This window comes from Malus domestica, chromosome 05 (genome assembly GCF_042453785.1).
Source record: "Malus domestica chromosome 05, GDT2T_hap1".
Taxonomy (NCBI): domain Eukaryota; kingdom Viridiplantae; phylum Streptophyta; class Magnoliopsida; order Rosales; family Rosaceae; genus Malus; species Malus domestica.
Window position 1 is genome coordinate 32486033 of NC_091665.1, and position 281352 is coordinate 32767384.

Below are 281352 nucleotides of genomic sequence, written 5' to 3' on the forward strand. Positions count from 1 at the left end.
ATCCCTTGAGGAAAATCTTGGTCAGATTCTGTTATGTGTTGTTATCAACCATTGATTTGGTTTTGGAGTTTTCGTTTGATCAAAGAGATAGTGTTTTTTTTGGGTGAAACTTTTAATCGGTGAGATTTTTGGTTAGGCTATGTTTTGGGTGTTGGTAAATTTCTAGCGTGTTTATGCATGTGGTTTTTATTATAGACTTGGAAGAAAATGGGATTGAGGGTGAAGAGAGATTTGAGATTAGGGATAGGAAAACAGATTAAAAGAATATGATAGAGGAATGAGTTCAATTCATTTTCACTATTTTTTTTAACTGATTTGGGATTTTGGTTTGGTCAAAAGTATTGAAAAGAATGGGTTCAGATGAAAAGAATATGAAAAAAAATAGTGGCTTTAATTTTTCAGGCAAAAGTATTTATGCAACCTCATTACTTGCAGAATTTGGTTTGGTCAACCTTTAATGCCTTATTGTCGGAATAAGTTAAAGGTAAGGGTCACCAAATCATACTATTTTAGTTGCTATTTATTTCCTTGCTGAACACGATGAAGCGAATTCTCTTCATTTGCATTCTTGCATTTAAATTTGCATGTCAGTTTATGGTAAATAATATTCAATTTTCATTGTCTTTGATTCTACTGAGTTGCAGTTTTATCATCTATTTTTAAAACCCATTTAGACTCACAATTTTTTTGTGGGGTAAAACTTAAACTGAAGCATTATGATTGAAGAAGAAATTTAAGTTAAATTAGATGGACACCCAATACTAGGGGTGATGTTGGCAGGGTTGTAACCATATCAGTAGTCGATTTTATAAATAAAGTGAAATACAAGACTAACCCAACATGTATCATAAAATAATGTTGAACTACTTTTTTCTCTCTCTCGGTACTCAAGATATCATTCCTCACTTGGCCAAAAATGAAAGATTATCCCTCATGATGTGTAGGGGTGGGTTCGGTTTAAATCGGTTCGGTTTTTTGCCAAAACCGAAACCAAACCGAAATTTCGGTTCGGTTCAATTTTTTTTCGGTTCGGTTTTTTCCGGTTCGGTTTCGGTTTTTTGTTTTTATTTTTTTTCAAAAAATGAAAAACATTGAAATTTTAAATTTTAACATATCCAACACAATCATAACATAAACATTCTAACTATAATCAAAGACAATGAAAATAAACATTTAAAGTTGAACTAAAATCATCAATAAAGTCTTTCAAAGTCCAAACTAACAACCTCACAACACAAAAATCAAACAAAAATCGTACAAATGACTTAGAAAAGTTAAATTGTATGATGTTGTTCAAAGATCAGTGTTGTTTGCTTGTAACTGCATGTTGACAACTTGATTAGTAAAGGTAATGCGTGGGTGGATTTATTTAGTGTGTGTTTGATTCTTTTCCATCACAAATTACCCAAGTAATCTACCCGAAATAAATGTTTATGGATTATGTTACATGTTATATGAGAGTAGATTTGGAAAAGAAAGCTGGCGCAGAAGTAGACAGTGTTATGGAGATGGATGTAGGTACTTCGGGAAGAGGTTTGGTTCCGGAACCTTATATGGGGGAGAAATAATAGGTTAGGGTTTAGAGTTTTTATAGGCCTTTTTTTAATATTTTGAGCTTAAAGTTTGGCAACACATTGGGTTAGCACATTTTAACTTACAAATTGGGTTTAGAAAATAATACCCAAAACAAATAATTAAATAAAAAAATTAATTTAATTAATTCGGTTCGGTTCGGTTTCTAGATCACTAAAACCGAACCGAACCGAACCAAAAGAATTCGGTTCGGTTCGGTTTTTTCAATTCGGTTCGGTTTTTTCGTTCGGTTCGGTTTTTTCGGTTTCGGTTCGGTTTGGTTTTCGGTTTTTTTCGGTTTTCAGTTTTTTGAACCCACCCCTAATGATGTGCTTTCCATGTTTGAATATTTTGTTCATTCAGTTTCAAGTGTTTTCTTTTTGTGTATAAGAATATCTCAATAACTCATAGTTTTTTCTTTCCTCTAGGTGGTACAATAGTTCTATCCGATGATGGTCGCTATTTTTCAAAGGATGTTGTGGAAATTCAAGATTGAAAACCCTGGCCTTCAATATTTTTAAACAAGTTACCTTTGTAAGGTATCAAAACTACAATTTTTCTGTAGCAAATAAATTTTTTTCCTTCACTATGGTAATTTTGTTTAGATTAATTAATGTTACATTAATACTAAATCAAAATTATACACTGCTAGAAAGTCAATTTGTAATCCTGCAGCAACGCACAGGCATTACTATCTAGTATGTACCTAAATTTGGGTTAGCGTACATATATGTGCCTAAAACTTGGGTAGTTTCATACTAAAACCCTTGAAGGCCTCAATTGGAAGGAGAGAAATGAGAGAACCAAAAAGGCTTTATCTATCAATATGTCATGCTTTAATTAACAAGATGTGAAGTTCCTTTGTGTCGCACTCCTATTATAATGTCAGTCGAGTTGAGTATTTCTCTGAACTATGGCGTTTGAAGTATTTTTCTTTAAAGCGTAAAGCTATGAAAGAATTACATGTGAAAAAACAGTTATAATTGCCATGCTAAAACCAGTCGGTTATGCATGCTCAGTATTCAATTGTTTCGACAAAAACGCCCATGAACATCAAGACAGGGTGCATAACGATAAATTGACTCATTCATGTCTAGACTCAATGATTCACTCTAATAGGGAGGGACTAACATGCCCTCCCGGGGTGCTGGTTTGGAATCTCAGTTAAATTACTTAAAATTACTTTAATTATTAGATCAGTCACAGTTTCATAACTTATTTTTAAATATTTTAATGTCATGGGGACCTGCATCACCATCCGAGTTCTCCCACCCCAGACCTCCATCTCCATCTTCTTCTTTCTCCACCCGAGACCTGCATCACCATCTCCTTCTTCTTCTTTCTCCACCCCAGACCCAAATCCCATGGCGCCCCTCCCCCCCCCCCTTTTAAATCTCCCCCTCCCAATCCTTAATAGTTCCAGATCATCAACAAAACAATTTACACAGCCAAATCATCAAATTTCTATTTCCCAAATCTTGACACACGGCATGGCGTCGATTGACGCCTTCGACATCGGCGGCTGTCCGTCCTTGCCACCCAGCCCCTGCAGCAGCGAGTCCAGGTCCGAATATCATTCGTTCACCGCCACGCGTTGGTGAGGACGATTCCTTCCCGCTAGGTTTGTCTTTCCGGGTTTTCTCCATCTAGGTTTCAAGTCGGGTGTCGCGGCGAAGCGACTGCACCTAATATTAAAGGCATGAGCACAGAGAGCTCTCGATCTCGACCCTTCCTCATGACTCAGTCGAAAAGGGAAGCTAATTCAGACACAAACTCATCTTCCGATCTAGGAAATTTTCTAGGCTTTTTTTTTTTTTTTTTTCCGGATTGAGAGTGAAAACTAAGAGAAAATATACGAAGAATCAGAACAAATTTGAAAAATTTGGGAATGGGGTTTAGGGATTGGGAGGGTGAGGATTTACATGGTGATTGTATGTGATGGGTGGTGGTGGTGGAGAAAGAAGAAGGAGATGGTGATGCAGGTCTCAGGTGGAGAAAGAAGAAGATGGGATAAAGGTGGGTCTCCCATGAAAAAAAATAATTTTTTTTATTTTTTTAGTTTTTAATATTTAATTAATTTTTTAATAGAGAATGGGACTCATCTCAAGGCACGTCACTATTTAACGGAAGAATTGAAAGACAAACTAACGAAACGTATGAAATTGTAACAAATTCGTATATGAGGTATGACATTGAAATGTTTTAAAGATGTAATAAGAAAATATGACTGAGCTAATAGTTAAAGTAGTTTTATGTAATTTACCACAGAATCTCTTACCAATGATACAATGTAATGCAGAAGTCTCTACATGTCATCACGATATTAGTTTGGACCGCAATAATGTTGGACCTGGTGTAGGTAAGTATTTGTCCCTAATGGGTCTTTTTAGATAGCAACGGGTGTCAAAGAGTTAGAGGATCGATAACCTATGAATCACTCAACTAGGGGTAATAGATTTGCGTTGCTAATTGTGGATTCACTTACACGATCAAACCTAACGCTTGATTTGAGAATGAAAAATCACTCTCTTCAAATGCACAAGGCAAATAAACTATTTTTTGTTAATCAAATCTCTCTTAAACATACATATGAAGTCGTTTAAATAAAGAGATTACAATACATTGGTAGAATAGATACTTAATACTAAGATTATAGTTTCTAGACATCTAATTAAATCATGGCTTTGAAAGACGAAAAGCCACCAATAACATTTTTTAATACAGGGACCATTTTAATTGTCATGCACCGCATCAAACACGTTAGACATTGAGCCCAAGAGGAGCATGAGCCGTGTACAATATGTTTCTTGACATATTGGTAATAAATGTCGAAATAGAAATGCTTGGGAATGGAATACATATTTACGTTTGTTAGACAAGTGCTCGGTTAATGCCATGAGATTGTTAGGGAGACTAAATTTGGAGACAAAGTTTTGAAAACTAAATAATGTGTCACTAATAAAAATAAGTACGTTTATCAACATTTAAGTGATCAACCAATCATCAACTTCCATATCCTTTAATTTTCAAAATTTTGTCTTCAAATTTTATCTATCTAGCATTACCCTTACCTTAATGCCATTTGTGCGTACACATGTAAAATTTTCATTTCATTTTATCTGCTGTTTGCAGGCCCGAACAATCCGTCATGGGTGAAGTCAGGCCGACATGCTATATGCTGGATACAAGAATGGGGGCCCTTAATGACCAAGATCATAACATGCATACAAATTAATGAATAAATATAGTACTTCTGCAGGATATCAAGAAAGCCCTCGCGTCAATAATTTGAAGGTTCTCATTTTCTTCCCTTACAACAAGCTTTTCGATGAACCGTCTGAAGAAATCCACCTTATTCCGATGAAGGAGATAGTTATCGGATTTTGAGAAAAATTGGAAAACAGAAGCAACATAAATTTACTAAGCAATAACAAAAGGAATTCCAAATGCATAAACCACCACTAGTGGTGCAAGTATGTGTCCGCGGACACACTTTTTAAGAAGAAGAGGCGTCCGAACTTAAGCTTACCTGACCTTAATCTCTTGGACAAACTTATCCGATATGGAATACTACAGTGTATAGTTTTTCAGATCACACACCTTGTATATTCAAATGGAACACAGATAATTAGGCGTTGTAGACACACACTGCCACCACAAGGGAAAAAAATTCTTTCCACTCATATTTCAAATGGAACAGAGACAACTTAACTGCACAAATTCAAATCTCCAATCTTGAAACTCAAAACTTTCTTACTGAACACAGAAGCATAAGTATGTTTATTTTGATTGAATGCCAATGAAAGCTCCCAACTTTAAGCAATTAATCAACAAATTAATGAGATTAAAAAAAAATCCCATGAAAGATTCATATCAGCATCAAAATCCAGGAATTTACACACAAACATATATATACACGAGAATTGTTATTAGCACTCTAAAAATCTCATTTGACACTCCAAACTTTCCATAATTAGAAAGAAAAATACACTTGTGAGGAATGTAGAATGAGATTTTTAGAGTGCTAATAACAATTCCCATATATATAACAAATTAATAAGATTAAAAAAAAATCCCTTGAAAGATTCATATCAGCATCAAAATCCAGGAATTTACACACAAACACACATATATATGAAGCCGGACTTTCACCCCGAATCACCAAATTTCTGTAAATCGGCTAAATACCACCGAATACATTACCTTAAAAAAATGACGAGATGGAAATTTCCGAAATTTGAAGAAAATTCATTGAAATTACTTTAGTTTAAAGGAAAACTAATGAAAATAACTTGAAAACTTTAAGTTTTAACGATAAGGATAAAATAAAGGGTAAAATGAATAGTGCAAGGATTGACTTTTTAGTGTAAAAATGTGATTTTCGTTAAAGTGAACAGTGCTGGAAGCTTTTCGTTAAAGTTCCCTTAGTTTAAAGAAGGGATTCCAATTGCACTGTTCAAATGAACAGTGTTTTGGACCGAATTTCACTTTATTTACGAAGTGCCACTGACTCTCTCTGTCGCTGATCTTGATGCCCGCATGTTGATAATCGTGGAAAGGCAGGGGTGCGATCGTCACTTTACCATTTTCTTCCTCCCTCTCTTTCTCTCTCCCTCAGATTTAATTTGCTCACCTAAAATCCCTTCAGAACCCATAGAATCAGCACTCATGGAATAATCATGGATTTTTGTTGAGGTAATAATAGAATTTTACGGGATAATTTTCATTGTATTACTTCCTTGAAATATATACAAATACAATTCTTGTTTTATATGGAAACAATAATCAATAAAGGACACAACAATTAAACCTTCCTAATAAAGGACTCATAATATTTACAATATATTTACATACTTATTTTTAATGACTCACGTTTACACTCACCCTCAAGTTGGTACATAGATATCACACATGCCCAACTTGACAAGTGAGTCACCGAACTTTCGACCACATACTGCATGAGTAAGAACATCCGCAAGTTGCTCCTCTGAATTCACAAACGGTATTGATACAATCTTCTTTTCAAGCTTCTCTTTAATAAAATGTCGATCCACCTCCACATGCTTCGTTCTATCATGCTGCACTGGATTATCGGCTATATCTCTTGCTGAATACAACTTCATGGTCTCCTTCGGTTTAAACCCAAGTCCCGGAAGAAGTTTTCATAGCCAAAGGATTTCATAAATTCCTTGAGCCATTCCTCTATATTCGGCCTCAGCTGAAAACCGTGACACCACCTTCTGTTTCTTACTTCGCCATGTCACCAAATTCCCTCCAACAAAGGTAAAGTACCTAGAAGTAGACTATCTATCAGTTACATCACCTGTCCAATTTGCATCAGTAAACCCTTCAATTCTCAAATGTTCGTGTTTCCCATACAATACTCATTTCTAGGTGCCGACTTCAAGTATGCCAAGATACGCATAATAGTAGCCATATGATCCACATTCGATAAATGCATGAACTGACTCACAACACTCACAACATAGGCAATATCAGGACGAGTATGAGCCAAATAAATCAGTCTCCCTACAAGCCTCTGATATCTACCTTTCTCAACCCGTTTCTGACTTGGATTCAAACACAAATGATGCTTCTCAACAATAGGAGTATCTACGGGTTTACATCCCAACATACCAGTCTCTTTTAATAAATCTAGTACATACTTACGTTGAGATAAGAAGATACCTTTAGATGAGCAAGCAACTTCAACTCCCAAAAAATATTTCAAATCTCCTAAATCCTTCATTTCGAATTCAGCCGCAAGGTTTCCTTGCAACTTGGACATCTCATCAACGTCATCTTCTGTTATAATCATGTCATCTACATAAATAATCAAGGCTGTTACTTTATTTGTTTACGCTTTACATATAAAGTATGATCATAATGACTCTGACGATATCCATTCCTTTTCATCACTTGAGTAAATTTATCAAACTATGCACAAGGCGATTGCTTAAGCCGATAAAGTGACTTACGCAACCGACATACTCCAGTATTCCCACCATTGCTATATCCAGGAGGAAAATCCATATATATTTCTTCCTCCAAATTCCCATGGAGAAATGCATTCTTCACATCGAATTGTTTTAATGGCCAATCCATATTTGCTGCTAAAGAGATAAGAACACGTACCATATTCATCTTGGCAACCGGGGAGAAAGTCTCTTGATAATTCACCCCATATGTTTGAGTATACCCTTTAGCCACCAACCTTACTTTGTATCTGTCTACAATTCCATCAACCTTATATTTAACTGTAAATACCCATCGACATCCCACTGTCTTCTTTCCTGCGAGTAGCATCATCACCTCCCAAGTATTATTTTTCTGTAATGCCAACATCTCCTCATCCATTGGTTTTGCCCACTTTGGATCTTTTAGAGCTTCCTCCACTCGAGTTGGTACTGGAATAGACTCCATATTACTCACCAACGTCTAACATTCTGGTGCAAGCTTGTTACATGATACATAATTGGCTATCGAATATTTCACCTTCCCTTCAGGAGAAAACCTATCAGGAGGCACACCTTGATTTTGTCTTGGTGGCAATTTATAAGTACTCACATTATTACTTGGATTAGTTACACAATCATTTACGATACTTACCTCAGGCATATTCAGAAAAATAATACTTGGGAAGTGATGATGCTACCCGCAAGAAAGAAGACAATGGGATGCCAATGGGTATTTACAGTTAAATATAAGGTTGATGGAACTGTAGACAGATACAAAGCAAGGTTGGTGGCTAAAGGGTATACTCAAACATATGGGATAGATTATCAAGAGACTTTCTCCCCTTGGATCCAACCAACACAGATTACTAACAGTGTTCTCCCCATGGTGATCTGAAGTGGAAGATACAGAAGTGTAGAAATATTTCATTTCAGAGAAGGTCACATCCATGGTTACATAGATATGCCGGGTTTCAGGATGGTAACACTTATACCCATTTTGGTGAGAAGAGAAACCTAGAAAGACACATTGTAGTGCACATGGATCCAATTTACTACGATGTATTTTCTGAATATGAACATAAGCCACACAACCAAAGACTCAAGGGGTGAGAGTATTACTGGACACCACTAGAGCATGGTGTGTGAGGACTTGAAGAGGTGTTTGAAAACTAACCACCCAATAGGGCATTCAATTAATAACATACATGGCATAGGTAACCGCTTCAGGCCAAAAACGCTGAGGAACCGAGGCTCCAAAGAGCAAGGCACATACTGTTTCCAAAATATGGCGATTTTTACACTCTGCAACCCCATTTTGTTGTGAAGTATACGGACATGTGGTTTCATGGAGAATCCCTTGATCAGGTAGAAACTCCGACAACTCAAAATTGATGTACTCTCATCCATTATCAGAACGGAGAACCTTGATAATAGAAGAATATTATGTCTGAATCATCTAAGCAAAGGACTGAAATATGGCACTAACATCACTTTTATTTTTCAACATATAAAGCCATGTCATACGAGTGTAATCATCAACAAATGTAACAACCACCGAATTCCTGAAGAAGTAGTAATTGGAGAAGGCCCCTCAACATCGGAATGCACAAGATCAAATGAAAAAGGTCTTTTATTCATACTAGGAGGAAACGAAGCACAATGGCTTTTAGCAAGAATACATACTTCACAATGTAAGTCTGATTCATTTATTCCATTAAATAAACTAGGCAACATATGCCTTAAATATCTAAAGGATGCATGCCTTAATCGATGATGCAATAATCATACTTCTTGTAGATAACTATCATGGAACACTCGTACTGCATGAGCTCTGCTAGGAACGACATCATCCATATAGTACAACCCCTATCTCTTAGTGCCACACCCAATTATCTCTTTGGCCTGAATATCCTGAAGTAGACAAAAGGATGGATACATTAGAAGAACACAATCCAATTGTTTAGTAACATGTGGTATGGAAAGTAAATGAGGTGATAAAGATGGAACAAGTAAACATTGGTGTAAAGGGAGAGAGGTCGTGACATACACGGTGGCAGTACCAATAACAAGGGCCCGGGTACCATTAGTGGTGGCAATATATTCCCTGTGAAATGTTGTCATACATTGAAACATATTCTTATCATACTTCATATGATCCATTGCACTAATGTCCAGAATCCAACCTATATGATGCTCAGTATCAGAGGCCAAAAGACCATGCCATACAGTACCTGCGGTGGAGGATGAGTCACCATGGGTAGAATGAGTCAACAAGTTTTAACTTGGTTCATGAGAAGTAGGCTCGGCCTCTTTAGCCTTCGATAGAGCAGTAGCTAGGAAAGCACGACCTCCATTATTGCCTGCACTTCCACGCTCATTTGCACGTAATTTTTTCTTCAATTCTGGAAACCAATCAAGCACCACATGCTTAGCAAAGCACGTATCCTCAGTATGACGAGTTTGTCCACAGAAAGTACACTTCAAATCATCTTTATTTTCTCGATTGAATGGACAAGAATTTAAAGATTGATTAGAAAGATTATTAAGATAAGGAGCACCAGCTAGCCGAGATATCATGGCCATGGACGACAGCCCTCCTTGATTGTTACTTCCACCCATCATGGTGGCATGTCATTGTGCTTCACGCCGAACAACAGAAAATACCTCATCAACAGATGGTAAGGGTTGAGTACGTAGAATATCACTACCTACTTTATCAAAGACATCATCCAAACCCGCCAAAAAGCATACACACGATCAATTTGAATTTCTTCTCAAATGGTCTTGAGATCCACATCACACTTCATCTTGATTGGACTCCTTTGATCTAACTTCTGCCAAACAGACTTAAGATCAGCATAATACACACCAATTAGCCGGCCCTCTTGACGGAGTCTGAAAGATTTAACCTTCAATTCATAAATTTGAGAAATATCTGAACCATCATAATAGGTCTGAGCCACCTCTTCCCAAACTTTTTTAGCAGTATGCTGGTGAATAAAAAAATCCCAAGATAACAGGTTCTATGGAATTAATTAACCACCCTTTTACTATTGCATTCCCTGTCTCCCACGTCTCATACTCAGCACTATCCTCCGTCGGCTCCTTGGTACTCCCAGTCACAAAGTCTTTCCTACCGCGTCCAGCGATGTGCATCTCTAAAACCTTGGACCAAAGAGGATAATTTGATCCATTTAGTTTCACGGTGTTTGATACGACAGATGCATCACTCTGAATAATGACAAGATTCAATACCAGATTATTGGTTGGGTTACGAACACTACCCTCTAACTTCAACACACCACTGTCTTCCTCCAATGCCATTTTGCTTTACCCAAAAAACGCAAAGCCGACACTGATGACCCACCACACTGCTGCACACACAGCAATATCACATACACATTGATATTGCCCATGCAGCAATATCACACACACAACGACACTAATCTCTGTGAGAAGAATTGCAAAAAAAATCAGTCGACTAAGCACATCGGAAAAACTAGGGTTATGACAGCCTTGGCTCTGATGCCAAATAGAATTTTACGGGATAATTTTCATTGTATTACTTCCTTGAAATATATACAAATACAATCCTTATTCTATATGGAAACAATAATAAATAAAGGACACAACAATTAAACCTTCCTAATAAAGGACTTCTAATATTTACAATATATTTACATACTTATTTTTAATGACTCACGTTTACAGTAATTTGATTGTTTCTTCTTATGTAATATCTTTTTGTTAGTTTATTGTTCTTGAATTTTAATTTTTCTGTTTTCTAACTTGGATGAGTCGACCTTCGGGTGATAAAATCGTGATGTGAGTCATGTGACCATCGTATTCTCTCTCACAGCTCACAACGACGAAATCACGCAGGGCTTCGTTGATTTCTGTCAACTCCAACCACGACCAACGTCTGCTAAGCTATCGACCACCCCCTCTTTATCTTCTTTTTCTTCTTCTGCTTCTTCTTGTGCATTCCAATTTGTTGTCTGTAATAAAAAATGTCAGTTCATCTAAATTCAGCATTTGACTCTTAAACTCTGAATCTGATTTCATCTCTTTCTGTGACGACCCATCCCAAATTTTCCTATGTAATTTCTCCCCGAGTATGTGTATTGACGATTATGCCCTTATTGGCAAGTTACGTGGACTTATTCTTATCGCTTCCTTTTTATTTCTCGCTATCGCATTTAAATTGTACACGCTAGTACGGGTAGGCATAGATTTTAAAGTGTAAAAAATATCTACCTCGGATAGATTTCGATTTCCTTTTACTGTAGGAAATCTAAAAACCTACCCATTGGATTCCTTTTTCATCCCATCCCGTGCATCCCCCCTTCATTATTTCACTCTCACCTATCCCATCTCTTCTTTATTTTATGTCCACTCTATCAGAAAAGCAAGCATCCCATCTCTCTCTCTCTTCTCCCTCTCCCACGCCGAGTTCTTCTTCTTCTTCCTCTCTGCAACAACCACAAACACTCAAACTTGAAAAACAAATTACACCATTGTGATCATCTCAGTCCCACGATCACAACCATGTCCTTGAAATCTGGTGTGGACGAGTTTTAACTCACCAACTCAGAAGGTCGACTCGGCGAGTTCGACATATCGATTTTCAAGCCATTTATGGCTTAGGTAAGCTTTGAGAAACCTTTAGAACCTTCATTTCACTTCTATGGGTTGTTATTGATCCTTTGTTTGTGTTTTGGACGTGTGGTTTTACCCAGAAACTCGAGAAGAAGGAGGACCTGCATTTTTCATTATAGAACCGTGGCCATTTGGTCACTTTCAAACCATTTTTCTAGTCAACCTCAACCACAACTGGACTTTTTCTAGGTACATACTTGTTCTCTACATTCCTAACTTCAAAATGGCTTTTGAATCACTGAGTTGGTTAAGTATTGAGTTAGAAATCAACTCTGGAAGTTAGGAAGAAAATTTCAGTTTCTGGAAAATTTGTAACCGTGGTTGTTTGGCCACTTTCAGGCCAAATTTCGGATTAACTCGGACTATATTCGAACTTTCTTTGAATTGGGATCGGTAGACCACATTCCTAGCTTTAATTTGGCTTTCGTAGAAGTGAATTTGGTTGAGAATCGAGCTCGTTAGGAGCTCTGGAAGTTGGGCCAAAAATCTGCAAAAACTGCAGATTTTCGCAAAGAATGCGAGTACAGTGTACTCGCAAGGCGCGTGGGCACGCGTGGGCAGCTTGTGCAGCCACTTTGGGCTGCGCGTGAGGGCGTGTCCAGCCTCCGGCAGGCGCGTGGTTGACACGTGCGTGTTAGTGTCGTCGAGTAGATCGATTTCATATACTTAAACCCTAGGTTTGAGCAAACTATGGGGGTTTTATTTAGCTTTCCGTTATGTGCTTTAATTAATGCTATTGTAGTTATTTCACATATAAGGGAAACTTATCCTGAGGATTTTCGAGGCCAAGCTAGGCTCGGGGGCTACGACCCAGCGACGTACTTGTGAGTTGGTAGTTGTTTTATACTTGATAGGGATTTTACTACTCATGTGAACGGGCTAAAAACTCCTATTATACTTGCAAGAATCACAAGGTTATTGTAGTATAAAGGGATCTCGCAAGGTCGTTCTCCATAGGGATTATTAAATAATTCGAAACAAACCAAATTCAAATTAATTATTGTAAAGTAGAAATTGAGATGATTGATTTTATAACATACTTAAATTTAAAACGAATTTAATTAATAAAAATAAGACAATCTGCAATATTAAAACTAGAGGGAAAAGAAAACAGTTTTGGGAGAAATCAAATTAAGAAAACACTAGGGTTCCACCATCACCTAGCAATCCTATGAACTTTTACCAATTACTTATGATCTACACATGCCACTTTGAAGGTTAGGTTTTCCTAATTTATATTCTACTTGGAACCTCCAACATAGAACGTATATCTAACTTGCAACCCGTCCAGACGTTCGGATCAAATCTGAACATGAAAGACTCATTATGCTTTATGAAAACCCTTTGAAAAACCATGCAACCCTTAAGACGTGGTGTTCATCCTAAGTGAAATTGCAATTATTAATCACAAGAAGCCCGCGTCAATTTCAGGGAACCTTCCGACCAAAATTGCATCAAATTACTTTTCTAAAGATTCCAATGGTGATCAAGCATTAAGACAATTAGATAGTTTTTATCCCGGTGATTAACAATTCAAAGTATGCATGCAATCAATCATAAGCAATTAAATAAAAATCACATATTCATGCTAAGGCTCAAGGCTTCGCCCTAGCAAAAGGAATTAGTTACGCATATTCATAATTGAAATCATAGAAAATATTATTAAGAAAATGATTGAAAACACCTTCAAGTAGAAAATCTCCAAAACCCTAGCAATTCTCTCTGTCTCCAAAATTCCATAAAATAAAGCGTCAAGAAATATTGTAGATGGCCAAGCTATATATCTGCTAAGCCCCCCCCCCCCCACACAAACCCTAAAAAAAGGTCCTTTATTCCCACTAGGAAACTAAAATTAATAATCAAATAAAATAAGAAACATAACCCTAAATTAAATGGTAAAATTCGCCTAAAATCTGAACAGCCACGTTTTGGACCCATAAGCTGCTCCAAAACTGGCCCAATATAGCTGGATCTAATGTTTGGAATATCCTGAACACTTCTCTAGAAGGCCACGAAACCATCCGAGGTCATCTTGGGCTCCAAAAACGTCATTTTCCAGCACTGCACATTGCTTCTTTATTTTATCGCCAGAAAATAACCGCTTGGTGAAAAAATCCCAAATTTTGATACGATCAAGCTAACTGACTCACGAACATCCTCCAACTGAAATTACTCCAAAATTCGTCCATTTAGTCCTGTTTTTCTCCAGAGGAAGTCAAAAGTTCTATATTGAAAATACAATTCAAAGTATCAAAATTCTTCCAAAATATTAACCAAAATATACTAAGATTAGGGTAAAATATATAATATAAAATCTACTCATCAATACCTATATATATATATTTATAGTTTCCATAAATGCGTATTTACTTCACTTTTATGCCTATATTGCCTAGTATCATTATTGTGATATAAATTGTGATAAATGCTGCTATATGGTTGTGATATTACTCTCATGGCATTCATACATATTTGTACATGCTCATCTTGCTGCACCCGGTGTTAGTACTCGCCATAGGGCCAAGGCCAATCCTTTACGTGTATGTTCACATTCGCACTGTTTGCTCACCTTGGATCCAAGTTTAGGTGCCAGTCCTGTCGGGTAGATTACACTTAGGCAATCCGACTTGTATGTGATGTGCTTTTGCACCAGTCTTCACGTGATCGTAGTACTAAAGCATATTGATTACACCCAGTCTTGTTCGTGTCAGAATCTATCTGTTCGAACTTCTTAGATGGATGAGCACTTAGTTATATTTGATTATCACATGATTATTACTGTGGCATTCGATACATCATTACTTGGCATATTACTGATTATTATACTGCTTTAATATTATCGAATTATCGTTTATATACTTGAGTAATATGTTTAAGGAAACTATACTTGTTTTACGGCGAGGGGTTAGTATATTCAAAGATAAAGGTTTTCCTTATAAGCATTGTTTTGCTGACCCACTTAACTTTGTTTTTCGCCCCTCCAGGACCTAGATAGCTGTACTCTTTGTGGCACTCGAGGAATCCCGGCAGTTCCGACATTTCCTTCTGTTTTAGACATACGAACTTATCAATATTATGTATAAGTGTACTTTGGTTGCTTTGACTACGCTTCTGTAGTCTCACTGTCTATTATGCTCTGAATAATTGTAGTGGGTTCAACCCATGAATTGCGCACTCTTTTACTGTTTAGTTCTAATTAGTTTTAATTTTATTCACTTTTTGCATCACTTACCCTTATGGTTACGTCACCTCACGGTGATGGCCAGCATGCTCAACCTTTCTAGGTCGGGGTGTGTCACTTTCCGCTGTTCTCCTCCATTCCCCTCTTCTCTCTTTCTTCCGTAAATTTAATCAACTAATTCGATTATTCATTTTTTCTGATACAACATATGCGGCTCCACGAAAGATTCAGTTTTTGCTTGATCATTGTCAAATACTGTAGCAACTGTAAGTTTGTCAAAATTTATAATTATGGTTATTGACTGCTGGAATTTTGATCGTGGTGGTCCAGATTTACTTGCTCATGATCTTTTTATTGCTTTACCGTGAAAAGATGGATAATTTACTGCAAAATATGCTTAATTTAATGGATATTTGTTAGCTTTTTAATACAATTAGGCCTCGTTTGGCAGCTCGGACTGTACTGACTATTTCTGTCGGATAGGATAAATAGCCATCGGATAGTACTGACTAAATTAGTCGGGCGTTTGGTGCAGTATCGGACTAATGACCGTATTATTTATACTGTGTTTGGTTTTATACCGGATAGGCTAAATCAAACTTAAAATTAAATTAAACTTATAAAAATAAAAAATAAAATCTGAAACCATCCCTTCTTCTTCCCCGTTCTCTCCGCCGCACCCCTCAAACGTCCTCCCTCTCACTCCCTTCTTCTTCCCCGCCTGCCTGCACATCTGGTGAGCAACCATGAGTCATCAGATCCACATCAACCCAAATCAAGAGTGCATGCTTCTTCGCAAGACCCAGTTGCAGGGGAGGACGACGACGGCGACGGGGAGGACGCCGATGGACGACGACGTCGACGGGGAGGACGAAGACGGCGACGGGGAGGACGCCGATGGTGAGAGAAGGTGACCGGGGGGGGGAGGACGACGACGCCTATAGAGAGAGAGAGGGCCGACTAATAATCCCGGCCTTTTGGTTGGTTTTATTAGTCCGGTGTATACCGTACTAAATAAACACACCGGTTAATTTAATCCGGCGCTTATTTAGTACGAGTGAACGCCAAACACCCGCGTCCGTATAATTAGTCCTATCCGATCCTCTATCCGATCTGCCAAACAGGGCCTTAGGTTAATTGGATAATGGATATTGGAGATTTTCTCTAAAGGAATGTAATTTATATAGAATTTATAAGTTTTTTTTTTTTCGGGTTACTTTATGTTTCGAATTAGTTGGATTTAGCATTTTTCACAAGTTTTGATAATTGTTTAATTTCTAAGTTTTGTTCCATGCATGGTTGATTTTCTTTGATAATTGTTGAATCACTTCTATATTTGCTTGGTACTTAGAATCTAACATTATATTTGGATGAAGAAATTTAAGATTACTAAGGAATTTTAAAATGACAGAAATTGAAATAAAGGGATTTTATTTTCTAGAATTTGTGAATTTTGTTGTTTGGTTAACTTAAAAGAACAATGGAATTGAAAACGGAATTTGTTAATTTTAAATTCTCAATCATAGAAATTGGGAAATGACACCTATTTACATAGAATTTAAACTTGGAAATTGGAGACCCCAAATTCCAAGTTTTTTTTTCCATGCGGAAATTCTAAATTTCTATGTTATTAATCCAAACAAGGGAATTGGTGCATGTCAATTTATAAATTCTGACTTTTATCCAAATTCTAAGTTTATTTCCCTCATCCAAACATAATGTAAAGCATTTTGCCTTTTGAAGAGCAGCTGCAGGGAAAGTATGAGGTACCCTTTTCTTCTTTGTGTTTTTTTTTTTTTAATTTCTAACTTTTATGCAAGACATGAAATATCGGAGGAATCAAATGTATGATTGTCACCAAATATATATATATATATATATATATATATATATATTATTGGTGATCATGGTAAGTCTGTGCATTAAATTCGAACAGAGTAAGGAAAACTATCAATGCACAGACTTATCATGATCACCAATAATATTCCACAAAAGATATATATACTCCTAGGCTAACATTTATTGGTTTTATTTTTAAACCTGATAGAAATTCAAACATCATCCTGCAGTCAAAACACTGCTGGAAGGCGGGACTGTTCCCTATAAGTATGCTGTCAGCACTGAATGAAATGTTTATTGAAGAGTTAAGGTAGGAGGCTTTAAGAACAGGGTTTCTCATAGCTCGAGTTCTCATTGTTGTCAATCATAGTGATTTCATGTAAGATGTAGTTAAAGCACACTACATGCAGAAGTAGACAATCTGTTGCTTATTGAACTCCCCCAGTTATCAGTTTTGACTCAAAAAAATATTTGATGATGACATGCTGAATTGAATATTAGCTAAAATTGTATTGAAATTTGCAGGCCAAAGCAGATATCGTTAAAAGAGCTCTAAGTCACCATTTGAAATTAATTGCCAAAAGTGTTGTTGTAAATGGAAGTGTTGTCAGTGAGAAGGCATTTTTTTCGTTTCACTTTATATACTATGCTCACTATCTGTTTAATATGTTTCATCGTATAAACTAAAGTCTCATTTCTCAGGTGTTTTCAAGTGACAACCCCAACTATGTGATTGCAAAATTAAAAGTTTAGAACTTTTTTTGGTTTGGAAGCTAATTTTAAATTCAGTTAGCTGATTAATTAATAGAGAAATATATAACAAATGCGTGATATGTTTTTCGATGCATATGAGCAGACATGGGTATTGCTTCAGTGGCAGCAGCTGCTATATAATGCTAGATAAGGAATTCTGAGATGCTAAGTGCTCTTAGTGTCAAAGATGAAGACTGGATAATCATCGTATCTGATTCCGCCTCAAGGTATACTTGATAATGTTGCCATTTATGTGCAATTCACTATATGATGTTCATGCCTTTAATGGGCCTGTCAATATATTTCAGTGCACCCACCAATTGGTTTTATCATCATACGTCATTCGTGAGAAATGGGATGGTGAGTTTCTCAATGCAGTTTTAATTTTTGTGCGAATAATGTTTGTAAAAAGTTTGTTTGTATTTAGTTCACCATTCATGCTTTTAAAGATAAGAAGTGCAAAGCTCACTCAGATGTTAGTTTTGGGTGGCAATTGAAAGATACAAGGATAAACAAAAATACCAACCAATTGAAAGGATAAATTCAATTGAAAATATTTGGTTCATCAATTATTATAGTTTGAGCTTTCTGCATTAAATGTCTTGTTTTCGGAAAGAGTGATTCATGTAATTGGGTTTTATTAAAATTTTCATGATTTTATACAGTTTTTCGTTTAAATTTGTGGATTCTGAGTTAATTTCTGATTGTATGTCTAAAATTTTTTGGAATTTGGCTGTTTCTTCAATTTCATCACCACCCATTCTCACAACTTCATCTAAAATGTTTTGCATGTATAAGATTCATGTTCATGGAGGTCATTTCAAACGGATTTCAAGCTGAGCTGCAGAAATTTGATTCAAATTGGTGGATTTGGGTAAGAAACTAAGAAACCATAATCTTTTCTTTCTGTTTTAAGAGCTGAATTTAATGGTTAAGTTTATGTTTCAAGATTATCTTCCTTTCTCCTAAATACTGAGTTTTATGTGATTACATTTGGCAAGTCTGAAAACGGATTAGGAATACTGAGTTTTATGAGATCTATTTGGCAAGTCTGAAAGCTGATTGCGTATGTTTATATCTTCCTTTCTCCTAAATACTGAGTTTTATGAGATCACACTATCTTATATTTATTGTATAATCTTATGCAGTCAGAAGAATTATCATCTTTTCCCTTTCATATTTCAACATATTTGGAAATACTTCAAATTTTTTGTAGTGCAGTTTGTAGTTAACATGATTAAATAAGTTCTGTTTCTTTAGTAAATTTTTATGCAGGAAAGAAAGTCATTTCTCATTTTGTATATGGCAGAGTGGACAGTGACTTAAAATTCATGCTTTTTTCCTCCCTATTTATTACCTTTTTCGACTACATAATAGTTCTATGACTCGATCCCAGTTTGTAATACTCATTTATATACAAACAAAACTTAGTCGTATTGTGATCAGACGAAGCAGTGGAGGTAGTGTGTATGATGGCATGTTACATGAGAGCTGATTTGAATTTTTTGGGATCAATTGACGTTGACTACTTGCTAATTTGAAATACTTAAACTATAACTTTTCTTTAATTCCTTTTTCTTTTGTATTTTCATTGGATTCGTTTCATTTTTCTGCTTGATTTATCTTAAGAATGTTTGCATCTTAATACTTACTTAAATTATGTTAATTTGTCCCCTTTTTTATAAAATTTTGTGCAATGTGAATGTGGGTTATTCTCAATCTTCAGATGGTGATTATTTGACAACTTCTACAAACATGTCTTCTCAGCCTCTGAAATACAGAGCTGATGATGAGAGGAACCAGATGTGCTGGAATCGGGTTAGAATCATTCTAAATTATTCGTTAAGTTATTGATAGAAAATATGGTTGCCTAGTCCACTTTTGTATTTTCATCATCTTAAACATTATCCTTTGATAGCACTTTGTTTTTATTTATGAACGAGCTATAAACCTTATCTTTATCATGGGTCACAGTGCAACGTTTAACGATTGAATTTGTAAGATGGTTTAGCAATTTTTTCAGAAACTTATTATAATCAGATAGTCAAATATTATGTCTTCTTCTTTTCTGCTTTTCTTTTTCCGTGTTTTCCCCATGTGGTAGCCTGATAACTTGAAAGTATGAGTATAATACTGATGGTACATGATCTATAAATGAACGCTTTTTTATTGCATGGATATTCATATATAGCAAACAAAGTTTCACTTCGTTGGTTCTTAGGTGCTACACCGTCTTTTAAGTTACTTTGTGTAAAAATTATTCATGTCTGTTGCGGCTAATACATTCAATCCCCGCAGCAAAGCGCGAGCATATTTTCTTGTTGAATATGATAAAAGGGAAACGGAAGACATCCCAAAAACACAACCCCAATTAGAGTTGTAAATTCTAAATGAAGCAAAATCATAATTACACAATTAAGATGGCAATCCAATCCACTAACCCATCAAACAACATTAAGTGTTAAGAATGATCCATATTAATGAGAGGATGGACCTTGCATGGGCTTATAAAAGGTTGGGCTTCCCATATTGCCAATTGGTTTTATGGTAGAACCCTAACTTTTTTTATGGTATTAAAGTAGGTTGTCCCACGTGGAAAGTAAAACGGCCACACACACTCCACAATGGTTACACACACTCCATGTCACCTTGTTGTGTTGTCCACGTGTTAAGCTCATAAATTCGTCACATGTGAGGGGGTGTGTTGAGAATGAGTCCCACATTGATGGGATGAGGGACCTTGCATGAGCTTCTAAGAAGTTGGGCTACTTCATATATTGCTAATTGGTTTTATGGTGGAACCCGAACTTTCTTCATTGAGAAATCAGACACTACAATATTCTGTAGAAAAAGGGAGGTAGAGTTGAGTCACCGTTAACGCGTTATTCAGCTACTCTCAGTATGTCAAGCATCTCTACCCAACTTTCATTCAACACAGATCGGCACGAAAGACTAAAAACCTAGCGAATTCATAATTCAAAAAGTTAGGGCACCCAAATCCAATAACTTGTTCGTCTTTGGATCACACTTTGACTCCATCTGTGTATTTCTTTTCCTTCCGCTACTGGGACTCCAATTTCATGATGCAGCAGAAAGCACCAAACGAAGATCATCAGCAACGATGCAGGTCTGTCGTCGATCGTCTACATGTTGGACGTCTACCAGGCGGTGCGACGAGGAAGAAGAAGGGAGCAAAGGTACGAAGGAGAAGGGAGAGGGTGAGATTAAAGGGCGGCTTAGCAGTCCTCTACTTTTTCAGGGGGTCTCGCTGAGACTTCTATTGAGGGACTTAGTCGAGGAGAGTTTCTCATAATTTTATTAAAATTAGTCCAATAACAAACACAGGATTATACTAACTTTTACTCTAGATACTAACTTTTAATCCAGTGTGAAAACTAGTGAAGGCAAACAAGTGCACCAATAATAGAGCAAAACAACATTAACGTATAGTTTGGACAAGAATGCATGACATACATGTTTGTCGCATCTTATATATAATACAAAAAAATTGGAATGCGACTGATACATTACTTTTGCAATGGTCTTAACTGTGTTCGGTGGCTTGGGATTAGCTCTTAGTTTAATTTTTATTAATTACGTTTAAAATGGTTTAACTGGGTTAGGTGGCTTGCGATTAGCTCATAGTTTAATTTTTATTAATTTATTACTAATTATGGATTAGTTGGTTTATTATAGTAAACACGAATTTTCCTGCGATGAATGAGACAAGAACACGTGTACAAAATAATATTTTGTATTAATTTTGGAGTTACAATCTCTTTTACAATTTGATCCTTTGATTCTATCTTCGTAAGGTGTAGATTTGTGGATGGGCAGTTGATCCAAAGAGCCATCAGGGCTTGGTCTAGGGATGAACAGTGGTGTAAATTTGTTGATGTTGTTGATCCAAATGGCCGTCAGGGCTTGATCTTAGGATGAACGAATCTTCAAGGGCCTTCGGGGCTTGATCTTGATGAATAGTTGCGTGGATTTCTTCAAGGGTCGTTGGGCTTGACCTTGATGAACAAGGATGAACGGACCTTCAAGGGCCTTTGGGCTTGATCTTGATGAACGAGGATGAACGGTTCTTCAAAGGCCCTCGGGGCTTGATCTTGATGAACGAGGATGAACGGATCTTCAAGGGCCTTCGGGACTTGGTCTTGATGAGCAGTTGACACACCCTGATCCCGATGTCCTCGGGACATCAAGATGGTCACGTGCTAGCCGACACCCGAAGGGTGACGAAAGCCATTTAATTTAAGCAAATGGTGAGAAATATGCTAAAACATGCAGTAGAGACTAATAACACAATATTAAAGTTCAACTGCTAACTATTAAAATTAGGATAACGCATAACATGTTCAGAGCATACGTCTAATACAGAATAAAAGCGAAATTTCAAGATAGAGAAATGCTATTACAATAGGTGTCCAAGCAGAGAAGATGTAGCACGAAATCACTGGTAGGGAAATTCCTCGTAGCTTAGATGTATTCCTCGTTATGAGGTCTTGAAGGGGGCGCAAAACAAACATGAGTGGACCAAATTGATATACATATATATATATATATAGTAAAACAGTTATCAATGTACTGACCCCGAAGTTTTATGAAAACACATATATAATGATAAACATAGGTTTTTCGAAACCTAGCATGATGTGCAATGTCTCAAATCATAACTTGTATATATAATAATCACTAGTGAATGTCCAATAACTTTCCAGGCCCCATGCTAGCTCCCTGTCTCTGAGCAAACAGTCAGAGGAAAATTACCCCCAGGCCCCATGCCGGCTCTCCATCTTTGAGCAAACAGTCAGAGGAAAAACACTTCAGGCCGTATGCCAACACCATAACTGTCGCCCGGGACGAACCAAAATCTATCCCTTCATCCCATAGAGGAATAGGGACCACTAGGAAAGTACAAAACTATTGAACATATATATATTGAAAAGCCACTTCATAATATAAAGTCATCCATCATATATACTATAAAGAGGTGTTCTAAACATGTTCTAAATATCATATCGTCATCCATCAGATATTCTATAAGAACATGGGTTATAGAAAAAATAGTAGTAATTCAATCGAGCCTCAGTAAGCATGTTATCTCAAAGCGTTTCATAGAATATAATCATTAAATCATGCTTTTCATGCATGCACTTCTACTATCAAAATATGCATTTTTGAAGGGGTCCACTCACCGTACACCGTTGGTGCAAAGTTGTACAAAAAATAAATAATGGAATCACCACTAATAATCACATATATTCACATAAAGGGTACATTTAGTCAAACTCTACTCAAACGATTGAATTTGGGAAAATGAACTTCAAAAACAGGTCCAGAACATCGAAATTAGCCTAAAAGAGGTCCTGGACGAAAACCTGAAAAGTCAACGGTTAAAGTCAAAGTTAACGCTGACCGTTGACCGAGTCAACAGTCAGACCGGGTCAAAGTCAACAAGTCACGGTCAAATTGGGTCAACCCGATTTAGGGTTTGGATTTGGGTCCGATTTGGGCCCTAGGGTTTGGGTTTAGATTTAGGGTTAATGGGTTTAGGGAAATAGGGGAAATGGGTTTAAAGGATTGAGTTAGGAGCTCTCTAGGCTTAGCCCAGACCCCCACGGATCGAGGGCTACACTGGAAAAGGTTTCCTTAAGGCCTTTGGGTCTTAAGGAATTTTAAATAAAAATAAAAACTGAAAGGGAAAGGGTCTTGGGCTGAAACAAAACGAGCTTAAGGCTCGTGGGTTTGAAAAACAGTCTGAAAGGCCTTGGTTGCATCGGAGAAGAACGTCGGAGCTTTTGCCAGCTCCGGCCAACTGCAAAAGTGGTCTTTAGGGTCCAATCTAGTTACCAACATGAAGAGGAAAGAGAGGAGTAAGTCTATAACTTTGGTTTGCAGTAGAATGGCCGGAGGTGATCGAAAATCTCCTTAACAACCACGGGCTTGCCGGAGATGGGTGAGCTTTCCCTGGGCCGATCTCGTTCTAAAACCTTGGAAATAACAAGGTAAAACTCAATAAACCACATCCAAGCATCAATCTAACACGGGTAGAGGAAACTCAAAGCTTACCTAACAGGAAAAATGAAGGAAAACTCGCCGAAGGTTCTTGGGGTGTGTGTGTGTGTGTTCACGGTGAAAGAAGAAGAGAGATGAGAGGGTTTTGAGAGAGAGAAGGGAGAGAGAGCAGAGAAAGAGAGTTGAAATATGAGAGAAAGAAAATAGGTCACGGGTGGGGGATAGAGAGAGAAACGTGGGGGTGTGTTAGGGTGCTACCACGTGGCAGTTTAAGGGTGGATAAGAATCCCACTTTAGATCTGGATTGGGTAAAAGAATAAGGGCTAAATTGATAATTCTATTAATTTTTTGGGAGAATTACAGAATTACATTTATAAGTGGGGGTGGGTGTAACATCAGTTGTGTGGATTTCTTCAAGGATTTGACGAAGAACGAAGAAAGCTTTCTTGATCCTTCAGGATTCTTGGGAATTTTGGGAGGTTGGATGCTTGAAAGCTTGAGAGTTTCATAGCTTCAAGGATTTGGAGAATTCTCTTCCAATTTGGGAGTAGAGAAATGTGTATGTGAATTTGTCATTTGAAATGGATGAAATGGCCTTGTATTTATAGAATTTTTCAAGCCCTAATTTTGAATATAATATTCAAATGAAATAAATCATTTCTGCCAGGTGTTGACACGTGTCATGTTTGATGACTTTTCCGGTGATTTTCAATTTTTCGTTGAGTCACATGCTACGTGTAAAATTTTATGTGACACGTGAACGTTGAAATTTTAATTATTGGTCAACATTTATTTCACCGAAATTTTGATGTTTACAAATGCCCCAACCTCAAGGCGCGTTGTATACATGTGCTTGTCACGTGTATGAGATGCGTTTTGAAGCCCTTTAATGTAGATGTCAATCCAAGAGCCGTCAATGCTTGATCTTGAAATGGACTTGAAATTTCTTCAAGGGCCATTGAGGCTTGATCTTGAATTAGGTTGAAAGTTTTCTTCAAGTGTCGTGGAGGCTTGTTCTTGAATTTTTGTTTGAAATTTCTTCAACGACCGTCGATGCTTGATCTTGAATAAAATTGGACCACAAGGAGCTTCACGTGGTAGATGGTCTTTGACTTTGGTAGTGGATGAATCGGCACGTATTTTGTTGCACTGTTGACTTTCCACAGCTTTGATCTTGAACTAGTTTCCTCCAATTGTTGACTTTCCACAGACTAATTCTTGACTTGGGCTGGAGATCTGAGTAAGGAAGAGAAGAGTTCCTCGGTGGTGATGGCGATTTGATGGTGTTGCATGGCGAGGCTTTGCATTTATGTGACGGTGCCATCAAAAGGTTGTTGAAGTTTATCAAGCTCTTTGATTAGAGCAATAATGCCGATCTTGGATTTGACTCAAACTCCTCCATCTGGGTTATGCGGTTCTACAGGGAAGGGTGTCATGCTATAATGATATGTTACGGCTCACCATGCTGCATTCTTCTTTGCTTGTTTCTTTTGCATGTCAGAAGTGGTGCGCAACCTTTTTCCTTTAAATGGTCATTTAGATGATCACTTCTCAGCATCTCATCCATGCTTGGCAGCTTTAGTGTAAAGAGCCAATATCTTATCAACTGTTCTGAGGTATTTGCTAAGGAAATTTGAGACGAACAATTGAAGATGAGCACTCGAGAGCAATGCTAGGTAAGCAACCAGGCAAAAGTTTCGAGCAATCAGTTCCAGATCAGAAGTTTGATTTCAAGTTTCGACTTATTACTTTCTTTCTCCTTGTCTTGCAGTTAAGAGCAAGGGTAAAGGAAAAGACAGGGAAAAAGCATGCCATGAGATATCTTTGCTTTCAACCCTGATGATACTTTTGCTTTTGAAGAAATAGCTTTCCACATGTTTAATCTTGAATCAGGCTGAGGGGGTTTCTTCTGCCAAACTTCCACCAAATGTCTGAATTTACTCCTTTTATCTGGAGCTAAACTTGATTCAAAGGTGGTGGACACTTGATCTTGAATCGGACTTGTGATTTCTTCAAGGGCCGTCGAGGCTTGTTCTTGAATGGAATAGAACCACAAGAAACTCGACGTGGCAAGTGATTTTCTGTCTCGTCGATGATGAATCAGCATTTGTAGTTCACCATGCTTTAGTGAGCCGACTTAAGAATATGAGGGCCAAAACGAGTCCATCAAATCTAGAGTACATTCGACCTTAATGATATGAGATCCTTTTGTGTTTAAAGAAGTAGCAGATGAACCAGCACGTGTTTTTGTCACGCTTGTCTCCACATGCTTTGATGCATCATTTTCACTTGCCTTATCTATTCTCCAGGAAGATGCGGTATCTTCTTTGGAAGTACATCAACAGTTAAAGATGAGTACTCGAGAGCAAGGCTAGGTAAGCAGTCAGGGAAGGGGTTCCAAGCAGTCAGTTCCAGATCGGAAAGTTGATTTCAAGTGCCGGCTGATTGCTCTCTTTCTCCTTGTCCTGCAGGGAAGAACAAGGACAAAGAAAATGACAGTGAGAAAGCATGATATGAGATACTTTTGCCCTGGTGTGACTTGTTTGCGGAGGTATTCTCGGGGAGGAAGAAAATTCAGTATTTCAAGAGGTTTTGCTGGGAGTGTACTGTGGGAGATAAGGAAGAGCTAGGCATTTTTTGCAAGTCTGCCTTACCATGAGGACGAACGTCGACATATATAGGGATTTCCCAATAGCAAGTAGTGGTACTATTCCTTTACTATTGTCGGCAACTGTTAGGTAATTGAAATAGTAAGATTCACGCGCTTTCTACTTTGTCAGAAATCTTTGACAAAGTCGTTCGTGATATCTAAAAAGTTGAGGTCGCGTCTGAAATGTGCCGACAAGTTTGGCTTTTGAAATTCGAAGAACTGTGCCTCTTCGATCTCTGAACAAGCGGCACGACTTTTGAAATTCGGAGAGCAGTGCCTTTTCGATCTCTGAACAAGCAGCACGGTTTTTGAAATTCGGAGAAATGTGCCTATTCGATTTTTGAACAAGCGACCTTGTTGCCTCTTCGATTTCCAAACAAGTAGCCATGTTGCCTCTTCTTTTTATAGAGGCATCAATTGCATTCCAAAAGCATGCTTAGAGAGTTGCTACCTGTAGGAATTTCCCTCTTTTTGTATTTCTGAGAATTCGATTTACCTGACCTCTTCTTCCTTCATCATTTTTTTTTTTTTGCAAATGGCTTGCCCTTATGACCGTCGTCTTGATTTGAATGTTGGGAAAAACGCTGACATGTCTTCTCAAGACAACATATGGCACCCATCCTTTTTATCATCTTCAGTCTTCTTACAATTGGGGACTCTGTGATGAAAAATGACATAACCGCTACAATGGTAGCTAGAAATCTTCTCACCCCCAAGGATAACAGAATCTTTTCCAAGCGGTCTAATGAGTTGGTTGTTCAAGACTTTTTGGCTTTCAATGTTCAGTATGCGAGCTCTGTATCAAATATGGGTCAACGCCTTCTTGCTCGAACTCACCAGGTTGAATCTTTGATGGCTAAGGTAGCGAGCCCTAAGCAAGAGATTAGAGGGCTCTGGCACGAGAATAGAAAGTTGCACATGCTTGCAAATAGTTACTCAACGAGCATGAAAAGAAAGTTTGACCAACTGCAGGAATCCGAAAGTCAGATTCAGAGCGACTATCGAATGTTTGTGGCTTTATTCCAGAGGCACCTATTGCCTTCGTCCTCTAGAGTTTTTCTGAGTGTTGAGGCTCCAAACAATCAACTTCTGGTGCCTCTTCTTCCTGGAGTTCCACTGAGTGATGAGGCGCCACCTGATCAACCTTTGTGAAGGCTTCCTCATGTTTGTTGCTTTCTTTTTTCTTTTTTTTTTTTTGACTCATGTAAAATGTACATTTATGTAAATTTTGTGAGAAATCAATAAATGAGCTTTATTTCATTCTATATATATACGGGTCCTTTAAGGGAAGGGATCCCCATTTTTCAAAAAAAAATAGGGACACCATCTTGACCATTAGATCTGGCTTTAATAAAATTATGTGGTTGAGATTAAATCACATGCCACATAATTTCATTAAAGCCAAATCTAACGGTTAAGAGGGTGTCCCCATTTTTTTTGGAAAATATGAATCCCTTCTCTTAAAGGCTTTCTATATATATATATATATATATATATATATATATGTGTGTGTGTATTTTTTTTTTTTCGGCTGCCTTGCACCATCAATATTTTTTTTTTATTCTTCTTTTTCCCAATTTACATGTCTGCCCCTTTTGCTTTCTGCACACCATCATCCCTTAACAAATGATGGCTATCATTTTCCCCTTTTTTTATTATTTCTTTTAGATGGTGCATGATGCACCGAAACCTTTATAACTTTGTTTTTTTTTTTTTTAAATTTGCATGGTGCTGTCCACCACGATTCCACCATTTTTTTTAATATTATTTTTTCTTCTTTTCAGAATGGTGCCCGTGCACCTTCAGAAACTTTTGACCCTTTTTTATTTTTATTTTTTTTCTCTTTATTTATTTATTTTTTTTTGCCGTCCACCATCATTTTTTTTAATATATACATAATATATGTATATATTGTTGTAAAATCAACAATATGTGCAGTGGAATAAAAGAAATAAGACACAAAATTTACAAGGTTTCTCTACAATCAGTGTGACTAGAGTACGTCCTCTGGACAACAGTGGTGCTTTTATTATAATTTGGAATAATATGAGTACAAAGATAACTCTATCTATTATCTCCTCTTCCTCTCTTCTCTCTTCCTCTTCCTCTTCCTCTTCCTCTTCCTCTTCTCTTCTTCGTCCCTGCACTTCTTTCTTCTATCTCTCATTCATTTTATAAGCAAAGAGAACACTATTCACTTTACAAATTTTCCACAGATGAATAGTGAAAATACTGTGCATAAATAGTAACAAACTATTCATGTGGGTCATCCACATATTATTCACAACACTCCTTCTTGAATGACCACAAGTCTTCGATTGACTCGTTAAAAACTTAATCTGTTTTTGGATGCTCCCCCTAATGAGTATCTTCCCCTAATTTCAAATCATTTAGGTTGATCGTTGATCATTCTGCTTCAGTCTCTTAGCAAAAAAAATAATAAATTGTCAAAATAGGTGCTTTACTTGTTGTTAACTTTCCACAAGCTTTTTCTTGAACTGAGCTGGAGGGCTTTCTGCTAGACTTACATCAAAGGTCTGAATTTTACTCCTTTTATCTGGAGCTGAATTTGATTCAAGGGTGGTGGACACTTAATCTTGAATCGGACTTGTGATTTCTTCAAGGACCGTCGAGGCGTAATCTTGAATGAAATTGGACTATGAGGAGCTTCACGTGCCAAGTGATCTTCAGCTTTATCGGGGATGAATCAGCACGTGTTTGTTGCGCTTGTCTCCACATGCTTCAATGTATCATTTTCACTTGCCTTATCTGTTCCCCTTGTAGAAGTGGTATTTTCCCTAGTTCCCCCCATGCATGTGTGACATCTTCTCTTTTAGGATTTGTCCACTAATGCAGGAGTGGAATGCAACCCTTGCATTTGAATGGTTCATCACTTCTTGGTGACTCATCCATGTGTGGCAGCTTCAGTTTAAATAGCCAACATCATATCAACAGTTGAAGATAAGTACTCAAGAGCAATGCAAGGTAAGCAACCAGGCAAAGGTTCTGGGCAATCGATTCCTTACCCGAAGTTTAAGTGAATGTTCCGACATATTGCTTTCGTTATCCTTGTCTTTGCAAGTAAGAACAAGTACAAAGGAAAGGACAAGGAGATTGCATGATATGAGATACTTTTGCTCTCATCCCTGATGATAGGAGATATTCTTGCTCTGGTGTAACTTATTTGAAGAGGTATTCTCGGATAGGAAGAAAGCTGAGTATTTCGAGATGCTTTGTTGAAGATGCATTCTCGGAGATGAGGAAGAGTTAGGTATTCTTGCAAGTCTGCCTTGTTATGGAGAACGGAGATCGACATATATAGAGATTTTTCAATAGTAGGTAGTGATGTTGTGCCTTTACTCTTGTCAGCAACTGTGGTGTAATTAGAACAGTAAGATTTACGTGTTTTCAACTTTGTCAGAGGTCTTAGACCAAGTTGCACGTGATATCCAAAAAAGCTGAGATTGCGTCTGAAAAATGCCAACGAATTTTATGCAGGAAAATATGGCTTTTGAAATTCGGAGAGCGGTGCCTCTTCGATCTCTGAACAAGTGGCTATGTTGCCTCTTCTTTTATACAAACATCAATTATGTTCAAGAGTATGCTCAGAAAGTTGATGCCTATAGAAATTTTCCCCTTCTTGTACTTCTGATATTTTATTTGACCTCATTTTTTTCCTTCATCATTTCTGAAAATGGATTGCCCATCTAACATTTGCTTAGATTTAAGTCTTAGGAGTGATACAGACGAGCATCGTCAGGATATTATATGGCGCCCATCCTTCTTATCTTCTAATGGTCCTCTTACAGTTGAGGACTTTGTGATGAAGAATAACATAACCGCTACTGTGGTAGCTAGGAATCTTCTCACTCCAAAGGATAACAGAATCCTTTCAAAACGATCTAATGAGTTGGCCGTTCAAGACTCATTGGCTCTCAGTGTTCAGTGTGCTGGCTCTGTTTCCAATATGGGCCAACGCCTACTTGCTCAAACTCTCCAAGTTGAATCATTGATGGCTAAGGTGGCAAGTCTTAAACAAAAGATCAGAGGCCTGAAGCACGAGAATAGAGTGTTACACGTGCTTGCAAATAATTACTCGACAAGCATGAAAAGAAAGCTCAACCAGTTACAGGAATCTGAAAGTTGGATTCAAAGTGATCACCAGAGGTTCGTTGCTAGATTCCGAAAGCAACTGATGCCTTCCCCTTCTGGTGTTTTGCTAAGTACTGGGGCACCACATGATCAATCTCCAGTGCCTTCTCCTTATGGGGTACTTCCAAGTACTGAGGCTTCACATGAGCAACCTTTGTGAAGGCTTCATCATGTTTGTTTGTTTTAACTCATGTGTATGCACATATCTGTAATTTCTCGGAGATATTAATGGATAAGCTTTATTTCATTTAATGTATTGTGTCAAATACAATAAAGCATATACTTCACTAAGATGTGGTACTTCTAGACCAAACATTAATTTATCTTTACCCTCACGAAGATAAATGATTATTCTTAGTGTCGACATCATTTGAGTATTTAACTCATAATCTTCAATCCATATGATTCTTTAATATCATAAACATCATGGATAAGATTCGTGTTGGCATATTGTTCGATCTGTAGTTTGAGACAATATTCCTCTCAACACTTTATAATCTTTCTTGACTCTTCAGGAGTTTCAATTTAATATCATCAACTCTTCAGGAGTTCTAATTTAATATCATCAACTTCTTGCAAGAGATTTTAATATGTTGCAACAATATCATAATTATAGTACTCACTAAGGCAATTTATACCATTCATTGGTATTAAGTACATAATTTATGCTTTATCCTTCGGGGGTTTACTTCAAGCAATTTGAATCCTTCAGGGATTTTCTACACTTCATGACACATTTTCCTTTGGAATTTATACAAAGCAATTTGCTACCATGTATACTTGAGGGATTTACTTATTGAGATATGATGTGGGCAACTCACAAACCTTTGTATATAATTCTCCATTCATATGAACTCGTTTACAAGAGTATAATTTCAGGTTTCAATTAGTAACATTGTGTCATATCATGTGAGTGTAATTCACTGTATTACAAATGCCCATATGTAACCTCATTGGTTCAACATATTTTGGCTATTTGTATTGTATTCAAGTATATAGGTCCATTTTTCCACGTTCTTACAAAATTGTAATGGAATTGTCTTTCTCCATTTTGGCCAATAATTTTGTTGATGGAAAAAGAACAGGACTCAATATCAACACAGCTCATTGATGAATTTAGTAGCTACTTGTAAAAACCAAAATTACCATTGGTTATCATCAATTTGAGATCCCACATTCTCATGTGCATGCGCATGCATAAAAACTTTTCATTTCTTTTTGGATATCCATTGCCTCTTTAACTATCTCTTCCTGGATAGTCATAATTTAGAGAATGCGGATCATAACCTCCTCTTGAGGGTTATAGAGCTTGGATTTTAATCTTCACTTTTAGGAGTTGAGTCATTGGAACCTATATGTCTATCATGCTCCATGCATGAGACATCAACATTCCCATGTCCGCGGATTGTCCTTTCTAGAACGTGTATCCATGCGGCGACTGTCATGCTTCTGGCATGCAACAATTATGCTTCGGGAATGCAATAGTTCAGTAGTGCCATATTCTTCTTCTTTCGAATGGCTGAACCTTTTGAGTCTGAAAGTCTGCCACGCTTCAGGCGTGTAACAGATAATCATTTACTGCCTCACTATATTGTCCAACAAGGACATCAATTCTTGTAGGCACATTTGCAGCAAGTATATGTGATTTCATCACTTTCGTTGCATCATTAAATGCATCTAGCATTTGATTGATACATCGTTGCATCATTCAATTATTCTTACTTCATTTTCATGTTGATTGCTTTGTGAATCAAAATAAGACAAATTCTCTTCATTCTTCTGGAACTGTCTTTTCTTATCATTCTTCTGGAATGATATTTTCTCATCATTCTTCTGGAACGATGTTATTTTCTCCCCCTAACGGCGGGAAAATTGTCTTATCAAAATGACAGTCCGCAAACCACGCGGTAAATATATCCCCAGTCAAGAGTTCTAAATATTGAATGATAGATGGTGTTCAACATCAATGCCCAATTCGCGATGATGCCTCATTTCAGTGCAATAGGCACAATGATAACACAACCAAAAACTCGTAAATGTATAATGTTTGGTTGGTTCCCAAACACGAGTTGTACTGAAAAGTATTGATAGTTGGTAACATTTCTCAACCGAATTAATAATGCATCATGTAAAGTTTACATGTCCCTATGTAGAAAATTGTCAATTTCGTTTTCATGAGCAGAGCGCGGGTAATTAATTTCATTCGCTTAATAAATACTTCTGCTAAACCATTTTGAGTATGGACATAAGGAACTTCTGGTCCTTATTTAATAGTCTGTAGACTTAGACTTTTATGTCCTTTATTACAATTAAGTTGAGGCACTGTGGCACTTCAAACTTACAGTACTCATCAAGGAACTTCATGTCTTGATCTTGAGGATCAAGAGACTTCATGCCCGATCTTTTTGCATGATGGAACTTCAGGTCCAATCACTTTTATATGATGAGGATCAAGAAACTGCAGGTTCTGATCTGATCAAGGAACTTCAGGTCCTGTATATACTTATCGTAACAAAAGATAAGTACAATAAATAAATTAAAGCAATAGGCGGTAATTCCAGCCATAATGTATAAATTGCATTTAAGTAAATAAAGCTTGTGACAAGGGCTTTAATTAAGCATCGTTCACATCAATCAAAACTTAAAGTAGTAGGTGGTAAAACCGTCCATGATAAATAAATTGCTTTAAAGTAAATAGAATTTGTGAAAGTGTTTTGAGCCAACACCATTCACATAAATAAATAGTATCAGAACCTTTTATTTTGCCACTTCCTTTTTGTCTCTTTTTATTTGTTAATTTTATTTTTCTTTCTGTCGGCACCAAGGTTCAAAACATTTTCTCACATGCTGCACAATTCCTTTGCTTTTTACCTTTTTCAAGCTCATCAGTTTTCCTTATCATCTGATGATGCACCATCCCTCCTTGTCTTTTTGCTATTATTATTTTTTCTCTTAGTTTCCACATGATGTCGTGCACCTTTGTCTTCATTTCCATTTTTCCATTTTTTTTCTTTGTTTATTATTTCTTCCACATGGTGCCGAAGTACCAAAAACCTTTTCTTTATTTTATTTATCTTTTCAGATGGTGGTGTAGGCTCTGGTGTGGTTGTCAAACCCGATAGACCAAACAAGCTTCCCATCTCCATTTTTGAGCCAGCATGCATCTACAACTTCTGCAAAAATAAAGAAACAAAAGCTAAAGCCAGGAAAGATCAAAGAAAAGTTTTATACCATCCTCCTTGATGTGAATCTCTATGCTATTGGTGCGGCTGCTTCCAGCCTGTTACATATAAGGTTTGTTGATAGTGACATGGAGTTTGTCGTCCTCCTTGATCTCTGCTTGCAGCTGCTGCCTACGCAAATCGCCACGTGTTTCGAAGGGACGTCGGACGGCGCGGGCGCAGCAGTCAGATGCTGATGACGAAGCCTGTCCTCCGAAGCAGGCGACGAGAAGGCAGATGAGTGCCATGGTGAAGATGCTCCATCTCGGGTCCTTGAATATGTTGATATTAGGTGCCTGCTTGCTCATGCAGGTCATCAGCAGTAACCAAAGATGACAACAAGCCAAATGGAGCTCAAGCTGATCGTGTGATTTCTCAATGGGTTTGAGATACGGCCAGCAATTCTCGTTTCTTTCCACCGACACAAGAGCAACGCATGCTGATAACGTGTTGTAAAATCGACACTGTGTGCAGTGGAATAAAAGAAATAAGACACAAAATTTACGAAGTTCCTCTACAGTCAGTGTGATTGGAGTACGTCATCGGGACAGCAGTGGTGCTTTCATTATAATTTGGAATAATAAGAGTACAAAGATAACTCTCTCTATTATCTCATATCCTCTTCTTCTCTTTTCTCTCTTCCTCTTCCACTTTTTTTTCTCTTCTTCTTCCGTGCACTTCTTTCTTCTATCTTTCATTCATTTTATAAGCAAAGAGAACACTATTCACTTTACAAATTTTCCACAGATGAATAGTGAAAATATTATGTATAAATAGTAACAAACTATTCATATGGGCCATCTACATATTATTCACAACATATATATATAGGGGATGGAGTGAGAGTTTTCAAAGAAGGACGAAGATAGTCGAAAAGCTAGAGTCGAGCTTGGAGGTAGTGCAAAGCGTCGAGCTTCACGATCGACTAGTCGTTTGACAGCGGTCATTGAAATTCTTCACCGACTTTGATCATGGTGGCCAAAGTGACGAGCTTAAGGTTGTGCAAAACGTCGAGCTTCAAGACCGACAAGTCATTTTACAGCAGTCACTGAAGTTCTTTGCTGATCTTGATCATGGTGGCCAGGGTGACGAGCTTGAGGTAATGCAAAATGTCGAGCTTCACCACTAGCTAGTTGTTTGACAGGGGTCACTGAAGTTCTTCGTTGATCTTCATCTTAGTGGCCAAGGTGACGAGCTTGAGGTAATGCAAAGCATCGAGCTTCACGACCGGCTAGTTGTTTGACAACGGTCACTAAAGTTCTTCGCCGATCTTGATCTTGGTGACCAGGGTGACGAGCTTAAGGTAGTGCAAAGCGTATAGCTTCATGACCGGTTAGTCGTTTGACAGTAGTTACCAAAGCTCTTCGCTGATTTTGATCATGATGGCCAGAGTGACGAGCTTGAAGTTGTTGGCAGTGGCAAGGAAAATGAAAGTATACATGAGTTGACAAACTTTGGTTTTGTTAATCACATTCAGAGTAGCAGTAGAACAGAGGCAAGTAAATGTGAGGTAACAAACTTTGATTTTGTTAATCACATTCAAAGGTAGCAACAAAGCAGAGGCAAGTAGATGTGAGTTGACAAACTTTGATTTTGTTAATCACATTCAAAGGTAGCAGCAAAGCAGTAGAAGCACACCAACCTTCGAACCCAAGACCCTCGAACTAAGCGGAGGCATGAAAGCTAGTGGCACCAGGATGTGCATTTGGGCGGCTTTGCCGGTGCTGGCTAGATGTCACAGAAATGAACGAGATCGAGCTAGCGGTCCAGTTTATCTGTCCGTCGTTGCTCCGAGAAGCTCTTGAAGCATCTTTGAACTCAGTAGTTGTTGCACTCCCGTTGTCTACTGAAACCCTAAGTGACGAAGTGGGAAGTGGAGCGCGTGGATAACGTTGTTGAAGACGAGCTAATTTTCTTCCCGAAGAGCTTAATCGTAGAGTCTTTAGTTTCCAGCATTTTCTCAGCAGCCAAACTGTGGGAAAAGAGGTGCCATAAAACGATGAACGAGATTCGTTGCCTAGGACGACGTTCTGTACCCGTATCTCATCGTGACTGAGACCTTTGTGTTCATGGCTATGCTGAGGGAAGATGATTATTTGCTTCTGTTAGTGGCTGGGATAAAGGAGGAGGTTGCGGTTGCTGGACTCATGGATGACGCTCTTATTGGGCAGAAATCTTCAGCGATTGTTGCAGTGTGTTACTTTTGGTAGGTTCCCCGTTGGTCATCACTGCGATATGAACTTTAGAGAAATCGGCTCGCCGTTGCCACCACTTGTGGCTGTTAATCAACGGCTAGGGCTGCATCAACACTTGTTGTGATTGGTTGAGCAGTGAAGAGGGAGATTTCCCAAGCTTTCTTTGTGGGTCTCGTCAAATAATCCAAGAGTGAGAGAGCATAGACGGAGATGCAGTGGGCGTGACCGTGAGGTGAGGATGACAGAGCCTATCCTCCAACGCCGGCGACGAGAAGGCAGATGAGTACCATGTTGAAGATGCTCCATCTCGGATCCATGAAGATGTTGATATTAGGTGCCCAAAATGTCATCCCTGTTACGGCTGTGTTCTGATACTCGGCCACTTCCTGGTCTCCAAATCCAAAGTAATGATATTGGTGGTGATGATGGTACTGGACCCGGCACCGCGTGAGGTGGAGGAAGAAGCATGATCCGCCTAAGATTGCTCGCCCAACTGCTGCTGATGATGTTGATAACGATGCTTCTGTTTCTTTGGTTTGGCACGGGTCTTAAGTGAAGACCCCACTTTAACATATATATATATATATATTTTTTTTTTTTCTTTTGAAGAAACTGTAATCTTTTTTTAATACAAACAAATATTTTGTTACCTTTGTAATAAAATTGACTTTCATTAGTCAAGCCTTTAATAAAACTCTTATTTTTTTATTTGATGTGATTGAACTCGAAGTTGAAGGTTCAAGCTACCTACGTACCCTTCCAAAGAAGAGATCAAGTCATAACGTAGTTTGAATACATATATTTTTTTGGTATTTTCTTTTTTGTGCCGTATGCAGTTTATGCTCTTGCGAGCCAGGAGCATTTGGTGCCGTTTGCAATTTCAGCTCGTGCAGGCAAAGAGTGTGGCTTTTTCTCAGATATAGTACCGCTTCAAGAATTTGTCGTTTATGGGGCCAATCCTTAAGCCATCTTCTTCCACGATCTTGTAAGCACCGTTTGTGTAGACTTATTGTACTACGTAAGGTTCATCCCACTTCAAAGTGAATTTGTTTCTCGTCTTATGTGTCATGATGATAGGCCTACACAATGCAAGGACGAGATCTCCCACTTGAAAGTAATGAGGGCGAACTTTCTTGTTGAAGGCCTTGGAGAGTCGTGCTTGATAACACTCCAAGTGCTGTTGAGCTTCAAGCCTTCTCTCATCAATCAGACCTTCTTATATAGCCATCCTTTGTGAAGGAATTTGGCTTTCCAGCGATAAAACAACCTACACACCATACACAAACGAATATGGTGTAGCTTGAGTAGGCATCCAGTGTGTCGTCATGTATGCCCAAAGTGCTTCGCTTACTCTTTCGTACCAATCTCTTTTGGTCATGCCGACAACCTTTTTCAAGAGGTTACATAAAGTTTTGTTAAATGCTTCTGCGAGGCCATTGGCTGGGGCATGATACATGGAAGACTTGTGTTGCTTGAACTTGTATTTCTCACAAAGCTCGTCCATGAGCTAGTTAGCGAATTGTTTTCCGTTGTCAGTGATGATGTAGCAAGGCACGCTATATCGGTGGATGATATGCTCCTTGATGAAACGAACGACAATTTCCTGGACTTCCCTTATAAGTATGGCTTCAGTCCACTTGGAGAAGTAATTTGTTACACCTAGGATGTAGGTTTCTCCTGCGGATGACTTCGATGTGATCGGTCCTACGACATCCAATCCTCATGCATCGAACGACCATAAAGCAATTGTAGGTTGTAATGGCTCAGGTGGTTGATGTATGAAGTTGGCATGGAATTGGCAGGCTTGGCACTTTTTAGCGTGTTCCAAGCAATCATTCACCATGCTTGGCCATTAGTAACCCATTCTTTTGAGCTGGAAATGGTCCAGACTGATGTGCCCTGCATACGCCTGAGTGTGTTTCTTCCATGGCTTGATTGGATTCTTCCTCACCTAGGCATCTCAGAAGTACTCCTTCAAAAGAGCGTCAGTAGAGTGTTCCTTTGTAGTAAAGGAAGCGAGGTGCTCGTCAACGCATTTCAGAGTGGTGTCTAGGATCATTTGGGAGCTGTCCATGCTCCAAGTAGTCGATCAGCAGCTGTCTCTACTCCTCAGTGTCGACTGAAAATACTAAGATGACATTTATATCATCTATTGGCATTTCAGTGATGAGCAGGATCACCTATCTTTAGTAAAATCGTACATCTGCAGCTTCATCTTCTCCTAGTGCCATACTCAAGGCTAGGTTGTCGAAGCGTCTGCCATTTGATTTTCGTTTCTCGGTACATGTTCTAGTGTCACAACCTCAAAATTTTGTAGCAGTCAAGTTGCTAGCCAGAAATACGGGATGAGATCATCTTTCCTCACTTCAGATTCAGTCAAGAATTGGTTGATTATGAGCTTGGAGTCACCATACACCTAAAGGGTTGTGATTTCCATGTCGATCGTCGTTTGAAACCCGATGATCAGCGCTTGGTACTCGGCAACGTTGTTGGAACATAGTTCGCTTAGTCGGAAGGAATAGGGTAGTACCTGCCTTTGTGGTGACATGAATACTACCCTTGCCCCAGCTCCGTCTGCTCGTGCAGATCTGTCAAAGAACATCGTCCATGTCGGGAAGATGTCGACATAGAACACCTTTTCGTCAAGCAGGTCGTCTGATATTTTCCAATCGCCTGGGATTAGATGATCGACAAGGAAGTCTACTAGCGTTTGCCCCTTGACGGCTTTAGCTGGGACATAGATTATCTCATACTGATTAAAGAGTAATGCCTATGTAGCAAGTCGCTCTATCAAGATTGGTTTGGATATGACGTATTTGACCGAGTCAGCTTTAACAAATAAGTGGATGGTATAAGCGTGCATGTAATGTCTGAGCTTCTGGATGACTAACATAAGGGCAAGGCACATCTTTTCTATCAATGAGTAGTTTAGCTCAGTGCCGGTGAGAGTTCGACTCAGGTAATACAACGCTCATTCTTTCTGAGATTCATTTTCTTGTGCCAAGAGTGCTCTTACTGAAATTTCCTGAGCGGTGATGTACAATATAAGAGGCTTCCCGAGCAGGGGTACCCCCATGATAGGTGGACTTGATAAATACATTTTTATGCTTTCAAAGGCATTGTGGCATACTTCGTCCCATACGAATAGAACATCTTTCTTCATGAGTCGACTGAACGGTTAACAACGTCATGCCAAGTTGGAGATAAAGCGTCTGATGAAGGCTAGCCGTCCTTGTAGACTTTTTAGCTCGTGTAGGTTTCTTGGCTCAAGCATGCTTTGAATGGCCTTGATCTTTGATTGGTCCACTTCAATGTCACAGTGCTTGACATTGAAGCCGAGGAACTTTCCAGAAGTGACGCCAAATGCACACTTTAACGGGTTCATCTTAAGTATCTATTTTCGCAGCCTTTTAAACACTATTTCCAATTCCTTCAAGTGATCTGATTTTTTTTGTCTTAACCACCACATCATCTACGTAACATTCTACGTTTTTATGTAGCATGTCATTAAATATTTTCTGCATTGCACGTTGATATGTAGCTCCAGCATTCTTCAGACCAAAGGGCATTACCTTGTAATAGTAGATACCTTTTAGAGAGCAGAAGGTTGTTAGTTCCTCGTCTTCGAAAGCCATGCGAATTTGATTATATCCAGAAGAGCCGTCCATGAATGACAATGCCTCGTGGCCAGTGGTTGCGTCCACTATGATTTCGATGATTGGCAAAGGAAAGTCGTCCTTCGGGCAAGCATCGTTGAGGTCTCGGAAGTCTACACAAACACGTATTTGTCCAGATTTCTTAAGGACAATGACGATGTTGGAGATCCATTTAGGGTATTGCACCTCTTGAATGAAGCCTGCTTCAATTAGCTTGTCAATCTCGGCCTCAATTTATGGGATGAGCTCGGATCGATAGCATCTTTGAGTTTGCTTTATCGGTTGCGTTCCAGGTTTAACTGCAAGACGATACACAGCAATGATAGGGTCAAGGCCGGGCATTTCCTTGTAGGTCCAAGAAAATATGTCTTTGTACTCTAACAGCAATTGGTAGTACTCATCTATCTCGTCCACACTTAGCAACGCACTTACAAAGATAGGCTTCGACTCCTCTTTTATGTCTAAGTTGAGCTCCTTGAGATCATCAATTGTGGCTTGCCCTACGTCCTCAAGTTGTGGTGGTGCAGCGATGACGTCTTCCTCAGGAATTTCGTCTTCTTTGCCTTCTTAGATCATGATGTGGAAAACCTCTTGAACTTCCTCTTCAATGCCGTCTTTTCGGACTTGTCGGCATAAAGATTGGCTAGTGTGGATGATGGTACGCATCCTCACCTTCAGTGGTCCATTTGTGTCAACCTTCAAGATTTCTTAACACTTCATCCTTGAAGGAATAGAGCTTTGAATGTTATCTTTTTCTGTTAGGTTATCAAGTTTTTCTTCATTTGGCTTAGTCTTTCTCTTTCCATAAGGCTTATTGGTTTCTTCAAATCTTTCCAAAGTCGATCGTAACAGAAGAGAGCTAGTCGTGCTGCTTTGTTTCATAAGTTTTGACAACCTTTCGAAAACAGAGCTTTGGGATGTTGGCGTGTTAAGCCTCTTGAAGACGGAGGCCCGGTCTTGACCACCAATGCGATTAAGTGCCAAAATTATGGATCTTGAACGATTCACCCTATTGAAGATTAACGTCCAATGGTGGGTTTAGGCTCCTCTTGATTTTATTTAATGGTCACACTGATGTGTTGAGCGCAAGCATTTTTTGCTTTGCTTGAAATCTTCAAGGGTGCGTTTGGTATGAAGTCAAGTCCAGCTTTGTTATTGTCAACTGAATAACCATACGTCTTCAACTTCTTTTGAGTCCTAGTGAAATCACGTCCTTTGTTGTTAACAGTGCTTAAAACCTTCTTTCCAAGATTTGAAGAGTAAGTGAAGTTGTACCCAGCCTTTGACATGAGTTTGTAGGTGTTTGGATCAAAACCTTCTTTAGTCATGTTGGTCAGTAAAAAGCTTGGTTCCGCCCCCTTTGGCAGAGTCTTTATGAAGCCTTGTGGTGGTCTTGCAACCTTAGCATCACTTAGCTGTGTCAGAGGTAAAACTGCATTTATCTTGAGCAATTCTACATCATCCTTGTGTGACCGTGTGTCGGCTTTGCTTGCTCCAATTTGGAACGAGGATTAACCATTCTTTCTTCTAGACATCGGGATGTATCGAAAGACAGGTGTGTTTGGTCCTTTTAAAGACGTCCTATTTCCTTTGGTTGTTACAGGTTTAGTAGGCTCATCATTATTTTTACTTACAGATGGAATGGCTTCAACTTCTTGTTTCTTGGACATGGCTTGCCACTTTTGTTTTTTAGATGCAGCTTTGCCTGTGGATTTGATATCTTTTAGAATAGCTTCGAGCACCATGTCTTCATCCATGTAGAACTTGGCGTCCGCGAAGTGCGATTCAGCTTCGGTGAATGGTTTGGTGTCGCCTTGTATCACATTTACTCATTCTCGGTAGAATTTCAAGCATTGATGAATGATGGATGGTACCACTCCATTTTTGTGGATCCAAGGCCTTCCTAAGAGCAAATTGTAAGAAGTTTTTGCATCAATCACATGGAACAGCGTGCTTGATTCGAGTTCACCAATGGTCATCTCCACTAGGATCATGCCCATTGCTCTTTGTCCTCCTTAGTTAAAACCTTAGATTAGGAGACGGCTTCGAGATAGCTCATTAACTTTGATGCCAATTGTGGTCATTGTTGACTTTGGCATGATGTTGATGGCCGATCCGCCATCCATAAGCATATGGTTGACTTTATGCTTCCTTACGTACCCAGAGACAAAAAGATGACGGTTGTTAGGCTTTGATCCCAACAGTAAGTCTTCATCAGTGAAGTTGATTATGTCACAGGCCACACAACATGTGGCATACTCATGTGGCCGAAGTTTCAAGCCTTCGTCCTTGCTTTCTTGCACTTCGTGGTCGTTGGGAGTTGCCAAGATCGCTACCAGTGCTCTTCGCATCTCTTTGGGCCATAGTAACGCTTCCTCGATGCTAAGGTATATTGGAAGGTTTCCTCGATGCTAAGGTATATTAGAAGAGACCTTAAAAGGCTTTCTTTGCCTTTTAAGGGCTTTTCTATCTCTACATCAACCATGTGACAGGTAACAGTAGTGCTTTCCTAGAAGAAGTCATTCGGGAAGTACTCGTGCGAGGAGACGGGAACACGTGGCTCTTACTTCATAAGTTCCCCAACGTATGTTGGCTTAGCAACTCTCACGTTTTCTTTGGGCTTTCTATTGTTACGGCGGCGGTGCTTCCTTCTTTGCTCCACATTTGGCTTTGTGGCTTGCGGTCTTGGCTTTCTTGTCTTTCTTGTCTTTTTGGTGGTCACCAAGGTCTATCATTCGTCATCGTCATTAGGTGCATCTTGGTTGCTTACCCCTAGTGATGGTTGTGCAGAAGATGCCGTGTGGTTTAAGCATCGACGGGAATGGTCCGGCGTTTCTTATAGAAGCATGGGATCCAATGACCTAAACACGATTGCAATAGTATGTGTTGCAGCTGTGTCTTCTAGGTCGGGTTCGATTCGCCCTTGTTGTGCCAACTTCATGATGAGTTCCTTGAGGGTGAAGCATTTTCTAACTGGATGACCTACGATACAATGGTACTTGTAGTATTTAGGATTGTTAACTTGATTCATCTCTTCAGAGCGCTTGCATTCAGGCAACTCAATTACCTTATTCTCCAACAGGTCGTCTAGTATTGCGGCCATGTCAAAGTCTAGAAAAAGGTATGTCTTTTGCTCCAATTCCCTCAAGGTATTTCTATACCTATCTTGGGTGCGAGAAGACTCACCTCTTTTTATCTCTTTTGCTTTGTTATTGGACGAGATTTTGACGGGTGCGAAAGAGGTTTTGATAGGGGTGGTGTTGATAATAAAAGCTTCATTGGCTAGCTTCTTCCCATGATTGTCCACCTTCAGAGCAAACACTTTGTCCTTCTTGAAGTAGGTGATTGGCTTTTTTTTTTCCATGGTGGGCGATGCTCAGTTCCATGTGGTGGGCGTGGGTGGTTAGCTCTTCAAAGGTATGTGGTTTGATGCCTTGAAGGATATAGTATAATCCCCATTGCATACCTTGGACGCACATCCCGATTGAGGAGGTCTCTGATAGCCGGTCCTTGCAGTCGAGGCTTAGAGTGCGCCATCAGTTGATGAATTTAAACAACATTATTATGGCTAGTGCTTAGCTCACTCTCATATTCCTTAGTGTTCATACAATCATTTGTTGAAAAAAAAAATCCTAAAAACAAAAATTATATTTTTCCACATATAACTTTATTCACAACCTTACAAATAAAAATAAAGAGTAATGTTAAGAAAATTAAATTTATAGATAAAATTTACAAACTAAATTATATGTCATAAGAATAAGCACGTTTATCGTTTAAGTCATAATATAATCATTAACTTCTATGTCATTTAATTTACAAAATTTTATCTATTATTTTATTATCCAAAAATAAAATAACATCCTGGAGCCCACCACCTATCTCTCTTAAATCTCACCCCCAACCTGAACGTCTGTTCACTTTCCACATGGACAGCAGCCTATAGAAGACAAGCGGTGGCCCTTGAAAATGAAAGAAAGACGTAGGCAAAACCGTCACAAAGACAATGAAGGATGCATGTACGGAAAGCCTAAAGGGTAAATCTACGGTCACGAAAATGGACAAGGATTGTCTGCCCTTCCACTTCCGGTATTCCAGTGTCCTCCTGTTTTGTGTGGTCACGGTTAAGCCACGTCAATATTTTATAATTTTTTTTTTATAGAGATAATAAGATAAAAATAAATAGTAATATAAAATGTTGACGTAGCTTAACCATGACCACACAAACAAAAGGGCATGGGAATGCACCGAAAGTGGAAGGGCAAACAATCCTTGTCCCACGAAAATATGGTATTGTTGAAGGCCAAGATCCAAGGGTCGCAGATCTCACTCTAGACGTCATGGTCTTGCCAAAAGTCAAACTTACTTCAATGTTTATGTGCATTCACTAATCACTTCCCATATAAACTTTGTTTATTTGGTTGGTCTGATTACATGTTATCTGTTATAAATAGGTAAAATTTATAGAGATAATCTTTACTAGGGATAAGAACGAAGAAATTGTAAAATATTATACCAACATAAGCTGTTGCAGAGGAAGTAATGTATATTATTGCTATTAGTTGTTTTTCTCTTCCAAGTTTAATTTGATCAAATGTAGTGCTCTATTTATAGAGCAACCTCATAGGAAACAAACAAATGACACTATTAAACTTGTGAAAGAGTTACTATATACATGTGGGTAAACATACCCACTATTTTACAACATTATCAATTATTAATTTGTCATTTTGGAAACTTTAACGAAAAGCTCATGGTACTGTTTACTTTAACGAAAAATCACATTTTTATACTAAAAAGTCAAACATGATACTATTTACTTTACCCTTTATTTTGTCCTTATCGTTAAAACTCAAAGTTTTTAAACTTTTTTCACATTTTTTCATAGTGGGCGATGCTCAGTTCCATGTGGTGGCCGTGGGTGGTTAGCTCTTCAAAGATCTGTGGTTTGATGCCTTGAAGGATATAGTATAATCTTCATTGCATACCTTGGACGCACATCCCGATTGAGGAAGTCTCTGATAGCCGGTCCTTGCAGTCGAGGCTTAGAATGCGTCATCAGTTGATGTAGTCCATAACTGGCTCGTCCCTCAATTGCTTCATGTTTGTCAGCTCTAGCATGCTCACAGTACGGCGAGTGCTATAGAAGTCGTTGAGGAATTCCCTTTTCAATTGCTCCCAGTTGTTGATGGACTCATGCTCTAAGTCCATGTACCACTCAAAGGCGTTTCCTTTCAATGAGCGCACAAACTACTTGGCGAGGTAGTCTCCCTCAGTCCCCGTGTTGTTGCAAGTTTCGACGAAATGTGCGACATGTTGCTTTGGGTTTCCCTTTCCATCAAATTGCATGAACTTTGGTGGTTAATAACCCCTCTACATCTTCAAGGCGTCAATCTTCTTAGAGTAGGGTTTTGAGTACAACACAGAGGCATGAGAGCTCCTTTAGTAATGTGCCTTGATGGTGTTGGTGATCATCTCTTGCAGCTGTTGGATAGAAAGAGATCCTATGAGTGCCGCTACTTTTGGTCTGGCTCATGCTTCTCTTCAACTTTCTCCACCGGAGGCTCCTCTTCTTCACTGGCTCCTCTCTTTAGTGGATCAACCTTTAGGTCAGGTTTCTCGTCGTCCTGTGCCTCCAATCAGTTGATGAGTGCAGCGATTTGCAAGTCTTTCTCTTTCGCGGTCCTTGTGAGCTTTGCAATTGCTTCACTCATTTGAGTGGCCATGACTTGCATGGCAAAGCTATTGCTTTAGTCGGCGTCGGAAAGCAATGACTCGGAGTACCTTTTTGGGCTTTCCTCCCTTAGAGCACTTAGCGAGGCCAGGGTGATCACGGGCTCATACCTTGGTTGCTTTGGTTCCTTTGGCAGAGTTAATGCAAGGGTGGAAGAGGCAGCAGAAAGAGCCATTGCCTTGCTTCGAGTTGTGATGCCCAAAGTGACACCACTTGCGGCGATGATGCTTTTGTTCTTCGCGTTAGTTGCGGGAACAGTTTAAACCTTCCTTGATGCCATTTATGCTTTTAGCGGATTTGAAGATAAAGATTACAGGTGGAGATGGTCCCACTGGGTGTGCCAAATTTGTAAACACGAATTTTTCAAAAAAGAACACGTGTACAAAATAATATTTTGTATTAAGTTTGGGGTTACAATCTCTTTTACAATTTGATCCTCTGATTCTATCTTCGTAAGGTGTAGATCTATGGATGGGCAGTTGATCTAAAAGGTCGTTGAGGCTTGGTCTAGGGATGAATAGTGGTGCAGATTTGTTGATGTTATTGATCTAAAGGGCCGTCGGGGCTTGATTTTAGGATGAACGAGGATGAACGGATCTTCAAGGGCCTTCGGGCTTGATCTTGATGAACAGTTGTGTGGATTTCTTTAATGGCCGATGGGCTTGACCTTGATGAATGAGGATGAATGGATCTTCAAGTGCCTTTGGGCTTGATCTTGATAAATGAGGATGAACGGATCTTCAAGGCCCTTCGGGGCTTGATCTTGATGAACGAGGTTGAATGGATCTTCAAGGACCTTCAAGGCTTGATCTTGATGAGCAGTTGTGTGGATTTCTTCAAAGATTTGACAAAGAACGAAGAAAGCTTTCTTGATCGTTCAGGATTCTTGGGAATTTTGGGAGATTGGATGCTTGAAAGCTTTAGAGTTTCATAGCTTCAAGGATTTGGGGAATTCTCTTCCAATTTGGGAGTAGAGAAATGTGTATGTGAATTCATCCTTTGAAATGGATGAAATGGCCTTGTATTTATAGAATTTTTCAAGGCCTAATTTTGAATATAATATTCAGATGAAATAAATCATTTCTGCCAAGTGTTGACACGTATCCTGTTTGATGACTTTTCCGGTAATTTTCAATTTTTCTTGCTACGTGTAAAATTTTATGTGACATGTGAGCGTTGAAATTTTAATTATTGGTCAACATTTATTTCACCGAAATTTTGATGTATACAATTATAATCAACTAGTAATGCTGTTGTATACTTGGAAGGAGAGACCAAGTGCCCAAAAACATCAAAACATCCATCCATATAACTATGGAGAGTACAAACTCTTTAGAGACACGTACATGATAAGACCAAATATTACAAAGTTAAAAGGTAAAATTCACAAAATAATAAGCATCTACATGCATGCATGCATGCATGTATGTGATTACCTACGTAATCATTACGATACACACACATTGACAATATATAGTTAATTAAGCCCTCTCCAAAACGGTGACCGGAAGGCCGCCTTTCATCTTCCCGGTGAGGTAGGCCAGCAGCTCCGGCTCATCCCCACCCTCCCTCTCCCGCGGGACCAGCTTAAACCTCTTCAGAACCCCGCTCACCACCCTCTTCATCTGCAAAAACGCCATCTCCTTCCCCAAACAGATCCTCGGCCCCGCCTGAAAAACCGGATAGCTATATGTGTCCCTACCAACGAACTTCCACTTCTTGTGAGTCCCTCTCTCCTCTCCTCTCTCCAGCCACCGCTCCGGCCTGTACTCCGCCCAGTCCTCCCCCCAGATCTCCTCCATGCGCCCCATCGCGTACACGTGGTACGTCACCTTCATCCCCTTCTTCACCTTCGTGCCGTCCGGCAAAATATCGTCGTTTGCTGCTTGTTTACTGTCGACGGGAACCGGCGGGTACAGCCTCATGCTCTCGCACAGCGCCGCGTGGGTGTACACCATCTCCTTCACCTCGTCGTAACCTCCTCCCGCCGCCGACTCAGACGACGCCGTGTCGTTGATCTCCTTCAAGATCTCTTGTTCCACACGTGGGTTCTGCGAAAGCAGCCAGAAGAACCAGGTGAGAGCAGCCGAAGTTGTGTCCCGGCCCGCGAGGGTGAAGCTGATGACGATGTCGGTGACGAACTTTTCGTCGGAGTGGCCGGAGCTCAAGAACCGGGAGAGCAGATCTGCAGACTCCAACGCGTTCGCCTCGCTCAGATCCCTCTTCTTTTCTCTGACAATGGTGTTCGCGAACTCGCGGACTTCCGATACCACGGCACGGAGGCGCTTTTCGGACCCGATTCCGAGAGCCCTTTTGAGTTTCCACACTGGGTGCGGCAATCCGAACCTTTCGCTGCTGATTTGCACGGCGTCGTCGAAAGCCACTGCGAATTTGGCTTCGGGCAGAGAGGGCAGGAGGTAATCCGGGTCGTACCCGAAAGCAATTCGACAGATGTTATCAAAAGCGAAGCGCTGGAGAATGTCTTGGAAGTCGAGGACTGAATTGTTGGCGGCGGAGGCGGAGAGGATCGGAATGAGGCGGTCAGAGAGCTCGGTATCGACCACCTGTTCGACGAACTTACGCAGGGACTTGGTGTTGAATTCGTGGCTGGAGACTTGGCGCTGGAACTTCCAGTTGTCGCCGTCGACGTTGAAAATCCCGTCGCCGAGGAGGTCGGCGAGGGTGGAGCGGGAAGCCTCACCTTTTTGGTAGTTGGGGAAGTTGGTCTTGAGGATGTGCTGAACAACGGTGGGATTGGCGGTGACGACCCAGTGGCGGCCGAAAGAGTGGTGGAGGGTGAAGGTGTTTGATGGGGAGCTGCGGAGGAGGTCGGTGAACCACTGGAGTCTGCGGTGGTGGTTTTTGTAGAGAGATGGGAATGTGCCGATTATAGGGTACGATTTGGGGAGGTTGCTGGTTTTGGGGTTGGGGTGGGATGAAAACTTGAAGAGGAAGAAAAGGATGGGAAGGAGGAGGAGGGAGGCGAAGGTTAACAGCTCAAGAAACATGGCTGCCTGATTTAATGCACAGAAATGGAAGGGTTTAAGGTGTTTGACGAAATGCTTAACGGAAGAAATTGTACCGTTTCTGGTGTAAGATTTGGATGCTATTTATAACGTCTGAGTTTGTTTTGTTTAAGCAAATTATCAGACTAATCACTTTGCATTGAAATTTAAAAATTAAAAAAAATTAAAAAAAGAAAAAGAAAAAAAAACTTTTGGGATAAGCAGTTTTTATTATCAAACTGGTCAATTGACAAATAAAATGTTCACATCATGGATATTGACCAATTGATAAATACATGAATGCGTAAGCGAAACCGTCATTGGTACGCTGGCCAATTGGTAAAGACGCTTTGATTAGTGGCCACTAAGTATTTTTATTAAACATTTGTGTCTTTTTAAGGGATGTTGAATAATTAATAGATATTAATTATTAAATCATCAATATTATCTCTTAATTTTTGAATTTTTAACATTTATTTTTTTATAATAAAACTTCATTGTTCACGAAAAAAACTTACATCAGCAGAAAAAATGGAGATAGCCAATCCAACATGATAAAAACACCATAGACGCTACATTTATCTTGTTGAGTTCTAGTTTGATTGCATGGTTGTGTAGTATGCAACAGAAAACAAGTGATTTTAAAATATTGTAGTACAATATAATTTGCATAAAAGTTGTTGACAAAAGGGATTAGTTGGAATGAGATTAATGTCATTCGGTATGAGATATATGAATGTGAATTTTAAATTGAAACCAAATTTAAATATATTAGTTTCTAATTTGAATTGTACTCATGCCATGTTGAAATGTACTAATATGACTTGAATTGTACCGATGCCAAATTCAAATGTAGCAATGCTGATAGGATACGCACCCATGCCAACTTGAAACGTACCAACATATTGTCTAGAAATGTACTCATGCCAAATTGAAACGTAGTGATGCTAATATGAAATGTGCCTATGCCAACTTAAAATGTACCAACATATCGGCTAGAAATGTACCAATACTAAATGGAAACATACCCCATATCATCTACCACTAGAATCTATTTTTCAAATGTATCATGGTACGAATACTCAAATCAAGAGGTTTGCATCAAATGAAAATAGAAAGGGAATGAACATGACTCACCAAGGAGGACGGAAAAGTATCGACTGACAGAAAAGAAATGGCACGAAAAAATTGTAGAATTTTTGTGAAAGAAGAACATAAATATATATCACGTTAGAAGCATAAATAAATCAAATTTGATATGTTTTTAGATTTTTAAAACATATGTCTACTAGATTCTAGGAAATTTGGATAATTATTAGCTAATTGGTAAATTATATATATGGCAAATTGTGTAATTTTGCATTAAAAAACACTACTTATAATATATTTGGCACCTGAAATGTAAAAATGTTTAATAAAAATTCTAAAAGGTATATATGTTGAGGCATTTAAATCTAAACGCCCCAAAGACATCTGGTACATGGATGGCGAGTTTTGGCCCTATGATTTTTTTTTTTTTTTTTTGACGAACGATAAATTTTGATATTATGAAATTTTAAGGTGCACAATAAAAATTTTAAAGTACTAATACCAATTATCTAACTCTTACACTAATTATAAGAAAATAAATTAAGAGGGATGTATTCAATTGGGATTTTGAGGGATTTTAATTCTTTTAATGAATCTAGTGGCATTCAATCAGGATTTTAAGTGATTCTTTGAAATTCAATGTGTATTCAATTAGAATTTTAAGATAGTTTATTAAAATCCCTAGAAATCCAGGTGTATTCCATTAGGATTTTAAATGAGTTTATAACATTTTAGATGTATTCAATTAGAAATTGATTTTAAAGAATTTGATAAAGTTGAGGAATTAGAGGGAATTTGAGAGATTTCGTAGTATATTTTAAACATCCACAAATCTCACCTCTCCCCATGAGATTTTGAGATAATTGAATCAAAATTTTTTATAGAATATCTACAAATCAATTAAACTTCATAAAAATCCATTAAAATCTTTCAAATTCTCAATTAAATGCACCCTCCTAAGAAAAAAACATTAACCTTTGTTCTCCACAATTTGTCCATAATATGGGTTCGTATTATCCAATTTAGAAATGTTAACTACCTTCTATTTGCCTTTTTCTTCTTACCTTTTCCACTATTATCTTGCCACATGAACTCCACTTGCAGTTCAATCTAAGAAATTAATTCTCTAAAAACGTGTCAATTAGTCATATAGTCTAACAGTATTTCTTTTCACTTAAAATTAAAAGAATTTAAGTTCAATTTACGCTAAAAATGAATTTAAACAACATTATGATGGCTAGCGCTTAGCTCACTCTCATATTCCTTAGTGTTCATACAATCATTTGTTGAAAAAAAAAATCCTAAAAACAAAAATTATATTTTTCCAGATATAACTTTATTCACAACCTTACAAATAAAAATAAAGAGTAAGGTTAAGAAAATTAAATTTATAGATAAAATTTAGAAACTAAATTATATGTCATAAGAATAAACACGTTTATCGTTTAAGTCATAATATAATCATTAACTTCCATATCATTTAATTTACAAAATTTTATTTATTATTTTATTATCCAAAAATAAAATAACATCCTGGAGCCCACCACCTATATCTCTTTTAACTCTCACCCCAACCTGAACGTCTGTTCACTTTCCACATGGACAGCAGCCTATAGAAGACAAGCGGTGGCCCTTGAAAATGAAAGAAAGACGTAGGCAAAACCATCACAAAGACGATGAAGGATGCATGTACGGAAAGCCTAAAGGGTAAATCTGCGGTCACGAAAATAGACAAGGATTGTTTGCCCTCCCATTTTCGATGCCCTACTATTTTGTGTGGTCACGGTTAAACTACATTAATATTTTATATTGTTTTTTTTTATAAAGATGATAAGACAAAAATAAATAGTAATATAAAATAATAACATTATTTAACCATGATCACACAAACAAAAGGACACGGAAAGACATCGAAAATGGAAGGGCAAACAATTATTGTCCCACGAAAATATGGTCTTGTTGAAGGCCATGATCCAAGGGTCGCAGATCTCACTCTAGACGTCATGGTCTTGCCAAAAGTCAAACTTACTTCAATGTTTATGTGCATTCACTAATCACTTCCCATACAAACTTTGTTTATTTGGTTGGTCTGATTACATGTTATCTGTTATAAATAGGTAAAATTTAGAAAGATAACCTTTACAAGGGACAAGAACGAAGCAGTTGCAAAATATTATACCAACACAAGCTATTGCAGATGAAGTAATGTATATTATTGCTATTAGTTGTTTTTCTCTTCCAAGTCTAATTTGATCAAATGTAATGCTCTATTTATAGAGCAACCTCATAGGAAACAAACAAATGACACTATTAAACTTGTGAAAGAGTTACTATATACATGTGGGCAAACATACCCATTATTTTACAACATTATCAATTAGTAATTTGTCATTTTGGAAACTTTAACGAAAAACTCATGGTACTGTTTACTTTAACGAAAAATCACATTTTTACACTAAAAAGTCAAACATGATACTATTCACTTTACCCTTTATTTTGTCCTTATCGTTAAAACTCAAAGTTTTTAAACTTTTTTCATTAATTTTCCTTTTATAATTATTGGTATTATTGGTTTTGTTATTGAAAATTTGTGACAAAAGTAACTGACAATGTGAGTGTGACGTCAATTTTATTGATTGAATTTGCTTTGGACTGAAGCTTTTCTCCCATGAAACAAAGTAAAATGTCAACCTCCCTCCCTCTCACATCAAGTGAAGCGTTACATGATGATAGAGATAGACGTGTGAGGGCTAATTCAATCTTTATCTCTCTCGTCATGTGAGGTGCACATGACAAGGGAGGCAAATGGACGTGATGCACACACGCAACATGTAAAGTTACTTCTTGTATCCAAGCTGGTGTTAAATGACGAGGTGGTTAGATAGACGTGCTGTGCACGCATTATCATCCATGGCAAGAAATTTATAATGAGGAATATGCAGTACATGAACACCTATTTTGGGAAAGCTCTGGAGAAAACTTCTCTAAACTTACTGTAAAAGCTCTGCTTGAATTTACAAAGGAAGTGGTTCGGCAAAAAATGGAGCCTTAACCTTGAGAACAAGAAATAGCAACTACACAAAAATACTAATTTTACAGCCTTATCAATAAATTTGAACTTGCTAAAAACCTGCCGGTTCTCCAAACAAACAAGAGGGAAATTTTCGACCTAGAGAAAAGAAAGAGACGATGGAAAATTGCGCACTTACGAGATGATAACGCTATGTCCTAGTATAGACCTTGATTTTGTTTTTCCTTCCAAGAGCTTTGGCTGGTACCTGTACATGAAATCATTTTGATTTTTCATGGTTGTATGTGACTGAAGGAATGCAATTGATTTCTTCATTTGACACCCAAATGCTCGAGAGATGTATCAATATTTCTGCCTTCTAAATTTCAAGTGTACCTGACAAAAGAATGCATGAATGGTAAAGCAAATGTTGGAAAACACATTAAGCAGAAGCAAAAGCACATTTAAGTCCTTGGACAACATACGTACTGTGTAATTTTTCATTTGAAGTTAGGGAACAGACTGATTTCTGAAAGCTGCACCAATTTTTCGCAGTTCTCGCAGCTGCTGAGCTATCTCTTGAATAAACTGCAGCCCTTCCTGTCCATTTTGAAGAGAGTAAAGCATGTGCTCAAGAAAATCATGATCAGTCTCGAGTGCCTCCAACCTGTCATTAAGGTCTGAGATTTCGTTTTCCAGAACAACCAAATCTGAATCTTTTTCCTCTTCACAGTCTGAGCTATCGGAATGAATTGGTCCCTCTTGAGGAGCAGCACTTCCGTTAGATATGTGTAAATCATTCGGTGTCAGCACAACTTCCTCTTCAATCTGACCATTTAATAGAAGCCTAAATTTTCTAGGCGTCTCTACTTGATCTGGTCCATCATATGTATGCTTTCTAGAATGCCCACCGTTAGGCATGCTGGTAGAAGCCCCATTACAGGAAATCTCGGAAAGCTTCCTCTCCAAGCTCTTCAAACAATTTGAAATGTACAACTTTTCATCTTCAAATTCTAAAAGTGTTGTCTCAGAAAAAAGGCGTTCATTGCTAGCTTTAGGTACCTCAGTAACTGTTGAGTTACCAGTAACTTTGACATCACTTTTTACACCGGGAACAACAGTACTCTCCACTGTGTCAATCTCACCTTTCAAATTACAACTTTTTCCCTGCAATACTGGGAATGCTGGCAATTCCGGCATTGGCATACTCTCCATTGTTGATTCATCTGGGATATCGAAGTTAGAAAATTCTAGCTCTGCTTCCAAGTCCTGTATATGTTTCTCCTTTTCAGCTAGGAGATCATTGGCCTTTTCAAGTGCATCTACATCAAACTCAGCCTGCTCTTCCATCATTCTTAAGTACTGAAGGGCCTCCATATGGATTGCAGCTTTCTCTTCTTGTAGCTTTGTGATCATGGCCATTGCCTGATTTGCAGCAATTTCAGCGGCATTCCTTTCTTCGTCTAGTTCCTTAAACAACTCCTTTAAGCTTTTTCTATAATAATCAACCTGTCGTTTTAACCGATCAACAATACTTTCACCTTCAATTTCACTGACATATCCTCCATCCAGAGATTCTACTGACCATGATGTTTTAAGCCCCAGATTTGGATTAGAATTGGAAGCATCAGTTACCTGCTTTTCATCACCACCACCACGTACCCCTGAAATTGTATTATTTGATGATAAACTACAGTTGTGAGCAGAAGAGTTGGAAGCATCTGGTACCGGCTTTTCATCACCAGCACCACATACCGCTGAAATTGTATTATTTGATGATAAATTACTCTCCTGAGCAGAAGATTTGGAAGCATCAGTTACCAGTGTTTTATCACCAACACCAAGTACCGCTGAACTTGTTTTATGTGATGATAAATTACTCTCCTGAGCAGAAGAATTGGAAGCATCAGCTACCGGTTTTTCATCACCAACACCTTGTACCCCTGTAATTGTATTATTTGATGATAAATTTGTCTCCTGAGCAGAAGAACTTTGTGAGTGCGCTGGTTTCACTTCCCCATCAACTCTATCAAGTACCTTCACTGGAGGTTGTTCTTTAATAGAATCTCCTTCCTTACCAATGCCTGCTGACTCAGACACAGCATTTCCATTAGTATGATTTGGCTTAGTAAGATCTGGATCGTTGATGATAAGATCAGTTTTAATAGGTGCTCCATCTGTTGCACTTATAGACCTCAAAAGCTCATCGTTTTTACTGATGGATGCATCTCCAAAGTCACTTGTCCCAGTAAAACCTGCTAAATAATTTCAAAAGAGGATCAATGTAATAAGTAATAAGCTCATATAACTCGGATGAACTGGAATCCGAAAAGTGGAAAGTTGAGCTTACCCTTTTCAACAACATTAAATGATGGAGGGATATCATCCAGTGAAATAAGCTCAGGGAATGCATAAGGGATGGAATTCTGACTCGCTTGCTGCCAGTTAAGTTCATCCAAGCCATTCTCTGAAGCAACATTCGAACCTAAGAATTTTATATCAGACCTCTTGCTACCATCTGGCTGCACACTTGGAACAGAAAGTGAAGGCTTATGGTTGGTGGTAATGTTGCTCTGCTTTGCTGGATTCAAACCATTTGGCTGTGCTTTGAATGGTTTTTCTGAAGCATATTGATCTACTAAAGCTTCCTTCTGATGCTCCTCATTTCCAATAATTATGCTTCTACCACCGTCTTCATCAGAAAATGGAATCTCAGAATCGGTATCAGAACTAATCTTCAACTCAGTGTATCCTACATGTGACAAGGGATCCCTGCCAAGTTTTCCAGCACGACGAGTGGAGTCAGTATCAGAACTAATCCTCAACTTAGTGTATCCTACATGTGGTAAGGGATCCCAGCTAAAATTTCCAGGACGAAGAGTGGAGTCAGTATCAGAACTAATCCTTAACTCTCTGTGTCCTCTATGTGGCAAGGGATCCCAGCCAGGTTTTCCAGGACGACAAGTAGTTACTGATCCAGAAGTTTTATCCCTGGTCTTCTTTGAACCATCCCTACGAGGTATACGACTACGGCTTGAAAAACGTGGCAAAGGGATATTAGGTTTGGAAGCAGATGATTTTCGTTGTAGTCCACGAGCATTTTCTCTAGGTCTACAAGGCCTACTGCAACAAGAGCATGTCCTTGCACCCACAGAACTATGGACAAACTTTCTGTTCTGCATGGACCTCCTTGAACTGGAACTTCCAATATCAGAATCCGATTTACCACCCGAAAGCATGTGTTTTTCGGGGTTGGACTTGCCCTTTTTGGTGTATGACTTGAGGCAATCTTCACACATTCCACTGCGATCGTGCTTACCATAAATTTGACAAGAGAACCATGATGAGAACTCAGATACGTGGTTGCTGCAAAGTAGATCCTGATAAAGTTGAGGTTTTTCACTACCTATAACATGCTCAAACCTGGAGCAAAAGATGCAAGGCTTTTGCAAATTGCAATAGTCTGCAAATTTAGTCAGCAGATAGGATAATAGTCCGTCAACAAGCAGAAGAAAGATCAATACCCATTCACATGCTGCAGATGTTAGAATGGTTACAAACCCCTCTAAGTTCTTCTGCACATGTACAGATGGATTTCCCTTTGCTGCCATCTGCCTACCAATTGCTCTACAATCTCATGACCTTCCAGTTACAAAAACTCGAGGAAATCACTGGTTGATCAAGGTAATAGCTGCTCCTATCCACCCAAATCAGAATTAAGCATCCCATCTTCAATCACCAGCCCAAGAAAAGAAACAAATGAAGCAATTAGGCACATCAAACCATAATTATCAAATCACAGTACTGCAGCTAAGCTAGAAACAGTACCAGATGAAATTAAAAACATAAAATAAATTCAATGCAGACAGATGTGAGTTAGGACAGTTTTAGAGCCCGAGTTCAAATCCCCGCCCCAAAGATCAGAGTAATTCAGAATACCGCATTGAACGAAAAATAAATAATAAATAGATAAATCACACATAAATTGTGCATCACCAACCATGACAGAAGCCACTAACAACAAGTACCAGAAGACAATCAGACATTAAACTCTAACCATCCCAACTGTTATAAACAATGACAAATCAACAAACAACGATAAACCATAAATAAAACAAAACGATACTCACCTAACCCAATTAATGTGAGAAACCCAGATGGATTCATGAACAAAGCAATAAACTTTTCTGCAAATTCTAATGTTTCAAGCGTATGAAAGATTGCCCACATATTAAATTCTTCGAAAAATCTATAAAATTAAGGAATTTCAAACAAAACAACCCACAAAAAAAAAGACCACGTAAAGGGCATCATCCAATCCAACACAATGTGCATTGCAATTTCAGAAAACAAATAAATCCCAGATTAGTGTTATTCTGAACAAAATTAAAGTTTACACCTTTGATGATTTCTCGGGTTTAATTAACTCATGAAAAATGCAATGGGAAAAAAGATGAACAAAAAAAGGAAAGGGAAAGAAAAACAGAGAAAGTGGGTGGTACCTGGAATGGAGCTTGACGGAGGATCAAAAGGTGAAAGGGGAAGAAACGCAACTTCGGAATAAAAACATGAAAGAACAAACAAGAGGAGGAAAATGAAAAGTTTGGAGGAATTACGAGCAGGTCCTTGCGTGGGAAGGGAAAGTGACTGACCGTTGAAACCAACCGCCGGAAGATTTGTTTGGATGCCAATTAAAGCGAAGCTCCAAGCTTTAGCTGGCTCATGAATTAACACGTAATAAAATCCCACAACGTGGCCAACTGTGTTATTCATTTATCTAGAAACAAGTTTTTTGATATTTTATTGATTTATGGAGTTTATAATTTAGCGTCAAACTTGTCAACCGAATTTAAAACCTTCCGCTAATAAATCAAAAAGTAGTATCGAATGGCTCTAGACTGTAGTGTTAAATGTTGTGTTACAACAAATTTAAGTAAGAGAATTTAGTCTTTAAATTGTTATTGACATGCTGAAAAATGTTATTTTTAGGATATAAATTTTAAAATAAACAAGAGAAAAAATGTGTACTATGTTTCGAATTACCAATAGCAACGTCATTTTGCTTTGGGTGCATTTTTTCTCACCCACTCTCAAGTGGTGGTAATGTTTACCATCCTATTTATTACTATTTGATGAGTTTAAATTTTGAGATTTGTGTCCGTTTTCGACACAAATCCCAAAATTTAAACTTATTTAACGATGATAAATAAAGTGGTGAGGCTCACCGTTACTTGAGAACGGTTAGCAAAAACATCTCATTTTTACTTTAAAAGAAAATAAAAGAGAAGAGGATTTGGTCTTTCACAAACAAATGATATTTTGTTATTATATTCTTGTGATATTGTTGGTGAGATGCATGGATGGGGGCACGAATGGGTTCACCTGTCAGATCGTGCATGTTGACAGCTGATCTCACACGTCCAATGCCGACTATTTCTTTTCCTTTTACTAAATTACTAATACCAATTCAATTGTAATTTGTGGGTTAATAATTATACACAATCACAAATACTTGTAACTTGTAAGAATGTAACATGTATGAGGTAGCTTTTAAGGAGTCATTCATATTTACTTGTAAATCAACTTTTTTAACTAAAGTTGTTATTGGAAGTTTAATTTATAAATTGAGCTATTTTATCGATGTCTCTTTGGATGAAGTTGTTACAAATACAATGGGTTGTCTGTTACTCCCTCTTATGTCAGAAGCGACTTATGCACTCTACTTCCATTCGTTGTCATTGGGGGAGACAATTTTAGACACGAATTGAGATTCACACGATATGAGACCGATGTGTATATTATTTTATAGCTAACAAAAACATTGTACAACTAATATTATATAAATAGAATGGTAAAATTTTCATTTTTTGATAAATAATACGAGTTAATGTGTTATTATTATTTCATATTGTTTTGCTTGTCGATTAACTTGTGAATTAGAACAAATGTGACACAAATATGAATGAGTCAACCAGAGCACGTCTCTATTGACACCTCTAATTATCATTGAGTTAACCGAAACACGATTTATCAACACCCCTATTATCAACAAATGACAAAGCTAACAGCAGCATCAGAGTTCAAGTGCTTTCATTCGTAAGATGAAGCAGCTACCCTTCATTACAAATGGAGAAAAATATCATCATGTACAAGAGAAAGCCATCATGTTCTTTTCTTTATCTCACCAAAAGAAGAATTATAAACACAAGCCCATATTAGTGTTATAGATAGCAAGTCCCAATGCATTTGTATTGTTTAATCCCCAAAATTAAAGAGTAAATTAAAAAAAAAACTAATAAAAAAAATTTAAACTTTAAGTTTTAATGATAAGAACAAAATAAAAAATAAAATAAATAGTATCAAGATTAACTTTTTAATGTAAAAAATATAATTTTTTGTTAAATTAAATAATATCTTAAACTTTCATTAAAATTCCTTATATTAAAAAAGTGAACTAGGAATTGGAAGGGGCCGCGCGTACGCAGGCCCCCACTGCCACAAATTATGACGTTGGCTCTCCCACTTTGGGGAGACCATAGGCGGGCACCCCTCCTAAGTGCAATGGAGGCCACCAACCCAGGCCATGGGCCTTCTTGATCACCCATAGACCCCGTCCAGGTAAGTATGGAGTAAGTTCCCTCCCCCTCCTATTTTCTACTCTCTCCCCTCTCCCCATTCTCCTTCCCTCCGTCGATGTGGGACTCAATCCAATCTTACAAGTCCCAACAACAACAACCGACTCAAACTCTAAATCCTAAACCCGCACAAAAAAAAGCACAAAGCACACAGTCTCACAGTCTACTATTTGCTGAAGAAGCTTGAAATTGATGAGGGGACTGCTCAAATCCTTCACTGTAAGTCTTCTGCTTTGTGGGTTTCCGAAAGTTGTTTGCTTTTTTGCTTGGAGTTTGCGGAAGGAGCTTATTGTGTTGTGTGATTGAATGAATGTGTGTGTTTGCACAGAGGGTTGGAGGAGGTGTTAGGGGTTATAGCTCGGCGAGGAAGGACCTTCGGATTGAGGGGGTTAAGCATGCCATTGCTGTCGCTTCTGGTAAAGGCGGTGTGGGAAAGTCCACCACTGCAGGTACCATTTTGTTTTTACACATTTTTGGATTTTTACCGATATGGTTTTCGTTTACATGTTAATATCTATAAAGGGTTGAAATTTTTGAGTTTGTGAGCATTTTAGCTATCTGGGTTATACTGAAATTGTGTAAATACGCACCCTTTTTGTGATTGCATTGGTCTCCAGAAGGATAAGTTTCCGGATAGTGGTGAGCTGAGGACTACTAAACTCCTGAACGTCTTTGATTATTTTCTGCTGTTTTGGTTAATTTTGTCATTGAAAAGATGAAAAAAAAAATGGTGTCTTTGCATTATTAGGTGCTGGAGTTGCGAGGTAGCTATAAGTGACTCCAATTTTAGATGGTAAAATAGGCATGAAAGTTTAGGATTTACCATCTCGGTGATTTCACATTTTGAAGATTTAAGTCTTGCAAAAGAACTCCACGGCAATGCTTACTGTATGATTCTGATGATTCAGAATAACTTATGCGTAATGGTTGGAATTGCAGTTAATCTGGCTGTTGCACTTGCTAACAAGTGCCAGATGAAGGTTGGCTTGCTTGATGCTGACATATATGGACCAAATGTTCCCATAATGATGAAGCTCGACAGAAAGCCAGAAGTGACTGACGGTATTTGTTTATTTTTCTTGAGTTCACTTAAGAGATTATAATTTATCTGGTCAATCTTGAAATAAGTGTAAATGGAGATAACATGGCAGCTAAGATTTCTGATCAGTTTGAGTATCTCCAAAAGCTTCCTGTACCAGAGGAGTCTTTGCACTTCACAGTATAATCAACCTCTTCTTTTTGTTAAGCCAGTCATTACATAGGCATTGCAAGAATTTAGTTTTTCACATTTTCTGCAGTGTAAGCATGTGTCATTTCATAATCAAGTCAAACTTTTGGGCTCAGCAGAAGACAAGTCCTATAAACAAGTATCCCTCTACATTCCCACACAAACATATTAGATAACAAGTTCATGGTTTGCGTCTTCTGTTAGATCCGGTATTATCTCTATTATGAAGCAAACATCTAATATCTAAGACATACAAAAGCACCAGACATATACACTTCCTACTATTTATTGCTTCCTTAATGCTACCCTTGAGAATATTAACATTATAGTCGTCTTCTACCAGATAAAAAAATGATTCCAATCGAGAGCTATGGAGTCAAGTGTATGTCAATGGGACTTCTTGTGGATAAGGATGCCCCACTTGTTTGGAGAGGTCCTATGGTATAACTTTGCAAACTCTTAAGTCTTTTATTGCTTAATTGCTTATATAATTTTATATCCCTTGTCATAACTTGATTGTTGGTGCTACCTTTTAATAATGAGTGCTAGTGTGTAGACTGCATCATTATTTAAGCACAGTTTAAGAGATTTTGTTTCCAACCCCTGATATAATTTTCCTCCTAATCTTGCAAGAATGCAAACTAATTAGTTGAAGTGAGGTTCCCTTTGAAATGTAACCAAGCTGACTCTTTTCTTGTGTTTGTATGCGTGTGCATGAGTCTTCATACACACACACACACACACACACACACACACACACACACATATCACTTATTTATTAATTGTTAAATATTTGGTTGCTATGAGTTTTGAAATTTTTGTGCAGGGGTTTAAGAAATTTGTTATTATTTAGAGAAAATGAACAAAACACCCAAAGGTAATGGAAAGTTTCAAGAAGGTAGAAAGGCCAGGGTAAATATAGCAGCAACTCACTAATTCAAGTCGGAATACCGAATATCTTGATAATGATGTGATAATCAGTAATGTGTTAGAGCTGCCAAGAAGATACAGGATTGTCATTTGGTGACAGTTAAGGTGGTAACTGGTCTAAATGATGATCTCTTCTCATGCAAATATGGTGTTAAATGATCACAAGTAATAAATATGTTTGACTGTGGGTGTTATGTAAATTCTTAATATGTTTTATTCTCACCATGTGGTCTGACTCTAAACAACATCAATTGGTCGTATGGTCTCTATATTATTGTACATTAGTCTTCTAATAGTTACATGTGGTAAGAATAATGTGCTTTTCCAATTCATTTTTTTCTCATAGTGTTTTGGTTTAATTCTTACAGGTATCAAGCGCTCTTGAAAAAATGACTAGGGGGGTTAACTGGGGAAATCTTGATATTCTTGTGGTAGATATGCCTCCTGGCACTGGTGATGCTCATATAACTGTATCCCAAAGGCTGCAATTATCAGGTAGTTGAAGATCATAACCTCAAAATGCTTTTGTACTTGTGTTCAAATTTCCCTCATTTGGTTTAGGTAGTATCTACTTTGATAGCTGAGGTTCGTATCTTGTTCCTCAGAATCTTGTGCAATCTTCAATCTATGTTAAATGCATTTAGCAAACTATCAAAATACCGCAATCGCTTCTCTCACCTTCAGCCTCTAAATGTCCTATAATTTTTCAGCATGGTTGGCCTAATCATATAAGAAGGAATTTATATGTAAATTATAATGCTATTATATTTATAAATATTAGATACCAAAGTTTTCTGGTTTCTGAAGACATACAGACTAGTGACCCTAGACCCCCCCCCCCCCTCCCCAAGAAGATCCAAGTAAAAGTCCAGTTTTACCATTCCAATATGAACTTGGTTTCACAACTATCATTTGGTTTTCCATAACAATTACTGGTTTGTTGGTAGGTGCATTGATTGTTTCAACGCCTCAAGATGTAGCATTAATGGATGCCCGTAGAGGAATTAACATGTTCTCTAAAGTCGAAGTTCCTGTATGATTTTATTATTCTTAGATCATCTCTTAATATGTTTGCATTGTCATTGTAAGTTTGTGGAGATCATCAATGATGTAATTGTTAAGATAATTAAATTTGAATTGCTTTTGTAGATTTTGGGAATTGTAGAGAACATGAGCTATTTTAAGTGTCCACACTGTGCCGAATGTTCGTTCATTTTTGGGGAAGGAGGATCTCGTAAGACGGCAACTGAGATGGATTTGGACTTTGTTGGCGAGGTATGCTTAGTTTCATCTATTTCATGGTTATTTTGATTAGAGTAGGAGGGTAGAACTTTTAGATCTCCATGGTATCAAGACTCTTTGCTTGTCACTTTCTAAAATCTCTGCTGAACGCATATTGTTTTGCTGCAAACCAGATTTCTTTTCTTGCAACGATACCATGAATGTCAATCTGCACAACATACATACCTCGTGGTAGTTTAATGGAACGCATATAAGATAATATGAGTGCCATGGTGTGTGTTGCACACGCCACTTGAAGGGCTTCTTCAGAAGTGCTTTGGTGATTAGTGAACTAAATCAAATAAGCTTTCATGACCCTTTGTGTTTTCCATTTTCTCCGCTTGATCCTATATTTATACAAAATGCACGTAACAGGATTTGTATCGGTGTATCTGAGATGAGTTGTACCTATGTGTTAATTAAGTTTTCTTAATCAAACTGCTTATCGTTTCAGATACCGTTGGAAGTAGGGATCAGAAAGGGCTCCGACAATGGCGTGCCAATAGTAATATCAGCTCCTGATTCTGATGTCTCGAAGGCATATGTGGATGTGGCTCGGAAAGTTGTAGACAGATTGGCAAAGGAAGAACAATCCCGTCCACAGATTTCCCTTTAATCACGTCCACAGATTCCCTTGTTCATGCCTTTATAATCTTTCCTGAGCATTGTCATAGAGTTCTATTAATCCCTCGAATGAGTACCGCGGCTGTATAAAACTGAATTTATTCGAAACAGAAGAACAAAATTATCAGAAAACTCGTACCATCGGATTCTAATTGATTAGAACATTTTCTGATAATCTGAAACCTGTATTGAGCAGAGCTACCGGAAATTGAAGTGTTGAACCATTTTTCATCTCTCAACATCTTTGAAAGGAGAAATTTTTCGGTGTAATCGGAACACAAGTTGTTATAGCATGTGTCAAAGGGACACTGAAAAATATATTCTCTTTTCATTTATATTTTGACACTTAATGTACCAGCTTACGTTGTGAGTCCGTGAAAAAAATTCTATCCTTCGAAAGGAGCAAGGAGGGGAATCCACTTTGTGACTTGTGCCCCCACCAATGACCAACCCATCATCGTCATCATGACAGAATAAGTTCCATATTCTCAGATGAATAAGAAAGTTCAATTCAAGGGAACATGTAGAAGAGTATGCATCTTCCATGTGGACCTCTAATAGGGCACCAATTTGTCTTTCTATCTAAACCACTATTATTAGTAAAGCTACAAGAACAAGTCAAGCTACTTTTATGCACCCTATGCATATCCTTGGAATTAAATTAATTTAGATTTAGTATTACGGCCCAATGTTATTCTCTTCATTTGTAAGTGAGATGTTTTAGATTCGATTCTCGTTAAAGGAGAATTTGAACCACACTATTATGGCTAGCCAATATGAGAAAAACTCAATTCATGGACTGGTGCTCCAACTTATGCCTCAAAACAACGAATCGAGCGACCTTTCAATGTACTCACAATACTATCAGATGATGTTACTATTTTACTCAAATTATAATACTTGAACAAAATTTATGGGAGTGATTAATAATTAAAAAAATGAAGGATGAGAAATAACAATAAAGTAAGGGAATAGTTATTAACACTTCGAAAATCTCATTTTACATTCCTAATAAGTATATTTTTCTTTCTAATTATAAAAAATTTAGAATTCAAATAAGATTTTTGAAGTGCTAATAACAATTCTTTAAATAATAAGATAACAACCGAACACCAGTTGGTGGGAACAAACAAGCAACGGACACCTGCAGAGCGTCAGCTGCACCACTTGACTCTGCAACCAAATCTTTTTCAATACTTACGCCATTTCTACCATCACTCAGTTCTTCGTTTCCCAATCCACTCAAAACCTCTCTCTCTCTCTCTCTCCCCTCCACAATCCCACCATTTCCCCCCCCCCCCTCTCTCTCTCTCTCTCTCTCTCTCTCTCTCTCTCTCTGAATGCATCACTGCATCGTAACCCTGAATCCCCCAATCCCACACCATGTATCCTCCCCTCACTCCCACCTGATATTTCCCCACAGCCCCAGGCTGACCCAATCCCAATCCCACCTCATTTTCGCGCCAGTTTGCGTTCGCGCCCATTCCGTCTCCAACCGCACCGCCAGAGCGCTCGATGTTTCCGTCTCCAAACACTCCCCTAACTCCAGCGGCCCCAATGGCTCCGTGCACGATTGGAAGCCAAAGACCGTCGGCGTTAAAAACGTAGATGTTGCTACTCTCGGCAATCTCTGCGTGGATATCGTCCTCAGTGTGCCCAAATTGCCCCCGCCCGATGTCCGCGACCGCAAAGCTTACATGGACCTGTTATCCGCCTCCCCGCCGGATAAGGTTTGCTTCTCTCGCAGCCTCTGAGTATGCCGGAAAAAGTTCCCTGTTTTTTTTCTTTTTTTTTTGTTGGGTAACCTTAATTTTTTGAATTCTTTGCATTTCCTGTACCATTGAAATTGAACCCATTTGATATTTTTCTTTAGAAATGAAGTAAAGGAGTCGAATTTGTTACAGTGACTGCTAATTTCATCTCACTCTGAAGCAATTTGGAGTATTTTATTTTGTTGGGATGCTTTGATTACAGCTTGCTTTGTGATCAAGGTTATAAATTTCGACCCAGTATAATGATTATGGTTTTTGTTTCTCACTCAATACTTTCGTTTCGTCTTAATTTGAGCTTTTTAGTTCTCTCTTTTGTAGATATTGCTTTGCATTATGCAGTAGTTTCTATGAAGAACAGTGTAAAATACTTCCAATCTTGTGTAGATGAAATGCATCTCCGCAGATAAATTTTCCGAATTTGATTATATGGTTTGAAATGTAGCAATACTGGGAAGCTGGTGGAAACTGCAATATGGCCATAGCAGCTGCAAGACTAGGACTTCATTGCATTGCGATTGGGCATGTGGGTAACGAAGTATATGGACAGTTCCTTTTAGATGTTCTTCAAGATGAAGGAATTAGCATGGTTGGAATGAGTGACAACAATACCAATGTTGACAGTTCAGCTGCATCATATGAAACACTTTTGTGCTGGGTTCTTGTCGATCCATTGCAAAGACATGGTTTTTGCAGGTAAATGTTTTCCACAATTTTCTTTTCTTTAAGTAATTTCATCTCCTTTGTAAATAATGGCAATCTGAGTAGACTTGGTTTCTTTATCAGCCGAGCTGATTTCAGTAAGGAGCCTGCATTCAGTTGGATGAGCAAATTATCTGCACAAGTAAAGACTGCTATAAAACAGTCAAAGATTCTGTTCTGCAATGGTTATGGCTTTGATGAACTCTCTCCAGGTGTAATAGCTGCAGCTGTAGAGTATGCCGTCGAAGCTGGTACATCAATTTTCTTCGACCCTGGACCACGTGGTAAAAGCCTTTCTGCTGGTACAACAGAAGAACGCGAAGCACTTAACCTGTTGTTGAGGATGAGTGATGTTCTTCTTCTAACTTCTGATGAGGTTTGATATACTGTTACCCACTATTAATCTTATGCTAGTTTACTCTATCTTATAGTGTGCAAAGTTCTTCTCTTGTCTTGCTGCTTTCTAAGACATCGGGATAATATTAATGATTTCCAGGCTGAGTCATTGACGGGCATTAAAAACCCAGTATTAGCAGGGCAGGAGCTGCTCAAGCAAGGGGTGCTCACAAAATGGGTGATTGTCAAAATGGGTCCAAGGGGTTCAATTCTAATAACTAGGTCAAGTATTTCTTGCGCACCAGCGTTTGAGGTATCAGTTTCTAACTTGACATTGCCTGTGAACTTTTAGCTTACCTGTTTTATGATATCAGACTCGTGCATGTTTATTAATTCTTGCTAGATTTTTTTGTTCTACATCTAACTTTGGATCAAATTTTGGACATTGCTTGTTGTTTGCCATCATGCACGCTCTTTCACGCTAAAATCATATTTGTTATATTTAAGTTTTTAACCACAACAATGAAAAGAAAAGGTTTCCAAAAGTGTGATACATGCTCGAGATACATCTGTTTGCTCTGTGTGCTCGTGCTTGTGTATGTATGTAGCTTGAACCTTCCTACAAATAAGAATATTAGGTAGATGATATCTTTTGGCCAAAAGTAATTGTGCATCATAAGAGTACCTTCATATTCTGTTGTATCCTGTTTGAATTCAATTCCAACTCTCTTTATTGGCTGATACACCGATTAATACTTGGTTCTTATACTGAAATGTGACAGGTAAATGTCGTAGACACTGTTGGGTGTGGAGATAGTTTCGTGGCTGCGATTGCATATGGTTTTATCCACAATATGCCGAAGGTTAACACATTAGCAGTTGCAAATGCTGTAGGTGCTGCAACCGCCACAGGTTGTGGTGCCGGTAGGAATGTGGCAAACTTGGAGAAAGTAATAGAACTGATAAGTGCATCTAATCTCAAGCAGGATGACAAATTTTGGAATGAGTTAATTGATGAAAATTTTGGTGTCGAGGAAATTACATCTCTCTCAAATTTGGTCGTAGATGGAAGTGACAACCGGTTAAATTGTGTATCCTTGCAGAAGGTGGTATCCGAATTGCTTCCTAAGCTTAAATCTGCACAGTTCAAAAGAAAAGTGCCTTTTTGATAGATCATAACAACAGTAGGTTTATAGCAATTGGAGCTACTTGATTCTCCAGGTTTAATTACACCCTTGGAATTCTACCACCATGAAATTGAGTACTTTCGGGGGAAAGCATGAGTTTCGAGCAGGAGTCAGTGAGTTTGCATAGCTTGAAGCCTTGAAGTTCATCCATTGATTCAGTCAATGTTGAAGGCGAGGGTATTGATTGGTGCTTCTAGTATGTGCTTTGGCAATTGGCATGAGATGGCTTTGCTGTCCAGGTTTCTGCAAGCAGATTTTCTACACACTTGTGCATAGATGTTTTATTCTTTTCACCTTTTCGACATTGTTAGGGAAGTAATTTTAACACCGATGTTTTTCTCCTTTTGCATGAATCAAAAAGAGAATCAAGGGACGAAAATAAACACGAGCAGGTAAAAATAGTGTGTGGAAATCATTTCCTTATCGTTGTTGTTCAGGTGCTTTATGGCCTGATATTTCATGTAAAAGAAGAAAAAATGAATCTTATTTGTTATGGGTTTTATTATATCATACGTCATTCTTTCATTGGCACTTCCATTTTCACTTTTGTATTCCCTTCCTTCCCCCTCTTTTGTTTAGACAATCTTGTAGAATCGAGAGACATAATTGATGAGATGAGTACATAATGTAAAAGAGGAGGATTGCGGAAATCACTCTCCATAAATAACTTTACCCCCTCCCCTTGGTTTTTTTAGTGGCAATGCTATATGCCTACAATTATAAGAAGGGTTTACATGAAACGGGCTGACCATCACGTGCCATCTTCTGTTCAATAATTTATTGTAGTGTGCATAAATGTATTATTTGAATCGGAACGTCATGTGACAGTAAACTCATTCTACATAAGTAACTATCGACCACAATCCACGTACTATGCGGTGGTTGATTCCACAACCTCTCCATTTTCAATAACATTTAACTGGAGTGAAAATTAAAAAATTAAAAAAAAAAAAAGGAAAAGGAAAGTTACCGTCAATGTGGGCCCAAATTGAAATGGCCTCCGTGAGTCCAAGAAGCTGACTGCTGGTCGAGTGTGGTAAAAACAAAAAAGAGGGCTTTGATTGGGGTTTACGTGGGGAAAAGCAAATTCCCAAAAAAGCCGAGAAGAAGAAGAGAGAACTACACAAGTGCCCCTACTCTCCCCTAATTAGTAGCTGCCCCTATTGGTCGTAGCCTTCATCTTCCACCAAACAACGCCCTTACCATTCCTCCATCGCTTCTTTTACTTTAATGCCCTCCCACCCCACCAACTCAATTATTTCTCAACCTCTCTATCTATGGATGTGGGTGAAGGTCCCGCACAACATAAAAATTAATAAAAATAAACTTGTTTATTTTTCTTGGTACTCTAATTTATAATTTTATATAGTTTTTAATTTTTAGAATGATGGTTTTTACACACTTTTAACTTCTCACGTTCCTTCTTTCTTCTATTGAATTGAACAAATCAACAAAAACAACAAACATAATTAAACATAAGTGTGTGAGAAGCTAAATACGGTCTGTGTTTATTATTTCTCTTTCCTTTAAACAAAGTGAAAATGTTTTAGTTTAAACATTTTATTTTAGCACTATGATTTACATAGATTTTGCAACATAAAGTTATCACATTTTTTATACTAGTATGATCAGCTGTATTATGTAATAAACTAACTAAAGACGTTCTTTTATAGTAATAGCATTTACATAAACTCTCTAATAAATTGAGTTCTCACATTCTATAATGGTAAGGTTTATGTGAATTTTGTAATGGACCAAATTATCACGCTTGTTTTTATGGTATTTCCTTGTAAGAAAGCGAAGATGTTATAGTAATGTCACATCCCAGACTCGACTTTGCCGTAACACGATATTGTCTGATCTAGGCTTACCATTCCCTCACGGTTTTGTTTTTAGGTTTCGGCACGATAACTTCCCAGTGGGTCACCCATCCTAGGAATGCTCCCCTCCCTATAACACGAGGCTTTTGCAAACTCACTGGCTCCGGATTCCTTCCGAAGTTTTGTGACACATTTATAAGATATACATATTGTTGGCATGCGCTTGATTCTTCATACTTATATTGTAGTATGTTTGGTTTTAAGGAAACTATACTTGTTTTACAGCGAGGGGTTAGTATATTTGAAAATAAAGGTTTTCTTATAAGCATTGTTTTGTTGACCCACTCAACTTTGTTTTTTGCCCCTTCAAGACCTAGATAGCTGATTTCTTTGTGGCACTTGAGGAACCTTTGGCAGTTCTAACATTATCTTTAGTTTAGACGTATGAACTTATTACTGTTATGTAATAAGTGTACTTTAGCTGCTTTGACTACTCTTTGGTAGTCGTATTGTCTTTTAATCTATGAATAATTGTAATGGGTTATTCCCACGATTGCGCATTCTTTTACTGTTTAGTATAATTAGTTCTAGTTCTAGTTTTAATTTATTCACTTATTTCTCATCACTTACCTTATGGTTACGTCACCTCACAGTGACGGCCAGCATGCTTCGACCTTCCTAGGTTGGGGTGTGTCAAGTAATGGTACCAAAATTTTCTAAATTTTTTTTTATAGTAATAAGATTTACGTGAACTTCGTAATAGATAGACTTATCACATTGTTTTACAGCAATAGAATTTACGTGCTTTGTAATCAAATGAATTATCACGTTCTTTTATAGTAGTTTTTACGTGAATTTTCTAACAAATCAAATCATCACATTTCTTTTAAAGTGGTAAAGTTTATGCAAATCCTGTAATGTCACGTTTATTTTTTTTTATAATAATAAAATTTATGTAAACGATTTAAAATAGACTGAACTATTCTATTCTTTTAGGAATAAGATTTACGTGAACTTTGAATAACTAAAATATCACTTGTCTCTTCATCTCAATTTATTCTTCTTCTTTTTAATTTTAAAATTCTAATTTTTTTTCTCCTTCATCACGAATAAAATTCAAGATCATAACAAAACAAAAAACCCAAATTTAAATGATCCTTCACCAATAGTTCCCAAAAGAAAATTGAAAAGAGAGAAACGGGGGCAATATGGGAATAGCAAAAAGTTGGAGGAGAAGGGAAAACAGGATGACATAAATACCCTCCAAATTGGTTAACCCTAGAGTCTGCCGAAGTCCATTCGCTGCCCCCGGATTGCCCCTGCAAAATTTCTGTGCCTTCCCCTTCTCTACCCTTCTCCCCCTTTCAGGTTTGTTTTCCCTCTCGCCCCACCCGCCAAACTCAAACCCCTCACTCTCTCTCTCTCTGCTCTTCTTTTTCTTGTTTTTCTTTGAAATGATTTTATTTTCTTTTATTTAACTGTGTTAGATGCAATCTCTACTGTTGTACATCTAATCCATCTCTAAAGTTTCTTGATTGATTGTTTTTAATTTTTAATTTTTTGTTGTGATTTTTGCAGGTTCTGTTTGCAAGTTCTGTTTGAGCTTCTGGGCAGACTTTGTTTCTGTAAGTTCTAAAGCACTTCAATTATTTATTTATTTATTTTTCATTGAAAATTATCTGTTTGGTTGCTGAGAAAATCTCAGTTGCTTTAGGATTTATGAGTTTTAAGCAGCCCAATTAGAGTATAATATAGCATGTTGAGTTTCATACTTCAATTTAAAACCTTTTTAGCTTATTCGTTAGGAGTTCCTGCACCGGCGGGTACTGTGTGCTGATCTCAATCTGTATTGACTGTAGTTTCACCGATTCCCAAATGAAGTTGCATCGAAAAACAAATTTTCGTGATAAAATGATGCTCTAGATTGGATTGTATATCCGTTTTTTCAGTGTCAGTGGTAAAAAAAAAACATTAATTTGATTCAAATATGCATTCTTTGTGGCACAGGTCTACTCAGAAACACAAAGTGGGCAGAAAATTTTCAGCTTTTAAGTTTGGCATTTGATTGTATTGGTGGGGGGTGATTCTGTTGGTCTTTGAAATTGTAATGGCGGACCATAATTTGGTTCTCGGGCAGAATGGTGATCTGCCATTGAGGCAGAATTCACATCCCAGTCTGGGGCAGGATCACAATCCAGCGCTAGGTCAAAGTCATGACTTTGCGTTGGGGCATGCCCATGAGCAGGATTTGGAATTAGGTCATCGTAGTCATGACGGTAAGCAGGGTTTTAGGAATCCCCATGATCATGGATTGGCTTTCAATCAGACAAATGAACATGAGATAGGTCTTCAACATACGCGTATACAAAATCTTGAAGAAGAAGGTTTGGAGTTGGAGCAAGATATTGGGGTTGAAACTGATCAGGAGAATGTTGATGACGACAATGACAATGACCTTGCTCTTACAGTGGCTACTCATGAGTTGGGTTTATCAGATAATCATGAATTGTCTGTTGTGGAGGACCATGATCTTCATGAAAATTTGGATTTAGCGATGGATCAAAATCAGGAGATGGGTATTGTACCTGACTCGGACATGTGTTTGCAGCACTCCCACCTTTTAGATACTCCTCCTGTCCTTCAGTATCGATCTCTTGCTTTGACAACTAATCACCAGCTGACTGTTGGGCAAGAGTTTCCTGATGTTCAGAGCTGTCGAAGGGCACTGAGAGATGCTGCTATTGCCCTTCGCTTTGAGATGCAGACAGTCAAGTCTGACAAGACTCGTTTCACTGCCAAGTGTGCAACTGAAGGATGCGCTTGGCGAATTCATGCTGCAAAGCTGCCAGGTGTTCCTACTTTCACGATAAGGACCATCCATGAAGAACACACCTGTGGTGGAATCACCCATCTTGGTCACCAACAAGCCTCAGTCCAGTGGGTTGCAGATTCTGTGGAACAACGCTTGAGGGAAAATCCTAATTACAAACCAAAAGAGATACTAGAAGAGATTCACCGAGTCCATGGCATTGCATTGTCGTATAAGCAGGCATGGAGGGGAAAGGAACGGCTCATGGCAGCTGTTCGTGGATCCTTCGAAGAAGATTATCGACTTCTTCCTCAATACTGTGACCAGATCAGAAGGACCAATCCTGGAAGCATTGCACAGGTTTATGGTAGTCCGGATGATAGCTCCTTCCAACGCCTATTTGTTTCATTACATGCATCTATATACGGGTTTCTGAATGCCTGCCGGCCTCTTCTTGGGCTCGATAGAACTCATCTGAAAAGTAAGTATCTTGGGACTTTGCTTTTTGCCACTGGGTTTGATGGAGATGGAGCTCTGTTTCCATTAGCGTTTGGGGTGGTTGACGAAGAGAATGATGAAAATTGGATGTGGTTTCTCTCTGAGCTCCGTGTCCTCCTTGAAAATTATGCAGAGTACATGCCAAGGCTTACCATTTTGTCTGATAGACAGAAGGGTATTGTTGATGGGGTGGAACTAAACTTCCCAACTGCCTTTCATGGGTTTTGTATGCGCCATTTAAGTGACAGTTTAAGAAAGGAATTTAATAATACTCTGCTCGTTAACCTTCTCTGGGAGGCTGCTTATGCTCTTACTGGCATTGGGTTTGAACAAAAACTTATCGAGATTGAAGCTATATCACAGGAAGCAGCCCATTGGATTAAACAAATTTCTCCCCGCTTGTGGGCAACAGCATATTTTGAGGGAACAAGGTTTGGGCAGTTGACGGCTAATATGGTTGAGTCTATAAATTCTTGGATAGTAGAAGCATCTGGGCTTCCAATAATTCAGATGATGGAGTGTATCAGACGGCATCTGATGACTTGGTTCAATGAGCGTCGTGAGATGAGCATGCAGTGGACGGGCATACTCGTTCCTTCTGCTGAAAAGTGTGTGTTAGATGCAGTTGCGCTTGCTCGTACTTACAATGTGATCCGTGCAAATGAAGCTGAATTTGAAGTTAGAACTCATGAAGGATCAGTCACGGTGGACATTCGTACCCGTTGTTGCTCATGTCGTGGATGGCAGCTATGTGGATTGCCATGTTCTCATGCCGCAGCAGCCCTCGAGTCCTGCAGGCAACATGTCTATCGGTTCACTGAGAGTTGCTTCACAGTGGCAAATTATCGGAAAGCCTACTCAGAGACGATTCATCCAATTCCAGATAGAACTCTGTGGAAGGAGATAGCTGGATTCCCAAATGAAGGTAACCCAGATATGTGGATGGTTATTAACCCGCCAAAGTCGCTTCGACCACCTGGACGACCAAGGAAAAGGCGAATTCGTACAGAAGATGGTAGTCGCACGAAACGAGTTGTGCATTGCAGCCGCTGTAATCAGACCGGACACTTCCGAACAACTTGTGCTGCCCCCATATAGTCGCCAGTACCCAAGCTGATATTGTGCAAAGAAGATATAGACTTTTCTATTTTAAGTGTCTTGATTTGTATTCTTCTGTATGTTCATAGGCTTTCCTTAGACACAGCATCTTTCCTAGGCTTTTTACTTTCGGATAATCCATGTCTAGTTGCTCGTTTGACGTCTTAAAAGATGATTAACAAACGATATTATCTACATTGAAGGGTCGGAGATGGGCTATCATTAGATTTTTAAGATACAATGTTAGTTATCTAACCTGTAGAAAAATTCATGGTTCCGCGAATGTATAGTTCAATCAGTATAACTAAAATATAGGAAGTGGAATGACATGACAAAAAAAAATACAAGTCACGTTTGCCTACCACTAATTAGTTTTCAGTCAATACTAAACTCTAAAATCCTATCAATCTTTATTGTTTATGTTGGAATAGGCTTAAACCGACCGAGCCGGACTAATGTATTAGTCAAAATTGAACCAAATCAAATTGTTGAATGCTAGTTGATTTAGTTATACTTTTAGTGCCAAAACAAACCAAACCAAACCGTGCCAATCCTTATTAGGGATCTAGTCTAGCACATGGCGATTCTAAGTCTAAAGTTTTTAACCCAAGACTGCTAAACTAAATACTAGGTACCAAATATATATATCTACAAGTTCACAACCCTAAGCCTTAAATACTAATTAAACCCTAGCTACTTCCTGTTTGGACCCCTAACAACCCGGTGAATTAGTGTTCTTTTGAAGTCAGTTGGAGACCCGAGTGCTAAACCCTAACTCATAAGCTCTGGCAAAGAATGACAACTCTAAACCATGAGTAATTAACTCTACTTAAACCCTTTTTAATGTAAAACGCCCTAGTAAGTTAGTTTATTTATTTTCAGTGGACTAATCCTTTGTTCAACGTCTGTATCTTTTCCAGTAATGTAATTTTCCTTTTCTTACAGTGTTATTGTAGGTCAGCGGACCAAGGTTCAAAAGATGAACGAGAGGTAAGGGATCTTTCACGCATGATCATTTGAAAAAAGGGAAGATGCATCGAGCTTTCTTGTACATTTCACAATGAAGATGACAAACTCTATCTCATACGAATTAGGTTTCGATACATCTTGCTTCTGGGAAAAATGCAAGGCGGTTGCCGAAGATAAGCTTAAGGAAGTAAAGAATGATGCTCTAATTACATATGATTCTATATTACTCGAAGTTGTATACATGCAAGGAACCCAAAAAAGAAAATGCTTTTATTTATTTATTTATGGATCACAGCATGTTCTTGGCAACAATATGAATGATGTTAAAAGAAACAGATATGAATGTACTGCATGCAGATTAAGTCAAAATTTTCAACCACTGGTTATCTGCTCATCACCCATACCAAACCGACCACGCAGACGCTATCTTCTAGATATGTTCACTAAGTCAGAGAAAACTTCAAAGTCAAATGCTAAGAGGTAGTCGAATATGCAAGTCAAAAATCTCAGCCATTTGTTTGCCTAATTTTTATTTGCTCATGCGAATTTCTAACAAAAGCATTGTAAACTAATATTTACATAGTATTTTTGAGAGTTTCTTAATATATAGAGTTTCTTAATACTTATGCAAGACATTGTGGTCGTGGCTCCGCTTTTAGATTAAAAACATTTTTATTTACTGCACTCATGTCTTCTCTCTTTAAAACTCTTAACATATCATGTAAGAAGAGAGATAAATACAAAAGGGTGTATACTCCCCACTGCATGTAAGTTTTAGCCCTCGTATTTATATACACGTTTGTTGGAGAAATGAATTCCCTCTTGTATAGTTTGATGTTAGGAAGAGAAACTCAAAAAGTGTTCACGATGCAACTGCTGGGTTTCTGACCACATGAAAGCTACTCATTCGTCAACATGTCCTTTCACATTCACAGAATTTATTGCCAATATGCAGCCAAATCATTAGCTTTTCATTCTCGTATTTCATTGCTTTTGTATTTGATATAAACCCGAAATTTCTATGATACTACGAAGCACGGCCGGCCTTGAGGACATACAAGTGGTTGGTGGCACTGCAAAATCATAGGGCCTCTGATTTACAATTTTATTTTACCTGTATATATAATATATATGTATTTTAATGTATGAAGATTTACCAAATTAAGCCCTCAGTGTAAGTAATCTTGTGCAGTTGAATCTCGCACAGGACCTCCAAAGTCTTACCGACAACCTTGCTTCGAAGCATAAAATATTCCAAAGTGTATTAGAAAATCTCAACATAAACAATTAAAGCTCATGACCAATTCATGTATTTTTATGTCTAATCCCAAGAAGTCGGCACAAAATGAAAGAAAGGATGCCTACTTTGTGAGCATGTGTTAGGTTTTCTAATACCAAGATGAAAATTGACACCCCTTTTTTGAGAGAACATGCTTGAAATGTGGGAACAGAAAACCTACTTGGGAAAAGGCACTTTGACATGTAGGCTTAGCATAGATATTTCATATATAGAGGTAATGATTCCATTAGCTTCTAGTATTCAACTTTATTGGTGGTACAAATCATACGATACTTACAAACATGTAGGGCCTAATGGGAAAGTTGATTTTGATTCCAAAATCTCTACTAAGAACTTTATTAATTTTGTAGTCAAGCAAAAGTTATCTTAATAATTTGTATACACCTTCTTCTCATTTCCACATTACATAAATTTGTGGGCTAAGTTCGACTCAAATTTGAAATTAAAATTTTTATTTTATATCAACGTAGCGATTCCAAATAAAACTCTCGAGGGATATCAAGATTTCGTACATTGAAAACTTCAAAACTACAGAGATGGGGAAATTTAAAAATTAGAAACCGGGTTGAGAATAATTATGTCCTAAATTGACTAAAACGTCATGTCGCAAGATCTTCTTGATATCATGTTGAAACTGAAAAACTTTTGAATATCTCTAACTTAGACAAAACATTATATGAAATTAAAACATGGATAGGAGATCTTAAACTTATGATCATCAAGTCAAAGACAAAAATAAAATAAAATTAGGGAGTGCATTACGCATAATGCATTTTATATTCCACTTTTCTCTTGTCCTTTTTTCCTTTCTTCTTTAAAATTTGTTGGTTGGTCTCTAATAGCTTTAACAGGCCAATCTGTGTTAAGCTTGGGATTTAAGCTTGGCATAAATCACATATGCATGCCATCATTGATAACTGAAGGTTCTCCACCTTCCAATCTTCCATCACCGTCCCTTTACCCAAGTGGCAAGCAAAGGACATATCCTTTACTTGTGAGCTGCAATCAACACCAATGTCAAGATCCTTGCATGAAAGCAACACACCCTCCTCAAAACTAATTAATCACTTCATCAATTATTAACAATCAATCTTAGTAGACTCGGTTACAAACTTTTATTCACAATTTATAAAACTGTTGGACCGTTTAACTGACAACAACAAGGTACTATACCATCGTGTTTGTATTGATTCTATTTGTGCATATTTCCGCTCTTTTAAGGTAGGGATGCAAGTTTTATTTAAGTTGATTGTCAAAAAAGAATTACAAAGTCTGGACTGTATCCCATTATACATTGGCCTTTACAAAGTTTAGGGTAGAGAGCTTTTGAAAGTAGAGGGTTGCTTGTTCCATAATCTATTTTTAAGTACCTAAAGAAGCTATTTCGGTTGACTCTTTCACAATTAAAATTTGATATCCATAAAAAAATCGAAGATACCCTTTGGCCAGCTGTGTGAAATTGAAAGCAAGTTTAGCAGTATTAGTGTAGCGAGTGGACTCCATGTGTCATGTGAGTTTCATCCTTACGTATATAAGGACCCCATGAAAATATAATGCATGGCCATATCAAATCTCCCTATGCCATCTCTCTTTCTCCTTTCCCTCTCTCTCCTCTCCTCTCTCTCAGACACAGTTGAGTCTCTCTCTCCTCTCTCTCAAAGAACAGTTGAGGGAAATGTTGTCTGGTTCGAGATCTTTCAGTGAAGCTTGGATATTGTCATCATCTGAATGATTTCGGACCAGGCTTCATTCCCCTCAACTAGGAGGAATAGACTTTAGAAACATATCATGCATTAAAATGCGCCGATGAAGCCGATGAAGAAGTGCCTCTTGTCATATCTTATGTTATGAAGAATATACAGGTATATCAATTTGTTGTTTTAGTACACTGCCTTATAATTAGCTGTTTATGCAGAGAAGCTGCAGATTTTCAATTGTGGTCGGAACCGGCAACCGGAGCAACCCAACATCAGGTCGGTAATGATATATAGTTTAATTTCTATATCTTTTTCATGTTTAGAATGTTGACAAAGATATATAGTGCCAATGTGAATTACTGCAAAATTAAAAAGGCTTTCCTTCTATCCTTTTCGTTTGTTTGTTTCCTTGGTGTTCTGGTAAAGGATATAAATTGATCTCTCTCTTCCATGCCAAACCATATCTTACAAGATAAGTCAACCCTAAATAGGAAGAACTTACATGAAATTGAGACATTATGTGAGAAAATTAAAATGCATGACAACGCTGATAGAATTGAGATATCGTCTTAATATATCCCCATTTCATATAGAGAACTTTAACGAAAAGCTTCTGGTAATATTCACTTTAACGAAAAATCACATTTTTACACTAAAAAGTCAATCATGGTACTATTCACCTCTATAAATGAGAGCCTTGTGCACTGGGTACGACTTTTTTTTTTTTATCGTTAAAACTTAAAGTTTTCAAACATTTTTCATTAGTTTTCCTTTTATACAAGTATGCAAACCTGATAATACCATGTGGCTCAGACACCTACATGTGAAGTTCATAATTTCAGGTGGGGCAGATCTGCTGGATGTAGATAACTTCACAATATCTAAGTTACAAGTGTGGGTTCTGATTTTCATGTTGAAAGTAAAGCTTGGTTGAAATATAGGAATCAAACAAAGTACTTGTTTGTTTTGTGGGGTTCTTTTATTGGACTTAAGAAGGTTAGAAAAACTATTTGGGGGGTTGAAATGGTAGATTGCAAGTGAGAAAAAGGAGGGGCTGCCGACTGCCAACTAATGTGATCTTTGTCTGCTTGTATCGTGTGTGTTATTTATTTACTCATGCATATGCTATCATGACTTGGGAGCAGCCTCTCTATAAATGGAGGTAAGGCTAACCGACATTCACCTCTTCCAGACCCTACGTAAAACGGGAGCCTTGTGCACTGGGTACGACCTTTATATGCTATCATGACTTTTTCTTCATGAATCATTGTAGGGCTATTCCCTAATTTCCAACAAATTAAGGTGGAGTGATTTCAAATTTACTTATTTGGACTGGAATGAAGGGAAGAAAACATATGGATTTTGAATGATTCCTTGTATATCTTTGTTTCAACTTCTTTTCAAATGTACCACATCTAGTTATTTCAGGTACATCCAATTTTTCGTGTTCTGATTACGTCAATGATTAAATCTAGTTATTTCGTCACTTAGTACTACGGTCCGATGGTATTCCTCTATACTTGTAAATAAGATGTCTTAGGTTCGAATCTTGTGGATGATAAGTTTGATACCAAATTAGATTACTCATTGTATGATTTAGCCGAACTCATCCCTCTTTAATGTAAAAAGTAACTAGTGAATTTGTTGACTTCTCAAAAATCAAAATTGCGCAGTCAATAATGACCATTAGGCAGATAAACAATCATAAAATGTTAAAAAACTATAACCTTTTTTTTTCCTTAATAAATTACAGAGAAATGCCAAGAGGACTCTCAAAAGTAAACTCTTTATGAAGTTTCTATCACCTCATATTTTTTTTCACAATGTTTAATAATGTTAGCACGAAATTAACGTTAAACTGTGAGATGTTAGATAATCAATTACAAAATATAAGATGACTCGTGAATCTGTGTATCAAATTACTGACTTACCCACCACTAATTATGCTTGAAAAGTAACCAACAACAAACATAATCCAATCAAAGGACAGATTTTACAGGGCATCACAATCACTTGCCAAGTCAAGCAAAAGCCAGCCTGGCTTGCATGACCTAAATATGCCATGTTTTTAAGCTGTCATCATCCCAATCAACAAGATTCATAATTAAGACCTTTACTAATCACCCCCAATCATCTGGGTCTCACCATCTGACAGGAAAAGGAGGAGATAAAGGTCGTACCCAGTGCACAAGGCTCCCGCTTTACGCAGGATCTGAGAGATGTGAATGTCGGCTAGCCTTACCCCCATTTATGGAGAGGCTGCTCCTAAGTCTCGAACCCGAGACCTACCGCTCATGGGCGAAGACACTTGCCATCGCACCAACTGCGACCTCTAGGAAAAGGAGGAGATGAAAACAGAAAATTCATGTCATTAGACAGACAGTATGCTACAAAGCTTCTTAGGATTTGGAATTTCTCTTCTCCATAAAGTTTCAGAATCCGAAATTTAAGGAGAAATCATTTAACTTTGTATCCGAAGTTTTGTGTTCGAATCCAGCTCCCTTATTGTCACTTGTATCAAAATAAAAATGAAAATATTAAACTCTGATCTGCTAACTAGATGCAGCCTTAGGGTTGGTGCACTGCCTTATAGATGAGCCAAACGGGGCCATTTAGGGTAACATCTGTTGATATATGCCATTCTTTCAGTCATCACTTGCTCCACTTTTATCGCTGAATGACAAGAAAAAGCAGAGAGAGAGAGAGAGATTATGTCTGGTCTCTTTTAGTTGACATCCATCAATCTAAATTAAGTTGGCAATGTTGTTTCCTTCAGAAACAGAAACTAATTGTATGTATGTGGGTGTTTTCATTCGTGATGGAGGATATCCAATTCTCCTCAAGAATGACCAGCAGATGGTACAAGTAATAACAAAACTATATTCTACAAATTTCTTTGGTTTTATTAGTATTACACTCTACAATGCTAAAGTCTTGTATAAGTATGCTGACCTGGGCGTAGCCAAGTTGGCTAGAGGCTAGAGCAGTCTCCACTTTGCACCCAAGCTCGAATCTCCCTGCCTGTAATTTAGATTATATTAGAATATGGCTCAAATAAAGGAAAGTATTCTACGGGTAAATTATATACACAAACATTCAGACATACTCTTCACAATTTGACACTCATAGAACAACTAGCGAGGCCAGACTCTAAAACCATTTCAATTCAGCTCTTCTGACATGGGGGTTAGATGGTTTTTTTTTTTTTTTTTTTTTTTTTTTGTTCTATGAAGAATGGAAAAAGATTTTGTGACCATCAAAAGGAAGGAGAACAAAAGGCTTGTAATGTATTGCAGCAGAAAATTAGTGAATAATAGTTTGCAATTCTTTTATTGAATTCTCAACATGAACATTTCACAAAATTTAAGGTTTTCATGAAATACAAAGTTTGGTACCTGTATTACAAAACTGTGAAGTCGAACAGGACTGGTTACTACACACTCTGCGGATCATGTTCTCTCTACAAAAGATTAACACTGGAGTGACATTCATAGAACAGTAACACCATGTCATAATCTGCAATACCAGGTGAAAAATGCAACTTTGACATGCACAAGCACGCTGCACTAGGTCTTCTTTCTTTGCAACCTTGATTCAGAGGAGTTGCACAAGCACTGCAATTGAATGCATCTTCAATCCATCATTACACCATCCATGTGATCTCCATCATTACACCATCCATGTGATCTGCCCTCGTACAGACCCCAGTCACCCCACCACTGAAGTTTTTGCTTTGAGTTTAAGACCATAGCAATGCACCTTCACATCTTGAAACTTCTGGTTGAATGTGTGAACAGAATCACAAGACTTTCTGATTAGGAGTAATGAGTGAAAAATCATGCGAGAGACTTTAAACTTATCATGTCATCTTGCACTGGCTAGTGGTAGGAAATGTTGGAAGCAAGTCCAGACATTTACGATATTTTTCATCCTTCGACAGTAGGTCTATGACAATGGAGACTGTAATGGCATCTGGTGACAGATTTCTTTCTGCCATCTTGTGAAGAATTTCGACCACTTTTGCCGAGTCATCATTTTGGCAGAAACCACGCATGAGGATATTATAAGTGATGATGTTTGGAGCACACCCCTTCCCTTCCATTTCTAAAAACAAACCATTTGCCTTTTCCAGTTGCCCATCTATACAGAGCCCATGGATCATCATGGAATATGTTACAACAGTCGGCACCAGGCCTCTATTTGACATTTTGTGGAATAGGTCCCAAGCAATTTCAAGCTTTCCTGCTTTGCATAACCCATCAATAAGGCAGCCAAACATTTCAACACTAAGCTTGAAGTTGCTATTTTCTAAAGTATGGAAAATTTCCATCGCCTCTGTTAGGCAATCGTTTTTGCAAAGCCCGTCCATGAATATTGTATATGTAGTTGAATTTGGTAACAGATTCTGAGTTGGCATCTCACTAAACAATTCTTGTGCATCCTGAACTTTACCCATCTGAAAAAGACCAGTTAATAAGGCATTATATGTTATTACTGTTGGCCTAACTCCTTTGTTAATCATTTCCTTGTAAAAATGGGTAGCTTCCTGTATCTTCTTATATTTGCAGTATCCATTGATCAACACATTGTAGCTAATGGCATCAGGTTCACAACCTCTACTTGGGATAGAATTAAAGAGCTCTCTTGCTTCATTGAGCCTACCCGCCAAACACAAGCCGTCAATCAAAATGTTGTACGTAATTATATCAGGATCTATGCCTCTACGAATCATCAACTTTAACAAGTCATTACTTTCTTTCACATTTCCCCTTCTGCAAATTACTCCTATCAACACATTGAATGTTACCAAATTAGGCTGGACACCCTGATCCACCATCTCATTTAACGTAGCTTTCGCTGCTTCCCATTTCTCATTGTAATACAGACCGTGTATCAAAGAACTATATACATTCACATCAGGAACAATCCTTCTACCTTTCATTTCTACGAAAAGTTCTTTCGCCTTATCTACCAACCCGGCTTTACAAAGCCCGTCAATGATGGTCCCATAAGTAAACACATTCGGCCGACAACCAACACTATAAGCACCACTCCCATTAGCCATTCCTTCATGCAACCTAAGCGCAACGTTCACGTTACCCGTTCGACACAACCCTTTAATCAATGTACTAAAAGTAAACTCATTAGGATGGCACCCCAACTTTACCATTTTCTCAAACAACCCTGTTGCCTCAAAAATTTTATCCTCCCTACACAACCCTTTAACCAAACAAGTATAACTCACAGTGCTTGGTAGAAATCCCCTTCTAAAAAGACTCCCCATAACCACAAAACCATCGCCAACCCGATTGGCAATACAGCAGCAATTAAGCAAAACATTAAGAGTAATGAAATTTGGCACCAACCCAGCTGATATTATCGCATTGTAAAGTGGAAAAACTTGAGAGAAATGCTTACTTTTTGCAAGTCCACTGAATAAAAGATTGAATGAAGAAATTGGAGGAGTGGGTTGCATTCGAATCATGTGACTAAAATATTGCAGAGCTTCATAGAGAGTGAAATTACCCGACCTGCAGTTGGATTCGAGGAATTTCTGAAGTGGGGGTTGGATTGGGAGATTGGGAATTGGGGTTTTTGGTGGAGATTTTGGATTTGGAGAAGTGGGTTGTGAGGATTGGTTCGTCGGGACGAAGAAAGGTGAAAGCTTGGTTGGAGTCTTGGGATTTGGGGATGTGGGTTTTTGTGGGTTTGTGAAGAAAGATGATAGCTTGGATTTTGAAGTAGCTACCGAGGAGCTCATCGGAGCGGTAGAAAGCAGAAGAGCTTCAGCAAATGCTGCTTCGTTTTTGGGGAGCGCGTTTTAGCAGGTAAACAACTTAGGTTTATATAAAGCTTGCACACAGATAAATATAATAAATTTAAAAAATTTAAAATAAAAAAAAAAAATATATATATATATATATATATATATATATATATGAAAAGCTGAAAAGCTGAAAAGTTAGAGAGTGAAATTATATTACAGTTTATGATTTTATTTTATAATAGAAGAAGTTATCTTTTTACTTTATTTTAATAGATCAGAGATTTTTATTAAAAGTGTTTACAATGTAATGCTCTTGATAAGAGCGGAACCGATGAGGTGTAATAATGTGAAGGTGTCGGTGAAAATTTCTCACTTGCAGACTTTACCAGTTAATGTAAAAGGTATGGACAAATTTAACGTAAAATGAATGCATTAAATTTAAGTGCACGGATTTTTTTAATTTTTTACAAGGTAATACTCTAAATCATTCTAAATTATGACAAAAAATTTTAACTTAAATACAACAAATTTCGAATTGATGTAAATCACGTAAGCAAAAAAGTGGATTTTTCTTTTAACAAAAAAAAGTGAATGTTTGAAATTCTTAAAAGTGGGGAATGTATACTTACTAAAAAAATACTTTAGTCATGGCTTTTTTATTAGCACCTCAAACAATGTTGAATAAATTCCGCATTTTAAATAACTTATAAACCCTAATATACAATGACAATTTTGACCTAATTAAATATACAAATAGAGCACCACCAGAAAATGGAAGACATGGCCGGCCACCACCGGTTAACAACACCATATTTGGATGGGAATGAACAAAGCTTCCCATTTGAGGATTAAGGTCACTTGTCCATTTCGTATTGCGTTGAACCCCGCAGGTGTTTGTCATAGCAATAAAAGCAAGGGCAAGTAAGACGGTGAAACAATCCATTATGTGGGTAAAGCCCATATGGATCACGATTGTTTTCAGTATAAACAATCAGTATAATGTCCAGAAAAGTATGAAAGCAACAGTTGCTCGTATTGCTTGGGAAAGGGATGAGGAGCTCCACTATGCATGCGGGACCCAAAAGGATTGTCATATATAGGATAATTGTTTGAATTATGCACAAAACAATGTGGATTGTCTATATAAAATGTGGAGTTTATGTTGAGAGTGTAGTGTGTGAAAATATTATTAGAAGTAATATGCGGTATATTAAGATAAATTTTATTGAAAAAGCAAATATGAGTACATTAAGTACGTGGGATGTATTCAATAATATATGAATTGTTAATAAAACAACCCTTAGTGATTAGTTGGGATTTGCCATGTTATATATTTTATTTGATTCCATAGAATAACATTATCATTGTTTGCCTAAAAAGTTAATTTAATATACACGTGTCACCACTCAATAACAACAAACTATCACGATTAACCCGCACTCACAAAAACCAGACGCAAATCCCAAATTCTCTTTCTTTCACAATCCAAATCAAACAAAAACAAAACAAAAAAGAATAAAAAATAAATAAATAAAAATATTCATAGATTCTTTCTTCAAATCTTAGCAATTTTCCTGGAATTTGTAAGAGACATGCAGAAAGATATGAAATATCATGGAACAAAACTAGTCACCCTCTTGATATTGGCCTCTTCCGTCGCTCTTTGCTTCCACCCTCCATCCAAAAACCTCTCTCCTTTTTCATTCCCCGTCACCTCTCCCTTTTCTTCGGATCACACCTTCTCTCACATCCTTGTAGCCTCCTCCATCGGCATCGTCGTCGCCGCCGCCCTTCATTACCGCCTCCGAAAGCACAAGGATCACAAGATCGTCCCCCGCCTCAAGGTTTCCGACTCAGTCCGCGTTCATCAGAAGCTCGAGAGGTTTCCCCACTACGTAGGTAATGATTACGTGATCGTCCGCTTGTTTTTCATGGCCTTTGTGATCCGCAAGGTGTGTTTTGTGGTTGAATGTTTTCGGGGTTGTGGGTGCAGCTAGGCAGCTGGGATTTAAAGACAGAAGAGAATGTCCGCAGCTCTGCAAGTTAGCCACTGAATACATTAGAAAATTTGAGGGGTTTGAGGAGGACATCTACAACTTCTTTGCTAGTGAACCGGATGCAGATTCGCTCTTCGTGAAACTTGTCGAGGAGTTTGAGAGATGCATTCTCAGTTATTTTGCATTTCACTGGAGCCAAGCTGACCTGATGATTACTCAGGTGATTAGGATCAACAACAAAATATATGAATGATAATGTGAATGTGTTCGTGATGCATTTTTTTCGTAATTTAGCCATACAACGTAGAATCCCTGTGATATATTTCTCCGTGAAGCCGAAACTAACAACAATTTATGAAATTTCAGATCTTGAGCAGTGATGGTGAGCCTAGAAAGAAGCTCAAGAACATTGTCATGGCAGCAACCAGGTGGGAATTTTTTTTTTTTTTTTGGTAGTGCGTGTGCGCGCGTTAATAAGAATGACAATTGATATGCTAAAATTGAAGTTTCTAGGAATACTAATTAACCACAATTATGATATAGAGAACAGAGATTCGAGAGAGTGACGAAAAGTTTGAAGGTGGCTAGAGTTTTCACTACCTTAGTGGAGGAGATGAAGGCAATGGGACTCGCAGCGCCAGATGACTCGACGTGTACAGAGGTGATGGCTCCGGTGGCTCACGCAGATAGAAGTCCGGTCCTACTCCTCATGGGAGGTGGAATGGGAGCAGGGAAGAGCACTGTGTTAAAGGACATTCTCAAAGAGTAAGGAAAATTCTACATAAAACCAACTTCTTTTGGAACAGCTTTGAAGCCTCATTCTATATTTGGATCATAACCATTACTAAACTAATCATATTATCAAGGACATCAGAAGCATAACGAATTACTGAGAAGTAATATTTCCAAATTCAGCCGTCATAGTTAGGCCAAAGAAAAAATCATTTTATGTTTGACTGAAAAGAAAACGAAAATTAAAGCGGTGAGAAGCTAACGCAATCTTTATGGATGAAATGTGTTACAGACCGTTCTGGGCTGGAGCAGCGGGGAATGCAGTAGTGATTGAGGCAGATGCCTTCAAAGAATCAGATGTCATATACAGAGCTCTCAGCTCCAGAGGCCATCATGATGACATGCTTCAAACAGCGGAACTGGTATATATATATCAACTCTCTCTCTCTCTCTCTCTCTCTCTCTCTCTCTCTAACTTCGCAGCATGCCATATAGAAGTATTCGTTGCATAGCCTTTTATGGCTGAGTTATATTACCTGAAGGGGCAGCTGATTACAGTGCATCTCTATCCTTGATCTGGATGAAGAGTTGATCCTTCACAACTAAGAAAACTGTCCAATTATACTCTCTACTTTCTGCGTCTCCTTTTCCTGTCTCGATTAGAATGCTGCAGTGAAACTTTAGATGAACTCAACATGCAGAATTTACTCAAAAACTGATAAAACTATACTAAACAGGTACACCAATCATCTACAGACGCAGCATCATCCCTCCTCGTCACAGCGCTTAATGAAGGGCGGGATGTCATCATGGACGGCACACTCTCTTGGGCACCCTTTGTTGTGCAGACGATAACAATGGCCAGAAATGTTCATCGCCGCCGCTACCGCATGGGACCTGGTTACAGGGTGAATGAGGATGGAACTGTCACTGAAAACTATTGGGAACGACTTGATGATGAAGAACCAGTACAAGTAGGAGGCAGAAAGAGAAAACCATACAGGATAGAGCTCGTTGGAGTCGTGTGCGACGCTTATCTAGCTGTTATAAGAGGCATAAGGTAACAATACTAGTCAAAGATACCTCATTTTTCTTACATTTTTCTTCTTTTCACTCTCAAATTGTAGTCAGAAAAACATTGATGCATGAAAGTGGACATTCTCAATGACAACAGGAGAGCTATCATGGTTAGAAGAGCAGTGCGAGTAAATTCACAATTGAAATCCCACAAGAGATTTGCAAATTCATTTCTAACATATTGCCAACTGGTTGACAACGCGAGACTATATTGCACGAATACATTGGAAGGCCCGCCTAAGGTACGCCTGCTATCCCTTCTTTTCGTATATCTTCCTTTCCAGTACAACGAACCTGCAGACTTTCACATAACCAAGCTCAATAAGGAAGAACTTTCTTGGTTAAAGTTCAGATAACATAACAGTACAAACTTACGTTTCCTTTGATGGCTTAGATTTTTATGTCTCCTAGCCTCGGAAAACATAGCCGTTGCACCCTGAACCTTAAAACATGTCTGATGAGCCTGGCCCAACACCTGAACTCAAGATGTATAGAATGATATAATTAGTCAATCATGTATATTAAAGATAGTGCGCTTATATAGCAGTCTAAACATCAAAAACGTGATACTAAGATAGTAATTTTTGTGAAGTTGATAGGATGGAAAGACAAAGACAGAACATTGCTTGTGGATCCAGACGAAATCGACTGCTTAAAAAGGGTGGGCAGGTTAAATGACATGGCAAATTCCATATACGAACTTTACAAGCACCCTAACCCAGCTTGTAAAACCGGGTCAGTCTGGAAGGACATTGTCTTATCGCCTTCAAGATTAAACATTCAAAAGGAGCTCAAGTACTCCATCCAGAAAGTTGAAAGATTGAAACACTAAAACAATGGAACCAGCCAAGTAGCGTATTAAACCTCTTATCTTCACAGCTCAGAAGACAGAGACTGGACAAAGCATCGGAAGTTTTCCATATTTGCAACCAATGAATATTTTCTCTGCGTTGTACCAAAGATGAGGAGCTTTTTGTCTGTGTTGTACCAAAAGTGAGGAGTTTACTCCTAAGATATACAGAAACTGAAGATATGAATGTTCAAATTCGAACTTATCTTAGTCAATGGTCATAGGCATATATTTCTGAGATTGATAACTGAATTATTTTCGTTGTATGAACTTCATTAGGTCAAACGAACAATACAGAATGGCAAGTCCCGGAATACCAGTTAAGAGTTAAGCATTCATCCGGTAATATATATCCTGTATAATCTACAACTATGTAACTGCCAAATATTACCTGTCTTGGTTATATCCACAGATCCCCAGCTCACTGCCAAATAAATTCCACTCCAGACGGTATTATGGAGTTGACACTGGGGAACCAACTTGACTTAAACATTACACAACGAACACCTGAGGAGAAAGACCAAAAACATTCATATCTTCTGAGCCATTGTTCATTACTTTTTGTTGCGCTGATTCTTTCTCCACTCTATCACGAGTCATAGGAATAAAAGAGATTTTCTAAGCTAGGACCATGCATCTAAAGCGTCAAAGCAAAAAATCAACGTATAGATGACAAAGAATGAATACCTGCCTGCCTGATATCAGTCAGCTACATGAGATGCTTAGCCTGGGATTGAGGTTGAAAACCTGCACTCCGTCAGGTAAATAAAAGTTAGGAAATAAAAAGGGGAGAAAATGATACATAAATGAGAGGGGAAGACAGAGATCTCTCAAGACAAGATCAGTAGTAAACATGGTTAACCTTTAAAGAAAAAAAATGGTAAAAGACATGCCTGCCTGTGTTTCTCTACTCCTTGGTCGTCGACTCATCAGCAACAACTCTTTCCTTTGGCATTGTTGTTTCATAAGTCCAACGGTTCCTTTCACATCTCTTGAGTAGCTTGTGAATCCGGCAGCATAAGAACATATCCACATATGCACATGAAGTGCATCCAACAACTTAATGCCAAACGTTGATGCAATCCTTTAACGATTCTCAGTGTTTCTCATCTCAAGTTGCTCAAAATCTTATTTCCACCAAACAAGTTCTCCAGTTGCTCTAGGTTTTGTGTAATTTACAAACCTGGGATCTAACTATCAAGCGTTTGTTGTAGTTGAAACTAGCATAGATATAAGAATAGCCTAAGTTCGGGGTAGAAACTCCTGGTTCCTAGATAGAACGATTTCTTTAACCTAAGTTTCAGTTGTGTAAGGTGAGCAAACAGAATAACGAAAGAATGTAATTTTTGCATGGCATTACATTCACAAGTATATAAATGTAACCACGATGCTGAAAATGGAACAATAAGCAGACAAGGGAAACATGGACCAGAAAAGGCAACTGAAAACAACATGGAGACTGGAACAGAGTTTTAAGAAATAAATTACCAGAAACAGCATATAAGAAATGGAAACCTCCTAGGAGATTCACATCTAGGTTATAATCCCTCCTCAGGCTAAATCTTTGTAATTTATCACCTGGTGTAGCAGGCAGGCAAGGTAATGCTCAGCTCACACTAAACGCGTTTCATGTTTTGCGCATCTCAACTTGTTGGGCTAATAGTATCATAATCAGTAAGGAAGCTATGTATTCTGCTCATTTCAAGTCACTACCATGATCGAAAATAAATCTATTACATCCAAGAGTTGCCAAAATCAGAGCAAATAGGTGATAGTAAAATGAACACCGGCTCTCAGTACTTTCTTTTCTGATCTCGCATCCCTACATTCTAACAATCGGGTATGATTTGATAGTAAAATCGGGTATGATTTGATTCAGTAGTTGTATTTCCAGTATGATCCAACAATCCTCTCGTGTAATGAACCTGTTCCATGTCTACGATGTAGCACTGACTCCCGAACCCTACTTATTCACATCATTTATCTCCGAATCTCAGCCATATATCAAAGATTTCTCTTGCCTATCTCGGCCACATATCAAAACATTTCTCTTGCCGGATTTGTTTCTACCATCTTATCGACGGGGCTTACACGTCTACTTTGCCGATATCTGTTTCCATGTAAACCTACATTGCCTGATTTTTTATATACATGCGATATTAGAGGAGCCGAGACCCAAAAACAGTTAACGAACAATCGAAATTGGGAAGAGGAACCAAACACAAGTAATGAAAACCGAAGACTAAATTACTTTAACCTAATATTGTTATGAGCATTGGGGTTTTTTCTAAATTTCCATAAGTTTGAATTGAAATCTACGCACGCAGATGGTTTGGGAGTTTACCAAGCTTGGAAAAGAAGCAGGCTAGCGTCTATGAAACGTCGTCGCTTCCTTTTTGGATCGTTCACGCGATTGGAATATGCAGAATAATGCTAAAATGCGCAGGGGGGAACACGATAACTCTTCCTCTTCTCTAATTCATCAACTCAAATGTACTGTACTTTGTTACAATCCGATCCCAAACTCTCCCCCACAAAACCCTAGACAAAAATAAACAGACCGATCTTCAGGCACAAAATTACTCGAAAATGGAAAATATAAAATAAATTCCGGATTTTATATTCCTTTTTTATAACTGCAGAGACGGAGAGATTTACAAGACTACCCCTACAGACCAACTAGACTCTCTTCCTCTCTAAACTCTCTCACTTCCTTCCTCTGCGAGCTGGAGCTTTCCTCGCCGGCGACTTCACGCTCCGCGCAGGAGCCTTCTTCGGAGCCGACGCTTTCTTAGGGGCAGGCCGGGGGGTCGGAGCTTTCCTTCCGGGAGACGACCTCGTCAGCGTCCTCGACACCTTGGCTGGCTTCTCCTTTGGCTTCGGCTTCGGAGCAGCCGCCTTGGGCTTGGCAGCAGCAGCTTTTGGCTTGGCGGCCGCGGGTTTAGGCTTGGCGGCGGGTTTAGGCTTGGCAGCAGGCTTAGACTTAACCGGAGCAGCCGCTTTGGGCTTCGGAGCAGCAGCTTTTGGCTTAGCTGCGGGCTTTGCCTTCGGTTTCGCCTTAGGCTTGGCGGCAGCAGCCTTTGGCTTGGCCGGAGCTTTGGAAGCTGGCTTTTTCCCTCCCTTAGGCTTCGCAGCAGGAGCTTTTGCCTTGGGCTTAGCGGCCGGCTTCTTCTTCACCGGAGAAGCAGGCTTCGGCGCCGAGGACCTCACAGGCGGGATCTTGTAGGAGTTTTTGATCTTAACGATCTTATCAGAACTCACAAGCTTCTTCAAATGGAAGAGCAGAAGCTTCTTGAAGTTGGGCGGCAGCTGCTTGTGCTTCTCCTCGATGAACTTAGTGATCGCGTACTGGCTCGAACCAGTCCTTTCCTTCAAAGTCACAATCGCGTCCTTAACCATCTGCAGAGACAAAATCGAACCGGAAAAATCAGATCGTAAACCCTAAATTCCCAAAACTTGCAGCACACGAATCGAGAAATTGAGGATTCGAATTCTAGAAAATTCCAGAAAATGCGTTACCTCTTCGTACGGAGGGTGAGCGGGAGCGGCTCTCGGCTTCCTCGGAGCAGGTGCCTTCTTCGCTTTGGGCTCCTTGGCCTTGCTGGGCTTACCGGGATTGTCTGCCGGTTTGTCGTCCGCCGTCTCGGCGGTGACCGGCTCGGGAGGAGGATTCTCGACCGTCTCGATCGCGACGGCCACGGTTGTTTCTTCGGTCGCCATGCTATCGAATTCAAAAGCTAGGGTTAGGGTTTGGAAATGGAGGGGAAGGGGAAGGGGGAGGAGGACTGAAATTTCAAAGAGGGAAGAGAGAGAGAGATCTGGATCGACCAGCAATGTGCGTGTGTTGATTCACAGGTAGTTTCGTTGTGTGAGAAGATGACGGAAATTGGACGGTTTAAATAGTCAAGTGCGTGAGGGACGATATCCCAAAGCTGAGCGCTGATTGGTGGAGTGCCCCAGCACGCGGATCGCTGCCTTTGAGGAAGTTTGAATGTGGGCCTTTGGATGAACCGTTGTGGACGGTTGTGGATGCTCCGGGTGGGAGAGGTGTAAATGGCTGGGTTTGGAAAATGAGGTGTTCATTCTTGCTTTGGGTGTGCTTTTGTGCTCAACTGATTTGATCACAAGTTGAGATTCACTTGATGGATTTGAGTGAAATCTTTTTCACCTTGTAGGAAACTATCTTAGCTTTCCGACGAGTGTTTTTTCGTGTTTTTCCGATTACGGGTTTGGGATTTATTCGGATTTGAAGCCCCAATGGTCAGGATTAGGGTTTATAATGATGTTATTGTCATCTCGAGCGATTTTCGAAGAATGCTCCGAACCGAACCAGGATTTTTTCACCACACCCGATACATACGTAGTTAAGGAACGCGCCGGTTCAAGAATCACAAAAATCTGAGCAGATTCGGGTGTAGAAAAGTGGATCGGAACATGGATGAAGTTGCACAAAAGTTTTACTCTTTGTGCAAAGGTGTGACATATTACATGTGGTAAGTATCCTATTTGTAAAAAAATCAAATGACCTAACAAATTAGCACTAAATCTATACGATCAGTGACATCAAAAGTGATCTTGGAACATAAATCCAAGTGAAATCCAAATCAAATGGTCATTGGGTTGATTTAGAATTAAGTACATATGTTCCTCTAGCATGTAGAACATTGACACATATGCCACTTGCAACTTATGTAACCTGGCATGGTCGACTTCTTTCTTATCCTTTTATACCTTCAAAAACTGAGGACAACACTGTATTTTTACCCCAGATTAAAGCAAATTTTGATGTAAAATATGTAGTAGGTAAACAATAGTTCTTAGTTTTTTGCTTATCTCACTCACTGGATTGCTAATTGCACCTATCAAAAGGGTTTACATACCCAGAAGTTGCTAGCAGCTTTTGCTGCACCTTATATTTTCCAGAACCTCTTACATATGTTGCATCAAAACTCGTAATACAATTAAATTCATCTGTAAATTAAGAAACTAATACTGGAAATTTCGGTGCAGTGAAGTGACTTGGACCATACACAAGAACAACATAATCTTCGGTTGTCATAGGTATGTCGTTTTGGTACCACGAAATTATCCATTACATTCCGCCAACCAAACGGGACCTCAGATTCCTCGCGCCGGATGGATGTTAGCTCTTTCATGTACATAATTGTTTCCTGCATCTGCTTCAACCAACCGTGGTACAAATGCAGATAATGCACCTGCTTTCAACTTCAAACTTGTGAAAGTTACTAGCTTGTTCTTCCCAGATTTTGTGCAGCGTTGAATTAACGGGTGGCTTTGATTGATTGAATTTTCGTGTTTCCTTTGCTTACCATACGCATATAGATTATTATGTTGCCTGTATTACGACATTCAGTTGGACGCATACATGAATTAGCTAACAAATACTGGAAATTTGCATCATGGCCTTGCAGCCAAGTGACTCGGACTTCTCACACGAACGTCTTCCTTTTGTTACAATCTATCATTTTGGTAACTCGAAACAATCCAATGCATTCCGCTACCAAACGGGCCCTCAGTTTCCTCGCATCAAAGGAACCTTAGCTCTTTCGTATACATACTTGTGTTCCTGCATCTGCTTCTTTCGTATACATACTTGTGTTCCTGCATCTGCCTCAGCCAAGCATGGTAAAAAATGTACAAACACCAACTTTCAACTTTAACTTGTGAAAGTTACTAGCTGGTTCTTCCCTTGTTTTGTGCAGCGGACGAAACCAACGGGTGCCTTGATCGAATTATGTAGTTTTCTTACTAACTAATACACGTACAGATTTTGATATTATCTAAGTCGACCTAGTCCTCCCATTTCCTTCTTAAACAACTAATTACATAACAACTTGAATTATTCAAGGAATAATGTACCAATCTGTTTGATTATCAAGTTGGACTTCAATCCAGCACAAATTCTAGTTTGTTATTGTGTCTTCGGGGTTTACGGGTGTTAAGCATTTTGAATTAAGGTTTTTCGTGTTTAAGATTTATATCAGAAAGATAGGTAAATAAAAGTCTGAAACGATGTAGCTTTAGACATAAGCACGATTCCAAAACCAAAAAAATATAGTGGAGGATTCAAACTTTGTGGGAATATATATGCCTAGAGTCCATTTAGTTTGATCCTAAAGTTGACTAAAATCTTAAAGATATGACAAATCCTTGCAAATTAGGATGTGTTGCAAGATTCATGCCAACACTCGCCTCCCACAACTGGGAGTTTACCAATTTTCAAGGTGATAAACCATCAACATAAGTACTAGAGACACCAAAAAAGTATCTCAGGTTTTGGTTGTTGAAGGATGCTTGGCTTGGGACTGCTTTTAGATTGGGTAAAAGGCTAAAAGCGCTTCTAGTGTGACAACATATAGAGCTTCTATCAAAAGCGATTATGAGCAAATATGATATTTTTCAACTTTCCATGAAAGTGATGTGAGATGTAACATTGAAATATTGTTCATGTTGAAATTTATTAAGACTCGCGGTGAATCTATATAAAAATACATACACGAAACACTATCGTATCATTTATTAGTTTGGTGTAGTAGTTTGTTCCCACATACCTTGAATTTTTCTCTTTCACATTGCTGGGCTTTAATACCAGACTAAGGATCCTTCACTCCCACCAAATAAATGAATATGAGATATTTAGAAGTTCACTCTGCGGACCAAACGAGCCCTTATATTTTTAAATTATTCATAACATAATATTACACAATTTCCCCATATATCTATCTTTTTTTATGGATCATATTATCTAATTGTCAAGTCTTTTTGTTAACAAGTCAACTCTTTTATTTTTGACTTAGCACTTAGTTGATTCATTTTTTTTCCAGGAAAACTAATGAAAAGGGCTTGAAAACTCTGAGTTTTAATGATAAGGACAAAATAAAGGGTAAAGTGAATAGTACCAGGATTGACTTTTTAGTGTAAAAATGTGGTTTTTCGTTAAAGTGAACAATACCGGGTGCTTTTCGTTAAAGTTCCCTTTTTTTCTCTTAAATGAATACTAGACTCGTAACATGTGAATTAATAGATGTCATATATAGACACTAGATAATAACATTTTTAAAGAAACTTTAGCCTTCTAAAGACTCGTCTCCCGTTCTCATTATCACATCTATGGAGTTCAATTGCAACACGTACCTTTGTCATCTCTTTGAAGTGGCACCATCTCTCTTTGTCATCGCCAGATTTGACGGATAAGATGTAATGAACTAACCCAAATTGTTAATGGTGACAAATAGATGTAGTTGGTTAGTAAACAATGATTTAGAATTTTAAATCCACCGAAGACAATGAATCCGTGATAAACTAAGCATCAATTTCAGATTCTAAGTACCTTACAAATAAGTCTATGCAATTTCACAAATTTTAAAGATAAGATTTTAATTGTGGTCAGGTGTTAATTCGAACTTAGAACTCTATAAAAGGAATGTTCAAGGAATACCATACCAATTGCTAGTTGGTTATATTGGTTGCTAGTGCTACCGCCTTGAGCATAGCAAATGAAATATATAACTTAATTATTTTCCATAAAAAAAACACTTGTTTGGATATTAGTGGACAATTGAATCAAATATTGACAACAAAACAATTAAATATCGACGACGTGCCTAAAAAGAGAATCATTTTTTAATTAGAAAAATTATCATCTAGACCAATTTCTCGGAAATGATCCTCGCCGGATCCTTTTCCTGGATATCCTAGAGATCTCGTGATCGTGATTGCTTATCGTATATCATGCGGTCAGTTTTCGTTAGGTACTATTTATATTTAATTTTAAATTTTAAATTTTGAAATGATTTCCGACCGCACAATATACGATGCACGGTCACGATCACGAGATCCCTAGGATTCCCAGAAAAAAGGATCCGGGGGGATCCTTTTCCCAATTTCTCATTACTATGGTTATTATTGTTTGTTAAGATGGCCGTCAATTGTTAAAATGGATAATAATGTTTGCTTACAGTAAAATCATCATTATGTTCTTAAATCAATTTACAATGATTTCCCCTATACAATTATCTAGTCTCAATTGCCACTTAGTAGCATGGTATAATAATATTCCTCTTTACTTATAAGTGAGAAGTTCTAGGTTCGATTTTCGCCAAAGACAAATTTGAACAACATTACTGCTAGCTTACTGTGAGGCTAAACCCACTCCCTTCCTTCTTAGTGTAAATAATATCGTTTGTTCAGAAAAATATTACTTAGTCTAAATTACTTACTCCATCTTTCTTATGAGAGATTTTTTAGTGTACCCGCAATATGGGCACATAGCCATATGTCATTATACAAGTGGAGGAACACTTGAAAAAGAAAACTTCTCTCCACTTGTGTAATAACAGATGACGTACAGCCTTATATTCCTGGCACATTAAAAAATCTCTCCTACTTATGGATAGCCAACCATTACTTGGCCTCGTTTACCAGATCGTATAAGGGATCAGATAAGGCTAATAATACGGACCTAGTCGTTTGGTGTCCTCTCGTATTAAATAGTCGCCGAATTAATTTAAGGGTAATTTTATTTAAACCCATCTAACCTATTTCTACACCCAATTTACTCTTTTCACCCATTTGATTTTTAACTAAACTATTAAGATCTCTTTAAACCCAAATTTAATACCTAATATACCCCTATAAACCTAATTCAGTATGTAGATTTATTTTTACACCCATTCAATTTTTTAGTCATATGTAAGATTGAAATCGAAGAAGAAGACTAAGAAGGAAAAGGAGCTGCTGCTCCATTTGTTAGCCATCACTTCATCAACGCCTCTTCTCCCCCTACTAAATCTTCCCGCCACCGTGAATCTACCGCTTGGCAGCCTCTAGATCGTCAGACCCGCGGGGAATCGAATCGGCCGGCACTCCGTCATCGTCGCGCGAGGATTTGGTTTATTTGGACTCCTTGATGAGTCCCATACACTTTGCGCGACCCTTTTATACAGACCTCATTTGTGAGCTTCTATGCCGAGCTTGGTAAGTTGTGCGATGCGCATAAGGTGTTTGAGGAAATGTCTGAACCATGTGCGGTTGCGTGGAATGCGATGATTGATGGGTTTGGGAAGAATGGGGAAATGGGTTGTGCTGTTTTGCTATTTGAAAGCATGCCGGAAAGGGACGTGGTTTCATGGAAAAACGTTATAAGCAGGTTTGGGAGAAATGGGTGTGGTTGTGCTGTTTTGAGTCTCTTTGCTTCCGTAAATTATGTCTCTAGTTTCGGTCGGAATGGGTGCTCTAAGAACGTCATTTCTTGCATTGGATGCATGGTGTGGTTACTCTGCAATCAAGAGGTATGATTTGTTAAATAAACTTTCTTTATCTTCCTGCAGTTACTGATGAATAATTTGTGAATGTAATATCATTCACCCGTATCTTCATCCTTAATTTGTTAATGGTATTAACCTTTGTGTAGATTTGCGTTTAAATGTCATAGAAAATCAAAGGCTGGAAGGGACATTGTGTATCAAGTAAATGTAATTGCATTCCACCCCGTATAAGTTACTTTTTTCTATAAAAGGGACTCCCTCACCATCATTAGAGAGCATCAACTCTAACACATTATTCATGTATTGGAGAGCGAGCCCTTATTCTATAAAAGGGACTCCCTCACCATCATTAGAGAGCATCAACTCTAGCACATTATTCATGTATTAAGGAGCGAGCCCTTATTTTATAAAAGGGACTCCCTCACCATCATTAAAGAGCATCGCCGCCTACTGAGCAACCGCCTCGCCGCGAGCATCAACTCTAGCCCATCATTTATGTATTGAGGAGCAAACCCTTATTCTATAAAAAGGACTCCCTCACCTTCAAACACCACAAGCTGAGCTAACCAAGGCAACATAAGCCATAAGCCGAGCAGCCTCGCAACATGTACTACATCTAGTTGAGCCTCATTTCACATTGAGCGCCGCCTCATATCGAGTATTCAGTTCTCGACGACATCTAGTTACTTCGGCCCACACATGGACTGAATTTCAAGTCTCCAACCAAAAGATTCTCTTGACTGAAGACTTGGGGGACTACTGTTTATACCATACTTAGGGCCTCTGTATTTAGATCTCGCACAAATACTCTAGGGACTCAAATGTAATTATGTAATAAATGGAGGGGCAAATATATAATAAGTGAGGAGCCCTTATTCTATAAAAGGACTCATCACCCTCACAATTAGGAGAGGCCAATTCTTAGGCCTTAAGCTCCCTCATCCTCTCAAAGCTCTCACGCTCATTCAGAGCTCTCTCTCCCTCAGAAATACAATATCAGTGTGGACATAGCTTAAACCTTGGGGTGAACCACGATACTTCTTATGTTATTTACTTTCATGCAGATTCACGGTCGGATTTACATTGTTCCAAGACCCCTCCGGTTTTGTGCATCAACAAAATTAAAATCACATTTGATGACGATCAGAGCTTTCTTGTGTTAGCCGGGCCGGAGGAAGATGGTTGAATTGAACGAATTTCGCGTTCACGTTTTAGTAAGCAGAATGAGATTTAATCTTAAACGGATAATAGAGTTTACCAATAGTCTTTACAAGAAGAAAAACCATGTTTTAATCATCTTCAAGATCCAATAAAATTTATTTTTCTCTATGAGAGCTATTAGGGTTTTAGCAGAATGAACGTATGATAAACAAAGAATGATCGTAGGGTTTAATTATAGTGTTTGAGTTTATTGATAAATTTGAGTTTTATTATTAATTTCATTTTGTACTTAATAGTAATTATGCAATAGGGTAAAATAAACAATTAACATTCAAAATTTTAAGTTGGGTGTAAAAAGATGTTGCATGGATTTAAATAAAAATTTCCTTAATTTAATCAGTCTGCTTATTTAGTAGGGTATACACCTGCTGAATAAACCTTTTTCCAAAAGGAGTGGATTATTAGTCTGAATCCTTTTCCTTTCTCTCGCACTTCGTTCTCCACCACACCTCATCTCGCCGTCGTCTCATATTGTTGTCGTCATTCTCATTGTCGTCTCCTATCGCCGACGTCGATCTCCCCGTCGTCGATCTTCCCATCGCCTTCTCTTGCTGTCACCATTCTCCTCATCGTCTTCTTTCGCCGTCGCTGCTCTCTTCATCGCTCTCTCCTCGTTGCGCCAAGCACCGTACAAAGAGAGTTTCATTCTCATTCACAACAGTCAAATTCGAATTGGATTTTCTGATTTGGTCTGGGTTTATTTTGGAATCTTGGTTGAGAATTCGAATTGGGATCTCCCCATCGAATTTGAATGGGATATTTTTTTGCTGCTATTTCTGATCTGATTTGGGTTTATTTTGAAATCTTGGCTGAGAATGATGATAGAACTTGGAAATTAGGAAAAATTTCATCTGGGCCTTTTTTTTAATTAGATTTTGCTTCAAATGGGGCTTTTTAATTTGCTTTTTATATTGAAGATTAGGATTTGAAAACTATTTGAGTTTTTAGATAATTACATTGAATTCATATTCAGTACCGTATAAATAATATTGTCATTAGTCTGATATTACACCAAACTTCTGATTAATTTAGTCAGTACTATCCTATGACTATTTATCTTATTCGACTGAAATAGTCATTACATTCCAAACTGCCAAACGAGACCTAGATCGGAAAATAGCTATTAAGTAATAGTTTAAAATGAGGCAACGTGGGGCAATTTGTAGCATTAAAAGTTGTATTGGTCAAATTTCTAAAATACAAGGACCAAACTGCTACATGCACTGAACTTTTTGCTTCAAAGTGTGATTTGCTTCTTTTAATTTTTAACTTTTTGTGGACGGTAACGTAATTAAGGTACCGTTTGGTACGCAGACGGGACGGAACAGGACGGAACAGATGATGTAAATATTGAAAAAGATAAGGAGAAATTTTGTCATAAAATGTTATAAATTTGTGTTCCACGGATGTGGAACGGGTCGTTCCAGGGGGAAGAGGTGGAACGAAAAATCAGCAAAATTTCGTCCCATAGGACAACCCGTTCCACAGATTTTAGGCGCACCAAACATGGGACGGAACGGCTCGTCCCGCTCCGTCCCGTCCCGTCCCACGTACCAAATAGTACCTAACGGTCGAACTTTGGCCGTACCCGCAATCCAGAAATTACGATCCCATATTTCCTCCCTAGGCGCAAATAATGTTGAGAATGCAGTCAGCCCGTCGGATTCTCAATTTTTCTCAAAATCTTTTATTCAAATCAGCAAATAGTTCCTTTATTATTTTAGGGGCATGTTTGTTTGAGATTGTTTTTGCAAGGACTAAGCCGTTTTGTAACGCTGGAGGCCTCTGTATGGTATAAAATGTCAAAAAGAGCTTCTTCATCATAGAAGCGCTTTCTAGAAAAGTATATGTGAGATGATAATAAATGCTTCTTCAAGACGTACTTGTGAGATGATATTAAATGCTTATTCAAGAAGCACTTGAATTTTAATGAAAATGCGAGCTTGTTTATAATGAAAACACTTTTACTAGAAGCGCTTATGAGTAGAAATGTTCTCTACATAAGTAACTCTAAATGAAATTTGTCGTGTGCATTTTGTGTTGGATTTCAACATTGTATGAAGCAGAAGGCAATGGCATTGATCGATAAATTGCGCACAGCGGTAAGTGATGTAATTTGACAATGCCATTTCGAAGTGACTGTTCATCTACATTAGCCCTTGATTTCATGTTTGGGTAATGGATTTTTGGAAATGGGAGATACTTTGGTTTGGTTTGGTTTAGCCCTGCATTGGCTTGTATTTCCAAAGGTATTCACCGTAGGCACAGACAACGCGTGATGTTTTCGTTGAATTCGCGTCTAACACTAACACTAGTGTCAAGATAATTCTATATGTGTTTGTTTATCATAATTATAAGAAGTGTGTTATTCTTTCACGTTGTTCGAGTTTAATCTGGTTAGCATGTATCATCTTCTTTATTTGCATTGACATTGTTTTGTGTCTAGGGATGGGCAACGGTTATGGTAGGCGGGTAACTACGGTTATTTACCCATAACTGTTTATGCTCATACCCGCATAACCGTTTACCCGTTGGGTAATTGCCTAAACGGTTATACTCATACCCATAACCGTTTATAAATGGTTAACCACACTTATAACCGCATACCCATTTAACCGTAACCGTTTAATACCCGTTTACCCATTTATCCTTTTTAACCCGTTTTTCTTTTTTTTCTTTTTTTTTTACCATTACCCCTTTTTCACCCGTCTACATGTTTTTTAACAACTTGAAAATTAAAAAAAAATTGTCATAATTTTTTTTTTGACAATTAAACACCGTTATAGGTATATTCATTATATATTCTCATATTTTAATTTTTTAAGTCCTTATACAATTCTAATAATTGAAATAATAGTTTACGGACGATATTTTTAACTGTTACCAATGAAGGTAAATATAATATTTGCTAAGTCTTATTCGGTTACAAAAATTGTTTAGAAGACATTTCTGTCAAGGCATTTCAGTCAGTTTCACGGTTACCCGCAAGGAATTTAAATTAATTTGGTCATTTCCTTGATGATGAGAATCATCATTCCTGTAGCAGTGTTATTGAGAGAATGACCGATGAATTTCTTGCTAATTTATTGGGTGCTAAGTATTATTGGATCGAGAACATGGTTTGTGTTAATTTTACATATATAAAATAAATAAGTAAACAACTACCCGTTTATAACCGCGGTTAATACCCATAACCGCCCATTTAAATTTTGCGGGTAAACGGTTATACCCATAACCATTTATTTATCTAAACAGTTACCCATAACCGTAACCGTTTAATTTAAATGGGCAGGTAACCACGGTTATCCATAATCAATGGGTATTTGTCCATCTCTATTTGTGTCGATGCTACTTGTTTTAAAAATTCGACATGGCATGATCTGCACGCCCTCAATTAATAATAATGTGGCATGTGGATGCTGGAAACATCGTCTTGGGTTGCATGAACTCCGTTCAGTTTGCACTGCCACCGTTAATCTGTCTTGTAAGTTTAACTTCATGCCGTTTGTATGGCTACCAACACGATAGAAAGTTTTCTTGTGAGCTAAGATAGTACTGCAGGGGAAAATATTGTTGTCCAAATATGATGTTCTTTCAAGTATCAATCGACGTAATTATTGTCAAAACGTGTGGTTACGTCTATCTGTTAATTTCTACGCTTGAAACAGAAGCGAGAGGCATCTTCGGATGAGAAGCCGGAGCCAGTCAGGACTAACATCCACAACAAGTTTATTGCACCGGAGATGATTGGTGGCGTTATATATACAATGGCCAGGACCATTGGGTCAACCTTGGACAACATTCGAGTGTTGGACATGCTAGGATGGGACTGGACTGGGCTTTGAATCATGTTCTATTGATACCCATTCATCTGCTGGGACAATTAGTCCGGTGAATTCGGGAATCTAATTTAACTTCAGGCCGCAATCCTTATGGTCTCTCCTCTGGTAGACCTGATTAGGTAGGATTAGTCCAATTAAATTGGATATGAAGCATATTCATTGTTTGATGGCGTTAAGGGTCTCATGGATCAGATATGGATTCGGATCTATATCCAAAATAAGAGGGGTTTTGAAACCCAATCTTAGACATCACGAGCCAAAAAAGCCCGTGCAATACCACAGGTTTACAACTCTAGTTCCACATAATTACAACAATGTTTACAATTCTATTACTACATATATACAACCATATACAATCCTATTTACACATATATGCTAATCAGCATTTAGAACTATGTGAAATGGGGAGGGAGTTTTACCTCAGTACAAAACTTGATAAAATTAAACAAACCCCATGTCATTTGGTCTGCATTTTAACCCCTCATCTTATAAACTAGGCTAAATGTTGCACATGGACCGTCGATTCCCACCGCAAAGAAGGGACTCTCCATCGTCACCACCATTGGTGTTCTCTTCCTGCTTTCCTTTGCCCAAAAAATTGGGAGCCTATGTACAACCAAAAGTGCAGATTTCTAAGTCCTAGCTATATACAATTTACTTGAATTCCTCAAAACCTAATGCAAACAACTAATTTGGCTAAAATTTGTCCTTCATGTATTTTCCTCATCCGAAAAACCAATATAAGGTTCTAACCATACAACCAAAACCTCTAAACAGCTACAATCAGCTCACCGGAGAGCATAACACCACTTTCAACAGCCACAAACTCATCATCACGTAGCAACAACATCCCTGTTGAGCAGAACTTGGGTTTTAAGAAACGGAAAATGAAATCGGATAACGTAATGTTATTTTCAAAAGATTTAAACATTTACATTGACTCACAAAGAAGAATATGGACAACGACAAGGAGGGGATGCAAATCAAACCTAAAGGCAAGTGCTCAACTTCAACTCCTGAACCCTCCAACCTCGTATACGCTTGCTTATTGTTGATCAATCATTGAAAAAAAAAAAAGCTTTTAGTTGACCAGATGCCATTGCCTTATGCCACTCCCATAAAACAACCACAAACCCATTTCCATGTGGATTTGGGGAAAATAAAAGATTCAAAATTTAGTCATCCAAATCAGGAGAAAACAATTAAAATTAACAAAAATTGAACCTTGGGAAGAGAAAACTTTCTGAAATTCAAAAAACCCATGTGAAAAGAGTTGTCGAGGGAGATTCAGAGTTCAATTCGTACCTTGAATACTTGATAGTGAGGTTGCGAGGGATAGGTGAATGCCTGAAGCCGACGCACAACGAGTTGCCTTGTCCAATCCCTAGCCAACCTACCAAACATGCCTTATTGGTATAAAGTTTTGCCGGAGAAAAGTTGTCACTTGAGTATATTGTTCTGTGTTTAAATTTCATGATATGACTACGTGTCTGGTGATGCATGTTGTATCCATATGGTGGTAATGGTATCCAAACACAACGGAGTTGATCCTTTGTAATAGTCTTTGACCACATAACTGATCAAGTTGCCTTGTCCAAGTTTTTCTCGCAAGGCAAAGCTTCTCTTCTCTTCTAATACAAGCATGAGACATTCGGTGTGCGTTTGTTTGACCTCATTAACTCTCATTAAACTAGACTGGACTACGTATTAATGTAATCATGTATTTGTTAAGTGCAAAGACTAAGCTAAATGAGACTAAATGGAACACGCATGGACTAACTCCCTCGCTAGTGAGACCTGTCGAGAACCATGGGATTCGCGGGGACTAACTCCCTTCCGCCTCTCTACTTTATGTTTTCACAAACGGAGCTGTCATCGTTCCCCCCTCGCCAATTCCCCCTCCCCTTCCTCATCTCTCACTCCTCGCTTTCTTCTCTTTCAGCTCCGCCGAGATCTAATTCTCTTTGATCCAATCCGACTAGCGCCCAGTAATCCCTTCGACAAGTTCGTTCACCCATAAGGGATGCCTGGTTTTCAACATCTTGAAAATCGCCCTCTCGGAACTTCTGAACACAGATTCGGACCTCTCTAAAGTCGAATTCCTCCTCCTCTTCGCCAACTGCCTCCAACCGCTTAAGGTCTCCATGGACGTCAAAACAGAGGTGTACAACCTGGAGGTGAAATTCGAATCAGTTTGATATGTGCAAAGTTTGTGATTGATGTTTTTTGTAAAAAGGGAGAGGAATGGGGTAATACAACAACGTTTTGTAGGATAGTGACAAATTACAAAGTCTAGTTCCATAGCAAAATAAAAATAAAAATATTGAGACAAAAATATTTTAGTCCAATACCAGTCTAGGTTATCCAAGTAGTTTTCTGCTTAGTTTAAACCAATAAGGTTCAGCTTAATTTGGGATTAGTCCAATTCGAAATAATATGACTTGGTAAGGCTACGCTCCCCAACTAATTTTCTGCAGGCGAGCATGTAAGATGGACTGAAGCCGTAAAAAGAAAGTCTGTTTGCGCGTGAATTTGTCCTGTAGTCTGCGCGGTGTGCTACGATTCCGCGGCGGGAAACTTTCAAGCTTAGGTGATGATAGTGTCAGCGGTGTCAGTTAGTGAGAGACAAATATGGGCCCCAAGACTGCCATCGTTCATTTCTTCCCCACGTGCTCCTCATGCCCTCCTCGTCTTTTTAAAAAGCCCTACCACTGTTTTGCCACCGATATAAAATATCGATGATATTGGAAATATCGTTAGTTCAAAAATAGGAAAAATTCGATGGAAATATCAGGATATTATTGATATCGATAAAAATTGAATAAAAACCACGAAAATTGTAAGAAAAACTTGGAAATTTTTATTGAAACTTTGGAGAATGTTTATTTAGTCAATTATCTATTAGTTTATCAAAAAAAAATTAGAAGGACATGCATTACATGATGGATTTAACTGATTTAAGTTGATTATACAACGAGTTGGCAAACACTGTGAGTGTAGAAAATATGTAGTAATTAATGAAACAAAATATTAAACACATCATAATCATTTATATATAATGATTTACTAAAATATTTTATACTTTATAAATTGCATGGTAAAAAACATGAGTGATTTAGTACCACATAACGTTCCTATGAGGTTCAAAATTTTCACTATTTTCATTATCTCTATGTGTAGAGTAAGTTTATTATGAAAAGTATTCATCAAATGATAAATCCCCAAAATAGTTTTGCATGTAATTGTTAACATGCCACTCATATAAATATAAATATTTTAGCATATTATCACTAAAACATAAGTGATATATGGTGGTTACGGTGTTAGAGGAGTAAAATGGGAAGGGTTCAAATCCCCTTTGTGTTTCTTTTTCCTCCCTTTTTTCCTTTTTTTTTTCTTTTTTTTCCCTTCCTTTACATCGATATTTTCGATATTTTAGCGATATTACACCGACATTTTGACAAAATATTGCTGAAGTGTGAGCGAAATTATCGACATCGATATTTTCTGATATTATCGTCGATATTGTCGATATTTGTACGATATGTACATGGATATGTTCTAAAATATCCGTGATTCGAAAAAACCGAAATATCCTTGATATTTCGTCGATATTATCAATATTTCAGACTATGCTTTTGGGTGCATGTGAGCGCTTCGACTTTTGACTCACCAACATCACGACGACTTTTTATTGTTTTACAATTGAATTTGCTAATAATTAAATGAGAGATGTTGAGGTCATCTCTAACTGAAGGGTCCAGAGTATTGAAAATAATTCGAAAATCAATTCCAACCGACGGCTAGGCCAAAGGGTTTTGTGGGCCCCACTGGACAAAAAAGGGTCAAAGGGCCAACTGGCCAGCCTAATCTAGCCAGCCCCGGATCAGGCCACAATTTGAATGCGACGGAAAATGAAAAATTCTATTTTTTTTTTCTATAACTTCCTAAGTCATTAAACAACATTAAATAACATTTAAGCAACATGAAACAACATTAAACAATATTAAATAACATTAAATAACATTAAACAACATAAAAAACATTTAACAACATGAAACTTAAACAACATTTTTAAAAACATTTAATAACATAAAACTTAAACGCCTACTCAATGCTTCTTTTGGCCCAAAGATGTGCAACATAATCTTGTGGTAGGTACTTGTTTGTGGCACGGAAACGTATCATTCTTTAGCGCCTCATGTACTCATTTAAAAAGATACTACCAGTTCTTGGATTGAAAGGCAAATTAGGCCCATCATATATTTTTGCACAAGCCCTTCTTGACCTATTTGGATTCTCTTGGTCATCATCAGACTCTCCATCAATATACCCATCTCGCTCATCCTCCACAATCATGTTGTGTAATATGAACGTATCATTCTATAGCGCCTAATGTACACATTTTAAAAAATGCTACCAATTCTTGGATAGAAAGGCAAATTAGACCCATTATCTTTTTTGCACGAGCCCTTTTTTACCTATTTGGATCATCTTGGTCGTCATCAGACTCTCCATCAATATACCCATCTCGCTCATCCTCCGCAATCATGTTGTGTAATATGATGCAAGACATCATGATGGAGTCTAAATTTTCTCGACTCCACCCTCTTGCCGGTTCCTTGTTGTAGTTTTTAAATTTAAATAATAAATTATGTTTGGCCCTATGGCCCTTTGGGCCTCGGTTAGAGATGATTTTTTGTGACAGGACTATGTTTGACCCTTTGGCCCTCGATTGGAGATGGTAAAAAATATGGACATGCATTGTTCATTAAAATATTAATTTCTAGGAATGACAGATGGCTAAAACGGGTCATCTGGCCCTCCTTCGGTTGGAGATGGCCTAAGGAGGCTCTTTCAAGAATTGAACTCTTTATAGACTCTTCATCAACTCATATTTAAGTATAATTTTCATGTTAATATTATAACTTCACCATATTAATATGGCTTTATTTGCTTCAAGGTATCAAACTTACTACAAATACAAATTGCCGTTGTATATCAAGTTTGAGATCCTAATTAAAAAAGAACCTCATTTCACCAAAACCTAGTTTATCAAGCAAATCATTTTTCCTTTTTAACAAACGATATTATTTACATTAAAAGAGTGGGGGAGTGAGTTGAGTCTACACTACGCTAACGGTAATAATATGGTTCAAATTCGTTTTTGATGAAAATCGAAATTAAGACCTCTTATTTACAAATGAATAAAAATACTACTGAACCGTATTATTAAGTGGTAACAAGCTAAGTATTAAACAGATAGAATAACCAGCTTCCAAGATAATGCAAAACCAAACCAATCGACGTTACATAGAAACCGACAACTATAAATGTTGGTCTGCAATCCCAAATGTAAACTAACAAAAAGAAGTGTTTGGATTTGTGCAAAGTACGTTTATTGTATTTGATAATTTATACCCCCACGGTATCTTACACGAATGCCTTCGTTGCGTCAAGCCTATTTCGTTATTTTATTCAACCCATTTACCTTCCAATTTAGTATATTACTAATTTAAAAATATTTTCATAAAAAATAATATTTTTTAATTCAACCCCGAAGGCCAAAGCTGTCGGCGTTAACCCAGACTGTCTCCTCCCCTATAAATACCCTCCAAAACGCCAACCCTAAACTCTCACTCCAGTCTTCGCCCCCATTTTCTCTCTCCATACGGTCCACCCAATGTCTACTGTAGACGCGCTCCACCTCCGCGACACCACACTCTCCCTCGCCGTCGAACCGCCTTCGCCTCCGCCCCGCAAGCTTCGAGCTCAGCCCAAGCACGCTTCGCCCGGTAAAGGCGGCGGGGGAAAGGATCCGCATTTTAGAGGCGTGCGGAAGCGGCCGTGGGGACGGTTCGCCGCCGAGATTCGCGATCCGTGGAAGAAGACTCGGAAGTGGCTCGGCACCTACGACACCGCCGAGGAGGCGGCGCGTGCGTATGACGAGGCCGCGCTTAGCCTCCGCGGTTCCAAGGCCAAGACCAACTTTGGTAATCTCGCTCTTGCCCCGCCTCACTCGCTTCTCGTCGGCGGCGGCTATGAGATGTTCTGGCCTCCACCGCGGATGTACTTTATGACCAGTGCTCCGGCGGTGGCGCCGGTTAGGTCGGAGTATACAGGGTACAAGCTTGAGAATGTGGACGTGGTGGTGGGCGAGGAGGAGAAGAAGATGCGGAAGGAGAAGAAGCCGTTGTTATTCGATCTGAATCTGCCGGCGCCGCTGTTCTGAGCCGCCGCCGATGCGGTTTTGGCGTTTCTGGTGAAAGTATTTTGGGTGACTCTCCATTTTTGCCCTTGGCGGTGTGTGTACAGTTTTTGTAAAAACGGGAATAGAAAGAAAAAAAAAAAAGCGGTTAAGGGCGTGATTAAAAGTTAATTACCGACTGTTAATTATGTTTGCCCTGAGCTTTATTGATTCAGAATTCAGATATTTGCGGCAACTTGTTAATCTTTTTTATTTACTTATTTTAGCATGAACTAATTATGATATTTGTACATGAAATCTCTTTCCCTTTTGTATATGCAGTTATGATGCATATCCGTTAACAAATCAAATTCCGTAACGGATTTGTAACTCTTTCGTTCGATATTTTGATTCTCTTCTCACAATGTCGATTCTAATCCACTTATTTTTGTTTTGTTTTTTTTTTTTTATCAAAAATGAATTTTATTAGATTACATGTTAGATTAGTAGTTATTCAGCTTTAATATTCACGTACACATCAACGACGGTTTTTAACAAAATTTAGCATAGAGCACTAGAATATTTTTGTTTTGCATTTGAAAAGTAAATCATGTTGACTAGTAGGAGATGTTGGTAGAAGAGAAGGGAACGAAGAAGAAGACGCGGCGCCCACCAGTGGGGACTTGTGCTACTTGGTTTTGTTTTGTCCCACACGTACGTCATACATGATTAAGGGCTGATTTGGTATTGCTGTGCTTTGAAAAAAAGCTGCTATGAGAATAAGCGGCTGTGAAATAAAGCAGCAGAGCGTTTGGTAAACTTTTTTGTAAAAGTGCTTTTGGAAAAAAAAGCAGTCTGATAGTGGGTCTTTTCATTAAAGGAGCACTGTAGCTCCATGTGCTTTGAAAAAAAGCCAGTTTTCCAAAGCTGCAAATAGCAGCTTCAGCTTTTTCCTTTGATTTCAGCTTATTCTCACAGCAGCTTCCAAAATAAGCCCTTTTTTTTCAGTTTACCAAACACCTAAAACCCTCACAGCTTTTTTTCATAGGTGCTTTTTTTTTAAGCACCTCACTCCCAAACTAGGTCTAAGAGTTTTTGACAGGACGATACAACATGGAAATAGATCGAATCTCTTTTTCCAAAGTCTAAGTATCAAGTGATCTGAGTATTTGAAATTTGATCCAACGATTTAGGTTACTTGATTCCTTAAAAGCTATAATTATATTTTACCGTTGAATTAAATTTCAAAGGTCTGGATTACTTGATTCCTGAACTTTAGAAAGAGAGATCCGGAGAATATCTCTTTCCATACAACAACACCAAGCATCCTCCATTTCCTTGTTTTGTTAACGGTATGGGCTGTGATTATCATATTTTCGTTTTCTTTGTTGCACTTATTTTTTAATTAATCTTTTGACGCTTTTGACATATTTAATTTAACGGCTAAAAAATAATGTTATGGAAAATAAGAGAGTTCGAAAATCAGTGCTAACTTCGAAAATCACAAAATTACCATTGTAATCCTTTAATTAAAATTAAACATAAATAAGAAATATGGACAGTAATGTAATCTCACAGCTTTGAGTGATCGGTCATGGGTCATGGGTCATGGGTCATGGGTCAACTAGTCAACCCACCATGGATATTAGGCTGGTCCATTCAACAGACTTGACAAAAAATTCTCAATCAAAACCAAATTCTGGGTCGGGCTTAAAATTAAAGCCCAAAAAAGAAGACTAAACAGTACTGGTTGATTGATTGTTAAGACTCAAGAATATTAAAATAAATTTAAATAATTATATTAATTATTGATTGCGTAATAACATAATACTCTGGTTGGTTTAGCGAACAGTTCATCAAAGATTTGGAAAACGTTGCAGCAACCATAATCACTAATTAGACATTATTAATCTTCTTAAAAAAATATTGAGTGTGTTTAACCTCATCCAATCTCGTTGACTTTCATCTCATGACTGCTACAGCACGCCATTGACCTTCAAGAAAACGATTTTCCAACATTCCCCTATTTGTGTTTGGCAGGAAAATAAATTCAAACTTAAGAGGCGAACGCATTGCTCTACTCAATCTATAATATATTTAGAATAAATTAACTGCGTTAGCATATGACATACATCATATCAATAAAGTATCAAATCTGCAACCAATGATCCAACAAACAAAGATTTAGTGATGACAAATGTCGATGTTATTTATACACAAATACATACTAAAAATTTTCGAAAAAATGAGATCCCCTAAATTTAATTTTCTCTGCAAACCCCAAAAGCAAAAATAGTAGAAGACAAAATCTTTGAGGTCAACAACAATCATTTTTTTTTTTTTTGTTAAACGATAGATTTTGTTAAATTATATTTTAGATTTGCCATCCATAGGGTTTGAAGCCATACTATCATACAAGAGCTTAACACATTTCTACCACTGTAGTAAACGGCCACTTTCCGCAACAATTATTTCATTGTGCTTAATTGTAACAGTTCAAGTAGAAGGGAAGAGAATGAAAGAAAGATTATGAGGGAAAATAATCATCTTTCTGTTGTGACACGTAATCTTTTCATTCTCTACATCGTTTTGGTAGCGTACTGAGCCGTATCACTTCCCTTATTACAAGCTCCCAAGATTCACCAACCAAATAATGAATATTTACCACTTCAGGCAACTGTCTTTTTACCTACTTCGATTCTCTCCATTAATTCTCCTCAATTTTTGCTAACTGAAAGGAAAAAAGTTAACTTGGGTAGAATGTACCAACCATGTCATTCGTAAAGCATTTAAAGTATGAGAGTTATTTTGCATTTTTTTTTTATCTCATTCATGCAATTGTACGTTAGTCTAGTCTCACCGCATATGAGAGTTGTCATACTTACAAAAATACTTTGATAGTGTTATTATTATGTATGATAAAACTACCAAAGTATCTTTATCAGAAGAGTAAAGAATTGAGCCTCGCCGATGATAAATTACCTAAAACTCTATGCTTATTGTGCATGCAATTATATCTTACCTGATGAGTGATACGAAAACATGGAGATATCAACTAATGTGATGAATACTACAAGAAAACATTCTATATCCCCGACTGTATGCAAGAATCGACTCCATTTATGGGAATTGGACCCAAAAATATCATTTTGGTTTGATTGGAGTGAGGGAATAATAACAGGTTAACAACGCATCTTGGTCCCCCTCATTAGTCACACCTAACTTATCTTTTTCCTCACAACAATTGAAAGCAGGAGCAATTTGGTAAACAGGACCATCTGTGACTTGGCTTCTAATTCATCATTCCTAAAACTATCTACCATTCACAAGAAACTCTATCACCCAAACGTATAAACAATGAAGGTAGAAAATGAAAACCAAAAGTACCACATCAAAGGCATTTCATTAATTTCAAAAACCCTAAATTGTTTGAAGCCCTGATTGCTAAAAGGAACATAAAAAATAAATAAATAAAAAAACAGTTCTTATGGGACGATGTCCTAATTTTACAGACATGTTTGAGTCTCCCCCGCCGGGGATACACGCCCGCTCGCCTAAATGCAAAAACGCTCGAAAGAGCCAACTTCCCAAAGCCGAAATAGCTGCTCCGATTTGTAGGTCATGCTTGAACCATGCAAATATATGTACAGGAGCATCTCAAGCCGAACATAGATAAGGGTTTGATAAAGTGACCGTTGGGCTTGAGCTCGGCAAGGCTCTCCATGAATGTCATGTTGTTGTGGATTGCGATGGTATCCTTGGGTGGTTATGCTCACCTTCATAGGTAACAATAAGCATCGAGGGTTCTTCCAAGCACCTCTCGACATGCTTCCTTGCTGGACAACCTCTCATGCTACTGCATTTATAGTATCCCCTGCACAAGTTAATGCAGCTTCAATGGTTAATTAAGTTCTTGAGAAGTTTTAACATAGATCTTCGACAAGCATAGTAGTATTGAATAAACTCAAGAGTGAATATCAACAAGCATTATCAAATATCAATTACATGTCATATTCAACTTGGATTCTTTCTGACATTTGATTTCCAAGCATATGGATAAACACGAAATTGCATAGAAGTGTCGAAAAAACTTGAAAGTTCAATTAACAAGCCTCATCAAATATCAATCCATGTCATATTCAAACTTGAATTCTTTGAACAAATCTTGACCCTAAATTCGATTGTAAAAATAACTAGGGATAAAAATTTAATTAAAATTTAAAAAACCGCCTAGGCCCCCACCCCTGCTTGCTGCCTGACTAGCGCCTTTTAGAACCTTGATCATGTATGTTAAAAATACACAGAAAAGTATTCGTGAGGATCGACTTGGGATGTCCCAGTCTAGATTTATTATTGACTAGATTTCTTTGGCCTCTTGGTTATAGCCCCGTTTTTCAACCAAAACAAAAAAAAAAAAAACAAAAAAACACAAAAAAAGGTTAACACTAACACTCACTACATTCAATATTCAACCATGCTAATTATCAACTCTGCATATTATACACAAAGCATTGGAAGAAGATATTGCGCATCAAATGAAATCAATTTCTCATTCGAAATGCAGAAATATGATACCTAGGGTGAGGGGAACCCTTGATTGGCTTCTGGCCATATTTCCGCCATGAATAATCATCAGGAGGGATATCTGCAAGCTTGTTACTGATAGCAGGCACCTTAATTGACCTTTTCACCCTATGCTTCCTGCCAGAAGAACATAAACATAAAATAGTTAAAAAGCAAGTATAACTGCTCCTCCATGACAGGACACAAAAGCATTACAAGATATTACTGAACCAAGTAGAGCATAAGGAGACAAATCCGACCTCTTCTTTGAGCAGTGACATCTACCACTGCTACCAACGCATTTAACACTCCCATCGTCTCCCCTAGCAGAACACTTCCTCTTGTGATGTGAATTCTGATCCGAAGAGAGAGGAGCCCCGATCAAATGGAAGGAATTACCATCGAAGTTAGCCACACTTCCATCTATGCTCAAGGAAGAAATGAAGGATCTCGTAGATGACATTGTAGGTGTGTAGCTAGAGCTATCAAAATTCAGATTTATGCCGCTGTTGCTCCTACGATACATCATTTCTGTTTGGGGCTTCATCTGCTGCTGCTGAAGTAACATCCTCTGCTGCTGTTGCTGTTGTTGTTGATGTTGCTGCTGCTGTTGTTGGTGAAAGAAGTGATATTGCGCCGGCGGCACTTGTTGGGCAGGATGAATTGGGGTTTTCCCATTAGCACTCAATTCCAACGATGGATTCCCCAAACACAAGGAACTTTTAACATCTAAACTCAAATCTTGAGTTGGGTTTTCAGGAAATCTAGATTGAAGAAAGTGGGGAGTTTTGGATGGACGGTCCCCAATCGAGTTAGGATTATCCAAAAGGATTCTTTCAGGAAAAGGGATTTGAAGCTTCTTGAGCTTTCTAACTCTAGCATGACCTAAACCAGTATTGAGAATGGAGACAACTTTCTTAAACCTAGACACTGCCTTTCCAGTTTCCACCATTAGATTCCTATACTGAACTTGATCCTGTGGCTGAGACAAGATGCTAAGAACTCTATGGCAGCTCTCAACAGCTGCTTTGTTAGCTTCTTCAACTTCCTCCATATCTACCAAAACTACCAAAAATAATTAACCCACAATTCTAAATCCTGAAAAGGCTAAAAATTGACACAAAACACACCAAAAACTCAGCAACCCAACCTAATTTATAGAATGTTCAGCAATCCACAGCAGATAAAACAACTACCCAGATTACCAAAATCCCATTTTTTACCCCCACAAGTATTCAACTTTCTAATGAAATTTCACCCAGGAGATGAAACAACCAACTGGGTTTATGAAATTTGTCAGATTAGAGGAAACCCCAGATGGAAATCAAGACATTACAGCAAATAAATTTGGTAAAATTGTGAGTTGATTGAGGGAAGAAAACAAGAGAAGCAAACGAACGGACCTTGTTGGAGTTGGTGCCTTCAAAACCTAGATTCTCAATTCATGCTTTTGAGATTGAAAGGTGTGAAGGAGAAGACTTTTGCTTTGCGCTTGATAGAAATCACACTGCCACAAGAATACAAAGCCAAAGCCACCATCTTTGTTTTATTAATATAAATTACCCTTTTTTTCTTGAGGGAGAAACCCAAAGATTTGAGCAGAGGAGAGAGAGAGGAGAGGAGATATAAATAAACGAACAGTGGAGTGCCAGAAGAGGAGAGAGAGAAGGCTGAGGAAATAAAATGAAGAGATGAAACTGCCGTCTATGTCACAGATATGAAGGAGGGGGGGGGGGGGGGGGTCCCAGCTTGAAGACCTTTGTTATTCTCTTTTCGGAAATGGTCTTCCTCTACTCCATACAGACGTCCACAAAATGTTAAAGTGAGCCTTTGCTTTTACGGTCTACACGAAGTTTTCTTTTTATTTTTCTCCCTTCACTTTTTCTTTGTTTTCTTTCAAGATTTGATTTTTCCTCTTTCTCTTCCCCCCAATTCAATTTTCAAGTTTTTAAATTTGGTATTTTTTTCCTCCAATCCAGCTTTTACTTTTGTAACTTGCATAAAAAAACTGTCTGCTCTGACCAAATTTACGGTGTAACCGATAATATATTTATCTTTCTTTTTTATCTATTTGAAAATGTGCGGTTACATTGTTGAATCTCTCGTGTGCTTAGTGAGTGTCAGATAATGGTAGGATTGTTGAAGAGGTAGATTTCGCTTGGCCTCTTTGCATGTTGTGCAGTCCCTGCAAATTTCGATTGGGCGTCAAAAAATGAGGACAAAGACGGTTTCATATAGTCCATTCATCGATTGTCTGCATGTCTTTCTTTTTCTGTGTAAAATGACACTTGTTTGAACGTACTCACATGCATAAACGTCCGTTAGGTCAATTGCATAGGGTACCACGCTTGTTTCCTTGCGCTCGAAGTTTAAATTTTTTTCATAAAATTGAGCAGAGTACCGGTTAAAGTACTGTTTTGCCAAATAAGAAACAACTCAAATGCACGATGCTGTATTATATGGTAAAGTTGGATAAGTTGTAAAGATCAAAGTATTTTTTTTTCTTTGTTTAATTTTTACTCACCAATCATCGTTGATAAGATTTGAATTCATTGCTCAACAAAACGAAGTTCAAGTGCCAGTATATCAAGTGATTATGATAATCTACTATATTTTAACAACTTGGAGGCTGGAACTTCGTCATAACAAAGATTAGATGCAACTCTCTTTCGTTGCTTAATCTTGAATGTTTTGAAAGAAAAGCCAATGGTTAAGTTGTTTTTGTCAAATTACATCAATTGCTAAAACATTTTACGTAACTAGATTTAAATAATGACTAACTATAATAAAATAGCAATTACATGTCACTACACTAAATAGTTAAGGGTGGTCATATTATATTCCGTTTATTCTTCAAAAATTGAAAACTAAACCTTAGAATATAACATGCTTTGTTCACTGATTTAGACGTCACCCTTATTCACAATAATTTTTTCGCGATAACCGTGAAAATGTTCAGTAACTTAACTGTTGATATTACAATTACGATACTTATAAAGAGAATATTATCAATGTAGTGGACACCTTAAATCAAGATAGCGATTGAGCAATCGATCTTATAGACAAATAAGATTGAGAATCATCGTTACGAAAAAAAAATTAAATGAACTTATCACTCTTCTTATATTTTATTTTCATGCAAACGATATATTTATATTTAAAAAATAATAATTAATTAATTTCGATCTTGTTGAGTAATAAAAAAAATATTTAAAAAAGAAAAGAAAAGAAAGAACACGACATAAACAAAAGCTTTTGCTCCTTACTTTGCTTTGAAGTCTTATTTTCCCTCTGCTGCGCGGCCTATCTCATCTCAACGTCCGTTCAAGAGTGGGGCCCAAGGCCCAGTCCAGCAGTCGAGAGCATCCAATATAGCCGTTGCCAGGACGGCTAATCATTTATCAACACGTGTAAAACTGAACCCTAAAGTCTGACACGTAAAACGATGTGCCGTTCTGACTGCTTGACAATTTGTATCCTTCGCCGGGGAGACACTGTTACTTCGGTGACTGGACCCGCCATGGGGCCCCACCGGTCCTACCTCCGTTGACTTTACTCTCTCTCATTGGCGTAATCAGCTCGCTTTCAATTAAAAATTAATTCACTTAATAATATGATGTAATGCCTAATTAGAGATCTTACATGATTATTTTTGTAGTGCAACTCGTGCGGGATAGATGGTCAACCAACCCTAACCTAATTTATACAATTCGAATTTGGGTTAGTTCGGGTCATGCAGGTTAGTTGGATTCGGAATTTAATTAGGTTTGGATTTATTTGGGTTGGGTTTGAATTCGCCTAATTTTATTCAATTTAATCTTATAACACATTATTTTTTATGATTTTTAAATTTTGAATAAAAAAACTATTAGTTACATTTTCATTTGCACGTCATCAATTCACAAAAAGGCCAAAGCAAATAACTTGGAGACTAATAAATATTTCAAAAATTCAAAAAAAAAATTAAATAACAAGACGTATACCAAAATTTCAATCAAAATAAATATAAAAGCAACACAACTTCAAGTATAGTCATTCCAAAACTTACATATAATTTATATAATATGAAGTGGAATGGGTAATATGTACATGAGAGAATTGGGGCTCAAAATCAGGTTTGGCTTGAGTTGACATGGGCGAGAAAGGCATCCACCCTACCCAACCCAACCAAACAAATGATTGGGTTAAGGTTGCGTTTGGGCGGATTTTTTCTTCATCTAACCAACTCAATAGGATTTGAAATCGGGTTGGACATGGACGGATCCAGGTTGACCTAACTCAAGTAGCATCTCTAATCATTATACAATGTTCAGCAACTATATTATGATTCTGAAGAAAAAACCATTATATTATGATTTTAAAACAAGGCGATCGTCGCTTAAGCAGCTAGAAACGTTTATCTCATTGTTTTTTCATGCGTGTTATTCCTTTTCTTCAATATTGATTGTGTTAAAAAAAAAAACTATATGCAGAAACTGACTGATATTAAGTGAGATGTTGTTACTTATTAGTGTGTTTAATTAGTTAAATGGACAAAACATACTCTTTATAGATGAAAATGTAATTAGCAATCACGTGGTTCTTTCTTATTTTGGTGGAAACTTATAATTGTTTTAGTGCATTGGAGCAAAGCAACTTTTGCCTTTTATTTTTGAAAGAAAATATCGAGTTCGGAATGAAACAGAAATAGAAGTTGACACAAAACTAGAAGAAAATAGTTATTCCAAACATTTTTGACCAAAATTGGAAATAACAAAACACACTTATATGCATACTACATAAGGTCGGCCCGTTTTTGTTAATTTGGGTCTCTAGGCGAGCATTCGAAGTGGAGTCCTAGAATAGACAAGGGTGTTTAGAATTTGGTGTTTCTTTTGGGGAATGTGACAAAGGCCAAATGGTTTAGCCGTTTAGGGTTTGGTGTCTGGCAGTCTAGGGAGTGCAACCAAAAAAGTAAACATATTTGTTTTTGAAGTCGAAAATAACAAGTTTGAGTAACTTGATGTTTCACCTTTCACGTACAAAACAAGTTTGTTGTTTTTTATTCAATAATTATACAAAACAAATAAATCTTACAAATGTTGGGCTCAACCACTCAATCAAACTGGCTATTGTGTTTAGAGACAAAGACTCAAAGTCTGTAAACATCTTATTTGAACAAACACAATATTTGTAATATTAATTTAAATATATAAAAATTGATGCCCCTTCAAAGTGGGGGCCCTAAGCGGCCTGCCTACTCCAGCTACTCTATGAGCCAATCATGCTTAAGGCTTATAAACAGAAGTTCGGAGAATGAAGCAATTCCAACACTTTCAGTATTTCACCATGCATGAATTTGAGAGATCAAAACATTCAATAACCCAAATAACACAATTCTATATCACCCAAGGATGCAAATTACATTAGTGTGCTCGTAACGTTAAATTTTCAGAAGAAAAAAAGGAGGAGGAAAAAGAATAAAAACATAATTATGAGTAATAAAAAGTAGAGAAAGAAAAGTTGGATTAAAGCATGGTTTTTCCCACTCAAAGTGCACGAATTCATACTTTACAACGTTTAAGTCGGGAACAATTCAGATCTTATAGGTCAAAAGGTTAACTTTATCCAAAATGTAGAGCCATGAAAACACCAATAATTTACTTTTTTTTCCCTTCTCCTTTATCTATAGTTTTATTTGCGAGGTGCAGAGATTTGTCCTAAATTGGGAAGTTAACGAATCTTATATAGGCTTATAAGGAGTTTAGTTACTATTCACTGCCGACTTGTTTTATGGATTCCTTCATAGTATATGAGTATGTTGGTTCACTGTTCATACGTGAAGTTTAAAAGTAACATATGCAGCTACATCACCCAACATGTATTGTTTACATGTGTAGTTTAACTATCGCTATACGTGGACAAACCAATGAGAATGTGGAGAATTATTCCACTTTGAAAAGTTAAGTAACTTTGCTTTATTTTCCATTTCTTTAATTATTATTTTTTTCTTTAATTATTTAAGAAGGAACTAACGTGGACGATTGGATTTGTAAACTGAAAGATCTTTGAGGAATCGCAAAAGCTTCTTTGTTCCATCTTTCTTTTCCTTCCCTTCTCACTCACTCTTCTATATATACAAACTAATGATTTCCTTCTTGTTGCTTGATTGAAGAATCAAACCCCCTCCAGCTCACTTTAGCGTCTGCATGAGAATCATGCTCCTTGAAACCCTACATTCAATTCATTAACTATTGGGTTGGTGTTATCAACACATTTTTTTGTTTATTTCTGTTTGTTGATGTTGTTCAATTCATTCGATATGACCGTCAGAATTTGAGAAGGATGTGCGAGAGGTAAACAGAGGTGTGTGAATAACACCACCCCAACTATTATTGTACAACAGTACTGAAATACAATCACGTTGTACGATCAAATCAACATATTACAATTATAATATTAAGAATCAGTTTACTCGGTATACAACCCAACGGTATTCCAAAAATACAATTAAAAGAATTTGTGAACAAAATGGCCATGGTAACGTTAATGAATCCACCTTGTCCTCCAAGACATTCTGTCCCATTTGTCCATCTGGTCTGTCTCTTTAACTTTGATTGAAGAATATTTGCTTCCCAAAAACCCCGATTCCACACGCTATCTTTTCGTTGGGAGCAAATATTTCACAAGCTTTTGTGGTACATCACATGCATGGATTTGGTTTTTAACAACTTTATCCTTTTGTTATGCCAAAAAATAAAGTAAAAGAAAGAAAGAAAGAAACGGATAGAGTGCATTGGGATCCGGTAAGGCTCTGTACGGCCATCATTAGATTGGCAAAGGGGAAATCACATTAACTTGTCTTTGCTCTACAATCTAGAGCTCCACCCAGTTCCCATGTTTTAGAGGGCAGCCATGAAATATTAGCATGCGTCCTCTCAAATAAAGCTTTGCCTAGCTTCATTTTTTATACAAGCGATTACAACAAATGAAGAATTGTACTTAGGACTTCTAATACAGATGTAAATGCTCTTAACCGCTTGAACTTTTTAACGGGTTAGACATGTTTTGGGGGATTTGTAAACCCCGTTGGATCTCATTTGATCAAACAGGATCGGATGCGGCCTTTTCTACCACTGTGAATAATCGAATGCAGACGTTCAAGAAGAAAATCAAAGAAAGCCCATACTTGGGCATGACCAAATAAGAACAACTCTCTTATGAGAACTTCCCCAAGACTAATCTTACGGGATGCGAGTGGCTGATCGATTGGTTGCAATACGCCAATCGACCAGCCAGTCTCATCTCAGAATCTTCATCACAGTTGAGGGCAGTTACGAACTTATAAATGGGTCCGTTATTTAACTCTTGAAACATAACTAGGAGTCCATGGTTCCCTGTAAGATCAGTCCTAAAAACAACCTAATTACGCCGACTCAACTATTGTTTTCTTCCCCGTCCTTTCTTGGTCGGCTGTGCGTCCATCTGGTCTTTCCCAGTAACTTCTGATGGATCCGCTGTTCAAAAGGAGAACAACAGGAAATGTGAATTAGTTTTAGTTTAGCAGAAATAGAACTAATAACATCAAGGTCATACTGGAAACAAATTCAAGGGAGGGAATTCCATTGCATTTGAAACATGTTCTCGAACATCCCGAAAGCTCCTTTGTAATTAGTGAAAGGAAACTTCGGTAAAAGGTGGCTACCCCACTGTTCGTGTTCAGACACATAGCAAGCAATCTAATTGCTTACACATAAATACAACCGGACTGGGACCTACAGTTGTGCCAAAAACCTTTTCGAAAAAAAATTAATATTTAGGCTTGGATAAAGATACTACCTTCAGGACCTCGGGACATCAAAGTGAAGAATATGTTGTTGAGTTTCTCCATCTTCTTAGCGTCTTGCGCCTGGTCTGTTTTGAATTTCAGACACTGCAAATGCAAAAGGATCCATCACATGAGTACATCAGGTAAGCATGTAATCGACGATGATGTAAGTGATATGCATCCATTTTCTTGAATCTAACAATTTGAGTTGAGTAAATTGTAGCTATGATCTCTTAACTTTAACTCAATTGGAGCAATGGTCCCTCAACTAAAAATCCATTACCATTGGTCCCTCAACTCATCAAAACGTGTAGCTATGGTCCCTCAACTAAAAATCCATTACCATTGGTCCCTCAACTTTAATTCAACTGAAGAAATTGTCTCTTAACTTTAACCCAATTGTAGCAATTGTCCTTCCAACATAACTCGTTTTGACAAAAATTTTGACGTAGTTGACGAAAAGGACCATAATTACACACTTTGATGAGTTGAGGGACCCTAATTATATAAATGGTTATTCCAACATAACTTATTTTGACAAAATTTTGACGAAATTGATGAAAATAACTATAGCTACACATTTTGATAAGTTGAGAGACCAATAGTAATGGATTTTTAGTTGAGGGACCATTGCTCCAATTTGATTAAAGTTGAGGGACCATTGCAACAATTTACTCATTTGAGTTTTAAAGAAAATATCCCCAGTTTCTAGCACAGCCATAAAAGACACTTCAGTTCATGTTTTCACTACAGGATATATGAAGCCTGTTCCACATATGAGGAAAGCCTAGGTGACTTTCCATATTACTGAAATGCATAAAGACAACCTTAATACAGTCAAATTTCACCCAGACTTCTGCAATTAAGACTTGTCCACCAATAAAAAGACACAAACGGTAAGACAGAAGAAAAAAAATATGGCCATGAAGCTAAAAACTATCGCCAGTAAGGCCGCCTCAAGTTCAGTTTGGGAGCAATTTGGCAAGAAAAGAGTTCCTTCAAGTATTTTTTTCACATAACATTCAAAGAAGTATCACTCTATGCTCAATGGTGAAAAAGAGAGCATGAATGAACACTTTGAAATAGATTGAGTGACATCAACTGTTGGTACCATATATTGGGCCTCGTATATTTGGGTCTTGGGCCTTGTATTTGGGCCTCACACTAAAGCCCATACTTTGTAAAAGAGGAGGAGCCCCTTATTCTATAAAAGGGGACTCCTCCCCTCATTCTAAAGGAGGAAAAGAGCCAAGCCTAAGAAGGCTAAGAAAAGCTTTCATTACATTCAGGAGAGACCTCACACCACCGAGGCTCTCCTCTCCCTTCTCTTCTTTCTCTGGGGGACTTCCCCCAAACACTTGTATCCATACACTTACATAGAAACAGAATCAACTACAGTGTGGACGTAGCCCAAACATTGGGGTGAACCACGATAAAATCCTTGTATTCTTTGTGTTCTTTGTGTTCTTCGTGTTCTTGAGCGTTTGTGCAGATTCACGGTCGGATTTACGTTGTTCCAAGACCGCTCCGGTTTTGTGCATCAACATTTGGCGCCGTCTGTGGGAATCGATACGAAAAGTTGTGTCGGTTCTTTTTCATTTTTTCATCTCCATCGTAAATCTGCAAAAATTTGCAAAAAACCCAGTAACAGAAAAGATCCAGATCTCAAAATCACTCATCTCTCTCTCTGGAAAACTCTGCAGTCTTAAGAAACCATCCAAAAACCCATTTTCCATCTCTCTCTCAACAACACAGCTACCACCGCGTCTTTTCATGTCTCTAATTCCAGATCTCACCCTATCCCTCTCTCTAAAACTTTATCCCTCTAAAAAACCGAAACAAACATTGTCTTCAACCTTTAGACTTAGAGGAAAGATGGAAGACCCTGTAAAGAAGAAGATGATGATGCTACGAAGAAGCTACTTTGCTCCTACCTCGGCCTGAGCCCTGGGTGTCTTCCTTGCCAAAATTATTCGACAACTTCCAGGAGCTCCAAAGCCAAAAGGAGCGAGCTCTCTGCGCAGATATGGAAGGCGGAAGAGCAAGTGTGATTCCTAACTTCCAGGCGAAAAGAGGAAGACACCCACCAAGGTTCCGTTTTGCGAGGTCGTGTCGCCGCAGAACGCCATTGCGGACGCCAAGCTCAACGCCGGAGCTAGAGCTCAACGCCACCAAGATGCCTTCATCAAAGTCGTTGGTTCAGAATTTGTTCAGAGGTATTTGGGAGAGGGTCCACGAATGGCACGGCAACTCAGCGAAGGGATGGCCGATGATAGGCATACAGGGAGCCAGGCAAGCTCAGGCTCCAGCCATGAGCGAACCATTCGTCACATACCCACCACCATGCAGCTTCTTTGTCCTAAGCTTTCATATTTCAACATCCATAGCTGCCAAGACCGGAGCTATCTGTATTTGCTTGCAATGGGATGGAGCTGGGTAGTACCACTGCACATGATTTGCAGGTGCAAGTGCAGGTGCAGGACATCAGGAAAAAGAGGGAATGCAGGCTGCAGCAACATTAGTGAGGAACAGAAGAAGTGGAAGCTCCACTCCACCTTCCATCATACCCAACAGCAAAAGAAGAGACAGAAGGAATAATAAAGAAAGTGGAACGGGTTTGGTGGGAAATATCCCACACCCCATTGTCGGCCAAGGAAAGAAAAAGAAAAGGAAAAAGAAAAAAAAAGGAAAAACGTTTTCTTTTCAGAAAACCACCAATTATGTCTCCACCATGCTTCCACCGAAAAAAGGAGAAGATTCTTTTTCTTTGAATATTTTATTATTTTTATAATTATGATTAAAATAATTATTATAAAATAATGATTATATTATTTCTATATCATGATGACTCATGATTAAATAATATAATTATTATAAATGATATCACATGATTAATTCCACGTTATTGATTTATACAATCATACTTATACTGTCATTTGTTGTCAGGAATTATCGAGCAACCAGCTCTACTGATCAACATTGATCTCTTGCCCAACCAGGACATCCACTTGCTTGGACACCCACGGGCTCAGACACCATTCATTTTGGGCACTTACAAAATCAAACCCAACTTACAGACCCGAGTCATGTCGAGAATCAACTCATACTGAGTGCATGTAGACATAAAGTAGATACTTGCAATGAGGAATACCACGAGCCGAGCCGCCTCGCAACGAGCATAGCCTCTAGCCGAGCCGCCTCGCAACGAGCATCGCCTCCAGCCGAGCAAACGCCTCGCCGCGAGCATAGCCTCTAGCCGAGCAGCCTCGCAACGAGTATCGCCTCCAGCCGAGCAGTCTCGTAACGTGTGATACCTCTAGCCGAGTATTGCTTTATGTTGAGCATTACCTTGGGTTGAGTACTGGTTCAAGACATCTAGCCACTTCGGCCCGTACATGGATTGGATTTGAAGTCTCCAGCCAAAAGACTCTCTTGACTGAAGACTTGGGGGACTCCTGTTGGTACCATATATTGGGCCTCGTATATTTGGGTCTTGGGCCTTGTATTTGGGCCTCACACTAAAGCCCATACTTTGTAAAAGAGGAGGAGCCCCTTATTCTATAAAAGGGGACTCCTCCCCTCATTCTAAAGGAGGAAAAGAGCCAAGCCTAAGAAGGCTAAGAAAAGCTTTCATTACATTCAGGAGAGACCTCACACCACCGAGGCTCTCCTCTCCCTTCTCTTCTTTCTCTGGGGGACTTCCCCCAAACACTTGTATCCATACACTTACAGAGAAACAGAATCAACTACAGTGTGGACGTAGCCCAAACATTGGGGTGAACCACGATAAAATCCTTGTATTCTTTGTGTTCTTTGTGTTCTTCGTGTTCTTGAGCGTTTGTGCAGATTCACGGTCGGATTTACGTTGTTCCAAGACCGCTCCGGTTTTGTGCATCAACATCAACAGTAACAGATTGTGTAATCTAAAAACAGAGGTGAAGGAAGCTGATCTAGGTATTTCTGCCACAAATAGGAGGTAACCTAAGTTCCCAAAGAAAAAAAGAAATCCCAACACAACCACACTAGTCTAAACAAAAAAAAAAAGTTTGTGAACCTAATATCTCGCAAATGAGAGAGGATCCTCACCGGATCCTCTTTGTGAGGATCCCGCGGATCCTCTTTGTGAGGATCCCGCGGATCCTCTTTGTGAGGATCCCGGGGATCCTCCAATCACATCCATTCATCGTACATCATGGGATCAGTTTTTGTCAAGTACTGTTTATATTCAATTTTAAATAAAAAAATTTACAATGATTTCTGACCGCACATAACATAATCTAGCATTTACCTTCTTCAAAAAGTACAAGACCAGCTATGAATATTTATGTGTAAATAACTTCTTTGTGGACTAAACATCTCGGTAGTTAATTGTAAGCACATATATTAAAAGAACCAAGGAAAACTCATAAGACAAAGTTCTATGCACAGACTACGGAACTCTAAAAGAATAACACCAAACTCGGAAAACTACTGGATGTTCTTAAACACAAGTATAATTGAGAAACAATGCACTATAACATGATATAAATCCTTTAAAAACCAATTTACGATTGCACATTGAGTAAATACACGGTATCAAAGGGGAAAGCAATTAGTACCTCTTTATTATCAGTAACCTTAAGAACCAATTTCCCCTCGCAATGCCGGTACTTCATCACGTATCGAGTCTGCATCAACAAACAGATCCATCACAAGCGTTAGAAACAGTTACGTATCAGTCTAATAAAATCAATTCCGATCACCTAGAACTCGTTTACAAAACGTAATCAAAACAGCAATAATTCGAATACGGAGAACATGATTTTTCGAAGAATATTAGTCGATAAAAATCAATTATACCATTGAAGACTAGGGTTTTCATGCACTGAAATCAAGCAGCAATCAAGAACTATTGCTAACTTCACTCGATTTTTTAAAATTTTCTAGCAAGCCAAACAGCAAAACAAGAAAAAAGAATAAAGCATAACGTACAGATTCGGGATCGGCGCGGAAAAGCTGGACGGATCGCTCGACGAACTCGTCCCAGGAAGTTATGTAGACCATTGTTGCGTGGATCGCACTGCGGCTTTCGGAGAGGGGGAGAAGGGAGAATTGGGGTTTTTGTGTTTGCTAATAGGATGGATGGGCCTTTTGGGGATTTTACTGAAGTCGGGTAGGGAGGAAATTTGGGCCTGTAAGATCATAGCCCATCCCGCTTGTGAGCGTCCGACTAGGGAAGCAGCCGGGTCGGGGCGGGTATGTCATCATATGGTTAATTAGATTTTACGCCCTTTACGTTTGAGGTGATTATCAAAATGGAAAACGAACTTTTAGTTTTCTCGTATTGTATTTTTAAGGTATTGACATTGTATCAATTTGTATATTCAGTCTGATTGATTGTGTGAAAATTCAACAGATGATACGGTATTTATAGTTAATAATCAACAAGAAGGCCTCAACTTCCAAGAGACCTTCAGTCCTGTGGTCAAACCGGATACTATTCGGACCATACTTGCCCTTGTTGTTTCCAACAATTGGTCCCTCCAACAACTCGATGTGCGTAATGCCTTCCTTAATGGGATTCTATGTGAGGAAGTTTAAATGAATCAACCACCTGAGTTTGTTGATTCCTAGCATTCTAAGCATGTTTGTTGACTTCAGAAAGAGCAGAGAAGTAGCCTTAAGGTTCGATATTAATCTACTAAACTCATGCATTTTCAGTTTTTGTAGTTCAATTTTTGTGGCTCGGTCTAAACTGAACTATTTCAATTAAATTAAACTAACGTCATGATCATTGTTTGGTGAACTTATAAACTGGACTATAGTCGAACATATTAAATCTTACAAGTCCCCTCCACACAAGTGATGAGACTTCGTATGAACGACTCTAACTCAATTTCAATCTCGTTCGGTCCCAACCACCAGACGAGCTAACTCGAAGCTCGAGAGGGAATTGCATATAAAATTCCGTATTCTTTTTATGCAGGCTGCATACAGATATTATCAGAGTGAATGTAGCTTAACCCTGCTGCCATTTATCATTTTCTTTGGGGCTTTTGAACTGCTTTCTCAGCTGCCAGATATCCACTCGTTGAGAGAGGTAAATGCCTTGAGCACTTTTAGCACAATTGGCTTTGCCGGCACAACAACTGATGTCACAAGTTAAAGTAGCCTAGCCTACTTCTCCACAACATATATATCAATCTGTCAAATTTTGCTTTTTTTTTTAAATTTGAGTTTAATAATTCTTTCTTCTTGCTTACTAGGGAAAAAGATTGATAGAAAATCAGTTAGTTACAGTTCGGATGGAAGCTAATCTTCTAAAAACTTCAGAGCCTTCAATTTGTTAAGTTTGAATTATGTTTTGATACCAGAATACAGCGAGAGAGCCTGCAAAGAAGAACGTGTACAAAGATGTATCAGCAGCATATGCTGTCATTGTGTTGAGCTACTGGCAACTGGCCTTTACTGGCTACTGGGCTTTTGGTTCATAAGTTCAACCTTATATCCCTTCCCACATTTCAACGATTAGGTTTCTTAACCCTACATTTGGACGGAGAACATATTAGATAGGGCCGCCTTAATAGGATAACTCTTATAACGAGTGAGACCGCATAGGCTTTGTTGAGACCGAAACACAAAGGCGGCCACATGCTTTTGTGAGATGTATTCTATGAATGATGTGATCGAGACACCTCTACACAAAGTTTGCTCTTTCGAGGAAACTCAACAGATAAGTTTCTTAACCCCATTTTTACCTCTTCCAAATCCCAAGTTTATTTTCTTCGTCTGAATGCAGTGTTAAACCCCTACTATTTTCCCAACTTTGAATTCACTTCTGATGCTGTTTTTACATTTCATAATGTGTAGATATATTGCAGGCCAACGTATGCCTACTTTGAGGAGGGACTCATGTCACAAAAAACCACCTGCACGGTCATTTCTCGCTCCGATAAACCCTAATTCCGCCTTTTTTCACCTCGATATGTATGGTTTTTATCACTCATGTTGCAGCAGCCATGCCTTTCGGACTTTGTGTTCCCTGCATTGGCATATTTAAAAGCTAGAAGTAGGCAGACCAAAAACACCAAAATGTACCTTTCTTCGTTGCTTCTCAACTTTGCAATGGTTGCTTGGTTCTCCGTTGTGGCAGTTTTGGGCTGCACTGGTGGTGTCAAGTTTGTTGTGGAGGATGTCAAGACTTACCAATTTTTTCATGATTTGTAAACAATAACATCTGTAAGTGCACAAAGACAACTCTAAGTTTATGATACTTATACTATTCGCTTATTCTTTGGTCTGGTCATTAAGTTAAACCTAAATCATTCTGATGCAACACTTAACAGACTCATTTTTTACTTACATGAACGCCATATTGACGTATAAATTAAACAATGTCATCTAAGCAACAAATAAGAAAGTATTTTTGAACAAAATCTTTAACTATAGTCACCGTTTGACGATTTTCATGAATGGATTGAAAATAAGTCCACTGACCCTTTTAAAAATCTTCATAATATTTTTAAACGGAAAATATTTGACATAAATGAAAAGTATTTAACATTGGTCAAAGTAAGTGAAAATTTTAAATTAGATAAATTCAATACTAATTTATTATAATGAGCCCATTGTGTCCAAATTCTACACAATAATTTAACTACCACGATTCTCCGTCATGCTAAATAAGTACTCAAATCCATCCAGTCCTATTGTGATCGCTCACATTTTTTTGCCTAGTTCCAAGTAGCTTGTAAACGTTTGACCATTGCCCAAAAATGGAAGTCACTTTGCCTTTTTATAAAAGCCCAAGGCTCCACCACCTCCACTTGGGGTCAGTTTGGAATCGTTGTGCTTATTTACTGGACAAGGATTGTCTGTCATCTTACTTCTCGTGCTTTTTCATACTCTTTTATTTTGTTTGATCACAGTTAAGCCATGTTAACATTTTATATTACTATTCATTTTTGTCTTATTATCTCTATAAAAAAATAATATAAAATGTTGACGTGGCTTAACCGTGACCACACAAAACAGGAGGGCATGGAAGGGCACAGAAAGTGGGAGGGCAGACAATCCTTGTCCTTATTTATAAGGAGGCAGATTATCTGCTCTCCTGTTTGGGTGCCTTTCTCATCTTCTCTTATTTTGTGCGGTCATGGTTAAGCCACTTCAACATTTTATATTAACATTTTTATAGAGATAATAAGATAAAAAATAATAAGAATATAAAATGTTGACGTGACTTAATCATGACCACACAAATAGGAGAGGATGAGAATGACACCCAAATAGGAGGGCAGACAATCTGCTTCCTATTTATAACTTATGGTGTGAAATAAAATAGTTGGACTTTTGACAAATTGTATTTTTAAAATTATTGTGAGTATGAAAAACAAGTATAAAAGTGTTAGTTAAATATTAATATAAATTTTTTATAGACGTAATGTAAAAAATATTTTTCTATTAACTTTTCGTTGAAAATATAGCTCTCAAGAATGAATGAGATCCTATTCTCTTTGTGAGGATCTTGAAATTCTAAAATCGTGTTTGTTTATTGTACATCATGCAATCAGAAATCATTTTAAATATTTTTATTTAAAATAAATATAAATAGTATGCGAAGAAAACTTATCACACGATATACAATGAACGGACACAATTTAAAGATTCTTAGGAGAGAATCCTCATTCCTCCAGAATATCTAATCTTTTTTCCTTCAAATATAACCTTCCATCAAATCACGCATCTCTTGCCCTTCCAGTCTCACCTTCCCCAAAAGCACAAAATATCAGGCCACCACAACAGTCTCACGCCAAGAATTACAGAGACCTACCTCTCTCTCTCTCTCTCTCTCTCCCTCCTCTGTTCTGATCACCATTTTCTCTCTCCTAGGGTTTAAATTCAGCTCTGCTTCCATCTTGAACCTCTGTAAACCTCTATTCGTCCAGCTCCAATGTCTTTAGATTCGCCACCCCGCTACGGCACACTCCCATCCGCCTCCTTCACCACCGCCACGCCCGAACCATACTCACGCGCCAGGGCCACGACCCAGTCCTTCTTCGCCACGCGCCGCCCATGGCTCGAGCTCGTTCAGCCCTTCTCTAGCTTCACGCGCCCCTACACCTTCGGCGAAGCCACCGTCCGAATCAAGCGCAACCTCGGCCACTTCCGCGTGAACTACACTATGCTTGTCCTCTTCGTCCTCTTCCTCAGCCTCCTCTGGCACCCCTTCTCCCTCATCGTCTTCCTCCTCGTCTTCGTCGCCTGGTTCTTCCTCTACTTCTTCCGCGACGAACCGCTCGTAATTTTCCACCGAATCGTCGACGACCGCGTCGTTTTGGGGATTCTCGCCGTCATCACCATCGTGGCTCTGGTCTTAACGCACGTGTGGCTGAACGTGCTGGTATCGGTTCTGATTGGGCTCGCGATTGTTGGGTTGCACGCGGCGTTTAGGGGGACGGATGATTTGTATGCCGACGAGCAGGAAGCTGCCGAAGGTGGGTTGCTTTCGGTTGTGGTGGGCAGTCCCAGGCGAACACGGTACACCCGCGTTTAGCTGATTGCAAAATACTGGGTGCCATTGGATCCTTGCTGGGTAGAAGAAAGTTTCTCTCTTTTTGGCATTGTAAGCTCACTTTAGATCTGCTTTTAGGTAACATTTCATTCAATCTTGAGCTAAATTCTTTGCTTTTTTAGCTTTTGAATTCAGCTGCTTTTTCGATAGAGGTTACGGGTGTCCCTTTTTACTTCTCCCACACTTCTTATTAATTTATGTCCGTTGATTTTCTTCAATTCATCCGATCCGATGACCAAAAACCAAAAAAGTGTGGGAGAAGTAAAAAGGATTGTGTGGATATCACACCCCTTCTTTTATACTTCACTTAAGCATGTATCAGATTGCTCTGGTTGCTGCCAATATATAGTGTTGATTTCAAGTGTGGTTGTTGAAAGAAGGGAAACATTGTAATCTTGTTGAGTTATTGGAGTAAGGCCATTAATCTAATCGAGTTTATAATCGAAGTTTGCTTACAGTTTATGTGCATATTATGTGACGGATTTTAATGAGTTGCGTTTGCAAATGTATGTGCCAAGCAGTGTTCTTTGTGGCATATTACTTTTAGTTTTGATTTCGTAACTTTCTTGCATTTGTATGTGTTGCCGCCATTTGCATTTGAGTGTTGAAAGCTCGATATTTGCCTTCGTCAACCATCTCTTGGCGACTCGTTACATGTAAAATGCCAAATAGTGTTCCTCTGCAGCATATTACTTTCAACTTTGATTTTGTTTTCTTGAAGTTCGTTATTCTGTGTTTCTGGTAAGTTTCTTCGATTGGGATGTGTTGCTTTCCATTTGCGCATTCGACTGTCGATTTCTCAATACTTTCTTTCATCACAATATAACTTTGTACAATCTGAAGTTTTAAAAGCTAATAGATACTTCATATATAATTGTTCTCACTCATCAGTTTAATGGCCATGTATACCCCACATATGTCACTACTTCATATATAATAGATACTTCAGACTTCTATAGGACCCGCATCGTCGAAGTTGAAGGCCGGAGAGGGAGCTAAGCATGTGCTTCTGGTATGGCCCGGCATACCATCCTTCACAACTCCGTTGATTTGTGATGATACAGTAGAGATGCAATGCTTTAATTTGGGCCACGTGACGATAAAAGTTATCGAATTGGTTATTCGAAAAGGGAAGGCAAGAAGATGTGTGCAAAGTGTATGGCTTTTAACACAATTATTTTGTGAAGATGTTTGAAGGGTAGCTGGTTTTCCATTTGGGAGAGGAGTATAGATTCAATAATGTATTAGCTTACTTTTGTTCCACATTATTCAGGAATATTTTTGTAGGGTAAGATTAAGCAACTTGGCATTCATTAATTATGTATTGGAAGCCTGTTTACTACAGTGTTATATGCTAATGCTGTTTTATTATATGATAATGGTATTTCTGCTTAAACTTTAAAGTGTATTTCGACTTTATTTATTTTTTAATCCTTAAGATTATTGATTCTTGTACGCGTTTTACAAGAGAGATTATTGCATATAACTGGTGATGGGTGAGATAGAGAGATGGAGATAAATCTCGGTTACACTCAAGTTTTTCTGTTTTTAAGCTTATACACGGAGTCTTCCTTCTACATAATATAATTCTATGAGAAATGTTAGGGAGGTTCTCTCAAAAGTGGAATTCTGGTGGATAGCAAACCATTTGAAACGCGATTAGAATTGTGTTTGTTTTGAGTCTTGGGGCTCAGGAGGGCTCAGGAGGAGGCTCAACTCAAAGGCTTGCAGCCTTTACAGCATGGGGAAGCATATGAATGGTATAAACCAGGTGCTTTGTTTTGAGTCTCGGAGCTCAGGAGGAGGCTCAACTCAAAGGCAGAAAAAGGTTGCAGCCTTTACAGCATGGGGAAGCATATAAATAGTATAAACCAGGTGCCTTTTTTTTATAATTTTTTTGTCAAACGATAAATTTGTTAGATTAGAAAATCAATTGGGTTCGAAACCACGCCGTAGTAGAAGGGCAACATTTCTCTCAACGACTGTGGTAAAAGGCCACTGGCGTATAAACCAGATGCTGGAGGAACTGTTATGTGCTGAGAGCTAATCTGTAAAGTCACGTGCGCACGTGATACTGTTTCTAGTTCCCACTTGAATCATTAGTTTACACGCTCATGCCTCCGATAAAAATCTCTTTTAAAGTTTTAATCGAAAAATCTGGTCCCCAAAATCGTTGAAAGGTGATGGAGAAGTGGACAGCACAGTTCCAAAATCACGTGTAAATGCTTGAGGATATAATACGAATAACTAATTCACGTATTGTAATGTGAGTAGAGATACGAAAGCTATTAGTCTAATCACCAGGCGAGGCCAAGTCATTGCATTGGGAAAATAGTGATAATATAGCGGTGGACAAAGTAGTTATTGGTCTAGTGGTACTTTTATTTCAAATATAGAAGAAATACTGAGTTTGAATCTCCATAGTCCCCATCGATAATACGAGAAAAAAGAATGGACTACATGCACAAGAGGAAAAATATTTTGTATATTGGTACTTGGCATTTTGTTACAGACAAGTAAAGTGCGGCCAGAAACTGTGTATCAGTCAGGTTCATAGAACTAGTGCATTACATGATGCGAATCGATAATTTCAACAAGAAGAAAATTTGATCAGGTATAATACAGACATTGCAATGACCATTCGCCAAGAACAACATGCCACACTTGAGTACCGAGGGAAGATGAGCGAGTTTTTCTTCAGTAGTTCATTCGCCCCCTCTGACACTGCCGTGGGCAGCAGCAGTTAACAACACTCTGACTGCAAAGTTTGCAACACATACTCATACAACACATGCCGGGATCAGAAACTGCATCTCTATCATCTCACAAATTCTATGGAAAAGACATGACAGAACTGTTAGGAGTTTGAGACCTTTCGGGAATAAGCCAGCACCATCACAAAATCTTTCGCAGAGGACCCGACAGATGCTGTAATTCGTTCTGGAGGGGATGCCATTTGTAGCCACAGATCAACTAAGTTATACATTTCTAACGTGGGAACCACTGGTTGCCCCATACATTTAATCTCAACCTGAAAGAAATGTTAATGAATCGTTACCGAAGGAAGCAAGCAACATATAGTAAAAATTTAACTATATTCCGAAGAAAAACAGACAATTTGGGTACTTGGAATGATTTTCCAGTAGTCTTTTCAAATTAAACCAAAAATGGATTGGCTTACCTCAGCTTCGCTAGTGAGGTCTAGTTTCCTCATTAGGTATTTCTGGATGAACGAGACAGGCACGTTCCCATCCCTGTGACAAAAGAACCAAATATGAGACTAATGAGACAATCATTAGAGAACTCTTCCCATAACAAAATCATTCTCGTATCTTCAAAATCTTGAGTAGACAAAAGTTACAAGTACCAACAGTGATGAATTTTGAACATATACAGTTTTTTCCGGAATGTTAAGATCAAACAATGGAGTTCATTAACGATTAAGAATGAAGCAGCATACGTTAGCTTGTCCATAAAACTTATAAATAGCACTGCAAAATTGAACACTTCATCATGCAATGATGAGTGGTGCACTCAAACATGCATTAGAGCCGTAAAGAACTCACTTTATCCTTAAGTAACTTGTCGGAATTTGAGGCAAGGGTTCATCTCCTTCCCTGAAACCATTAATTCAACAAATCAATACACAAAGAAAGGAAGAGCAACTTGTCCAAAAAATTCTTTAAATAATCCAAATAATCTTTCAAAGCTAAAGTTGTTTCTCACTGGTCTTCAGAAGCTACGAGTGAGAACCAAATTGGACCGGCTCTTCGTTCATGTTTGCCAAAAGTTGCATCCAAAACAGCTTGGGGTGAAATGCTTGATTCTGCAAATGATTCCCTCTTTCGTCGAACCCTACGCAGCTTTTTAGGTTTTACTGTGTCTGGAGAGGTAGGATAAGTACTATTCTTTTCCTCCTCAACTTTTGATTTCTCTTTGTTTTCCTTATTTTTGGACTTGCGAACCTGAGGTTCACTTACATGCACTGGTTCTACTTTATTTTCAGACCCTTGGGAGTTGGATTTGAGCGACTTGGTCCTATTCGCAACTTCGACCAAACAATTTAATGGTTTCCAAAGATCCAATTTCCCTTCCCATGGTTCACCGCCATCCTCAGTTTCTTTATTGGATACAGGCTGGCTAGGCTCAGCAGAAAAAGAACTCTGTGCCAGCCAAATTTGAGACCAATAAATGCATTGGTATATTTATCCAAATGCAAAACTTTCATTTAAGTTTGTGGAAATAAAACCTCATCAGCAGTTTAACAAATGCATATAAGGAAAGCTAGATAAGACAGAATGTTGCCGTCACTTACCGGCTTGTTATTTTGACCGGACTTATTTGAGGCTTCAGGTGAGCTGTTGCTCTCTAGGTGATCTTCTGCTGAACTTTCCTCTTTCTTAATAGGCCTCTCAACCAAAAAACTGGATGCTTGTAAAGCAGAAGCCTTTCTTGCAACAGCTTTAGTTCTCCTTCCCGTCATGGTAGCCTGGGCTGATACTCTGGGAGTGCTGACCACCAACGACGAGAGAGATCTCTCCTTTCTTCTAGCTGGTAATGTAACTGAAGGCATAACTTCAGGTGCACTTACCTTTCTTCTTTTAAAAGGGAAAATCTTAGCCCTTACATCTTGCCAGCTGTGATCTGGCCTGATAACCAAGGTAACTAAAACCATCAATATATCATATGATTAAATCAGCAAAAATCATGAATAATGGATGTGCATGCTTGCCCAATAAGTACAATTTACAGTTGCATGACAAGGGCACAAGGACTGGAGAATTACAAATCATCTGCATCTAAATCAAGAACGTTGAATGGTTGCAAATGCGACTGCATGCACATGGAGAGAAGATCATAAAGAATTACGAGGCATATCCATATCAGGTGTAGTACCATCCTCCTATTTTGTCATCATCCCACAATAAACTCACTTATCAAAGAACAGTTCTTTGCCAATAAATTAATATGGGGAGGCTGTATGTTGATGGCATAAACCATGGCATTGTGATTAAAAGTGAAAAATGAATGATTCTGCTTGAAAAAGATGAACGAAAACCAACCACTCCAAAAATTGCATATTATAATCCATTTAAGTACTTATTTTGCATAATCCGATGATAAGTTAACAAAATAGGAACCTTAATTTCTCCAGTGGAACACAACCCAGGTCTATGTTGCATATTGGACAGACTTCTAGTTCCTCGTCTGAAATCTTATTATATATGCACTTCCTGCAAACTGGAGAAGCACAAACAAAAAAACCAATCATAACTATTCTCTACACTGTACACAGAAGAAACTTACGATAAAAAGAAAAGGAGGGTGGAGGATCGGTCCGAGAAAAACTTCACGCGAAATTAATTTGATAAGCAACAGAAAACCCAGCATGAAGTAAACTAAATTCTTAATCAACGGAAAGAAAAGACAGCTAACGAGCTAAAGTAAAAGAAGCCAGTCTGTAAGTTGCGCACTGGTACGGATTTTGAACATAATTGCATGTTTGTAATTCTACCTTCAAGAACACATGACTTTAACTCTATCCATTTGTTACACACTCTCAGGATTCCATCCAATGAACATGTACGAATGCAATGCGGTTATGCAACTTAGGCCACTGCAAGCAGAGGCCTTCCGAGAGACGTCGGAATTATATCCCTTTTAGTCAAGCATTCGAAGTCATCAACAAGCATGTCAAATTGTCAATGAAATAAGATTCTGGTTGTTCATCAAATGGTTGGCAAATCCAACAGGCAAAGCTCCCCTCAGATCTTCGAGTCCAAAAACGTAAACAGAAAGAGAGAACGAGGAAGGAAACCGTCTTGGAAAACATGGAATTCCAAAAACCCACATCCCAAAACCAGCAAACGACTCAATACCAAGCCAAACCCAGTTAACAAAAATGCAAAATACCAATAACCCAGATCACCAAAAACACCAAAACACCATAAAAATCACAGCTTCACACTCCAAATTTCCAGAATCAGAAACGCAATCGGCAGAAACAGGAAAAACAAATAGTCTTTGGCACGAGGGAATGAGGAGGACTCACACGTGTGAAGACATTCAGATATGGTGGTGGCGTCTCTGAAGAGCTTATCGCAAAGAGGACAAGTCATGCATGCCGCAATCGTCTCCCTCCTCACTCTCACCACCGGATTCGCCATCTCCGACCCCACCAAGCCTCCAACTCCTCCCACTCTATAAATTCCAAAATTCCGAACTCCCCCACGTATTCACACACTGCATGTTGCGGCACGCACAAAATTTACGTCCATTTCTGCAAATCCACCTGCATTAGACCCAAAAACCACAAAAATCAGAACACCAACGGGACAACAAAGCAGGCGAAAAAGATGAGGAAAACCCAGCAAAATCTAAGGGAGAAGAAAGCAAGAAATAGATTATCATTACCCCTGTTGAAGCTGCTAGGGAGATTTGAGCCGTTTGGTTGGTGGGAAAGTGAGATTTGCGAGATGGGTTCGATCGATTTCCGAGTACTCGACGTTGGTTTTGATGGATTCGACCAGAGGGTCAAGGATTATTGATCTGAATCGAGAGGCTCGCTCTTCGTCATAAAAGAGCATGAAGTTTTTTCCTTTTTTTTTTTTTTTTTTTGACTAATTTTATTTCATTTTCTTATTCGAAAAGCAATATTAAATTGAAATTTAAAGACCAGGTTCAGTTGAAGATGGGGGGGTGTGACTAACGTGCGCCGAGGGTGCGTGCTGATATTAAAGTGCGCACTGGGTTATCGTGCACCCGACGGCGAGTCTTGCGGAAGTGTGAGTCTTGTTTTGTGTCCACATGTACATGATAGCGGGCGGTCGCATTTAACTTTTTTGGTATTTTTATTTTTAATTTGCTAAAAATAGATTTCACGTACGGAATGGACTGAGTCAAAGCTACTTGAAACCCATGCCATGTTTCCACTTTCCAATCGCCATTGTTCACTTTTTCACTTTTGTGTTTTACCGCGCAGTGAAATTAATGTGCAAAGGTATGAAGAGGGAATGATAATTCTTTCCGGATGCTCTTCGTGAGGATCATTTTCGGATTCTTTTTGTGAGGATACAATGAATTCTTCAATCATGTCCGATCATCGTAAAATGTGCGGTCGATTTTCGTCAGGTAGTACTTGTATTCTAATTTTAAATAAAATTTTTTAAATGATTTCTGATCGTATGATGTACGATGAACGGACATATTAAAGGATTCCCCGGATTCTCCAATCACATCCGTTCATCGTACATTGTGCGGTCATAAATCATTGTAAATTTTTTTATTTAAAATTAAATATAAAATGTACCTGACGAAAATTGATCGCACGATGTACGATGAACCTATGTGATCAAAGGAACCCCGAAATCCTCACAAAGAAAATCCGGCAAGGATCCTCATTCATGAAGAGCAACCCAATATGTGAATCCGTAGGCCAGGTGGAATCTTTGGGAAGCCTATACAATTATACAGAGTTACCACGATAAAAAATAAAAAACTTGAAAACTTTGAGTTTTAATTAAAATGACCAAAAAGTTTTGTAAGTAAATATATCAGAACTGACTTTTTAGAGTAAAAATATCATTTTCGTTAAAAATAAACAGTATAAAAAATATTTTGTTAAAATTCTCTAAAAAAAATTAGGTTTATACCTCCCTTGTGTACCTAGCACGAAATATCACTGTATGAATTGTTCTATCATTGGTCTTTTCATTGTATTCGGTAGCAACAAGAAACAACCACCAGCGTTTGACCTCTTTGCTTTTAATAAGGTGGAGCGGGGAATTTTTCTCGTATTTACTCAGAGCTTTTTGAATGCCAATTTTTTTTAATTATATTTTACACCCTCAATTTTTGTCCAGTTACAACTTATAACCTCATATAATGATATATACATTTTAAAAATATTTCAATTTCATATTAGTTATTATTTGATTTTAATGCCATACATCTCTCGTAATTTCTGTTGGTTTTTTCGTTATATGCCTGTATGAAACGCTGCAGGCCCGACAAAACATGCGCCACGTAAATAAAAACAAATAAATCATTTGTAATTATAAAATGGGCTCACCCTCTCCTTCTTCTCCAGCAACCCTTCGACAAGTCCTTCGCCGACGTCGATTGTGTAAATTAAATTATAAAAACCATACTTTACCCGCAGGGCTCAGCCACCACTTTCCCCAGCACGGCCCCGCGTCGTTCACATAGACGAAGAAACTATCGGAATTCTAGATAAATGTATGACATTGAAATGAAATAATAAGTAAACGTATAAGATTGAAATATTCTAAAAATGTTGTCGAAGTTGTAATTGAATAGAAACTTGAGATGCAAAATGTAAATTACCTAATTTTAAAAATATCGAGACCATTTCAACGTCAATGTCATACTAACACAACCCCTTGTAACTATTACTTAAAATTATACTCGCTGGCCGTCGTAGGGCAGCCTTGGGTTTTCAGAGGTTGCCATGAAACTCGCTTCACCGGAAAATTATTCGGCATGGCTGTTGTAGACTAGAAAAGACGGACGAGTTGTCATATTGGAGCCACGGGAGACTATAATTTAAGACGATTTATCATTTGTGTGTTTCTGTTCTGATCGGACAGTTGACATGGAACATAAGATCATGCCTAAACCAGTTTAAGACGATCTACCATGTGTGCGTTTCTGAAGAAATTATCCACTTCATGGGTCTCAAAAAGAAATTTCAGTTTATTAATATCATGGAGAGATGAGTTTAGGGATGAAAACATGAGATCATGCGTAAACCAAATTTTAAGTACACAATTCGATGAGTTGCAAGTGATTGTCCCCTTCTAAAAAATGTTTCCACATTCAGCATGATCTTAATTATAAAAAAAAAAAAAGCGTTATATATATATATATATATATATATATATATATATAGAAAGCTTTTAAGAAATGGGATCCCTATTTTTTTTTATAAAAATAAAAATTAGTTGTGGGGTCTACACCACATTGAATTTTAACGATCTGAATCGTCTATTTTTCAAGTTGTACCTCATAGATCATCATTGCAAAATATTAGCTAAATCAGAAATATTTAAAACATTTAATTGAGTTAAAAAAATGAACGAATAATTTGTTATATAAGAAACAACGAAATTTGATCTTGATAATTAAATAGACAAATGGTTTCGGATTGAATTGAATTTTTCCAAAGATTATCTATGAATTGAGACTAACAAAATAGAGGATTCGAATCGTTAAAATTCGAGGTGGAATAAGCCCCACTCCTAATCCCTAATTTTTCCAAAAAAATGAAGATTCCTTTGTATAAAGACGATATGCAATAATTCACAAATGTGAACGAAATGCCACCTAGACAGCCAGCACAACAATAGTTGAAGAACATGTAAAACATGTTAGTCACGTGCGGCATGCTCCTCCTCCTCCTAGAAGTGGGTCATAGCAGTTAAGTAACAGGACAATTGTGAGGAACCAGATTTGTGAATTAAGAATTAACATGTAATAAGATTGATTAGCATGTAATTAAAGACCATGACTTGACTTCCAGAACAAAATCTCATGCATATTTATCTACAAGCGATATTGGATGAGACAGAATTGAACACGTGACTCGGAGTGGAAGAGTAAACAATGCCCGTAACCAATTGAGCTACAAGCTTTTTACAATCTCCTACACGTTGATGCCAACGTAATCGCAACATTAAACTTTATTCGGTCAATTGCTAACTACAAGTAACCCCTTGAGCCAATGCTGCCTATATTTGTACATAACAATACATGATGATGATAGTTGCAAAGCTCTACTATGTATACATCTTTCCCAACAGATCAAATGGTATGAGTATCAAGATCCAACAAGACCTTTGTGCCGAGCGTACGAGATTATCAACAAGAAAACGGAGCCGCAAACTATCCCCGTGACGATGATCACCTAAGTTATGTTATGGAAATGGAGTTTCAAATGAAAATTTATCTCCAAAGAAGTGAAGGAAATTACGTGGACTGTGGCGGTATACGTACCCATTTGAATACGTATCCATGATCTTTTGCCCATGTATACGGGATGTTCATGCCAAATATTGCAGCCACCAAAGAACACATAGACAAACAAACAGTTCCAGAACTTAGGAACAGCTCTAGCTGTCACAGGAAACTCATGTTAACCATAAAAAAGGATATATACTTAAAACGTCGGCATAGTTTCTTTTTTGAGTCCCAAAGACATTACCTGAATTAGCTGATTCCGATGATTGTCAAGCTGCAATGAAATACGTATTAGATCAGACATGTTAAATCTGTGCATATTGTTAAAGAAACTACTGCGCAGGTGAAGTCTGAAATCAGTGTATCAAGGTTTCAATATCATGTGAACAACCATTACCTGGATATTAATGTAATCCTCTGTGTCATCGATGTATTCGCGCAGCTGGTAACAAAAGAATGAATCGTGTAAGTTTTATCTCATATAAGTAGAAAGTTAGGATACTGCAAACGTAGTAATAATGCATACCGCTGTCAATTTATTCAACGTGCCTTCAATTTGCATAAAGTAAGCCTGCAAAAGATAACAGGATTCAACTCAGACTTCAGGTATGGTTTGGCTGTACAAGAGTACAAAACCTGTGATAAATTATAACCTCGAGCAACATCTCAAGTTCCTCGACATCATTCTCCTCTTCAACTGTTGTTGCAGCACTCGCCCTGCTTGTTCTTGATACCTTCGAGCCTATAGTTATAGTAGGTGAGGCGAGAGACCAATTTGGAGCGCCAGAGTCGCTGACAGGTGAAGTCCCCACCATCTTTCTTGACAAGTAAAGGTCTGCCATATCATCATCGTCATCAAGAAGTTGTTCGAGTTCATCTCTTACCTAGAATGCATTATTCCATAAAGGAAATAAGTTCATACTTGTAAGCGAAAATTAGAAAATATATATTTGCCATTTTTTGCAACTTCTACCTTCGTGGCAACAAAAACAATACAACATTGTTAAGGGAATTGATTGCAGAACTAAATCAAGAAACAAATCCCCTGCATGACTGAGCATAAGAGGAATGCAGTTAAGTATTAGCATATGACTGGCGTTTTCAGCATAATATTGGTAACTGTCATACCTTTTGAACCCGATTTGTCAACCTGGTCATTGCACTCTTCAACTTCCGAACACGATCCAAATTACGACTGCTAATCTGCAAATAATTCCAGCTGTTTCAACAGAGAAGAACAATCTAAACAAGTTTTCCTTCTATCATGGATTATGAAATAATGTAATTAGGGGGCTTTAAACACTTTGGTTATGCAATCAGGGATTTAGAAAATAAATGAAATTCTAAGAATCATTACCTTGGAGGTCAGCTCATCTAAAGCCGGATAAGCATCAGCCTCTAGAACTCTAGTCTGCGCATCAAGAAAACTACAGATACCTTCTAGTGCAACTTCTAAAGCTCGGAATTCGAATGGGAATTCTAAATCATGACATAAACAAAACAACCAGGAAATTAAGTCAAAGAACAGATAAACAACAAGCACAAAACTTGGGTACCAAATTGGAAACATACTAACGCAACTAGGAACACGGAAAATTGAGCTCAAACTTCCTGAGCAACACTATTGACATAAACCGATAAGGGAGAAGTTTTGAGGTCACACCATTTTCCTCATCAGTTTCATCTTTTTGTACCCCAGAAGCGTCTTCTTCTTCTCCTTGGCCATTGAAATTGGTACTTGACAGAGGCAAACGCCTTTGAAGCTCCTTAACGATGGGAAGTACAGTATCATCAAACGGGTCTCTAAGCAGTACCTACACCAATAACAATCTTAACCATTTGCCTAGAATATATTTTACTTCAATGCATTTGAAATCCACTCATTATTCTCCTCACAAGTATACTCGGCTATTCTACTCTAATTCAAACTAAACTACGTGATATGGATTTAAACTTGGGTGCAGAGGAGGAGCACACTGCCTCGAGGCTATTTAGCTACGTGTATGCTAATTGTGATTAGTTGCTAGTTTAGTGCTACTTATATTATAACAAACAATAAGAAGTGTAAAGGCAAAGGCAAATAAAACAGTACAAATACACATTAATCTAATTACCTCATCCGCTGTGATTATTGCTTTGATGTGCTGCTGGAACCCAAATCCCATAAAAGCACAGTGTTTAGTACAAGAAAAAAAGCCAGAAGCAGAATAAGAACGAAAGGCACTTATGGAAATCTCACAACCGACCTCCAAATTAAGAACAATCACTTTCTCTCTGCCCAAGATTGTAGAAGGATACGATAACAATGGATCGAGAAGCCGAAGATCTCGAGCGTGAATCTGAACTCGGTGGATAATGGCGTGCTTGTCCAAATCCAAAACCGTTCCCTGCCCGTCATGGTCCAGCGAAATCCAGCTTCTCAAAGCTGCAGTTTTTTTCTTGCTGGCGGCAGAGGCTTGAGCCTGCGTCTGAGCAGTGTCCTCCGGCGCCGGGACCAGCAGCTCATCCCGGGCCATTTCCAGAGCTAACATATCTCCGATTGGGAAAAGCTGCTTATTGGGAAAGCAGATTAAGGAATAAGGGGAAGTGGGAAAGTGGAAAGTTTTGAACTTTTTGTGAATCAATCAATTGGGTTTGTTGGTGGATTGGGAAATTTGGAGAATTCATGGGATTTGGAGGATTGGGGATTGGGGAGGTGGGTTTGGAGGTTAAACAGTGGTGAAAACTTGGAGCTTTAAAATGTGGTGGAGATATTTGCATGGCTTGGTGGCTGCCGGTGGAAGTGTAAGAGTGCAAGTAAACTTTTGATAGGGGAGAAATATATGTCGGAATCAAGTTTTACCCGCATTAAACGGCGCGTGCGCCCACATTCCCTCTCATAAATTATTTGCCTTAAGCAGTTTTTAATTTAACGACGTATTTACATTAAGGATTGAGGTGTTCCAGTGATTGGTTTTGATATAGTGCTTATTTCTCGTGAGAAGTGAATGGAAAAATTGGAACTGCGAATTTGTCGAAGTCTAGTGTGTCGATCCTACATGTAGAACGGACACCTTTAGTTGTACTGAGATTATGTTGATTGCGTTTGAACTTTGACCCTATGTAGGTGGGAAAAGTTAAACGATATATCCACTTTATGAAAATAGCTAACTTTTAAATCGTAATGGAAAATATGTGTTATTCGGCCAAAAGAGAAGTACTACTAGGCCAAGAGCTAATTTCACCTTATTTAGACCAACTCCAACTCTTGGAGTAAGTTCTAAATTTTTCCTTCTATTCCTCATTTCATTCCAACCCTTGTTCTAAAATGGGGTTAAGTTTTAAAACTATAAAAAAGCCATATTTAGGCCAAGGTTTTGTGAAGCCCACATGTGAGAGTGGAAGAGAGGGACTTGGACAACAGGCGCCCAAAACCACTCGCGCCACATGAAGGACGCACTCCAGCATTGCTCCAACATTTATCATTGTTGCAAAGGGTAGCCCCACCCACGTGGGTGTGTCCAACAAATGTCGGCCAAGAAAAGTGAGCCAACGACTCTTTTAGATGATCAACGGCTGAAATTCAAACGGGCAGTTGGTTATCCAACGGTTCACATTTAATTTAGTTAATGTTTTTGTTTGATATTTATAGTTTCATTGAATCTAACGGTTGATATCTAATATGATCAAATCCAATAGTGTAAAAAAAGATTTAACAGCCCAAATTGAAATTTAATGGCTAAAATAATTTTAAAAATTATTGAAATTAAATTAGGATAGTGCTTTAAAAAATTAGCCCAAATTTGTTCTTTATTGGAGCAGAAAAGCTGTTTCTAGAAACTATTTAAGGTTAGAGAGTCGTGATGATAACGTGTTATAAATAGGCAAAAGTTAGAGAGATAACTTTTCTAAGGACAGGAGCGAAGCAGGTGCAAAATATCACACTATAACTTTAGTAGCTATAACATAAAATAGATGGCAGATAAAGAGAGGGGTGGATACTGATATTATTTCTCTTGCTTTCTTTCGCAGTATGTTAGATAACAGACGGAGTGCTCCATTTATAGAGCAACTCTCGTAACTGCAACCATCAAAATATAATGATGATACTTTTGAAAGTATCAAACACTATTACTCACTATTACTAAGTCTTTACAACTTTGAGTGGGCATTCATTATTCATCCACTAATTCTATAACACTCCCCCTTTGATGCCCACATATCAACATCAGTTGTCTCGTTAAAACCTTGCTAAGAAAAACCCAGTGGGAAAAAACCAAAGCGAAGGAAAAAAAGTACAACTTTACCTAGATTGTTGATATAGTGTTAAGTATGCTTATGTTGCCTCGTTAAAACATTGATAGGAAAAACCCAGTGGGAAAAATCCTAGTTGAAGGAAAAAGAGTACAACAAACATGTATCATGGATGCACCCCCTGATATTTATCTCCCCCTATTCCGCATTCTTCAAATTTAGCTGATTGGTAAGTCGACGTAATCCGATACTCTGCACTAACTTCTGAAATGTGCACTTTAGTAGAGACTTGGTGAGCAGGTCTGCCAAATTTTCATTGGAACAGATTTGTCTGACTTTAATAACTTTAGCCTTATGAAGCTCATGTGCACTGAATTTTTTTGGAGATATGTGTTTAGTCTTATCGCCCTTAATGAATCTTTCCTTCATTTGGGCAACACATGCTGCATTATCTTCATGGATGACAATTGGATTGTCTGTCTTCGAAGGTAGACCACATAAATTCCAAATATGATGGATCATTGATCTTAACCTAGAACATTCACGACTTGCTTCATGTAAAGCAAGTATTTCTGAGTGATTTGAAGATGTAGCAACTAATGTTTGCTTTGTTGAGCGCCATGAGATTGCTATATCTCCATTCTTGAACACATATCCAGTTTGTGAGCGGGCTTTATGCGGATTAGAGAGGAAACAAGCATCTACATATCCAGTAAGGATCTGGTCATTTGTGGATTTCTCTTAGTAGAAGAAACCAATGTCTGTTGTCCCACGAAGGTATCGCAAAACATCTTTGACTCCTTTCTAATGATGAATTGTTGGAGCAGAGCTATACCTTGCTAACAAGTTAACTGAAAAAACTATATTTGGTCTAGTACATTGTGCTAAATACAATAAAGCACCCATTGCACTCAGATATGGTACTTCTGGACCAAGGACCATTTCATCATTTTCTTTTAGACGGAATGGATCTTTCTTAATGTCCAAAGAACGAACGACCATTTGCGTGCTAAGTGGATAAGCCTTGTCCATGCCAAATCGCTTCAGGATTTTTTCAATGTAAGCTAATTGTTGGACCAAAATTTCATTATGACAATGCTCGATCTGCAGGCCGAGACAATATTTTGTTTTCCCAAGGTCTTTCATTTCAAATTCACATTTCAGATATTCAACAGTTTTATTGAGCTCTTCAGGAGTTCCAACTAGGTTCATATCATCAACATATACTGCCACTATAACAAATCCAGAATTGGATTTCTTAATGAACACACAAGGGCAAATGACATTGTTGATATATCCTTCTTTGATCAAATATTCACTGAGATGATTATACCACATGCATCCAGATTGTTTCATACCATACAATGATCGCCTTAATTTGATCAAGAGCATACCTCGTGATTTGTTAGTTGTTTCAGGCAACTTAAGTCCTTCTGGGACCTTCATGTATATGTCAGTATCTAATTCTCCATATAGATACGCAGTGATGACATCCATAAGTCGCATGTCAAACTTTTCTGAAACCACTAAACTTATTAAGTAACGGAACGTAATTGCGTCCATTACAGGATAATATGTCTTCTCATAATCAATTCCAGGTCTTTGTGGAAAACCTTGTGCAACGAGTCGTGCTTTGTATCTTGCAATCTCGTTTTTCTCATTGCGTTTTCTTATGAATACCCATTTGTAACCCACGAGATTTACATTAGGTAGAGTTTGGACTACCGGTCCAAAAACATTTCGCCTTTCTAAGGAATTTAATTATGCATGGATTGCATCTTTCCATTTAGGCCAATCTTGTCTCTGTTTACATTCATCAACAGAGCGGAGCTCAATATCATCACTTAATATGATTCTAGTGGCTACTGCGAATACGAACATATCATCGATGATTATTTCATTCTGATCCCACAATTCATTTGTACATGCATAATTTATGGAGATTTCTTTGCTTTCATGTACTGTTGTCTCTTCAAGGACATGTTTCTCATCAAGGACATTTTCTTTTTCTGGAAGTCCAGAATCATGAATTATGGATTTATCATTCATTCTTTCTTCCTGAATGATTTCGTTTGGATTCAGTTGTGCCCTTATCTTTCTCTTTCGAATGGCTGAATCTTTTGAACCTAGGGGTCTACCACGCTTCAGGCGTGCACTAGATGAATCATTCGTTGCCACTTTATTTTGTCCAACAGGGACATCAATTCTTGCAGGTGCATTTGCAGTTGGTATATGTGATTTTGTCACTTTCATAGCATCATTAAATCCATCTAGCATTTGATTGGCAATACTTTGAAGATGAACGATCTTTTTCACTTCATTTTCACATCGAGTGCTACGTGGATCAAAATGAGACAAGGTGGGTACAACCCATGTCAGCTCTTGCCGTTCTTCTGGAACGGTCTTTTCTCCCTCTAATGACAGGAAGACTGTCTTATCAAAATGACAATCAGCAAAACGAGCTGTAAACATATCACCTGTAAGGGATTTCAAATATCTAATGATAGATGGTGAATCAAAACCCACTTAAATTCTCAGTCTACGCTGAGGTCCTATTTTAGTGCGTTGTGGCGGTGCAATAGGACACATAAACAGCACAACCAAAAACTCGTAAATGTGAAATGTTTGGCTGATGCCCAAACATGAGTTGTACTAAGGAGTATTGGTGGTTGGCTATAGGTCTCAATCGAACTAATGATGCAGCATATAAGATGGCATGTCCCCATACAGAAATTGACAATTTTGTTTTCATGAGCAAAGTGCGAGCTATTAACTGAAGTCGCTTGATCAATGCTTTTGCTAAACCATTTTGAGTATAGACATGAGGAACAGGGTGTTCAACATCAATGCCAATGTAATGCAGTAATCATCAAAGGTTTGAGACGTAAATTCACCAGCGTTATCAAGTTGGATTGACTTAATGGGGTAATCTGGGAACTGTGCTCGTAACTTAATTATTTGAGCAAGAAGTCTCGCAAAAGCTACATTTCGAGTAGACAAGAGACAAACATGTGGCCATCTGGTAGATGTATCAACCAAAACCATAAAATATCGAAATGGTCCACATGATGGTTGAATAGGCCCACAAATATCCTCTTGAATTCTTTGCAAACTTCCCTTGAGAACAAGCCTTGCAAGGGTTATCATTTGAGATAGCAATGTCTCTGCTCAATAATGGATGTCCATTAGAGTTGGTAATGATCTTACGCATCATGGTGGATCCTGGATGACCTAAACGGTCATGCCAAAACATGTGAACTTTTGAATCAATAAACTTCTGGTTCATGACAGTATGTGATTCAATTGTCCTTATGTATGTATAATACAATTCACTCGACAAACCACGTAACTTCTCCAATATACGCTTCTGGGTATCATTGGAGGTAATGCATATATACTCCACATTTTTTGCATTTTTCATTTCAATGTGGTATCCATTTAAACGTATGTCTTTGAAACTCAACAAATTTCGAGTAGATCGAGTAGCATACAATGCATTCTATATGGACAATATTGTTCCATTTGGTAACATAATCTGAGCTTTCCTTGAGTCTTCAATTATATTTGATTGGCCTAATATTGTTGTTACCCTTACTCTTGTAAGCATCAAGCTTAAGAAATAATTTTGATCACGAAGTATTGTATGTGTGGTTGTGTTGTCTACAAGACAAATATCTCCACCATTTCTCATGTTCTAAGAATAACCATAGTTTTTATCCATACTTTCTGAGTAAATGGAATCACAGTTAACAAACAATTTATAATAGAAAATTGAAATGCTAGTTTTAAACTACAAGTTTAGAATAATAATAGTACATCAAACATAAATGATTCAGTTAGACCGATACACTTCATTCCTCCTTTCCACAATGAAGTCCGAGACATATAGGTGCGTTGTGTTCAACTGTCCTGATAAGTCGCACACTGGATCAGGTATATCCATTGGTCTAGCCTAGTCGAGGAAATTAGTCTCGACACTCTTCTCTTTGAGGGAAGCTTGATATAGATCCACCATATGTTTTATGGTTCGACAGGTACTCACCCAGTGCCTATCGCCACTACACCTATGGCAGGCTCCATCAGAGTTTCTAGGAGCATTGTTCATACGAGCTTTGCCTTTGTGGCGATTTCCATTTTTAAAGCTCGGGCCTGAATTTTACCTTGGAACCTGGTTATAAGACTAACCATTATGGTTCTTGCCTTTCCTGTTCCACCGACTTCTCTTGTGGTCACGTCCTCGTTTATGATTATCGCCACCAGAGGATGTGGTGTTCACTTCGAGGGAAGCAACATTCACTTCTGGGAATGGTGCAGATCCAGTAGGTCAGGACTGATGAAAGATGATTTTTCATCAGGAGCTCATTGTTTTGTTTAGCTACTAAGAGCACAGATATCGGCTGGTTGTATTCAGTGAAACCTCGCGCTCTATACTACTGTTGCAGGAGCACGTTAGAGGCATGAAATGTGCTGAAAGTCTTTTCCAGCACGTTAGAGGTAATTCTGAACAACGCAGAATTGTACTCAGCCACTGACTTGAAATCCTGGATCCTTAGGTGAGTCCACTCATAGCGAGCTCTTGGAAGAATCACCGTTGTCTGGTGATTGTATCTGTTTCTCAAGGCCTTCTAGAGAGCTAACAGATCTTCAACCGTTAAGTATTCGTTCTTTAGTCCCTCATCAAGATGACGACGAATAAGTATCCTGGCTTTCGCCCGATCCTGAGATGATGAGCTGTTCTCTTCTCTAATGGTATCTCCAAGATTCCCTACTTCTAGATGAATCTTGGTATCCAGTATCCAGGTAAGGTAATTCTTCCTAGTAATGTCCACGGCAGTAAAATCAAGTTTTGCCAAGTTCGCCACTTTCTTTTCTGAAAGAAAAATGAGATGTGTAAGAACTTGCAATAATATGTATTCCTGAAGGAATATAGTGTTATAACTTATGGTTCTTACAAATTTTTCATTTTGATCTTCAGGCAAAAAATGATAAGCACTCGAAACTTTAGGCTCGAGATTTTCATGATTAATAAGAAAGACGATTGTATTGCACCATCCTCATCGAAACAATTATAAGATGGGCGATTATTCCACACCACTTAAACAGTAGGAAAATTTAAATACGCAGAGCAGAATGGATGATTATACCGCACCACCTAAAATTGCAATGAAATTAAACAGCAGGCAAATTTAAACATGCAGAGTAGGGTAGGCGATTATACCACTCCACCTAAAATTTGCAGTAAAATTAGATCTGCAGTCCAAGATATGCGATGATAGCGCACCATCTTGGATTGCAATAAGATTAAATTTGCAGTTCAAGATGGGCGATTGTACCGCACTATCTTGGATTGCAGTAAAATATAAATAAACACTGGGTTAATAATCAATAGCTACACCAAACAAGAAATCAAAGATATATGTAACTGTTAGGTTGAGAACTAAAAGCAGACATTGTGCAAACAGTTCTTCGCGAGGGTATGTCCAGCAGTTGAGGCAGAGGAAGAAGATGAACAATAAAATCCTTAAAGGAAACTTTTTTTCTTTCTTTCGGTGAAGGTAGATGGAAACTATTTAAGGTTAGAGATTCGTACTAATAACGTGTTATAAATAGGCAAAATTTAGAGAGATAACCTTTCTAAGGACAGGAGCGAAGCAGGTGCAAAATATCACACTATAACTTTAGTAGCTATAACACAAAAATGATGGCAGATAAAGAGACGGAGGGATACTGATATTATTTCTCTTGCTTTCTTTCGCAATATGTTTGATAACAGACGGAGTGCTCTATTTATAGAGCGACTCTCGTAACTACAACCATCAAAATATAATGATGATATTTTTGAAAGTATCAAACATTATTAGTCACTATTACTAAGTTTTTACAATTTTGAGTGGGCATTTATTATTCATCCACTAATTCTATAACAATAATGGTATTATATAGGGAGTTGACAAAGGCACTAAAAAAAATATCATCCTGTACCCTAAACATATAAAAATATAAGTGAAAATACATTTGGAAGAGTATAGAATGAATCATTTGGAGCGTCTTTGACAAGACCCGTTATATATTTAAATCTTGATTACTTTCCATTCCATATATTTCCAATTAGTTAAAAATAGAATCATTGATTATGATTCCTCTTGAATAGGAAGGATAATAACATTCCTAACATACTAAGTACGCGAAATAAACGCTATTAATATCGATAATAACATTCACAACAAACTCATTCTTTTGATAATCATAGCCAAATTAATACGTTTGGTGAGATATTAAGTAGAGGAAATCAAGGCGGGAGTGGTAGGAGTGGCGACTACCACAAGAAATTAGTCAAGACAACTAACAAGATGGTCTTTTTACAGAAAACCAAGATGCTTTGAAATGCAATTGTTAATGTCTTAATGACATACATGTTAAGGATTAAGAAATGCATAAAATGGTTGTTCCCTCACACCATCCACACATACATGTAACTTGCTTAATATTTTCAGCGCGTTAAATGAATTTTTTCCTCAACAGATTGGTTGATTTTGTTGGAAACTAGCATCTCGCCACACTCATACGCGTGTAACAATTGACTTTTATTTTTTTATTTTTTATTAAAATATCTGTTGAAAAATAATGAACTTTTGAAATTCTTAACGGGAAAAGGACAATTTAGGTATTATGAAAGCTTCACTCTTTTTACTTTCTCCCTCTATATAAATATATATAGTTGATCAAAGATGCATATCAACACCTGCCTCAGGGGCTAAAAGATTAACCAACCGAGTTCAAATCGGTTTCATGGACACTAGCATTCTCCCTACCAACAGAAGAGCAACCGCATGCGCGGCCTTGTTACAATCTCGAGGAGCAAATTGAAATAAATTGAATTTTCTTGTCATTTGGAAATTTCAATACAATACATTCATTTTTTTATTAAGAACTAGCATATGCCTACACATTTGTGGGTGTGTGAACAATTTTTTATTTTTTATATTTAAAATGAGAAAGAGAGAACGTGGAAATGAGGATGAGTTTTTCTTTTTCTTTTTATTTTTTAAATTAGAGATTTGTTAGAATCATATATATGTGATGTTTAAAAAAAAAAAAACTGTAAAATTAAGTTTGTACAAAATTACTTTATCCTCCATGATTTTATTTTATGATAGAAAATAAAAATATCTTTTCACTTTGGTTGACAAATAAAAGTTTTATTAATATGTAATTTAGATGTACACATCATCAATATATATATTTATATTTATATTAATAACATATTAATACGTTTTGTTCACTATAATAGTATCGAAACATTCCATAAATTAATTATAAATCTCACTGTATATACACTACACTATATACTATATGTCACGTTCCCAAATTCTATTTCACATTCATATATATATTTATATAAATTATTAGTCACATGGATCCAATTTCTTGCCGACCTTTCAAACACTAATTACTATCATGTACGAAAGTAGGTGACACGAGATCTTCAAGTATTTCAAATTAAATTTAAAATGATTAGATGTGTTACATGAACCATGTGACACTCTTCCCCTTTACCTGAAAAAAGTACCTCGCTTCCAGGCTTAAAGTCAAAAAACTTGAGCAAAAGCAATGAGGTCCCTCACCCATTTCATTTCAGGCTACAAATCTCGGTCCTTTTTGGTCGTATCGCTGTTTGTCAGTGTTGATGAGTCATGGAGTATCGATTCCTATCACCACTTCGGTTTATCTTTCTCGTCACGTAATTACACTTCTAAAATAAAAGTTTTTTAAAGTAAATAAACTTCTTAGCTTATACATTACTGAACCCGAGTTAGTAAGTTTATTTATACAAGCGATATTGGAAGAAGGGAAATACGTCTAACCAATTGAACTACAAGCTTACAACACCCCTTGCAAAAGAGCTCGTTCAATGAAAGATTCAAACATGGGTCATCCAACTTAACAGAACTCCCTTACACCAATTAGGATGGAATATGTTTTGGTAAACTACTCTAATCTGCACAAAAGCAAATTCAAACTTGAATGCAAGAAGGCAACGCCCTATCTTTACCATCTGACTTGACTCAAATATGCATCGAAACTAAGATCCTTTTTTACCAACAAAAATGAAATGGGTCAATGGTTTATCAATTAAATCTCCACCATTAAACACGGATTCGTGTCTTTATTATTGCTTTAGTCTCAAGGAACATTTAAATGTCAGCTTTTGACATGAAATTGTTTAGATTATTCGAACCTTGGAATTCACTCAATCCAATTTCAAGATTGAAAAAAACTTTCGAAATTAGGGTTAAAAACCTTTTTTTCTTTATTTTAAACAAACGATAGTAATGTGGTTCAACTTCAACTTTAGCGAGAATCGAACCTAAGACCTCTTACATCAAATGAAGAAGAGTAGTACTAAACCATAATACTAAGCAACATTAAGTTAAAACCAAAAAAAAAACAGCTAGGTTGGAGTTGGATCACCTACGACAACAGTTAGGACTTAGGACGACAAAGACAAACTAGTCCACGCGATGGTTGACGAATACGTTTTCATCATTTCAGCTTGTTAACTTTCGGGCAAAATTTGATCTCAACTCCAATTGATAATCATTGTTAAATGCATGTTTCAGTGCTTAACGTGGACTCTTAAGTAAAACAAATTTGTTGAGACATAATTAACCAACTAGAAAATATTTTTGCGGACTTATTTTATTTCTTTTTATGCACTTTGTATGGTTTTGTTTCTTCATTCTCTTTTGTGTTATTCAAAAAAAAAAATTCTTCTAAAAAGAGGATAACTGGTGGTAAGCCATAATTATCCATTCATTCCGAGCCTAGAGAGACTCATCAGCTTTGAGCATCGAACCCGGAATCTCCCATATTTTTTTGTTTATTAGGGAGCTGCAGTCTGCGTCGTTACCACTAGACCACTTGTTGTGGTTGTATTATTCAATTTAAAGACCATAAAAATGGATCAAATGAAAGAAAATACGTCGTGAGTTCAATTTCTCCCTCCTTCCCACAATTTAGATAAATTTGTATAAATTATTCTATCATTTTTAAACTAAAAAAACGAAAGAAAATTGTTTTCCAAAACTCACAGTTTTGGAAATATCATTGAAAATATCAATGAAACTTTTGGAAAAAAAAAACATAATCATGACAGTCATTTAGGAAATCAATTAATTCTTTCTATTTTTGGTTACAAGAATTAAAGAGTAACATAATTAATCAGGAAAAAGGATCCTCGCCGGATCATTTTCTTAGGGTTTCTGAGGATTTCGTGATCGTGATCGTTCATCGTACATCGTGCGGTCAGTTTTCATTAAGTACTATTTATATTTGATTTTAAATTTTAAATTTTAGAATGATTTCTGATCACATAATATATAATCAACAACCAGGATCACAGAATCTCTAAGAAAATAATCCGGCGATGATCATTATCCATTAATGAGGAGAAAACACATAAACAAATTCTTCCACAAACAAATGATTAACCTGAAAATTACGCTTAATCAATTTTATAATGATTGTCAGCCGCACTCATTGTTGTCACCTACAACAGAATATAACGTGCCACCATCCCACTCTTACACGTTTCCACACTCTCAGACAAACAAAATAGTCATACTAATCAACGATCAGTAGCCGTCTTCCGCATTATCCACCGTGGACCCCACCCCACCGTCACCGTCACTTTCGTCATCCTACATTCCCTGCCTTCCCAATCCCGCGTAACAACAATAACAAGCCCCCATTCAGAAAATAAAAATAAAAATTTTGATCAAAAAAAGAAAAATAAAAATATCCGATTTCCCTTTTTGGTTTTCAAAACAAAATCCAAAAAAAAAATGTATTCCAAAAAGAGAAAACCAAAAAAAAAAAAACCCACATCCCTCACAGAACAAGAACATGGCGGAACAAGCTATTTCGTAAACACGCACACTCTCTCTCCTCTCGCTCTCTCTCTCTCTCTTTCTCTGTCTCTCTCTCTAGAATCGCAAAGTATCAAGGGGACTGATTCAGAACCCTAGATTTTTACCGATATCTTCCTTTTCTCGCTTCTTCCTGCTGTTTTTATTTTTATTTTTTAATTCCGGTTCGTTATCTTGTAATCGAAGCATTGGATTTAATTTTTTTCGGTTGTGATCTGAGAAAAATATGTGAAATGTGCTGTTGGGGGACTGAGAAAAACCCTAACCGCCATTGATGAAGCTGTTTCGTCGATGCCAGAGGATCCTCATCCTCGCTCTGCTATGCGTCTCTGTTTTCACGCCCGTCGTCTTCGTCTCCCAGAGGCTCAAAAATCTCACGCCTAATTGTAAATATGAAATTCTGATGCAGTGGTGCATTTGTAAATATCTGTATGACTTTGTTCGATTGTGGAGACTGACTGATTCGTGAACTGTGGCTTTGCAGGGCGGAACGAATCCATAGAGGATTTATCGAATATTGTATGAATCCTTCATCCCAAATCTCGGTTTTTTGTTTTGTAATTTTATTGTGTGGTGTTTGGCTGCTGAGAAAGTGAGAGAAAATGAACTTTTGAATGTTCAGGGTCTGTGTTGTTTGATGCCGGGAGGTTTAGTCAAATTATGAAAAATTGTTTCTTTATGGAGGTTTAAGATTAAAGATTGTAAATTTATAAGTTTTTGAAGCTACAATTTTTTTTATTTTTGTTAACCAATTGGAGATTGAAGGTGGGTTTTGTTTTGTTGGCGCAGAAATACAGGACTGATAGTGTGAAACTTAGCGTCGAGCAGGTAGTGAAGGATGAATTGATTTCGATATGGATTCAATGTGAATTTATCAGTTGATTGTTTTACAATCTGTGGTTTTGATTTTTGATATGCTTTTGTGATTTAGGAATCGAGTGAAGGCTTGAAAGAGCCGAGAAAAGTTTTATATGAAGACACATATTTGCTTTCTGCAGTTAATTATACTCTTAAAAAGGATCATGTTGATAAGGAATCCGGAAATGTTGGGGACGCTACTGATATGTTGGAAAGAACTACAAATGGTTAGTGTATTTTGACTGGTGTTTGTATTCTTTTTGTTTATATACTGCTTTCTCAATCTCACATTGTTTACTGTGTGTCTGCGTAATGCAAATATCAGGAACCAAATACGAGAGCAACAAAGGAGATAAGCAACTTCAGCAGAGACAGGTATCATCCATGTCTAGGGGAAAGGTATGCTTTGTGCCGCGATTATATGACGAGCAGATTTGATAGAAAAAATGAGAAGAAAAGAGAAAAATGTAGTCTTTTATAATCCAGTAGAAGTTGTTTGTTACATGTATTGGAGTACGTAGTTTTAAGGGTCAAGTTTGTGCATTTTAGGTATTAAGAAACCCCAAAGTTTGATACTTTTATATAATTGTTAAATCGCCGGAATTTCAGAATTTGTTGTGACAAATCATTGTAGCAAGGTGTACCTTCTGCATTCTGTATTTTGATTTATATGGTTTTTATTACAGAAGCAATTGAACAAACAAGATCAGAATGTACACTCTCAGTCGCGGAAAGTAATAGATGAGAGAATAAGACGGAAGAAAGATGTAAGACCTAATCGTGCAGTTCAACACGATCAGAATGCACATTCGAATTTACAGAAAGTTACAAAGAAGATAAATGAGATGAAGGATCAAGTGATTAGAGCTAAAGCATACTTGAGTTCTGCACCACCAAGCAGTAAGTCAAGTTTAGTGAAGGAGTTGAAACTGCAAATCAAAGAGGTGGAACGAGCAATTGGTGGAGCCACCAAGGATTCGGATCTATCAAAGAGGTATAACTATTCATCTCTTTTATTTTCCCCTTTTCCATTACTTTCCAAGTATGTTCCACCCCACAGAAGGGAAAGAAAAACAAAAGATGTTGAAACAAAAATTAATCTGAAAGACAAAAGAGTAGTATGTAATAGTTATGTTAGTAAACATTTTAGGCTGGGGAACACCATTTTGAGCTCTCACTTAGTCACAAAGCATTAAAATTCTCTAAAACAAATTAAATTGCAGTGCCTTACAGAGAATGAGAAAGATGGAGTCTTCACTATCTAAAGCCAGGCGTACATACCCAGACTGCTCTTCCATGTCCAAAAAGCTTCGTGCTATGACTCAGAATGCTGAAGAGCAAATTCAGTCGCAGAAGAAGCAAGTCTCTTTTCTTTTCAGCCTCGCTTCAAGCACAACCCCAAAAGGCCTTCATTGTCTTTCTATGCAGCTGACTGCTGAATACTTTGCTCTGGCTCCCAAGGACAGGCAGTTTCCTAACCAGCAAAAGTTGCATGATTCAAAGCTCTATCATTATGCTGTTTTCTCCGACAATGTTCTGGGATGTACAGTGGTTGTGAACTCCACTGTTTCCACTGCCTTGGTAATTTGAGTCAGCCTTTTCAGTATTCCGTTCTAAGTTTCTTATTTAATTTCCGAACCCCCATTTGATTTTTCTTTTGACTAAAGTGGAGAATCAAAATATTCACTCAGCTTAACCGAAAACCATGATAGTTAATCCAGGCCATAATTTTCATGTTCTCCTTCGAGGTTTCAGATGAAAACAGACACTATATCAGTATAGCATGGAAGCTTGTTGACTTGTTTTTTTACTTTTGGCATAATGATGTGCAGAAACCAGAGAAGATTGTTTTCCATGTTGTGACTGATGCACTCAATTTTCCAGCAATCTCAATGTGGTTCTTATTAAATCCTCCTGGAAAAGCCACAATCCAAGTCCAGAGCATTGATAGTTTTGAATGGTTGTCTACCAAGTACAATACAAGTTTAAGGCAAAACTCCAGTGACCCTAGATATTCTTCCGAACTCAACCACCTCCGTTTCTACCTGCCAGATATCTTCCCAGCATTGAATAAGATTGTGCTCTTTGACCATGATGTGGTGGTGCAAAAGGATCTAAGTAAGCTATGGAGTGTTGATATGAAAGGAAAAGTAAATGGAGCAGTTGAGACTTGTCGGGAGAGTGAAACTTCCTTCCTTCGGATGGATACATTCATCAACTTCTCAGATCCATTTGTGGCAAAAAGGTTTGATGCCAATGCATGCACATGGGCATTTGGGATGAATTTGTTTGACCTTCAAGAATGGAGGAGAAAAGATCTGACTACACTCTACGACAAGTACTTGAAATCGGTACAATGTGAACTTCTACTTTACAATTTTTGAAGTATTTTCTTTTTCGGGTTTTAACATTTGGGAATGTGATGGTCTGGTTCACGGCACAGTACATACATCTCCACTTGTGGATATTTGAACGTTGTTATGAAAACACAATCCAATGCTTGTTTTGCTGCGTTTTTGGTTGCAGGGTTACAAGAGGCCGTTGTGGGTGGCTGGGAGTTTGCCCTTAGGTTGGATCACCTTCTATAACCAGACGGTAGCTTTGGACAGGCGGTGGCACATCCTTGGGCTGGGTTATAACTCAGGTGTGGTTCGTGCTGACATTGATCGAGCGGCAGTAATACACTATGATGGAATCATGAAGCCATGGTTGGACATAGCGATTGCGAGGTACAAGGATTATTGGAGAAAATATGTCAACTATGACGACTCTTATCTGCAACGGTGCAACATTCATGCATAGGGTGGTTGAAAAGCACATGCACCAGATTAGTAGTTGCTTCTTGCTCGTGGACCTGCACTGCTTCACACAATTCTTTCTTCAACGATTCTTCGATGCAAAGTTCCGACCAATTTTTCCCAAATTTTTCCGGCCATAAATCTTCTAGTAGCCGAGTACAAAAGTGTAGAAATAATTGGAGTTAATAAGATCCCGGGGGGATTTTGTATTGCTGGTCCGTATTTTTTGTACATAACTTGTTTCGATCCGTTAGCTACACCGTTTCAAAACATCTTTCAATATAGACACATTCATTTTGTTATTTGCTATTACATTAGTTGTAAACTCATTATCTAAACCTATTGATTTTTCCGAGCGAAATTACTACTGAAAACCAAGTTAAGCTAGGTGAGTAACTTACATGATACAATTAAACCGCAACTTTTGCCTTTCGTATCAATAATTCAGTATCAGGTGTGTATTTTTCTCTACATCTTATTACGTCATTAGGAGATGAGGCTACAACATTGTATGAGTATCATAAAAGTTTTCTTCGATTTTACTATTTTTCCTAAAGAAAGGGCAATTTGGACTTTTGAGGGATTATGTGACACGTGGAGAAAAATGGTTGGGTGGTATCCGATAGGGGATATCTAATGAGGGGCTGCCAAATGCCAATCTATCCATCCTATGTGATGCGCGGGGCAGACTCTGGCCCAATCATATTAATCTGTGAATTGCACAACCCCTATGAAACTGCAACTTGTGTCATAGGCTCAGTTCCACTGCAGATTTCCCATAAGCTTGTTAGAGTTCTCCAAAGCTAAGGACAAATGGCAACCATTACTGCTAGCTCTGCAGCCTCGTCGGTCACTAGGGCAAGCCTTGTGCACAAGCCATCTGTTGGGGCTCCATCCTCAACTGTTTTGGGTAACACTCGCTTTCTTTGCTTCTTGATTACGAGAGAAACTTATTTACACCTCGGATATGCGTCTTTAGCGGTATTTCAACTCTGGTGTACAGTTGTACGTTTAAATTTTCTCATATAACAGTGCATGAACGGTTTAATTGTCGTTTTAAGAAAGTTTTTCTCTTTAATTGTGAGTGGTATGATATACCGTCACAGTGATATTTCCTTCTTACGAGACTTGTTGACATTTGATTTTACATTTCTTTTCTTCTTCTAATTGGTTTCTGAATATGATTTCAGCTTTGCCGTCACTTGCAAGAAAGGGAAGAGTGAGCTGCTCCATGGAAGGAAAGAAGGAGAGCAACTCAAACATGGCCAAGGGTGCATCTTTGGCGGCCGCAGCTATGGCGGCGACCATGTCAAGCCCGGCCATGGCTTTGGTGGACGATAGGCTGAGCACCGAGGGAACAGGGCTTCCATTCGGATTGAGCAACAACCTTCTTGGTTGGATCCTCTTTGGTGTGTTTGGTCTCATTTGGACCTTCTACTTTATCTATACTTCCTCCCTCGAAGAGGACGAAGAGTCAGGATTGTCCCTCTAAGCCAAACACCAGTGTTCCTCAAATGATGGAGGAATGTAAAAATTTCTAGTTCATGTTTTGTAGTAAAAGCTTCCCATTTCTGAATCAAACTTGTGTACTTGTGTTATCCACTATATTCTCAGTCTCAGTTTTTAAATATCAATGCCTGATTACTTGATGTTTTATTAAATCATGATAAACTGAAAGAATTGTTATTGACACTCCAAAAATCTTATTCTACAAACTTTTTATATTTAGAAAGAAAAATATACTTGTGAGGAATGTAGAATGAGATTTTTAGAGTGCCAATAACACTTTTCTAAACTGAAATCAAGTTTTCTACTTGTTTTCTTTTATATTTTAATTTGGAGAATAAGATTTATTTGATGACTTATTTGAAAGTGTTTTTAAAATAACTAAAAATAATTTCAAATAACCATTTATAAGTTTAGAGCATCTCTAAAGGAGATATCAAATATAATATGTCAAAACTTTATTTGATGACTAATGTGGCTAGTTGAATTGTCACGTCCAATCCCAAATTCAATCTTATTCTATTCCCTAACGAATGAAAATGCCCCTGACGGGCTAAGTGGAAATCATACATGGAATTCCTACGTGGACATTTGAGTCATTGTCACTCTTTGTCCATTTTCTCGTTTTTTTAGGTGGTATGTGTTTTTACGAATATGAGATGTAAATCAGACGATTTAAGCACATTTCCTAATGAGAGGCAAAATGGTAGTGGGTTGCTTATGGGTTGCAGACTGTAATGTTGATGACTTATTTGTTAGGTTTGTTAAGCAAGTAAGCAAGTAGACCTATCTCCGTAAGTATTTTATAATTAAGATTTGTGCCTAATTAATTATTAATTAGGCTTGATCCAAATACATATACACACATACTTTCGTAGTACTCGTCGTAGACGCAGATGAAACAAAAAGCAGAGCTATGGAACTACGAAGTTGGAGGGCATTTGAGCAATCTCACTATTTAGTTTTGTTGGGTTTATGTCATGCGGGACCCACCCGCGTGGGAGTCCTGCTTCCCCCGGTGCACTCCACACTGTAACACTGCCCACACTCAAAACTCTCTGTCACTCCATATCACTTTTCTCCCGAACTCCTCAAAACTCTTTCCCCCTCTCCCAACTCTCTCGTCTTCCCCGTTGCACACCCCAAAAATACAGACGGCGGTGGAGCCGCCGATCTCCAGCGATGGAACATCCTAAACCACCATTACGATACCCCTCTCCTCCCAACAAAACCACATACTTCCCCTGTTTCCTGAGAAATTGAAACCGCGAGCTCCGTCGCGACTCTAGTTTTCCCGGCGATAATATCTCCGTTTACGGCGAAGGTAAGGCTTCAAACTACCCTAAACTGCTTCCTTATGGTTTTCTGAGTTCGATTCCTCTGAGCTTCATTTCCGTATATGGATTGCTGAAAATGGTTATGTATTGAATGCTCTTACTTTTATCTTTTACTGCAATTTACTTATGCTAACGTGGAAGAAGACTCCGTTTGGTATAAAATGCTCTTACTTTATCTTTTATTGCAATTTACTTATACTCTGACATTACTTGTGTGATAAATGTTTCAACCCGCTCACATGCCTACTTCAGATTTAAATTATTTTGCACTTTTCACATTACCATCACTTTATGCCTTCGTCACCTTCCTCCATTTGTAGTCCAGCATAGCTCAATTCGGTTGTTTGAATATTTTGGGTCCGGGTGTGTCAAAAAAGACTGTTAGAAAGCAACCACATCATATATGGCATCTCCATTAGAGAACACCTGAATTTCTTTTAGTCCCATTGGACATATTTGATATTTTCTTTGGAGATGGTCTAAGTGCTTTTAGTGAAGCATTTGCATTTAAAATTATTTTTGTGCTTTTAATATAAGTGCTTTTGAAAGAAGCATTTTCAAACGAGCTTGCATTCTTTCATACCTTACAAGTTCTTACAAGTTACAACTAAAAAGGAATTGGGTGTGAAGAATATTATATGCATTTTCATGTGATTAAGCACCATTTTCATCATGTAATATTCAAGTCTTAAGCACCATGACCACTTCCACTTCCACTTCCACTTCCATTCATTCCCAAACCCTCGTATGACTTTCATTTTTTGCAACAACTATGGTTGTCCTCTGCTTGAACAAACACCAAGATTTCTCTTTGTGAGGATCCTAGGAATCAATTCATCTCAACCGTTTATCGTGCATTGTGCAGTCAGCTTTTGTTAAGGAATTAAAAATGCAAGCATGGTTTGGGGAGGGATTTCTTAAACATGTTGCATGCTCAATTAGAAAAATTCATCTAAATTGCAGTGGGCCAATCTGTAGTGTACACATTCTCTGAGCCCCAATTATTTTATCAAAGAGAAATGCTAAAAGCTGAGACTCTTCATGGACTCTCTGCCACTTCATGTTTATCGGCACAATGTTTTATAATATTGGCATAGGAATTGACGTTAAACTGTGAGGTAGCAGAGAGTCAGTAGAGAGCCCACTCTAAGAGAGTTCATGAGTCTCACTTCAAGAGAGTTCCCTTACTATTTTAAGATGCCAAATAAATTAATACAAATTCCAAATGTATTGTAAATGTAATGACAGTTTGGAGTCTTAAAGTTCCTTCCCTCTCAGTTAGAATTACAGTACTGAAGTCATCGACTCATCGGTATCAAAGCAACATTCTGGTATTCTTCAAATATTTCAATCAAACGGTACTACTTTAAATCAATTGTTCTCATCAAATTGTTCTTCATATTCTCTGCTTCTTTTAATCACATCTGCAGAGCGTCTAACATACTTCCGCAGCGTCATTCCCCAGCTTGCGACGATGGCAAACGGACTGTCGAGTTATGACATAGCCAAGGATATGAAGGATTTTGAGGAAACAAAAGCTGGAGTAAAAGGACTTGTGGACACAGGGCTGACCAAACTCCCCAGGATGTTCATCCAGCCAGCAGACAGACTTTCAGATTTGGCAATAAAAAATATAGAATTACGAGTTCCTGTCATAGATTTTGAGGGCTTTGATCAAGATTTCCGGCGTCCGCAGATTGTGAAGGAGGTTCGTAAAGCATGCGAAACGTGGGGGTTCTTTCAAATGGTTAACCATGGAGTTCCGGAGAAGGCGATGGATAAGGCGTTAGAAGGGTCTCGACGATTTCATGAGCAGCCGAAGGAGGACAGGATGGACTGGTATTCTCGTGACTATAATAAAAAAGTGGCATACTACAGCAGTGTAAAACCGTTGGCAACCAAAGCAGCAGTTTGGAGAGACTCGGTAGGGTTTGATTTCCTGGACGGTCCATTGGATCCTGAGAACATTCCATCGGTTTGCAGGTACATACTCCTCAAGCTGCTTGTACATATATGTTAAAGTCTAATCACATAACATACCGGATAATCTGACGAGAGATTGGTTTGATTCACAGAGAGGCGGTGCAGGAGTACACCAAACACATGAAGAACCTGGGAAATGTACTGTCCGGTTTGCTATCGGAGGCCTTGGGGCTTAGCGCTGCCTACCTGGAACGCAGAGAGTTCCTGAAGGCTGAAAGTCTGGTGCTCCATTACTCCCCGAGTTGTCCAGAACCCAAGCTGACCCTCAACACTTCCAGGCATACAGATCCTTCCTCGTTTACCGTAGTCTTACAAGACAAAACTGGCGGCCTGCAAGTCCTCCACGAAGGTCATTGGGTTGATGTTCCTCCAACTAAAGGAACTCTCGTGGCCAATGTTGGTGATCTTCTGCAAGTAAGTTCATCATCCTATTTCGTCGAACGAAAATAGATCTTTAATGTCATAGTTTCATACGTCCTCTCCATGTCTCTTTCATCACCAGTCTGATTCATGTAAAGAGAGGGCCAGAGAAACACATTATTCTTCATCATCCTAATTCCTTGAGAAGAAACTTTTCTGTCTCGATTTCATACATCCCCTCTCTGTCTCTCTTGTGTTCTTATTACCATTCTGACATAATGAGAGAGACATAACATGAACGTCAAAATCACGTGATGAGTGAGACACAAAACTACAAAAATCATCTTGCATGAGAACTCATTTATCTTCAATGTTGTGCGCAGTTTATCTCCAACGGCAAGTTCAAAAGCGTAGTGCATAGGGTACTGGCAGGAACAGCGGGGCCTAGAGTATCAGCTGTATGTTTTTTCTATCCAAGTGCAACCGAGAGAATCAAACCCATTGGACCAATCAAGGAGATTCTTTCTGGAGACCAGCCTATTTACAGGGAAGTAAGCGTTCGTTCGTATCTTGCTTACTACAGAGCAAATGGATTCGAGGGTAAATCAGTGGTTCCAGATTTCGAATTAGCCCCTACGGTTTAATCCTATGGTTTAGATTCGATTCACCTTAATCCCTATGGTTTGTAAACCACTTAAGGAAATGTGTATGTTTTGCAACCTTGGACAATTCCTTCCCAGCACATCAGACATGGTAACAAGAGAAGCTTTAAACATTTACCATTGCAGTAGTGCGAAAATGTGGCACCCGAACTCTCTTCGAGCCATAAACTGGACGCTTACATGGTAATGGGCTATCTGCAGCAGCATTGTTATCGAGAAGCTTTCCAGATCACAATGTTACGCGTATTTACAACCATCTGGCTCTGAATAGCCCCAATCAACAATTCTTGACAAGACATTCTCTAAATTGGGGCACATTTTTTGTCACTTCAGCGGTTAAAATTTTAAAGAATAATATGAGAAATGCTAAAGAGTCACTTTCAAATGAATCCTCAAAGGCGGTGGTGTAGGAAATCCTATTTTGAGAATTTGTAACGACCAATTGCATATTAGCCACAAAATTATATTCGTTTAGGTTGAATTGCATATAATCTTGTGACTAATATAGATTTGATCCTCACAACTCCTCAAAATAAGAACCTTAAGAGAACAGGACTGTAATATCATATGTGAACGGATACGCCATCGCGGCCCCACATCACAGCATCTCCACCATGTCCAGAGTCTCTACATCAACCTCCCCTCCTTTTGAGAAAGACTCCACAAAGTTGAAAGCAAAAATTTCATTTTGCACATACATTTGATATTTTGTAGTGCTATGATGTGTTTTGAAATTATTTGTGGATTTTTACGAATTCAATGTTAATATTTTGTAATTTCATATGATTGTTTTATTTGATTATATATTCAAGTAATATATATTGTTTTTAATGAATGCAAACGGATCGGCTCACGTAATACGTTTATTTTATTTGGGTTTGAATTTTTAAAATAACCCGACGATGTTGACGAGTAAAAATTTGACACGAAAATAACATTAACACGACTGCCCTATTTAAGCAGCAAAGCCACCAAAGTTCCAAAAGCTTGGGGCGCTTACGTTTTCATCATGGCCACCTCTCTATCCACCCCAAAGCTCACCACCACCATCTCCTCCTCCCCGGCACTCCACAATCTCCTCTTCTCCAAAAAACTCCCTTCCTTTCTCTCTCTTCCCAAAACCCTTACCTCTCTCTCCCACCTCCGCCGCACCTCTACCTCTCACCCCCACCACCACCTCAACTCCCGCCGCCACTTCTCCATTCGCGCCTCCGATTCGGGAAACGGCGCCGACTCCACTCGCCACTACGACTTTGACCTCTTCACTATTGGTGCCGGCAGTGGCGGCGTCCGCGCCTCCCGCTTTGCCGCCAATTTTGGAGCTTCAGTCGCCGTCTGCGAGCTCCCCTTCTCCACCATCTCTTCCGATACCACCGGCGGCGTCGGCGGCACGTAAGTCTTTAACTTTTGGAGCCCAATTGGGTGTTTGGGAATTGAATTATTCAGCTTTTCCAACAATTTTGGATTCTGGGTTCTGTGAAATGTTATTGCTTTTTCTTTTTTCATTTTTTTGCTGAGTTTTTTGTTTTTGGTTAATGAAGGTGTGTTCTTCGTGGATGTGTACCGAAAAAACTACTAGTTTACGCTTCGAAATTTGCTCATGAGTTTGAAGAGAGTAATGGGTTTGGATGGAGATATGAGACTGAGCCAAAGCATGATTGGAGCACATTGCTAGCTAACAAGAATGCTGAGTTACAGCGGCTCACCGGGATTTACAAAAACGTTCTTAAAAATGCAAATGTCACTTTGATCGAAGGCCGCGGAAAGGTGTGGCAGGGGAAAAACTCTTTCTCTGTAAAGTATGCAAAGCTATAGATATAGATATACTTGTAATGTTGTTCTTAATGTTGTGTTTTTTGTCACCAATGACACAGATAGTGGACCCACACACGGTTGATGTAGACGGGAAGCTATATTCTGCGAGACATATACTAGTTTCGGTTGGGGGTCGACCCTTCATTCCTGAAATTCCCGGAAGTGAATATGCAATAGATTCTGATGCTGCCCTTGATTTGCCTACCAAGCCTGAGAAAATAGCAATAGTTGGTGGTGGTTATATCGCGGTGGAGTTTGCTGGCATCTTCAATGGTTTGACGAGTGACGTTCATGTATTTATAAGGCAGAAGAAAGTTTTAAGGGGTTTTGATGAAGAGGTTAGGAACCATGCATATTGCTAGTATTGGTTTGGTTACACATTTTCGTGATTGAAGTCTCTTTCTGAAGGTGTAATATGTGTTTTTGTAACCATGCAGGTTAGAGATTTTGTTCAAGAGCAGATGGCTCTGCGAGGAATCGAGTTCCACACAGAGGAGTCCCCTCAGGCTATTGTAAAGGCAGCTGATGGTTCATTGTCCCTGAAGACCAACAAAGGAACAATTGAAGGGTTCTCACACATTATGTTTGCGACAGGACGTAGGCCTAATACAAAGGTTTGAACTTGGAAATATCTAGTTTATAGTTAAAGATTCACCATCAAGGCATAGGTGTAACAATCCACCAAATGAATGACGGTTGTCTAGAAATATTTGATTGGGACTTCATGCCTTGTTGTGGCACTCTGCAAATATAATACTGACAGTTCAATGATTAAGATGTATTGTTTATGGGTTAGTAATTCAAACTTGTGCTGCAATGCAGAATTTGGGATTGGAAGCCATAGGTGTAAAACTGTCCAAGAATGGGGCAATAGAGGTAATGTTCCTTGATATGTTTAAGCTTTGCTTTGTTTTCTGCTTTCTTTGTTAGATGCTTTCCTGGTAAAAGTGACCAAAAACTGGGCAAGAGATATAGAGTTATATTCTGAATATTTTTGAGTTGGTTTGCTTCTCAGGTTGATGAATTCTCCCGTACAGAAGTTCCTTCAATTTGGGCTATTGGAGATGTTACAGATAGAGTTAATCTGACTCCCATTGCTTTGATGGAGGGAGGGGCGATAGCAAAAACACTCTTTCTGAATGAACCAACAAAACCTGATTACAGGTATCCTGGCTACCTGATATTATAACTTTGGAGGTATTCCATAGAATCTATGCAAGTAGAGTAGCGAATGTGTGAATTGTGTATATTCTAATGATATTTTTCCGCTTCGAGTAGAGCTGTTCCTTCTGCTGTGTTTTCACAGCCACCAATTGGTCAAGTTGGTCTTTCCGAAGAACAGGTGAGGAAATTATCTTTGTATATCTGCAATTGTGCGAAATTGGCTTCTTGTCTTAAATTGCAGTTACTTTTGCAGGCTGTAGAACAGTATGGTGACGTTGATATCTACACTTCAAACTTCAGGCCCTTAAAAGCTACTGTCTCGGGGTTGCCAGATCGAACCTTCATGAAACTCATAGTCTGTGCAAAGACAAACAAAGTTCTGGGGTTACACATGTGTGGAGAAGATTCACCGGAAATTGTGCAGGTCAGTGCATTTCACTTTTATTTGTTTTTGTTTTTATTTTTTCCATATCAGGATTTTAGTTTCTGGCGCTCAGGTGGCAGTACATGTGCTAAATTACAGGGATTTGCAGTTGCTGTGAAAGCTGGCTTGACGAAGGCAGACTTAGATTCCACAATTGGAATTCACCCGACAGCCGCGGAAGAGTTTGTGACAATGAGGACTCCCACTCGGAAGATACGAAAAGACCTTCCATCTCAGGTCTGTAGTGGACATATAGGGAATTGCCTTAATTTTCATTTTATTATAGTTCTGGTTCTGTAACTTTCATGATGTATAACAAGATTTGTGACCTAAGTTGGTTAGAGATTCCCTGACATCTTTTACTGCTCAAGAAGTGCTGAAACTTTTCAATCTTTATTACTCTGAACTAGTATAGGGGTTGAAGTCAACCTTCTACATCTTTGCTACTTATAAACTCAGCGGTCTGTGTATTACTTATCATCGTTTTTTTACTGAACCTCTTCCAGGAGAAGACAGACTCCGATGTTAAAGCTGCCGCAAGTGTTTGATCAGGGTTGACCAATCTGCTGTACGAGATAGCTGAGAGTTATCAGTAAGATATTGTTAATGTAGAATATTATAGATTTAGCGACGTGTTCAGTTGTGGCAATTTCATATAACCAGGTTCATTGGTTTAGTTCCAAAGAACGATCCAAAACTTGGTAATTTACTTGACCTCTCTCAAAAGGAGTCGGTAACACTGGTTTCTTTTTCATTTTTGTTAAAAGCATGTTCAGTTGCAGAGTTAATGGTGATCTAGGTCATGATAATCAGAAAGAATAGGTACTTTAATATGCTTTGTATGACTGATTTGTGTATTAAACTACTGCGCAGGTTAGGTTGTGGCTCCAGAAATTTGTACTTGACAATCCTCTTGGAACAGTTGCTGGAAATCGGAACATCTAACTTGACAGCAGTTGAGGTTCCGGAGAGCGTAGTTGGTGCATGTTTCCTCTTGGGGCCAGCGACACGAACTTGAGCACAAGTACTTTATCAGGAGTTTTTTTTTCTTCTGTAAATTGGAAGCCGGTTTTCGCAATGAATCGAATTGTGGTACGAGCTATGATCTGGCTCCGCTTCAACTTATTTTTTACTTCGAATCGATAAATAAATGCCTATTTATTTCTTTTCATCATTCCTTTTCTTTGAACTTTTCTGTACAATATGTATGCACTATTGATAACTAAATGCATACTTTTGACTCCGATATCTCAATATCGTGACATAGGTGTGCACACCGCCCTCTGCTTTTGTCCGTAGATTTTATGTACTTTACTCGATCTAACGGTAAAAAATAAGCATGGGCCATGCATGTGGAGAAAAATGACGTGAAATCATTTCCCAAACAACTAAGATGAACATAAAGAAATGATCCAAAATTTTCAAATCTAAAGTTTGGGGCTATACATTCTTCAGAACAAAAATAAATCAAGGTGAAAAGCAGCTGCAGAAACATTTCTGAATTAAGAAAGGCATGAAAGCATTTATATTTCTAGACTAATTGCCACCCACGACTCCATTGATACAACAGATGATACAATCAGATCAGATAGTCGACGAACGGGCAAGTGAATCTTCTGAAACGAAGGAATCAAGATCATGGTGACCATAAACTGATCTTCTTACCATTCCTTGTATGAGTGATAGTAGTGATGCAACTTGTACAACACCACTTTTCCAGCAGCATTTCCCACAGCCATGAAACCTCAACCGGGACTGAAATCCAAACAGCAGTGATAATGTATGGACCATCTTAGCGGAGGCCAGTTGGAGAAAACAGTAAATGATGGAACATGTATCTGAGCATCGCCATTGAACTTGAGAAAGTCTACTTTCGTTGTAAGATTCTCGATGGTCTTAATGGGTTTTCTCTTGCCCCCTAAAAACTCCTCTCTCCACTGTGAATGTTGACAATCCCGCTGTCTGAACCACCACCGGCAAACAATGTTCTGGTTGGAGATGTACAAAGAGATGTACCATTTATGCAGCCTTCATCAACAGCCTTATGGATGCAAGCCCCAGTTCTCAGATCCCGTTTCTATGAAAGTGCACTGAGATAATCGGACCATTCGAAGGTTCCTCTGCATTTGCATTTACAAGTGCTGAATATTCAAGAAGTCCAGACAACAACTTCGCGCTGCTCTTCACAACAAGATCCTCATTCGTTCCAAGGAGATCATCATCAGAATAACTACCATCCCGCAACTCTCGATCAAGTTGAGCCCATTCTGTGCCTGGGTTCAGCTCAGCATGTTGAGCTCTCAATCTTGACATATAAACTGAACCCGAGATCAAACTCTCCTCCTCCTCCTTCCTCAGCTTCCTTAACTTCAGCAATATTTGTTTGGCCTTCTCTTCCTCATCCACCCAGACAGGTTTCTTTTCCTGAGTCTCCTCTTCCGATAACTCTCCATCCTCCCCATCAACCGAAAGCATACCATTACTCAAGTGGGGAACTAATGGCTCCAAACAACGAGTCCTCCAGCTGCTCCTTTCTTTTTGCTCCATCGCCACTTTCTCATCATCGTCCTTACGCGCTAATAATGTCTCTTTATCGAAGCAAGTGCTGGTTTTGGATTAAGCGCGTAGAAGATGAATCAAAACAGTGAACTGGAAATGATGTTTGACTAGGTTAAATAGCCCAACCACAAACATGCAGATAAACGCACATGTAAATTTGAGAAAATCAGTTCAGATTTATGTTACTCTCTCACATCCATAGTCCAAGGAGAATTATTTATGAAAAAGAAGCCAAGCTGACGCTAACCAACAGAAGATAGTTGAAATCCACGCAACTTGAACTTTCTCGGCCTCACAATAGTGTTCTTTCTTGGTTTCTGGATTGTTTGGTTGGAGTTTCTTGGTTACTTGATAGTCTTTCTTGGAGATTAAGAAAGGAAATCTGCGCTTCTTGGACAAAGAGGTGAAACGATGTTGCGATCTCATCATAGTCTTCTTCTTTGACCTCTTGTCCATCCAACCACAACCACCACCACTTCCACCCACAACTCTCAAGCCTCCTATTACTTTCTGCAACGACAATGACTTTATCCAACAAACGCCACGATTTTCGTTCGTGAATTCGCAGATCGGTACGATTTCTTTCAAGTGCTATCAGGATGTTTATTCATACATACAAGCTATTCACAACTAAAGCCACTCACAAATGCCCCCCGCTTTGCAATTTCCGGAATATTCTCTCAAGTTCATTTAAAATGTACTTGTTACCCAACCATGTTTGATGAACCGAATTGTATCACGGACTGGATTTGGAGTTTGGGATTTGATCGTTCTGTTCAATAGTACTAATTTAGTCAGTATTATCCAACAAATATTTATCATATCCGACAGAAATAGTCAATACAGTCTGAACTGCCAAACAAGGCCTAATTATCCTATTTTTTAGTCCGCTACTATTCCAAACGCTTCACTAAGTCAATCCAGCTTAGTCTATTCTAAGTCAGTCCAACTGAGTCACTAAAATTAGTCCAGTCCGAGATAATCTGATGCAACAAACGCACCTTAAACCCTTTGTCTATGGGTCATCTAATCCTTTGACCATGCCATCATATAAGTGTGACCACCAACATCATATACTGTATGATTCCTACATATAACAAGTTTCAAAACGAATAAAACATCCTTAATTAATTTATGATATATTCAAAAGAGGATGTAGACCTTTTGTCATATAAAATAAAATCGAACGAATATCACCGGTTTCTAATTAAAAATTACTTTTATATATAAGAACAATTTCACAATTATCATTAAATTAGTTTGATTTAATTGATCTCCAGGCCTCCAACCTTGATCCGTAATTGAATGTACAGTGTTGATAACAAGATTTCAAGCACCTTAATTTAGAAATTTATAAAAATGGAGCATCAATAAAAAAAAAAAAAAAAACAGATTCTCTAAATTATACATCGCAACTTGCCTTTTCTCAGGAAATGTTTTTGCCCATGGCGGAGGCAGAGGCTTCCGATGAGGAATTACACATGGTACGTACACTAAATTCTACAAGAAAAGGGAACACCAAAAAGAAACTCTATAGTACTTCGTTCTCAAAGACTCGAGCACAATGCATGCCACCATAAGCTCACACAGCCCACACTCGGTGTAGAATGAGGTTATACAGGTTCAAATAAAAAAATTTGTAATTTATATGATAAGATTATACCCCAAAGCAAACTCAGTGGTAGACCTTAGTTTTACAGAAAAGTATAGCCTAAGAATCATAGAATGAGATCCATTATATTGCATCAAATTTCAAGAGAGAAGGCCCACGAGAGGAGAGATGATCAAAGCCTTGAGCCTATGAGCCTATGCAGGGGCGGATCCATTACAGAACCTGGGTGGTCCCAGGACCCTTCGGAAGATCGGAGAAGCATCTGTGAAGATCGTTGAGGACCATCCGACTATGAGCCTATGAGCCTATGAGCCAAGCCAATGGAAGTAGATGATGGAGCACTATCGCAAGGACAAAATGACGACCCCTATAAAATGACTATTTATTGGTCTGGATTGACTATGGACAAAGAAAACGAGGGCTTAATTAGAAAGTGGTTGAAAGTTCTTTTCAACCACTGAAGCAAGTTGGCAAAACTAACAACATTATGACAAGAATCTCCAGAGAAAGCGCTGCCCAAACATCAACTCCAAGTCACACATTGCCCACCGATAAGAGCAAAAGTCTACGAAGGGACGTAAAGGTTATCAAACCTAGTGCTCGGAAAAGTGCTTCCTCGGCCGCTCAAGGCCGAGCGAAGTGCTCGGTGCCTATTCCTAGGAAACTTTGCAATTAGCCCTGAGCAAATGTCGCTTCATTTCCATGTGTCGATTGAATAATGGAGGAGTAGCCAATAAGTCATGTTTATACGTTTATTTCATTTAATGCTAGAGTTGTGAAGTACTTGAGAGCCCATAATTTATGGGGCTCACGAAGGGCCTATATAAGAGGGACAAGTACCTCTTATAAAAATACTATATTGTTGTAGAGCACTTTTGTAATCCACATCAAATATATACAAATCACTACAGTGAATGTAACTTAGTTTTGAGGATGAATCACTTAAACTTTGTTATCTATCACGTAACCTTTTACCCCGATCCCCACCAAAGGATGACTATATTGTTCTTTGTTGACCTCTCAATTTTGAGAATTAATAAAATAATACAACCATGCATCATTTAGAACAAAATAGATAATAATATTAAGTCAAATTACAATCCAAAAATAACAACGAAAAAGAAGAAAAACTTTTGTTTTATCAGTAACTGTTTATTCATAAATTTCGACAATAATATTTTGAAAATATATTAATATTATTTTGTATATGTGGCAATAAAACATAATTAAGTGGCCATTTGTGATTAACAAGGTTCTAAAATACGCTAGACAGGAGCGCCTAGGCATTTAGGCGGGGCTAGGAGGTTTGTTAATTTATTTAAATTTATTATATATAAATGTCTTCTTCTTTTTTTTTGTGTACATCAACATTTTAACATTAGGGGAGGAAAAGTTCGGCTAAACCACATAATAGACAACCTAATTTTGTATCGAATTCACCATTAACAAGATTCAAACATAAGACCTCTCACTTTTAAGCGAAGAGGAATACCACCAAACCGTAGTACTGAGTGACAAATGTCTACTTATACCTAAGAAAAATACATACTTGAATTCGGATACATAAATTATAAAATAGAATTACATGTAAATTGAGGTCCGGACCCTTTTTTTTTCCTTCTGATCCTTCGATAAAAAGATTCATTCTCTTCATAAAAAATAGGAGGTAGAACCAAAAAAGAAATTCATATAATGAGTATTCATCCAAGTATCCAACAAGTCTTTTACAATTTATTGAAAAAATAAATGCAAAATAAAAATTATTTATTTAATGTCTAACTAGTTTTCTTATAAATAAATGCATTATTTCACTTTGACTCGGAATATATGTGTGCACAAATTTCTGACAGAGATAAAAAAAAACAACTACGATGGGCATAGAAATGATTCAAAATTTTCAATTAAAGTTTGGTGCAACACATTCGAAGTTCGAACAGAAATAAACGGTCAAAAACTGCAAAACATTTCTGCATTGATACAGCGGATGATACAATCAGATTGTCGTTGAACGGGCAACGAATCTTCTGAAACGAAGGAAACAAGATCCTGGTGACCATATACTGGCTTTCTTAGCATTCCTTCTATGCGTGATGGTAGTGATGCAACTTGTACAACAACACTTTTCCAGCAGCATTTCCCACAGCCATGAAACCTCCACCGGGACTGAAATCCAAACAGCGGGGATAATGTATGGACCTTCTCGGCGGAGGCCAGTTGGAGAAAACAGTAAATGATGGAACATGTATCAACTTCAAGCTATCCTTCTTCATGCTCGAACAAATGGCCAGTATTTGAGCATCGCCATTGAACTTGAGAAAGTCTACTTTCGTTGTAAGATTCTCGATGGTCTTGATGGGTTTTCTCTTTCCCCCCAAAAACTCCTCTCTATTGTAAATGTTGACAATCCCGCTGTCTGAACCAGCAGCAAACAATGTTCCGGTTGGAGATGTACAGAGAGATGTACCATTTATGCAACCTTCATCAACAGCCTTATGGATGCAAGCTCCAGTTCTCAGATCCCAGTGGTAGACCTGTCCATCTCCGCCGGAGCTCAACAGTTGTTTCCCATCATTGGTAAAAGCTAAAGAACGAACAGTTCCATTCATCTTCAGTGTTTGGATCAATTCCTTCGTTTTTGAGGACACCAACAGGATATAGCCTTCATTGCCCACACAGGCAATTGTACTAGAATCAGGGGAAACTTCAAAACATTCCAAGCTTTTCTCCTCTCTACCAACCAGGGGACCAATTTTATCTACTTTTGCCTTCACTAAATCAAAGCTGTAAAAGAAGTTCCTCCTTCCAGCAATAATAACCTGCGACCCATCAGGCAAAAAAGACGCCTTTCGAATGGGACAGTCATCAAGGAAGATGCTTTCTATTTTAGTATTTCGCTTGCCATCAATTTGAAAAAACCTAAGCCTTCTATCCAACCCAGCAGCAAGAAGTAACTGCCCGTTTCTATGGAACTGCACTGAGTTTATCGGTCCATTTGAAGGTTCCTCTGCATTTGCATTTAGAAGTGCTGAATATTGAAGAAGTCCAGGTAATAACTTTGAACTGCTCTTCACAACAAGATCCTCATTCGTTCGAAGGAGATCATCAACAGTGTCTACACCTTTGTAGCCACGGGCCACTGCTACCTGATTCTGTTCATCGGATGATTCATCATCAGAATAAATACTCTCCCGCAACTGTCGATCAAGTTGAGCCCATTCTGTGCCTGGGTTCAGCTTAGCGTGCTGAGCCCTCAATCTCGACACATAATCTGAACCCGAAATCAAACTCTCCTCCTCCTCCTTCCTCAGCTTCCTTAACCTATTAACTTTAGCAATATTTATTTTGGCCTTCTCCTCTTCCTCGTCCACCCACACAGGTTTCCTTTCCTGAGTCTCCTCTTCTGATAACTCTCCATCCTCTTCATCAACCGAACGCACACCATTGGCAGAACGGTCCACAAAGAACAAATCCGCTCCATCTCCGACCTCCTCCTCATCCTCCTTCCCAAACTCAAGTGGGGAATTAATGGCGCCAAACAATGAGTCCTCCAGCTGCTCCTTTTCTTTTTGTTCCACCACCAATTTCTCATCATCTTCCTTACGCGCTTTCTTTCTTTTCTTCGTCCTCATAATATCCAAACCCATCGCTTCTCCATCCCCATTGTCTTCATCTCCTTGCAGAAACAAAGGCTCGTCAGCGCCATCATCATCCCTTTTAGCCTTGTTGGCTTTAAAACCGGAAGGAACATTCTGCGATATTAAACTCATCTTTTCGCAACAACAATTCGTCTCTGATTCTGCAAATTCAGTGAAACCCGGGTCACGTAATCTAATAGTAACAGCCAAAACAGCTTCCAAAACGTTCGCTGAGGTAATACAATTCGTACTATGAATGACCAAACTATTCAAAATCTCATCTTGGCAACCAGGACAAGTTCCGAAACTACGATTTTTTATACGAGCAATATTGGGGGAGCAGAGTTCGAACAGAGCTTCGGGTGCAGGATTACAAAACCCTTGCCCCAAAATTATTTTTATCAGCAAACTCCTCCAAGTTGTAAGCAAATAAACTCAAAAAATACATAAAAACCCAGAAAATCTATGCATATCAACAGTCAAATTGAAAAATTGCAAAAGGAAATACAAACAAAGCTTAAGAAATTAAACAAAAACAAAATAAAATAAAATGAAAAAAAAAGCCAAAAATAAGGAAAAAATAAATTTAATTTCAGCCAGAAACGGAACCGAGAACAAACACCCAATAAGAAAAACAATTTACCACGATGATGAAGTCTTTTGGAAGACGGTGAGCTTCGGCGGCGCGGAACGGCAGAGAGCACCGGTTGCAGAGAACAGAGCTAAGCTTTCGAGTGAAACGAGAGACAAGGGTTTTGGGGGGGGGGGGGGGGGGGCGGCGTTGGGTTTGGAGTTGGAGGCAAGGGCCTCAGCTAGTAGGAATTTGGGCTTTATACTTGTAGCTTCAACTTTTGGCCTACCAAAAAATCGTTAAATCATCATATAGTAATACCAATTCACTTGTATCATAATAAGTAAATTTATGGGTAAATTACATAATATCTCCTCAGATTTGAGGTCTATTACAACTTCATACAACATATTTAAAATATTTCACTTTCATACCTCATATACTATTTTATTTCAAAATAATACTTTCGTTACATCTTCCTTCAATTGATCCGTTAAGCGCTGACGTGGCTGCCACATTTGTGCTACGTGGCAAAAATAATAATTTTTTGATTAAAAACAAAAAAACCCTGAATCTTCTTAAAAATTAAAAAAAAAAACTTAGAAAACGCATAACCCACCCTCAAACCTCTCCCCACCCCTCTTCTCCCTCCCAATCCTCCCAACCACCTCCCTCTCCTCCACCCTCTTCACCTCCCCTCCCATCCAAAAATCCACCCCACCCCACCTTCCCCGAGCCCTTTCTCCTCTTCACCCTCACCCATTTTCCCCTCACACCCGCACCTACCCTCTCTTCGCACCCACCCTCTTCCCTCATCTACACACCCCATTCCTTAAATCCACACTCATTCCTCCCATTTTCACCTCACGAATCCGGTGATGGCGGCGTAGACGGGATCTGGGTTTTTTTTTTTTCCTGGGTTAAAGGTAGGGATCGGGGAAGAAGATGAATATGGGGGGAGAAGAGAGGGGAGGAGGAGGGGGGAAGACAAACTGAATGGGTTTTTTTTTTTCCTGGGTTGTAGGGGGAAGAAGATGAAGATGGGGGAGAAGAGAAGAGGAGGAAGGGGAGGGAGGTGCATCTGCGTGGGTCATGGGGGGGATAAGGTTTTTGGGTTTGGGGGTTGCGGGTAGGTGTGTTTCAGCTTTTGTTTTTGGTTTTTTTTATTTAGAAGATTCAGGTTTTAAAAAAAAAGTTAAAACTTTTTTTTTTTGCCACATGGTACAAATGTGGTAGGCACATCAACGCTTAACGGATTAATGGATGGAAAATGTAACGGATGTATTATTTTGAAATAAAATAGTAGGTGATGTATGAAAGTGAAATGTTTTAAAGATGTTGTAATAGGTTGTAGTATACCTCAAACCTGATGAAGTATTACGTAATTTACCCTAAATTTATTTATGATCTATATCCTAAGCCTGTGAATTGTGATAGCATAACTCTTTTTTCTTTTTATAAAAGCGGTATTGGAATTGGAAAATAGGGGCATTTAAAATGAAATTGAGGATGCATGGATAATTGCTCTTGATGACTCTCAAATCCTTTGCATAGTTTCTTGCTTCGTAAGCTACTTGAAATATAGGACTCGTTTGAAAGTTTTTTAAAATGACTGAAACTGCTTTTGTAGTACTCATCATTATAGTAACAAAATATTGAAATGATATCGAGAACACTACTACAGCAATGGTTCTTTTTTCTTTTGAGATTATTATTGACGAAATGGTATGTAAATAGATATTTCGTGCACCGTAACAGCACTCTTACGTTTTATTACATTTTTTCGCTAAAAACCAAACATTAACAATCTTCATATAAACCCTACTATACAGATGAAGAAGATCGGATTACTAATTGCTAATTAATGGTCAGACGCAAGGCCTAATTGCTTGACAAGGTGGTGTATGTCTTCGGGGTGATGATCGTCGTCGAGTTTCGGGCGTTCGGGCTGGATCCAACGGCCGTCCTTGCTCCTCACCATGCCCTTGTTCTCGTCCTGCCTCCAGTAAGGTGGAACCAAGTAATGATCTTTCAGAAAATCACAGGCTTTGTTCACTAATGCTGGGTCTCTTCCGCTGGCTAGCACAAATCTGTGCCCTTTTCCATGGTACCTGCATGAAAAATTACGTAATCAAATTAACAACAGTTAATTAATTAAATGAGTGTTGATTAATCATTGTTTATGGCATGCACTAAACACAGTCAACAAAGAACAGCTATTCACATGGTGGATACTTATTGTTTTCTCCTCGTCGTCGTGATTTTCACACTGTCGTTTTCTCTGTTTGCGCTCTTCTGCTTGTTTTTATCGCAATTATTCATGTAATTTTCACACCGTTGTTTTCTCCACTCATATCTTCTAATTTTATTTTGTAGGTGGTCCTAATAAGTCCGAAGAGCAATGTAAATTTGTAATTTGCCTAAATCGTCAACCAGAAGATATAATATGTTCACATTATATCATTGTTGATCAATTTTTACTAACCCGTCGAGCAAATGCAAGTGAGCCTCCAAATTATGCGCGCCAACGGGGTCATTGGTTGGCTTCAAAAAGGGCGAGTTTTTGTGATCCAACTCGAGTTGCACCCCGACGTGCGTGTAGCTCCACGGCAAGCCCTCGACCAACTTCATAACCATCGGCGCCACGTGTTCGTTAAAGAACAGCCCGGGCGACTTAGGGACCACATCGTGAACGTTCACCACTCTCAACACCTTAATCCCCAGCGACTCGAGCCGCTCCTTAAACCGAACGTTCCCGACCCGAGGACCCGCAAACGACAATACGGATACGGGCACGCCACGCCCGTCTGACGTAACGTTCAAACCCGTTTCCGTTATATCGTACGCGCTCAAAATTGCCAACGCGCTCCCGAGGCTGTGCCCGGTAATCGTGATGCTCAGTTCCTCGTCCGAGTATTTCTCAACCAACCGCTTCATCTCTGTTAAAATCTGCTCCCTCGCCGAGTATTGACAAAATCGGCACGCCTCGTCTTTATCGGTGTAAAGGTCCAGAAACCCGGATTCGACTTTCACGGTGGGATCCGGGCAAGGTATCCGGTTCGAGGAAACCGGCTTTAGAAAGTCCATTAAGTCCACGATCCATTCGAGGCGGGTGACGGTGCCCCGCCATGCGATGCTGATGTCGCGGCGGCCCAAGCGGGCTGTCGTCTCGTCGTCTGAAACGGCGACGTATCCGATCCAGTTGGCGTTTTTGCTCCAGACTTTCGGCCAGCGTGACTTCTTGAAGAAGTTGGGGAGGTTGATGTTGGACGTGGCGTAGATGTAGCGCGAGACGTGGTAGCCGTGGTGGGCCATGCCGAGGGACTCGAAGAAGTCGCGGCGCGTGAAGCGGCAGCTGCCGCAGTACTTGGAGAAGGGGTCGAAGTCGAAGGCGTCGTAGCAGGCCTGGGCCATCTCGCCGTAGCGGATGAGCTCCGATCGGAGGAGCGGGTCCATCGGGTCGAGTAACCCGACCCAGTCGTCTTGGCCGTGGAGTTCCCGCCAAGTATCGGATAAACGACGCTCGTTTTCGTGAGTGGTACTGTTGCTGTCGGTCTTCCGTTCATTTTGGTTCTGGGCTCTTTCTTTTTCGAGCTCGGCGATGATGGAGGTGAAGGAGTCGGTGGCTTTTGAGTGGAGGACTCTGGGGGCGACGGTGGAGATCGAAAGGGTGAGTTTTGATGGGTTTGAGCTTCCAAAGGGGTGTGCTTTGTGGGCTGATAAGTTGAGTTTCGAGAAGGGAAGAACTGTACTGGATAAAGAAATGGCCGCCATTAGAGACAATGATTAAAGAGGTGGTGAGCAACTCAGTGCTGAATGACGCAGAGAGCAAATGTTTTTGTATGTAAAAGCCAGTGGAGTTTTTAAACTTCAGAAGTTAACAGAAAATGATTGCTAATTGCTACTAGGGTTAGCATTATATTTGTCAAGGGCAAGTAGGTGTTTTCTTTATGAATATTTTACTACCATGTGATTCACGAGGAGGGTCAATCTTGATTGGGCGTCAAAGCCCTCGCTGACAAGTAACCAGATATATCTTCACGTTTCTAAGAAAATCTTTGGCTTGGTGGGAAAAGTTGGAAATCATTTGATCCATTTCCATGGAGAAAAAGGAATTGGATTCTCTCCGGGGTAATAGGGGTCCTACTGACTGGACAACATGAACAGTTAGATTTTGATTCAACGGTTATAATTATTATAATTTTAGAATGACCTCTCTTTTTGTAACCTGATCCAACGGCCCATGTTATCCGGTAGGATCCGGAGGCATTGCCTTGAAGAGGATCCAATTCCAGAGAAAAATACATGTTTCCTTATGAGTAATGATATTCATGTCATGTTTTTGTATCATATTTTTATACCATCTTAGATGACATTTGATATGGACAGCCACATCATTTGAATTAATCAGATTTTTTAATTTAGTTCATTAGTTAATAAACTAATAATTAAAAAAAACTAGTTAATTAAATAATAATTGTAGTATACAAGAAGTCTTTCTCCTTCATTTCCTTGGGTTTTGCAAATTTTTCAAATGATGTGACTGTCTACATTAAATGCCACATAACATAGTATAGAAATATAATATTAAAATATAGTATGAATAACATTACTTTTTCTTGATTACTTTACGCAAAAGTCAATCATCACCAACACCTTAATTCGTATTCATTACTCGGTAGAATTGAAGTTGAATGCACAATTAATGGTTTTTTTTTTTTTTATAAAAACGATCAGCGAGTGTTTCATCATGCATTTCAACCTTTCATGGCCATCATCATGTGATTTATCAGAGCCTGAAATCAAACTTAGAACATACCGTATCAAATGAAGTCAAAAACTCGTCCCAACCACTAGGCATCCTGTGGTGGTTCACTATTAATGTTAATTGATTGTTAACAATTGATACTTTGTTAACATATCATTTGTGTACTTTGAATCTCAGCTGGTTTGACAGGGTTTCAGCTAGTAGTGTTTCAATTTATTTTGGATTTTAATTATTTTTAATGATATAGTATTGTATATTAGGGTTTCAATTTTAGCTGCCCTCATTGTAGTTGTTTAGTTAGCATGAAAATGAAATTAGAGTTGAAAGATGTTAGCGGAAGGGATGCTCCATGTATAAGAAATTAAGAAATTTCTAACAGCATTTTAAATAATGGTGACGCCTTGCACATATCCATTTTTACTTCTTAAGCATTTCTTTCAACTTTCGACAGTCAGTAATAACTCTCTCTCACTTAACAACTATAATAGAGTTGCACTCTAAATACTTCTTGTATTATTGCAAAAAGCTGTGCTATGTAATTACACATAGCTACATAGCTAGCTAGGTCCAAAGTCCAGCACATGTCTTCCTGTAATTTTATCTCTGTCTTTTTTTTCCCAAAATTCATGTTATTTTCTTTAGATTAGTGAGATTTATTATTACAGTCTAGGAATATTTCTCTTCACTTAGAATAAAGAAATCATACATTTAAATCTTATAGATGGCGAATTCGATATTAAATTGAGTTGCTCGTTGTATGACTTAGCCGAATTTCTTTAAAAATATTAATATACTAATAAAAAAATACGCTTAAGTTGGACGAATCTTGGAGATATAGAAAATAAATCACCTCGTATCTGTATTTAACTATGCATACACATATATAAGATACTTCGTATCAATCTATGTATTTTTTATGCCAACGAAATCCAGGCATCTAAAATCTGCAAGAACCAGACCTAACTTTGAACCGTGGCAAATGTTGAATCAATTTCTTTGGAAGAAAACATGTTGGATCAATTTCTCCGACTTTTCATCGCTTGTCCATATCATATCATATCATCAACACTGCACTCTTATTTATTTGTTTATTTATTATATATTATTCAATAGGAAAAATGAGCACTAACTTCTAGTGACGCATTGTATGTGACGCCCTCATAATAGAAAGAAAAGAGTAGTTATCTTGACCAGTTGATAACCACTTAAACTACTAGTCATCACGTTGGTAGATAGATTTTTAGAAAAAACTTCATTTTAATCTTTAATAAATATGATTTTTAGACTAAAATCATAAGTAAGATCAAAATCTTATTTTAATTTATTGACACATTAATTATCTCATTTATTAATTATTTTTGCTATTTTAATAATTTCTCTTTTCTTCCTAATTTTAATGTATTAATTATATTTCATTATAATTCTAATTTTTATTTCATTCATCGTAAAATAGACCTGGGCAAAATAAAAATCTTTCTTGTCGGAGTAATAGATACTTTATTTAAAAAAAAATCTCTCTTGTCAGAGTAATAGATGCTTTATTAAAAAAAGTTTATCGGATATTACAGGAGGATTTGGATCCCATTTGCATCTAAATTGTGGAAATCCTAGTGTCACGGGATGACTCTTTAAGCCTTCCGCCCGTGCGGCACTTAGATTTGAATACCTCGATGAACAAGCTAAGTAAGTCTTCGAAGCCTCGCTTCCCCGGATCGAATCACAAAGAAAGCTAAGATAGCTTGGAGAATGCTAAAATCACTTAGAAGATGGGAGAAATGAAGCTTTGTATTGAAACTTAAGAGAACTTTACAATTGCTTACAATTCTTGGATGCCTTGGCCAAATGGCCTTGCCTCCTATTTATAGGCCTAAGTCACCTCCTCAATGGAGGGTTCTAGAATTCCCTACTTTCATCCAAAAATATCTAGCATAGTTCTATATACAACTTGCCTAATCTAGATTGTTCTAGGTGAGGCTTAAATTTGTACACTTGTGTGGAATGTTCCGGAATGCCCTAGATTATCTTGAACGCTCCGCCATGTTCTTGATTTTTCCGGGATGTTCCAGAAGCTTCCATGAAGACAAGGCTTTATGGGCTTAGATATATGATGTCTTGGGCGATTTCTTTGTTTTTAACATATGGCCCGTGACACTACGAATTCTTACTTCTTAGTCATTCATTGTGTGATCATAAATTATTTGATTTTTTAATTTAAAATTAAACACAAATAGTACATAATAAAAATTGACTGCACAATATACAATAAACGATTAGAATATAAGAATTTTTAGAATCCTCGTGAAGTGAACCCATAGAGGATTCTCGTCCTTTACAAGAGACGGCCACAAAATGACAACTCAAAAATCAACGTGAATATCAAATATTGTAGGCAAAATAATTAAAGGTCAGTTTTCAAACCACTCAACCTCTCAATTTTTTCTTTACGAATTTGCGAACACTGTAGGGGAAAACTTCTAGTGACTCCTTTCTGCATCTTCGAGATTAAAAGCGGTGCATTTTTGTTCACAGTGGTTGATGGCCTGAGGGGAGGACCCAATGTTGCGATAGCTAGTGAACCAAGATATGCACTCGTAGTTTTCAAATGCGCACTTAAAAGCATTTCAGTATTTTCTTTTACTATTTTGTGAAACGATACAAAAGTAACAAAACAAATTGTGGAGTTTTAGTAGGGACAAGGACTGTCTGCCCTTCACTTCCGATGTCATTTTCGTGCCTTCATGTTTTGTGTGGTCACGATTTAGTCACGTCAATATTTTATATATTTTTTTAGATATAATAAGAAAAAAATAAATAGTAATATAAAATGTTAATGTAATTTAACTGTGATTGCACAAAGAAAAAGGCACAAAAAGACACCGAAAGTAAGTATCAGACAATCCTTGTCCTTTTAGTAGACTTTTTCTTTTTGACACATCGTATGGTCGGATACGACTCAAATATTTAAAAATAGGGTGGCTGAACTTTTAAGCCACCTTTTTTCTTCATTAATTTTGGCTCCTTATATTTGTCATTGTTATCATCTAGAAGGGTCGGGAGATCAGCTCTGGTATCATGTTACGATAAAGACGTATGAAATTTTATTATTATATATTCTTCCACACCTTTTGTAAAGATGCAACCCCTTGTAGATAAGGAAATAGCAACTCATAATCTATTGTTTTCGTGAAATTTTCCGGTTTTATTAGGGTAGGCACTTGAAATCGAAAATCAAAACACGAACCAAATCGGATCGCATTGAACAGTTTGGTTTTGAGGTTTTGAAATGGTTTCAGTTTTAAAACCGAACCGCATTGTAGGAAATTGTTTGATTTCGGTTTTGGCTTTTAAAAACCACACCGCAAATACTAATAAACATTTAATTAGATGTCCATATGAGATGTTATGTTTTAATTGGTTGTTTATTAGAGTTCCATGCATTTAGTATCTACTCAACCACACTAGAATTTCATCATTCATCATTTGCTGCAAGTTTGCTTGTTACATGTTTACTTGTTGCAAGTTTGGTTGTGCATATATTGTCCTAATTTTAGTCGAAAATAGATTTATCTAAACATCCCCACTCAATGTACTCATTGTTAACATGCTTTCATTAATTAATGTTTTGTGTAAAAAATGAGACCGTCTTATTTGTAGATAGGTGTATATTTTAAAATTTACATTTCTTTCTTAAAAATCGTACCGAACCGAACCAAACTGCAAAAAATTTAGATTTCGGTTTCACTCAAAACCACATTGAACCAAACCGTGCCCATCCCTAGGTTTTACATAACATATTAATCAATTTTGTAAAGAATGTAGGGTTGAAGAATTAAAGGAATTGAAAATGAAGGGTTTATAAGAGAATGAATCTTGTGTTCCATAAGTTTGAATTTTTTTAATTCCTTATGTGCAAACTGATGCGAAATATATAAGCACACAAATTAAACCATCTTTTTATCAATTGTAGTAAAGTATGTAAGTAGGGATCGTTCTAGGCCGGGGATTAGGAGGGATTGCTAAATCACTTGGAAACTGACTTGAAAACGTAAAAACAAAGTTTAAAACACTAACTAGACTCAAAGAATGCAAAACTATACTTTAAAAAACTAAAACAAACCAAAAGACTCAAAACAGCCCCTAAACACTCAAAACTACCTTAAACACACAATCTGGGCAGTTTTTGGACTCTAACACAAACTTGGACGAATTTTGGTTTTCTAATGAACTAAAACACTTAAAAACATAATCTAAGACAAGTTCTAATTAATATGACTCAAAGAAATAAGATGGGGTTGATTTTGGACGAAAATAATTAAATTAAGACAAGAACAAAGTAAACAAATTTTTAGACAAATTAAGTGAATCAAAACAGATTGTAAAATGAATTTGAATGAAACTTATGGATGGAAGGCTAGCTAGGAGGTTCTTCTCCACACATGTCACACTTGCATACAAAACGATTTCCAGTTGCTTTTCGATAAGCTATGAATACTCAACGCCCCAAATTAACAGTGAATTGCTAATTAACCCTCAGTTTTTCCACAAGTTATTGGGTTGGATGATTGCATACGACAACCCAAAACATTCCCTACAAGTTCCCTACATGAATTGCATAATAGAGATACAAGCAAGAATCATTAAGTTCTATGAAAAACATAAGCATTGACGAGGCACTCGTTACTATGATTTGCATGAAACTTATGCCAAGAATTTACTTAACGTGATTGTGACTAGCAACCTTCATTACTTGTGAATATAAGTTCATAACGATTAGGTGAAACTCCCTTATATTCTAGCGTTAAATTCATGCATGAAAATTAAGCGTGCACTCTTAACCAACATACACAAATCATTTTTTATACGATCGGATAAGTAAATTGAATTCACAACTTATGAATCACAACTGGATGTAATCAAATCATATTGCAAGTATGAACATGGTTTCGAATCACCCCCTAACTAAGAGGGATTTAGTTCCTCATACTCACAAAGCAAAGATACATAAAATTAGACATTAAAATCAAAGGAAAGAAAACACCTAAAATGCTCCAACTTGGGTAGCAAGTGCATCCAAGATTTCTCCTTTGCTTGCTTGCGGCAGATTGCTTTGTGGACGGATTTTTGGGTAGTTTTATGATGTAGAATGGATGGGGAATGGTATGGAAAGGTTTAGGGTAAGTGTGGAGGAGTGTTTGAGGGTTGGAGGGTGGTGGAGAACTAGGCAAAGAGGGTGGAAGAAGGTGGAGTGGCTGTTATGTTTTCTAGGCACTAGAATGGTGTTTTTGGGGTGTTTTGCTACCTAGGGTGAGTATGGACGAATTTCTGTGATGAATGGTGAATATGAGAGTGTGAACCCTTTGCCAAGGGGTGTAAACATGTATATAAAGGCCCCAAAAACCTTAGAGAATCAGGTTAGGCTAGGGAGAATGCACGGCAAAGAGTGTGTGTGGTGTGCAATGGTCCAAGGGTGAAAATGAAGTGATGATGCAAAGTGTGAAGGGTAAAATGGAGTGGTCTTGTAGCTAGGGAGCATGAATGATTGTGTACATTGCATAGAGATGGAAAAGGAGGTGAAAATGTGTCAATAAATGGGTCAAATGTGCAGCAACATGTGGTACACAAGGCATGGGATTCCAAATGTGAATGATGGAGCATCAATTGGTGCATGTTATGGTTGTGAAAGTTGTATAAAATTTTGTGGGTGAAGGGAACAAGAGGTATCAAGCAATTAAGTGTAATAATTAAATGAATTAAAGCATGAAATCAGAAATTATGTAGGGGACAAGAGTGATCAAGCATGGCATGGGAATCCAAATGGAATTCTATGTTGTTTTGCATGGCAATGAAGGCAAGTTGGGGTGACAAATTTTTGGGCTGAGTTCTTCATCTTTTGGACCATAATTCTTCACATTCTTGGCCTCTTTAGTTCTCAAATTCGTCCATCCACTTTGGCCCAAATATGTGACATGCATTCCAAGCTCCATTTTGCTCCAAAATGCTCCAAAATGCATCTTCTTGCCTACTTTGTCCATAAAATCTGAAAACACACGAAAATGACTTTAAACATTAAAATAACTAAGGAAACACGACATAAATGCACAAGAACAAGCCAACTAAGTCGCATAAATATGCTCCTATCACAAACGTATCATGCACCTTTTGATAGAACAAAATGGCTGCCTTTAATTAAAGAAAGTAGCTAACTTAATTAAGTAATTAAAGTATAATGAAATAGCAAATAATAAATAAATAGAAGGTGGTTCTTGAATTTGCCAGAACACGACTGCAATTTGCTTTTTGTGGAGCAAAAAATAATCACAAGGCGACACATGAATTTTTGGACAAAAGAGGACAAAAACACCCTTGAGGTACAACGGGATTCCTACGCACGAGCAGCGGGCAATCATCTTTCAACCAAATCAAAAGTGCCTAAAATAGGTAACAAATTCAAAGTTATTTTATCCATCTTGATCCTATATTTTCCACAAGATATAAATTACATAACCCCCAAAATATTTATTCCAAAAATGTGTTGATTAACCAATTAATGGATTAATTGCCTAATTAATCCATTAAATCACACATTAAACCATAAGTTACACCCCATGCCCTACATATTGACTCCCATTTTCACCAAATCCTAGTTCCATACTCTTGCAAAACTCCCAAAAACTCTCTAAATACTTTTCTCTCTAAATTCTAACTTTAGCATCGGAGGTTCATCGGCCAAAGCCCTCCCCATTCATCGTGGGCGCGTGAGGCTCTTGGCCTTGACCTAAGATGTTAATTGTTTTGTAGGTACAATTTTATCCAAGAAGAAGAAGGCAGAAATTTGCATCCACACTTTTGATTAAGGTTTTCAATTTTCAATTTTCAGAAGGTGATGAACCGAATCAACTCTACCAAAGAATGTTTTGATGCATAGGGGTGCTAGGTCGATGATGGTTGTTAAGAGATTAAGTATTTTCTCTATGATGTAATCTCATGAGCTTATAATTAATGAATTTATCTTTATCAAAGTAAAAATAATGCTTAGTACCATGCGGATTAGTTGAGATATTATGATTAACTAAATACGTGATTCTTCCATCTCACCTAACTTTTTAATAATATGTCACTCGATCATTATCGAGCATGTACGGGGGATGTGTTATTTGTTTCAAACTTTCAATTGACAATTTATTATGCACTAGCCGCGGCTTGGCCTGACCTTTTTACTCTGATACCACCTGCCATGGTGCTAAAAGTCCTTCAATCCTTAGGGCAGCATGTGTATCTGGAATACGGGTACATATATTATGTATCATTATACGAATGGAGAATATATTTTTTTACAAGTATTATCTCATTTGTATAATGACATATGACGTATTGTCCCGTGTTCTCAACATTTAAAAATCTCTCCTTCGTACGGTGGTTTTGCAACAAAGCAAATAAATAAAATGTACACAATAATAACTGGTAAGGCTCACAATCTCAGTCTTAAATTTTGAGACTTTAGACGCTTTACCTGAAGAAAAAAAAGTAAAAATATAAAAACTTAAATTACTTCAATATTGGACATTTGACATATTGTAGTTTCGAACCAAATCTCTTTAGAATATAAAGAAGATCTTTGTCTCATGGTAACATACTGACATGTTATGGTTCGTTATAAAAATTTTGTTATTAGGTTAACTATAAATTTTACTAGTTTCTAGTGATTCATTTAGCATTATTAAATGACAGATGTCTTGGTTAAGAACTTGAAATGCGCTAGAATGCCTTTATGCGTGATCCTTTGCTATGTCTGCAATGGGTAATACCTCCTTTCCTCTCTTACTGAGACTACATAATGTTCTTGTCAATTATGGCATATGGTATATGAGCATGGATTTTGAATTCATAGGTTAATTGTACTTTAACAACTTACGTAAGACATAGTTTCGATTTATTCTCAATGATTACGAAAAATTTGACAGATGAGCCACCGTTACTTACACTACAATAAAAGAGGACATGAATTTTTCATCGCATATCAATTCTTTTGAAGTTTTGCCTCTCCCTCTATCCCTCTCTTTCTCTCCGTCATCGATCCGAAGCTTCCATTTTTCCACTCATAAAGAGAGAAAGAGATATGAGGCGGACTGTCGGATAACACGGGAGAGGAATAGCAGATGATATTGGGTTTTATGGGAAAAAAGATATATAGGCCGAGTCAAAGAGGAGTTTGTTCGTAAAACTTGACATTTTAATTTTTCTTTTATTTTTAATATTCTAGCTGTTATAAAATAATCTAATATACAGAGGGAAAGATTTGAATTAACAATAAAGAAATGAATTAGTAAATGCAAAGGAGAATCAAGAACAATAATGGTTGGGAAGAGGTTAGGATGATGGAATGAAATATCATCATGAACGAGTATTTTTAAAGAATGACCATCATATGTTATAAGTCATGCATTTTTTGAATTTTCTCCAATATTTCAAGTTTTTCTTAACATTTTAAAGCGTATACGGGTTGCGTAGTACTTATTCATCCTCACAATTTATATTTAATTATCACACATTTATAAAAATAAGTTTGCTTTGTATAAAAAATAAGTTTGCTATGTATAACCCATCATGTAAAAGTCGTTGACAATCACTTGTGTTGTCACCCATTTGATCTTAATGATGCATGTAAGATATGGAAAATGAGTTCATGATAAAATTTTAGAATAACAGTTCCCATTTTCAATCATTTTCCCCCTATTTTTGATTGGCCATATATAAAAATAAAATGAATGAAGCCTAAACATCATAATTCAGTTGTCACAACTCACACTTTTCAGTACCGGGTGCTTTTCGTTAAAGTTCCCTATAAAAAATAAGCCCCTATTTTTTGTATTAGATTGTGATCAAAGAACAAATACTTTTTGACACATGCCGATCCGAAATGTCCATTAGGATTTCAAATCGAGATGTGCTGGCCGACACCTGGAAGGTGACGAAGCCATAAAGTGTGATGATGTGGAAAATTGTGAATAAATTTAAACCTAAGAATGTCTAAATACCGGAGTGCACCGGTGAGCGGGAATTAACGTGACATTAGAGCATAAGTAAGTACAGAAGAGTGAATTAAGAATCGTACCCTCGAAATAATCTTCAATACTAAGAATCGCCACGAATCTTCGACGATAAGGAAGCTCATCTACTAAAACTTGGAGGGTGAAAACAAGACAAAGGTGAGTGGCCCTGCAAATATAATTTTAATAGAAACCATATAAAATATTATAACCCATCGCTACAACACCAGTATAATTTCCAGAAAAAAATATCATAATTATACCACCAGATAGCATCTCATCAGCAATATCAAATAATCATGTGGTTAATAACTCATACTAGTACGCAAGTCAAAGTCACCTATGATGACCTATACGACTTACCCATATCTCATCACATATACTAGTTCATCACATATGCTAGCTTATCACATATTCATCACATATGCTAGCTCGTCACATATTCACCACATATGCTAGCTCGTCACATATTCATCACATATGCTAGGTCGTCACATATTCATCACATATGCTAGCTCATAACATATTCATCACATATGCTAACTTATCACATATTCATCACATATGCTAGCCTATCACATATTCATCACATATGCTAGCCTATCACATATTCATCACATAGGCTAGCTTGTCACATATTCATCACATATGCTAACTCATAACATATTCATCACATATGCTAAATTATCACATATTCATCACATATGCTAGCATATCACATATTCATCACATATGCTAGCATCTCATCACATATAGGCTAGCATCTTATTACATATTTCATCATAAATATATGCTAGCATCTCATCATATATCATCACATATATGCTAGCTAATAAGTCAGAGTCACCTTTATTGACCTGTACGACTGAATCAATATCTCATCAACATGCTAGCCAGTCAATATCTCATCATCCATATCTCATCACATATCTCATCAATATATTAGCCGGAGTCACCTCACGTGACCTGTACGACCGAGTCAATATCTTATCAACATGCTAACCAATCAATATCTCATCAACATACTCACTAACATCACTATCATTAACATGTATTCATCTGAAGCTTACTTGAGCGTTCGCGACATCATTTAGCACTTCGAAGCATTCACAATAATTAGGTTCAAGTAATACACATATGAATATATCATGATGCAATCTAAAACTCAACTATAACATAGTATTCCTATATATATATATGGCATAAAATGCATAATCCATAACGCCCTACTCCCGAACTACTTATTTTCGGAGATAATTATAAATGAAAAGCCCAATTAGATACTAGTTTAATTAACTATCATTACTTACATTTCCTTACATCAATTTCCTGATTCTTCATACATTAATTTATGACCAATAATTAACCACCAAATCATAAGGTTAAATCTTATATTTTCCACCAATGTCCCTCACATTACTCAATTCCCTAAATAAGGCTATTGTCTCTGTTATTTAGTCTAATTTATTATGTGGCTGCATCTAACGTCTCGTTAGACTGCCTACGTATCATAATTAGGGATCAAGCTATTCGTAGTTCACAATAATTAATTGTAGGTAACATGCCCAATTCACTTTAGAAGCGTTTGAGGAACTATCAATTATATACCTATAATAAAAGGAAAAGACCCACTCACCTGGAGTCCACGCTATGATTCTCTAGCACGCACATCGAGATGTCTCGAATGATTGGCGTCTGGAACAATTATAGAATCACATCTCAGAACTCTCATCAATAGAATACGTAATTCACATAAAACACATCCTCAAAGACATTCTAAAATAGTTTGAGACCCATTGACCATAAGTCAATCGTCGATCAAAGATTAACGGTAGGGTCTATAACCCTGTATAACTCGATTCAGAAGATCCGCATATTAGATTTTCAATCCGCACTTCCAAAGATACACATTATGCTTCTAGAATAACATACTAAATTTTAATTGCGATCCAATGGTCGGATTTCCGCCAATTGCCCGAATCCAAGTGGCGGTTAACATTTATTTTATAAATTTACACATCCAATTCGGGAAGATCCGTACGTTGGATTCATGATCTGTAAGTTTCTATGGTCTTCAAATATTACGTACTATAATATATTAAAGTTTGGTGATGATCCAACGGTCGGATCGTCGATTACTATTCTAATCAAGTGGTGGACCTTAATGGGACTTCGCCGAATTCTGCAGTTTTTGCAGATTTCCTGGGCGATCTTTGGAACTCCATATCTCACTTGTTGTTCAACCAAATTCAACCCATAATATACCAAATCAAAGCTAGAGAAATGTAGAACACGATTATACCAGCTTGGAGTCCAAATGGTGGCCGGAAAATGGTCTGAAAGACGGCTGTCAGCGGGAAAACTGGTAACTCGCCGGAATTTTTGGGCAACCTTTCAACGTCCATAACTTTATCAATACTCAATGAAAACATGTGATTCAAAAATGAAAATCATAGTTCTCAACGAGACGAAGAGATTGGTACCTTAAACAATAGATATCTTGCCATTATTTGGCCGGAAAAAGCCTCGAAAGTGGTGGAGGTCGCCGGAAACTGGGCAAACTTTAAATCGTTATAACTTTCTCATTTCTCCACCAAATTACACGATCTAAACATGAAAATTTATCTACACAACATGAGGAATTGATTTATACCTGTGGCCAAGTCCAATTTAGCCAGGAAAGGCTCAAATTTCACTTAAACCCGCCGAAACCCTAGAAAAGGTGTGCTTTGATTCGGCTTCCAATTGAACTCCGATGCCTCCAACACTGTTTGGGCTTTGTTCCTGGGGTTGAGGGAAGTCTTTTTTGTGGTGGTCATGAACAGTGAAACTTGTCGGAGCCACTGGGAAAAGGGATAAAGTCGCCTGAACACTTGTGGGTTTGTGGCTTCGAACTGGGAAAATGGGAAAGAAATTGGGAAATCTAACACAACCAGGATGTAGGGCTCATCAAGGGCTTTCCATGGACACCAAGATCACCCAAAACGGAGTTCGTATGAAGGGAGATATGGCCAGGTCAAAAATGGTGGTTCGCGGGTCAAAAATGACCCATTTCGGGTCCCTCCTTTCCCCTCCTTCTCCTCCTCTTGATTGGGCATCTCTTAACCTTTTTAAAAATTTGATTGGTGGCCACTCCCAAAGGTGGGAGTTCTAATAATTTAAACTAAACTTTAAATAACCAATTTCAAATGTCCATAACTATATCGTTATAATCCGGACTCGCAAACGACTTTCCCTTATGCGTTTGTACCAATGAGTACTATACAAATACGTCAGAAGAATAAGTCATACGTTTCTCTAGACAACGATCAACAGAAATCAAAGTCCTTGCCTCTAAGGCATTTTCCTTAATTCACGCTTTTAAAATTTATAAAATTGTAAAATTTGGGACGGGTTGTCACACTTTTACACTCTTTTTGAATCATTTAGATTCTATAACATTCAAAATGTGGAGATATAAATTAACCATGTTCAATAAGATAAGGACATATGAACTTTATGCTCGCTACGACATTTTTACACTTTACGTCATGGGTAAACCACATATTACTCCAAAACACAGCATATGTCTGCCATCTATGCCTTGTGGGTACTAGGTTTTTCGGCCTACTATCATATCAAAAGTGTTTCGTGCCCATGATATATCATGCCACTAGGCTATACTTGGCTCAATGGTGGAAGGAAGTCGACTCTTCACATTATGTTTGGACAAGAGAAATAAATTTAGAATTTAAATAAAAGTCAAAATTTATTAATTGACATGCACCAGTTTCCTTATTTTGATTCATAAACATAGAAATTTAGAATTTCCTCGTGGAAAAAAAAAACTTGGAATTTGGAACCTCCAATTCCTAAGTTTAAATTTCATATAAATAGGTGTCATTTCTCAATTTATATGATTAAGAGTTTAAAAATGACAAAGTCCGTATTTAATTCCATTATTCTTTTAGGTTAACCAAACAAGAAAATTAACAAATTATAGAAAATAAAATCCTGCCATTTCAATATTATTGTTCTTTTGGGTGTCAAACACGCCTGCACTCTTACCAACATGGACCTTTTAAAACTACTAGCCGACATGACTGCAGAGATTGGTCTACACCATCACTAGCAAAACGTTATGGTCTGCTTAGTAAGGTTTGCAACCTCCCCTCCCCGCTGCCTAGGGTTCAAGTCTATAAATAGCCAAGTCAAACAAGAAAAACACAGGAGAAACGGTAATCGCCACTTATTACTCATAACTCTCTCAAGTTCTTATTTATCTCAAATACGTTTCTGACTTGGGCATCCGATACTCTTTGGTAGATACTCTTCCCTTTTTCTGGATGTTCTTCAATTAGGCTAACGGTGCTTCTTATTTTGTGGATGAACTTTTGTTAATTCAACTGTGTACGAAATGTGCATACACAGTTACATAGAAAAATGACATGGAAGGTCTTAGTCATTAGATAATGTGGAGTCTGACATGTAATATAATCAATAATGTAATTTTGCTGGCATAGCAGGACTAACAAATGAAAATATGAGAATGGATGTATAACTTCCAAGATTTTTTATTTTCATAAATAAACGGAGAGAGTAAAAGAAAGACAAAACCAACACTTTGAGACGATTCAGTTTTTCACAGTGAATAGTTAGTGGCGTTTGATGATCCTTTCGTTTTTTGTTTTGGTTTTCAGTTTTTACTTTTATGAAAATTAAAAACTAAATTTTTAAATTTTTTTGTTAAACGATAGATTTTATTAGATTAAATGTTAAATTAGCCACAAACGAGATTTGAACTCACATCGGCATGCAAAAGCTCAACGAGGTTTAAAAAAGGGAAAATGATTTAATTTCTACACATTTTTATTATCTTTTTTACACCCATGTTTATTTTTGTTTATTGATAATCTGAAACATGTATTGAGCAGAGCTACCGAAAATTGAAGGGCTGAACTATTTTTCATCTCTCAACATCTTTGAAAGGAGAAACTTTTCAATTTACTCGGAACACAAGTTGTTATGGCACGTGTCAAATGTACACTAAAAAATATATTCTCTCTTCATTTACATTTTAACATTTGATGTACCGACTGGTGCGTTGTGAGAACGTGAAAAAATTGTTTCATATGAAAGGAGCAAGGAGGGGGTATCCACTTTGTTATTTGTGCCTCCAGCAACCCATCGTTGTCATCGTGATGGAATAAGTTTCATATCCTCAGATGAATAAGAAAGTTCAATTCAAGGGAACATGTAGAAGAATACGCAACTTCCATATGGACCTGTAATAGTGGCACCGATTCTTTCTTTCTAAACTACTATCTATATATAAAGGCCACACAAAAGGTGAATAATGATTTTTTGCATCAAGCCTCAACATAAATATTTGGACAAAAATGCCCTCAAGATAAAAATCTTCAAAGACATCTCAAAATAATGCATCAAATAAGGCAAGGGCATTTTCATCATTGTAATAGAGTTTTTTTAATAATTAATTTTTGGCACAGTTTTTTTTATTTTTTATTTTTAAATAAATTAGTGCTTCACAATATGCTAGCAATAATGTGATTCAATTTCTCTATTTTTAAACACGTTCAAAACATCTTAAGAGGCGTGTAATGCCGATTATAAAAAAAGTCTTTTGCACGCGGATAATAATGTGATTAAATAAGTTGCAAATGATTGTTTTTATTTTTATTTTTTATAACAAACGATATTATCTACACTAAGGGGAGGGGGGCTTAGCCTCACAATGGGTTAACAATAATGTGATTCAATCAGTTGTTTATTAAATATTATTTTCTCTATTTTAAACACGTTCATAACATCTTAGGAGGCATATAATGCGGATTATAAAAAAAGTTTTTCGCACGCGAATTATAATGTGATTAAATTAATTGTCAAATGATTGTTTTCTTTTTTTAAACAAACAATATTATCTACACTAAGGGGGAGTGGGGGTGGGCTTAGCCTCACAATAAGCTAGTAATAATATGATTCAATCAATTGCTTGTTAAATATTATTTTCTCTATTCTTAATGTAAATCCTATAGAGACCGATTTTATTATGTGAATTCAGCTGCTTTTATTGGTTTATTAGGGGTTTCTTCTAGCATGATCTAAAATTATTCATTTACTTCAAATATTTGACTTTCCTTTTGTCAATTTACACATAATTTAAACTAGACCAACTGGTGAAGATTTGAGGATAACAAACTACTCCAAAAGTTTCCGTGCACAATAGTTATGGTGTGTTTAACGTTGGTTAGACTAAATTTAGTCTTATTTAAGAGCCTGATACTCGAGTTCAAATCTTTTACATTTATTTTGTGTGTAGTCTATATCGTTACTTTATTTTGTGCTTGAAATAGGAGCGTGCGGGGTGTACTTGAAGTACTGAAAAATAAACCGGTATGTACCAATTAAATTATATACTTTGTCTAAGTTTAAAGCGAAATATGAATTAGTCATTAACAAAACTTCTCTCTTCTTCACAACTAATTCATTTATCGCTTCTATAAACATTAAAACTTATGCGTTATCTACTTCAATCCGATCATAGCCACCAAACGAGTCATGCAAGATGAGGCCCGAGAAAACCACATGAACGATGACCCAAATGGCTCATGCTTGCTAGCGGTGAGTCTGGTGACACAAGAAGCCCATGGTGGTCAGTTCCTTTCTTAATTTTTTCCACCTTTTTACTGTTTTTTTCTACTAGATAATAGTTAGGTGAGGAGGGTTCAAACTTCGAAGGGTTGATCGATTTGCATTTGCCAAAAGTCACGTGGCTTCTTGGCTTTTGTTCTTGAGCTGCAGTATTCGCTCGCTCTACTTTTGCGTATCACGTTGCACATTGCTGATCAATTTTAATTTAGAGATATCTGTAATTTTTTAGATGGTTGCTGATGCACACAATTAATATTTTATGAAATAAATTTATTAATTGACGTAATATGTATACATAAATTGTCACATCAACAACAACAAAGTCTTTTTCCAATAAGTGAGGTCGGCTAATAAATTGTCACATAAGATGGTATATAAATTCATTAATTCAATCTCGATAGACATGAAAGTTTCAAATTTATCTTTTTATTTAGAAAAAAAAACTCAAATTTAGGAAATAGGGAGAGCTTATCTACGTGTACATTGTATGCAAATCTATTCGATTTCAATTCCTTGAACTTCCAACGACAACTTCCATTTTCAACAATTTTCCCATTGTTATAATCAACCTATGATCTTTCATTCTGCACTGTTTGTGCATAGTTGCCTTATTTCTTTCTTGAATCGGACGATTCATAGATGGGATCTATTTGAGCCGAGTTACCTTTTTATACATGCATACGTTCATGTCCCTTCAAAACACTTTCCGGCTTTTGGTAACCGAATAAAAAAAAGAAAACTTTTTGCTTTTAATACTTTTCTCAGTTATTCGAAAGATATGCGTTTCTAACCAGAGATGCCATACACGCACAAAATGCTACACAACAGTTGAATTTTTTCAATGTTATTTTTTAAACAAATTGGCCGAATGATACTTGTACCGACGTCATATATTATGAAGTATGGATAATATAAATTTATGATTACAAGATCTAACCAATTTAGATCCGATCCTCCAAAATCATGCTTGCCATAAAAAGTAAACTAATTTCCAAAATTAAACGCGGGGAAATTTCGATTCTTGAATTGCATTAATTACAGTAACATGTGCAAAAGAAATTTACAGCGATAAGGGCATTTTCCACCCACCGCCAGGGTCACTTTCGTCATTTCAAACCTTTTTACGCAGGCAAAGGCAGCCCTCGCTCCGCTCCTCCGCATTATTTTAGTGTTTCAAAACCCGCGCGCGAAATCCCGCTTTTTTCTCCCGCGCCTTCCCACCACTCACGCGCCTTCTCCCTCTCCTATATTTCTCTCCTCTCTCACTCTCTCAACCTCTCTCTCTCTCTCTCTCTCTAGACATCTCAATCTCCAAAATCCAAAACCATGCAGCAGCGCCACCACCAACCCCCAAACCAACCCCATTTCTCCGCCGCCTCGGGTCCCGCCACTCCGTTCGGCTCCCTCGCCATCCTCCCTTCTTCCAGCTCAGAGGCCAAGCGCGGAAAGAGGCGCGGCAGTTACAGCTGCGGCCGATGCGGCCAGCCGAAGAAGGGCCACAAGTGCCACCTCCCCGCCAACTCCACCGCCGATGAATCGTTCGTCGATGAGGCGTCCTCTCCTTCTCTCTCCGTCACCCGCCCCCCTCCGCCGCCACGTCTGCCCTACTCCCACCTCCGCCGAGCGCTATCGTTCGATGACGATGTGGATAGTTCTGGATACGGCGGAGGAGGCGGAGACTTTGACTCTCCGGATCCGGACCCTGACGAGTTCGGAGACTCCGGGGACGATATAGATTTGGCTACGGGTTTGGGCGGTCTGCCGGCGAGCTGTCTTTGGGATATTTTGAAGAGGTTGCCGCCGCCGGGGCTGTTGTCGGCGGCGATGGTGTGCAAGGGGTGGAGGGAGACGACGAGGAGGCTGTGGAAGGCGGCGGAGATGCTTAGGATTAGGGTTCCGGCTAGGGCTCAGGTCGGGTTTGTTGGATCGGTGCTGCAGAAATGCCCGGGCCTCGTGAACCTCTCTCTTAGGATGGAAAGGTATTGCTGCTCTCTGTTTCAGATCTAGGGTTTCATCTGACAGATCTGCTTACAGCGATGAGCTTTGAAGACTAAACAATCTAAACCGAAAAAATGAACTCGATCTGGATTAAAACTGAAATAAAGGAAAAAAATAATAATTAAGGGATCAAATGAATTGGGGTTTTGATGAATGCAATTGGTAGAATTATAGTGATATGATTTGATCTATAAGGATTTGATGTGATGCAGCATTCTTTTTCGGAATCAGCAAGCTACATTGTGAATTCTTGTTATTTAAATAATGCATTGCGTTTAATTTGATAAAAATTTGCTGTTGCAGTGATGTGGATGCAACATTGCTGGCGTGGATTACATTTTCATGCCCAAATCTTGAGTTCTTGGAGATCAATACTACCGGAAGCGCTATCAATCGGATCACCGGGTATGTTTCCTCTTCTTTGTTACCTTCTATGTTCCGTTTTTCGCATGTTTAATCGTTACTGTTGTCTTAAACGATAAACCATTGAGCTACTGTTGTATTGGGCATTTAGATTGGTATTGTTGGCTGATTAATTCAATCCATTCCATGATTTTAAACTACAGTGATGAACTGGGTCGCTTCGTTGCTGATAGACGATTACTGAAAAGCCTTCAGATGGAAGGTTGTTCTAACTTGGGTGGATTTGCTCTCTGTTCATCAAGTCTTTCTACAATTTGGCTTTCGGGTCTTCACTCCCTCTCTAAGATGGTGATTATTTTTCTCTTTCCTCTTTGTCTATCATGTAGTTGCTGATTTGTTGTTTCTGTTTCCATTTATTGTTAAAAGACTTCTCTTTTACTAATTCACACTCCCTTTTCACAGGTTTTCAATTGCCCCAATCTAAAAGAGATTTCTGTAGACTTTTCTCGCCAAGAAAATGATAGTACTGATCTTGTTACCATGGCTGACGTGCTGGGAAGGAATTGTCCAAGGTTACAAAACATACACATTGCATCAATCCGGCTTTCCAACGCTGTTGTGCTTGCCCTTACAGCCGCAAAGCTAAGGTTTGCCGCTGAATTTGTTTTGAGACTAATCTTATCATATAAATTTGCACAATTAGTATCATGAAGATTGTTTGATCATGCCATCCAGGGGGTTGAGAATGCTTTCTCTTGTCCTTGGGTCTGAAATCACCGATGCCTCTGTTGCTGCCATTGCTTCGAGTTACCAGAACTTAGAATTGCTAGATCTGAGTGGGTAAGTTTACAGTCCTATGGTTCAATTGCAATAGTCTTTGAAGTTAAGATTTGATTGTCTGGTATGTACAATGTTTGATTGTAGTGTTTTATTGCTTTGTAAAACATCTCAATCTATAGGACTAGACTTGAACATTAGAGAAATGCTGCTTATGATCCTGAAAGCAGAAAACAAATTTGTTTAATGAGCATAGTTGGATATGTATAGTTGAAAATTATAGCTTCTCTCTACTCATTCTTTCTTTGAGATGTAATGTTTGGCTCTCCACTTTGATTACAGATCTAGCATCAGCGATAGTGGCATTGGAATGATTTGCAACGTGTTCCCTGATACTCTATCGAGACTACTCGTTGCTCTTTGCCCTAATATCAGTTCAAGTAATCACCCAGACCATGGATAAAAACTGATAATTGATTAGTTTCACAAAAACTTTAGTTCACTAACTGTTGCCTGTACTATTCAGGTTTCATTCAATTTGCTACTGCACAACTGCCTCTGCTTGAACTCCTGGACTGTGGCATGACCATATGTGATCCTAATTCTCCCCTTTCACCCTCTGATGAAACCAATGCCCGTGAACTCCCCGAAGCATCCAATGCCAAAGTACACCATAGTTACCAGAAGCTGATTATCAAACATGCCCGGTTGAAAAAACTGAGCTTGTGGGGTTGTTCTGGTTTAGATGTGAGTTCCTGAACTAGTACAAGTTAATACTGAATTTTGTTTTCGTATAGTTTCTTTTCTGGTTCTTAATTTTCAATCTGATGCAGGCTCTATATTTAAACTGCCGAGAACTCAATGACCTGAACTTGAATTATTGCAAAAATTTGTACCCAGGTATCCCATTTGATCTCCTCACCTTCGCTAGGGTTTCGATCAATTCTTTATATGGTGAATTTATTCTTATAGTTTAGTGATTGTTGTTTGTATTTATTCCCAGAGAGATTGGTGCTTCAGTGTCCCAAGTTAGAAAATGTGCATGCATCAGGTTGTCAAGAACTGTTGATTGGGGCCATTCAGAGCCAGGTAAATCACAAGTTTCCTCTCTATTTGGACACCGTTGATCGGTTTTCTAAGTTCTAATGTCAAATCAAACCCATGTAAAGGAAGCGATCTGATCTCGCATTTATTTTGTATTTGTTTGTAGGTTGATAACAATGCTGGTGCGGATAACCTATTACCATGCAAGCGCCTAGCTGATGGCTCGAAGAGGGTTGGGGTGCCTCATTTTCTCAGCGCTGCACAGGTAATGCCCAAACTCTAAAGTTTCTGCTCTTATAGTTTTGGATCATCCCTATATACATTTCTGTAAACATTTATGGTTTTCGTTTGTTTTCGTTGCAGCCATCAGACGATGATAAGAAGCGAAGAAAGATCGAGAGGCGGAAGTGCAGTGTGCTTGTATTGTGAGCAAGCTCTTGTTTGGTGCCGTATTGGTTTGACAAGGCTCTGTATTACCCTGTAAACATTATGTTTTATTATCCTTAATCTCATTAGGGTTGGGGGCTGTTGCCTTGTAGTCCTATTATTTGCCTTTTCTTTCAAGAGAACTAAATGTTGTTTTTAGCTTCAGAACTACTTAGTCCATTTCCAAATTGGAGAGACTTTGGAACAGGCGGCCTAGGATTTTATAAATTGTTTTATTTGGGAAAAAAAAATAAAAAATTTGTTGTTTTAGTGCATTTTATGTTCTATTTTATTTAATTCAACTACTAAAAATAATATATATTGATAGTTATGTCGTCAATATTTATATATATTGATTGTAGATTAATCTTCCTTTTCATACAGTTAGAATATTACATTAAGCAACAACGTATCTTTAGCTCTCGAATTATATAGTATTCCAAAGTAGTATCTTCAAAAAATGCATTTGTAGGGTGGGAGCAAGTTGTAAATATTTACTTTAAATGAAAATAAGGGGCATGCATGCACATAAGCAATTCTTTGGGTCTCATACATGTTACATCAGCATAACAAAAAACTAAACGTTTTTAATGGGGGTAATGTCAGGAAGATTAAATTTGTAAACAAAATTTTGTAAAACTAAATAACATAAAAGTTGATGATTAGAATATATCTTAAACGTTGATAAACGTGCTAATTCTTATTGGTGACACATACAAATTTTGTTTAAAAATTAGTTTTTTTTTAGTATTACTCGGTAAAAGTGAGATGAGACAACAAAATTTGAATTAGGGGGAAAGTTGGATCAAAATAATATTAGGGAGCAAAGTGGGACTCCAAACAACTTTCTGGGTAACACAGTAATTACGCCTTTTAAAAAGGGACGGTATTACGTGGATACTCGTGGCACTTGCAAGTGTAACTCAAACATCCGAAATCCATCTGGAAAACAAGACAGGTTTCTCCGACCCGACCTCCTCAACTCCGTATTCTCAAACTCTCTCTGTCTTTCTGTCGTTCTTCGGCCATGGAGCTCTCTCTGTCTTCCGCAACCTCGAAGGCTCACACGTATAATTCCTCACCAGGTTTCTCTTTCTTTCCTCTCTCATGATATGATTTATTATTTTCTCGTGGGTTCATACAATTTTATGTTTTTATAATTTGATAAATATATGGACATACCCACCACTTTGATTTGTAAGTTTCTAACTGATTATTTTGTTTTTGATCGTTTTTTTCAATACAATGTTGAGTAATTTGATGTCGAATTCAAAACTTGCCCCTCCAAATTATATGATGTTGTTAGCAGAATCATATTGGCTTTAGAAGAAGCTAGCTAGCTAGTTAATGACATGTTTAATTACTTGGAATTCGTATTGAATTATTCCGATTTCTGACTTTTCGTGTGGGAGGGTTGCCCAGTAACACTATATGCTCATATGTCATGTGTATAGAATTTATCCTCATGATTTTTGGTAGCAGATTCACAGTGATTATATGTCACTTTTTCGGTTAATAGATTAGAGTGACTTGCTTATCTGCAGAGCTGTTTCTGCTTGGAAAAGCAAAATTTCCGACATGGGATTGTTATTTTCCCTCTCCTTCGCGAGCTAGGAGAATAGCGAAGCCTTTATTTGCTCAACCTGGAGCCCTCTCTGCCAAGCATAACCCTGTCAAGGTTTGATGGTACTTTCTTTTCTGGGGAGGACTATTAAGCACTCGTTTGGTAACCGTTTCGTTTTTAGTTTTCGCTATCTTGCTAGAGAAAAAGGTTATCAAACCGGCCCTTCTGTAAACCAAAAAATGTTTTGAGATTTTCTAATTTTTTTTATGCACACTTTATAGGTTGTATGTTGTCTAAAGAGAGAAGCTACTGTAGTAGAGGGAAGGTATGCCATCTTCAATGTTGGAAGCTATAACTCACATCTGCTTTTATGGCCATTGCATTTGATGGTTAAACAAGCAAAGCTTTCCTGGTTTTTTTGTATGTATATACACCTTACTTTTGATGAATCACAGTTGTTTCTGTTTCTTTCAAGGTCTATGCATGAAGTATATGATGCTTTGGCCGCACGTCTTGTTCCTACAGCCGCAGCAATAGGGAATCCAAACTTGAAGTAAGTTAGCTTCCGATTTCCTATGCATGCTATAATCTTTAGACATGAGGGACCATGAATGTAGTTTTGGTTTTCTGGATTGTATATGGATTTTACCTTTTTGAGTTGTTTTTGGTTTTCATGCTGATTTTACTTGTTACTCTTCAAAGTTATAAATCTGTCTGATGTACAATGCAGGTATATTGTGGGTTTGGCTGGTTCTCCTGGATCTGGGAAAAGCACTACTGCGTCTGAAGTTGTGCGACGTGTAAACAAGTTATGGCCCCAGAAAGCTTCTGCATTGGATTCTCAAGTTACTCCTCCAGAAGTGGCTGCAGTTCTCCCCATGGATGGTTTCCATCTTTATTGTTCTCAGCTGGATGCAATGGAGGTTAGCCTTCTTTTGATATTTTGATTTCTGTAGTCCATTGCATTTCTTGTGGATGGCAGTCTTAGCGTAGTCTAAGAACCTTTCGAATCGATAATGTGGATAATAGTGTAAGCCAAAATTAGCAATTTTAATTATCCTGTCTTCTTAAAATGTATCTAGCTGGTAATTAAAATTAGCAATTTTAATTACCACCCTATGGACCAAAGTTATGGTTGAAACAACATTTGTTTGGGTTTCGTATTCAAAACAAAACATTATAGATGATAAAAAAATTTTGATTCCTAATTTTCTGCAATGTTGTAATATCTTAGAATCCCGAGGAAGCTCATGCAAGAAGGGGAGGTGAGGTTTCTATATTTTGCTGTTGATGATTTGACACCTTGAAATAATTAAAGCTTCAATCTTACGAATTGGTGATTCAGCTCCATGGACCTTTAACCCTGAGCTACTACTCGAGTCTCTCAAGACTCTGAGAAGTGAGGTGATTAGTTGATAATTGATGCTCACATGTTACAATCGCCTCAAGTTTAGAAGTATGCTATGCATTCTAACAGAAACATTGTTTCAGGGATCAGTTTATGCACCGTCATTTGACCATGGTGTTGGAGATCCAGTAGAAGATGATATTTTTGTGACCCTTCAGTGAGTAGTTTGTTCCTTTTCACATGAATTGTCTTTTAATACCAGCTAAAGAAATAGGCAGGTTGTGAGCAATTATTATGGTGGTCTTAAAATTATGTCATTTTGATTCTTTCATCTTTGATGAGTATGTTCGTAACTTATTAATTTCTATTTGCAGGCATAAAGTGGTCATAGTAGAAGGAAATTATTTATTGTTGGATGATGGGATTTGGAAAGAAGTATCATCTATGTTTGACGAGAAGTGGTAAGCATTATTTATCAAAAGATATATTTTGTGCAAAACTGTATGTTAAAGAGGTCAGATGGTCTGGTTCTGCTATGCATCCAGTATAATTGTGGATGTGTGGCGGAGACCAATATTCAGAAAATGTCACGGTGAAGAACTTCACTGGGCTTGTGTGGCTATGTTATGGTGCAGCCTTAATCTGTTCAATAAGGTGTGTCGGGAGGACAGATTAAGTCTTCCTTATTTCATAGATTAAAACTTTGATCGTTGGATTACGATATATAAATTTGGCACAGCCCTTTTTCAGATGTATGCTTATAAATTTTGTTGAGCATTGGACTTTAATCATGGAATACAAAACGCATACGACTTTCATGATGGAATAGTTATTTAGAAATTATGCTTGTAAGGGCTCTAACACTAAGCAGCACCTCTTGCGACACTGTATTTAATCACTTGTTCTTTTGAAAACCGAAATTCCACTTATTCAAGGGTGTCATTGAATGCTATTGTTTGTTGCTTTTCCCTTGAAGGTTTCTTGAAGTTGATATTGACAAAGCTATGGAACGAGTTCGAAACAGACATATCTTAACGGGTACATGATCCTTAGTTTTTGAACCACCTACTTGCGAAATGGGACATGTAAAAACATGACATGGTTTAATTGCTTTCTTTATCTTCTGCAGCAGGGAAGCCTCCAGATGTTGCCAAATGGCGGGTAAGCTTCATGGTTTTCCGAGACACGAAGTTCCGATTTTTTTGTTAGTCTAGAGTTTTCACTAAGACGTTGCTTATGACACTTCATTCATCGTGTAGGTTGAGTACAATGACCGGCCTAATGCAGTGACAGTAAACAAATCAAAGAAGAATGCTGATTTGATAATCAAGTCAATCGACTACTGAAGCGTGAAGGTGATCCCGTCCCGCTGGTTGCATTCCAACCCCATTTATGCATCCCATTTATGCAAATTGAAGGCCTATCTTCATTTTCCTTGGAAGATATGAACTGGGAAGTAATTTATGCACTCCAAAATGCTTTCACTTATGAGGGTAAGAAGTTACTTTTGGAACGCAAATAACACATCCCATGAGTAAAAGTAACTGTGTATTTGATGAATACAAGATTTATGAAAATTTTGCACAAATGGCGCCTAAAACTTTCCCATTTTGTGCAATCGCTACCTGAATTTAAAAAAAATTTACAATTAACCATTCAAACTTTCATATTGTGTTACCATTTGGCACATAAGTCCGTTTTTATTTACCTTTCAAGTGTGTTTTCGTCACTTCTCTCTACTAAGGGTTTTTCGGATTCTTTTTTATATAACTTTGACCGTTTTACGCACACATTATTCTTTTTTATACATGCGATATTCTAATTTAAACGAATTTAAATTGCGGAGAACGAGATTTTTCAAACTTGGGTCCATATAGGGAATATATCAGCAATAACCAATGTGGCTACATTCATGTTTGTTACACATTGTGTTCTTTTTAATACCTACAATATAATACACACTAAGGTAGAAATGCGTTTTCTCTATCTTCTAGTTTCTCTCTCCAGATCAGAGCCTCTTCTTTGACTTCAACTTTTAGCCGTCGCCTTTGCTCTTGCATGGGAATAGGCTGCAACCTGCTACCTCCTCATCTTTCCCGTCTCCTTCTTCCCTCTTCTTTCTCTCTTTCTCTCCTTCCCTCCTTTGCCTTTTTCTTATTTTCCTCCCCTCTCACTTCTTCTGCTCCATCCCCTTCCCTGCATCCATCCCTTCCTTTCCTCTTTCCAGTCTTCTTCTTTCGTTTTATTCCTAGTTCTTTATGAGTTTATCTCTGTTTCTGAGCTGGGTCTCAACTATTCCCTGAGCTTGTTTCAGATCTGAGCTTCATGCCCTTTATCCGGCATCTTTTGCCTAATTTTATTGCTTTTTGTCCTCCCTCCTCCTTAGCTGTGATATTACATCCTTATCCCACTATGTACTCGGATAGGTAGGCTTTAATCAAGAGATGGATACCAAATCTACTACCCTCCTTCACTTCCCATCCCCTAACTGGCATACCTATGCCGGATTCCTATCGAGGCCAAGTGTTGGGTATTTTACATACCCCTAGCCTCACCTTATATCCGTATGATACTTTATTTGTATATATTTGCAGGAGTTCTTAAAGGGGGTTTGGATCTGGTGTCTACTTTCTTGGTCCGGAGTTTGGCTTCATGTGAGGATATGATGGCAGTGGCGATGTGGTCTTTGCTGCTGGAGATTAGGGTTCTTTACTTTCTGTTTTCTACTGCATTCAGCCCTAAACTTATGTAGGTCTCCTGTTGTATCTTGGGTTGCTGCTCTCATTTTGCTTGGGCCTTTTACTTTCTTTGTAGTTGTTTACTCGGTCCTTTTTGGGCTTTGTACTAATTCTTATCTTAATGAAAGTGGACTTTTTGATAAAAAAAAAAAAAATACACACTAAGGTAACTTTTACTTGTTTTGCTATAACATTATAAAGTATTTAGTAAAACATTAAATCATATTAGAAATAGCAAAAATCCCTTTCCAAAGTCAAAGGGAATAAATCTAGCGAAGCAAAAAAGAATGGCCACGCATGTATAAATTAAATGCCTCCATTAACATGCACATGCTCCTGTTCCCTCTATATGACTCTATCAACGACGTCCTGGAAAGCATTCCCAATTAAGTTTAGCCCCTTATTCGTACAACTTTCATTTATATCTAAATTCCTTCCTCCTGTTAAATTTCTCCAAATTTCATCCATGCTGTCGTTAGTTTGGAATTCACACTCGTAATTTCAAACAAGTGGTTAGGAGAGAGCACCCCATGTCCATTTCATTGTATTTGTCGTCCGCCATCGGCACATCGCCTCACCTGATCATATCAGGATTTTCATAGCGGTAGGTGGGCTACCAGAAGGTGGGGTTGCGGGGAGGATGGAAGGGGGATTTGGGTGGCTGGTGGTTTGAGGTTGAGGGTGGGAGAGGAAGGGGGAGGGGGGTTACACTCGGGTAGCACTAGGAGAGCAAGAGCAACAGAGATAAATGGGAGGCTGGTTGTTTGTGGTTTGACATGTTTCCTTTTTTTTTTTTCCCAATAATTTATTTATTTATTTATCTTATGAAATGATAGTTTGCCCTCTAAACTAACGAAATCATAGATGAAATTTAGAGAGACTTAACTGCAGGGGGAATTAAGCTATAAATAAAAATTTAGGGGGTAATTAACCAAAATTTAAGTTCAGGAGTTAAATTGATAGCTGATTTCAAGTTGGAGAAAATCGACGTATACCTCTAAAATTACACACAAAAGCTAAACGCAACAAATTAATCACATGTTACATTACTTAGGCAAGCCAATTATTAATACTAAACAAGCAAACACCAAGCCGTCCTTGAGCGTACTTAAGATCGATCGATCGAGTTTAAATGGGTCTATCCATGGTAAAAACTCAAAGTCTAAGTATCTCACTTCAAATAATTACACATATAATTAACGATCAAACCATATCCTTAATTTTACAAGCAACCGTATCCAATCATCAGAACAACCTGCTCAATCCATCAGCCCGTTTTCGATGGTTTTCGATTTGTTTCGCCTTGACCGCGACGACATTAAAGGAGCAGGCTGTAATGATTATTCGTTACTAGTACTTCAGCTTCTGTTCTTGCATTTCTCCATGGCTCTTGGTGCTGAAAATATTACAATCAACAAGTTTTAGTAAGCTAGTAAATTAAAGGACAAATATGATTCATGGTGGTTAATTAGCTCTATAGTGATTGAAGATAGATACTAACCGAGCCCAACAGCCTCCTTGCTCTTCATTATACGCAATCTCTTGCATGATTCAACAAACATCCTGCTTGCACGAGAGAAAATGTTAACTAAAATAAATAATTTTTTTGTCGACAGATCATTAGTAGTTAAATTGTTAAAAGTTAAGGGCGAGGAGGGGGATAGGTGGGGATCTAACCTGCACTAAAGTGCATAGGTATTATTGTTTTCCATTACTGTGGTAAAACGCCATCTAAAGTTGAATATTCAGGGGTTTTGGTAAACAATTTATTTCAATTCTTGTTCTTATTTTTGTTTTTAAAAAATAAAAAAAATTGTTTGGTAACCAGATACAATTTTCAGAAAATATAAACTGATTTAAATGAAGTCAAATTTTGAAAACTAACAAAAATAACTTTCAGATTTTAATTTTCAGTTTTGAAGAAAATGAAAATTGATAATAACTACTAAACAAATTTTCAAAGTTAAAAAAAAAAAAAACTGAAACTAAAATACTTATGCAAAGACTTTTTGGTGTTCCCAAAAATTCTCTTTTATCTTAAGAAAGTTTATTTCCTAGCAAAAAAATAAAATAAAATGAAAAGACTTGTTGAACTAGCTAGCTTAGCTAGGGTTGGAATTATTTAGAAGAGAGATGCTAGAAAATCTCTTTTAAAGTGGGACTGGACTCTCCACTACCTCATGTTTTTGACATAATATTTTATAATGTTGATATAGATAATGTGCTAAAAACATAAAGAGATGAAAATTTCAGTCTCACTTTGAAATAATTTTCTTATCATTTCTCTTGTTTAAAAAAACTTACTCCCACGGGACATCGCCAACCAGCATCCAATCACCATCCTTGTCTTCATATGTTGGAGTGTAATCAGAACCGTTGAGAACATCCATCAGCTTGCTCTCATTCATGAAGTCCTTCATTCCTTGGGATCCACAATTTCCTTCAATGATTGAAAATTTTATAACATTACTCCCGAATATCATAATAATCGAAAATTTAACAAACAAATAATGCATTAACATGGTCCAAAAATATAAGAGAAGTGATTCAGCACACCCCTTTCTCCTTACGCATCCGTATTTATTTTTAGAGGTTAAATTGATCAAATCTAAAAAAATTGAGGGACAAAAATTTAACAGAGTATGCATAAATCGTTTTTCAAAATATAAATATAGTAGTTACCAATGGTGAAGGAGCTGAACATTTTGGCTAGGGCATCAGAGAGCTCAGGGTAACTCTTGTACATCTTCAAGTCGACCTTGCGAAGGTAGGGTGCACCATCCATGCTAACCTTCACCAGAACTGCATTATTATTGCCACCCTTGTTCATCTGCTCACTTTCTCCGTCATTTGAGCTCTTTTGCACCCCCGTGAACATGTTCTTTCGGAAAGAACGCACCGGTGGCCAACCCACGACTTGTGCCCTATTAATTAATAGTAATATTAGATAATTCCATGCCTAACATCATGTTCAGATACTGTGTTTTATTCCATTATTGTTAAACCGATTATATTTAAAATGAGCATTTGTAAGCTCAAGTTATTAAGAGTATTTGGTTTTATTGAAATTCTATATAAGCATGTTCAATTCTCTTCTCTCCAACATCGGTTGTATCAAAGAAAAAAAAAAGATTATTATAGGAAGACTTTGGATGTGGTCCCTAGCTATGAATATTCTTTGATTGAAACCTTGTTGGTTTTTAATTTTTGATTGAAGTCCTTGAAATTAATATGATAATTTATTTCTATGTACATTACTATATTTTTTAAATTAAAAATAATTTTTTTTAGTTGTTTATATAAATGAGATTTTAAATAAAAAAATCATAATTTGTGGGATTAAAAATATTAAAATATATATATATACTATTGTGGTTGGGTGTGTGTGTATATAAACATGGGTACATTCATCAAAATTAACCAAAAAATTATTGTAAAACATGGGTATATTCTTCAAAATCACAAAAAAAAGAAGATATTAAGCTTAATAACATTAGTAAATTTCTTCGATTAAACTTGACATGGACATTTTAAAATCAAAGAAAAAAGAATGTACCCATATAAGCTTAAAAATGGATTAGAAAAAAATTGAATAGATTTTATATAAAAAAAAGAGGTACATTTTACATATAACAAATTGGTATATTTAAGAATAAGTACATTTTAAGATTAAAAATTTGAAAAAAAATACATGAATGGGTACATATAATTAGAATGGGTACATTTGGCAAAATAAAAAATGGGTACAAATAAATTTAAAAAAAATATGGGTACAAATACAAATAAAACTTTAAAAAAATATGGGCACAAAAAGAAATTAATATATAGGTACAAATTAAAACTGAAAAGAAAATTGGTTCAAATTAAAAAGGGTTAGAAATTAAAAATGGGTACAAACTAAAACTAAAAATATATGATAAAAAATTTAGTCATAAATATAAATATACTAATTGTAAAATTTTAAACATTAAATGAATATATTTAGAAATAAAAAATATTTTATTATTGAAATAATTAATGATGTTATTAATACCCAAGGTTCTTGATCAAAAATTGAAAAGGAAGGTGACTTTAATCAATGGAGTAGCAAAATGAAAGATGAGAAAATAATTTCTCCATTATTATATTCAAAATTTAATGCTACTCACTAGCTAAGTCTTTTACTTGAATAAATTCTATATATAACAACTAATTTGTGCAGTATCTAATTTCTTAATTTCATTCAAATTCTATCTTCTACTCGCTGGTATATATGTTCAATAAATCAAGTGCCGAAAATTGTAAATAAATTTATATACATAATATATATGTTAAGTAATCAAATTTGATCAATCTTAGTTTTTATTCCTTTTTCCTTTCATTTTTATGATGAAAAAAATATCCCGGAGAAAAGGAACAATTAAATAATATACAAAAGCATGTATCCAAAACTAGAAGAACTTTATATATTGGGTTCCTCAATTAGTTTTCTCCTAGCAGAAAAAAATTTCAAATTTTCAAAAATAGAGAAATCTTATTAAGAGAAATGCATGGAGAAAAAAATTGATTGTATTAATTCTTGTAATAATTAATTAAATTGACTAGAGACACATATGGCTAGGTAAAAAAAGTCTCAAGAGTAAGGAACATGATAGGATCATCATATCAATTACTGAATGGAAAAAACAACAAGCGCACGCACATGCATGTTCATAATTTTCATAATCATCATCATCAACAACTTACTTGGCAGCAGGAGGCTTTGCTGGATCGGAAGCCGGAAGATCAAGGTGGTTGTTCTTCTCCTTGTTCGTCTTGGACTTAACAGCAATGCCATCTTTCCCACCAGTACTATTTGCCTCCTTAGAACTATTAGAAAGATTAAGCTTCAAATCCACACAAGTACTAGTATCAGTACTAATCTTACTCTCAGTTTCCGAAAACCCTCTCTTCCTCATCACCACCACCTGATCTCCGTCACGGCCACCGCCACCACCACCACCCGGCAGCCCTAGCCTCAGCTCTGTCTCTTCAAACCCCATCTGAGATGATTAATCTCTCTCTCTTTCTCTCTCTCTAGACTCTTTCTTTCTTTCTGTAATATTGGTAGCTAGCTTGGGTTTTGATGTTGCTTTGTGTTGATGTTTGATATTTGATCTTTATGGAAATAATAATAATAGTGTGGGGAAGGAGGGGACTGTTTGGGCTGGCGTTAGTATTAATATGCGAATGGGTGTACCGTATACCCGAAAATGGGTTCTTGACATGTGGCAGACTGCATGAGCTGGCTTCTACAACCCTGCTGGGCTACGTGACGACACCACTGAGTGATTGTTATCTATCCTATGATTGTGGTGTGCAGGGCGTGGATCGTGGACTCTCCACTGTGGACAACCACCCTATACTATATTCATGTTCAATAGTAATATATTATTTATAATTATTACTGTATTTTACTAATTATTCATAATCACGTAATAGATTTATTATAGGTACACTTTGGATACGGTCCCTAGCTATCAATATTCTTTGATTGAAACCTTGTTAGTTTTTAGTTTTTGATTGAGGTCCCTGATATTAATGTAATAATGTAAGTTACTATATTTTTTTAATTAAAAATTAAAAATTGAAATTTGTAATTGTTTATATTAATAAGATTTTAAATAAAACCCATAATTTATGGGATTAAAAATAATAAAATATAAATTATTCTCTCTATTATATTTTGTGTGTGTGTGTGTGTGTATAAATATACATATATGTATGGGTACATTAACAAAAATTAACAAAAAAAATTATTGTACCAAAACATGGATACATTGTCAAATCAACGAAAAAGAATGTACCCATATAAGTTTAAACATGGATTAAAAAATTTGAATGGATTTTATATTAAAAAAGGGTACATTTTACATTTAACAAATTGATATATTTGAGAATGGGTACATTTAAGATTAAAAAAATTGAAAAATTATATGAATGGGTACATTTAAGATTAAAAAATTGAGAATCTTTTTATATATAAAAAAAAACTAATAGGTACAAACTTAATTTAATTTAATTTTTTTATTATTTTGGAAATGTTTGAATTGAAAATTAATTAGAAGTTTAATAGAGGTGTGAGTATTAAACCCTAAATTAATTACTAATTTTTATATTAAAAAAATTATATAATAAACATGTAAATTCATTATCACATTAATGCTAGGGACTTGAATCAAAATTTGAGAACTAATAAGATGTTAGTCAATGAACAATAAAAACTAGGGACCAGATACTAATTTTTCCTTTATTATATACGTATTTCAATACAACCCGAAATAAGGTTACAAACTCACAAATGGAAAGCCGGTGATGGGGATGAGCTACGTAAAGGGGGCCATCAGTCATGATATCGGTAAAATATTGTGAAGATATATCCAGGACCAATGCAAGTGCAAGCATTGGATCAACAAGTTTCAGAGCTCAAGAAATTAGTCCACTTACTAATTGATCTTCTTTTCCTCTTTCTTGGGAGAGGGGGAGAGCCAGGCAGCTATATATGTGTATTACCAACTACCTAGGGTTCTTTATTCTCACTTCTTTAGGGCTTACTCTACGGAAGAAATTAAACTACGCTGATAACACAATTCTCTAATCCCAACCGTGCCTTTAGCCAAACTTTGAGAACTCTCATTTTGACTTTTTTCGATTCCATTTTAACTTAGATCGTTTGAGAAAATTACAAGTTAATTTTAAGTAAAACTGAATTGAAAATTCATGGTTCGTTCTCTTATTAGACACATGCATATTTTCGTCAAGTAAACTTTACATGAGTGCTTGCGAAAGTTCGACTTAATTAGTTTGCTTCAGTTTACAAATTATTCTTTACTATTACACCGTCCATGACTCCATGCATGTTAGTTCGCTTAGTTACTTTACGGATTGTCTTCTTTCTTGACTTCTAACTCTTTCTTGTTTTCAGTCGTGGCATCTGTAACCATGATATTTGTAAGATATATATCCCGAAAATGCTCAAAGTTGTTCCCTTCTTTATATCTAGCAAGATGTGCATATATATAGGCCTTTTATACAAAGGGATCCGCATTTTTTGAAAAAAAAAAAACAAAGGGATTAGGTGTGGGGCCCACTCCACATCGAACTTCAATGATCTGAACCGTCTATTTTGTAAGTCTCGTTTCATAGATTATCTTTACAAAAATTCAATTCAATCCAAAACCAATTTGCATGTTTAATTATCAAGATAAAATTTCATTGGTTCTTATATAACAAAGTATTCTTTAATTTCTTTGAACTCAATTAGATGTCTTAAATATTTCCGATTTGGCTAATACTTTGCAAGGATGATCTATGAGGTGCAACTTGAAAAATAGACGGTTCGGATCATTAAAGTTTGATGTGGTGTGGACTCCACAACTAATCCCCATTTTTATTAAAAAAAAATGAGAATCCATTCCCTTAAAGGTTTCCTATATATAATGTCTGTCTATCTATCTTAGCTAGGGTTGGTTGGTTTTAATTTCTTTTTATGTTATTAGACGATCGATCGATACATATATATGGCTGGCAATCATTTAAACAACACCAAATCCAGAACAATTGATAAGTGACAAATCGATCTACACGTTGATGGCTAACAAGGGATATATGTTAGTAACCTCTAATTCGCAATCCTGTTAATTAATTAATATCGTTCTTTCGCGGTCCCTTATTGAAACAATCAATCAATGAATTATTCTAAAATCATAGTCAGAAGTAATTATCAAACTTAATGTGAAGAATTATTTAGAAGTAGACGTCTCACTTTTATTCATGTTTTATTTATTGCTCAAAACCCTTAAAATTGATGATCAATGTGTGTGTTAAGAATATCCAAAAATATGGGGTTAAAACTTAAAAAGGGAAAATGATTTAATTTCTATACACTTTATTATCTTTTTTACACCCATGTTTATTTTTGTTTATTGATGATAATTTGACTTATGGATTAATATAAAGGCCATATATACATATAAGTGTGTATGAAGAGAAAAAAAGTGAGCGAAAATCGCTTCACAACTTAAAATAACTTGATATACATACATAAATACATATATATATATATGGGTTCGGATTTAGGGACACTTTCTTTTGACACACATTTTGTAGGGCCCACTTCCTAATGTATTTCAACGATCCGAACGTCTTTGCAAAAAATAAGAAAAATCCAAAACCATTAAGATATTTATTTGCAGTGAAAAAAATAGACGAATATAATTCTACAAAAAAAACATTAAAATTAATCCAACCATCATATGTGGTTTCAAATTTGAATATTTTTTGTAGATATGATATTTGAAGGAAGATTTCAAAGATCGGATCATTGACATACACCCTAAAAATATGTGTCAAAATATATGTGAAAAGCTTGTTACCCCCGATCATTGTATATATACCACCATGTTTTGGTGTTTCCTATAACTCCACCATAGTGTTACTTTTTTTCTTTGGTCGGAACACCATAGTGTAGTGAAACATGCAAAAAGTAAATGTTGGGTTGTAGCCTTTTATGGTATCCGCGACTCTGTGCTACATTTCGTTTCACCAAAAGAAATTGTTGGAAGAAAAAAGCAGAAAGTGGGTGCAATAATTTGACAGGCACTCTTAACTGTTTGTTGTTAGGCATGCTCACAATACTGTGGTGTCCATCATCTGTCTGATGTTACTCCAACTATGGATGCACCCTTTGGTAGCCACGAATTCAATTTTTTGGCACAAATGGCTTGTCAAATCAAAATTACTTTAGGAACCTGTTACGGTTAGTCGTTTACATGTGTGTAAATAGGATCTTATATATATATGTATGTATGTATGTATGCATATTGAGTTTCACATTTATAATAAGGCTAAATAGTCAAAATAATCCCTGAAATTTGTATAACTCATCACTGTGGTCCCTAACATTTCAAATCGATCAAAGTGGTCCCTGAGATTGTCTACCATCCATCATTTTGGTTATTTCGTTAAAAACTCCTTTAAGTGTCCCGAAGCTTTTGGCCGGAAGTTTGGACAATTTTCAAAGCTTCATAACTCAATCGTTTCTTAACCAAATTCGACCAATAATATATCAAAATGAAGATAGGAAAGTGTAGAATAAGATTATACCTATTTGGATGCCCAATGGCTGCAGGAGATGGTCAGAAAATAGCCTCAAAGTTGACTGGTCCAAAGGAAAATTGGAAAATTCGCCGAAAACTGGGTAAACTTTAAACATTAATAACTTCTTTAATACTCAATGAAATCAAGTCCTTCAAAAATGAAAATCATACTTCTCGATGAGACGAAGAGAATAGTACCTTTGTAGATGGCTAAATCGCTGTGGTTTGGCCAGAAAACGGTTCGAAAGTGGCTAACTCGAGACCAAGACAACCACTTTCGAGCCGTTTTCCGGCCAAACCACGGCGAGTTAGCTGTCGAAAAAGGAACCACTCTCTTTGTCTTTGTCGAGTGATTTTCGTTTTTGAATCACTTGATTTAGTTGATTATTGAAGAAGTTATGAACATTTAAAGTTTACCCAATTTCCTGTGAGTTTTCCAGTTTTCCTTTGAACCAGTCAACTTTGAGGTTATTTTCCGGCCATCTCCGGCAGCCATTGGGCTTCCACATAGGTATAATCTTATTCTACACTTTTGTATCTTTATTTTGATATATTATGGGTCGAATTTTGTTAAGAAACGATTGAGTTACGAAGCTTTGAAAATTTTCCAAACTTCTGGTCAAGAGCTCTGGGACACTTACCGGAGTTTTTAACAGAATGACCAAAATGATGGATGGTGAACAATCTCAGGGACCACTTTTATCAATTTGAAATGTTAGGGATCAAAGTGATGAGTTATGCAAATATCAAAAACCATTTTGGCTATTTAGCCTTATAATAATGAAACTAATTGCATGAGCATATACGTAATTGATGATAGCATTCTCCCAAAATCAGTAAACAGTAGCATTTACCTAACCCTATTATAGGGGTTAGTAATCTTTGGGTCTTCTAAAATGATCTGTAGCTAGTAATTAACTAATGATTTTTGGAGATCGATACTAATAAATAAGAAGAGCAAAATATAGTGGTACGCTCGACGTTTACTAGAGAAGAATAATTTACATGAAATAGGTTCATTGTTACTGTAACATTCCCGTCCAGAAAACAATGTCATGTGTAAATTCTTTCCATATGCATGTACGATTTGACTTACAAGCTAAGGTGGCTGTAAGTTGATTCTATGTAAGTTGCTTTCTTACTCGAGGGCTACTCAAGAGTGTTAATTTTGGACAAATGTAAAGAACTTTTTTGGACAAATGATAAGACAATTATACTGCATTCATCTAAATTCAACGACGATTTAAACTTGAGTGCATATGATAGATCAAGTTGCTATAGCTAACTTAACTAAACTTCATGTACGACAAATATAAAAATACTTGAAACTCTTGTTTTTGGTTGGTTGGAGGTAAGCGTAACAAACAGGTCATGTTTTACGTTTTCATGTAATGTCTGTTATTTTAACGGATCGTATCATGTCAAATCTGTTAAAGAAAAAATATTTTTATAAAATTTGCACCAAGTTTTAGAAAAGTGAAGGTTGCATGAGAAGAATTTGGTCCTGGGTTCGAAAGTCTTACCCCATTGATCAGTGTACTCCACTCTATATAATTACAAGCATGGACTCCTATTTTCAACATATCAATGAACGTGAATAAAGAGGATTAAACTACTTCAATTGACTACAAGAAAATCCTCAAAATAGGGAAAATAAAAGCTAGTAGGTTCACTACATAGGGCTAAAACCTTAAGGCGTAGTTGGAACGTCACTCTTCTCATCATATTTTACTTCAATAAATAATTAAATGAATAACGTCATATTACATTACTAAATATGTAGTATCTATATACTACATTATCACATAAATTACTTGAAAATGTAAAAACACATTTGTCTTTCAAGTATTACTAGTACATAATGTCTAGACCTGGTAAAGGATGGTGTTCATATTGTTTGGATGTCATACCTATTATCTTAACAGGTTCTTAACGAATAATCTAATAACAACCCAATTCGTTAATAAGTTTTTAACAAGTAACCCAATAATGAATTAACTTGTTAATGGGTTAACCCATACGCATTATTTTCATGTCAGGCTACTGAGTTACGCAAGAAATTGTAAAGTCTAGTCTAAGAAGAATGGAGTGGGACCATTAGGCATATAGTGAGTGAGACTCATTGGGCAATTGATTTTTGGATTTTGGGCCCACATAAGCGAGCATGTGAAGTTGTGAGATCTGTCACCCTAAGCGTCAAACCCGATCCCATGTGCGGCGCTGCGGGGCATCCCACTGACCCACCTTCACATTTTCTTTCTTGATTTGACTATTCTTCTTATTCTTTTCTTTTTTCTCCTTTTAATTTCAGAGTAAATTGTAGCTATAGTCCCTGAACTTTACTTAAATTGGAGCAATAGTCCTTCAATTAAAAATCCATTACCATTGGTCCTTCAACTCATTAAAACGTGCAGCTATGGTCCTTCAACTAAAAATTCATTACCTTTGGTCCCTCAATTTTAATTCAACTGAAGAAATGGTCTCTTAACTTTATCCCAATTGTAGCTATGGTCCTTCAAACATAACTCGTTTTGACAAAAAATTTTACGTAGTTGACGAAAATGACCATAATTACACACTTTGATGAGTTAATGGACCCTAATTAAGTAAATGGTTATTCCAACATAACATATTTTGACAAAATTTTGAAGAAATTAATGAAAAGGACTATAGCTACACATTTTGATAAGTTGAGGGACCAATGGTAATGGATTTTTAGTTGAAGGACCATTGCTCCAATTTGAGTAAAGTTCAGGGACCATTGCTACAATTTACTCTTAATTTCACCATATAAATTAGTAAAATAAAATGTCACGACCAAAAATGACACGTTGATCAATTGACCGTGCATCAATAAAAAAAAAAAGTCGAAGAAGAACCTTCATAATTTCATCTCTTGCTCGCAGACTGATCAAACAAGATGCTTAATTAATTAGAGGTTAGCTAGATAGATGATCTTCTAATATCCAGTGAAGATAAAGTTTCATATTCGATGTCATATAACAAGAAGAGAAAATTTTCTGGGTACCGAGCAGTTGAGCTGGTGTTCCTAACCAATAAAAACCAGACACCTAAGTACCTAGTTTTTAATTAAGAAAATATCAACTAGTATACTTTTTTGTAACACATAATTCCTAATTTACCCTCAAGTGAAATAAATTGAAAATAATCACCCTCCCTCTTACAACACAACCCACCCTGCGCTGCCAAGAACTCACCCCACCACTGCGCACCTCCATCAAAGCTGATATTTTCACTGGAGAAACCCCATCAAATTCTCTCGCTTTCTACTTTTTCCTTTCTCCTATTCCATTCTTAGCTTTACATGGTACCCGAGAATGATTGACGACAACTCCGACCTTCAGATATGCAGTCACGGATCTCCGATTGAGGCGTAGGAGTGTTGTTGGCAATTTCTGAGATCATTCTCCGGCGTGAGGAGGAGTAGAATTAAAAATAGGAAGAGGAAAGGAAAAAGAGAGATAGGTGAGGGGTAGACGGGTGGGGTGGGGTGGAGGTCGAAGACCCAAAATGAGAATCTGGGTTCTGTGTTTTATTTAACTTTTTCTGTTTTTTATTTATTATTTTCTAAAAAGTTGAGTATTAGGGACTAAATAGGAAGATGGTAACTCAAGTGCCAACATGTGAAATATAAAAAGAAGAAACCCAGATGTCATGTGCCCATTCGTGGGAACACCAGCTATCTTGTGTACTCGGTACTTAGAAAAATTTCTTTAACAAAAAATTATTCCGCTCTTTACTCTTTATATGTCATGAATTATTCCTCCATATAGGCAAATTATAATTTAAAATGTTTGTACTTGAATTTGTTTTTCTTTTATTCTCAACAACACTATATTCTACGTTACTTTAATATAAGAAAAGAAAGATTCAAAATCAGCTGTAAGAGAGCGGATAAAGTAATGGTTTGGTACTAAGGTGCTTTTATAAAAAGTGGATATAAAAAAAGTTGAGCTCAAAAAGGTGTTTGGTAAACACTTAAAAACAACTTATTTTCACAGTTTTGGGTGATAAAAAAGCTGAAAACGTGAAACAGCAAAAATAAGCTTATTTTCATAAGCACAGTAAAAACAGTTTTTTTTCAAGGCATAACAATACCAAACCAGCCCAAATTATCATTTCCTAACCAACTGTCTAACCCTCATATGTATACACAACTTTTCGTTTTTGTTTATTTGAATGAATTACTTTTACATACATCTGAAATAGTGATCTATAAGTAAAGAGAAATGATTCATTATATATAAGTCAGTTCATATATATAACTCTTGAGATATATCGTTATAGTATAAAAAAATTAGACTTTCATTTATATATATGTACTACATAATAAACAAGAAAATGTATAATGCAACACCCATCTGCCAAAATGCTCGATCATGATCAGTAATCATTGTAATACAATCATTACATTTTCTCTGTGTATATAATTTTAATTTTTGTTGGTACGTAAACAATAATTATTCAATGATATATAGATAACGCTAGTTTATTCCTTTCTATTAATTTTCCCTTTCCTCCTTTCACCACAGCTAGAATTTGTTTTATTCATTGGACGGTGTCATGCATGTTAAAAAGAGATTAAAGTAAAAAAGTTTCGGGATTAGGGTTTAAATAGCAAATCAGCAGTATAATTTTGTTCTCTAAGTCACTATGCATGGAATCTTTTTATTCCCGTAATCAAGTTCGTTATATATAAATGTATATCCTCCGTTTAATCTTGGTGTATATATATATATATATATAGAAGTCGCAGCTGCTGCCTGCTGCAGTTCATGCATGCAACACATGCTAATGTATAGCACACAGATGATAGATCTACCGTTTAGCAGTTTTCTGTTAATATATATATATATCGAATCAACGGTTTAACATGACATGAAGATTTCTGTGTTACTTGTTCATTTGGCAACATATGCCTCATTTTTTTATACAGATAGGTGAAGGTGTAACGAGACCTTTTATATTATAGAAATAAATATTTCTATACATAAGGTGCCAATTCAAATCTAAGTACAAATGAACACGCATTACATTATGCTTTCCATTAGCATTAACGTTGTGTAGCTAGTTGGGACCTCCCTGCAGATGCAGACCAGGGGGTGGTCACACTTCTTTCTACATGACACTATATGCATGATATGTACGGTATCTAAATGTTAATATAATGACATGTGTTAGCTTCTTTCTATATGACACTATGATATGTAGGAGATGGAGAAAGTTGAGATTCCACTTGAAGTATCCCAACTTACATATAAGGTCATGCAAAGTCTCTCCTCCTGTCAATTTGAGACTCATTCTCAACACGTCCCCTCACGTGTGGCTAATTTTCAAGCCTTACAACAAAACAATGGAGTGACGTGAGGCACATGTGGTCATTTGGCTTCACATATGACATGGGACAACTTGCTCTGATACCATGAAGAAAGTTGAGGTTCTGCCAGAAAATCAATTGACATTATGAAGAGTAGCTCAACTTACTTCTAAGTCCATGCAAGATCTTTCCTCCCATCAATGTAGGACTTATTCTTTCTCAACAAGAGACACCACGGTAACCGTATACTCATGGCACGTAAACTATTGTCATTGCTAAAGGCCGACCCTAGCGACAAACCTACACAATGGTAGTTTTAATTAGTCATACGACACAAAATTATTCATACATTCGTGAATGATCGTTGACCGTCGATAAAATTGAGTAGTCTCACAGAACATCTGACCGACATCACCCAAGAGTGTGGGCAACTGTTGCCAGCATATCGTTCATATATAATTGAGTGATGATGATATATACACACACACACTGTATGTACAATGTTTGAGTGTGACAAGCTTCATGAAGAGACACAATATGAAATATGGGTATGCATGGCACGTCATGGCGGACTGGCCAGAACCCCATATATATAGGACTACCATTTATTCAGCTTTAAGGGACAAGCCCTTCTGGTAATGGACCTTCTCAGCTCCTTCAAAGCCCTAAAACTCCAAAAACTCATAACTTTTGCATTGCATTGCACCCACGTGTGGATTAAGGCCCACTTGATATCGACAGTAATCAATCTTATCATGTCACACGTGTATGTACATTTGTCTTCCAATTTGCCCTATCTCATCTATCATTAATTACGATGGCCAGAATGCATGGACATAATAAGAGGGAAGTAGCGAAGGCATGGACAGACACGAAGAAATCAATGCCCTGAGAGTCCGTGGCCCAATCTATTCATGAAGATGATGAAGATTGAAGGTGGTAGACCCGACCATTACACTCGTCTTGTCAGTAGTCCTTGTTGACGGGGAACTCACTCGGGGACCTCGAGTGTGAAAACAAATACTTTTAAAGACTTGAACTACAAACTCTTTGTATATTGCTTGCCGTATTATACTTATAAGTGTTTAGCTACCCTAGCTAGCTCGGTTCACACAAAAGAGTGTTCAGTATGGAATGGCTTAATGTTGACACTTTTCTTGTCCGTTGCTCCTCCTTTTTGCATGGCTTATCAGTTCTGAGTTGTCTCTTTGCGTGTACATGTACATCTTTCCCTTTCAAAAGCTCAGAATTTGGCTGTCCAATTCCAAAAGTTGCTTCGAACCAGCTAGCTAGGTCGTGTCGGTGTCCGTTCTTCAACTTCTTCTTCTCGTTATTCAAAAATTTATTTATCTTGTGAATGATAAAGCATGCATGGTCTTTAACCAAAATTGATGGAAAAAAAAAAACTCGAATATGTATTTCTTTCTGTGGAATGGCAATTAAAGCACGAATCGATCAGTGGAAACCCTAAAAAAACGCTGATATATCCAAAAGATGCAACATTGGGAAGTAGCTAGCTATGGGAAAAAGAAGATCACGTTAAAATTTAAACAACTTGGCAAACAACTTGGCAAATCAGATATCCATGTAAAATTTGTTGCTTCACATACAAGACAAAGTTTATACTTTCTAATATATTTTCGTCATAAATATTAATAATAATCACGAGTTATTTCTAGTTCTTGGAACTGCGCTAATAATAAATTAATAATATGCACGAATGTGGTCACTTTCATCACCTTGTATATTATATTTCCATCTTCTTAAAAGGCTCAAATTGGATGGTTAGAAAAGAGTTCAAAATTCATACACATGCATGCATATTGGCATCACATCTCATTTACTTCCTAAAGGCATAGATGTTATATAATTTTTTTTGGATAAAATATGCTTTTGTTTTGTTCTTGAAATATAATATGTGGTTGTCAACTTGAACGTAGTCAAATTATTTGAAATAATGTGTTATTTTCTATCAAGATTCAAATTTCTTTTTTCGTATTTTAAATTAGATTATTTAACATATCGTTCAAATAAACATAATGATACATATTTCGTTAGAAAATTTAAGTATTTGTTAATATTGTAGTATATTGTGAATTAAAATAAAAATGATGTTTTTATAATGTATTATATTGTGATGTATTAGTTTAAGCAAGTCAACGGTCAACCACCAGAAATACGATGGATTAGGGTTAGGGTGAGGCAAAGAGAGCGGGAATGGTCAGCTGACCATACCACATGGAATCCCACATGTCATGTAACCACAGGCCAATTAAATCTCCGGTCCCACTTATCTCTGCCCACATGGCCGTGCCTACCCAATCCACAACAGCCACATGGGACCGTATGCAGTCACATGGGCCTGTTTTTTCCGTTCCATCCTCCTGATCAATGGTGCTGTGTGAACAGTCACAAAGCCTACCTTAACTGCCGATCACAGCCGTCCATTATCAGTCCACGGTCTTCAGTAGCATCGGCTATGGTTGTCCCTCCTTTGTCCCCTTCCAATCGGGCACCATACTGCACGGTGTTCCTGATGTGAGTAGCATCCATATCTGCACTTGTCTAACCTAAATCAAGAAATCATTCATATACCAACCGCATCCAATCAATTAAAAACAAAATGATTTTGCATATCTAATTTCTAATAAAATTGAAGAAATATGTTGAGGGCAATCATTTATATGTAAAAAAAAAAACTTAATGGTTGATGTGTCCTTGGTCTCAATTACATTAACAACTTATGCTCACACACTTGCGTATGCGTGGACGAGTATCCCAAACACCGGTTTGAAATATAATTCTTAAGAGTAAAACTACTTTGTATCATCATTTATAAATCATAATGCGAAACACATCTCTACATCAGTTTTAAATTAAGTAGTGATTTTCATACTTTCATTTTCTTATTTTTGCATCATTCTTTTATTTTTGTTGTTTGATTCTCATTTGAACCATACGATTAATCCAATAACTAAAAAAGTGAGAGGAGAGGAAATAATGGGTTTTAAGAAACCAAATTATCTTCAAATTTCAAGTTTATTAGAGATGCAGTCTACAATGTGAAATGTGATATGCAAAGCGATTCAAGTAACATTGCTAATCAAGTAATCGATGGGTAGAGTGCGTAGGCCCCGCTTTGAAATTCCGGTATGTCCAATTGTCCACCTGTGGTTGGTCATTGAACTAACGCGTGGGGGACAGCATGTGATGTTACCATTCATGAAGTAATGAGTGAATCTCATGCTGCCATGCACCACGAAATATGAAAATCAACCAACAGTATGTTGTCCCTCTCACAATATTCACACAATACATCCTATAAAAGTTTGAGTGCCATCACATCTTCTCCTCAAGGAAATCAATCAAACTTCAACTCCACCTGACCGAATCAATCAAAATCTCTCACAACAAACCCTAAACACATTTCTCTTTAAATATTCACCTTCTGCAAATTCGTCTGCAATCTGCAAAACCATTAGGGTTTTTGTTAGCAAAGTGATTAAGATGGAAGACCAGCTAAATTTCAAGGCAACTGAGCTAAGATTAGGGTTGCCTGGAAGCTCTGAGGAGCCTCAGAACAAACAAGCAGCAGCATCTCCTCCTATGACAAAGAATAACAAGAGGGCCTCGCCGGATTCAACGGCTGAGGAATGCAGTACAAATTCTGATCACATAGATGCCCCTCCCACCAAGTAAGCAACGTTCATATATGGACTATGAGTTTCATGTTAATATTTGATTAAGAAGTTTTAGTTAAGTAATTAGGTTGCTAATTAATGATTGAAATGTGTGCAGGACACAAGTAGTAGGGTGGCCCCCAATCAGATCTTACAGGAAAAACAGTTTGCAACTGCAAAAATCCGATGTGTACGTGAAAGTAAGCGTTGACGGAGCTCCTTATCTGAGAAAGATTGATCTCAAGATTTACAATAGCTACGCGGAACTCATCGAGGCCTTAGAGAAGATGTTCAACCTAGCCAATATTAATGGACTGGATTTTGCTCCGACTTATGAAGACAAAGATGGTGACTGGATGCTTGTTGGAGATGTCCCATGGAAGTAAGTTCATATTTTTCGATTAAAACCCTATCTTTGCAGTTTCCTTTAGAATTCATATGATCCGTTCGATCTCTGAAAAAACTCGTAACTAATGACTCTTTTTTGTTGTGGCTGCAGTATGTTTGTTTCTTCCTGCAATAGGCTGAGAATCATGAAGGGATCGGAAGCCAGAGGATTCACTACTTGTTTCTGAAGGCATGCAGAAAGAGGGATGAATATATACACTATGGAGGCACTTAAAACTCCTTAAAACTACAGGAAAAGACACAGATATACATGTAGCTCAGACAATACATTTTCATTTTTTGTTTGTTTTCGAAATCGATATTTGCTTAAAGAACAAGGTACCGGGACAAGAAACTTATTCGCTGAGATCCAAATTGTATATATATATATATGTAACGATAAGATTACACAAAGTCTATTATACGGCAGTTTTGTGTAGATCCAAATACATGTAGCTGTTTCTTCCATTCATCTTCATACTTTTCGTTAATGGCAATTTTCATGAATTGTTTGAGCTATACTGTACAGTTCTTCAATAGTTATCGTTCCATCGATTGCTTTCCGGTGTTACCGTAATTAAACTGGTATGATATCCGAGGCCAAAATTGTAAACTGTAAAGTCATTGCCAAGTTCTAGAAGGATGAAAAGCTAGATCACCAGCACATCATATAAATTGCAAATCAACAATACAAAATATAGAAACAAAACCGAATTGTTCAGTATCTCCACCAAAAATTGATAGTAACTATACATAAATTACGCCTCAAAGACTGGTTTCCTACAGCTAGCACCACAAGCACTTAGAAAGGCGAAAAACTATCACCGGCAAATATATCTGTATGCAGGTTATGTTCTTGGTCATTAAGGGTCCCCATTCTTGTATCCAGTATGGCAAGTTGGGACTTCACCCACGGCGGATTGTTCCGGCCTTCAATCCACAAGGCTTCTCCAGTATCTTTATGCTTAAAATCTGGATATTTTGGGTTCCTCTGAAAATCATAAAACAAAACCGAGTAAACAAGAGTGAGCTTTCTTCGCATATTCTTATCAGAAATCTGAACAAACAGCAGATGACATGAAATTAAAAGTTTACATGTGCACATATGGCATTAACCGAGCACTTGTCTAACAAACGTAAATATGTATTCCGTTCCCACCATTTCTATTTCAACATTTATTATCGACATGTCTAGAAACAGTGTATAACATATCCCAGTTCATCCATTGTAGTTTTCTAGTATAATACCATTTTTTTAAGCACTAGAATTTTGATATTTGGTTTGATATTTTACGAGGGAAAAATCTTCATGCATTCCACGTCGGGCCAACTCAGAAAACACAGTTTCTTCTCGTCCTTGCAGCACCAACAATGTTTTTGCATTTGTGCATGCACAGGGGCGGCCATGGACAGGTGCAACTAGTGCACTCGTACAGGACTCCAAAAGTTCAGATAGTTTATAATCCATATATCTACCAAACTCGTGTTTATAGGACTCCTAAGATCAGGGCTACTTTCTAGGGCCTACAAAAGCATAAGAGGAATCACTTTTTTGTTTTTTAAGCTTCTGTAATGTTTGATCCTTGGCTCCTTTTTCCCTATTGAAGCTCATATTTATTGACCAAACAAATGAAAAGCCCATAAAAACAAACAACGAAAACCGTTGTTACAAGTAAGTAAAAGTAAACATATGAAAGTATTTTTTATGACTACTTTCAATTGGAACTATTAATCAGAGCAGCCTTGCAGTGGATACAAACCTGTGCTCAAGAATGCATATTGTCGACTTATATAGTGATCAAATAAAGTACCTTGGTATTCCTATTATCCCACCAGTCAACTGGATTAGCAAAGAAGGCTTGCCATAATTCTTGTGTTGTTTCCGTTATGTTCTTTGTGGCATTGTTGCCAAGATTTCTGCCTGTAAGAAAAGAATAAAATTAATAAGATTAAGAACAAATGGTATTTCTGCTCTTATCTAGACTCATGTTACTGAAGATATGACTTGCCCGCTGTAAAGGAATCAGAGTCGTGATCTTTCAATGCCGGCGATGAAAAGCCCTTTTCAACAAAATTCAGTTGCTGAACAACTACCTGCATCAGATCAAATTCAATTTCTAAACAAACAAACAGCAGAATCCCACTACAACTAGAAAGACCAGAAGCCAAAAAACCTTGTAGTAGGTCTGCTGCTTCCCTTCGTCGGTTTCAACAGAATCTGAAATCAGACGGCCCGATACATATATTTGTTGGCCTTTCTCTACATGCTGAAAAGCAACATGTGCAAGCTCATCCCAAAATGTCAGATTAATCCTGAAAGAAAAGGAAAACCAATTTTCATTACTAATTGCCTCCCACACTCCTTATACTCACAGCAGCATTCACAGTTTTACTAAGGTTATATTAACTGAAAAACTTGGAAAATATGAGCAATGAGAACCGGTTACAAACTTAACAAACACTAGGTTTTATATACGTTGTTTAGTGTCTACCAAGTTCTATTTTTTTATTAAAAAGTTTGTAACATATTTCCTCAAAAACTATGCATTGCGAGACATTCAAAGAAATTTTAATGTCAAATTCCCATTTGAATTTAACGTTTCACATTCTCTCAAACAAAAAAAATATGATTGAATCAGAGCAAAACCACACTGATTGGAAGCATCAGAGCAAAACAACTGAGCATCAGTCATCAAAAATCCAAAATTTGAATGGATGCCATCAACTGCAAAATATGAGTAAACCCGAAAACCCCGAAATCGATAAAGAATTATTACCAAGAGGTATCGGTGGCGGACTTCTTGACGGCGAGGCGGGTCCAAGCGAGGACCTTTCCGGAGGGGAGGTGCTTAATTTCGACGGGAAGACCGACGACGCCGATGAGGTGCACCATATTGCACAGCTCCTTTTTCCACTGGACCTCCGCCGGTCTAGGAAACGCTATCGGCACCTGAATGCTGCTCCCGCTGCCGTTGTACTGGTCTCTACTGTACTCCATCGAGAATTTGAGATTGAACCGGCGCCGTGCGAAGGCCAAGTGGTTGGTGGTTGGGAAAAATGCGGGAACTTTGGGGTTGGCGAGGAAGGTTGTGCTTGTTGCTGCCGGAATTGCTCGCTCTAACGCCATTGCTCTCGGCGGTTTTTGGGGGATGGCGCCAAAACTCCGCCGTTGTCGGATAATGCTACTTAGACCGCGTTTCATCTGAACTCCCAAAGGGTTATTGGAAGGTTTGGACCACATTACCTCAAGTTCCTCTTGGGCTTAATGTCCATGAACAGGCCCATTAGTGGTACGAGGACTTAACTATACTAGGTTCAACACTGCGAAGGCCCAAACTGATAACGGGAAAGTCATGCAGATAAATAGACATGACATTGTATTATTGGTCAAAAATGCTAAGACGGCATTCATTCTATGTGTTAACGAGTCTCAATTTATCATACCATGCACCCTGTCTTGATGTTGGAAAAAATCGAATATTGACCATGCAGAATTGACTGTCTAGTTTGTATGACAATTATTAAGCTTTTCATTACATATAAGTTTCATAGTGTTACGCTTGTTAAAAATACATCTTAAAGCATGATAAGTGTAGAAGCACAATACGAAAGTATGGCGAGAGGATTGTGTGAGTACATTGTGGCTTTGGAGGTTGCTCGTAGAACTTGGGTATTCGCTCACGTATGTGACAAACTTGTTCTGTGATGATAAGGTTGGCATTGATTTTTCTCATAATCCGATTCCGCATGATAGGATAGACATTTCATTAAGGAAAAATTAGACGTAAATAATTCAATTTTTGTTTATAAAATCAAAAGATCAGTTGGCGGATATATTGACGATAACAGTTTCTAGTTAAGCGCTCTACAACTCACTTGTTATGTTGGGTATTAGCGACATCTATGCATTAACTTGAGAATGAATGTTGGCGTGAGTTGACATTCTTGGCATAATGGAGTCCAAGTAGCAGGATTCGTTTCTTGATTGTTTCCTTGTAAGTTGTAATTAAGGTAGACTTTATTACGTATCGTTGCTTGGTAAGTAAAGTTGTATTATATATCTTTCCTCCTAAGGGAGAAGAATATATTGAAGAATTCTATGACCCAAATTTAGCACAGGTGCCACACAGGGCAGAGAAGCCACACATCTCATTTTACTTCTCACACACCCCTTGATAATTTCTATCCGTTGATCTTCTTCAATTCATCCGATCCGACATCCGAAAATTAAAAAGATATGTGAGAAGTAAAATGGGGTGTGTGGATATCACACCCCAAAGAAAAAATAGGGGTTGCCCCTAAGACCATCTCCAACCCTGGGCTAAAAGCCAAATTACCCCCCCCCCAAACACTCTCCAACCCATGCTAAAATTTTAGGCTAAATGCCAAATGCTATTTCTGGGCCAAATACCCCCCAGCTTTCCCCCGGGCTAAATGCGAAATGTTTATCGGAATTTAAATTTTTTTAGATTAAAATGTTCATAAAATTAATTTACAATAATCTACATATTTATTTAAAAAAAAATTGATTTAAGAAAAAAATTCAGGCTAATTTCATTCTTTAATAATTCCGGGCTAAAATTTTAGGGTAGAAGGGTTGGAGTAGAAAAGATATTTCTGGGCTAAAAGCTAAATTTTCCGGGCTAAAAAATTTGGCTTTTAGCCCAAGGGTTGGAGATGGTCTAAAGGGCGGCTGAAAATACCAAGATTAAAGCAAACCAAGTGGTGGGGGAGAGCGTCTAGACAGAAGGCGGAACCCCCTCTCTCTCAACTCTCTTCGGAGAGAGTCGAATAACTTGCCTATTTTCTTTGGTATATGATCTCATGCCGCTGCTTATATTATTACGAACAATTAAGTGACTTGGTACTACGGTCTAGTGATATTTCTATTCACTTGTAAATGAGAGAGGTCTTAGGTTTGATTCTCGCCAAAGGCGAATTTGAATCAAATTATTACTAGCCCATTTTGAGACTAAGCTCACCCCTTTGCTGTAAATAATATCGCTTGTTCAAAAAAAAAAAAAAAACCCTCCCAGTCACTAAAATCTGAAGAACAAATAAATTCACTAATAATAAAAAAAAAAGGAACTCAATTGTGTAAACAGAAAACTCAACAGTGCTATTACAAGAATTGCAAATCCTTACTGGCACCACAATAAGAGTTTAATTTCACAAAGTAACGATTACTCTTTTCAGAAACGAAGGAAAATAAAAAAAAGAAACATCAAATATTATTGTGCATTTGGAACGTGGAAACTCATTCTAACCTCTGAAGATAAAAAAAATGACTCAAATTTTGGGAAAAAGTACTAAACTGCACATTCCATAACGGCAGAGAAGTCCGACCGGCGTCCCCAATTAATCTACCCCGGAAGGTGTACTACTCTCTACTTTGTTTTTCTTCTTTAATTTCCGTTTCTTTCTGGTCAGAGTGTGGTCCTCTAGTTTAGGTATGGATGTTGGCAGCCATGGGAGAAAAACTTGGAAGGCTTGTGCACTGCTGTTCTTCCAAACTACCTTTAACTCTCTTGTACGAGTTTTGCACATGACAAGATTTCTGTTCAAATCTATACACAGGACATCCTCATTATTTGGGTGGACAGCTACTGGTGTAATTCGATTCCTCCACTGAAGGCTGTTTAGAGATATGGCCAAATCCCTTTGGTAGAACAAAATCTTGTGTACCGAACACCATTTGCCATTATCCTCTTCTTCTTTCAACTCCCAAACAGCCAAAACCTTCCCTGACTCATTGTGGGCAAGCAAACTGCACATTCGAAGACGCCAGTGGCACACACCTAGGCACTTAGTTCTTTCAAAGTCATTGTCATAATAGTCACCCAATTCAACAAAACGACAATGCTTTTGATCAATAACATTCACACTTCTACTAGTAGCACTTGCAGTCATGTCGATGTTGAACATATCCAACCCAATAAGAAAGCCACCAGAAGCCAAACAATACAACATTCCATTATAAGAAACGCCTTGCTTAGTCATATGAGTGTAGCTAACGCGTTGTGGGCAAGATACAAGTGACTCAGTCCATGTACCAGTCTCCGAAGAGTAGATCTCCACTTTGAACTCGGAGGGTCCAGTGATTTTACTTGTCAGCACAACCTTGCATCTATAGTTCGAATTAACTTGGACCATATTACTTCTACCTTTTTTATAGGACCAGTACCATCTTCGCTAGAGAACTTGTAGTAGGGCTCACAAATGAATCCCCCTCGTCTGTGCCAAACGTCTGCGTGGGTAGGGTTCTGAGGAACAGCAACGCATTGCTTGGTGTCAGGATTGCAGATGTAGTATTTACATGATTAATACAATCTAATACAGCAAAAAAATAAGTCATCATGCGTCCCTAATATCTCAAATTGGTCTCTTATACTTGAGTGAAAGCCGGGAAGGAAATCCATACAAAGCCTGCGTATTTTGATTTTCGCAGAATGATTAGACATGACAAAATATTCAATCCCCTGGGCTTATTATCTCTATTTAAGGTAAGACACATGAATCCTTCTTCCTGTCTGCTGAGGCATAGATAAGGATCCCGGATGAGAGTGAACCATCGCTTTGACACACACTTACATCGACCAATAGATTCCCGAGGAAGTCGACAAAAGATTTCAACCAATAAAGTGCAGGGACTTTGTCACTTGAAAGAGCATGTGATGGCACTCTTGGTGGTAATTTTGATCCTTTCAAGTGATGAGACAGATGATCGGAGTCAGAGTGGGCTCCAACAGACTGGCATAGTGTGTTGCAGCGAATTCCTTTAGTAGCAGTATGGTCACCTTTCATGGCTGCAGAAACCGACTCTGCAAAAATGATATATTGCCCAGAGTAATTATCTAGGGTTTCAATAAAAGTGAAAATAATAGGACTGCATCGATCACCAACAAATAGAATAGATATCACATTCAAACTGAATCACGAATTTCCGCCACACATCAAAACAGAATGCAATTAATAACAGTAAGCAGTAAAAAAATCTCACAACCAAACGAAAATCAAAGCCGAAATTAATAATGGTAAGCAGCAGAGAAAAAAGGCTAATTTATCGTAAAAAATGATATGAAATTATCGTAAATGGAAACACAAATGGAATCGATCTCGGTACTCCAACCTACAAGAACAATAGTTTCGAACTAAGAATCCGAATGCAACCACACAAATGTAAAGGCAAAAACATAACCTAAAAAATGATTTCGAACTAAGGATACCTATGCAACCAAACTCGGAAGTAAAGATGAAGAAACTAAATGAATCGTATTCAACTAGGACACTGCTTAAAACAAATGTGAGAAGAAATACTAGTTTAGAATCGAGGATCGTAATTCAAGTAGAACAAATATTGTTAACCTAGTTAATTTCGACCACATACACACACACACACACACACATATATATATAGATATACATATATATCTCTCTCTCTTTCATATATATAACTGTCATGAGTTTGTTCAGATGAACAAGAGAGGATCGCTACCTTGTACCATATTCTTCTCATGTTGCGGAGAGGGAGATATGTGTGCCTTGATCTTATCACTCTTCCTTTAGGGTTTAAATACTGAACGGTTTTGAACTTGTGCATTTGGTTAGGGTTTAAATACTATTAGCCCCACACGCGTGCGTAAATGATTTTTCTTTTATATTTTTATATTTTATTCTATTAAACGGACGTTTTTTTGTTAATTATGTTTCCATTTTATTTTAAAATAAAACAGTGTATCCTTTGTATCGGAGCATGTTGTAATTGTCTTTTTGTTGAAATTTATTTTAATTTATCTGTTTTTATGTTTTTTTTAAAGTAAAATAATAGCGTTAGTGGGTTAGATACAGATATCGGTGGAGCGATTTTTCAAGTGTCCGGTATTCAAGAGGTACTCCACATATTATAATACAAGTGGAGAAAATAATATATTTTTCCGTATCTCTCCACTTGTATCACGCCACAAGGAGTACCCGCTTGGACACTTTAGATCGTGAGGGCCATCTGTGTGTTGATTTCTTTCTTAAATGAGGATATTTTAAACATTTTTAATGTTTAGTCAAATTTTACCTCTTAATACGCATGCACATAGATGTATAAAAAGCATATAGCTTGAGTTCAGATAACTACTGAACCATTAGGATGATTCCAAATTGGTCCTTACCTTTTAAAACATTCTAAATTACTTAATGTTTTGAAAATTGGATAATTGTTAGATTTACTGGCGTGAAGTGGTGACATAGACAAATATTAATCCGAGTTTTAACTCTCAAGACATCTATATATGAAGCTCTGAATTTCCAACTTGACGCATTTTAGAAAAACAAATTAACGATTTAACCTGGCTAAAAGGAGTCGATTTGGGGAATCAGACCTCCAAAGACGACGATTAGTGAACCCAACTTTAGTATTTGTCCACCTCATATTTAATGCTAGTAATGTCATCACATAATGTTGGTAAATTCATAACTTAACATTAGTGACCTAACGGATGTCTAATTGTTTAAACGTTAGGTAGTTATTTAGAATGTTTTAAAAAGTTGTGACTAATTTGAAACTACTCCAAAAAGTTGGATAGTTAACCGGACTTAACTCAAAGAATATTGATAAATAAATAAATAAAAACTAACAAAACATAAGGACAAGGAAGTTCTAAATACAAAATATCTTCATTATTTGGATAGTCTCTCTATACACATATCCTCATAATTTGGATCGAGAACTAGTTGCCTTTAGCATAGCGACGACAAGGCTATGATGTTCACTGTGAAGTTCTGGATTTGATGCACCAAGTTCGACAGCCTCAACTATATTGGTGAAAATATAGGTCCGTCGAATCAGTATCAAATTATATGGACAAAGATAATCAAAGGAGATAAGTGCCTTTATCATAAAAGTGATCCGACTATCTGCGTCTCGAACTTTGAATGTAACATGAGAGTAACCAATCATAAAACACCTCATTTCGCTGAGGAGGGGAGAAGGTTAATGAAGTGACCTCTTTTGGCGAAAGAATCAAAGACTCTTTGTCGATTGAGACTTGAGATAAATAGCAGCCACATACTAAGAATCCATATCTATCCAGTCGGTCGAGACTCCTAAGGCAAATTGACTCTACAACTCTAGCCCCATCTATCTAGTTGGTCACCTTCGTTGGTTGCTTCTGGAAAACCCCATTTGTCTAGTCGGTCGTCGTCCGTCGGTTGTTAACCTAAACCCATATGTCCAGTCCAGACTTGTGCCGACGAATACCAAGCCAATTTCACAAGGTGTGAAAGGGTTTCGCGTAGAGCATTGATTTGTTTGTTGAGTTTAAGGTCATTTTCTTATTACATGATCTCGCATTTATATAGTGCACTCTGTTGATGCACAAAATCAGCGAAGACTTTGGTACAACAGAAAGTGTCAGGTTTTGTGACTTTCGCTTGGTTGCTTCCGTCACTAGTGAGGATAAGTACGTAAATGAATAGAGACAGAGAAGCAAACACAGGATGTACGTGGTTCACCCAGATTGGCTACGTCCACGGAGTAGAGGAGTTCTTATTAGTAGTGAAGGGCTTACACAAGTACAAAGGATCAAGCTCTCAATTTAGTGAGTTCTTGTGAATGATTTAACACAAAATGGCATTAGGCAATATTGTGGGGGAATGACCCCTATTTATAGAAAAACTTGTAGCTTTGTCACATTGACATGTGTCATGTTATGATTGGTTCTTGATGTCGACACGTGCTGCGCTCTGATTGGCTTCTAATCTTGACACGTGTCGAGTAGTGATTGGCCTCCTGGTCGGAGGGGAACTCTTCTGGGTCCTTGACAGTATAGCGTTGGCCGGTGCTCGGTAGTTTCGAGATTGGTCAAGTATGGTACAAACAGTGCTCCCCTAAGTTCCCGAGTGAGGGAAACTCCTCGGTTGGGGACTTGCAAGATCCAATCCCTTGAGTAATCACGAAACTTCTAAGTACCGAAGTGTGGTCTGATCTTCATCTGCCCTTCTCTGGAAGTACCTTTCCTCCATCCGGGAATGGTGTACTTAGCTGATGTTGACGCACAAGGTAATGTATCAATTTCACTTAAAGCTTAGTTGTAGTTTCGGGCTTAGTCAAGTGTGATACAAACCCTATAGTAGGAGTCCCCCAAGTCTTCAGGCGAAGAGAGTTGCCGAATGAGGTGTCTAGCTAGTAGTCAATGTCATGAGTAGGAAAACTTCACTTGTTTCTTTTCGAAGTGGTAACCCAGGGCTCTTTCTTCATATATTGTTTTTTGTTATGAAGATGTGTTAGGCCCAAAGAAGTGGAGACCTAGGCCCTTTTTTTTTTTTTTTTTTTTTTTTTTTTTTTTTTTTTTTTTTTACTCCCTCCCTTTTTCTTTGGAATGTTTATACAGATATCTATAATGTGGCCTTTGTCATGATTTTGGAGGATGGGTGTATTCGAATCCAATGAGGGGTAGGGTATGACTCATTATCATGTGCCATGATTTTGTCTTCCTTTAGCTTTTTTTTTTACTTTGCTTTACCATTTTTGCTTTCCTTTAGTCTTCCTTTAGCTTTTCTTCAATATAACACCATTTTCTGTGGCTCAGATCGCAAAACCATCTTCATGAAAGTTGTTCCTTAGCTCGTGAACTACAACATATCCGAATTGGAGATCCATCGGAGCAGTACAACTCCAGAAATTCAGGTATGATGAGTGATTGTTCGTCATTTGTATATCAACGCGTCAGACTTGTTGTGAGCTTCAAAAACTCCATTTTCTCTTGCTCAGATCAACATACTTTCTTCATCGAAGTTGTTCCTTAACTTGTGAACTACAACATATCCAAATTTGAGGTCCCTCGGAGCAGTATAACTCCAGAAATCCAGGTATGATGAGTGACTGTTCGTCATTTGTATATCAACGCGTCAGACTTGTTGTGAGCTTCAAAAACTCCATTTTCTCTTGCTCAGATCAACATACTTTCTTCATCGAAGTTGTTCCTTAACTTGTGAACTACAACATATCCAAATTTGAGATCCCTCGGAGCAGTATAACTCCAGAAATCCAGGTATGATGAATGACTGGTTATTATTTTTCTGTCAACCCGTCAGATTTGTTGTGAGCTTTGAAACTCCATTTTCTCTTGTTCAGATCGGTATGCTTTCTTCATTGAAGTTGTTCCTCATCGTCTCTTTCATAACATATCAAAAATTCAGAATGAATTAATGGTTAAATATTTCCAGATCTTCGAAACATCACAGCAGCTTCGAAATCTGCAAGAATCCGACTGTCATGTTTGGAGCTTCAACACTTTAATTTCCGTCGCTCAAACAGAAATGGTTCCTTCTTGAAAGTTGTTCATATGCTCAAGAACTATAGGGTGTCCAAAATTCAGCTCCATTGGAGAAGATCAGAGGTTGCAGAAATTTGATAGATGAAAGGAGGCGGAAGAGGGAGAGAGAGAAAAAGTCTCTTGAGTTCACATAGTTCGCTCTGAGGGGGTTGTTTTTGATGCCATACCCATAGTTCGCTCTGAGTTCACAGCAGACCAAGTTTTTGATGCCATACCCACTGTTTGTACCATACTTGACCAATCCCGAAACTACCGAGCACCGGCCAACGCTATACTGTCAAGGACCCAGAAGAGTTCCCCTCCGACCAGGAGGCCAATCACTACTCGACACGTGTCAAGATTAGAAGCCAATCAGAGCGCAGCACGTGTCGACATCAAGAACCAATCATAACATGACACATGTCAATGTGACAAAGCTACAAGTTTTTCTATAAATAGGGGTCATTCCCCCACAATATTGCCTAATGCCATTTTGTGTTAAATCATTCACAAGAACTCACTAAATTGAGAGCTTGATCCTTTGTACTTGTGTAAGCCCTTCACTACTAATAAGAACTCCTATACTCCGTGGACGTAGCCAATCTGGGTGAACCACGTACATCCTGTGTTTGCTTCTCTGTCTCTATTCATTTACGTACTTATCCTCACTAGTGACGGAAGCAACCAAGCGAAAGTCACAAAACCTGACACTTTCTGTTGTACCAAAGTCTTCGCTGATTTTGTGCATCAACATTTGGCGCCGTCTATGGGAATCGACACGAAAAGTTCTCTCTCAATTTTTCACACTCCACGGTAAATCTGCAAAATACACACAAAAACCCAGAAACTCAAAAGTCTCTCGCTCTCTCTCTAAGGAAATAAAGAAAAGCATTCTCTCTCTAAGGGGCGGTTCCAGTATTGCTTCCTTCTCCCGTCGTCGATTCGAAGGATGGAGGGATGAAGAGATTAAAAAGAAACAATACTTAATAGAAAAATGAGCAGCAGGGATGGTGATTCGAGGGAAGCGGAGTACATATGGAGACACCACAGGCACGGACCCAGAAAAAACCAGGGGACATCGGCTCTGGTCAGGCACATCAAAACCCATATGCATCTCGTAAGCTCTCTCTCTCCTCATCTCGGCGGAAATGGTGATTTGATAAACGACGCCAGAGCGGCCCCATTCGATGACGTTGCAAAGAACTTCGCGCCAGGTCGACAATCGACAGGTCGAGCTTCTTCTTCGTCTTAGCTCTCGTCCTCTCCGCCGCTGCCATGCCACACGTCTCCGATTTTCAAATCCACATTAATGGTCAGCAAGCATTCTTTATCCGTGAGGACCTCTCCTACAACAAAATCTCTGGGAAATTTCCAGTTAGTTTCACGAAAAGGGTTCCGGAGAACTCCACTATTAATCTCCCTTTCAACAAACTTGATCGGATCGATACCGGACTCGCGGCCTCTGTTCAGTCAGAAAACATATCAGTTTGCAGGAAACAATGAGCTCTGTAGGAAGCAATTGAAAACCCTCTGTCCCATTCCTTCTACTCTGTCCACTTGAAACATAGGGGATGAATAAGCCATTAAACTAGGGGATGAAGAAGCCAAATCTCTACTATCCCGAGCTGTCTACTTGTCCAACATCAGAAGCAGGAGATCTGGTCTTTGCCATTTTCAGGAAGTTCCTCCACAAAAGGTCATCGGCGGGGAATTTCCAGAAGCAGGAGATTTGGTCTTTGCCGATGGGGGCAAACCTGATGGAGAAGCTCAAAGTCGTGGTCGTCGGCCTGGACCGGATCCAATTGGACGGTTTGGCCCCGCCAGAACCCGAGTCGAAGAGCTCGCCGATGGAGAAATCGGGATTGACAATGGAGGAAACGAAGAAACTGCTGAGGGTGGCCCGGCTGGAAGCCGTGAGATCGAAGCTTCAAGAAGTCCAGAAAATCTGGGTATCGTATCCGGAGTTTCGTTGGGATCTGCCGGGAAGGTTGCGCGGATCTGCCATGGATCCACAAACTATCAGACTGGGAACCTAGGGTTAGGGTTTTGCGCGCTCAAGGTTCAAGTTCTAGCTGCAACAATGGCCAGGTGCAGAAGCCGAAGCAGAAGCTACAGCCCTCGTCGGCGCAGTCGGACTCCGTCTTGCGGACGCAAGCAGCACTCTGCCATTCTCTCACTGCCGGTCACTCTCACGCTCACTGGAAAGTACGGTCTCACCATCACAGACCCTTTTCTGAAAGGAACAGCTGGTTTGATGGTCCGCGACAAATGTCTCTGGCGAGGTCTCGGTACTCACCTTCAAGGACAACAGAAGCGCGACGAGCTCCGGGGAGCCGCGCTGGCGAGAAGACAACTCTTGCTGCTAGTGGCCCTGAAAGCTACTTTTTGACTTTCCAGAAGATGCTGTAAAGACAAGTCATGCCCCCGCCACTTGCAATTTGCAAAGTAAAGCAAAGTAAAGAGAACTTCACTTTACTTTTGTCTGCCATCTGCAAAGGCTAATGCACTTGGACCTCAACAAGAGAATAATAAATGCAGTGCGGTGGAAAAGAGAAAAAATAAAAGCAGAAAGCAAAAGAGAAAGAAAAGCAAGGAATAAACATTCTACCAGAATGATGTAATTTATTATCTTTCGGAGACATATGTATAAACTCCATCAGTGGGTAATATGTATAAACCCATCAGAGGGTAAAAAAAAAAAAAAAAAAAAAAAAAAGAACAACGACAAGCCCAAAACAAATGGGCTGACATGTTGTGGAAGGCGAAGACCCATAAGCTTGAAAAAGCACCAACCAGGCGAAGACTCATGTCATTCATACATAAACATTCATGAGCATCACTCATGATAATCATACATAAACATTCATGACCATCATTCATGTCAACATTCATGAGCATCACTCATGACAACATCCATGAGCATCACTCATGTCAATCAACATAAACATTCATGAGCATCACTCATGTCAATCAGCTTCAAAAGCTTCATTTACAGAGCTCTAGCTTCAAAAGCTTCATTTACAAAAGCTCCAGTTTCGAAAGCTTCATTTACAGAGCTATAGCTTCAAAGCTTCACTTGCAAAGCTTCACTTACAAAGCTTCAGTGCAGGGTATACAAATACCACATCCGAACAACCGCCACTTCGGCCTATACATGGATTCGATTTGAAGTCTCCAGCCAACAGACTCTATTGACCGAAGACTTGGGGGACTACATTATGTACCATATATTGGGCCTCAACTGGGCCTCATGAAAAATACTTGGGAGACTTAGCCTAAATTTATGTATCGAGGAGCGAGCCCTTAGTTTATAAAAAAGACTCCCTCACCATCATTAGAGAGCATCGCCGCCTGCTGAGCAACCGCCTCGCCGTGAGCATCAACTCTAGCCCATCATTTATGTATTGAGGAGCGAGCCCTTATTTTATAAAAGGGACTCCCTCACCTTCAAACGCCACAAGCCAAACCAACCAAGGCAACATAAGCTACAAGCAAAGCGGTCTCACAACATGTGCTACTTCTAGTTGAACATCATTTCAGATTGGGCACCGCCTCATATCGAGCATCAGTTCTAGATGACATTTAGTTACTTCGGCCCACACATGGACTGAATTTCAAGTCTCCAGCCAAAAGACTCTCTTGACTGAAGACTTGGGGGACTACTGTTTATACCATATTTAGGGCCTCGTATATTTGGGCCTTGGGCCTTGTATTTAGGCCTCACACTAAAGCCCATACTTTGTAAAAGAGGAGGAGCCCCTTATTCTATAAAAGGGGACTCCTACCCTCATTCTAGGGGAGGCAAAAGAACCAAGCCTAAGAAGGCTAAGAGAAGCTATCATTACATTCAGGAGAGACCTCACACCACCGAGGCTCTCCTCTCCCTTCTCTTCTTTCTCCTCCGGGGGACTTCCCCCAAACATTTGTATCCATACAATTACAGAGAAACAGAATCAACTACAGTGTGGACGTAGCCCAAACATTGGGGTGAACCACGATAAAATCCTTGTGTTATTTACATTACATGCAGATTCACGGTCGGATTTACGTTGTTCCAAGACATCCGGTTTTGTGTATCAACACACTCCTTACAAATCATTCTTCCACCGAAACTCTATCACCACCGAATCTCACCTTCTTTGAACTAGGATTTTGAACCTAGACTCATTATGCGATTAATTCAAACTTCATCCAGAAGCTAATCATGATCCTTATAAGCAATCCTACTCTCAAGCACTTTCAAGACAATTGCCAATAACACCTCAGATTATGCTTAGAAACCATAATAATATCTAGAAAAGTTATTAAAAATCATATTGATCTTCTTTTAATCTAACGGCTTCAAACATATGGATTGATAGTATAAAATCGGGTATAAACATTATCAAACACCATATGTAATTCAATTTCAATTAGTAAATGTGTCTATGCATGTGATCCAAAATCCTAATGGATAGGGTGTTGGGCTTCCGCCCATGCATTCCGGATTTGAATCTCCCCACTCCCCCCTTAAAATATTATAATAGTTTCGAAACCTTTCATTCTTTATTGTAATAGTTCTGAATTCTCCCCTTAATAATAATAAATTAAAGAAAAATCAATTAGTAAATGAACTCCCAATACTGATTTTGTGACTTCAGCCAAGAATTCTGAGGTCATTTCAGCCTTAACTTGCACCCTAAATCATATTTTTATGTCACACTTGAGCTACTATTGTCAACTTCCACCAAGTTTTCCGTCTAAGATACTTATGATTCATCTAGATAGCTCGTAACATTTTCATACTAGACAAGAAAAGATATTGTGAAAAATCAACAATCGCATTTTCAGAAACAATAAAAAAGAGCTCTAATATTTAATCCATTCCCTGCCGGAGCAGGCTAGATCTGGCTGGTTATGGATTTTATTAGTCTTTGTTGCCCTCGGAGCTTCTCGTTGTAATTTTTTTACTTGAGGAAGGTGATAGGAAAAGGCAAATGGAATGGTAACTAACATTTCTCTTTTTTACTTTCGTCTAAAAGAAAAAACCTAACGGTTTAATCAGTTTTCTGAATTCCTACAAAACACATCATTGAAACAATTTTCGCATAAATTTCTCCATACCTTAAACAAAGTAACGGTTAATTTTGTTTGACCTAAACTGTGACATCTCATTTCGTCCAGGGAATGGATCATATAAACCTTATATGTATATTCTCATCTCTACCTAGCATGAGGCCTTTTAAGAGCTCACTGGCTTCGGATTCCATCGGAACTTCGAAGTTAAGCGAGTTCGTGCGAGAGCAATTTCATGATGGGTGATCTGTTGGGAAGTTCTCGTGTGAGTTACCAGAAACAAAACCGTAAGAGCGTGGTTGGGACCCAAAGCGAACAATATAGTGCTAAGGTGAAGTCAAGCTCGGAATGTGATAGGGACCCGAACCAGGATGTGACATAAACTCAAAGCTCTCAACAATTCCCGTAACCTTAACAACTAACACTTTAACCCAATAGCAATGTTGTTTGTCAAAAAAAAAAAAAAAAAAAAAAGAAACTCTAAGCCCCCGAGAAGAAAAATGGTAGAAAGCATAACTTCGAAGCAACCCTATTTTGTACTTTGAATTTGATTGGGTTGAGTGCAAATAAATAACTCTAAAACAACCGTTAGGTTCTTTCTTACAATGATTAATCCTCAAATGATGATTCAAAAGAATTAAAAAAAGAAGTCTAATTACTTTTCTAAAGAGAACCCCACGACCACGACCACGAACCACTTACACGGTTACACCCATTAAAAAAAGTACCATTCAATTTTTCTTATAATTACTTAAAACTTGAACGTTAAAATGATGGTATCTCAAACCTGTTAAACCACCATGCGAAAACGTTAAAACACATAGCACCACACAATAGATTTGGGACATTGTCACCTTAAAATCCCCGTTTCACCTGAATCTTCCCTTGCAACACGCATATTTTCAAACTAAGCAACAATTATGCATTCATTATCCCACCTCTATATTACATAACTCTAAACATACAAAAAAAAAAAAAACCATAATATGTTCATATATACTACTCAAAATTCCTTATAGAAGGTAGTAGGTCCCACAACCCACTAAGCAAAAACAATACTAGAGCCCCCACTACAAAAGGGCTTCCATCATTTTCCACTACCCCCACCATTGATGCAAAAAAGCAGAGCATATCAAGTGTTCTTTGACAATTCCTCCTTTGCTGGCAAGGCATGAAGGGCCTGCTCCTATTTCTTTAGGGCATTGACATCGATCCCTGTTTGGACAAAAGCTTAAAGAAAAAGGCAAAAAAAGCAACTATGGCATCTGACTTTGAATGCAATTTGAAGCTTAAGATATGGCGGGTCGGGAAAACGACAAACACGGCGTGGGACCCAAGAGCATCTAGTGAGTATTCGGGTGGGACCGCGGGAATGCATACCTATCGTTCTTCTGAGGTCTTAGGAAGGAGGGTTCATTTCAGGCTTGACAACGCTAGAGGTGTCCGGAGGTTGTGTGTTGTAGATTGCCGAGGCCAGTGAGATAGGCATGATGCAGAGAGCCTTGTATTGGAGGAACTGCATTGCCGCCCCAACGTTGTCTTCCATAAGCTTAGCTACTTGTCGTTCTGTGCCGTCATTAGACCACTTATCCCACGCCGGTTGGTTTCTACCACCTTCGCTGCCTTCTTCCTGCCATTAGAACAGAAACTTTTTTAGCAATATAACAAAGAGGAAAACAAAATCCCTAGGAAATATAAAATGTAATCATCTATTACCTCAACTGAAGATAGTGGAATATCTGTTACAAGTGGTGCCACAGCACCAGCCCCGCCCAATCTACTCATGCTCAAAACCTGTAAAGGAGATGACTTGAGCATTAACAAGAAAAGGACAAAAACCTTCACTTTCAACATTATAAAAAGACCTACTTCTATCACCGCACGCCTAACAAATTTGTTCGGGTCTTAAGTAATTGGTCAAACCGACACAGATAAAAGAAGTGAAATCTACCCTTTTGTTTTTTGTTCAATATAAAATATAATAACAATAATTTCATTCGATAATCTTACCAAAACGACACACGTTATATGAAGATTTGGAAATCCGAAACCCGCCCTTGAAAAGAGTAAATGACTTCCAGTATTTGGTTGTACTTGTACACAACAAATGTCCAGGAAGGGATTCAATTTCTTTCTATACTTGCTCAATCATGCGAATGCACTTATGTAACTGATTGCATTGCTATGATGATGACAACTATTTGTCTCATGCAAGTGGAATTTTATACCATTTATCAGAAAATGTTAATATCAAAAGAAAGTAAGCCTCTATGGAATAACAATTCGTTTAAAAATTAATGACCATTTTAAGTATAGAATAGTTTCAGCAAATAATTGAATGTAAAGCAATAGACAAATATGAGAGGATTTCAGTAATTAGGAATTCTATCATTTACGTGAAAAAGAAAATAAGAATTAAACTCGATACCTTTACTTGGAGCCTTAGGAACTTCACATAGTCCATTATCTCATCAAGCATGGCAGCTCTATCCGTCTGCACAAAACAGAAGTACATAGAATACAGATGATGAGGTCTCAAGAAGCCGTAACAATATGCAAATCCATAAAGCACAAGCATTGAAATTATTTTGCTACAACATTTGTCACATAACCAGCTTCTGGAATGCCATTTGCACGTTATCACTCAAAAAGTCGCAAGCAACCCATTGTGTGGATTTAGAAACAAGCTCTGTTGAATTCTGTGTACTACTAACGACAGTCAAAATATGAAACAACACATCCCAATAAATTACAACAGCTTCGTAAGTTGCAGAAGAAATTCTTTAAAGAAAAACTGACAACTGAAAACAGGTCCTATAAACTTACAAATGATTAAGTCCCCAAATTTTTTTCATGCAATGCACCTCAGAACAACACTCAAGGTAAAGTATGTGTCTCAGAACTTTCTGAACAATACCACCATATTCACCACATCTAAGTAAGGTTTACTATCCAGGTTTCCAAAGGGGTTATTCTCTTAAATGATTTAACATATTATCAAATTGGTTTCATATTCAATTTTTACAAGCTTGGCTTGTACACAACTATTATCAATTTGTTGAACAAGGGAATCTTCCCTTCCCCTCATACTACATAAAACAACATGTTTCTAGTGAGCGTGAAATGTATACAACATGAAAGGAGTGTCACTGACCTTGTTGACGCTAGGAACTAGTTCCTGCAACGCCCTGATTCTTTCTGCTATTCTTTCTCTGCGCAACTGTACAGAAAGGTGTAATCAAGAATAATTCCATAATAATCATAAAGGAGGAAGAGGAAAATAAAAGTTAAAAATTAAAACATAGTTTCAGAACATTTCCAAGAATTATTTTTTGTGTAAACTATACCAAACTTACCCGCTCGGCAATGCTGTGTGGATCTGTGGCTTGTCCTCTTCTAGCTCGCACCCTTGGTCGCATTGCTGGTGGATGCGGTGCTGCAGCAACTGTATTTGAAATAGGTTGGCCATGGAAAACCTGCAAAACGATATAGTTTATATTACTAAAAACAGTTGCAATGAAAGAAAGTGAGATAGTTCCTCAACAATGCACGACACCGCAAAACCCAAAAGGTAAATTACATCAAACATTTTGATCAATTAATAGATGTCCCTAGCTCTTAAAAACTCAAACATTGTCAACAAAATAGGCTGACCTATCCAAGTTCCGAATTTCCATAACCACACATCATACTTATACACACATATATGTAAACACATCAATATGTATATACATATGTAATGTGTACAGAAGTATCAAAATCAATTGCTAACATGTTGAAGACTAGTTGCAAAATTTTGTTTCCGTAATCCTGCATCTTATTTGGAAAGCAGAATTATTATTCTTTGTTTCGAAAATTTTAAGGCCTGCCGGAATTTTACTCAATTGAGAAACAGAATACATAAAAATATAAAACAATTAATCACCATGGTTGGATACTCTCTCTCTCTCTCTCTCTCTCTAAAATCAAATGCAAACCAATCACTTTTCACATGCTTCCATTTTCTCTGACATCAGAATTTTACGGACTATTGGTTTGCATCACTAAAAGATTAAAAATTGTGAGTTTTCTGTTTGATTCTGGCCAGCCATTTAGCTCCATTTTCTCTCAGGCAACCCAGAAGCATCCTCCTGTAACTTACTTCTTGTCAGATAGCACTACTTGAATCTCACCCAATTAATCAAAACCCAATTTCTTGCAAGTTTCCAATTTTCCTTGTTTCCTTTCCTTTGTCTTCTTGCTTATTAAGCGAACAAATAAAACAATTAATTAAAACAACATTGATTAACTTATAATTACAGCATCTGAAATGTTAAACTTTCGAATTAACAAAACAAAACCGCCCAAACAAAATCTTACATTTTTCACAGATGAAACTCGACTATCAACGACGTCGTCTCGAAACCGCTTCCCGCTCCCAGAAGCCTCCTCGTGCTTCAAAAACCCAGCTTTCCCCTGCTCCAAGCTCAACCCCAAGGGAAACACCCCTCCATGGAACCCACCGCCACCGCCAACTCCGCCTAGGTGGCCGGACCCGTCGACGGAGTTCAGCTGCAGCATCATAGACGCCGGAGATACCTGTCCTCCGGCCAAACCGCCGTCGCTTCCCGCCAAATTAGCATCGGCGGAGGCAAAGTTGGGGAGGCCGAGAATTTGCTCGAGGAAGTCGTCGGCCTGGGGCTCCGAGGGGTTGTTGGCCATGGAGAGGAGGAGGACGAACCGAGGAAGTAGTGAGCGAGTGACGGGGCGAGTCGAGGTGAGTCGGTGGGGAGCAAGTTAGGGTTTTTGAAAAGAGCATCTACATGCAACAAAGAGAAATGGAAAGGGAAAGCTTTGAGCTTTGAGAGAGCTTTTGAAATTTTTGCTTTTGAGTTTTTTTTTTTTTTTTTTTTTTTTTTTTTCTCTGCTCAGACTCAGAGTGAGCGAAGAGACAAAAGAGAGACGAAAAGCGAAGGTGGCTTTATCTGGTTAAAAATGTTTCGCTTTTGTAAAAGGGGCTGAATTTCTCAAAATTTACCTTTTTGTGCCATTATTATTTTATCTTTATATTTGATTTTGCTGATTTGGGTTTGTTCGTTGGTTCTTGGCGGGCCACTATTTTGCCGCCCAATTGTTACGTGAAGCCCATTATATGCCGGCCCAAGATCTTATCTAAATTTTTGGACTGCACTTCTTTGTTAAATTGATTGTTTCTTGGATCAAATCTCAAGAGTTCTCCTCTTTATTAAATAAAATCGAGTCTCGTTCTCTTGATTATCAAGTGATTAACAAATACACGATCACTTAATCTTAGTTTGATATCAATGACATAGATTAAAATATTAAAATCATATTTATTGATTCAATATCTTTCATATTTAAACTCAATTCAAAGGTAGGTGACGGTGGATATTTGATTAGCAGATGACTAAAAGAGCGGAACTCTAATTAGATATGAGTAATTACTGATTAGCATGAAAATAGTATAATATTTTGCCAAAAACATTGTACAAGTACCAAAATAGGAATAGTAACAAGTCATTAAGAAAACAAATATAAATTTTGACACGAGGATTGACATTTGATAATATCAACAAAGAATCATTCTTAAAGTATCAACAAAAAGATAAATAACTTGTTAAAATGTAATAAATAAAAAATTACCCATACATGTTGAATTCTGATTGACATAAAGGTAAGAATGACTACATCTAACATAAGACATCGCATGTTTTCACCAAAATGCATAATTTCTTTGTCTACAAAGCATGTCAAGAGCTTACGAGACTATTTTTCCAACTTTCTCACGTAGAAAACCCCAAACGAGTCTTAAATATTTCGCAATTTTCTAAATTTGATTATACAAGGAAAAGTTACAATGTTTTAAATTTCAGATACTCCCTGTACTTTTATTCAAATTTTTTTTTCCTTATGAGGAAATATGCTAAGAATTTAAAAGGTAAGATATTAGGTGCACCTAACAATTTGACCCATTTCCCTCTTCAGGAAACTTGAAATTAACTCTGACAATCTAAAATCTAAAAGAATCAATCACAAATTTTTAGCCCAAAATAAATTGATAAAAATTTCATTTGGGGAAAAAGATAAAATAAAATATGCGCGGAATTCAAAGGTTGAGACAAATAAATATGATAAGAAGGAATCAAGAATGGTACTTGAAAATTGAGAGTAAAAACAAAGTGTACACCCGGCAGAAGAAGGCTACTGAAAACCCTACAAAACGCTCAGTCACTGCTGGGTCTACCGAATGGCTGCTTCTTCCTCTCTTAAATTTGCAGCTGGGTTTCTCCAACTGAAGAAACCACAAAACCCATTGCTCCTCCGCTCTCCCAATCAAGTATCCACCCTTTCGACCAAGAAGTTTGCTCCAATGGCGGCTCTCACCGCCACCCCAGCCGTCAGCCTCTCCCAGACTTTCATAAATCTGAAGGAGCAGGGAAAGGTGAGCAAATTTTGGGCATCTGGGTTATGAGATTTCGATTGCATTGTGGAAAAGTTTCATCATTTGGTGTGCCTGTTATGCTTGTTTGTGCTTTCATTTGAATTCCTGCTGAAAATTTTGCAGAACCCACCACTTTTCATGGATTTCTATGCCCAATGAAAGATGGGGTTTGAAAATTTCATCATTTGGTGTGCCCCTTTCTTCAATTTTTTGTTCTTGCAATTGAATCCCTACTGAAAATTTTGCAGAACCCACCAAATTTCATGGCTTTCGGTGCCCAATGAAAGCTGGGTTTACAAAGTTTCATGATTTGGTGTGCTTGCTCTGCATGTTTTGTTCTTTCATTTAAATCCCTTTTGAAAAACTTGCAAAACCACCAAATTCATGGCTTTCTCTGCCCACTTAAGTCTGCCAAAAATTTTGGGACTTTTAGTCGTATTTTGATCACCAGCCAAATGCACATTTTATACCTCTTTTGTTGCTTTTGGCATTGCCATGTTCTTGATATATTCAATTTCCCCTTCATATGTTGGCCTTCATTTCCTAATAGGGTCGGGGAAGGGATGCTGACTGATTAAAATTTTTGTTTGGTTCTTGTTCTTGAGAACGATTTGGCTTTGAACAAATTCTCTGCATTTTACCAGTATTGGCAAAGTTGCTATAGTACACTAATCAGTCACAAGTTATGTTTATGGTTGTTTGTTATGCATGCTTCAAAATGGATCGACATTGGAATATTTGGTTTTCTCAGCTAAATTTTATCTTAGGACTAGGACTGGGATTTGCAACTGATTTTAGATGAAATGGTTTATACATCAAGTTTTGTTGTTCTAATGATTATGTCTTTCTGTGAAGGTTGCATTTATCCCTTACATCACTGCCGGTGATCCTGATCTTTCAATCACGGCAGAAGCATTGAAGGTGCTTGATTCTTGTGGATCAGACATAATCGAATTAGGTGTTCCATACTCGGATCCATTAGCAGATGGTCCAGTTATACAGGTTTGATATGTTTTCCGTTTGTATTGTCTACTTTGGCATGTTCTTGTTACAATTTATGTTCAATAGGTTCCTGTTTTTTATCCACCACTAATTGGTGTGTATTATTTCTTAGGCTGCAGCCACCCGTTCCCTGGCAAGAGGGACCAATCTCAATGCAATTATTTCAATGTTGAAGGAGGTATCTTTATATGCTATGTTATAACAACTTGATATTTGTTGGTTTTCTATCCCAAGTGAAAAGTATGTTAGATTTATTACTGTTACTGTGACTACCAACGAAACGTTGATTGCTGAATTCCATGAAATAATTTGATTATGAGCATCCAAGTTATTATCATATTACCATACTACATATCTCTATGTGGGATGTAGGAGTAAAAATTCATATCAAGACAGTAGCATATTCTCCCATGATGTTTCTTACGTAATAAATCTACGAATGATATGCATACAGACATCGTGAAGTTGTTATGTACAGTTCTTGTTTCACATTGACACCTCTCTCGCTCTTCCCATCGAAACAATCTCATTATATTAATTTGTTGAATGTACAGGTGATTCCTCAATTGTCTTGCCCAATTGCGCTGTTTGCTTACTATAACCCAATTTTGAAGCGTGGAATTCCGGAGTTCATGTCCACCATCAAAGACGTTGGTGTACATGGTAATGTATAAGTACTTGATTTATAATGTTTATGAACATCATAATTAGTTCTGTTTATCCTTTGTGAACTTGATTTCGTCTTAAAATATATATCTTATAGGAATATGACTAGATTCCTATTTTATATTGGCTTGTAGGGCTTGTGGTTCCAGATGTTCCATTGGAAGAAACAGAAATTTTGAGAAAGGAAGCTGTGAAAAATAATATTGAATTGGTTTGTTTCTTAGTTTTTCCCTGCACTATATTCGGATTTTTTAGATTATTTCAAATTATTGATTCTTACTTTTGGATGTAATTGAAATACTTCCGATCCGCTTGTATGATTTACAGGTATTACTAACTACACCCACTACTCCAATTGATCGCATGAAGGCCATTGCCGAAGCTTCAGAAGGATTTCTGTACCTAGTAAGAATCACACATCTATCCTTGTTCTTTTATATTCTCTATATATTTAACAATCTATTGAGTTATGTCCAGTTTTCTGGAATTATCACTTAGATTAGAAATTAAAATATTGAATACATGTGATAACTGGTGTCATGAAAGTGGATGCTAAATGTGGTCTTGGTCAAAGAACTTCCATTTTTGGAGGGCTTCCTATCAATAACAAGTTGGCAAGTTTTGTTTGCTTCGCAAACATATTTTATTTATAATTTTATACAAATTCTTTCATCTATCTTGAGGTGAATATGACGTTGCTAATTGCATTTTATTGTTCGTTGTTTTGAATTATAGGTAAGCTCCATCGGAGTTACTGGTGCCCGTGCATCTGTGAACGAACGAGTTCCTGCCCTTTTAAAGGAAATTAAAGAGGTTTGTCTTTTGAATCAGTTCTACAGTTTACCAGCGTGGATTTTAATTTCTTAATTGTTTTGAAGTACGTTATATCATTAGGTGCTAGAATTGAACTGAATTTCTTTCAAAAGTTTAAAGGCTTCAATACCAAACAGAGCTAGAAAACATATGCGGTTGATATGATCCCACTTGAACTAACATGTTTGTCTTGCATAACCATGCTTACCTTTTATGTGACAGACAACAAAAAAGCCTGTAGCAGTTGGTTTCGGCATCTCAAAGCCCGAACATGCGAAACAGGTCAGTATTCTAACCTAACTCAGCATGCCTCACACCCACACCCACAGTAGACCACGGGTTCGTTTGGATGTGCTTTTAAAATGACTAAAAGCGCTTTTAGAGAAAATGTTTTTTGGTTTCAAAAGCACTTAAAGTGCTTTCTACAAGAAGCACCAGTTATGTGCTTCTTCCAGGAAGCACTTTAAGTGCTTTTCCAGAATATACTTGCAATTTTACTAAGAATTAGTTTCAAAAACATTTTCAACAAAAGCGCTTTCAGTCATTTTAAAAACACATCCAAACGAGCTCTACTTTACCATCCTGCTAAAATTCGACTGTCCCCTCTCCCTTTCTAGACTTTGTCCTGCCTGCTTCAAACCAAAAGAATATCAGAATGACAGTTGTTGCTAAACGTCTGCTTCAATCGAGATACTTATTCGTGTGTGTTGTGCAGGTAGCAGGGTGGGGAGCTGATGGCGTTATCGTTGGTAGTGCGATGGTGAAGCTGTTGGGCGAAGCGAAAACGCCCGAGGAAGGGTTGAAGGAAATAGCAACTTTCACCAAGTCTTTAAAATCTGCACTCCTCTGAAGACATTTTATGTGTGCTTTTTTTTTTCTCTTGTTTTGAACCACAGATTAGTCATCTTTGTTGCAAAATCTTTCCGTTGATGTGAAAATCTTACCGTTGTAGTTTCAAAGTTCTTTGTCGAAAATAAAATATGCAAGGGTCACTACAGCTGTTTTTTTTTCCGGTCATCGTTAAAAATTTCATGAACGATAATTGTTGATTATTAAACAAAAGTTGGAGTAACTTTATCCCGTATCAAAATGATAAAAGTTATTGAGAATTAGTCAAATGACTCAAATCAATTACCAATTAGTTATACATAATTTTTATTTTTTAAAGGGGGACTTACTAGTGACAAAGTCACGGTAGTTCATCTTTTTGCACAATGAAAATTAGTAATAAATCATATTCTCTGTAAAATTCAGGTAGTACAAAACTAAGACATACTGATATTTTTCTTACATTTTGGTCGGAAATTGAGATCATCATACCTAAACCAACAAACATTTCCGGTATATGATGAGGTTTTAAAAAAAATGGATGTGGATCTGTATTATCGAAGATAAATCACTAACCTATTAGTACGTTTCAAATAATGGCAAACATATCAACATATTATCGATAAAATATCAACAATTCATTCTTTTTTGGTTCATTTCATTACAACTTCAACCAATCTTTCTAACACAATACATTCCTTCAACAGTGTGATTAACCGCACTTTTAAAAGTCCTAGAGTAATTACCGCACGGTAAAAAAATTAACCTAGAGTAACTCCGTTAGTCATACACATACAACATCTTTTCAACTTTACATGGGACCCACCCATGTGGACCCTCACTTTCGTATTTCACATTTGTCCTTCAATACTTGTCTTGTCCGTAGGTTTTTCCCCTCCTTCCTCCAACCAAAAATTGGTCCTTATCCTCTGCTACATGAACCAGCAATCTTCTAGTCATCGCACGAGATGTGTCAAACCTATTCAAATCAACGCAGCCAACCAAATTAAAAACCCCCGTACAAATATTACCATGTGCCGCACGCCACCAGAACTTTCCTCTATTTGTCCGAATATAAACAACGAAGGTTCGCAACTCGTCGACGCAGCCAACCAAAAATTGGATATTTCGGACATTCACGCCCGCACAGAGTATGCATTCAGTGTTCACCGCGGACGACTCCTCCGACACGTTTTGGGCTCTGTCGTCGCCGGCGGAGATGAACCGGAGCGCGTCGGAGTGGGCCTTCGAGCAGTTCCTCGACGAGTTCACGACCCCGGCCGCCACTCCTCGCCAATCGGTCGCCGAGCAATTTCCCGTTTCGTCCGCCGCTTCCTGCTCCGTCGCGTCTCAGTCGTCGACGTCGAAGCGCGACGATGTGGACGAAGAGGTAGTTGAGATCAAGAAGCCCGATCGTCATCGCCATCGTCAACTGCAACCTCCTCAGCAGCTCAATCATCCTCCGCCGGCGGCGTTGGATCCAGCTCCGACGGCTCCGATTAACTCGGACCAGTACCGCGAATTTCTTAAGAACCAGCTCGATCTGGCTTGCGCAGCAGTAGCTCTCTCTCGCGTATCCCTCTCTCTCACATCAATTTTTAATTTTTTATTTGATTTTTTGATTCCATTTTTTTGATTTATTTTTTATTGATGAATGTGATTGCAGGCATCGTCTTTGACGCCTGTGGATTTGGGTAATCTGGCTGAGAATCCGTCGCTGGTGTCGAAGCCTTCACAGTTAGCCCCGACTCGATCGCTTGATAAAGGTTTGTGATTGGCTCATTGCCTGCTAATTTCATATCCATTTTTCGCAATCTGCAATGATTTAGGTGTTTAATTTCGTAATTAGGTTGTTTATAAATTAAATTTGGGAACTTTTGCCATAGCATTTCTCTGAGATGTGTTGACGATTCTTATATTTGTGTCTAACATTCGAAAACCATTTGATTTGAGCTATTGCTAGGTGCTGGTAATGCTTTGCCAGTTCCACAAAATGAAGCTGACACTAGCCCGCATGGCGTTTCGGCTTTACCTGCTGCTCAGAGAAGAACTCCGGTACTGAGTAAGCAAACAACGAGTGGATCATCGAAAGAGGACTCGGATGATGATGATCTCGAAGGAGACATTGAGATTAATGAGAATATGGATCCCTCTGATGTGAAACGTGCTAGGAGGTAACCCATTTCTTTGCTTGCCTAGTTTTGCAACTATTAGGTAGTTTTGTTTCATATCTTGGTGTAATGTTTAGGGTTTTTCACTGGTTTCAAAGTAATAGTTGGTGTTTAGGCTTAATTGACTTGAGTTATAATTTCTCTACAATGATCGATATATGAAGGGTATCAGCACATTGATTGCCTTCTTGTTGGATGATGGTTAATATTTGTCCTGTGTGCAAGAGGGATGAGTAGTTGCTATTTAGGCTTTATCGACCTGAGTAATAATTTCTCTACAATAATTGATACGTGAAGGGCATCAACACATAATTGCCTTCATGATGGATGATGGTTAATATGATCCCCTGTATGCAAGAAAGATTAGTAGAAAGTTCAAAACTTTAGTTTGTCCGAACAAAAATTTAAAACTTCAATTTGTCGAAGCAAATGATCTGATTTGGAAGGAGGGATATGTTGTCTGCTGCATGTTTTTTCACCTGATGAATTTGTTTGACAACAGGTTTGTTGTAAACATTGTCAGGAAATCAACATATACTCTCGATATGCAACTTAATACCATATTGCTACATCTAAAAACTTAGCCCTTTATCAATTGACATGTTAATGGTGCTCAGGATGCTGTCCAATCGAGAGTCCGCAAGACGCTCTAGAAGAAGAAAACAAGCCCAAATGAGTGAACTTGAGACACAGGTGCTGCTCCTTGTTTCAAAATGTGAATTAGCAATAATTATCATCATCGCTTCTTGATATTTCCAAGTTTTGTGTGTAATAGACAAGATTAAGAAGTTTATGTTTGGGTTCCTTCAGGTTGGTCAGCTAAGGGTTGAACACTCTGGGCTGTTAAAACGTCTCACTGATGTGAATCAGAAATATGATAATGCTGCTGTTGACAACAGAATATTGAGAGCTGATATTGAAACGTTAAGAGCAAAGGTTAGCCGCTAAGACTTTCTGTGTTTTCAATTTGTAGTCGTTTGCATATTTTTCTCATTCAATACTCTGTGTACTGTTAATTCAGTTCTCTTATTTGATTCAAGGTGATATATATTTGAATAAACAAAAATCAGGTGAAAATGGCAGAAGAATCTGTGAAAAGAGTGACAGGGATCAATCCGCTACTTCTAGCCATGTCAAATGTAGCTAACGCAGGCATGCCGCCCGTGAGCAACCCAATGAATGCATCCACAAATGCTGCTGTGCCAATGCAACCAAACTCTAACCAGCTCTTTCATCCGGGAGTTCCTAGTATGACCACTACCCCTCTGCATCACCAGAGATTGGAGACTGGCTTTCACGCGAACTCCCCAATCTCTCTAGTTGGGAACCGACAGGGTAATGCGGGCCAACCAGTCATCACTGGAAGCAACATGGCTCACAACTCTTCAATGCCGCACACAGGCAACATAGATCACATGCCGCAGCAGCAGCAGCCACGGCCAGGAGTGGGTGAAGCATTGCCAGGTTGGGACCCTCAGCTCCCTCACGCCGTCCCAAAGAATAAGAAGTAGAACCGGATGTAGGGGCCTTCCTATTTTTCAGGAAAGGGGTAAAACGGCTGATTGAAGTTATGTGTTTATTAGCGGGATTATACTTTGGCCTTTTGTTTTCGTTCAGTTTAAATTTCAATTCCGTCTTTGTTCCTGTTTAGAATTTGCCATAAATGAACTTTATTTTTCTTGTTAAACACTGTGCCACAACCATGTCGGAGTTATACGAGAATTACACATCTTGGAACAAGACTTGTAGCTCAAGTAGTTAAGAACATTTTAGGGTCATGATTTCGATTGCCCCTCCCACCAATATTTGAGTGTACAACAAATGATTTTGATTGCCCCTCCCACCAATATTAAATGTCCATTAAAAGCTTCGTATGCTTGATAGGATATGCGCAATTACAAACATCTATCTCAACATCATGCCGACTTTCGAAATTTAAGCAGTCTTGGCAATTTCACCACTCAGGATGCCAATGACAACGTGCAGCAGGTTATGATCAAGCTACCATCAAAACAAGATTGATCAGAAATCAAATATTCAAATTACGGTTTCCATGAAAGCATGCGGAACAATTCCAGGCACAATTCAACTACGTTCTCTGCGGATCGCTGAAATTAAGTAAAGAAATTGTCCTTCTTATCCACGGAATCTTTTTATGATGTCATAATAATCAGGAACATCACGTACGTCGACTGGTTCCTTAAAAGGCCAGGCATCAACATGGTCATGCATAGTCTCTGCAAATTAAAATTTATTTGGTAAGGATGCATTTGATACTGAGAGTAGGACATAGGGTTAAAAATAAGAAAAATTAATGAAAATGGCTTGAAAACTTTGATTTTAACGAAAATGACGAAAAAATGTTGTAAGTGAATAGTAACATGATTGATTTTTTAGAGTAAAAATATAATTTTTCGTTAAAGTGAACAGTTCTGGGAGGGTTTGATTAAAAATCTCTTAAAAATATGAAAGTCAGACTATATAAATTTAAATTTAAATTAATTATGATATTCCTATATATGCGTCTTTTATTTATACTGGCGAAAATAGTCGATGCACCTCAAATGGCGGCATTTCATGTATTGTATAATTTGTATTTCGCATATTGCATACAAAATCATATTGCTTCCAGCCCCTGGAAAGACACTTTAGGAGGGTACTCTATCGCAAGTTAAGAAAATAAAATAACTACTTAAGCAAAATAATATACTTACTCAATCCAGGGATGTCCTCAATCTTGATGATTTTTTTTTTAGAAAAACTAATGAAAAGGGCTTTAAAACTTTGAGTTTTAATGATAAGGACAAAATAAAGGGCAAAGTGAATAGCACCAGGTTTGACTTTTTAGTGTAAAAATGTGGTTTTTTGTTAAAGTGAACAGTACCGTGGGCTTTTCGTTAAAACTCCCTTTTTTTTTTAGGTATACCAGCTTCTTTCTGACTAAATCAATACACGGTCACTGGTCAAAACTAAACTTGACATTGAAATACCGATTGATCATAACAGTCAATGAGACGAAGAAAGGAACCACCATGACACCATATTCTCACAGGCTATTTCTAAAATAACAACAACAACAAAGCCTTTTCCCACTAAGTGGGGTCGGCTATATGAATCCTAGAACGCCATTGCGCTCGGTTTTGTGTCATGTCCTCCGTTAGATCCAAGTACTCTAAGTCTTTTCTTAGGGTCTCTTCCAAAGTTTTCCTAGGTCTTCCTCTACCCTTTCGGCCCTGAACCTCTGTCCCGTAGTCACATTTTCGAACCGGAGCGTCAGTAGGCCTTCTTTGCACATGTCCAAACCACCGTAACCGATTTTCTCTCATCTTTCCTTCAATTTTGGCTACTCCTACTTTACCTCGGATATCCTCATTCCTAATCTTATCATTTCTCGTGTGCCCACACGTCCAACGAAACATCCTCATCTCCGCTACACCTACGTGTTGATGCTTCACCGCCCAACATTCTGTGCCATACAGCATCGCCGGCCTTATTGCCATCGTATAAAATTTTCCTTTGAGTTTCAGTGGCCTACGAAGGTTACATAACACGCCAGATGCACTCTTCCACTTCATCCATCCAGCTTCTATTCTATGGTTGAGATCTCCATCAAATTCTCCGTTCTTTTGCAAGATAGATCCTAAGTAGCGAAAACGGTCGCTCTTTGGTATTTCCTGATCTCCGATCCTCACCCCTAACTCATTTTGGCCTCCGTTTGCACTGAACTTGCACTCTATATATTCTGTCTTTGATCGGCTTAGGCGAAGACCTTTAGATTCCAACACTTCTCTCTAAAGGTTAAGCTTCGCATTTACCCCTTCCTGAGTTTCATCTATCAACACTATATCGTTTGCGAAAAGCATACACCAAGGAATATCATCTTAAATATGTCCTGTTAACTCATCCATTACCAACGCAAAAAGGTAAGGACTTACGGATTGTTGATGCACAAAAGCAGTGAGGACTTTGGTACAACAGAAAGTATTAAGTTTGTGATCTCGCTAGATTGCTCCGGTCATTAGTGTGGATAAGTATGTAAATGGATAGAAACATGAAAGCAAACACAAGATGTATGTGGTTCACCCAGATTGGCTACGTCCACGGAGTAGAAGAGTTCTCATTAATTGTGAACACAGTACATAGGTTCAAACTCTCCTTTAGTGAGTACTAGTGAATGATTTAGTACAAATGACATTAGGAAATATTGTGGGAGAATGATCTCGTAATCACGAAACTTCTAAGTACCGAAGTGTGGTATCGTCTTCACTTGTCTTATCTGTCTCATAGGTAGATGTGGCATCTTCTTTGGAAGTACTCTTCCTCCATCCAGGGGTGGTATCTTTAACTGGTGGAGATGCACAAGGTAATGTATCAATTTCACTTGAAGCTTACTTGTAGTTTCAGGTTTGGTCAAGCGCGATACAAACCATGTAGTAGGAATCCCCCAAGTCGCCGAGCTAGGGGATCTGCTGAAAGAGGTGACAGACAAGGTAAGCAATCAGAGCTCCAAGCAATCAGTCCCAGATCAGAAGTTTGATTTCGAGTTCCGGCTGATTGTTCTCATTCTCCCTATCTTGCAAGCAGCATGAAGGATAAAGAGAAGAAAAGGAGAATAGGTGATATGAGATACTTTTGCTTTTGAATAAGTAACTTTGCACAGGCTTATTCTTGAACTGGGCTGGAGGGTTTTCTGGTTTCCTCCACAGTATAAGGCCAACTGAAGAATTTGAGGGTCAAAACAAGTCCATCAAATCTAGAGTACGTTCGACCCTGCTGATATGGGATACTTTTGCTATTGACAAAGTAGTGGATGTATCGGCACGTGTTCTGTTACGCTTGTCTCCACATGCTTCCTTGTATCTTTCTCACTTGCCCTATATGTTCCTCAGGCAGATGTGATATCTTCTTTGGAAGCATAGATGTTGAAGATGAGTACTCGAGAGCAATGCCAGGTAAGTAATCAGGTAAGGGGTTCCAGGCAGTCAGTTCCTGACTGGAAGCTTGATTCTAAATGCTGACTGATTGCTCTCCTTCTCATTGTCTTGCAGGTAAGAACAGGGCTAAAGGAAAAGACAGGGAAAAAGTATAATATGGGATACTCTTGCTTTTAACCCTGATGATATGAGATATTCTTGTTCTGGTGTAGCTTGTTTGCAGAGGTATTCTCGGGGGGAAATAAAGCTGAGTATTTCGAGAGGCTTCGTTAGAAGTGCCCTCTCAGATATGAGGAAGGGTTGAGCATTTTTGCAGGTCTACCTGTCCGTTGAGGATGGAGGTCGACATATATAGGAGTCTCCCTAACAACAAGTAGTAATACTATTCCTTTACCCTGCTTGGTCATAGCACGGTAGTGGGAGCTGCCAGCTTCATGTGTTTTAACTCTGTTAGAGCACTTTGAAAAAATGGTCTGTGATATCTGGAAAGCTGATGCTGCGTGTGAAGATTACATACAAGCTTTATCCAAGGAGATTTGGCTCTCGAAGTTGAGAAAACGGTGTGAAGATTACAGACAAGCTTTATCCAAGGAGATCTGGCTCTCGAAGTTGAGAAAGCGGTGCCTCTTTGGTTTTCGAACAAGCAATCCTGTCGAGGATCTGTCTCTCGAGATTCGGAGAACAGTGTCTCTTCGATTTTTGAGAAAGCAATCCTGCTAAGAGTTTGGCTTTCGAGATTCGGAGACCGGTGTCTCTTCGATTTTTGAGAAAGTAATCATGTTGGGAGTTTGGCTCTCGAGATTTGAAAGGCGGTGCCTCTTCGATCTTGAAGCAAGCAATCTTGTTAGGAGTGTTTTCTCGAATGTGAGTAAAGGTTGGGCCTGTTTGCTAGTCTACCTTGCCACGGAGCACAGAGGTTGACACACAGGGACTTTCCAATTATCCAGCAGTAGTCCTGTTCCTTTACCCTTGTGGGTAATAATATGGTAGCTAGACCTTCAAAATTTATGTGTCTAAACTTTGTTAGTGTTGTTTCTTTGCTATTCTTTTACCCTTCTTGGTCATAGCGATGTAATGAGAGCTGCAAGCTTCACGTCTCTAAACTTTGTCAGAGATCTTTGGCAAAGTTATCTGTGGTACCCGTGAGCTGATGTTGCGTGTGGAAAGTGGATGATTGAACAGTAACATTCACGTGCTTTCTACTTCACCAGAAATCTTCGACAGAATGCCCATAATTTCCGCAAAGTTGAGTGTGCATGTGACAAGTGCTGACCAGGCTGGAAAAGCAGGTGCCTCTTCGATTTCTGAGATCAACCCTCGTGGTCTCTGAGTAGCCCAGCTTTTGAGAAAGCGAGCGCCTTTTAGATTTCTGCGATCGGCCTTCGTGGTCTTTGAGCAGCCCAGCTTTTGAGAAAGCAAACGCCTTTTCGATTTCTAAGCCGGCGCCTCTTCGAATTCTGAAGCTCCGTTGAGTGCAGATTTTTTTAGAGGCTGGCATTAAGTTCCAAAGCACACTTGAATCTCCACCAATAGAAGCTCCCTTCTTGCATTTCTAAGATCTTGATTTGTCCGACCTCTTCTCTCTTCAACACTTTTGTAAATGTTTGGCCCCTCCGACCGTCGTTTTGACTTGAACCTTGTTGAAGAGGCAGCCACGCCTTCTCTAGGCAACATATGGCGCCCATCCTTCTTATCCCCTACTGGTCCTCTTACTATTGGGGATTCTGTGATGAATAATGATATGACCGCTGCGGTAGTGGCCAGGAACCTTCACACTCCCAAAGATAACAGACTACTTTCCAAACGGTCTGATGAGTTAGCTGTTAAGGATTCTCTAGCTCTCAGTGTTCAGTGTGCAGGTTCTGTGTCTAATATGGCCCAACGCCTATTTGCTCGAACCCACCAAGTTGAATCATTGGCGGCTGAAGTGATGAGTCTCAAACATGAGGTTAGAGGGCTCAAGCATGAGAATAAACAGTTGCACTGGCTCGCACATGACTATGCTACAAACATGAAGAGGAAGCTTGACCAGATGAAGGAATCTGATGGTCAGATTTTACATGATCATCAGAGGTTTGTGGGTTTGTTCTAAAGGCATTTATTGTCTTCGTCTTCTGGGGCTGTACCGCATAATGAAGCTCCAAATGATCAACCTCCGATGCCTCCTCATTCTAGGGTTCTGTCCAGAACTGAGGCTCCGAATAATCCCCCTCCGGTGCCTTCTCTTTCTGGGGCTCTACCGACTGCTGAGACTTCTCCTAAGCAACATTTGTGAAGGCTCCCTCTTGTTTGTTTATTTTGACTCATGTATACGTACATATTTGCAACTTATCGGAGATATCAATAAATAAGCTTTGCTTCATTTCAACGTAATACTAAGAAATTTAAAGAAACCACTGGAAAAATGGCATAATCTATACGTTCCAGGATAATCTTATGTTAATTACCTTTCACAAGTTCATTTGTTTGCTTATCTTTCCTCTTGTTTTGGCAGTGAGTTTAGTCTCCACGCTGACAACTTGAAGCATACAAAAGACAATAAGAAACCTAGATTGACAGTCTTCGAACAACTAGAGTTGTGTGTAGAACATACCCGTGCCATCTTCTTTCTCCAAGTGAATCTCCTTAATTTGTGAAACCCTACGACTAAATATGACTTAGTGCAGTTCCTTCACCACATCCACTCTATAACTCAGGCGCACAAAAAACAAAAGACAATTGGAGTGTTGAAAGAATACGTCAAAGGCTGAAACTGAGATGTTGAAGCAAGATTTCTAAAACAACAGAATTCTGTCACTATTAGTTTATGTAGAAACAATCAGTAGAAAACCCAAAAGGCGATTGCACAAAAAATGGATTACAATACCTGTTTAATAAAATAGCCAACCTATAACACCAAGCAAACACATTACCATTAATTCTAGTCACTTTTGTACTATATTAACTTAAGATCATCTTAGACCATGGGTTATAGGCCATTTTTAGCCCCAAGTAGTTGTGCAAGACAGGTTTCCAGCCAAGGCCAAAATGAATCTACTAAAAAGAATCAGAGTTAGGTTTAGCCAAGGGCAGGCTAGATATAGCTAGCCGTTAAGCCTCGGCAGGCCCCAACATAAGTATTCTAAGTCAAGATGAAAAGATTTTAGGCCATCTTCAATCGAGGGCTGGCCAGAGGGCCAGAGGGTTGAAAATAGCCCGAAAATCGTCTCTAACCGAGGGCTAGGCCAGAAGGCTCGTGGAATTTGAGAGGGCCCCACGGAATCTGAAATGACCAAAGAGCTGGCTGCATGCATCCAGCCAGCTAACCCGAGGCTGGCCAGAAAAAACATTAATCATGTCGGTTATAACCGACATGAATGTTTAAGCTAAAATTCAAATGCAATGGCTAACTGACGTCAGTTAGCCGTTGCTTTTGATTTTTTTTTTTTACAGTTTTATTATTACTTTTTATTTACAAAATTTTTCCTATAACTTCTAGTTTTCATATATTTTTTTAAATTCTATTTTTTTTCCTATAACTTTTATTTTACAAAATTTGTTTCATATTTTTTTTTAAATTCCATTTTTTTCTATAACTTCTATTTCACAAAATTTGTTTCATTTTATTTTAAATTCTATTTTTTTCCTATAACTTCTATTTCACAAAATTTGTTTCATATTTTTAAATTTTTTTTTTTGTCCTATTATTACTTTAGTCTAAAGAAGGCTTTGCTATTGCACTATTCAAATGAATAGTAACTTGGATTGGATTTTGAGTTATTTACAATATTACCATCATCTCTTCACCGCAAATTGAAAATTTCAATTTATTTACAAAATTACCACCATTTTTGCACAGTTTAAGAGCCCCCACGCGTCAGTCATCGTGGATTGCTCTGCTTCGACTACATTTCCGTCCGTTTCCATCCCCATTTCTTTCCCTCTTTTTCTCTCCCGACTCTCTCTCACTGCCCTATTCTCTCACGCCCGCTCACCATCTCACTCCAGGCAATACATACATGAACTCGATGAGAAGCCACCATCTCTTATCTACAAAGCGAACAAGAACTCAGCAGATTGTATGTTACTCCTCCCCAATATTTTCTATATGTTTTCTTCAATTATTTGTTTTTGGGTTTGTTTCTTTCCCGAGAATAAGAAGAAAGAAACAGGAAAAATTAATATTGGGTAGTTAATTTATCTTGGAGTGTTATATTTATTCAAGACATCAGGGGAATTAGGTACATAATTGATTGATTACCTGAGTAAATTTCTTTGATTTTTTCTGAAAGAATTTTTTTTTTTCTTCTGGGATTTTGATGTTTTCTTGAATTTTACCTCTTTGGTTGTGGCTTCCACTCAAATGTTAATTTAATTTAATTTTTTGGGTATTATAGCAAATTATATATATAGTTTGGTCCTTTTTATGCAGTAGATTGTAGAAAAATGATCAAAAACAGCTTCAAGCAAGCACATGAGTTTGGTAAGTTTTGGTGTTCATATGCTGAATTTGTTTATGCTTTGTGTATTGTCTATTCAATTTATATTAGTTTCAGAATTTATAATTGTGATGTTTATAAGTCTACGGAGTAAGTTGCATAATTGTGTGGCATCTTTTATATGCAGAGAAGAGACGCGCTGAATCTCACTCCGCCATTCGCCCCTCCGTCCTCTCATGATCTCTCACACCTTCTCTCTAATTTCAGAACAATATTAAGCAGCTTGAGCTCTCTTTGCATTGAATCAATGGCAGTCATCTAGAGGTGATTTTTCTTTGCCTTTTTGTAGGGTTAGTGAATTTTTAGCTTAATTTGGGTAGTGTAGGTTCCGTTTTGGCTTAATTTCGATTTTCAACTCTAATAAAATATTGGCTTTAGGGATTTCTTCTTTGTGATCATCTTCATGTTTGATTGGTGATTTAGCGTGTGGATTGTCTACTTCTTTGATGAAAACTCTCACCGTTGGGACTAATATAGGTTTCTCATATTTTCTTGCACCATTTGTGAGGGATTTAATTTTCCTTTTCTGGGTTTTCTTATACTTAAGGTATGATTTACATTCTAGAATTCATTGTTCAATTGGAAATCATGATGACATATCAACGTGTGTTGGACCTTCGATTTTGTATTATTTACATTCCTGCCATTGCCAAAAAGCATGGGCTGCAGAGACAAAGAGAGGGAGATAGGCGGGGGATGGCAGGGAGGGGAAGGGAAAGGGAGGAGTGAGGTTGCCATAAAAAGGGGTTATGGTTGATTTTTTCTCCTCAAATCAAGCGTTGGTGTCGGGATTGAGGGATGTGTCAAAATTGCCAATAGAAGCCTAAATTAATGGGTAGTTGTCGGTGATTGAGAGATTGAGAGGGAGAAAATTGGGGGAGGTTGTCACTGACCCGATGGAGTGAGGGATTTTGTGAGGATTACACTGACTTATTGACTAGCAACACAAGACAAGACATGCTTTCGGTAAACCGCCTCCGTTGTTTTCCTCCTCTCGCCTCCGTCTACCTCCTCTCCCCTTCTTCGTCTCCCTCCTCTCTCTCTCTCTCTCTCTCTATGGAATCGATCGATCTTCGAAGAGGATAAAAAGATCTGAAATGGTGTGTTTCTTCTACTGTGATTCTTTGTTTTTAATTTTTCTGGGTTTGGCTTCTTCTGTTATTTCACTACTAATTTACAAAAATAATGAATTTTGTACATTTTGTTTTTATTTTACTTTTTGTTATATTTCATTGCAATATCAAATAAAGTTGGTATTTTAAATTCTCACTGCAATTTTTTTTTGTTATATTGTTGGTGGGTATCTTTAATTATGCCCTGAAGGAGGAAGGCAAAGAGAGGACATACCTGGGTTTGGGGCATAAAAGGGATCTTTAGATTTCTGTAAAAGTACTTTGTGCCTTTTTGCTATTGGTGATGAGTGTTCATGAATATTTATGCTTTAATATAGCTGTTACAGGAACAAGTTGTTTAGTTAAAATCCTAAGAAGATTAGGGTAAAACATTCCGGCTGTCTCATTATTGATAGTCTGAATTTCTGCAATCTCTGAGATATATTTGGGATAGTTTTATAGTGATATACGTCAAGGTTCAAGAAACGGTTTGCTGCACTGCACTATAGGAGTATCTGGTTGATGAATTTTTTCTGATTTAAGCATTTAGCTCCTCGACTGCATTAAATCAGTATTTAAAGAAATTTTTGTATGAGAATGCATTGATAGAATTTTTTTTGCCCAAAAATCAACTCACGGAGCTTCCTGTGAGTTAGTCTTAGCTTTTGATTTAATTTTTTTTAGAATTATTATCATTTTTTTTATCTCTGCTGCTGTTTTGGATTTTTTTTTTTTTATGATTCGATGTTCATCTGTGCACTGGGTACGACCTATAATTCGATGTTCATCTGTGTAGGCACTCAAATTAGTGTTTTGGAGTGCATCTTGACCAAACCACCACAAAAGAGAAAATGGAAACCAAAATCAGAGCCATTAAAACAAACAAATGCTGGTATGTCCTAAAAAAGGTTGGTTTGTGTACTTTCAAAGAATATATGGAAGAAGAGAATATTGATCATGGTGTAGAATGTGATGGTAATGTGGTTGAAAAAGATAAAATATTGCACGAACAGATCTCGGAGCTCATTGACGAAAATATGCAGCACCGGGCTGAGTTGATAAGGAGAAACAAGGAGAATAGTGAAACAATTGAGTGGCTTTTATCCAAGGTGCATAAGCTAACGGATGAGAACAAAATTTTGAGGATTAATCTGGGAATCCATAAGGATACTACTGATCATACAATTGCAATCCATAAGGATGCTATTGATTATACAATTACAAGGCAAACCAAGCCTCAGTTTTCAAAGTCTAAGTCCATGGGGCCATCTTTCCCTGGAAGGCTCACTGGATGCCTAGAACTTGATCTTAATTAGCTACTTTTCAACTTTAGTAGGTAGAGTTATAAGTTTTCAATTGTATCTGTTTATATGCTTTCATAATACATGTGAAGATTCCGAGTCAATTATAACATATTTCAATTTTTAATTTTATGAGTATAGAAAAGGAACTGAATGCTTCGTTATTTTGATCTTGCAGCTGAAGCCAAGTCTGGATAGAGAGAAAGATCTCATGGTAGGAATCATGGACTTGATGAAGGTGAGGTTAACAAAGTGTGCTTTAGCACCAAGATTGGAATCTGGGTGTTCTGAGTTTTGTTTTGTTGTGATTTTCTATAATCTAGATGTTGAAATACTTGGAGTTGGAATTAATAAGAATTGATTGAACATGGATTTTTTATTAGATTGGTATGGCTAACATAGTTAAGAAGTAGTTTAAGATGCAGTGATTAGGGAATTTCTTTAACTGATCATATTTGTTTTCGTGAGGTAGATAGAATCCTCTGTAATTTAATTAATTAGATTGAAATTTGGGGTCTGGATTCTTAAACTATGGTGGTTAATGTCACTTTTTTGGTGAATTTTTCAAGTAGGGAAAAAGAGGTGGGTGTAGGATTTATATTGTTATTCTCAGTTGGTATATAAATATTTGAGTGTGCAAGAAATGGTTACCATACAAGAAATACAAGAACTGAAATTAGAAGGGATAAGGGCAGTTTGCAGAGGGTTGGTTCGGGGATGGTAAAAGTTGCGTAGGTGGCGAGATTAATGGTGGTGGTTTCATGGTGGCGTAGTTCTCCGTGAAAAATGGCGACGGTCGTCGCCTTGCTATTTTTGTGTAGCGAGCACAGTATCAAGAGAGAGAGAGAGAGAGAGAGAGAGAGATAGAGGTGAGGGAAATAGGGAGAGTAGTAGAGAGGGAGTGAGACATGAGGGTGGTGGTAAGTTGGTGCATCGAGGGAGTGGCGAGTGAGGTGGTGATGGTTTCTCGAACGGGAGATTTATAGTGTACTAGAGAACTTGACTCCTCTCTCAGTCTGGTCTCTAGAGAAGAAAACCAAACATAGCTATGCATTAGCAAAGTTTGAAATGAGGATTTTTAATCTTTGGCATGCTATTGTCTTTATTTGATCATTCTTTGAAAAAAATTCTGATGGACAAGTGAAATAAACTGAATGAAAACTTGGAGAAGAAGTTCTGATTTTTAATATCTTTAATCGGGGATTATTGTGATGCCCTCTGACAATTGAAATGTGAATGCATTATGTTGCTTAGAACACAAGTCAATATTTGTTAAACTGGAACAAAACTCCATTATCTAGACTCGAGTTTTGCTAAAATTGTTTTATAAATTTCATTATAGTTAACAAAAAATAAACTTATGAAATCTCAATTATGATTGTTCATGTGCCCCTACTGAGAAATGTGTTAGGTATGATGGATGCTATAGATAGAAAAATGTTGGCTTAAGGTTGGATTCCAGGTATTATGTGCTATCCTGGATGATGGAATTGCATAGCATCCTAAGTTTCTATATTTTCCTCAACAGATTTACTGAAAATGTTTTTCAAGGATATTCAACAATAACTTTAATCTTTAGACTCTCTAATTGTTGCAGTCTCTAATGCTTTAGGTAATCCTATTAGCCTATTGTTAGATCAATTAAAAGAGTGTTTTAGCCTTCTGCTAGTAACTTCTATTTCACAGAATTTGTTTCATATTTTTTTAAAATTATATTTGTTTCCTATAACTTCCTAAGCCATTATACAACATTAAATTAAATTAAGTAACATGAAACAACATTAAATAACATTAACCAACATACAAATTATACAACATAAAAAAAAAACATTTAACAACATGAAACTTAAACAACATTTTTGAAAACATTTAACAACATAAAACTTAAACGCCTACTCCATGCTTCTTTTGGCCCAAAGATGTGCAACAAGATCCTGTTGTAGGTACTTGTTTGTGGCATGATGACGTATCATTCTATAGCTCCTCATGTACTCATTTATAGAGATACTACCAGTTCTTGGATTGAAAGGCAAATTAGGCCCATCATATATTTTTGCACGAGCCCTTCTTGACCTATTTGGATCTTCTTGGTCGTCATCAGACTCTCTATCAATATACCCATCTCGCTCATCCTCCACTATCATATTGTGTAATATGATGTAAGACATCATGATGGAGTCCAAATTTTCTCGATTCCACCCTCTTGTCGGTTCGCTTATGATCTTCCACCTTGCTTGTAGAATACCGAAAGCTCTCTCAACATCTTTCTGATATGCCTCTTGGTGTAAAGTAAACAACTTTTCTGCTTCATTCTAGGGTTTGGAATTGCTTGGACAAGTGTCGTCCACTTTGGGTAGATGCCATCTGCCAAGTAATACCTCATATTGTATTGACGACTATTGATGTAGTAGTCAAGTTGAGGTGCTTTACCTTCCGACAAGTTATTGAAGATGGGTGAACGCCCAAGAACTGTAATGTCATTTTGGAATCCAGGGACTCCAAAGAAAGCATGCCAGATCCATGTGTCATATGAAGCAACTGCCTCTAACAAAACAGTTGGCTTTCTCGACATTCTGCTAAAGCCTCCTTGCCATCCGGTGGGACAGTTCTTCCAATCCCAATGCATGCAGTTTAATGACCCTATCATGCCCGAAAACACACGGTCTTCAGCTTTGCGAAAGAGCCGATTCAGATTTTCTTGATTTGGCTCGCGGAGGTACTCGTCTTTGTAAACCTGAACAATTGTGTCACAGAATTGTTCAAGAGTATGAAGGCATGTAGACTCAGACATACCATGGGTTTCATCCATCGTATCAGTTGGGGAGCCATAGGCCATCATTCAAAGTGCAACAGTAACCTTCTGATGAGGTGAGAAACCAGGGTAGCTTGCTCTGTCCCGCTTCTGTCGAAAGTATGGATTGACCTGCTGGAAATCACGAAGTAAATGCTCGAAGACATGACACCTCATCCGGAACCGACGTCTGAAATCCTCTTTTGTGTACACCGAGTTAGGGTTGAAGTAGTTGTTCATCAGATTGGCATGCGCCATCGCTCTATTTCGTGGTTTGTAAGAGCGACCAGCAATAGAGCCACCCTATTGAGGTTGATCCTCAGTTGGCTGACACACCATAGTCGCAGCCATGACTTCTGCTCTATTTTGTTTGTTGCGCCTTACTTGAACTTATTCATCAGACTCCTCATCTTCTCGTCTCATTTGCATCCATTTTGCTTCCAATTTGGAATTGGATGAGGACCCCCAGTTGGAATCTGAAGAGGATCCAAAGTTGAAATTCATTGCAAACTTGAATTGAATAATATTGAATTGAAATAGATTGAATTTAAAGTTGTATGAATTATAGCCCAATATCCATCATATTTATAGCAAAAAAAATTCAAATCCAACGGCTAGCTGATGTCACTTAGCCGTTAGATTTGAATTTAAGTTGTAGTTTTTAAATAATAAATTATGTTTGGCCCTTGGTTGGAGACGGATTTTTGTGACAGGGCTAAAACGAGCCATATGGTCCTTTGGCCCTTGGTTGGAGACGGAGGCAAATTTCGCCATGTACTGTTCATTAAAATATTAATATTTTGGAAGGCCAGAGGGCTAAAACGAGCCCTCTGGCCAGCCCTTGGTTGGAGATGGCCTAATCTTGCATGTTGGAGATACAAATTTATCCTACAATATTAATTTTTAAAAATAATAAATTTTAAAGGGCTAAAACATTGTTACAAGGGTTGTGTTTAGCCTTCCGGGATTGAAGATGGCCTATCAGCCACACAAAAACCAACTTATAGTAAGAAAACAGTAATATGTGGCACGTCTACGTGAAATAATCTGTTTGTATTATAGTACTAGTGGACGACACGGTTGACAATTCTCTTTTAAGATATGCTATCAATAAAATATCCACGCATACTATACCACATAACAATACTCTAGTACGTACGGTAGTACCAGACATCCAACATTAAAAAGAAAAAATAGTACTAGAGAAATTATAAGTTCAAATCCCCCCATATAGAGAAGGGACCTTAAATATTAGCACCATTAAGTTTACAAAATAAAATGCCCAAATAAAATGAGCCCACAAGCTTTTGAGTTCTGACCATACCGAAATAAAGTACTTAGAATAAAAGGAAAACTAATGAAAATGGCTTGAAAACTTTGAGTTTTAATGATAAGGACAAAATAAAAGGTAAAGTGAATAGTACCATGATTGACTTTTTAGTGTAAAAATGTGGTTTTTCGTTAAAGTGAACAGTACTGGGTGTTTTTCGTTAAAAATCCCTAGAATAAATGAGTTTTGAAAAAAAAACATGCATGAAAGGACAGTCCTCCCGACTTCAGTTAAGCTTGAGCACTAACAGAACTTTCTATCATATCACATCAGACGATCTAGATCTCTCCCAGCACCTGCGCAAGTAAAAGAAGAACCCCATTTTATTTACATGTGGAAACCAAGAATTGATTAACAAAAGAAAAGTGAAATGATATATAGAAACTGTATAGTTATATACTAAACCTACCTAGCTAGAAATGGTGCCAATAGTAGTCGTCTTCCTTCCTCTCCCTCACCGCCAGAGGGACATAGGTCTTGGGGTCTTCACCCCACTGTCTCTTCCGCCTAGCCGGAGCACCCGGTGGTTTGGTGTTCGGTGAAGCTGGAGCTGATGAGAGGTTTTTAGATGCCTCTTCCAAGGTATACCTACAGCATATATTCACACATTAACTAATTAATTCTGAACCTGTTATTGTATATATGTATATATGTACCCAGTCTTAACTGTCTCCTGGGCTGGGAGGAACATGTTTGAACGGATCGGGAAATTATTATGACTCTCCCCATTCCTGATCTCCATCTGACCATGGAGTGCTAACCCCATCTGCCCAAGGTAAAATATTGCCAAGGAGTTAATAAAACCAGGCACTATATATGATACATCCTCACGGTAAAAGTGGGAAAAGCTCATATGGTCAAGTAGACTAAAATATATTCTGTTAAGGGTAATGTTTGGGAGACAAAATTTGGAGACAAAATTAGCAAACTAAATGATTTGTCACCAATAATAATGAGCACAGTTATCGACGCTTAAGTAATAAACCAATCATCAGCTTCCATGTTCTTTAGTTTTCAAAACTTTGCTTCCAAATTTTCTCTCCCTAACATTACCCTTTTGTTAAAATTGTAACTAAAAAGCTGACCATTTGCGATAAAATTTCCATATCTGTTGGGTTAACATGTAGAGTAATGAAAACAAAATCGTTATATTGAAGCTGTTCAACTTACATCTGGACGATGCAAATCAACGGTAATATTCCCAGAGCCATTTCGCAGGATAGCATCCAAATTAATTTCTGGTTCCACGTCATAAATGTGAATACCGTCGGGAAAGGAAAAAGGAGGCGAGTTTGGGACATCTCTCAATTGTTTAGAGGAACTTGTATCATCTAATTTACTTTTGTGAGATTTAAATCTCTACAAATATGGTAATACCATCTAGTTAATATGCACATAACAACATTCATAACCACTATATCTATATTCTCCACACCCTAAACTTGATACATTTCAATCGATCTCCAACCAAGCATAAGAAATTGAAGTACTACTACAAAGTATAGGCTTATTGAGGAATGGTTAGGACTACAACATTCAGCATTTCCTCATTTTGTTTTGTATGCAATTGACTATTATGTGGAAAACTAAAAGCAATTATTATGAGGATAGAAATGGCAACAAGATATGAAATTCTTATACTAATTGCAATTGGTACTGTTTCATATTGTAGTGTATGAGGTTTAAAAACCACGCACGTTGTCATGTAAGACACGTAAGACATAACCATATATATAGTTATCCGTTGTCCGTTCAAATACATTATAACCGTACAATCGCGTGTCACATAAGAAATCTTTAGGAGAAAATTAGGTCTTGAAATGTTAGAAATCAATACTAGCTATTAGATGATAATAATAAAGATATCTCTACTAGCTAGTTGGGGTAAATTAAGCTATGTGCTTTAGATCTGAGTCCATTAATCATTATGATTTAATTATTTCGTATTGGGATGAAATAATTATATCATATCACATGAATTAAGAACTGGAAGATAGAGTTCAGTTAAATATAATCAAAATTGGGGTTATTTTGTTTGAATATTAGATCCCCCAATATTGTAGCACGTAACTTTGTGGGGATTAATTAGAGGGATTATGAAAATTAATTGGATCTCTCTCACTAAAAAGGAGCATTGAGAAATATAATTCAATAAAAATTAGCAAGAGAAATTGGTTTGAATTTCAATAGAATTTCCCTCCACCTAATGCTACACAAAATTTCTCTTATTAATTATTTCCTTTCATATCGTTTTCCTTCTGCAAATCCTTTGAATCACACCCCTCTTTCTCTTAATTAAATAAAATAAATATATAAAAAAGACTTTCCAAGTGATTCAAACCCTTGTCACAAAAAAATAAAAATAAAAACAATTCAAAACCCTCGTTTTGTTTTTTTGGGTGATAGATTCAGAACCATACTGATTGAAAACAAATTAAACAAAAGGGCTAACCATATAACCAATTTTTATCTGATAATTAAAATCCAAACATTGACATGCGTGGATAAGATTAGCTTGCAGCTGATGACATGTTTGTCCACTGGATCAGTCATTTTGGAGGCTGCTGAGATTTTGAAAACACCTAAAAACAAAGATAGCCGTACAAGTCCATAAGGTTAGATAGATCATATATATAGAAAAATGTGGGGATATATACGCTTACACACAATTATATGTATCTCAAATCTAGGGAAGAAATCAACATGCCTGAGGAATTGAGCTGAGGAGAGAGAAGCACTTAGAGACTGAGACTCTCAGACAGCTGCTACTAGAAAATCTGTTTGGCAAATGAGGGTAACATATTACATGTATATATAGTGCTAGAGGTTTTCTCTTCCAAGGGTTTAATTGGAATTTAACTCATTCTCACCAACTCATCAGAAGACACCTGCAATTATAACGCTCATGCAAGTCAGCATAAGCACTTACATCAGCTGCAATTCGGATGCTTAGAGGTGGTTTGGGAGTGAAGTGCTTAAAAAAAAAGCATCCATGAAAAATAGCTGTGAGGGTTTTAGGTGTTTGGTAAACTGAAAAAAAAAAGGCTTATTTTGGAAGCTGCTGTGAGAATAAGCTGAAATCAAAGGAAAAAGCTGAAGCTGCTATTTGCAGCTTTGGAAAACTGGCTTTTTTTCAAAGCATACGGAGCTGCAGTGCTCCTTTAATGAAAAGACCCACTATGAGACTGTTTTTTTTTTTCCAAAAGCACTTTTACAGAAAAGTTTACCAAACACTCTGCTGATTTATTTCACAGCCGCTTATTCTCACAGCACAGCCGCTTATTCTCACAGCAGTTTTTTTTCAAAGCACAGCAATACCAAACCAGCCCTTAGTGTCTTTGTTAAACCCAGTAGTTCACAGCCATGTCATTAAGTCTAGAGACGTGTAAACATCTTGGGCATGCAGGTTTTTAATTTTGTTTTTTTTACAACGATATATATATATATATACACACACACGCGCACACACACTAAGGAGTACAGAATAAATTGGTTGCAAATATTATACATGTACATATACATATATTGCTATGCTTCAAACAATTATTGATTAATTTTTCTATGCTATGAACTTATGTATTATTACAAAAGAGTATGTAGTAGCTAGTAGAAAACCTAAAACAAATTTTTAGTTTAAATTTCTTGAGTTTATAACTCCAACGGTAAATTATTTTCCCAATAATCCTCGTGCGCCCAACCGTGTATTCACTTTTTCCTCTTAAACTGTAACGCAAATAACTAAACCGTAAGGAAAATAATGCTACAAAATGTACGAGGTTTAATTTAATTGTGCACTTATTGTTCATATTTAACTCCAACAGTAAACTATTTTTCTGCGAAATCCCTGATGCGCGCGTAGTCATGCGCTCTTTCCTCCTAAACCATAATGCAGTTAAATGCATTAGATGTATGAGGTTTCATTTGACGGCGTACTTGTTATATTTATCAAATTTTTGTATATTTTTGCTTAAGATTAATATATTTATTCAATATGTGACAATTACTATTAGTACTGAGATTAGTTTGATAATACACTTTTTTTTGGTACAAAAATTCTTCTATTAGCTCATGAAAAAATAAAATGAAAATATTGTTTTTTCTTTTCCGTTGAATTTGATAAAAGGTAAAAACACGTTATTGCCCATTAAAGCGTGGTTGACACTTAGCATCCAAATATATATGTCACGAGATAGTGATTATTTCTATGTGCAATCCAGATTACATACCTTAAGTGTCATCCTACATGAACGACATGTGTCCTATGTGGTTGGTGGCATCCTACGCGGCCTGTATTTTTGAGGTGAAAATATAATTTTCGTATCCAACAGGTTTAATTATTTATGGCAGGTCATTTATTCAATTGCACTATGTAACTTTGTTGGAGCCATAATTATTAATTAATTTTCTTTCCAACTATTTGAGGATGTAAAATTGAATTCAGTAAAAAAAGAAAATCTAATTGTTTATGGTCCTTTGGCAACTAGTTACAAGTGCATATATGAGAATCCAACCGTTTTTAATGAATATTTAATGTCAACTTTTTTATGTTTTGCATATAATGAGAAAATGATAAACACGTCTCCTTTTTCTCTGTGTAAAAAAGTGGGAAACTAGATTATAATTCCTCAATAAGATCTATTCATTCAAGTCTGGTGTAATATTAAATATTGATTTGGTCCTTTAATAATATGCTATTAAATATCATGCATGTTTCTATAAAAACAAATATTTATCAATGTGGAGGACCCTCCTAAAAAATTAGGAGAGAAAACTTTCCACAATGACACGCTGGTAACAATACATATACGTTCATATGCACATATATTATATAAAATTTGTGTACTTATACATGAGATATGATTAAGGGACAAATATTTTTACACTCCTTATTAGCTCTTGGATCTTTTTACATCTAATGCACTAGTGGAGCCAAGTACAAGGCTCCCCTAGGCTATAGCATAGGGAGTGTTTTGAATCTTTAAGCTTCAAAATATTAATATTTTGGGCTATTTTATGATTTTAATTGTCATATTTCACTTAGCAAATGAAATTTTTGAATCATAGGGCTACTTTTAAAGAAAATAAGAGCTAATAAATGTTAAATAAACTCATCACTTTAACCCATATTATAATTTAATAGTAATAAAGTAAAACTTCCATCCACAATGGGCTAGCAATAATGTGGTTCAAATTCGTCTTAGGAGAAAATCGAACGTATGACGTATCACTTACAAGTAAAGAGGAATTTCACTAGACAGTAGTACTAAGTGACAGTATAAATTTCTTACTTCAAATTATTACTTTCAAGTTATATAGCTTTATATACGCAACAAAAGATTAAAATTTTGATTTCAAAGTAATAATTTTAACTTAGCTCACCCACCGAATAATTCCTGGCTACGCCATTGATCTAATGGTCTTGAATAAAAGTTAAGATTATTGTCATTAAACTAGTAGGTGATATGGCATTGACTGAAATCATTTAGGAAAAATTAGTAACAGTCCCTAGTTCTTACTGTTCATTAACTAAGACCTTATTAGTTCTTAAATTTTGACTCAAGTCCCTAGCAATAATGTGATAATGAATTTACATGTTTATTATATAATTTTTAATATAAAAATTAGTAATTAATTTAGGGTTTAATACTCACACCTCTATTAAACTTCTAATTAATTTTCATTCAAACATTTCTAAAATAATAAAAAATTAAATTAAATTAAATTAAGTTTGTACCTATTAGTTTTTTTTATATATAAAAAGATTCTCAATTTTTTAATCTTAAATGTACCCATTCATATAATTTTTCATTTTTTTTAATCTTAAATGTACCCATTCTCAAATAAATCAATTTGTTATATGTAAAATGTACCCTTTTTTTTAATATAAAATCCATTCAAATTTTTTAATCCATGTTTAAACTTATATAGGTACATTCTTTTTCGTTGATTTGAGAATGTATCCATGTTTTGGTACAATAACTTTTTTTGTTAATTTTGGTTAATGTACTCATACATATATGTATATACACACACACACACACACACACACACACACACACACACAATATAATAGAGAGTATAATTTATATTTTATTATTTTTAATCCCATAAATTATGGGTTTTATTTAAAATCTCATTAATATAAACAATTTCAATTTTCAATTTTTTATTTTTTATTTAAAAAATATAGTAACTTACATTATTACATTAATGTCAATGACCTCAATAAAAAACTAAAAACTAACAAGGTTTCAATCAAAAAATATTGATAGCTAGGGATCGCATCCAAAGTGTCCCAATAATTTATCTTAAATCTCTACTAAAATATTTTTTGTTATTTTATTTTATTTTGTTTCAAAAAAGTCCTATTGCAAATAGAGCACCATCTTCCTTCACGAGCACCGCGTTCCTCCATGCCATTATTCATTCACGAGCACCGTAAACAAGGAAGAGGATAAAGATTTTCATTAGTACGCTTTTGTTTTATATCATGAAACCTTAAGCCACTGAAAAGATTTCTTGTTAAATAAGGACATGCTTAAGAATTTAATGTAAATCAATTTTAGGGTTTTAAAACCTCATCCTTTTCTATGAATATTCAATTTTATTTGCTTGGTATTAAGATTTAGTTTATGGCTCGGAAGCATAATCAGAGCATCTTCACTGATAGAACCGAAAAGAATGAAGAAAAAAAACAGAATGTTTTAAGGGGTAAGAGTTATGTGAATCTATCTTCTTAATCCCCTTCTTTTCTTCCGCTACTTTCTATTGCTTATCATGATTTGCAGACAACCAATGAAAATACAATATTGATGTTGAGACGGAAGAAGAGAGTGAAAAGGTTGGTTAGGTTGAACACAACGATCAAGATTGATATATCCATCATGGATGATTGGGTTCTTGTCATATATCTTAATTAACAATGGCGTATGGGGTTAATGAAGGCGGAGGCTGGGAAGTGTTTACGTTTCCGTAACCTAATCTTTTTCCTTAAAATGTTTTAATTTTAATTTTTTTGTCAAGTAAAATGTTTTAATTTTTTTTTTGTCAAAGGATAAAATTGTATTAAAAATCAAATACGAATGGAAACATTTGCATCTTCAGCTAGAATATTAAACAAAAATTGAGGTCCTAATTCATCCCAACCATAACTCCCACCATGCTTAAGAACGTACGCCGCCACCATATGGGCTGCACGATTGCATTGTCGAGGGGTAAAGATAAACTTCACCGATTTGAATGACTGCATTAAATTCCAAATATCAGCTAAATATATCTCCAGCAACACATCAGCTTGAATCTCCTTATTCAACATTTGAACCAATCCTTTCGAATCAGACTCCACCTCCAAAATCTCCCCGGACGCATGAAAACCCCTTAAAACACACATCTGCAGTCCCTGTCTTATGGCTGCCGCCTCAGCCATATCTGAGGACAAGAAAAAGGCCCCACCATTGCCTCCCACCATCTTTGGAAGTCCTGCAAAGTCGCGCAAGACCCACCCAACACCACCTATCTTTGTTTCCTTCAGCCATGCAGCATCAGTATTTAATTTTAGCCTGCCAAACTCAGGTTTCGTCCATCCCATTGCGCTGATCACATTCTGGGAACCATCCCCCACCAAAGCCTGGCGTGCACTTCTATCCTCCTCCCCATTAGCCACTGCCATCGCCGCTTGAAACTCGGAGACTTGACGACACCACAACTCAACTGCAATATGAGGCACGATTATCGTTAAATACTGCTTCATTGCGACATTTCCATATACGCCACAAACCAAAAACAATTTGTTGAAGCACAGAGTCTACATCCTGTCCCTGACCCACACGGTCTAATAGCATTTTCCACCCCCCCAGAAAGTCTTGTGCCCCAAAAGAACTCATATCCATTTGTAATGATGTGCCAAACCAAAATGCTCGGCTAAAGTCACAGTTAAAGAATATATGTGCTTCTGTTTCATCAGCAGCTCCACATAATTCACATATATTCTTGACTCGAATTCGACGCCTTTCCAAGTTATGTCTCACGGCAAGAGAATGACGGCAAGCGCGCCAAAGAAACAACCTAAGTTTATTAGGAACCATCACCTTCCATGTTTTCTGCCAAAGACCATCCAATGAGCACGGAGAGCTTGACATACCACCCCATTTCCTCCCAAATTCCCCATTTTGCATCATCTCGAGCGCAACAAAATATCCCGACTTAACCGTGTATAGCCCATTTTTCGTATAATGCCATATACGTCGATCTTCACAGCCACTTTGACTAATCAGGATAGCCCTAATAATTTCAACTTCCTCCGGCTGAAACAATTCAGTCACAAGATCAATCTTCCAATCCTTAGTCACAGGATCAATAAGGGACTGCACAAGCGGATCAACATCCCTTTGCTGCCTCATAGGTCGAAATGTATGGGGTTTTGGGAGCCACAGTAAAATCCCTTTCCAACCCCACGATGATTTATTCCTCCTATTTGCCTCCAAAAAGGAAGTGGCAGGAAAATATTTATCACGAAGTAATTGACCAAGAACAGAGGTGGGATTATGTAAGACCCGCCAACTGATCTTTGCTAGCATAGCCAAATTAAAACAAATCAAGTCCCGAAAACCCAAACCACCACACTTTTTACTCATTGTCATCTTATCCCACGCCACCCAATGACACCCTTTCGTTCTCGATTGGCCCCTCCACCAAAATTGAGAGATAACTTGTTCCAGTTCTTTACACGTTCCAACCGGTAACTTAAAGCAAGCCATAGCATGATTTGGCATAGCCATTGCTACCGATTTGATTAAGACCTCTTTACCCGCTGGAGAAAGGAATTGTTCTGCCCAACCGTCAATACGGGACCCAATACCACGTCTAACTGATTCAAAAACCGCCTTCTTTGAGTGCCCAAAATCGGCCTGAAGCCCTAAGTATTTACCAAATCCATCTCTTGCTTGAATATTCATCACCATAACGATTCGTTTTTTTTGTTTTTTAGGGCATCCCTTCCCAAAATATATAGAGCTTTTCTCCAAGTTAACAATCTGGCCCAAGGAGTCACCATAATCCTGTAAAATGCGCATCACCCGACTAGCTTCATACTCATTAGCTTGACAAAAGATGACGGAATCATCCGCAAAAAATAAATGAGAAATTGGCTCCGCTTCCATCGATACCCGCATCCCATGTATCAACCCATCCAACTCATATTTGCGAATATACGAAGAAAGTGCTTCCGCGCAAATAAGAAATAAGAAAGGTGACAAAGGGTCACCTTGCCTTAGTCCTCTTGTCGGCAGAATATATCCCGAGGGGACACCATTCATCAAAACACTGTATGAAACTGTTGAAATGCACTCCCGGATCCAGTCACAAAATTTAGGGTGAAAACCAAGCTTCAACATAAGTTAGTAGTTTAAGATGAGTCATATTAATTTTATTCAAGACCATTACATTTGAAAAGATCCAAGAGTTAGTACGGAGTGTAAAAATATTTGTCTCTTAATTCTATCATCTTATACAATCGTACATAAATGTGCACCTATATATATACTGTGTACCTATACTTATGAACTTAATTTAGAGCTTAAGTTGCGCGCCACAGCAGAATCACTGCTATTATCGAAGTGCGCAGCCGTGAAATTTCACATGGTGGAGTCGTTGTCAAAGTCCTCCTCATCGTCGACCACCAGCTCATCGGACTCATCATACGAATCGAAATCGGCGCCGACGCCGCAGGCAGAAATGCTCTTGAGATCGTCGTTTGCCGTCAATGTGCCGTCGTGATTGTCGGTCGAGAAGGAGGAGGGAAGGAACGGCTGCGCGTGGTCCTTGGACGCGACCTTGCGCTTATGGATGGACAAGGTGGCGGAGGCGGAGGTCGAGTGCGAAGGAAAAGAGGTATGCATGCTTTCGGACAGTTCGACGCCGCGAGGTGCGCGGAGTGGGCATCCATTTAGGATCAACTCAGTGAGTTGACTCGGAACGAGTTAAGGGTTTTGCCCAGGCGGGATCCGAGAGTTTACAATGGTTTGGGTTCACATAAAAAATGAGGATGAGAAAGGCAATCACGTGCCAATCTAACTTACAACAACGAAGTCGTGGAACCGAAAAAAGTTTGAACAGTACTTGGCTGCTGACAAATCAGCAGCTCCTCCTGCAATTAGTTAATTACAGATTAACACGTATTCAATTTATAATTAAAAAATTAATTACTTGAACATGTATTCATCTGTAATTAAATAATTGTTAATTTTTCAGTAATCAAGTTCTGTTGAAAAAGCTTTTGCCCAAGCTGGGCAAAGTTCGTACCAGCCATTGGGCCCTGGGAACCCAAACAAGTTTGAGTTGAGGCTTTACCCAATATTAAAATTGAGTAGGATTTTTTTTTTCTTCTCTCCTTCCTTCTTTTTCTATTTGAACGGTCACGGTTAAGTTATATTATTTATATTAATTTTTTTTATAGAAAAAGAAAGATAAAATAGAGAATGTGAGAGGAAATGATGAAAGAGGATGTGAAGAGGATGAGAGAGAATCCTACCCCTATTAAAATTGGCCCTGACTTTACAACAACAACAACAACAACAACAAAGCCTTTTCCCACTAAGTGGGGTCGGCTATATGAATCCTAGAACGCCATTGCGCTCGGTTTTGTGTCATGTCCTCCGTTAGATCCAAGTACTCAAGTCTTTTCTTAGGGTCTCTTCCAAAGTTTTCCTAGGTCTTCCTCTACCCCTTCGGCCCTGAACCTCTGTCCCGTAGTCACATTTTCGAACCGGAGCGTCAGTAGGCCTTCTTTGCACATGTCCAAACCACCGGAACCGATTTTCTCTCATATTTCCTTCAATTTTGGCTACTCCTACTTTACCTCGGATAACCTAATTCCCAATCTTATCCTTTCTCGTGTGCCCATACATCCCACGAAGCATCCTCATCTCTGCTACACCCATTTTGTGTACGTTGATGCTTCACTGCCCAACATTCTGTGCCATACAACATCGCTGGCCTTATTGCCGTCCTATAAAATTTTCCCTTGAACTTCAGTGGCCTACGACGGTCACACAACACGCCGGATGCACTCTTACACTTCATCCATCCAGCTTGTATTCTATGGTTGAGATCTCCATCTAATTCTCCGTTCTCTTGCAAGATAGATCCTAGGTAGCGAAAACGGTCACTTTTTGTGATCTTCGCTAGATTGCTCCGGTCATTAGTGTGGATAAGTATATAAATGGATAGAGATAGGAAAGCAAACACAAGATGTACGTGGTTCACCCAGATTGGCTACGTCCACGGAATAGAGGAATTCTCATTAATTGTGAAGGGTTTACACAAAAGCAAACACAAGATGTACGTGGTTCACCCAGATTGGCTACGTCCACGGAATAGAGGAGTTCTCATTAATTGTGAAGGGTTTACACAAGTACATAGGTTCAAGCTCTCTTTTAGTGAGTACAAGTGAATGATTTAGTACAAATGACATTAGGAAATATTGTGGGAGAATGATCTCGTAGCCACGAAACTTCTAAGTACCGGAGTGTGGTATCGTCTTGACTTGCCTTATCTGTCTCATAGGTAGATGTGGCATCTTCTCTGGAAGTACTCTTCCTCCATCCAGGGGTGGTATCTGTAACTGGTGGAGATGCACAAGGTAATGTATCAATTTCACTTGAAGCTTACTTGTAGTTTCATGCTTGGTCAAGCGCGATACAAACCATGTAGTAGGAGTCCCCCAAGTCGCCGAGCTAGGGGATCTGCTGAAAGAGGTGACAGACAAGGTAAGCAATCAGAGCTCCGGCTGATTGTTCACATTCTCCCTATCTTGCAGGCAGCATGAAGGATAAAGAGAAGAAAAATGAGGAGAGATGATATGGGATACTTTTGCTTTTGAAGAAGTAACTTTCCACAGGCTTATTCTTGAACTGGGCTGGAGGGTTTTCTGGTTTCCTCCAGAGTATAAGGCCGACTGAAGAATTTGAGGGTCAAAACAAGTCCATCAAATCTAGA

The 281352-nt window shown here is 37.8% G+C and overlaps 29 protein-coding genes, 6 long non-coding RNA genes and 2 other non-coding genes across 65 annotated transcripts; 19 read left to right on the forward strand and 18 right to left on the reverse strand.

Annotated features, from left to right (window-relative positions):
* Positions 1–34734: 34734 nt before the first annotated feature.
* Positions 34735–36341, reverse strand: LOC139196505 (uncharacterized). Its single transcript, XR_011581504.1, has 2 exons — positions 35648–36341; positions 34735–35404 (listed from the first exon to the last, which is right to left on the reverse strand). It is a non-coding gene; the product is annotated as an uncharacterized lncRNA (long non-coding RNA).
* A 10528-nt stretch (positions 36342–46869) lies between these two features.
* Positions 46870–48856, reverse strand: LOC103428002 (cytochrome P450 94A1-like). Its single transcript, XM_008366092.4, has one exon. It carries the CDS (start codon positions 48596–48598, stop codon positions 47072–47074), a length of 1527 nt encoding a protein of 508 aa, XP_008364314.2. The 5' UTR covers positions 48599–48856; the 3' UTR covers positions 46870–47071.
* A 3784-nt stretch (positions 48857–52640) lies between these two features.
* Positions 52641–57406, reverse strand: LOC103435711 (probable myosin-binding protein 4). Of its 2 annotated transcripts, none has more exons than XM_008374115.4 (4): positions 57197–57406; positions 55045–56423; positions 53184–54949; positions 52641–53090 (listed from the first exon to the last, which is right to left on the reverse strand). In XM_008374115.4, exons 2-3 carry the CDS (start codon positions 56303–56305, stop codon positions 53205–53207), a joined length of 3006 nt encoding a protein of 1001 aa, XP_008372337.2. In that variant the 5' UTR covers positions 56306–56423; positions 57197–57406; the 3' UTR covers positions 52641–53090; positions 53184–53204. The 2 variants fall into 2 exon arrangements, with proteins under 2 accessions (XP_008372337.2, XP_028958505.1); XM_029102672.2 differs by having other exon boundaries at positions 53184–54952.
* Positions 57407–59158: 1752 nt separating this feature from the next.
* On the reverse strand, positions 59159–59320 carry LOC114825276 (U1 spliceosomal RNA). Its single transcript, XR_003773919.1, has one exon. It is a non-coding gene; the product is annotated as a U1 spliceosomal RNA (small nuclear RNA).
* Positions 59168–63524, forward strand: LOC103435700 (iron-sulfur protein required for NADH dehydrogenase, mitochondrial-like). The gene is made up of 8 exons (XM_008374107.4): positions 59168–59548; positions 59658–59778; positions 60269–60391; positions 60901–60998; positions 61856–61982; positions 62435–62520; positions 62637–62762; positions 63223–63524. Exons 1-8 carry the CDS (start codon positions 59522–59524, stop codon positions 63382–63384), a joined length of 870 nt encoding a protein of 289 aa, XP_008372329.3. The 5' UTR covers positions 59168–59521; the 3' UTR covers positions 63385–63524.
* A 985-nt stretch (positions 63525–64509) lies between these two features.
* On the forward strand, positions 64510–67911 carry LOC114819135 (fructokinase-1-like). 2 transcript variants are annotated; one of them, XR_003773503.2, is made up of 6 exons: positions 64510–65122; positions 65607–65857; positions 65948–66239; positions 66360–66512; positions 66982–67625; positions 67748–67911. XR_003773503.2 is itself a non-coding variant. In XM_029102674.2 (5 exons), the coding sequence occupies exons 1-5, from the start codon at positions 64733–64735 to the stop codon at positions 67366–67368; spliced, it is 1473 nt and encodes a 490-aa protein (XP_028958507.1). In that variant the 5' UTR covers positions 64510–64732; the 3' UTR covers positions 67369–67911. The 2 variants fall into 2 exon arrangements, 1 of the variants encoding a protein (XP_028958507.1); XM_029102674.2 differs by having other exon boundaries at positions 66982–67911.
* A 2566-nt stretch (positions 67912–70477) lies between these two features.
* Positions 70478–73806, forward strand: LOC103435699 (uncharacterized). The gene is made up of 3 exons (XM_029102675.2): positions 70478–70574; positions 70785–70831; positions 71214–73806. Exon 3 carries the CDS (start codon positions 71314–71316, stop codon positions 73609–73611), a length of 2298 nt encoding a protein of 765 aa, XP_028958508.1. The 5' UTR covers positions 70478–70574; positions 70785–70831; positions 71214–71313; the 3' UTR covers positions 73612–73806.
* Positions 73807–77544: 3738 nt separating this feature from the next.
* MIR166E (microRNA MIR166e) lies at positions 77545–77641 on the forward strand. The gene has a single exon (NR_120887.1). It is a non-coding gene; the product is annotated as a microRNA MIR166e (primary transcript).
* Positions 77642–77648: 7 nt separating this feature from the next.
* LOC139196506 (uncharacterized) lies at positions 77649–78899 on the forward strand. Its single transcript, XR_011581505.1, has 2 exons — positions 77649–77853; positions 78851–78899. It is a non-coding gene; the product is annotated as an uncharacterized lncRNA (long non-coding RNA).
* A 573-nt stretch (positions 78900–79472) lies between these two features.
* LOC103435697 (putative pentatricopeptide repeat-containing protein At1g12700, mitochondrial) lies at positions 79473–83410 on the reverse strand. 2 transcript variants are annotated; one of them, XM_070822604.1, is made up of 4 exons: positions 80973–83410; positions 80530–80598; positions 79908–80250; positions 79473–79725 (listed from the first exon to the last, which is right to left on the reverse strand). In XM_070822604.1, exon 1 carries the CDS (start codon positions 83336–83338, stop codon positions 81437–81439), a length of 1902 nt encoding a protein of 633 aa, XP_070678705.1. In that variant the 5' UTR covers positions 83339–83410; the 3' UTR covers positions 79473–79725; positions 79908–80250; positions 80530–80598; positions 80973–81436. The 2 variants fall into 2 exon arrangements, with proteins under 2 accessions (XP_070678705.1, XP_008372326.3); XM_008374104.4 differs by having other exon boundaries at positions 79473–80250.
* Positions 83411–84794: 1384 nt separating this feature from the next.
* Positions 84795–88240, forward strand: LOC103435696 (calmodulin calcium-dependent NAD kinase-like). The gene is made up of 8 exons (XM_008374103.4): positions 84795–85243; positions 85338–85561; positions 85708–85769; positions 85885–86106; positions 86366–86495; positions 86811–87133; positions 87248–87392; positions 87743–88240. Exons 1-8 carry the CDS (start codon positions 84937–84939, stop codon positions 87980–87982), a joined length of 1653 nt encoding a protein of 550 aa, XP_008372325.2. The 5' UTR covers positions 84795–84936; the 3' UTR covers positions 87983–88240.
* LOC108170345 (uncharacterized) lies at positions 87284–87650 on the reverse strand. The gene is made up of 2 exons (XR_003773504.2): positions 87526–87650; positions 87284–87451 (listed from the first exon to the last, which is right to left on the reverse strand). It is a non-coding gene; the product is annotated as an uncharacterized lncRNA (long non-coding RNA).
* A 2210-nt stretch (positions 88241–90450) lies between the features above and the next one.
* Positions 90451–91874, reverse strand: LOC103419889 (histone H1-like). The gene is made up of 2 exons (XM_008357980.4): positions 91520–91874; positions 90451–91399 (listed from the first exon to the last, which is right to left on the reverse strand). Exons 1-2 carry the CDS (start codon positions 91718–91720, stop codon positions 90707–90709), a joined length of 894 nt encoding a protein of 297 aa, XP_008356202.2. The 5' UTR covers positions 91721–91874; the 3' UTR covers positions 90451–90706.
* Positions 91875–107821: 15947 nt separating this feature from the next.
* Positions 107822–108793, forward strand: LOC103409128 (ethylene-responsive transcription factor ERF096-like). The gene has a single exon (XM_008347943.4). It carries the CDS (start codon positions 108034–108036, stop codon positions 108580–108582), a length of 549 nt encoding a protein of 182 aa, XP_008346165.3. The 5' UTR covers positions 107822–108033; the 3' UTR covers positions 108583–108793.
* Positions 108794–111921: 3128 nt separating this feature from the next.
* On the reverse strand, positions 111922–114819 carry LOC103435693 (probable WRKY transcription factor 21). 2 transcript variants are annotated; one of them, XM_008374101.4, is made up of 4 exons: positions 114504–114801; positions 113361–114156; positions 113113–113238; positions 111922–112411 (listed from the first exon to the last, which is right to left on the reverse strand). In XM_008374101.4, the coding sequence occupies exons 2-4, from the start codon at positions 114152–114154 to the stop codon at positions 112267–112269; spliced, it is 1065 nt and encodes a 354-aa protein (XP_008372323.2). In that variant the 5' UTR covers positions 114155–114156; positions 114504–114801; the 3' UTR covers positions 111922–112266. The 2 variants fall into 2 exon arrangements, with proteins under 2 accessions (XP_008372323.2, XP_028958513.1); XM_029102680.2 differs by having other exon boundaries at positions 113361–114819.
* Positions 114820–120178: 5359 nt separating this feature from the next.
* LOC103417112 (signal recognition particle 9 kDa protein) lies at positions 120179–126035 on the reverse strand. Its single transcript, XM_008355311.4, has 4 exons — positions 125879–126035; positions 125506–125574; positions 120919–121012; positions 120179–120596 (listed from the first exon to the last, which is right to left on the reverse strand). Exons 1-4 carry the CDS (start codon positions 125948–125950, stop codon positions 120520–120522), a joined length of 312 nt encoding a protein of 103 aa, XP_008353533.1. The 5' UTR covers positions 125951–126035; the 3' UTR covers positions 120179–120519.
* Positions 126036–129559: 3524 nt separating this feature from the next.
* On the forward strand, positions 129560–131856 carry LOC103435691 (PRA1 family protein F2-like). 4 transcript variants are annotated; one of them, XM_008374096.4, is made up of 2 exons: positions 129560–130538; positions 131420–131856. In XM_008374096.4, the coding sequence occupies exon 1, from the start codon at positions 129840–129842 to the stop codon at positions 130440–130442; it is 603 nt and encodes a 200-aa protein (XP_008372318.2). In that variant the 5' UTR covers positions 129560–129839; the 3' UTR covers positions 130443–130538; positions 131420–131856. The 4 variants fall into 4 exon arrangements, with proteins under 4 accessions (XP_008372318.2, XP_008372317.2, XP_008372319.2 ...); XM_008374095.4 differs by having other exon boundaries at positions 129611–130538; positions 131410–131856; XM_008374097.4 differs by having other exon boundaries at positions 129611–130511; positions 131410–131856.
* Positions 131857–132927: 1071 nt separating this feature from the next.
* Positions 132928–137105, reverse strand: LOC103435692 (E3 ubiquitin protein ligase DRIP2-like). Its single transcript, XM_008374099.4, has 8 exons — positions 136875–137105; positions 136513–136752; positions 135602–135701; positions 134776–135109; positions 134187–134623; positions 134027–134077; positions 133642–133714; positions 132928–133491 (listed from the first exon to the last, which is right to left on the reverse strand). Exons 2-8 carry the CDS (start codon positions 136625–136627, stop codon positions 133318–133320), a joined length of 1284 nt encoding a protein of 427 aa, XP_008372321.2. The 5' UTR covers positions 136628–136752; positions 136875–137105; the 3' UTR covers positions 132928–133317.
* A 2890-nt stretch (positions 137106–139995) lies between these two features.
* On the reverse strand, positions 139996–143232 carry LOC103435690 (magnesium transporter MRS2-I-like). Of its 2 annotated transcripts, none has more exons than XM_008374093.4 (11): positions 142685–143232; positions 142553–142582; positions 142102–142252; positions 141796–141917; positions 141567–141641; positions 141092–141322; positions 140965–141009; positions 140836–140880; positions 140683–140712; positions 140475–140594; positions 139996–140385 (listed from the first exon to the last, which is right to left on the reverse strand). In XM_008374093.4, the coding sequence occupies exons 1-11, from the start codon at positions 142967–142969 to the stop codon at positions 140299–140301; spliced, it is 1221 nt and encodes a 406-aa protein (XP_008372315.2). In that variant the 5' UTR covers positions 142970–143232; the 3' UTR covers positions 139996–140298. The 2 variants fall into 2 exon arrangements, with proteins under 2 accessions (XP_008372315.2, XP_028958515.1); XM_029102682.2 differs by having other exon boundaries at positions 142553–142585; positions 142685–143227.
* An 11190-nt stretch (positions 143233–154422) lies between these two features.
* On the forward strand, positions 154423–158558 carry LOC103435689 (probable galacturonosyltransferase 6). Of its 2 annotated transcripts, none has more exons than XM_008374091.4 (9): positions 154423–154986; positions 155085–155119; positions 155390–155428; positions 155532–155685; positions 155784–155857; positions 156145–156452; positions 156682–157039; positions 157291–157809; positions 157985–158558. In XM_008374091.4, exons 1-9 carry the CDS (start codon positions 154875–154877, stop codon positions 158258–158260), a joined length of 1875 nt encoding a protein of 624 aa, XP_008372313.2. In that variant the 5' UTR covers positions 154423–154874; the 3' UTR covers positions 158261–158558. The 2 variants fall into 2 exon arrangements, with proteins under 2 accessions (XP_008372313.2, XP_008372314.2); XM_008374092.4 differs by having other exon boundaries at positions 154561–154986; positions 155599–155685.
* Positions 158559–158762: 204 nt separating this feature from the next.
* Positions 158763–159884, forward strand: LOC103435687 (photosystem II reaction center W protein, chloroplastic-like). The gene is made up of 2 exons (XM_008374090.4): positions 158763–159166; positions 159447–159884. Exons 1-2 carry the CDS (start codon positions 159070–159072, stop codon positions 159746–159748), a joined length of 399 nt encoding a protein of 132 aa, XP_008372312.1. The 5' UTR covers positions 158763–159069; the 3' UTR covers positions 159749–159884.
* Positions 159885–160802: 918 nt separating this feature from the next.
* LOC103435686 (1-aminocyclopropane-1-carboxylate oxidase homolog 1-like) lies at positions 160803–164217 on the forward strand. 10 transcript variants are annotated; one of them, XM_029102686.2, is made up of 5 exons: positions 160803–161086; positions 162348–162457; positions 162565–163082; positions 163175–163496; positions 163826–164217. In XM_029102686.2, the coding sequence occupies exons 3-5, from the start codon at positions 162574–162576 to the stop codon at positions 164084–164086; spliced, it is 1092 nt and encodes a 363-aa protein (XP_028958519.1). In that variant the 5' UTR covers positions 160803–161086; positions 162348–162457; positions 162565–162573; the 3' UTR covers positions 164087–164217. The 10 variants fall into 10 exon arrangements, with proteins under 10 accessions (XP_028958519.1, XP_028958520.1, XP_028958526.1 ...); XM_029102687.2 differs by having other exon boundaries at positions 162348–162430; positions 162530–163082; XM_029102693.2 differs by having other exon boundaries at positions 162378–162457.
* A 548-nt stretch (positions 164218–164765) lies between these two features.
* Positions 164766–168755, forward strand: LOC103435685 (glutathione reductase, chloroplastic-like). 2 transcript variants are annotated; one of them, XR_003773508.2, is made up of 11 exons: positions 164766–165496; positions 165646–165871; positions 165979–166257; positions 166357–166533; positions 166742–166795; positions 166935–167083; positions 167198–167261; positions 167337–167507; positions 167581–167744; positions 168014–168099; positions 168381–168755. XR_003773508.2 is itself a non-coding variant. In XM_029102685.2 (11 exons), the coding sequence occupies exons 1-10, from the start codon at positions 165114–165116 to the stop codon at positions 168053–168055; spliced, it is 1683 nt and encodes a 560-aa protein (XP_028958518.1). In that variant the 5' UTR covers positions 164766–165113; the 3' UTR covers positions 168056–168099; positions 168381–168755. The 2 variants fall into 2 exon arrangements, 1 of the variants encoding a protein (XP_028958518.1); XM_029102685.2 differs by having other exon boundaries at positions 167607–167744.
* Positions 168756–173552: 4797 nt separating this feature from the next.
* Positions 173553–176481, reverse strand: LOC103435684 (U3 small nucleolar RNA-associated protein 18 homolog). 2 transcript variants are annotated; one of them, XM_008374086.4, is made up of 3 exons: positions 176319–176481; positions 175957–176169; positions 173553–175474 (listed from the first exon to the last, which is right to left on the reverse strand). In XM_008374086.4, exon 3 carries the CDS (start codon positions 175443–175445, stop codon positions 173760–173762), a length of 1686 nt encoding a protein of 561 aa, XP_008372308.2. In that variant the 5' UTR covers positions 175446–175474; positions 175957–176169; positions 176319–176481; the 3' UTR covers positions 173553–173759. The 2 variants fall into 2 exon arrangements, with proteins under 2 accessions (XP_008372308.2, XP_070677234.1); XM_070821133.1 differs by lacking the exon at positions 176319–176481 and having other exon boundaries at positions 173553–175693; positions 175957–176029.
* A 1082-nt stretch (positions 176482–177563) lies between these two features.
* Positions 177564–179783, reverse strand: LOC103435683 (phospholipase A1-Igamma1, chloroplastic-like). Its single transcript, XM_008374085.4, has 2 exons — positions 178370–179783; positions 177564–177995 (listed from the first exon to the last, which is right to left on the reverse strand). The coding sequence occupies exons 1-2, from the start codon at positions 179656–179658 to the stop codon at positions 177746–177748; spliced, it is 1539 nt and encodes a 512-aa protein (XP_008372307.2). The 5' UTR covers positions 179659–179783; the 3' UTR covers positions 177564–177745.
* A 6537-nt stretch (positions 179784–186320) lies between these two features.
* Positions 186321–192814, reverse strand: LOC139195743 (uncharacterized). The gene is made up of 7 exons (XR_011580628.1): positions 192353–192814; positions 192183–192251; positions 192002–192090; positions 191336–191394; positions 190547–190665; positions 189765–189868; positions 186321–186689 (listed from the first exon to the last, which is right to left on the reverse strand). It is a non-coding gene; the product is annotated as an uncharacterized lncRNA (long non-coding RNA).
* A 4635-nt stretch (positions 192815–197449) lies between these two features.
* On the forward strand, positions 197450–201233 carry LOC103435682 (F-box/LRR-repeat protein 17-like). The gene is made up of 11 exons (XM_008374084.4): positions 197450–198329; positions 198652–198753; positions 198915–199059; positions 199174–199358; positions 199447–199551; positions 199831–199928; positions 200015–200235; positions 200322–200388; positions 200492–200577; positions 200699–200797; positions 200896–201233. Exons 1-11 carry the CDS (start codon positions 197677–197679, stop codon positions 200959–200961), a joined length of 1827 nt encoding a protein of 608 aa, XP_008372306.2. The 5' UTR covers positions 197450–197676; the 3' UTR covers positions 200962–201233.
* A 628-nt stretch (positions 201234–201861) lies between these two features.
* Positions 201862–205458, forward strand: LOC103435681 (putative uridine kinase C227.14). Of its 3 annotated transcripts, none has more exons than XM_008374082.4 (12): positions 201862–202043; positions 202503–202636; positions 202804–202847; positions 202998–203075; positions 203253–203445; positions 203757–203787; positions 203868–203926; positions 204014–204087; positions 204245–204331; positions 204847–204908; positions 205000–205031; positions 205130–205458. In XM_008374082.4, exons 1-12 carry the CDS (start codon positions 201986–201988, stop codon positions 205214–205216), a joined length of 939 nt encoding a protein of 312 aa, XP_008372304.1. In that variant the 5' UTR covers positions 201862–201985; the 3' UTR covers positions 205217–205458. The 3 variants fall into 3 exon arrangements, with proteins under 3 accessions (XP_008372304.1, XP_028958528.1, XP_017187562.1); XM_029102695.2 differs by having other exon boundaries at positions 201864–202043; positions 205003–205031; XM_017332073.3 differs by having other exon boundaries at positions 201915–202043; positions 202503–202644.
* A 2167-nt stretch (positions 205459–207625) lies between these two features.
* Positions 207626–211896, reverse strand: LOC103435680 (auxin-induced protein AUX28-like). The gene is made up of 5 exons (XM_029102697.2): positions 211334–211896; positions 209291–209532; positions 208913–209048; positions 208110–208171; positions 207626–208004 (listed from the first exon to the last, which is right to left on the reverse strand). The coding sequence occupies exons 1-5, from the start codon at positions 211627–211629 to the stop codon at positions 207967–207969; spliced, it is 774 nt and encodes a 257-aa protein (XP_028958530.1). The 5' UTR covers positions 211630–211896; the 3' UTR covers positions 207626–207966.
* Positions 211897–224402: 12506 nt separating this feature from the next.
* IAA8 (auxin-induced protein 22D-like) lies at positions 224403–225640 on the forward strand. Its single transcript, NM_001294015.1, is given in 3 exon segments — positions 224403–224757; positions 224861–225124; positions 225242–225640. Coding segments are annotated over 3 exon segments (528 nt in total). The 5' UTR covers positions 224403–224569; the 3' UTR covers positions 225318–225640.
* Positions 225641–225770: 130 nt separating this feature from the next.
* Positions 225771–228402, reverse strand: LOC103409120 (protein OSB1, mitochondrial-like). Of its 2 annotated transcripts, none has more exons than XM_029102698.2 (5): positions 227907–228402; positions 227304–227442; positions 227139–227223; positions 226941–227050; positions 225771–226120 (listed from the first exon to the last, which is right to left on the reverse strand). In XM_029102698.2, the coding sequence occupies exons 1-5, from the start codon at positions 228368–228370 to the stop codon at positions 225932–225934; spliced, it is 987 nt and encodes a 328-aa protein (XP_028958531.2). In that variant the 5' UTR covers positions 228371–228402; the 3' UTR covers positions 225771–225931. The 2 variants fall into 2 exon arrangements, with proteins under 2 accessions (XP_028958531.2, XP_070678706.1); XM_070822605.1 differs by having other exon boundaries at positions 226941–227046; positions 227135–227223; positions 227907–228348.
* Positions 228403–235602: 7200 nt separating this feature from the next.
* LOC139196507 (uncharacterized) lies at positions 235603–236493 on the forward strand. 2 transcript variants are annotated; one of them, XR_011581507.1, is made up of 4 exons: positions 235603–235807; positions 235892–235989; positions 236074–236171; positions 236255–236493. It is a non-coding gene; the product is annotated as an uncharacterized lncRNA (long non-coding RNA). The 2 variants fall into 2 exon arrangements; XR_011581506.1 differs by having other exon boundaries at positions 236347–236493.
* A 5896-nt stretch (positions 236494–242389) lies between these two features.
* On the reverse strand, positions 242390–246433 carry LOC103419888 (transcription factor UNE12-like). Its single transcript, XM_008357978.4, has 7 exons — positions 245850–246433; positions 244847–244966; positions 244645–244710; positions 243919–243984; positions 243207–243284; positions 242871–243120; positions 242390–242705 (listed from the first exon to the last, which is right to left on the reverse strand). The coding sequence occupies exons 1-6, from the start codon at positions 246189–246191 to the stop codon at positions 242890–242892; spliced, it is 903 nt and encodes a 300-aa protein (XP_008356200.2). The 5' UTR covers positions 246192–246433; the 3' UTR covers positions 242390–242705; positions 242871–242889.
* A 1182-nt stretch (positions 246434–247615) lies between these two features.
* LOC103435676 (tryptophan synthase alpha chain-like) lies at positions 247616–251410 on the forward strand. Its single transcript, XM_070821134.1, has 9 exons — positions 247616–247932; positions 248788–248934; positions 249047–249112; positions 249489–249597; positions 249735–249811; positions 249928–250005; positions 250336–250413; positions 250636–250695; positions 251129–251410. The coding sequence occupies exons 1-9, from the start codon at positions 247738–247740 to the stop codon at positions 251261–251263; spliced, it is 945 nt and encodes a 314-aa protein (XP_070677235.1). The 5' UTR covers positions 247616–247737; the 3' UTR covers positions 251264–251410.
* Positions 251411–252158: 748 nt separating this feature from the next.
* On the forward strand, positions 252159–255099 carry LOC103435675 (light-inducible protein CPRF2-like). Of its 4 annotated transcripts, none has more exons than XM_008374074.4 (6): positions 252159–252814; positions 252908–253007; positions 253205–253415; positions 254030–254105; positions 254223–254348; positions 254483–255099. In XM_008374074.4, the coding sequence occupies exons 1-6, from the start codon at positions 252395–252397 to the stop codon at positions 254921–254923; spliced, it is 1374 nt and encodes a 457-aa protein (XP_008372296.2). In that variant the 5' UTR covers positions 252159–252394; the 3' UTR covers positions 254924–255099. The 4 variants fall into 4 exon arrangements, with proteins under 4 accessions (XP_008372296.2, XP_008372298.2, XP_070677236.1 ...); XM_008374076.4 differs by having other exon boundaries at positions 252242–252814; positions 254453–255099; XM_070821135.1 differs by having other exon boundaries at positions 252242–252799; positions 254453–255099.
* A 7117-nt stretch (positions 255100–262216) lies between these two features.
* On the forward strand, positions 262217–265603 carry LOC103406513 (uncharacterized). 2 transcript variants are annotated; one of them, XR_011581038.1, is made up of 5 exons: positions 262217–262404; positions 262758–262808; positions 262952–263088; positions 264733–264828; positions 265416–265603. It is a non-coding gene; the product is annotated as an uncharacterized lncRNA (long non-coding RNA). The 2 variants fall into 2 exon arrangements; XR_524596.4 differs by lacking the exons at positions 264733–264828; positions 265416–265603 and adding an exon at positions 263203–263277.
* A 1849-nt stretch (positions 265604–267452) lies between these two features.
* On the reverse strand, positions 267453–268286 carry LOC139196210 (uncharacterized). The gene is made up of 2 exons (XM_070821881.1): positions 268095–268286; positions 267453–267971 (listed from the first exon to the last, which is right to left on the reverse strand). Exons 1-2 carry the CDS (start codon positions 268284–268286, stop codon positions 267453–267455), a joined length of 711 nt encoding a protein of 236 aa, XP_070677982.1.
* Positions 268287–281352: the final 13066 nt, after the last annotated feature.

Excerpts from the sequence above, each read along its gene's own strand:
- LOC103435689 (XM_008374091.4), top strand. The coding sequence starts at position 154,875 with ATGAAGCTGTTTCGTCGATGCCAGAGGATCCTCATCCTCGCTCTGCTA. Across the intron at positions 155,858-156,144 it reads CATCCATGTCTAGGGGAAAG|AAGCAATTGAACAAACAAGA; the intron begins GTATGCTTTGTG and ends TTTTTATTACAG. Across the intron at positions 156,453-156,681 it reads GATTCGGATCTATCAAAGAG|TGCCTTACAGAGAATGAGAA; the intron begins GTATAACTATTC and ends ATTAAATTGCAG.
- LOC103435682 (XM_008374084.4), top strand. The coding sequence starts at position 197,677 with ATGCAGCAGCGCCACCACCAACCCCCAAACCAACCCCATTTCTCCGCC. Across the intron at positions 198,330-198,651 it reads CTCTCTCTTAGGATGGAAAG|TGATGTGGATGCAACATTGC; the intron begins GTATTGCTGCTC and ends TTGCTGTTGCAG. Across the intron at positions 199,929-200,014 it reads TTGCCCTAATATCAGTTCAA|GTTTCATTCAATTTGCTACT; the intron begins GTAATCACCCAG and ends TGTACTATTCAG.
- LOC103435697 (XM_070822604.1), bottom strand. The coding sequence starts at position 83,338 with ATGAGCTCCTCGGTAGCTACTTCAAAATCCAAGCTATCATCTTTCTTC.
- LOC103419889 (XM_008357980.4), bottom strand. The coding sequence starts at position 91,720 with ATGGCGACCGAAGAAACAACCGTGGCCGTCGCGATCGAGACGGTCGAG. Across the intron at positions 91,400-91,519 it reads CTCACCCTCCGTACGAAGAG|ATGGTTAAGGACGCGATTGT; the intron begins GTAACGCATTTT and ends TTGTCTCTGCAG.
- LOC103435686 (XM_029102686.2), top strand. The coding sequence starts at position 162,574 with ATGGCAAACGGACTGTCGAGTTATGACATAGCCAAGGATATGAAGGAT. Across the intron at positions 163,083-163,174 it reads AACATTCCATCGGTTTGCAG|AGAGGCGGTGCAGGAGTACA; the intron begins GTACATACTCCT and ends TTTGATTCACAG. Across the intron at positions 163,497-163,825 it reads ATGTTGGTGATCTTCTGCAA|TTTATCTCCAACGGCAAGTT; the intron begins GTAAGTTCATCA and ends TGTTGTGCGCAG.
- LOC139196210 (XM_070821881.1), bottom strand. The coding sequence starts at position 268,286 with ATGGCGCATGCCAATCTGATGAACAACTACTTCAACCCTAACTCGGTG. Across the intron at positions 267,972-268,094 it reads GTTTCTCACCTCATCAGAAG|GTTTACAAAGACGAGTACCT; the intron begins GTTACTGTTGCA and ends ACAATTGTTCAG.
- LOC103409128 (XM_008347943.4), top strand. The coding sequence starts at position 108,034 with ATGTCTACTGTAGACGCGCTCCACCTCCGCGACACCACACTCTCCCTC.
- LOC103435680 (XM_029102697.2), bottom strand. The coding sequence starts at position 211,629 with ATGGGGTTTGAAGAGACAGAGCTGAGGCTAGGGCTGCCGGGTGGTGGT. Across the intron at positions 209,049-209,290 it reads GTTCAGCTCCTTCACCATTG|GAAATTGTGGATCCCAAGGA; the intron begins GTAACTACTATA and ends CAATCATTGAAG. Across the intron at positions 208,005-208,109 it reads CAAGGAGGCTGTTGGGCTCG|CACCAAGAGCCATGGAGAAA; the intron begins GTTAGTATCTAT and ends TAATATTTTCAG.
- LOC103435684 (XM_008374086.4), bottom strand. The coding sequence starts at position 175,445 with ATGAGTTTAATATCGCAGAATGTTCCTTCCGGTTTTAAAGCCAACAAG.
- LOC103417112 (XM_008355311.4), bottom strand. The coding sequence starts at position 125,950 with ATGGTCTACATAACTTCCTGGGACGAGTTCGTCGAGCGATCCGTCCAG. Across the intron at positions 125,575-125,878 it reads TCCGCGCCGATCCCGAATCT|ACTCGATACGTGATGAAGTA; the intron begins GTACGTTATGCT and ends TTGTTGATGCAG. Across the intron at positions 121,013-125,505 it reads AGGTTACTGATAATAAAGAG|TGTCTGAAATTCAAAACAGA; the intron begins GTACTAATTGCT and ends TTGCATTTGCAG.
- LOC103435690 (XM_029102682.2), bottom strand. The coding sequence starts at position 142,969 with ATGTTAGCTCTGGAAATGGCCCGGGATGAGCTGCTGGTCCCGGCGCCG. Across the intron at positions 142,586-142,684 it reads TGATTGTTCTTAATTTGGAG|CAGCACATCAAAGCAATAAT; the intron begins GTCGGTTGTGAG and ends TTTGGGTTCCAG. Across the intron at positions 140,595-140,682 it reads ATCGGAATCAGCTAATTCAG|CTAGAGCTGTTCCTAAGTTC; the intron begins GTAATGTCTTTG and ends TTCCTGTGACAG.
- LOC103435699 (XM_029102675.2), top strand. The coding sequence starts at position 71,314 with ATGGCGGACCATAATTTGGTTCTCGGGCAGAATGGTGATCTGCCATTG.
- LOC103428002 (XM_008366092.4), bottom strand. The coding sequence starts at position 48,598 with ATGTTTCTTGAGCTGTTAACCTTCGCCTCCCTCCTCCTCCTTCCCATC.
- LOC103409120 (XM_029102698.2), bottom strand. The coding sequence starts at position 228,370 with ATGTGGTCCAAACCTTCCAATAACCCTTTGGGAGTTCAGATGAAACGC. Across the intron at positions 227,051-227,138 it reads CTCTGATTCCTTTACAGCGG|GCAGAAATCTTGGCAACAAT; the intron begins GCAAGTCATATC and ends CTTTTCTTACAG. Across the intron at positions 226,121-226,940 it reads GGGATAATAGGAATACCAAG|AGGAACCCAAAATATCCAGA; the intron begins GTACTTTATTTG and ends TATGATTTTCAG.
- LOC103419888 (XM_008357978.4), bottom strand. The coding sequence starts at position 246,191 with ATGGCCAACAACCCCTCGGAGCCCCAGGCCGACGACTTCCTCGAGCAA. Across the intron at positions 244,711-244,846 it reads CACACAGCATTGCCGAGCGG|TTGCGCAGAGAAAGAATAGC; the intron begins GTAAGTTTGGTA and ends CTTTCTGTACAG. Across the intron at positions 243,285-243,918 it reads TCCTAAGGCTCCAAGTAAAG|GTTTTGAGCATGAGTAGATT; the intron begins GTATCGAGTTTA and ends TCTCCTTTACAG.
- LOC103435693 (XM_029102680.2), bottom strand. The coding sequence starts at position 114,154 with ATGGAGGAAGTTGAAGAAGCTAACAAAGCAGCTGTTGAGAGCTGCCAT. Across the intron at positions 113,239-113,360 it reads TGTCACTGCTCAAAGAAGAG|GAAGCATAGGGTGAAAAGGT; the intron begins GTCGGATTTGTC and ends TTCTTCTGGCAG. Across the intron at positions 112,412-113,112 it reads AAGGGTTCCCCTCACCCTAG|GGGATACTATAAATGCAGTA; the intron begins GTATCATATTTC and ends TAACTTGTGCAG.
- LOC103435685 (XM_029102685.2), top strand. The coding sequence starts at position 165,114 with ATGGCCACCTCTCTATCCACCCCAAAGCTCACCACCACCATCTCCTCC. Across the intron at positions 165,497-165,645 it reads ACCGGCGGCGTCGGCGGCAC|GTGTGTTCTTCGTGGATGTG; the intron begins GTAAGTCTTTAA and ends TGGTTAATGAAG. Across the intron at positions 167,745-168,013 it reads GAAAAGACCTTCCATCTCAG|GAGAAGACAGACTCCGATGT; the intron begins GTCTGTAGTGGA and ends AACCTCTTCCAG.
- LOC103435696 (XM_008374103.4), top strand. The coding sequence starts at position 84,937 with ATGCAGAAAGATATGAAATATCATGGAACAAAACTAGTCACCCTCTTG. Across the intron at positions 85,244-85,337 it reads GAGGTTTCCCCACTACGTAG|CTAGGCAGCTGGGATTTAAA; the intron begins GTAATGATTACG and ends TTGTGGGTGCAG. Across the intron at positions 86,496-86,810 it reads TGCTTCAAACAGCGGAACTG|GTACACCAATCATCTACAGA; the intron begins GTATATATATAT and ends TATACTAAACAG.
- LOC103435687 (XM_008374090.4), top strand. The coding sequence starts at position 159,070 with ATGGCAACCATTACTGCTAGCTCTGCAGCCTCGTCGGTCACTAGGGCA. Across the intron at positions 159,167-159,446 it reads TCCATCCTCAACTGTTTTGG|CTTTGCCGTCACTTGCAAGA; the intron begins GTAACACTCGCT and ends ATATGATTTCAG.
- LOC103435683 (XM_008374085.4), bottom strand. The coding sequence starts at position 179,658 with ATGGCGGCCATTTCTTTATCCAGTACAGTTCTTCCCTTCTCGAAACTC. Across the intron at positions 177,996-178,369 it reads CACTTGCATTTGCTCGACGG|GTACCATGGAAAAGGGCACA; the intron begins GTTAGTAAAAAT and ends TTTTTCATGCAG.
- LOC114819135 (XM_029102674.2), top strand. The coding sequence starts at position 64,733 with ATGCATCACTGCATCGTAACCCTGAATCCCCCAATCCCACACCATGTA. Across the intron at positions 65,123-65,606 it reads CCGCCTCCCCGCCGGATAAG|CAATACTGGGAAGCTGGTGG; the intron begins GTTTGCTTCTCT and ends TTTGAAATGTAG. Across the intron at positions 66,513-66,981 it reads CTTGCGCACCAGCGTTTGAG|GTAAATGTCGTAGACACTGT; the intron begins GTATCAGTTTCT and ends GAAATGTGACAG.
- LOC103435692 (XM_008374099.4), bottom strand. The coding sequence starts at position 136,627 with ATGGCGAATCCGGTGGTGAGAGTGAGGAGGGAGACGATTGCGGCATGC. Across the intron at positions 135,110-135,601 it reads GTTCCACTGGAGAAATTAAG|GCCAGATCACAGCTGGCAAG; the intron begins GTTCCTATTTTG and ends CTTGGTTATCAG. Across the intron at positions 133,715-134,026 it reads ACAAGTTACTTAAGGATAAA|GGATGGGAACGTGCCTGTCT; the intron begins GTGAGTTCTTTA and ends CTTTTGTCACAG.
- LOC103435675 (XM_008374074.4), top strand. The coding sequence starts at position 252,395 with ATGCATTCAGTGTTCACCGCGGACGACTCCTCCGACACGTTTTGGGCT. Across the intron at positions 253,008-253,204 it reads GACTCGATCGCTTGATAAAG|GTGCTGGTAATGCTTTGCCA; the intron begins GTTTGTGATTGG and ends AGCTATTGCTAG. Across the intron at positions 254,349-254,482 it reads TTGAAACGTTAAGAGCAAAG|GTGAAAATGGCAGAAGAATC; the intron begins GTTAGCCGCTAA and ends AACAAAAATCAG.
- LOC103435681 (XM_008374082.4), top strand. The coding sequence starts at position 201,986 with ATGGAGCTCTCTCTGTCTTCCGCAACCTCGAAGGCTCACACGTATAAT. Across the intron at positions 203,076-203,252 it reads ATAGGGAATCCAAACTTGAA|GTATATTGTGGGTTTGGCTG; the intron begins GTAAGTTAGCTT and ends TGTACAATGCAG. Across the intron at positions 204,088-204,244 it reads GATATTTTTGTGACCCTTCA|GCATAAAGTGGTCATAGTAG; the intron begins GTGAGTAGTTTG and ends TTCTATTTGCAG.
- LOC103435711 (XM_029102672.2), bottom strand. The coding sequence starts at position 56,305 with ATGGCAGCAAAGGGAAATCCATCTGTACATGTGCAGAAGAACTTAGAG. Across the intron at positions 54,953-55,044 it reads ATTTAATGTTGTTGAAAAGG|CAGGTTTTACTGGGACAAGT; the intron begins GTAAGCTCAACT and ends GAAATTATTTAG.
- LOC103435700 (XM_008374107.4), top strand. The coding sequence starts at position 59,522 with ATGAGGGGACTGCTCAAATCCTTCACT. Across the intron at positions 59,779-60,268 it reads GGGAAAGTCCACCACTGCAG|TTAATCTGGCTGTTGCACTT; the intron begins GTACCATTTTGT and ends TTGGAATTGCAG. Across the intron at positions 60,392-60,900 it reads AAAGCCAGAAGTGACTGACG|ATAAAAAAATGATTCCAATC; the intron begins GTATTTGTTTAT and ends GTCTTCTACCAG.
- LOC103435691 (XM_008374096.4), top strand. The coding sequence starts at position 129,840 with ATGTCTTTAGATTCGCCACCCCGCTACGGCACACTCCCATCCGCCTCC.
- LOC103435676 (XM_070821134.1), top strand. The coding sequence starts at position 247,738 with ATGGCTGCTTCTTCCTCTCTTAAATTTGCAGCTGGGTTTCTCCAACTG. Across the intron at positions 248,935-249,046 it reads CAGATGGTCCAGTTATACAG|GCTGCAGCCACCCGTTCCCT; the intron begins GTTTGATATGTT and ends ATTATTTCTTAG. Across the intron at positions 250,414-250,635 it reads TTTTAAAGGAAATTAAAGAG|ACAACAAAAAAGCCTGTAGC; the intron begins GTTTGTCTTTTG and ends TTTATGTGACAG.